The following is a 227,777-nucleotide window of genomic DNA, read 5'->3' on the forward strand; positions in this document are numbered from 1 at the left end:
TGAGATATATACAGATCAATGGGAATAGGAATTTCAATGTTATCTGTGGCCAGTGTATGCACTTATGTGGCTCACAAAGACAAAAAGCTTGGAAACTTCTGCTATAGGAGGTTTAGAACAGGACAAGCTACAATCTCCTGACTAGTCTGGGGTGAGATACTCTGCAGTTTTGCTGAGATGAAAATCAGCCCACCATCACTAGTGCATTTATCTCACTCCATCTCCAAACCTCATGTGTTCCTCTCCAATGTGTCAATCCCTCCCAACCCAATCCTTCAGTGTGGCTATCCATCTATCTATCTCCAAACCTGCAGGTATCTGTTTCAGGGAAAATAACGTTACACTGATAGAGTAATGGATGGTCTAATACAGTTAGTATTTATGAACATGTCTGAGGCCTTTACCCCCTATCTAACCTCTGTACCTGACCTGGGTGTACCTCTTGGGATAGTGTAGAGGGAGCTTTTCTCTGTATATAATCCGTGCCATACCTGACCTGGGATTGTTTGATCAAACAGTGTAAAAGGTGCTATATTTTGAGGAACTGTTAATCTTATTGAAATTTGTAAGTTGTAGAATTCTTTGCCACCTTTCCATTGTGCTGAATGCTAAGCTGATTGTGCTTTGATGTATATTTTCTCTCTCTGTGCTGATTTAATCAGTACAGGTTAGTGTTGCTGAGTGAAAGGGACTCCAACAATGACCGGTTGCCAGATTCTCAAGTTTGGAAAAGTTCAGCTTTAAGAAAGTTTTTTTTCCTTTTTGAGGACAGAGTTGGTGAAGTTCACTCTATGTTCGCGTTGATTGGATGGCTGAGTGCCAACCTCTCCGTTTTGATTGGGCGCCGGGCTGCCTGTCAGGCTGGGTGTCAGTTTCAGGAGGTGTCATTGGATGAAATCGCTCCGGGGGAGGAGGCTCCCCGGCCGCATTGTGGATGCCGGGACCCCCCGGTGCAACACACACAAACCCTCCAGGTGACTCGGGGCTGCCGGAGAGGCTGGGACCGTGCGACTGAGGCAGATGGAGCTGCGGGTCCGGGCGCTGCTGGCGGCCGGGGTTGTGCTGGGGCTGCTGGAGGAGATCGCTGGCTCGGTCCCGCTGAGTGATTTTTACCCCTTCGGGCTGGAGAACGGGGACTCGGTCAATGCCAAAGTGGATGATGGAGGCTCGGGGCTGCTGGAGATCTCGCTCAGCTTTCCGTTCTTCGGGGAGAGGCACTCCGGGCTTTACGTGAGTCACACTCGATGCATGTTTCATTCTGAGCTGCTTAGCTCTTTCTCACTGCACCCACTCATTTCACTCCCACCCCCCTACCACCAACATTATACTCCAATGCTGGCAGCAGCTGGCAATCTCTAACCCAACCCCCAACCCCACCATACGAGCTGTCAACCAAAGCCCACCATCTAGGTAGATGCTCATCAACCACCCGCCCCCCCCCCCCCATGGACGCCACCAAAGTCCAGCGGCTCCAACTCCTTGCCCTCTTCTTGATGCTTGATCCTCCTTTGACCCCGGGCACTGTGCCCGTCTTTCATATGCCAGTCCACTGTGCCTGTCGCTCATCATTCATTGGGTGGTCCACCTGCCCCTTACTGTGCACTGCACATTCCACTTGTTACTCGCCGTAAGCTGGGCAGTCAGTCTGCCCCTTGCTGTATGTCGGGCGCTGCATATGCTCCCCAGCATACACTTGGTGCTCCATCTACCCATTATAATACACTGCACCCTGCACCTGTTATTATACAATGTGCACTCCAATTGCACAATATTATGCACTGCGCATTCTGCCTGCCCATTATTATACACTGGGCACTCTACCTACTCATTATTATACACTGCGTCCACCACCACCCACTGTTATACACTGGGCACTCCAACTGACGATTATCATACATTGGGCATTCTGCCTATCAAGTATTGTACACTGGGCACTCCACCTGTCCATTATTATACACTGGGTATTCTACCTGCCCATTATTATACACTGGGCACTCTGCCAATTATTATTAACTTGGTGCTCTGTCTGCTTCTCATTATACATCAGGTGCTCTCCCTATCCATTATTATACACTGCGTCCTCCGTCTGCCCATTATTATACACAGGGCACTTTGCTCATTATTATACACTGGGCATTCCACTTGTCCATTATTATACACTGGGCACTCTACTTGCCCATTATTATACATCGGGCATTCTGCTTGCCCATTATTATACACTGGGCACTCTGCCCATTATTATACACTGGGCACTCTGCCCATTATTATACACTGGGCACTCTGCTCATTGTTATGCACTAGGTGCTCTGTCTATTAGTATACACTGGACATTCTACCTGCATAGTGTTATACACTGGGCATTCTACCTGTCTAGTATTATACACTGGGCATTCTACCTGTCTAGTATTATACACTGGGCATTCTGCCTGTCTAGTATTATACACTGGGCATTCTGCCTGTCTAGTGTTATACACTTGGCATTCTGCCTGTCTAGTGTTATACACTGGGCATTCTACCTGTCTAGTGTTATACACTGGGCATTCTGCCTGTCTAGTGTTATACACTGGGCATTCTGCCTGTCTATTATTATACACTGGGCATTCTACCTGACTATTATACACTGGGCATTCTGCCCGTCTAGTATTATACACTGGGCATTCTGCCCATCTAGTATTATACACTGGGCATTCTGCCCGTCTAGTATTGTACACTGGGCATTCTCCCCGTCTAGTATTGTACACTGGGCATTCTGCCTGTCTAGTATTGTACACTGGGCATTCTGCCCGTCTAGTATTGTACACTGGGCATTCTGCCCGTCTAGTATTGTACACTGGGCATTCTGCCCGTCTAGTATTGTACACTGGGCATTCTGCCCATCTAGTATTGTACACTGGGCATTCTGCCCATCTAGTATTGTGCACTAGGCATTCTGCCCATCTAGTATTGTACACTGGGCATTCTGCCCATCTAGTATTGTACACTGGGCATTCTGCCCATCTAGTATTGTACACTGGGCATTCTGCCCGTCTAGTATTGTACACTGGGCATTCTGCCTGTCTATTATTATACACTGGGCATTCTGCCTGTCTATTATTATACACTGGGCATTCTGCTTGTCTATTATTATACACTGGGCATTCTGCTTGTCTATTATTATACACTGGGCATTCTGCTTGTCTATTATTATACACTGGGCATTCTGCCTGTCTATTATTATACACTGGGCATTCTGCCTGTCTATTATTATACACTGGGCATTCTGCCTGTCTATTATTATACACTGGGCATTCTGCCTGTCTATTATTATACACTGGGCATTCTGCTTGTCTATTATTATACACTGGGCATTCTGCCTGTCTATTATTATACACTGGGCATTCTGCTTGTCTATTATTATACACTGGGCATTCTGCCTGTCTATTATTATACACTGGGCATTCTGCCTGTCTATTATTATACACTGGGCATTCTGCCTGTCTATTATTATACACTGGGCATTCTGCCTGTCTATTATTATACACTGGGCATTCTGCCTGTCTATTATTATACACTGGGCATTCTGCCTGTCTATTATTATACACTGGGCATTCTGCCTGTCTATTATTATACACTGGTCATTCTGCCTGTCTATTATTATACACTGGGCATTCTGCTTGTCTATTATTATACACTGGGCATTCTGCTTGTCTATTATTATACACTGGGCATTCTGCTTGTCCATTATTATGCACTGGGCACTCTGCCAATTATTATTAACTTGGTGCTCTGCCTGCTACATATTATACATCAGGTGCTCTGCCTATCCATTATTATACACTGCGTCCTCCGCCTGCTTACTTTTTATACTCTGGGCACTTTACCTGCACATTATTATACACTTGGCACTCTACCAATTATTAACTTGGTGCTCTACCTGCGAATCATTATATACCAGGGGCTCTGCCTATCCATTATTATGCACTGCGCTCTCCACCTGCTTACTTTTTACACACTGGGCATTCTACTTGCCCATTATTTTACACTGGATACACTGCTTATTATTATACACTGGGCACTCTGCCAATTATTATTAACTTGGTGCTCTGCCTGCTACTGACTGTACACCAGGTGCTCTGCCTATCCATTATTATACACTGGGCATTCTGCCTGTCTATTATTATACACTGGGCACACCACCCATTATTAAGCACTGGGCACTCTGCCAATTATTATTAATTTGGTGCTCTGCCTGCTACTCATTATCTACCAGGTGCTCTGCCTATCCATTAATAATGTGGAAATGCCGGTGATGGACTGGGGTTGACAATTGTAAACAATTTTACAACACCAAGTTATAGTCCAGCAATTTTATTTTAAATTCAATTTAAAATAAAATTGCTGGACTATAACTTGGTGTTGTAAAATTGTTTACAATTATCCATTAATATACACTGCATCCTCCACCTGCTTTTCATACACTCGGCAATGTACTTGCTCATTATTATACACTGAGCATTCTACTTGCCCATTACATGCTGCACTTTGTTCATTATTAAACACTGGAAACGGCACCTGACCATTATTGGACACTGGGCAATCTAACTACCTATTACTCACTGGGTGCTCTACTAGCTCATTATTATGGACTGGGTGGTCTACCTGCCCATTATAATACACTGGGCACTCTGCCTGCCCATTATTATACACTGGGCACTCTGCCTGCCCATTATAATACACTGGGCACTCTGCCTGCCCATTATAATACACTGGGCACTCTGCCTGCCCATTATAATACACTGGGCATTCCGCCTGCCCATTATAATACACTGGGCATTCCACCTGCCTATTTTTTTTTATTCGTTCATGGGATGTGGGCGTCGCTGGCGAGGCCGGCATTTATTGCCCATCCCTAATTGCCCTTGAGAAGGTGGTGGTAAGCCGCCTTCTTGAACCGCTGCAGTCCGTGTGGTGATGGTTCTCCCACAGTGCTGTTAGGAAAGGAGTTCCAGAATTTTGACCCAGCGACGATGAAGGAATGGCGATATATTTCCAAGTCGGGATGGTGTGTGACTTGGAGGGGAACGTGCAGGTGGTGTTGTTCCCATGTGCCTGCTGCTCTTGTCCTTCTAGGTGGTAGAGGTCGCGGGTTTGGGAGGTGCTGTCGAAGAAGCCTTGGCGAGTTGCTGCAGTGCATCCTGTGGATGGTACACACTGCAGCCACAGTGCGCCGATGGTGAAGGGAGTGAATGTTTAGGGTGGTGGATGGGGTGCCAATCAAGCGGGCTGCTTTGTCCTGGATGGTGTCGAGCTTCTTTAGTGTTGTTGGAGCCGCACTCATCCAAGGAAGTGGAGAGTATTCCATCACACTCTTGACTATGCACTGGGTTCTCTGCCTGCTCATTATTATACATGGAGCACACTACCTGCGCATTGATACACTGGGCAATCTACCTACCTATTATTATACGGTGGGTGCTCTGCCTGCTCATTATTATACACTGGACACTCAGCCCATTATTATACACTGGGCTTTCTGCCCATTATTATACACAAGCATTCTACTTGCCCATTGTTATACTCTGCCAATTATTATTAACTTGCTGTTCTGCCTGCTCCTCATTATACACCAGCTACTCTGCCTATGCAATATTATACACTGCGTCTTCTACCTGCTTACTTTTTATACACTAGGCATTTAACTTCCCCACTATTATACACTGGGCAATCTGCCGATTATTATATACTGGGTGCTCCACCTGCCCTTTATTATCAACTGGACACTCTGCTCATTTTTATACACTAGGTGCTCCACTCATTATTATACTCTAGGCATTCTGCCTGCCCATTACTGGACATTCTACTTGACCACTTACACACTGGGCACTCTTCTTGCCCATTGTTATACACTGGGACCCGCTAATTGCCTACTATTATTCAGTGTTGCACCCTATTTGCCCATTATTATACACTGGGTTCTCTGTCTGCTCATTATTATACATTGGGCACTCTGCCCATTATTATGCACTGGGCACTCCAGCTGCCCATTACTATACACTGGGCACTCTTCTTGCCCATTATTATACAGTGTTGCACTCTTCTTGCCCAGTATTATAAACTGAACACTCTGCCAATTAATATGCATTGGGAACTCTGCCCTTTATTATACACTAGCCAATCTGCCAATTATTATACACTGCGTGCTCTGCTGCCAATTATTTTACACTAGATGTTCCAACTACCCATTATTATACATTGGGCACTCTACCTGCCCATTATTGGACACTGGGCACTCTGCCTGCCAATTATTATACACTGACGACACTGCCAATGAATATGCATTGGGCACTCTGCCCATTATAATACACTGGCCGCTCTGCCAATTATTATACAGTGGGTTCTCTACTTGCTCATTATTATACACTGGAAACTACCTGCCCATTATTGGATACTGGGCAATTTACCTGCTTATTATTATAAGCTGGGTGCTCTTCCAGCTCACTATTATATACTGGGCACTCTACTTTATGGGCAGGTGGAGTGCCTAGTGCATCATAATGCATCCATTATGATGCACTGGGCACTCTACCTGCCCATAATGATAAACTGGGCACCACCTGCTCATTAAAATACACTGGGTATTATGCCTGATCATTATGATACACATTGCACTCTATCTGCCTATTATTATACACTGGGTGCTCTGCCTGCCCATTATTATACACTGTGTCCTCCACCTCCCCGTCATTATACACTTGGCATCTACTTGCCCATTATTATACACTGGCCACTCTGCCAATTATTATACACTAGGTGCTCTGCCTATTATTACACACTGGGTGATCTGCGTACCCATTATTATACACTGGGCACTCTGCCAATTATTAGTAACTTGGTGCTGTGCCTGCTCCTTATTATACACCAGGTGTTTTGCCTATCCATTATTATACATTGCGTCCTTTACCTCCCTATTAATATACACTGAGCATTCTACTTGCCCATAATTATACAATAGGTGCTCGACTGCTCATTATCATACACTGGGTGCTCTGCTGCTCATTATTATACACCAGGCACTCTGCCAGTTATTATTAACTTGGTGCTCTGCCTGTTCATCATTATACGCTGGGCACTGCACCTGTCCATTATTATACATTAGGCACTCTGCTCATTATTAGACACCAGAAGCCCTGCCTGCCCATTATTGGTTACTGGGCAATCTAACTGCCTTATTATATACTGAGCAATCTACATGCCTAATAATACATGCTGGGTGCTGTGCCAGCTTGTTATTATGCATTGGGTAATCTACCTGCCCATTATGATACACTAGGCATTCTACTTGCCCATTATTATACATTGGGCACTCTGCCAATTATTATTAGCTTAGTGCACTGCCTGCTGCTCATAATACACCAAGTGTTCTGCTTATCCATTATTATACACTGCGCCCTCCTCCTGCCCATTATTGTACACTGGGCTCTCTGCCAATTATTATACACTGGGTGCTTCAGCTGCCCATTATTATACACTGATTATTGGACACTGGGCATTTTGCCTGCCAATTATTATACACTGTGCCCACCACCTGCCCACTATTATACACTGGCCACTCCACCTACCCATTATAATACACTGGCCACTCCACCTGCCCATTATGAAATACTGGCCACTCCATCTGCCCATTATTATACACTGGGCACTCCACCTGACCATTATTATATGCTGGGCACTGCCTGACTATTATACATTGGCCACTCTGCCTGCCCATTATTATACATTGGGCATTTCATGTGCCCGTTATTGGATACTGGGCAGTCTAACTGCCTATTATTACATGCGGAGTGCTCTGCCAGCTCATTATTGACGATATGGCTACTGCCTGTCCATTATGATACACTGGGCACACTGACTGGCTATCATTATACACTGGGCATTCTGCCTGCCCATTATTATACACTGGGCATTCTGCCTGCCCATTATTATACATTGGGCACTCTGCCTGCCCGTTATTATTCACTGGGCACTCTACTTGCCCATTATTATAAACTGGCCACTCTGCCAATTATTATACACTGTGCACTCTGCTGCCTATTATTGTGCACTGGGAGCTCCACCTGCCCTTTATTATACACAGGGCACTCTGCACATTATTATACACTGGAAAATTTACCTGCCTATTATTATAAACTGGCCACTCTGCCAATTATTATTAACTTGTTGCTCTGCTTGCTCCTCATTATGTGTGCCCTTTATTGCCTATTAATATACACTGGGCATTCCACTTGCCCATTATTATACACTGGGTGCTCCACCTGCCTATTATTATACACTGGGCATTCTGCCAATTATTAGTAATTTGGTACTCTGCCTTCTCCTCATTGTACACATTCTGCCTGCTCTGGGTGCTCTGCTGCTCATTATCATACACCAGGTACTCTGTTAATTATTATTAGGTTGCTGCTGTGCCTGCCCATCATTATACACCCTGTCCACCATCTGCCTATTATTATACACTGGACACACCACCAATTATTATTAACTTGGTGCTCTGCCTTCTCCTCAATATACACCAAGTGCTTTGACTGTCCATTATTATACACTGCATCCTTTAGCTGCCTATTAATACACACTGGGCATTCTACTTGCCCATTATGATAAACTGGGCGCTCGACTGCTCATTATTATATACCAGGCACTCTGCCAGTTATTATTAACTTGATGCTCTGCATGCCCATCATTATACACCCTGTCTACCACCTGCCCATTATTATACATTGGGCACACCACCTGTACATTATTGAATACTGGGCAATCTAGCTGCCCGTTATGATACACTGGACATTCTGCCTGCCCATTATTTTTATCCTGGGCAGTCCACCTGCAAGTTATTATTGTTCACATTGCCTGCCTATTATTATACACTGAGCGCTCTGCCTGCCCATTAGGATACACTGGGCAGTCTATCTGACTAATATTATACACTGGGCACACTTACTGCCTGTTATGATGCACTGGGCAATCCACCTGCCCATTACTGTACATTGGGTACCACCTATTATTGTACACTGGGCATAATACCTTTCCATTATGATACATTGTGCACTCCACCTGCTCATTTTATACACTGGGCACTCTGCCAATTATTACTTGGTGCTCTGCCTGCTCCTCGTTATATATCAGGTGTTCTGTCTATCCATTATTGTACACTGCCCATTAGTTTACACTGGGCACTCTGCCAATTATTATTAACTTGGTGCTCTGCCTGCTCCTCATTACACACCAGGTGCTCTGTCTGCCCATTATTATACACTGGGCACTCCACCTGCCCATTATTATACACTGGGCACTCCACCTGCCCATTATTATACACTGGGCACTCCACCTGCCCATTATTATACACTGGGCACTCCAACTGCCCATTGTTATACACTGGACACTCTGCCCATTATTATACTTTGGGCAATCCATCTGCCGATTTTTATACAATGAACACTCTACTTGCCCATCATTATACATTGCATCCACCACCTGTCCATTATGATACATTGGGCACTCCACCGGCCCATTCTTATACACTGGGCATGCCACCTGCCCATTCTTATACACTAGGCACTCCACCGGCCCATTATTATACACTAGGCACTCCACCGGCCCATTATTATACACTAGGCACTCCACCGGCCCATTATTATACACTAGGCACTCCACCGGCCCATTATTATACACTGGGCATTCTACTCATTATTATACACTAGGTGCTTCACCTGCCCATTATTATACACATTATTATACAATAGGCATTCTGCCTGCCCATTATTAAATGCTACGTCCTCCTCCTGCCAATTATTATACACTAGGCACTCCGCCAATTATTAGTAATTTCTTGCTCTACCTTTTCCTTATACACATTCTGGGTGCTCTGTGCTCATTATCATACACTGGTTGTACTGCTGCTAATTATTATACACCAGGCACTCTGCCAATTATTATTTATTTGTTTCTCTGCCCACCCATCATTACACACCCTGCCCACCATCTGCCCATTATTATACACTGGGCACACCACCTGTACATTACATTGAACACTGGGCAATTTACCTGTCTATTATCATACACTGGCCACTCCGCCAATTATTATTAACTTGGTGCTTTGCCTTCTCCTCATTACACAACAGGTGATTTGCCTGTCCATTATTATACACTGCGTCATTTACCTACCTATTAATACACACTGGGCATTCTACTTGCCCATTACTATACACTTGGTGCTCGACTGCTCATCATCATACACTGGATGCTCTGTGCTCATTACCATGCACTGGATGTACTGCTGCCTATTATTATTAACTTGGTTCTCTGCCTGCCCATACACCCTGTCCACCACCGGTTGATTATTATACACTGGGTACTCCACCTGTACATTATTGAATATTGGGCAATCTAACTGCCTCTTATTATACACTGGATAATCTAGCTGCCCGTTATAATGCACTGAGCATTCTGCCTGCCCATTATTATACATTGGGCAGTCCACCTGCAAATTATTATACACTGGGCACTTTACCTGCCTATTATTGTACACTGGTTGTTGTGCCTGCCCATCATGATACACTGGGCAATCCACATGCCCATTATTATACACTGGGCACTCTACCTGCCTATTATTGTACATTGGGCATACTACCTTCCCATTATGATACACTAGACTCTCCACCTGCTCATGATTATACACTGGGCACTCTGCCAATTATTATTAACTTGGTGCTCTGCCTGCTCCTCATTATACACCAGGTTCTCTGCCTATCTATTATTATACACAGCGTCCTCTACCTGCCCATTATTATACACTGGGCATTCTACTTGCCCATCAATATACATTGCGACCACCAGCTGCCCATTATTATACACTGGCCACTCCATCTGCCCATTATTGTACATTGGGCATGCCATCTGCCCATTTTTATACACTGGACACTCTACCTGCCTATCATACATTGCGTCCACCACTTGCCCATTATTATACACTGGACACTCTGCTCATCTTTATGCATTGGGTGCTCTGTCCATTACTATACACTGGGCACTTTATCGGCTTATTATTATACACTGGCCACTCCACCTGCCCATTATTATGGACTGGGCGCTCCACCTGCCCATTATTATACACTGGCACTCTACCTGCCCATCAATATACACTGCGACCACCAGCTGCCCATTATTATACACTGGGCACTCCATCTGCCCATTATTGTACGTTGGGCACGCCATCTGCCCATTTTTATACACTGGACACTCTACCTGCCTATCATACATTGCGTCCACCACTTGCCCATTATTATACACTGGACACTCTGCTCATCTTTATGCATTGGGTGCTCTGTCCATTACTATACACTGGGCACTTTATCGGCTTATTATTATACACTGGCCACTCCACCTGCCCATTATTATGGACTGGGCGCTCCACCTGCCCATTATTATACACTGGCACTCTACCTGCCCATCAATATACACTGCGACCACCAGCTGCCCATTATTATACACTGGGCACTCCATCTGCCCATTATTGTACGTTGGGCACGCCATCTGCCCATTTTTATACACTGGACACTCTACCTGCCTATCATACATTGCGTCCACCACTTGCCCATTATTATATACTGGACACTCTGCTCATCTTTATACATTGGGTATTCTGTCTATTATTATACACTGGGCACTTCACCGGCTTATTATTATACACTGGGCATTCTATTTGCCCATTATTATGGACTGGGCACTCCACCTGCCCATTATTATACACTGGGCATGCTGCCCTGTGTTGTACACTTGGTACTCTGCCTGCCCATTATTATACACGGTGCATTCTGCCCGAGATAAACTAGGAAATTATAGGCTTATTAGTCTAATATCAGTTGTTGGGATGGTGGGGGGGGGATTACTGGAATCTGTCATTAGGGACAGAGTGACTGAGCATTTTGACAAATATGAGCTGATCAGAGAAAGCCAGCATGGATTTGTAAAGGATAAGACATGTCTAACGAACCTAGTTGAATTTTTTGATGCGATAACTAACATGGTAGATAAGGGAGTGTCAATGGGTGTTATTTATATGGACTTCCAGAAAGCATTCAGCAAGGTTCCACATGAGAGACTGTTGACAAAAATGAGACCGCATGGAATTGGAGGCAACCTATTGGCTTGGATAGGGAATTGGTTAGGAGGTAGGAGACAGAGAGTAGGGACAATGGGTATGTACTCAAATTGGCAGGATGTGACTAGTGGTGTCCCCCCAGGGATTTGTACTGGGGCTGCAGCTTTTCACTATATATATAAATGACTTGGATGAAGGAATGGAGAGCTGTATATCCAAGTTTGCTGATGATGCTAAGTTAGGTGGCGCAGTAAGTAAGTGTAAATGGGAGCAGAAAGTTGCAAAGGGACATTGATAGATTAAGTGAGTGGGCAAAACTGTGGCAGATGGAGTTCAATGTGAGAAAGTGTGAAGTCATCCATTTTTGGACCTAAGAAAGATAGATCAGAGTATTTTGAATTAGAAGCTGTGGATGGGCAAAGAGATTTAGGGGTCCACGTACAGAAATCACTAAAAGCTAGTGGACAGGTACAAAAAATAATTTTAAAAGGCTAATGGAATGAAGGCCTTTTTCTCAAGAGGGCTGGAATACAAAGAGGTCGAAGTTATGTTACAGTTGTACAGAGCTCTGGCTAGACCCCATCTGGAGTGCTGCATTCAATTCTGGGCACCGCACCTCAGGAAGGATATATTGGAAAGGGTGCAGCGCAGATTCAACAGAATGATGCCGGGGCTAAAAATGGTTAAATTGTGAGGACAGGTTGCATAGGCTAGGCTCGTATTCCCTTAAATATAGAAGATGAAGGGGTGATCTAATTGTGGTGTTTAAGATGATTAAAGGATTTGATAGGGTAGATAGAGAGAAACAATTTCCTCTGGTGGTAGAGTCCAGAACAAGGGAGCATATCCTTAAAATTAGAGCTGGGGCATTCAGGGCTGATGTCAGGAAGCATTCCTTCACACAAAGGGTAGTGGAAATCTGGAACTCTCCCCAAAAAGCTGTTGAAGCTGTAGGGTCAATTGAAAATTTCAAAATTGAGATTGATAGATTTTTGTTAGGCAAGGGTATTAAAGGTTACGGAACCAAGGCGGGTAAATGGAGTTAATATACAGAACAGCCACGATCTAATTGAATGGCAGATCAGGCTCGAGGGGTTGAATGGCCTACTCCTGTTCCTATGTCCTCCACTTGCCCATTATTATACACTGGACACTGTGCCCATTGTTATACACTGGGTGTTCTGTCCGTTATTATGCACTGGCCACTCCACCTGTCCTTCATTGGACACTGGGCAACCTACCTGCCTATTATTATACACTGCGCCCTCTGCCTGCCCATCATTATACACTGGGTTCTCTGTCAACTCATTATTATACCCTGGACATTATGGCTACCAATTGTGATACACTGGGCATTCCACCTGCCTATTATTACACGCTGCGCACTCTGCTCATTATTACACGCTGCGCACTCTGCTCATTATTACACGCTGCGCACTCTGCTCATTATTATACACTGGGCACTCTGCTCATTATTACACGCTGCGCACTCTGCTCATTATTATACGCTGCGCACTCTGCTCATTATTACACGCTGCGCACTCTGCTCATTATTACACGCTGCGCACTCTGCTCATTATTACACGCTGCGCACTCTGCTCATTATTACACGCTGCGCACTCTGCTCATTATTATACACTGGGCACTCTGCTCATTATTACACGCTGCGCACTCTGCTCATTATTATACGCTGCGCACTCTGCTCATTATTACACGCTGCGCACTCTGCTCATTATTATACGCTGCGCACTCTGCTCATTATTACACGCTGCGCACTCTGCTCATTATTATACACTGGGCACTCTGCTCATTATTACACGCTGCGCACTCTGCTCATTATTATACACTGGGCACTCTGCTCATTATTACACGCTGCGCACTCTGCTCATTATTATACACACCGCCACGCCTTTCTCTATGTGTGATCCTTTCTCTCAGTACTTCAGTAGCTACTTGCTTGTATCAGACAGTCAGGATTAGACTAAGGTAAACTCTGCTCTTGTGCTGTAAAAGTCCAATTGACAGGTCACTCAGCAGGGTTAACCCATGGGTTGGAGTGTTCACCACAAGGAACAGGCAGGTTAATTAATAAACCATGTGGATTTACAAACAGAAGGCGAGTATTTAACCACCTGCCCCAAAGCAAACGATAGTAAAATGGTCAAGTGCTGCTGTTTTCTTTGCAACATGTGCGTTTTTCAAATGTGATCATGGGACAGTTCACTAAACAAATGGTATCTCTGTATCAGGGACTTGAGAATGTATTTGCTGTGTGTAAATATTGATGTGTTATTAATGTGTGCCAGTAACAGAGAAATGTATATAATGGTTCCTGACTATTACTGGGGAATGGCTTTCCATACTGTGGGTATCGATGAGGCACAGTGGTGGCTGGAGGAAGTATCTCCCACCACCTGCAGCCATTAGTGTGATACCACTTTGTTTAGCATCACACTTTGCTATCTGAGTGCCCCCAAACTAGAACTGGAGTGTTTCCAGAGCACAGTCAGTCTTCTTCCAGGGGAAGCCTGAATTCACAAAATCACATGATATTCCCTCTGCAGTGAGGATCCTGGTCCTATTATCAGTGATGGTCTAATTTTATTCCTTTTTATTTAAAAATAATCTCATTATGTGGGGATTCATATCACTTGCTGCTGCAGTCAGGCTTTCCTTCTCAGGTGTGAGAGAGGTGTTGACGGGAGGTAACCGGTTACGGTTACTGGCTTAGTACAAAGAGGAGAAGAGTCAATTCTCTCTTAACTCTCAATTCGCTTTATTCACGCCGTTAGATCATATACATATAGCTTACACGTCTGGTTAGATATAGACATGCAGTTTGCACCAGGTTGTACAGTTTTATACCCAAACTAGTATCTAAACGCTATACCCACTAGGTTTCTCTGACACTCCCTGAGTGGTCACAGAATATAAAGGATAATACCCGAAAAGGAGAGCTGACGCTGGCCAGGCGTTCCGTTCTCTCTCTCTTTCGACGTCGTCTCTACGTCCCTGACGTAGGTTCTTCCACTTCCGCGATGGTTGGTCTCCGGAGTCTTCGCTCTGGCTCCACGCCCCAGATTCTTCATTCTTATTCCGAATCTTATCTCTTCAAGCTGTGCTGTCTCTCTCTCTCCCGTTGGTTTAGGCTTGCTCGCCTAGTCTGTGTCTTCTCCTCATTGGCTCTGTCCCAAGGACTTAGGTAGCATTACCTCATTACTCCTTTTCTAAATAAGGACTTGTGTCTTATCACATCTCCTTTGTCTTTCACAAAACTTAGCTAATTCAAACCGGTTCCAGCCAGCTCAGGACAGCGACTGAACTCAGGTTACTTCAGTTCAAAAGTTGCTTTTGCCCGTGTGTCAGCAGCTGGGAACCTCAAGTTACTGCAGCCCCTGGCCAACAGAGGAGAACTACCCGGTGATCCGTGCGAATCGCTAGTGATGTGTTTCCCAGCACTGTGAAGGGTGTAGTCTGTTAAATGTGTGTGGGGACCTGTTACGGTGATTGGGGATTAATGGGATTGGGAGGGGACATTTGTGATGGTACCACTCACAGCCGTGGGGCATTATTTTGTTTGTAGGGAAGGGGAAATGGAGGGGGGAGGGGGGAAGAGGAAGGGTAAGGAAGGGGAGGGGAAGGAAGAGGAGGGGAAAGGTAAGGAAGGGGTGGGGAGCTAAGGGGGAGGGGAAGGGTAATGGAGAGGAGGGGGAAAGGCAAGGAGAGGGGAGGATAAGGAAGGGGAGGGAGAGGGTAAGAAAGGGGAGGAGAAAAGGTGGGAATGGGAAGGATAAGGAAGGAGAGGGGGAAAGTGGGGAGGGGCAAAGTAAGGAAGGGGAGGGGGAAAGGTAAGGAAGGGAAGGTTAAAATGAGCATAGAATGAGCTGCCGATTCGCGACCGCCCATTTTGTGTTACCGCCGTTAATCCTGACTATCCCATCATTTGTACGACTCTCTGCTGTTAATAGTCAGCTATCTTTCTGCAGTGAGCATGAAGCTTACACCATAATGTGCACAGGAGCCAACACTGAGACACACACGAACTGTACAGTACCAGAAGGGAGTGAATTGTTCCCTTTTATGCAGTGTGTACTTTATTCATTGGCAGTAAAGCGTTTTGGGACATCCTGAGGATGTGAAAAGCACCACATAAATGCAAATCTGTTCTTCCTTCTCACCCCCCTCCCCCCACTTCCTTCCTTCCCTCTCACAATGACAGTTCCTGAACATGTACAGTACATGATGTGGAGATGCCGGTGATGGACTGGGGTGGACAAATGTAAGGAATCTTACAACACCAGGTTATAGTCCAACAAATTTATTTTAAAATAAATTTGTTGGACTATAACCTGGTGTTGTAAGATTCCTTACATATGTACAGTACACACTAAAGAAGTGGTTATCAATTCACTCCCATTTGGTACTGTACAACTCGGGTGTGAGACAGTGACAGTTTCTATATATGCACAAACCATAAAGTACCAGAAGGTAGTGAATCATTCCCTTTTACCATGTGTCCTCTGCATGTACAGGTACCAGATGGGAACAAATGATTCCCCTTTATCTGATGTTTGCTGGATGCTAAAACTCCATATTGGTGTGTCCTTCAACTGTTTGATGTTTAACTGTCTATCTACTACTACTAAATTCCCTTCCGTCAATTCAGCTGCGACGATGGGGCTGAATGAATTCGCTCCAGTGTTGTTGGTTCTAAACTAACCTGGCCACTCCAGTCATCTGTATCCCTTGCTGTGACAAGTCACTCTTGACATTTTCTATCCAACGCTTCCTTAATCTTCCTCGTCCCCATGTTCCCTATATCTCTCTATGCGAGGTCATGAAAGGTATTCTAACTGTTTCCGTTCTGTCTATCTAATTTTTAAAAAATTGAGATCCCACCCCATTGTCGCTTTTTTTGCAGTCTGTCACCCACCGAAAAGGACCAGTCAATTGCGTGATAAATGCTGGGTTCAACACGACAAAGGTGCTGCTTCTCCGGTCATTACAACTCCATTCCTCCTCCTCCTTCTTATCCTCGATGTGAGGAACCACAAGGAATAAATAAATAAAATGCAATAACAACCAACCAAATGCCCCAGCTTCACACTGCCTGCCAGGCACCAGCTGTGGTTCCAGCACCCTCGAAAGCAACTTCTCCAACCTCCCCGCTCTACAGTTCTATCCCTGCTGGAGCTGGCCTTTAAAAATATTAATAAAAGTCCAAGGACAACATCATTGTAAAGTTTCTTTGTTAGATTCAGAGTATGGACTTTTAATGAAGCTTCAGAAAGCAATGTAGTGAAAGAGCAGGGCTGTGCATTCTAGTTACTTAATGGTTGCAATGATGCGCATATTAACTGTTTAAAGGAAGCATTGCCTGCACTTTTATTTCTTTACAAAAGAAAATTGACAAGAAAGAGACAAAAATCAATTTCTCGCACAACTTGATTATCCAGAAGGTCAGCCAGCATCTGTAAAGAAAGAATAAGTTATTATGTTCCAGATGTATAGTTCTGATGAGGGGCAATGTTGAAGGCTCATTCACCCATCGAGTCTACAGCACAGAAACAGGCCATTCAGCCCAACTGGTCTACACCGGCGTTTATGCTCCACATGAGCCTCCTCCCTCCCTAATTCGTCTAACCCTTCAGCATACCCTTCTATTCCTTTCTCCTTCGTGTGTTTATCTAGCTTCCCCTTAAATGCATCTATGCTATTTGCCTGAACTACTCCTTGTGGTAGCGCGTTCCATATTCTTACCACTCATTGGGTAAAGAAGTTTCTCCTGAATTCCCGATTGGATTTATTAGTGACTATTTTATATTGATGACCTCTAGTTTTGGTCTCCCCCACAAGTGGAAACATTTTCTCTATGTCTACCCTGTCAAACCTTTTCATTGTCTTAAAGACTTCTACCAGGTCACCCCTGAGCCTTCTCTTTTCTAGAGAAAAGAGCGCCAGCCTGTTTAGTCTTTCCTGATAAGTATATCCTTTCAGTTCTGGTATTATTCTTGTGAATCTTTTTTTGTACCTTCTCCAATGCTTCTATATCCTTTGTACAATATGGAGGCCAGAACTGTGCACAATACTCCCAAGTGTGGTCTAATCAAGGTTCCATGCAAGTTTAACATAACTTCTCTGCTTTACAATTCTATCCCCCGGAAATGAACCCCAGTGCTTAGTTTGCCTTTTTTTATGGCCTTATTGGCCTGCGTCGCTACTTTTAGTGAATTGTGAATGTGAATCCCGAGATGCCTTTGCTCCTCTACTCCATTTAGACTCTTATTATCCAAGCAATATGTGTCCTCTTTATTCTTACTACCAAAATGTACCACCTCACACTTATCTATATTGATATTGATTTGCCAATTATACATCCATCCTGCAAATTTATTAATGTCAGTCTTGAAAGCTCCAATTGACCCAGCATCCATAGCCTTTTGGGGAAGAGATTCCAGATTTCTACCACCATTGGTGTGAAAAAGTGCTTCCTCCTTTCCCTCACTGAACTAACTAATTTTAAGATTACGTCCACTCATTCTTGATTCCTCCACCAGAGGAAATAGTTTCTCTGCAGCTACGCTTTCAAATCCTTTTAACATTTTAAACACCTTGAGCCCCATTCCCCAATCTCCCTCTCTTCCCCCAACCCCCGACACCTATTTCCCTGTCTCCCTATCCCCCAATACCCAGTCCGACCCATCCATTCCAGTCCCTGGTCACCCATTCTTTCCCCCCTGAGCTCCAATTCCCTGCCCTCCAAGCCCCTGTTCACCCTCTTTTCCCCCACCCAGACTCCCAGCTGTTTCTCCACCAGCCGGTCCTGTTTCCTGTCACCCCTAAACAGGGTCTGGCTCTCTGTAGCAGCAGGGTGGGGGAAGGGGGGGGATGACATCACTGAGCTGGAGGCTTCCTTGTGGTGGCAGCCGGTGATGACACAGAACAAAGTGGGGGGGTGGCGGGGGGAGGAGGGGAATGAAATGGCGCTGCTGTAACGAGAAATTTAAAGGGTCAAGTTCTCCTAGGCTGCTAGCAGCTGTGCCTGGGAGATTCATACCATGTTCCGGGAGACTCCACTCCCAGACAATCTGGGAGGTTTGGCAACCCTATAGAGTGAAGGGATCTCTGATAATGGCCTAAGAGGCCTCTCTGAATGCGGCAACTGACACTGGAACTTACTATTGTCCTCAGTTTATCAATTTGCACTTATGAAGAATGCCACAGCCACTTTATCTAGAACTGAACTGATGTGATTTCTTCTCAGAAATACACTGCATGATGCTGTTGTATCTCCTTACATGCTGGTTATACAACAATACAATCTAAAAAGTTCAGCACATCCATTTTGCCACAGATAATAGTGAGGTTTTATATTTGGGGAAGGACAGTGTAAATTAGGTTTTATACACAAGGAAGGGCAGGCGAAGGCACAGGTGTCTGTATAAGAACTGCAGCATACGTGAAGAACACACAAAGACCTGATTCTGATCCTTAAAAACGGAAAGTTATTTAAAACTGTAAGTCGGCAGAGCCAAGGCTTAGAGACCTCAAGTGTGTGCAAGGTTACTGCTGGAGTTTAACCAGCTAAAACCACAAAGCTTACTGGCTCAGAGCACTGGTAAGCTTCCCACTGCTAGTTCACCCTACCTATTAAGTCAATTGTCCTGCAGGGTTATCTGGAATCGAGTGGGAGGAATACCAGCCACCCGTGTCAGGTTTACCCCTCCAAGTCTAATTAACGTTCGATCATCAACAATGCCCCAGAGTACTGCAGACCTGCCCGGTCAAGCTATCACGTTACATATTCTGCCACATATGGTTGGCGTGGTTCCAATTTTGTTCTGCTAATGTTATCCTGGAGCCAACTCAAGTCCTGAGAGAACTCATTTACCTTCTGCCTCTCCCAAACAAGGATGTTGTTTCCTTCCCCAGAGAAGAGGGGAAGGGGAAAGAGAGAGATATACACACACACCATGTTGTGTGGGTAGAGAGAAGAAAGTAAGGTACATTACATTAAGTAAGTTACATTAAGTAAGGGTGTTGGGGGGTGTAGGGAGGTAAGAGACCTTGTTGGAGATAGAGACCCTTTCTGGCTGTGGTGGGACTGACAAAGAGACACCATGTTGAGAGGGGGGGAAAGACAGAGAGACTCAAAGCACCAAAGGATTCGGGAGGGGGTGGGGAGAGGCAGGGATGTGAGACCAGATGAGATTGCAGAGATAGGATATTGCAAGGCAGTGGAGAGATTTGAAGACCAGGATGAGAGGTTTAAATTTAATAAGTTGGGGCTAGGGAGTTAAAGTAGGTCAGTAAGGATGGGGCTGAGGGGCAAGGAGGATTTGGTGTGGGAAAAAATATGTGGTGAAGTACATCATGGTTCCAATCTGTCATAGTGTTGGTAGCAGCAGGATCAGTTTGAGGTGATAAATTAAGAGTGTTGTGCAAGAAATATATCACAGAAAAGTGTATTGACTTAAGTGCAACTTTTCCGAAGGGTGTTGGTATACATAAGCTGAAGATGCCTCGTAACCACGCTGTCCACTGTTACTGTAACCTCGGCCTCTGCAGATTGAAAATGGCTTGCTTATATCACCATTTTTCATTGATTTGGATATTTTGTTTTGTTGGTCTTTTTAATTAAATTTCTGACAAGCTATTTTTAATGGTGTGGGATTTGGTAGATAATGGACAGAATCAAGGTTTCATCCGTTCACTGGGTGCTCTGCCCAAGGGTCTACTGTTCCTTTTGTTCTTATCTCGTCGATGGCCCATCGGGCAAAGGCTCCAGGTTTGAAATCTGGCTCTTGCTATATTGACTGATCATCTCAGCGGGGTTGGCAGCAGGGTCGCTACAACAGAGATGCTCCCGGCTCGTGTGGAATCAGAAACAACAACAACTTGCATTTACACAGCACCTTTAATGTAGTAAAACATCCCAAGGAGCTTCACAGGAGCGATTATCAAACAAAATTTGACACCGAGCCACATAAGGCGATATTAGCAGAGGAAGCTTGGTCAAGGAGGCAGGTTTTAAGGAGCGTCATAAAGGAGGAGAGAGAGAGAGAGAGAGAGACAGAGCGGTTTAAGGATGGAATTCCAGAGCATAAGGCCGAGACAGCTGAAGGTAGGGCAAAGGAAGCCGGGGATGCTAAAGAGGCCAGAATTGGGGGAGCGCAGAGATCGCCCATCTACGCCCCTGCCACAACTCATCTCGGAGATCTCGGAGGGTTGTAGGGCTGGAGGAGGTTATAGAGATAGGGAAGGGCGAGGCCATGGAGAGAATTGAAAACAAAGATGAGAATTTTAAAATCGAGGCGTTGCCAGACCTGGAGCCAATGTAGGTCAGCGAGCACAGTTTTTTTTTATTCATTCATGGGACTGGGGCATCGCTGGCAAGGCCAGCATTTATTGCCCATCCCTAATTGCCCTTGAGAAGGTGGTGATGAGCTGTCTTCTTGAACCACTGCAGTCCGTGTGATGAAGGTACTCCCACAGTGCTGTTAGGTAGAGAGTTCCAGGATTTTGATGCAGCGACGATGAAGGAACGCCGATATATTTCCAAGTCAGAATGGTGTGTGACTTGGAGGGATCGTGCAGGTTGTGGGTGATGCATGAACGGGACTTGGTGTGAGTTAGGATATGGGCAGCAGAGTTTTGGATGATCTCACATTATGGAGGATGCAAGGTGGGAGGCCGGCCAGGAGAGTCTAGTGGTAACAAAGGCATGGATGAGGGTTTCAGCAGCAGATGAGCTGAGACAGGGGCGTAGACAGGCAATGTTATGTAGATGGAAGTAGGTGGTCTTGGTGATGGAGGGGATATAGGGTCGGAAGCTCATCTCAGGATCAAATAGGACGCCACGGTTGCAAAGGTTAGAGGAGGTGAGAAAACTGTCGGGGGAAATTTAAATAAAGGAATTGGAGTTTCAGCTATTTACTGACCGGTTCACCCGAGGGCAAAGCGTCCATGTGGTGTTATAAACGCAACAATGTCCCCAAAGTTATTGGAGGCCCTGGTACCTGGGATCCCTTTTCACCTTCAGAATTCAGGAATTGATAATTCAAGGGGAACAGAATGACAAATTTCAAACAGTTCATTCAAATGGGATGGGATTAACCAAGTGCTATATTACACTAACCCTGTGACACTGATCGCTGGACTGAGGCCAAAGGTAACATTTGCTTTCCAACAAAAACAATCATTGAAGAAATAAAGTGCTGGCAAGCTGAGTTAGTGGTTTTTAAACATCCCTTTATATTTATGTGCCTCTTTTATCAGTGTGAAATATAAAGCATTTAGTTGAAACTTGTTGGTTTCCTGATGGAACGTCCCAATGTTAATTGGCCATTTGGAATGGTGCAGTCATGCAGTGTATTGGAGCACCAACAGATGGCAGCACCAATTTGCAGTGCAGGTTTGATTGCCCATCCCCCTCCCCACCTCCCAGTCCATTGGGTGATGGTGGGGTAGGCAGTGAGCAGGGGACTAGAGGTAAGTGGAGACAGTGGACCTTGAGTTGCCCTTATGACCCTGCTGGTGGCTGATTGAGAGCAATGCTGGTGAGCGAATCAGAGCAGGTTATCTAGCGCTCATGTGTAGTTAGTGCATGATGTGACCTGAGAATGGAACTGTACAGAGCATCATCGCCATGGGCACTGTCTGTTCCAACTGGTATATTGGGGGGAAGAGGGGAGGGGGAGTGTGGGACAAATGAACTAAATTCAGGACCTCCTCCCCCAGATTTAATCCTGTGGCAATGTCTGGGTTGCTCTCAGTGTGGAAGCAGCAAAGACCAAAGACCCTTTGCATCATAAAATGGGTTTGCAAGTTTTGTTTTGTGTTGGCTGTTACATTGGGCTGAATGACCTTTTCACATCCCTATCAGCTTGCCCCAACCTATATAATCTATGTACACGACCCCTTCAGAATATTTCACTCCCCCCACCATCATGGCATCAACCCATACTTGTCCCCACCTGATTGAATCAGGAATCTGTCCGCTTTTGTTATTGAACGTTTCAGCCAAGTTTGCATTCACTGCTTTCGTTTCAGATCAGCCCAAGACTCCAGTTGTTACTCATTGCTCCTAAAGTTCCATTTAACTCAAACCACCTCTGTTTTTCATTGTATTCTTTAGTCCCCAGTCTAGGTCAGTCCAAACACCTTCACTACTACCTCATCAATCCCTTGCTGAATGTGAAATCTTGGTTTGTGTTTGCTGCCTAGGGTTCAGAACATTCCTGAACAACTGCAAAAATCAACTCATGGGATCTTCGTTGAAGTGATTACGTGGAGTAAACTGGGGCCTAAAGCCTGATTCCTTGGGGGTGGGTGGGGTCAACCAGTAACAATGAAGTTGCAGGGAGGAGGAGGAGGAGGAGGAGTAGTGCATAGAATGGAATATCTGGAGCATGAGAGAAATAAGAGGAAAGATCAGAAGAGCACTGATTCTAAAAGTAAAAACAAAATGCTGGATAAACACAGCAGTCTTCAAACATTTGTAAAGAGAAAAGACAGATTAACATCGGATCTCCAACATTCTAGGAGCACCAATTATAGTTGTATTTTAAAATGGAGAGAACTACACTGTAATTGATTTCAAACTTGTTGGTCCTCGGACAGAATGCCCCCAATGTTATTTAGGCCTTTTGAATGGTGTAGTCATGCAGTGTGTTGGAGCACCAACAGATGGCAGCACCGTTAGTTGGTTGTGATGGGGAGGTTGGAATTAGAGTTGAGGGAGGAATGGGTCTCTCATCATTTTAGACCTGAATGGCTTCTGTAATCTAATTGCTGGAACAAATATCATTTTAAAATTTCTGCTATAATTGCCATTACTCATCTTTTCCACTTGTACTAGATACTCTGAATATACTTATGGAATCTCTCTTCATCTCTTACTCATCAGACATTAGGATTCTCCATTTTTTTTTCACCCTATCGTTTACTTCGTGTATATTTCCTTATCTTGCCCTTTCCTTTAAATTTATTTAAAACATTTTCATTTCCCCTTTGTGCTGGTTTTGACCTCCCTAATCACCAGCCCTGTTTCTGTGGCATGCATCTCTGTGGGACCATATCTGGGACATCCTTAAAACATTCCAGCCCTGCTCAGCATTTTCCCTCTTCAGTTTTATTTCCAGCTTTTCTATCTTAAAAGCCGTTATTGGGGTCCCTCTGATGGTTCAGTAACACTGAGTCATGCAGACCGTGTCCTGAGTTAGCTGATCTCAGCCAGAGTGGCAATAGGGCTGCTAAAATTGGCCTCAGGTTACTTGGAATAATGAGGGAGAAAGTCAGCCCAGTTGCTGCTCCTATCTGGTATCAGGTTACTCCTGCTGGAAAGTTTACCTGCAGGTGCTAGTTAGGTTGCAGTTAGAATATTGTGTCCGATTTTGGGCACCCAACTTTGGAAAGGATATGGATAGCATTCAGAATAAATTCACTAAAAATGATAGCAGGGGTGAGATACTTTAGAGGAGAGACTACAGAAACTGGGTCTCATTTCATTGGAGCAGAGAAGGTTAAGAGGAGATCTCATAAAGGTGTTCAAAATTATGAAGGGTTTTGATAGGGAAAAAATATTTCCACTGGTCAGTAACTAGATTTAAGATCACTACCAAAAGAATAAAGAGAGAGATTAAGAAACATTTTTTATGTAGTGTTCTGCCCTACCAGAAAGAGTGGCGGAAGCAGAATCCAGAATCTTCGAATAGTGTCATGGGATCTTTTACATCCAAAAGACGACAGTCCTGACAGTGCAGCACCCCCTCGGTACTGCACTGAAGGGTCAGCCTGAGACTATGTGCTCATGTCCTAGAATCAGGTTTGAACCCACAACCTTCTGACTTCAGAGGGAAGACAGCTACCAACTGAGCCAAGGCTGACACATAAATTGTTCAAATTAGTTTTTGAGCACATTAAAGGAGGTTAAATGGAGTGAACTATTTAAAAAGAAAAGGCTTGATGGGCCTAAAACCTTTCTCATGTTGGTAAAAAAAAACTTATGTAAAATAACAAGTCAAAATTTGAATTTCTGTCCCTTCAGTTTCCAGCAGCACAGAATCCATTGTGTCCCATAGGATCCCAGCAGCACAGGAATCATTGTGTCCCATAGGATCTCTGCAGCACAGGGATCACTGTACCCTATAGGATCCCAGCAGCATGGGGATCACTGTGCCCATAGGATCCCAGCAGCATGGGGATCACCGTGCCCCATAGGATCACTGTGCCCCATAGGATCCCAGCAGCATGGGGATCACCGTGCCCCATAGGATCACTGTGCCCCATAGGATCCCAGCAGCATGGGGATCACCGTGCCCCATAGGATCACTGTGCCCCATAGGATCCCAGCAGCATAGGGATCACTGTGCCCCATAGGATCCCAGCAGCATAGGGATCACTGTGTACTACTGGGTACCAGATCAACTATGTCTATGTTTATCATTCTTAACCAAATCTATATTCCTTCACGCAATAGTTAATCAAAACAGCACTAAGTGATTATGCAGGAATCTGCCCTATTTTCTACTATGTGTAAAAGTAGTTAAGAGACTAAACTCTAGTCTGGTTAGAAACGTGCAATTTTGGTAATTGCCTTCTCCAGTCCAACCACAGTCTAAGTTCGATAATTTTTAGATCCCCCATATTCCATATCTTTTGGCATTTGAAAGATGTAGATCATGTCCTTTTTTAGTTCTCCTTTCCTTGGTCTTTGAGTTTTCATTGCTGAAGACATCCTTAATGCCCTTTGAAGAACCTCTGCCAACACATCAATGTTGTTGAGCAAAACATCACACAATATTCCAAATCTGGCTTTAGCAATGAATTACCAACCACGGGGTAATCAAAGGATATCTTTGAGATCAATCCTGGGTTTTGGGACTATTGATAGGATTGTGTTCACATTCGGGTTGGGTGTTGAAACTTTCCCAAAGCTGCTGCACTTTCTTTCAATCTTCCATTGAACCAGCGCCTTGAGCCAGCACCAGCTGGTTGGATGGGATGTGGTGGATGTGCAACACTAAGTATTTGGTGCAAGTCCAGATAACGTGAAAAGGCCATTCAGCCCATAAAAGCTTATCCCTGCCATACCCCTCGTAGTATGCAGCTGTATTTTGAACAATCCCAATGGCAGATTGTTCCAAGTATTTCTCACTCTTTGAATAAAGCAGGTTTTCCTGATAGATGCTTTAAATTAACTTTTCACTCATTTCTACTTTGGTGCTATTTTCTTTGGTTACCTTGAAATGATAATCTGTGTTTATCCTGTGGTACTCCTCTTAATTCTAAATTGCTTAATTCAAATTATTGGGCAATTACTTTCTTTTAGTGCAAAAATGACTTTGAATTATCAGAAATGTAAATAATGACTTTGAACATTAATGGGCTGCATTCCAGTGAAGGTCACCACTGCTGCAAATTCCTTCTACACTGTAGAGTTTAAGCTTCTCTAACCTCTCTTTCACTTAACACTTGGGTTCAGTTTTATTATCTTCTCTGCGCCCTCTTCAGTGAAAGGTTACAATTTTGTGGTGTGGTGACTAAAATGGAACACATAGTTCCGAGCAAGGTTTGACCAGTGCTTTGTAATGCCTTTGCATAACGTCTGTAACTTGTGTGTCAGCCGTGGCTCAGTGGGTAGCACTCTCTCCTCTGAGTCAGAAGGTTGTGGGTTCCGGTCCCACTACTAGAGACTTGAGCACAAAATCTAGGCTGAAACTCCAGTGCAGTAATGAAGGAGTGCTGCACTGTTGGAGATGCTATCTTCCAGATGAAACTTCTGAGCCACAGCATCTTGCCAGCTCAAAGAGAAAGCAGGATGTTTAGAGAGTGGGTTGGACAGAATGGGACCGTTCTAAGAGAATGGCAACATGCTGATGTTGAAATGCGGCCTAGCCGCACGAGCCAGCGGCCTGTGTTCTCTCTCGAAAAATAACACCGAAAGATGCTTATTTCTCCTGACCTATGGTTTCAGTGAAAAGTAAACAGAAACTCTTCTCCAACCAAAAAAAAGAGAAGAAAAGTTTACAAAGAAAATATTAAGGAGCAGCTCCTTGACATGTGCTGTGGAGTCTCCCAGCTGTTGCAGCTTACGGAGCACATCTTCTGCCAAGAGCCCATGTCCAATCTGCTCAGAACAGATGTGCAGTTGTTTTTGCATCGAGCTGTCAATGGATTTGCCCGTTCCGGCTCTGTCTTTGGTGTGGTTCTCGTGGTTAGGAAGCGGAGGGGAGTTGTGTTTCCTGCATGTTGGCCGGTGCTGTTCGTACCGACAGATCTCAACCTGCACCAGATCAAGGCAAGCAGTGCCGTGGTTTATTCTGCTGCGACGCAGCATGCGGGAGATACTGTGTACTCTCTGTTTGGAATCGGGCACCACCTGAACACGGTCTCAATTGCTAAGTTAAGGGGAAATTCTACGGACCAAACCTAATCCATCTGCTAGAAGTTCCCCAAAGTGAAAGTTTAATTTGTGTATAGTTAATTAGGGACTGTGACACCCTGCAAGAATTCTTTTCCCTGCTCCCGTTTTTTTCCGTCCCTCTCCTGAGGGTGCTGTCTCTAGCTGGGTGGGTATCATCTGCCCACAGTTAAGTATCTGCTTTCAGGCGTGAGCCCAGACTGTAGACAGGGGGGGGGGGGGCGGGCGGGCGGGCGGAGGTGGCAGGGAGGGGGATGCTGGTATCACAGCAGACCCTGGTCATGTCCTCACCTGTAGGAGGCACAGGACAGTAATAAGCATGAACCTCAACTGATTTCCCCAACCCCCTCCCTTCCTCCTTCCCAGCTCAGAGACACTGAGGGCAAATGTAGCACCCCCCCCCCATCTGCCACCCCAGGTGGGACTAACTAACTCAGCATAGACCAGGGATCAATCCTGTAGCCTCTGCACCGTACTGTGAGGATAGATAGATTGATAGATTAGTCGTGGTTATTGGGCGTTCTCGTGCACTGAATTTTTTTTAAATTCATTCATGTGGTGCGGGCGTTGCTGGCAAGACCAGCATGTATTGCCCATCCCTAATTACCCTTGAGAAGGTGGTGGTGAGCCGCCTTCTTGAACCGCTGCAGTCCGTGTGGTGAAGGTTCTCCCACAGTGCTGTTAGATAGGGAGTTCCAGAATTTCGACCAAACGACTGATGGAACATATTCTGCTGATCGAGTTCATGCTTAATGGTGCTTAATATGATTGACTGGATAATGGTAATATTGTGCTAACCCCTGACATTCCGCTACACTTGTGTCCCTTGTTCTATTCTTTGAGTTTTGGTTATTCGATTGTGGCCCCAATCTATTGCTGAGCATGTGTAGCAAATTAGAAATCAGTGGGAGTAGGACTGTGTGAATGTTCCTCTCTCGCATGCATTCGCCTACTTTCTCGCTCTGTCCCTCTTTCTTTCACATTCTCTCTCTGTCTCTCTATCTCAGTGTTTCTCTCTTTCACTCTCTCACTCTCTGACTTTGTTTATCTCTCTCTGTCTCACTTTTTTTTTGCTTTTCTCTCTGTGTCTCGCTCTCTCTGTCTCTCTCTTTCTGTCTTTCTCTTTCTGTCTTTCTCTCAGCCTCTCTCTTTATGTCTTGCTCGCTCTTTGTGATTGCGCCCACTATGAGTTCAGTCCTGTTCCATCGCCACTGCTGATCGTGCTGCCAAAAGCTACCCATATACTTAGACGTGAGTGCCTGCTCCCCTCACAAAAGTGGCTATGTTAGCTCCACAGTAACTATCACCATGACAATACTGCAATGGCCATCACAGAGCAGCAATTCTGAACATAGCTGGACCGGGCACCCGGCTGTTCTCTCATTTTCTAATTGTCTGAAGCCCTTGATTACCAAGGGTTACTATTAATGCTGCTTTTTTATACACTGTATGGGATAGCCATGCTGCCTGCCCCTGATAGTTTTGTATCATACAGATAGGGGCCAAACGTCAGCAGCAGAGCCGTGGACTTGTGTGGGTCACGTCTACGACAGTTCCTAACCTCGTTATGTATTGCAAATATTGTTGGAACGGTGGTGTTCCTCTACTAACTGTAGACACCAGGGTTCAGCACTGTGTATTTCAACACTTCCCACCAGCTGATAGATGAAAGAGGACAATTTGCTTATCATTAGTGGTTAAAAGGATCCATTCTCTGAGGGGCTGGGTCAGCTAACTGAGGCATTCTCCAAAGCCACAGGAGATGTATTAATGGTAGAATCCAGAAGGTGAAACTGAATCATCTGGAGAAGGACTAGACGACAGTGAGGTCAGCTAGTGAGTCACAGGCTGTTCCCTGGGGTTAAGACAGTCCGTTTGGGACTCCTTCCTCGAATTTGTTTCGGTTGGGTAGACACAAACAGTGTCCAGGCTGGTTACAGTCTCGGTGATGCCCATTGAGAGATAGTGCACAATGTAAAAACTGTGAGTGGTGCTAGCCCGTGTTAGACAGACCGCCAGACTGCTATCCTATAGAAACAGAGTCTCACACTGGTACCTGTCTACTGTCCTATTTACACAGTGCGACAAGTGTCAGTATTTCACCCCAGTACCACTCAGTTATCCTATTTTTACAGTGTGAGAAATGTTAGTCACACCGGGACCCGTCAACTGTCCCATTTTTACAGTGAGAAATGTCAGCGTCTTACACTGGTACATACTAGCTATCCTAGTTATACGGTGAGAAAATTGGCCTTGGGGCTTAATACTAGGGAAGTTTTGCTAAGTAAACAGTAGGTGTTGCATTCCCAGTGCTTTTACAGGTGTTTAAGTGCTTAATAATTGCAGTTCCCAGCTGAATAAGATGACGAGGAGTGCGTCCTTTTCATTGGCTGGTCCACAGTGTGAGTGACCTACTCAGAGTCAACACAGCGAAATTGTTTGTAAATGAGCGGGAGTTAATTCTCCCACCAGTGTTCAACATAGAGCTAACTCCAGAGTAACAGTAACAGCAACATGTATCAACACTAATGTTACTCCAACTCCCTCACACTGTCACTCAGTGACCCCTCCCAGCCATCACCCTGTGTTACTGACTGTATCTCCACTGATGTTAATGAAATCACGAAGAGTCTAGACAGAGTAGATAGAGAGAAACTGTTCCCATTGGCGGAAGGATCAAGAACCAGAGGACGTAGATTTAAGGTGATTGGCAAAAGAAACAAAGGTGACACGAGGAAAAACTTTTTCACACAGCGAGTGGTTAGGGTCTGGAATGCACTGCCTGAGGGGGTGGTGGAGGCAGATTCAATCGCGTCCTTCAAAAGGGAACTGGATAAGTACTTGAAAGGAAAAGATTTGCAGGGCTACGGGGATAGGGCGGGGGAGTGGAAATAGCTGGATTGCTCTTGCACAGAGCCGTCACGGACCCGATGGGCTGAATGGCCTCCATCCGTGCTGTAACCTTTCTATGATTCTATGTTAATTCAGTTCCCTCACACTGTCACTCAGTAACCCCTCACCCCAGCATCCTGTGTTACTGATTGTATCTCTACTGATGTTAATCCAGCTCCCTCACACTGTCGCTCAGTAACCCCTCACCCCCACCAGAGCCCTGTGTTACTGACTGTAAGTCTCCAGTTGAATTCAGTAACTTTCTTGCCTGGTAGAGCGCACTTTCTGACTCTCTTTTTAATTTGGCGTGTGTACTCACTGCTGCAGTCAGGGAGTTACAGCTGACCCAGGGCAGTGACACTATCCAGGATGTTCCTGATAGCTAGTCCCTCAGGTACTGCTTGACCGGCAGAGCTGCTGCATTGTGTTGAGCAAGGGGTAAAAATGGGTGGAAATAAAAACCTGGCTGATGGAAGGAAGCGGTTGTTTTCTGGCCTGGGGTATGGGAGCCTTTGCCTGACTATAAAGGGGTCCTGTCACTGCCCCTCCTTGTTCACAATGTCCTGCTGTTCTTGGTGTGTCTTGGCCCAGGCCCAGGCCCAGTCCTTCTTTCTCCTTCCTGCACATGTTTGAAGTGTTTTCAAGATGTGTTTTTACAAGCAAGGAATTAACATCTATAAGGGAAGCTTTTCTTGGCTGCAGCAGGCCATTGGAGTTACTAAATATCAAGCTCAGTTCAATGGTGTTAACCCTTTACTGAGCTCTGTAATTTACTGCAGAGTCTCCACTGTCACAGATGCTCTCAAAATGACCTCTCCTTACCTGACTGTTCGACTCATTCATTTTGCTGTTTATGAAGGGTATGCTGGCCATTGAGGTCAGGGAATCTAGTTTATTGGAGCAGGAGATCTGGTTAATGGGGGATGGGCTTTGGTTAGATGTAAACGGATATGATATAATAGCAATTACAGAGACATGGCTGCAGGGTGACCAAGGCTGGGAACTGAATGTCCAAGGGTATTCGATATTTAGGAAGGACTGGCAAAAAGGAAAAGGAGGTGGGGTGGCGTTGTTAGTAAAGGATGAAATCAGAGCAATAGTGAGAAAGGATATTGGCTCAGAAAATCAAAGATGTAGAATCAGTCCGGGTGGAGTTAAGAAGCACCAAGGGGCAGAAAACACTGGTGGGAGTTGTCTATAGGCCTCCAAACAGTAGTGGTAATGTAGGGGATGGAATCAAACAGGAAATTAGAGATGCATGTAACAAGGGTACTACAGTAATTATGGGTGACTTTAATCTGCATATAGACTGGCCAAACCAAATTAGCAATAATGCTGTGGAGCATGAATACCTGGAGTGTGTACGAGATGTTTTTTTAGACCAGTACGTTGAGGAGCCAACCAGGGAAGAGGCTATCCTAGATTGGGTATTGTGCAATGAGAAGGGGTTAATTAATAATCTTGTGAAGGGTCCTTTAGGGAAGAGTGACCATAACATGACAAGAATTCTTCATTAAGATGGAAAGTGAAGTAGTCCAATCCGAAACTAGGGTCCTAAATCTAAACAAAGGAAACTATGAAGGTATGAGGAGTGAGTTGGCTATGATAGATTGGGAAGCTTCATTAAAAGGCATGACGGTGGATAGGCAATGGCTAACATTTAAGGAACGAATGCATGAATTACAACAATTATACATTCCTTTCTGGCGCAAAAACACAAAAGAAAATGCGGCACAACATGGCTCACAAAAGAAATTAAGGATAGTATTAGATCCAAACAGGAGTCATATAAAGTTGCCAGAAAAGGTAGCAAGCCTGAGGATGGGGAGCAGTTTAAAATTCCGCAAAAAAGGACCAAGAGATTGATTAAGAGGGGAAAATAGAGTATGAAAGTAAACTTACAAGGAACATAAAAGTGGACTGTAAAAGCTTCTACAAGTATGTAAAAAGAAAAAGATTAGTAAAGACAAATGTAGGTCCCTTACAGTCAGAAATGGGAGAATGTATAATGGAGAACAGGGAAATGGCAGAATAATTAAACAAATACTTTGGTTCTGTCTTCACGGAAGAGGACACAAATAACTTCCCAAAAATGCTAGGGAACCAAGGGACTAGTGAGAAGGAGGAATTGATGGAAATTAGTATTAGTAAAAAAATAGTGCTGGAGAAATTAATGGGACTGAAAGCTGATAAATCTCTAGGACCTGATAATCCGATAATCCCAGAGTACTAAAAGAGGTAGCCATGGAAATAGTGGAAGCATTAGTTGTCATCTTCCAAAATTCTATAGATTATGGAACAATTCCTGCAGATTGGAGGGTGGCAAATGTAACCCCACTATTTAAAAAAGGAGGGAGAGAGAAAACAGGGAACTACAGATCGGTTAGCCTAACATCAGTAGTAGGGAAAATGCGAGAGTGTATTATAAAGGATGTGATAACAGGACACTTCGAAAATATCAATGGGATTAGACAAAGTCAACATGGATTTATGAAAGGGAAATCATGTTTGACAAACCCGCTGGAGTTTTTTGAGGATGTAACTGGTAGAATAGATATGGGAGAACCAGTGGATGTGGTTTATTTGGATTTTCAGAAGGCCTTTGATAAAGTCCCACATAAGAGGTTAGTGTGCAAAATTAAAGCACATGGGATTGGTGGTAATGTGCTGGCATGGATTGAAAATTGGTTAACAGACAGGAAACAGAGAGTAGGAATAAATGGGTCTTTTTCAGGTGGCAGGCAGTGACTAGTGGGGTAACGCAGGGATCAATGCTTGGGCCCCAGCTATTCACAATATATATCATAGAATCACAGAAGTTTACAACATGGAAACAGGCCCTTCGGCCCAACATGTCCATGTCGCCCAGTATATACCACTAAGCTAGTCCCAATAGCCTGCACTTGGCCCATATCCCTCTATACCCATCTTACCCATGTAACTGTCCAAATGCTTTTTAAAAGACAAAATTTTACCCACCTCTACTACTGCCTCTGGCAGCTCGTTCCAGACACTCACCACCCTTTGAGTGAAAAATATCAATGTTTTGAATGAGGGAACCAAATGTAATATTTCCAATTTTGCTGACGACACAAAACTAGGTGGGATTGTGAATTGTGCGGGAGGATGCAAAAAAGCTTCAAGGCGATTTAGACAAGTTGAGTGAGTGGGCAAATACATGGCAGATGCAGTATAATGTGAATAAATGTGAAGTTATCCACTTCGGAAGGAAAAACAGAAAGGCAGAGTATTGTTTAAATGGTGATAGATTGGGGAATGTTGATGTACAAAGGGACCTGGGTGTCCTTGTACACCAGTCACTGAAAGCAAACATGCAGGTGCAGCAAGCAGTTAGGAAGGCAAATGGTATGTTGGTCTTCATTGCAAGAGGATTTGGGTACAGGAGCAAGGATGTCTTACTGCAGTTATACAGGGCCTTGGTGAGACCACACCTGGAGTATTGTATGCAGTTTTGGTCTCCTTACCTAAGAAAGGATATACTTGCCATAGAGGGAGTGCAGCGAAGGTTCACCAGACTGATTCCTGGGATGGCAGGACTGTCATATGAGGAGAGATTGAGTCGACTCGGCCTGTATTCACACGAGTTTAGAAGAATGAGAGGGGATCTACTTGAAACATATAAAATTCTGACAGGGCTAGACAGACTGGATGCAGGGAGGATGTTTCCCCTGGCTGGGGGGTCCAGAACGAGGGGCCACAGTCTTCGGATACAGAGTAGGACATTTAGGACTGAGATGAGAAATTTCTTCACTCAGAGGGTGGTGAACCTGTGGAATTCTCTACCACAGAAGCCTGTGGAGGCCAAGTCACTGAATATATTTAAGAAGGAACTAGATAGATTTCGAGACACAAAAGGCATGAAGGGGTATGGGGAGAGAGCGGGAATATGGTATTGAGATAGAGGATCAGCCATGATCATATTGAATGGCGGAGCAGTCTCGAAGGGCCGAATGGCCTACTCCTGCTCCTATTTTCTATGTTTCTATGTTAATAGGGCAGGTGAATCCTGGCAATTGCGGGCAGGGTGATCTGGCCAATGAAAGATAGGGGAATGCTGGTCAATGGGGGAGGGGATCTGGTTAATAAGACAGGGGGATCTGTACAATGGGGGCAGGGGGATGCTGGTGAATAGGGGAGGGGGTCTGGTAAATTGGACAGGGGGATCTAGATAGTGGCGGAGGGGGGTCTAGTTAATCGGGTGGGGTATCTTGGCAAATGGAGGATATGATCAATGGCAGCAGGGGCTGTGTTAATTGGGGGCAGGGAAATACTGGCCAATGGGGGCAAGGGGATGCTGGCAGGGGAATATCAGCTCAGGGAGGCAAACCAGTGATGGCTTAGAGAGACAGGGGGGTAGTGGTTAATGGGCACAGGAAGATGGTGTGTTTGGGGATGGGGAATATTTGTTAATTGGGGCAGGGGAGATTGCTAGTTAACAGGGTAAATTCTGGTTAATGGACAGATTCCTTTACAGGATGATCTGTGTATTTTAATTTTTTTGTCACCTGCAGGGGCAGTCTATTGGAGGGTGACTAGTTACCACGGTGAGCTGAGTGTCGAGCGACTTGCCTGTCTGTGGAGGGTATTGAAAACATTGGTGACGTTGGCACAGGTTAATGATGAATTGAGCTGCGTTTAATCCCTGGGGGATGTGGATAATATAATCTACTGAACACAATCTCATAGTGGTAACAAAATGTTACCGTTGAACATGATTTGTGATCTGGTTAGAATCATAGAAAGGTTACAGCTCAGAAGGAGGCCATTCGGTCTATTGAGTCCGTGCCGGCTCTATGCAAGAGCAATCCAGCTAGTCACACCACCAACCCCCGCACCCCCCCCTGCCCTATCCCCGTAGACCTGCAATTTTTTTTTCCTTTCAAGTACTTATCCAGTTCCCTTTTGAAGGCCATGGTTGAATCTGCCTCCACCACCCCCTCAGGCAGTGCATTCCAGATCCTAACCACTCTCTGTGTAAAACAGTTTTTCCTCATGTCCCCTTTGGTTCTTTTGCCAATCACCTTAAATCTGCGTCCTCTGGTTCTTGATCCTTTTGCCAATGAGAACAGTTTCTCTCTATCTACTCTGTCTAGATCCTTCATGATATCAATTCTCCTCTCAACCTTCTCCAAGGAAAATAACCCCAGCTTCTCCAGTCTATCCACGTAACTAAAGTCTTTCATCCTGGAATCATTCTAGTAAATCTCTTCTGCACTCTCTCTAAGGCCTTCACATCTTTCGTAAAGTGCGGTGCCCAGAACTGGACACGATACTCCAGTTGTGGTCGAACCAGTGTTTTATAAAGGTTTATCATAACCTCCTTGCTTTTGTACTATATGACTCTATTTATAAAGCCCAGGACCCCGTATGCTTTTTTAACCGCGCTCTCAACCTGCCCTGCCACCTTCAACGATTTGTGCACATATACTCCCAGATCACTCTGTTCCTGTACCCCTTTTAGAATTGTGCCCTCTAGTTTGCAATCCCAGTCACACCATTATGCACTTCAGTCAGTTGTCATAAGCAGGTTAACTAGAAATGCCACAGGCCATCACAATCAGGCTCCTTCCCTTTGCCAGCTGAGGCAGCTGTTCTTATTCTTCCCATAAACAGTTGCACCATCTCAGCTTAAGCCTTCCAGGTGGTCATTTCCCAGCTGAGCCCCATTCCTCCTCCTCCTCCTACTACTGAATCTTCAGCCAGGTGGCTTACACATCCCACTATCACAATCTTCTCACTGTGGCATTCCTTCACATTATTTCACTGTGGGTCACAATATCCTCCCAGCTGATGCCCACCAATCTTCTTCAACAGTGCCTTCCAAACGTAATCAGCCTCTTCTTCTTGCCTTCACCAGGATCCAGCTGTCAACACTGGGCAGAAGTGTTAATTGGACAGTAGCATCTTTCATTCTCCTTTTCACATCCTGCGATGCCTCTCTCCTCCTTTACAGGTTTCAATAGTTCATGTAAAAGCACTTCCCTGATCCATGCAGGAACAGCAGCAATGACATGGCAGTTGGCCTCAGTACCTGTGGTCTGGGAGGGGGGGCGTGGGGGGGCAGAAATCAGCCAAGGTTCCAACTCGTGATCTGTCCACTGACCCCTGTTGGAAAGAAAGTGTGTATATGCGCGCGGGTGTGTGTATGGGTATGTGCATGCAGATGCGTATCTGTGTGCATGCGGGTGCTTGTATTTGTGTCCTTGCGGGGGTGTGCATGTGTTTGTATATGTGTGTCCTTGCGGGTGTGTGTTATGTGTGTGCGTGGGGTGCGTATATATGTGCGTGCATGCAGATGTGTATGTGTGTGTGCGTGCAGGTGGGTGTATGTGTGGGTGTGTGTTCTTGCAGGTGGGTGTATGTGTGTGTGTGCGCGGGTGTGTGTATGTGTGTGCTTGTAGGTGCATGTATGTGTTTATTTGTGAGTGCATGTGTGTGTGTGTTTGTGTGTGTGTGTTTGTGTGTGTGTGTTGCAGGTGTGTGTGCTTGCGTGTGGGTGCATATCTATGTGCTTGCGGATGCATGTGTGTGCGTAAATGTGTGTGTGGGTCATGTATGTGTGTGCGTGGGATACCTTAATGTGCATGGGGTGCAAGTACGTGTGTGCGTGAGGTGTGTGTATATGTGCGTGTGGGTGCGAATATATGTGGGTGCTTGTAGGTGTGTGTGTGTACGTATGCGTGGGGTACGAGTACGTGTGTGTGTGTGTGTGGGTGCTTGCATTTGTGTCCTTGCGGGTGTGTTTAAGTGTGTGCATGTGCGGGCACGTGTGTATGTGTGTGCTTGTGGGTTTTTGTATGTGTGTGCTTGCAGGTGCGTGTATGTGTATCCTCGTGTGGGGGGGTGTGCGTGAGGTGCGTATACGTGTGTGTGCGTGCGGATGCGTGTATGAGTGTCTTGTGGGTACGTGTATGTGTGTGTACGTGTATATTTGTGTGCTTGCGGGTGTGTATATATGTGTGTGGGGTGCATGTATGTGTGTGCGGGTGCGTGTATTTGTGGGGTGCGTGTATATGTGCATGTGTATATTTGTGAGCATGCGGGTGCTTGAATGTGTGTGCTTGTGGGTGTGTGCATGTGTGTATATGTGGGGTGTGTGTTCATGGGGTGCGTGCATATGTGTGCGAGTTTGTGCATGTATATGTGTGCTGGGGTGTATGTGTGTGCGTGGGGTGCATGTATGTGTGTGCTCGCGCAGTTCCGTGTATATGTGTGGTGTGCATGTATGTGTGCGCGTGGGGTGAGTTTATGTGCATGTACATGTGTGTGTATGTGTGCAGATGGATGCATGTATGTGGGGTGTGTGTAAGTGTGTGCGTGGGGTGTGTGTATGTGTGTGTCCTTGTGGGTGTGTGTGTGCTTTGCATGTATGTGTGTGCATATGCAGTTGCGTGTGTGTGGCCTATGTGTGTGGGGTGCATGTATGTGTGTGCGTGCATGGGGTGTATGTGTGTGGGTGCGTATATTTATGCGTGGGTTGCATGTATGTGTGTGCGTGGGTTGTGTGCTTGCGGGTGCGTGTGTGTATGTGTGCGGGTGAAGATTTCCTTCAGATCTCCAGAATTCTTTCTTTTTAATTTGATTCCAAAAAAAAGTAACCACAAGTGTTTTGCTGACTTTGTGAGATCACAGCATAGATTCGGCCTATTGTAGATCCTCTTTCCAGAATCTTCCAGTCCCTATTCCCCTCCCTCATCACCACTATCATTATAGCATCCAGCTGTTCCATAAATAATTGCACTTCTCTATCCGGAAGTCCAATCAAAACTTGCCTTTGTATTAGTTTAACCCTGTGTCCCCTTGTCCTACTGCCACAGTTTACTTTGAAGTCGTTCTGGATTTAACTTTTCCATACAATTTACTATCTTTATAAGCTCTTTCAGACATTCCCTTTCCAGGTTGATAACCCCAAGTTTCTTCAGCCTTTCCCCAATAACTCAGACCCCTGACACTGGAGGGGATCAGCCTTGTGGCTCTTCTCTGCACTGCCCCCGGCACTTGAATGTCTCCCTTTGTGTCTCAGTGACCATAACTGGATGCAGTACTCAAGGTAAGGTTCAATCAAAGCACTGAGCAGTGCGCTCACCACCTCCTCTGAGATCTATTCTAGTTTTTTGGCTATAAAGTTCGCCTGCCTTTGTTGACTGCTGCGGTAAGTTAGTTGGACATGTTGAGCATCGAGTCTACTAAAACTCCTCAATCTATTTCAATTTCACTCTTAACTGTTTCAACACCATTCAGGCAGTACTTGTTCACTTATATATTTTGCCCAACTGTAGTTCCTGAGGTATCTCCTCTGAATCGACTGTCCCTCCTTGTTTGGTACCAGCTGCTAATTTGACAGGCTGGCTTGACCCCGCACTGACTCCAGGCTGTTGATTCGATGCACAATATGCAGCCTTGGTGTTACAGCGCCATCTTGCGGTGGGAGGTGAGTCGATGAGAAGAAAGAACATTGTCATTATCGCATTGCTGTTTGTGGGACCTTGCTGTGCGCAAATTGGCTGCTGCGTTTCCTACATTGCAACAGTGACGACACTTCAAAAAGTACTTCATTGGTTGTAAAGCACTTTGGGACTTCCTGAGGTGGTGAAAGCCGCTATATAAATGCAAGTCTTTCCTCCTACTGCCGCGATGACCAGACGCAGGCTGACCAGAGACCAAGAACTCAGTAGCCTCCCCCCTCCCATACAGAATGGGCCCAAATCCAGATCAGTGAAAGGTGACCGTCCCACCCTAGATTTTTGCTACCAGTGACGTGTGCGGAGACAGCTACACTAAGTTTCTATTCTGCGCACACTTACGCTGACTAATTTACTAAGTTAATGAAGGATTCTACACCAAAACGATTTATAGACTGCAGTATGGATTTGAGTGGAAGCTGTTCTTCCCCACCCCAAGCCTCTTGTTCTTGCCACAAAGGCTGAACAAGGAAGCTAGTCCAGTACTTCCAAGAGCATCAAAACAGATCTCAAATATGGTGTCTTTTTCTCAACATCAATTAGCAGCGTTATTTGTAACCATCACCATAGAAATACCCAGTAGAACATGAACCACCTCTCTCCAGGAAATTCACTTCAACTTGACTATTGCTCAACCGTGTGACTTGCTCTGAACCGGCCCTGGTGAAATGAAGGGGCTGTAACCAAAGACACGGATGTTGACAAGAGGGACTGACAGATTGCAGCTGTTTTTCTGAATCTGTTTATTCTTCCCCTCCCTCTGTCGTTGTTGAGGAGAAGCCTGACCTCTGTACATCTCGCCTTGGCCTTACTCCAAAACTCGTAAAAATGCAGAGGCCACCCACAGAGGTAGCCATGCAGTCAGGGTGGAAGATCAACTCTGGGCCTGGGCAAATTCAATTCAGTCGTGTCGATGAGACAGCACCGACCCAATGCTTGGTGGGAAGTGATCTCGAGTTTAAAAGGATCAAAAATTGAATTAAAATGTAATTCTACCCAAAATTTCTGAAAGCTGAGTTTATTATACATGTTTCAGGAAAAATCTTCGTTTGTTTGTACTGACCCCGAGAACCAACCTCCCCTTTAACACCCACACTTACCCCTAGAACCACCATCTCCTTTAATACCCACACTTACCCCTAGAACCACCGTCTCCTTTATCACCCACACTTACCCCTAGAACCACCATCTCCTTTATCACCCACACTTACCCCTAGAACCACCATCTCCTTTAATACCCACAATGACCCCTAGAACCATCATCTCCTTTAATACTCACACTTACCCCTAGAACCATCATCTCCTTTAATACTCACACTTACCCCTAGAACCATCATCTCCTTTAATACTCACACTTACCCCTAGAACCACCGTCTCCTTTAATACTCACACTTACCCCTAGAACCACCGTCTCCTTTAATACTCACACTTACCCCTAGAACCACCATCTCCTTTAATACCCACACTTACCCCTAGAACCATCGTCTCCTTTAATACTCACACTTACCCCTAGAACCATCATCTCCTTTAATACTCACACTTACCCCTAGAACCATCATCTCCTTTAATACTCACACTTACCCCTAGAACCACGGTCTCCTTTAATACTCACACTTACTCCTAGAACCACCATCTCCTTTAACACCTGCAATGACCCTAGAACCATCATCTCCTTTAATACTCACACTTACCCCTAGAACCACCGTCTCCTTTAACATCGCACGCTGACCACTAGAATCACCATCTCCTTTAATACCCACACTTACCCCTAGAACCACCGTCTCCTTTAACATCGCACGCTGACCACTAGAATCACCATCTCCTTTAATACCCACACTTACTCCTAGAACCACCGTCTCCTTTAATATCCACACTTACCCCTAGAACCACCGTCTCCTTTAATACCCACACTTACCCCTAGAACCACCATCTCCTTTAATACCCACACTTACCCCTAGAACCATCATCTCCTTTAATACCCACACTTACCCCTAGAACCACCATCTCCTTTAATACCCACACTTACCCCTAGAACCATCATCTCCTTTAATACCCACACTTACTCCTAGAACCACCGTCTCCTTTAATACCCACACTTACCCCTAGAACCATCATCTCCTTTAATACCCACACTTACTCCTAGAACCACCATCTCCTTTAATACTCACACTTACCCCTAGAACCATCATCTCCTTTAATACTCACACTTACTCCTAGAACCACCATCTCCTTTATCACCCACAATGGCCCCGAGAACCACCGTCTCCTTTAATACCCACAATGACCCCTAGAACCACCGTCTCCTTTAAAGCCCACATTGACCCCTAGAGTTACTGTCTCCTTTAACATCACACACTGACCCCTAGAGTCACTGGGCGCTAAATTGGGCCGTGCAGCACCCGTTGTTTTGGAGCTACACGCCCTCTCCGACATCCAAGATGGCATCTGGATGCGCACGTACGTTTCCTGCGTGACGTGCGCCAAACACCATCTTGGTATAGGAGTTAGCGCATGCAGAAATACCGAAGCATGTAAAGTAGGGAGAAAGTGCAGTCAGTGTGCAACGCTGATTTAAAATGATACACACCATTTTGGACCTTAACGCTCAATTCAACGCACAGTCTTATTCCCGACCATCTAAACGTGTCTTACGGTGCCTGAAGGACCCCCCATCAGTGCTATTTAAAGGGGCCATGCAGGTGTTGCAGGCTAGTTGCTGGATTATTGCTTCGGGCTGCTGGAGGAGTAGGAAGTGTTTTTTGAAGCTCCCTATTCTTATTGAGAGTTCCTACACTACTTTTGAGAGTGCTTTGGCAGGTACTGCCTTACGGGTCGGAAAGTTAAAACTGTGGTTGAACAACATTCCTGCCAACCATGGGCGGTCTGCTAGGGCTCCCACTGGGCATTGAGCACGACTGGGAGCATGCAGAGAGGCCACGCATAGCAGGTCAAGCTGCGAGGAGACGGAGGACGAGGAGACGCAAGGCACTGAGCAGGAGGCCCGACCCAATGAATTGCATCCGACGCCTGAGGTTCACCAAGGAAGCCGTCACCAAGATCTGTCAACTGGTGCGGCCACAACTGCAGCCTCAGAGCAGGGCGAGGACGGCATTGCCTGTGGCTGTGAAGGTCACCATGGCGCTGAATTTCTACGGCTCAAGATCATTTCAGGCCTCTGCTGGCAAAATGTGCAACATCTCGCAGTATGCAGTATGCTGCTGCATAAGGGAGGTCACACACGCACTGTACCACATGAGGAACAGGTTCATCACCTTCCCTCTCAACAGAGACAAGCAGAACGAGCGAGCACGGGGGTTCGCCCGCATTGCTGGCTTCCCCATGGTGCAGGGTGCCATTGACTGCACGCATATCGCCCTGCACATCAACTCGGCTGTCTTCATTAACCGAAAGGGCTTCCACTCCCTCAACGTGCAGTTGGTGTGTGACTACACACATCGGATCATGGAGGTCGATGCCCATGGGAGCAGTCACGACGCCATCATCATGAGGCAGGCAACATGCCAGCTATCTTTCATCCGACTCGGCAAGTCAAAGGCTGGCTACTGGGCGACAAGGTCTATCCCCTCTCACTGTGGCTCATGACACCGGTCTGGAATCCACGCACACGTGCACAGCAGAGCCATGCTGCCACATGCAACATCGTGGAGCACACCACAGGTCTCCTCAAACAATGCTCTGGGCCGGGAGGGCCCGGCTTCAGACTGCACCATCTCAGCAAGGGCTGTAGCAGTCTGGCCTGGCTGGCCGTGAGGCAACAACAGTTACTGGCGGAGTGGCAGCGGTGGGAGCAGGAATGCTGTTGTCCTGAGAGAGGACAGCAGGCCCGACTGCCATGGTGCCACTGCCACTGTCCCGGGGCGGTACCTCAGCAATCCTGGCGATCAGCTGGAGAACAGATTGCTGGAGTGCTATGAAGCCCTGGAAGCCCCATTCCACGGTGGTCCCCAGAGCCACGATAGCAGCAGTCTGAGCTTCCAAGGCAGCAGTCTGAGCTGCAAATGCAGCAGACAGACCTTGGATGGCGAATGTCTGTGCTGCAATGGAAGCTGTGACATCGGTCATCAGACGCTGCATCATGGTGGGTTCCACAGGTGCGCTGATGGAGGTGACAATCCATTCCATGTGGGAAAGGATGGGCTCCATTTCTGCACAAAGCCCTGTGCCAAGTTGGAGCTGGACTCCTCCATGCCCCTTCTCATTGTGCGCAGGCTTTCTGACAGGCTTTCCAGTGCCCCAAGAATTTGTTGGTGTACGCCCATCAGCTGTCTTCTGTAGCCTGGCCCATCGAAGTCCTCATCTGACTCCTCTGCAGCAGGACTAGTGAATGACCTCGCCCTCCGGCGAGCTGGCACCTGTGGTATCCGTTCCCCCCGCCCCGGCTCCTGCACACTTGTGCTCAGCGTCTCACCAGGCGCAGATCCCTCCTCGAAACTAACCTCTAAAGGACACGCAGTGTCAGTCTCTGAGCTGGTGGAAGCAAGTGTCAGATCGAGTGACGGTGTGGCTTCAGTCTCCTCCTCCTCCTCCTCGGAGGGTGCCGCCACGTGTTCTTGGGTATCTGCAATGACAAAGGGAAACAGGTTGAGTTGTAGAATGGGGAGAGGAGCAACTAAGAGGTGCATGCTGACAGTATGTGCAGCATGTGAGTCAGAAAAGATAATGGGAGGAGGGAGATGTGGAAAAGGAGAAGGACCATTAGAAATGCAGAGACCCATTTCACCGGGACCTCCAGCGTGACATGTTGTGAATGATCCTGAGCACTGTCTCCTCCAGGAGAGGTGCAAACGTGCCCGTCCACCCTCAGGTCCCTCCTGCTGCCGGGTGTTATGCGCCAACTTCTCCTGCACGACAGAGGACAGTGTGTCACTGAGTGTCCTGCAAGGTGTGTGGGTGATGTGCCTGTCATGGTTGAAAAGCTGCCAGTTTGTGTGACTTGTGAGTGGTGGTTGTGTGGCCTGCAAGTGCAGTACTATGTGTGGGTGAGATGCAGCATGCCGAGTGCTGTATTGTGTATGGATGGGCAGTGTTTGTTGGGTGGGTGGGTGGTATCGTGCGTGCAGCAGTTGGTAGGATGTGCCAAATGACACTTGCATTCACTCACCTTGACCACTCGTGTCAAATCATTGAACTTCTTCCGGCGCTGCACATTCGTGCGTGGTGCAATGCTCCTGACATTTATTCCTGCGCTACAGCCTGCCAATGCCGACGCAGCTGCAGTCTGGAGGGTCTCCGGCCACCCTGCAGGTACATGCTGGCCCTCCTTTCATCCACGCCCTCCATCAGGGCCTCGAGAGCATCATCCGAGAAGGTGGAGCTTTCTCTCTTGCACACACTGACCACTGAAGTCAACCTCTCCTTTAACATCACACACTGACACCTAGGGTCACTGTCTCCATTAACATCACACACTGACACCTAGGGTCACTGTCTCCATTAACATCACACACTGACCCCTAGGGTCACTGTCTCCTTTCACATCACACACTGACCCCGAGGGTCACTGTCTCCTTTCACATCACACACTGACCCCTAGGGTCACTGTCTCCTTTAACATCACACATTGACCCCTAGGGTCACTGTCTCCTTTAACATCACACACTGACCCCTAGGGTCACTGTCTCCTTTAACATCACACACTGACCCCTAGGGTCACTGTCTCCTTTAACATCACACACTGACCCCGAGAGTCACTGTCTCCTTGAACATCCCACACTGACCCCTAGAGTCACTGTCTCCTTTAACATCCCACACTGACCCCTAGGATCTCTGTCTCCTTTAACATCACACACTGACCCCTAGGATCTCTGTCTCCTTTAACATCACACACTGACCCCTAAAGTCACTGTCTCCTTTAACATCGATGTGGAGATGCCGGTGATGGACTGGGGTTGACAATTGTAAACAATTTTACAACACCAAGTTATAGTCCAACGATTTTAACATCACACACTGACCCCTAGGGTCACTGTCTCCATTAACATCACACACTGACCCCTAGGGTCACTGTCTCCATTAACATCACACACTGACCCCTAGAGTCACTGTCTCCTTTAACATCACACTCTGACCCCTAGGATCACTGTCTCCTTTAACATCACACACTGACCCCTAGGGTCACTGTCTCCTTTAACACCACACACTGACCCCTAGGATCACTGTCTCCTTTAACATCACACACTGACCCCTAGGGTCACTGTCTCCTTTAACATCACACACTGACCCCTAGTGTCAATGTCTCCTTTAACAGTCACACACTGACCCCTAGGGTCACTGTCTCATTTAACGCATACACTGACCCTTAAATCACAGCCTCTTTTAATATTCACACACTGACCCCTAGGGTCACTGTCTCCTTTAACATCACACACTGACCCGAAGGGTCACTGTCTCCTTTAACACCACACACTGACCCCTAGGGACACTGTCTCCTTTAACACCACACACTGACCCCTAGGGTCACTGTCTCCTTTAACACCACACACTGACCCCTAGGGTCACTGTCTCCTTTCACATCACACACTGACCCCTAGAGTCACTGTCTCCTTTAACATCACACACTGACCCCTAGAGTCACTGTCTCCTTTAACATCCCACACTGACCCCTAGAGTCACTGTCTCCTTTAACATCCCACACTGACCCCTAGGATCACTGTCTCCTTTAACATCGATGTGGAGATGCTGGTGATGGACTGGGGTTGACAATTGTAAACAATTTTACAACACCAAGTTATAGTCCAACGATTTTAACATCACACACTGACCCCTAGGGTCACTGTCTCCATTAACATCACACACTGACCCCTAGGGTCACTGTCTCCATTAACATCACACACTGACCCCTAGGGTCACTGTCTCCATTAACATCACACACTGACCCCTAGAGTCACTGTCTCCTTTAACATCACACTCTGACCCCTAGGATCACTGTCTCCTTTAACATCACACACTGACCCCTAGGGTCACTGTCTCATTTAACGCATACACTGACCCTTAAATCACAGCCTCTTTTAATATTCACACACTGACCCCTAGGGTCACTGTCTCCTTTAACATCACACACTGACCCGAAGGGTCACTGTCTCCTTTAACACCACACACTGACCCCTAGGGACACTGTCTCCTTTAACACCACACACTGACCCCTAGGGTCACTGTCTCCTTTAACACCACACACTGACCCCTAGGGTCACTGTCTCCTTTCATATCACACACTGACCCCTTGGGTCACTGTCTCCATTAACATCACACACTGACCCCTAGGGTCACTGTCTCCTTTAACATCACACTCTGACCCCTAGGGTCGCTGTCTCCTTTAACATCACACACTGACCCCTAGAGTCACCTTCTCCTTTAACATCACACTCTGACCCCTAGGGTCACTGTCTCATTTAACACCACACATTGACCCCGAGGGTCTCTGTCTCCTTTAACACTCACGCACTGACCCCCAGAGTCATTGTCTCCTTTAACACTCATACACTGATCCATAGAGTTACTGTCTCATTTAACGCACACACTGACCCTTAAATCACAGCCTCTTTTAAAATTCACACACTGACCCCTAGAGTCACTGTCTCTTTTAACATCACATACTGACCCCAAGACTGACTGCCTGTTTTAACACCCACACACTGACCCCTACGATCACCATATCCTTTAACACCTACACACTGACCCCTAAAGTCACTGTTCCCTTTAGCACATGCACACTGACCCCTAGAGTCACTGTCTTCTTTAACACTCCCACACTGACCCCTAGAGTAACGGTCTCTTTTAAGTCTCACGAACTGAACCTTAAAGTCACTGTCTCCTTGAACATCATACACTGACCACTAAAGACACTGTCTCATTTAACATCACACACTGACCCCTAGAGTCACTGTCTTCTTTAACATCACACATTGACCCCTAGGGTCACTGTCTCCTTTCACATCACACACTGACCCCTAGAGTCACTGTCTTCTTTAACATCACACATTGACCCCTAGGGTCACTGTCTCCTTTAACATCACACACTGACCCCTAGAGTCACTGTCACCTTTAACATCACACACTGACCCCTAGGGTCACTGTCTCCTTTCACATCACACACTGACCCCTAGGGTCACTGTCTCCTTTCACATCGCACACTGACCCCTAGGGTCACTGTCTCCTTTCACATCGCACACTGACCCCTAGGGTCACTGTCTCCTTTAACATCACACTCTGACCCCTAGGGTCGCTGTCTCCTTTAACATCACACACTGACCCCTAGGGTCACTGTCTCCTTTAACATCACACACTGACCCCTAGGGTCACTGTCTCCTTTCACATCGCACACTGACCCCTAGGGTCACTGTCTCCTTTAACATCACACTCTGACCCCTAGGGTCGCTGTCTCCTTTAACATCACACACTGACCCCTAGGGTCACTGTCTCCTTTAACATCACACACTGACCCCTAGGGTCACTGTCTCCTTTAACATCACACACTGACCCCTAGGGTCACTGTCTCCTTTAACATCACACTCTGACCCCTAGGGTCGCTGTCTTCTTTAACATCACACACTGACCCCGAGGGTCACTGTCTCATTTAACACCACACATTGACCCCGAGGGTCTCTGTCTCCTTTAACACTCACGCATAGACCCCCAGAGTCATTGTCTCCTTTAACACTCATACACTGATCCATAGAGTTACTGTCTCATTTAACGCACACACTGACCCTTAAATCACAGCCTCTTTTAACATTCACACACTGACCCCTAGAGTCACTGTCTCTTTTAACATTCACACACTGACCCCAAGACTTACTGCCTGTTTTAACACCCACACACTGACCCCTAGAGTCACCATCTCCTTTAACACTCCCACACTGACCCCTAGAGTAACGGTCTCTTTTAAGTCTCACGAACTGAACCTTAAAGTCACTGTCTCCTTGAACATCATACACTGACCACTAAAGTCACTGTCTCATTTAACATTATACACTGACCACTAGAGACACTGTCTCCTTTAACACTCACACACTGACCCCTAGAGTCATTGCCCCTTTAACACTCACACACTGACCCCTAGGATCACTGTCTCCTTTACCATCACACACTGACCCCTAGAGACACTGTCTCCTTTAACATCACACACTGACCCCTAGAGTCACTGCCTCCTATAACATCACACACTGACCCCTAGAGACACTGTCTCCTTTACCATCACACACTGACCCCTAGGGTCACTGTCTCCTTTAACACCACACACTGACCCCTAGGGTCACTGTCTCCTTTAACATCCCACACTGACCCCTAGGGTCACTGTCTCCTTTAACACCACACATTGACCCCTAGGGTCACTGTCTCCTTTAACACCACACACTGACCGCTAGGGTCACTGTCTCCTTTAACATCACACACTGACCCCCTAGGGTCACTGTCTCCTTTAACACCACACATTGACCCCTAGGGTCACTGTCTCCTTTAACACCACACACTGACCCCTGGAGTTCCTGTCCCCTTTAACACACACACACACACACACACACTGACCCCTGAAGTTAATATCTCCTGTAACATTCACACACTGACCCCTAGAGCCACTGTCCCCTTTATCAGACACACACTGAGCCTTAGAGTCATTATATCCTTTAACTGACACAAACTGACCCTTAGAGTCACCGTCTTCTTTAATATTCACACTCTGACCCCTAGAGATACTATTCCCTTCAACACACATGCACTGACCCCTAGAGTCACTGTCTCTATTAACACTCACACACTGACCCTGAGAGATACTATCTCCTTTAACACACACACACACTGACCCCTAGAGTCACTGTCTCTATTAACACACACACACTGACCCCCTAGAGTCACTGTCTCTATTAACACTCACACACTGACCCTGAGAGATACTATCTCCTTTAACACACACACACACTGACCCCTAGAGTCACTGTCTCTATTAACACACACACACTGACCCCCTAGAGTCACTGTCTCTATTAACACACACACACTGACCCTGAGAGATACTATCTCCTTTAACACACACACACACTGACCCCTAGAGTCACTGTCTCTATTAACACACACACACTGACCCCCTAGAGTCACTGTCTCTATTAGCACTCACACACTGACCCTGAGAGTTACTGTCTCCTTTAACACTCACCCACTGATCCCTGGAGTTACTGCCTCATTTAACACCCACCCACTGTCCCTAGTATTAAGGTCTCGTTTAATACCCACAAACTGCCCCTAGTATTACTGTCTCATTTAACACCCACCCACTGCCCCTAGTATTACTGTCTCATTTAATACCCACAAACTGCCCCTAGTATTACTGTCTCATTTAATACCCACACACTGCCCCTAGTGTTACTGTCACCGATAACACCCACACACTGACCCCTAGAGTCACTGTCTCCTTTAACATCACACACTGACCTCTAGAGTCAATGTCCCCTTTAACACTCAAAAACTGACCCCCAGTAGCTCCGTCTCCTTTAACACACACGCACTGACCCCTGGAGTCCCTGTCCCCTTTATCACCCAGAAACTGACCCCTACATTTACTGTCTCCTTTAACACTCACGCACTGACGCCGAGTGTTACTGTTTCCTTTAAAACTCACACACTGACCCCTAGAGTCACTGTCCCCTTTAACACCCACACACTGACCCCTGGAGTCACTGTGTCCTTGAACATCACACACTGACCCATAGGGTCACTGTCTCCTTGAACATCTGTAAGGAGTCGCACAGTACCAGGTTATAGTCCAACAACTTTATTTGAAATCACAAGCTTTCGGAGCTTTGCTCCTTCGTAAGGTGAAGTGACTTCACCTGACGAAGGAGCAAAGCTCCAAAAGCTTGTGATTTTCAAATAAAACTGTTGGACTATAACCTGGTGTTGTAAGATTCCTTACATTTGTCCACCCCAGTCCATCACCGGCATCTCCACATCCTTTAACACCCACACTGACCCCTAGAGTAACGGTCTCTTTTAAGCCTCACGAACTGAACCTTAAAGTCACTGTCTCCTTGAACATCATACACTGACCACTAAAGACACTGTCTCCTTTTACAATATACACTGACTACTTGTGACACTGTCTCCTTTAACACTCACACACTGACCACTAGAGTCACCGTCTCATTTAACAGTCACACACTGACCCCTAGAGTCGTTGTCCCCTTTAACACTCACACACTGACCCTGAGGGGCACTGTCTCCTTTAACATTCACACACTGACCCCTAGAGTTACTGTCTCCTGGGCTTGGCCAAGGGCTCCCTTCTGTTTCATCAATTTCTGCCCCAAACCTCACCCCTAACGAGTGGCGATAGGAGCAGCACAATGATCTTCCTGATACCTCAGAGAAGCTCCTCTGACTGAAGTTTACCAATGCTTGGCCTCCACAGTAAATGTTGGTTTGTTCTTCCGCTGGAATTTCTCTGAGGCCTTCTCCTGACAGTTTTTACGAATGTAAATTCCTGAACTGTGCAATCGATTTCCCAGTGGGACTGTCTCTATTGCTGTACAGTCCCCACCACTTACAGGGGCAGCCACCTAGATCGGGCATTTGGCGCTAATCATTTGCGAGTACCATATTAGTTAATTACAAAGGTGCGCTCATAATGTATTAAGTGTGCCGTCTGTTTCGGGTGGTTCAATGAGTAGTTACCCTGTACTTACCCATTTCAAGGCTCTGCTGATTTCAGGCAAAGTCTCGTCTTCAAATAGTTTCAATCAGCTGTTCCCACTCACACACTGACCCCTAGTATTCTGGTACTATCCTGATGTGTTCAGATACCCTGGAACTAACCTAGTGCAGTGGGTGCCCTGGTACTATCCTGATGTGGTGGGATAGCCTGGTACTATCCTGATGTGTTGGGATACCCTGGTAATATCCTGATGTGTTGGGATACCCTGGTAATATCCTGATGTGGTGGGATAGCCTGGTACTATCCTGATGTGGTGGGATACCCTGGTACTATCCTGATGTGTTGGGATACCCTGGTAATATCCTGATGTGGTGGGATAGCCTGGTACTATCCTGATGTGGTGGGATACCCTGGTAATATCCTGATGTGTTGGGGTACAACAACAGCAACAGCAACAACTTGCATTTATATAACGCCTTTAACCTAGTAAAACGGCTGAAAATGCTTACCTTAGTGATGAGATTCTCGATGCAACCCCTAACAAGGAGGAGAGGCATTTGCTAAATGGAGATTGCCTGCTTTTTTAAAAAAAGACATTGGTTCCTTACCTTTTTGGTTTTGCCATCCATCATGTACAGTGGGCAAATTGCATTAAAACCAACACGTCTGCTATAATCGGTGGGGACTGTACAATGAAGGAGAGGAGGATGAAGATGTGGAAGAATTTAAATTGGATGCTCTTAGAGTGAGGCATCACAGAAGACATCAATACTCTATATCAATACTCAGTCCGCAAGGTTTACAAACCTAGAAGCCCTTATTTAGATGTTTCTGCCCATCAGTGTCTCAGAAGGCTGGGATTCCACCTGGATGCTGATAGGAAGTTATGCCAGCTGCTGTCTGAAGTCCTGTAGCCTACTTCCATCAGCATTGATCTATTGCAATGAACGAGACGTCGTGCCTTGACTTTTCTTTGCCATTGGATCATTCCAGGCAGCCTCAGGTGACCTTTGTCACATTAGACAGGCATCAGCTCACCATTGTATAAAGGTCGCTGATGCTCTATACAGGCAGACTGTCCCAGTTTATTACCTGCTCCGTGGAATTTACAAGACAAAGGGAGAGAGCAATCCGATTCTTCGCTTCATTATCCAGTTATTTAGTACAAGGAATGTCCTGGAGGTATTTGAAATCAGTAAGGAGCAGGGGCTTGATTGGTTAAGGGGGCTCAACACTAAGAAATCGCCTGGGCCTGATGGCTTATAAGAACATAAGAAATAGGAGCAGGAATAGGCCATACAGCCCCTCGAACCTGCTCCGCCATTCAATAAGATCATGGCTGATCGTCGACCTTAACTCTACTTTCCTACCCGATCTCCATATCCCTTGATTCCCCTAGAGTCCAAAAATCTATCTATCTCAGCCTTGAATATATTCAACGACTGAGCATCTACAGCACCTTGGGGTAGAGAATTCACAACTCTTTCAGTGAAGAAATTCCTCCTCATCTCAGTCATAAATGACTGACCCTTATCCTGTGACGATGCCCCGTAGTTCTAGACTCTCCAGCCAGGGGAGATAGCCTCTCAGCATCTATCCTGTCAAGCCCCCTCAGAATCTTATATTCTTTTGCCTTGGGTGCTGAAGGAAACCAGTGAGGAAATGTTGTGGTGAATTTGCTGCAGTCATAAGTTGTACTGAGTAGATCAGAAGAGTACTGGTGCAGAGATAGCTTCAGAAGAAGTAATTACGGTTTAAGGAGCGATGGGCCTGCTCCTTGGCAGATGCTACCAATAAAGTTGATAATGTAACACCCCTGTGAAGTCGCAGAACAGTACAAGTCTCCTCCCCCTTTCTCTAGGGAGCTAAACTTGATGATTTTCCTTCCCACCAGGTGAATAATAACGGGATCATATCATTCCTGAAGGAAGTTTCCCAGTTCACCCCAGTGGCATTTCCAATCTCTAATGACCGGCGAGTGGTGGCGGCGTTCTGGGCGGATGTGGACAACCGGCGGGCTGGCGAGGTCTTCTACCGGGAGACCAAAGACCCTGCTATACTTCAGAGTGCGACCGACGACATCAGGAGGTACTTTCCGGAACTTGAGGAATTCTCCACCCGGTGGGCACTCGTGGCCACTTGGTACAGAGTGACGTTCTTTGGAGGGAGCTCGTTTTCACCGGTAGGGTTGATCTATCGATCCTGTGATGGCTTGCGTGCTTTAAATTCTCCGTTCACTTTTTGCTGTAGTGTGAAGAGGTCGGTGTGAGGTCGGCCATACAGTCCGCTTCAGACCAACAGTTTGGTTGGGTTAACTGTCACAGTATCTTCCCTTTCCCCACCTTTTCCCGAGGACACTGACTCGTACAGGTTCTACCACACCTGAGTGGTCATGCTCCACCGAGTGCCAGAAGCCTGTCCAAGTGTGGGAGATCCTGGCATTCACACACAAGCACTTTTCAGCGGGAAAGTGATCAGGAGTGGATACCATTATTGTGGTGTGGGACCCTCTGGGATACAGGCATACGGTGTGGGACCCTCTGGGATACAGGCATACGGTGTGGGACCCTCTGGGATGCAGACATACGGTGTGGGGCCCTCTGAGATACAGGCATATGGTGTGGGACCCTCTGAGATACAGGTATATGGTATGGGACCCTCTGGGATACAGGCATATGGTGTGGGACCCTCTGAGATACAGGTATATGGTATGGGACCCTCTGGGATACAGGCATATGGTGTGGGACCCTCTGAGATACAGGTATATGGTATGGGACCCTCTGGGATACAGGCATATGGTGTGGGACCCTCTGAGATACAGGTATATGGTATGGGACCCTCTGGGATACAGGCATATGGTGAGGGACCGTCTGAGATACAGGCATACAGCATGGGACCCTCTGGGATACAGGCATACGGTGTGGAACTGTCTGGGATACAGGCGTACGGTGTGGAACTGTCTGGGATACAGGCGTACGGTGTGGAACTGTCTGGGATACAGGCGTACGGTGTGGAACTGTCTGGGATACAGGCGTACGGTGTGGAACTGTCTGGGATACAGGCGTACGGTGTGGAACTGTCTGGGATACAGGCGTACGGTGTGGAACTGTCTGGGATACAGGCGTACGGTGTGGAACTGTCTGGGATACAGGCGTACGGTGTGGAACTGTCTGGGATACAGGCGTACGGTGTGGGGTATCAATCTGGTGAATCTGTGCTGCACCCCCTCCAAGGCCAACCCTGAGGAATGGTGCCCAGAACTGAATGCAGTGCTCCATTCTAGTCATGCAAGGATTAATTTTATGGGGTGGAGGGGTTGGGCTGTGCAGGTGATGGAGTGAGGAGAGAGGCGGATCTACGTGATACGACTGTGTGGCCACTGGGTTATATCGCTTCAGGTGGAAGGCTGAGGAGTTGCACCTTACGCATCCCACAAGACCTTTGTGTGCGTGCAGGGTACATCCTGTTGATGGATGGACAATGCCTCGCCCACAGTGAGCACAGAGCACTGACTTTGGGAGGTGGTGGAAGGGACAACCAGGGGGAGGGGCACCATGCTGCACTTGGCTGTTTTGACGCCCGCAGATTCTCTATTACTTTCCAGGTCAACACCTTCCAGATTGTCCTGGTCACAGACGGAGAGTCCTCCTTCACCATCTTCAACTATGAAAATATCACCTGGACCACAGGGATGCACGCCAGCAGCGGAGGGGATTTTGCTGGCCTGGGCGGCATCGCTGCACAGGTAAGAGCCTGTCTGATCGCGCACGCGTGCCATTAGCTAATTGTCAAAGGTCTGCAGTGAGTGCGAGAAGAGGGCTGTTGCTCTCAATTAATGATTTGCCCGAACTTCTTACAGTTAAAGGCCTGGATCCGGCAATGGACAGACGCTATAATCAAACCCACGAGAAGGCTACACTTGTAGCTTCCTGTGTGGCCGACTGGGTAAATGCACCATGTGGTGTGTCACTGAGATATGTAGAAGAGCAAGTTCCCAGGTTCAATCCGTTGTTTGTGCCGAGTTAGCTGATCTCATCCAGGTCACCGGTGGGGGCTACTAATGGCCTCAGTGTCCCTCAGACTAGGGAAAGAAAGTCAGCTCCTATCCGCTAACCGTTGACTCCTGTATGCTTGTGAAGGTTGGACGAGGACAGGATTGGGCTCAGCCTTGAACAGTCAAGTAGCCTGCTGACCCTCACTGCTCACACAAAAAGAACCACTCCTTTGCCAAGTCCCCAGTGGGCCACAACTGTTCCCCTGGTAACAGTCGTCTCCATCAGGAAAGGAGGGGAGAAATTTGGGAAAGGGGAGAATTCTAAAAGAAAAGTTAAGCCTCCTAAGTTCATCTGTTACATGTAGTGCCAATCCTTCCCCCTCCCTCCCCCCCCCTCCTCCCCCAAACACAACATGAATTCCCCCTTTGGGATGTGTTCAACTGATAACACCTTCATTTATAGAGCACCCTATCATTTGAAATGTCTCAGTGTTTCACATAATTAATTAATTTCGAATTGCAATTACATAAGTTATGGAGGAAGGTAAAAGAATTGTCATGACAACCTAAATGGGGCCACCTATTGAGAGAAGAGGGAGTGGGAGATTTGGCCTTTACATGGGTGCTGGACATTACTAAGGCCTCTGCCACTTGACCAAATTTGAAGCATTGGCTGCCGGTGGTTTAAGTCGAGCACACTTCATACCTGGCACAAAAGTGCAAATCTGATCATCTATTGGATAGTTCAGATTTTCATATCGAGTTAAATGGTCAGAATGAAAAATGCAGTGATATGATTGGACGGTTTAAATGAATGGAGGAGGATCCACATTCTCAGTTAATGTGGATGGAATTTGCAGTATTTCTGGGTGTAAAAAAATGCCATTAATTCTAGATCAGAAGGAGGAAAAATGCCAAGTTTTCTCGTTCCTTTTTCTCCTCCCACCACCCAACACCTCACCAATAGCTGACCAGAAGTGTCTCATGTCTGACACCTTTGGCAGGGGGATGGGCACCAGGATGAAACATTAGAGAGGAGAAACAAGGTGCACAGAGGACTGCGAGGGACAAAAGCACTAAAGAATAGTTCAGAAATAGGAGGGATCAGACAGGCGGCAAATGCGAGGCAGTCTAAGATGGGTTTGGAATGCATGTAGTGTGGTAAATAAGATTGGTGAGCTGCAGGCTCAAGTCGCCACATGGGACTATGATATAGTGGCAATATCAGAGACCTGGCTCAAAGAAGGGGAGGATTGGGTACTTAATATTCTTGGCTACAAGGTATTCAGGAAAGATAGGGAAGGAAAGAAAGGAGGGTGGGTGGCAGTATTGATCAAAGAAACTATTACAGCACTGGAAACGGATGATGTAGTTGAGGGGTCAAAGACATTTGGTTAGAATTTTGGTTAGAATAAAAAGATTTGTTTAGAATTAAGGAACAATAGAGGAGCTATTACGCAACTGGGTGTCTACTATATGCCACCAAATAGTGGGAAGGAGATAGAGGAGCAAATTTGCAGGCACATTACAGAAAGATGCAAGAACTATGGAGTAGTGATAATGGGGGACTTCAATTATCCCAATATAGACTGGGACAGTAATAGTGTAAAGGGCAAATAGGGGGAGGAATTCCTGAAATGTGTTTAAGAGAACTTTCTTGGAACAGTGTGTTTCCAGCCCAATGAGGAATGACGCAGTGCTGGATCTAGTCCTAGGGAATGAAGTGGGGCAGGTGGAGCATGTTTCAGTGGGGGAGCATTTGGGGAACAGTTAACATAATATCATTAGGTTTAGAATTGTTCCTTTTCCTTTTCCATAACTATCAAATGTGAAAATACTTAACTGGAGGAGGGCAAATTTCATTGAGTTAAAAAGGGATCTTGCCCAGGTGGATTGGAATCACAAATTGGTAGGCAAAACAATAATTGAGCAATGGGAGGCCTTCAAGGAGGAGATGGTTCGGGTACAGAGTAGACACGTTCCCACAAGGGGGAAGGGAAGGGCATCGAAAGCTGGAGCTCCCTGGATGACTCAAGATATGGAGATTAAAATGAAGTAGAAAAAGGAGGCTTATGACAAATGTAACGTTCATAATACAGTAGAGAACCAAGCTGAATACAGAAAGTACAGAAGAGATCTCAAAAGGAAATAAGAGGGGAAAAGAGAGAGTATGAGGCTAACATAAAAGGGAACCCAAAAGTCTTTTATAAACGTATAAATAGTCAAAGGAAGGGTGGGACCGATTAGGGACAAAAAGAGAAATCTTCTTGTGAAGGCAAAGGGCACGGCTGAGGCAGTAAATGAATACTACACATCGCTCTTCACTAGAGAAGAGAATGCTGCCATTTCAGCAGTAAAGGAGGAGGTAGTAACAATATTGGAGAGGATAAAAATAGATGAAAAAGGAGGTACTTAAAGATTGGCACTACTCAAAAGTAGAAAAGTCACCCGGTCCGGACGGGAGGCATCCTAAGTTACTGAGGGAAGTAAGGGTGAAAATTGCAGAGGTTCTGGCCACAATCTTCCAATACACCTTAGATATGGGGGCGGTGCCTGAGGACTGGAAGATTGCAAATGTTACACCCCTGTTCAAAAAAGGAGAGCGTGATAAATCGAGCAATTACAGGCAAGTCAGCCTAACGTCGGTCGTGAGGAAACTTTTAGAGACAATAATCTGGGATAATATTAATTGGCACTTGGAAAAATGAAAGCCAGCATTTGTTAAAAGAAAGTTGTGTTTGACTAACTTGATTGAGTTTTTTGATGAAGTAACGGAGAGGGTTGATGAGGGTAGTGTAGTTGGTGTTATGTATATGAAGTTGAGAAGGCTGTCAAAAAAGCATATGGGATGTGTCCAGTAAGCTGTGAAGAGGACATAAAGAGTCTGCAAAGGGATATAGATAGTTTAAGTGAGTGGGCAAGAAGATGGCAGATGGAGTATAATGTGGGGAAATGTGAGTTTATTCACTTTGTTAGGAAGAATAGAAAAACAGAATATTTTTGAAATGGTGAGAAACTATTAAATGTTGGTGTTCAGAGAAACTTGGGTGTCCTCGTACAAGAAACACAAAAAGTTAGTATGCAGGTACAGCAGGCAATTAGGAAAGCAAACGGCATGTTGGCCTTTATTGCAAGGGGGTTGGTGTACAAGAGTAAGGAAGTCTTACTACAGTTGTACAGTGCTCTAATGAGACCTCACCTGGAGTACTGTGTACAGTTTTGGTCTCCTTATCTAAGGAGGGATATACTTGCTATGGAGGTGGTGCAACGAAGGTTCATTAGATTAATTCCTGGGATGAGAGGGTTGTCCTATGAAGAGAGGTTGAGTAGAATGGGCCTATACTTTCTGGAGTTTAGAAGAATGAGAGGTGATCTCATTGAAACATATAAGATTATGAGGGGGCTTGACAGGGTAGATGCTGAGAGATTGTTTCCCCTGGCTAGAGAATCTAGAACTAGGAGGCATAGTCACAGGATAAGGGGTCGGCCATTTGAGACTGAGATGAGGAGGAATTTCTTCATGCAGAGAGTTGTGAATCTTTGGAATTCTCTACCCCAGAGGGCTGTGGATGCTGAGTCATTGAGTATATTCAAGGCTGAGATGGATAGGTTTTTGGACTCTAGGGGAATCAAGGGATATGGGGATCGGGCGGGAAAGTGGAGTTGAGGTCGAAGATCAGCCATGATCCGATTGAATGGTGGTGCAGGCTCGAGGGGCCGTATGGCCTACTCCTGCTCTTATTACTTATGTTCTTATGTTCTTATGGGATGCTGGGCTTTATTAATAGAGGCATAAGAGTACAAAAACAATAAGTTATGCTAACTCTTTATAAAACATTGGTTAGGACGCAGCTGGAATATTGTATTCAATTCTGGGCACCACACTTTGGGAAGGATGTCAAGGCCTTAGAGAGGGTGCAGAAGAGATTTACTAGAATGGTACCAGGGATGAGGGACTTCAGTTACGTGGAGATATTGGAGAAGCTGTGGTTGTTCTCCTTAGAACAGAGACGGTTAAGTGGAGATTTGATAGAGGTGTTCATGATCATGAACGGTTTTGACAGAGTAAATAGGGAGAAACTGTTTTCAGTGGCAGAAGGGTCATTAACCAGAGGACACAGATTTAAGGTGATCGGCAAAAGAGCCAGAGGCGACATGAGGAAACATTTTTTTACGCAATGAGTTGTTATGATCTGGAATGCGCTGCCTGAAAGGGTGGTGGAAGCAGATTCAATAGTAACTTTCAAAAGGGAATTGGATGGATACTTGAAGGGAAAAAATTTACAGGGCTATGGGGAAAGAGCAGGGGAATGGGAGTAATTGGATAGTTATTTCAAAGAGCCAGCACAGACAAGATGGTCCAAATGGCCTCCTCCTGTGCTATACCTAAAATGATACTATGAAGGCCCGATTCAGACTTGTATTCTCATTGCGTGGGGATTGGCAACCTTGTCCTGGCACCTTCTCACCCATGCTGCTCATTCTGTTGGATAAACCTTCCTCTGTACATGACTGTTCCAGAGCTAGGGCCCATACCTTTCATTAACTGAGGATTCGCTACATCTCAGTTAAGGGTAAGGCAAAATTCTTGTACAATTCCTGATGCTCGAAAATTGGTTTAATGTGATTGGCTGTTACATATAGTTGAGTGTGGTTCCAGCCTCTCAGTATCTCTAAATCCATGTGATCTTTCCTCTGAGTGTCTCTGTATAAATCCCATGTGACTTCTTCCTATGAATATCTCTGGGTGTGCCCCATGTGATTCCTTCCTTTGAATACACCTATGTCCCATGTGGTTCCTTCCTCTCACTACCCCTGTGTATGTCCCATATGGTTTCTTCCTTTTAAATACCCCCTATGCCCCATGTGATTCCTTCCTCTGAATACCCCTGTGTATGTCCCATGCCCTCAGGCAGGTTTCAACGCTGGAGACGGTAAACGTTACTTCAATATCCCTGGATCACGTACAGATGACATCGTGGATGTCGAAATGACGACCAATGTTGGGCTTCCAGGACGCTGGGTATTCCGAATCAATGATGCGCAAGTTGAAGTTGGAGGCTGCAACGATACAGGTAGGGCCATGACAAACAGATCCAGCATCACCGACCCTGTGGAGGCAGCAATGGGGCAATAATCTCTAACCAGGACTCAGTGGGTAGCACATAATGCAGGCTGACACTCCAGTGCTGTACTGAGGGAGTGTTGCACTATCCGAGGCGCCATCTTTCGGATGAGACGTTAAACTAAGGTACCGTCTGCCTTCTCAGTTGGACGTAAAAGATCCCGCAGCACTATTCAAAGCAGAGCAGAGGAATGCTTCCCGGTGTCTGGCCAACATTTATCCCTCAACCAACATCACTGAAAACAGTTATTTATCTCATTGCTGTTTCTGTGATCTTGCTGTGCACAAATTGGCGGCCATGTTTCCTACATCACAACAGTGACCATACTTCAAAAGTACTTCATTGCCTGTGAAGCGCTTTGGGACGTCCTGAGGTCGTAAAAGGTGCTGTAGAAAGGCAAGTCCTTTTTTTAACTGTTTTTGTCTCCATGCTCCCCAGTTTTCTCTCTTCCTGTCTCATGAAAGCACTGACTCATGCTGGGGCACAGTTCCATGGGTGCTGCCTGTCCTCACTTGAGTGACCATTCTGGACGTGTGGGTCCAGATCTTGAGTGTCAACAGGCTAAGAGACTTTGGAGGATATTCCAGCCGAATCTCAGTATCTTCATCTGATGCTCACACTTAACAGGCGTCACCAGATAGTGAACCCCGGCTGATTCACACCCCCTCCCCCCCAACATCCAGTCAGGGTCACTGTGGACAAATGTGGCCGTCTCCCAAACTGATATTTCCAGTGGGTGCTAGTACGTAAGCACCCTGAGTTGGATTGCTTATGAGCCAGTTATAAACACTGGAGTTTCAGTGTGGGGTACTGTAGTAGATTTATCTATTGCAAATCCCTCTAATTATGTTACCTCTGAGTTTAATTGGCTAAAGTAAGCAGCAGTTTCATGACCATCAATGGTAACCTGGCATCCTGCTTGTCGGTAGCAGTATAACTGCCGGGTGCTCAGTTTCCCCCTTCAAAAGCTGGAGCGTACTCGTGAGCTGGTGATTCTCATGCCATCATGCCCTTCGTTTTGCCAGTGCTCCTGTTGCCTCTGAGTGCTAGTTCTGTGAGTTGCCCTGGTACTATCCTAGTGTTGTAGGGTGCTCTAGTACTATCATAGACAGTTACGGCACAAAAGGAGGCCATTTAGCCCATCGTGTCTGTGCCGGCCGAAAAAGAGCTATCCAGCTTATTCCCACTTTCCAGCATTTGGTCCGGAGCCCTGTAGGTTATGGCACTTCAAGTGCACATCCAAGTACTTTTTAAATGAGTTGGGGGTTTCTGCCCCAACCACCCTTTCAGGCAGTGAGTTCCAGACCCCCACCACCCTCTGAATGAAAAAATTTCTCCTCAGCTCCGCTCTAATCCTTACTTTAATTACTTTAAATCCATGCCCCGTGATTATTGACCCATCTGCTAAGGGAAATAGACCCTTCCTATCCACTCTATCCAGTCCAGTCATAATTTTATACACCTCAATTAAATCTCCCCTCAGCCTCCTTTTGTTCCAAAGAAAACAACCCCAGCCTATCCAATCTTTTCTCATAACTAAAATTCTCCAGCCCTAGCAACATCCTTGTAAATCTCACTGTACCGTCTCTAGTGCAATCACATCTTTCCTGTAATGTGGTGACCAGAACTGTACGCAGTACTCAAGCTGTGGCCTAACCAGTGTTTTATACAGTTCTAGCATGACCTCCCTGCTCTTATATTCTATTCCTCGGCTAATAAAGGGGAGTATCCCGTATGCCTTTTTAACCATCTTACCTACCTGTCCTGCTACCTTCAGGGATCTGTGGACATGCACTCCAAGGTCCCTCACTTCCTCCACACCTCTCCGTATCCTTCCATTTATTGTGTACTCCCTTGCCTTGTTTGCCCTCCCCAAATATATTACCTCACACTTCTCTGGATATTATCCTAGTACTGTGGGGTGCCCTGGTACTAGCCCAGTACTGTGGGGTGCCCTGGTACTAACCTAGTACTGTGGGGTGCCCTGGTACTAGCCTAGTACTGTGGGGTGCCCTGGTACTATCCTAGTATTGTAGGGTGTCCTGGTACTATCCTAGTACTGTAGGGTGCCTTGGTACTATCATAGTATTGTAGGGTGCCTTGGTACTATCATAGTACTGTAGGGTGCCTTGGTACTATCATAGTACTGTAGGGTGCCTTGGTACTATCATAGTACTGTAGGGTGCATTGGTACTATCATAGTACTGTAGGGTGCATTGGTACTATCATAGTACTGTAGGGTGCCTTGGTACTATCATAGTACTGTAGGGTGCCTTGGTACTATCCTAGTACTGTAGGGTGCATTGGTACTATCATAGTACTGTAGGGTGCATTGGTACTATCATAGTACTGTAGGGTGCCTTGGTACTATCATAGTACTGTAGGGTGCCTTGGTACTATCCTAGTACTGTAGGGTGCCTTGGTACTATCATAGTATTGTAGGGTGCCTTGGTACTATCATAGTACTGTAGGGTGCCTTGGTACTATCATAGTACTGTAGGGTGCATTGGTACTATCATAGTACTGTAGGGTGCATTGGTACTATCATAGTACTGTAGGGTGCCTTGGTACTACCATAGTACTGTAGGGTGCCTTGGTACTATCATAGTACTGTAGGGTGCCTTGGTACTATCATAGTACTGTAGGGTGCCTTGGTACTATCATAGTACTGTAGGGTGCCTTGGTACTATCATAGTACTGTAGGGTGCCTTGGTACTATCATAGTACTGTAGGGTGCCTTGGTACTATCATAGTACTGTAGGGTGCATTGGTACTATCATAGTACTGTGGGGTGCCCTGGAACTATCTTAGTGCTGTGGGCTAACCTGGAACTATCTTAGTGCTGTGGGCTAACCTGGAACTATCTTAGTGCTGTGGGCTAACCTGGAACTATCATAGTACTGTGGGGTGCCCTGGAACTATCTTAGTGCTGTGGGCTAACCTGGAACTATCTTAGTGCTGTGGGCTAACCTGGAACTATCTTAGTGCTGTGGGCTAACCTGGAACTATCTTAGTGCTGTGGGCTAACCTGGAACTATCTTAGTGCTGTGGGCTAACCTGGAACTATCTTAGTGCTGTGGGCTAACCTGGAACTATCTTAGTGCTGTGGGCTAACCTGGAACTATCTTAGTGCTGTGGGCTAACCTGGAACTATCTTAGTGCTGTGGGCTAACCTGGAACTATCTTAGTGCTGTGGGCTAACCTGGAACTATCTTAGTGCTGTGGGCTAACCTGGAACTATCTTAGTGCTGTGGGCTAACCTGGAACTATCTTAGTGTGGTGCCTTCGTCCTGGCCTAATGCTGTGGGATACTTTCCAAAAGCTTGGCACTCACTAGATGGTGATTGAAGCAGGGCTCTGCATCACCTCAAACTATAAAATCCCGTATTATATCTTTTTCATATGAAATTAATGGCTAGGCCAAAGTACCTCCAGAGGTAGGTCATTATTTCTGTAGCTTGGAATACATGCACAGGTTGTTTCAGTTAAACCTCCAGTAACCTTTGAATTCTAGCTAACCAAATTGTGGATTTTTGAAGGAGACTGGTAAATTTATTTTGTAAATTCCAACCAGACAGCCATCAAAGAATGTGAGGTTTCAGATATAAGCACGATTTCCACCCAGGGAGTGCCCTTTAAATTCTGGTGGGGGACCCATGGCCAGATCTTCTGCCCGCCCCCCCCCCCCACCCCCGCCCATCTCCCCTCTTCATGGGGAGTGTCTGGGCAGGTCTCGGGGAAATTCCATCCATTGTATCCGTAAAAAAGCCTCAGTAGAACCTGCTAAAGCCCAGAAGATCCTGAGAGCAATCAATGCCGCTTGGGATCGATTGCCTTTAAAAAGCCTGCAAATTGCTCCCATAGGATCATGAAGTAAACTAACCAGCAGCATTTCCTCAGCCCAGGAAGAGTTTGAGGTTTTCGCTGTTGGAAGTGCTGGCCATTGAAATGACCCCCTCCCCGTGATTTGGGATGGCGTCTGCAATTTAAGCTTCAGACGGATGGGAGTTATACTCCACTGCACTTGTGCCAACAGAGTGAGCTCCAATGAATTTCGGGTCGGTAGTCTTTATGTCTATTGGCCAAGTCATTACAAATAAACTTTCTTCTGCTTTGAAAAGCATTAATTGGGTACGTGGGGCATGGATTAGTTATGAAATGCTGCTTGTCATGTGAGGCACGGATAGAAAAGGTTTGAACTGTTGCTCGTCAATTGCTTCTGTGTTCAAGATGCTGTATTGTGCCTTTGATCTGGCTCGGCGGACAGCTCTATGTTCATAGGCCTCTTAATTTGGGATTTTGTTGGCTTTTGGCCATTTCTTTAGTTAAAGTTCAATTGGGCTCCTTGATGAAGGCAAGAATATCGCTGGCCCGACGTACAAGCATCATGTCAGGAAGTTGTGCAGTTTATTGAAGAAGATAATTTCGGACTCTTTTGGCCTAATCCAAATCTTTGTCGTTTTATAAGTATTTGCACTGTTCGGTTCTTACTGTTTTCTTTTGCTTTTGTGTAATATTAATTCTTACAATAAATAGACAAAAGAGCTGAATTCCAAAGGTGAGGTGAGAGTGACTGCCCTTAACACCAAGGAGCCCTAGTAAAATTGAAGTCAGTGGGAATCAGAGGGAAAATTCTCCAGTGGCTGGAGTCATACGTAGCACAAAGGAAGATGGTAGTGGTTGTTGGAGGCCAATCATCTCAGCCCCAGGGCATTGCTGCAGGAGTTCCTCAGGGCAGTGTCCTAGGCCCAACCATCTTCAGCTGCTTCATCAATGACCTTCCCTCCATCATAAGGTCAGAAATGGGGATGTTCGCTGGTGATTGCACAGTGTTCAGTTCCAATCGCAACCCCTCAGATAATGAAGCAGTCCGTGCCCACATGCAGCAAGACCTGGACAACATTCAGGCTTGGGCTGATAAGTGGCAAGTAACATTCGCTTCAGACAAGTGCCAGGCAATGACCATTTCCAACAAGAGAGAACCTAACCACCTCCCCTTGACTCAATGGCATTACCATCGCCGAACTCCCCATCATCAACATCCTGGGGGTCACCATTGACCAGAAACTTAACTGGACCAGCCACATAAATACTGTGGCTACAAGAGCAGGTCAGAGGATGGGCATTCTGCGGCGAGTGACTCACCTCCTGACTCCCCAAAGCCTTTCCACCATCAACAAGGCACAAGTCAGGAGTGTGATGGAATACTGTCCACTTGCCTGAATGAGTGCAGCTCCAACAACACTCAAGAAGCTCGACACCATCCAGGACAAAGCAGCCCTCTTGATTGGCACCCCATCCACCACCCTGAACATTCACTCCCTCCACCACCGGCGCACAGTGGCTGCAGTGTGTACCATCCACAGGATGCACTGCAGCAACTCGCCAAGGCTTCTTCGACAGCACCTCCCAAACCCACAACCTCTACCACCTAGAAGGACAAGGGCAGCAGGTACATGGGAACAACCCCACCTGCACGTTCCCCTCCAAGTCACACATCACCCCGACTTGGAAATATATCGCCGTTCCTTCATCGTCGTTGAGTCAAAATCCTGGAACTCCCTCCCTAACAGCACTGTGGGAGAAACTTCACCACACGGACTGCAGCGGTTCAAAAAGGCAGCTCACCACCACCTTCTCAAGGGCAATTAAGGATGGGCAATAAATGCCGGCCTTGCCAGCGACGCCCACATCCCATGAACGAAAAAAACAAAAATTGACTTGTAGTTTCAGCCTGAACAACACAGTGTAACAAAATGAGAGACGTGCATGCTGGGCAACCACCAGTGTCAAATATTTTTGTAAAAGTGTAACTGTTAGTCGGGTGGCACACGCCCAGTCACAGCATGCCTAAGTTTGTAAGTTTCAAATCATAGGGAACACGGGTCCACTTATGGAAAATTCACTTCACACGAATTTGAATAAGAAAAGTTGGGAGAGAGACAAAATTCTAACATGAGTATATCAGAGGACTGATCCGAGTCGGTAAGTTGTGGCCACTGTCGTTTCACCTCAGACCTTTGTTTTCTCACAGCCTCGGTATGCTTGAATCTGCGGCCGTGTCTGAACGGTGGAAGGTGCATTGATGACTGCGTCACCGGAAACCCGTCTTATACGTGTTCGTGTCGGGCAGGATTCACAGGCCGGAGGTGTCAGATAGGTAATTTATTTTGTTGGAACAAATAGGATTCCCTCTTTAGGAAGGGACAGGGCAGGGCCTGCAGAAGTGTGGGCAGTGTGTCGTGGTAGAGTGTGATGCAGGGCAGGACAAAGGGAGTGCAGCTAGAGTGGGAAAGTGGCGAACATGAATGGAACTTCCAAGAGGGACGGCTGAATGGGAGAAGATGATGGAGCAAGGTGAAGGCAGCCTATGAGGTGAGATGGAGTGGGTGGCAGACTGAGATGGGGCTGGGATGGATGGGATCGGCTGACAGGGTGGCTGGTGGTGGGACAGGTAATGTAGCAAAATAGGGGCAGGTGAGGGAATGAGTTTGGGGGCAGGTGAGGGAATGAGATGGGGGGCAGGTGAGGGAATGAGATGGGGGGCAGGTGAGGGAATGAGATGGGGGGCAGGTGAGGGAATGAGATGGGGGGCAGGTGCAGGAATGAGATGAGGGGGGCAGGTGAGGGATTGAGATAGGGGGGCAGGTTATGAGATGGGGGGCAGGTGAGGGAGTAAGATGGGGGGCAGGTGCAGGAGTGAGATGGGGGGCAGGTGAGTGAATAAGATGGGGAGGCAGGTGAGTGAATAAGATGGGGAGGCAGGTGAGTGAATGAGATGGGGGAGCAGGTGAGGGAATGAGATGGGGGAGCAGGTGAGGGAACGAGATGGGGGAGCAGGTGAGGGAACGAGATGGGGGAGCAGGTGAGGGAACGAGATGGGGGAGCAGGTGAGGGAACGAGATGGGGGAGCAGGTGAGGGAACGAGATGGGGGAGCAGGTGAGGGAACGAGATGGGGGAGCAGGTGAGGGAACGAGATGGGGGAGCAGGTGAGGGAACGAGATGGGGGAGCAGGTGAGGGAACGAGATGGGGGAGCAGGTGAGGGAACGAGATGGGGGAGCAGGTGAAGGAACGAGATGGGGGGCAGGTGAAGGAATGAAATGGGGGGCAGGTGAGAGAATGAAATGAGAGACAGGTGAGGGAATGCGTTTAGCATATTTTTATAGTGAGAAGCTGTGCTGATTCTGCTTGTGGTGCTAGGGAAGCTGTCTGGCCTGAAACAAAGCCTTAGGTAATGATCCCCTTGGCAGCAGTGTTGACACTTGGAGCCAAAATCCACCTACTGAGAAGCACTTGTCGGACACAATTGAATGGGTAGCACAGCAGTCAATGGTTCTCTGACCATTCGTCTTGTTTTCCAGATGTCAATGAGTGCGCCTCGTACCCTTGTCGTAATGGAGGGATGTGCACAGACGGGCAAAGTGCCTTCAGCTGCCAGTGCCCTGCTGGGTTTACAGGACTGCTCTGCGAAACAGGTTCAGACTGGTTTTACATTCCTGGAGTTTGCCGAAACCCGACTGCTCTGTGCCTGGTGTTGGATTAAAGGTTGAGCACGGCCCTGTTTAAAAGTGCGGGGGGTTCTGCTGCCCAGTTACAGTGGGACCCTTATGCTGAGGTCATACTTAAAGGGGCCATCACCCCATTGAATATCAGTTGACTCACATCCCAGGGTTTAACAATGATTAAAGCCCTCCCCGCAGCTTTCAATGTGTCTCTCTGGTCAGCACCCACTTTGAAGGGAGAGTATTGCTGCGTTAATCTCTAAAGAGGGACCAGTTGTCTTTTTATAAAAAAGAGGTGCGAGATTCCAGAATCAGGTCCTTTACATTGACTACTTTTCAGCCGGTGTCTGTCACATACATGGCTTGTGCCAGGCATGGGTACAATGAACGGTTAATACCTGAAAGCCATAAAATCATTGAGCTGTATTAAGGGATGGGCATTGCTCCAGCTGAAAGGAGAGGCGTGGAGGGGAGGAAGGATGGCCCCTGGGCTGCAGCACATAGAGCTCCAGCTGTCACTGCGTTACCTAGTGCTAGGATGTGAAGCACTGCTCTCAATTCCGCACATGGTTAGTTCTTCATCACTCCATTCTCCAATCGTTCTATCACAGCAAAGTTGCAGAGAGCAAGCTGGACACGCCTCTCTCGCCCTTCCACTGCCTCCGTGTTGTCAGACTGCTTGTCCAACATCCAGTGTTTGATGAGTTTCAGTTTTCTCCAACTAAACATTGGGAAGACCACAGTCATTCTCTTTGTCCCCTCCACAAAGTCTTTACTGTTGCCGCTGATTCCATCCCTTTCCCCGGCCACGGTCTCAGGCTGAACCAAACTGTTCACACCCTTAGCATCCTATTCAACCCTGAGCTAAGCTTCAGACCCTATATCCTCTCCATCACAAAGACTACCTACTTCCACCTCTGCAACATCACCCGTTTCCAACCGTACCTCAGCCTATCCGCTGCTGATACTCTCATGCAAGCCTTTGTCACCTCCAGACTCAACTATTCCAATAGTCCCTTGGCTGACTTCCCATCCCCCATCTACTGTAAAATTCAGCTTATCCAACACTCTGCTGCTTGTATCCTATCCTGCACCAAGTGTGTTCACCCAACATCCCTGTGCTCGCTGACCTACATTGGCTCCCGGTCCCCCAGCACCTCAAACTTAAAATTCTCACCCTTCATGGCCTCGCCCCTCCCTATTTCGGCAACCTCCTCCAGCCTTACACCCCTCACCCCCACCCCTATCTCTCTGTTCCTCTGACCCAGGCCATTTGTACATCTCTCCCTCCCTTCACCCCACCATCAGAGGTTGTACCTTCAGCCGCCTTGACCTAACACTCTGGAGATACTTCCCTAAACCCCTCCACCTCCCTCTCCTCTTTTAAAACCCACCTCTTTGACCAAGTTTTTGGTTACCCCTCCTAATATCTCCTTCTTTGGCTCGATGTCCATTTTTTAATGCTCCCTTTGTAAAGGGCCTTGGGTCATTTTTCCATGTTAAAGGCGCTATATAAATGCAAGGTGTTAGTGATGGTAACAACAACTCTGAAGTTTGTTGGTCTGCCCTCCAGCTCACTGGAGGCTGTACAGAAACTGAGACAGAAAGGGAGACAGAGAGGGAGTAGAGGAAATGATCAAGTTGGGGCTATTGTTGCTTATTCTCTTGCGGTTTTTCTCCAGTCTTTCTCTTCTCCTTTCCCTCCCCCGTCACTGCTGTGCTCGATGCTTTAATGGATGGGCTGCCAGATTGTCTGTAAAGGTTGTCAACAGAGATTCTGCCTCCAATTTTCTCCTCCTCGCTGCTGTAATCAGCGTTGGTGACACGGCTGTAATTAGGAACTCGGTATGTGGATGATTGTGCAGTGGACCAGCAGCACCACTCATCCCACTCGCCACAAAAAAATAAAATCATTGTTTTGTTTTAATTGTGTAGTAGAAAAAGAAATGAAGCTTGAGCCCCCCGGGATGAAAAGGGTTCAAAGGACTTGTGTCTCTCTCATATTGCTGTTTCCACCTGTTCCCTCTCTTGTTAAGATATCGATGACTGTGCGTCGAATGATTGTCAGAATGGAGGCACTTGTATCGATGGGATTGATGGGTATAGCTGCAAGTGCAAACTTGGATTCATTGGGAAGCACTGCGAGATTGGTGAGTATTACAGAGTAACGCTGAGCATGGGTCAGTGTGTCATAGAGTAACAGTGAGCATGGGGTCGCAGAGTAACACTGACCAGAGAGTCAGAGTAATATAGACTAACACTGAGCATGGGGGTGGGGGGGAGATTTAGACACCAAGCAGAGAGTTACACAGTAATACTGAGCAGAGGTCAGAATGTTAGAGTGAAGCTCAACAGGGGTTAAGAGTATTATAGAGTAATGCTGCGGGAGTCAAAGTGTTACAGCAGGGATCAGAATAACACTTAGATGGATCACAGTGCCATGTAATATCTGAGTAATACTCAGATGGATCCAAATGATACAGTGTAATGCAGAGTTTGATCACAGAGTAATATTGAGTTGGGTCAGAGTATCAAAGAGCTACACTGAAATGGATCAGTGTATTACAGGTAATGCTGAGTTGGGTCTGTGTTGGAGTAATGTTGAGTTGGATCAGTGTATAACTGGTTAAGCTGAGATGTGTAAATGTATTACAGAGTAAAACTGAGGTTGCACTGAGAGATGGGTAAGATTACCTGCTTTCTGTCAGTGAGATACTATTGCTTTAACTGCTGTTATGGCTTCCAATTACAGCTGACTCTTTATGTAAAACTAAAGAGTGTCAAAATGGTGGTGTTTGTGATGCAGACAATGGAACTGCAGAGTGTATCTGTCGGAAGGGCTACACTGGAGAGAACTGTGAAACTGGTGAGCTCTCTCTTCCCCTCTGTTGGTCTCTCCTTTCTCTGTCACTGTTTTTCCCCCTCAATGTTACCATATTGGTTTCTCTTTCAGTCACTGGATTTAGAAAGAAAGAACTTAAATTTATACAGCGCCTTTTACAACCTCAGGACGTCCCAAAGCGTTTACAGTCAATTAAGTCATTTTGAAGTGTAGTCATTGTTGTAATGTAGGAAATGGGGCAGTCAATTTGAGCAGAGCAAGATCCCACAAACAGTAATGTGATCATGACTAGATCATCTGTTTTAATGATGTTGGTTGAGGGATAAATATCGGCCAGGTCACTGGGGGAAATTCCCCTGCCCTTCTTTGAAATAGTGCCATGGGATTTTTTATGTCCACCTGGGAGGGCAGACGGGACCTCAGTTTAACGTCTTATCCGAAAGACAGCACCTCTAACAGTGCAGCACTCCCTCAGTACTGCGCTGGCGTGTCAGCCTAGATTTTTGCATTCAAGTCTCTAGAGTGGGCCTTGAATCCACAAACTACTGACTCAGAGGTTAGAGTGCTACCACTGAGCCACGGCTGACACTTTCAAGTTTGATCTCCCTCTCCATTGCTCCCTGTCACTGTCTTTATCTCTCACTCTTTCACATTGCCTCCCTGTGTCTCACTCTGCACTTCTACCTTTCTCTTGTTTTTTTGCTCTGTGCATGTTTGTGCATGTCTCTGTGGTTCATTATCACACATTAGGGTGTAATTCTCACCTTCACTGTCTGTGCGATAACCAGGTGGAGCGGATCTCCTGCTCGTTGCAGAACATGCCCAACTTTCCTTCAATTAAAATCAGTCAGATCTACAACGGGCGGGCGACCCACTGTGCCAGGTTGCAGCCCAGGCAGTGACGGTGAAAATAACCTCCATTTTTCTCTCCATTTCTTTCTGTCTCACGTTTCTGTATCTGTTTTTCTGTCAATGTAATTTTGATTATATGTAACGAATCTTACAACACCAGGTTATAGTCCAACAGTTTTATTTGAAAATCACAAGCTTTCGGAGCTTACCTCCTTCGTCAGGTGAGTGAGGGGTTCTAAAAACGCATAGCATATATTAGGCTGGGAGACGATCACAGCAATCAAAGGTGTCGTTGGTGTTCAGACAGGTTAGCCACGGAAAACATTACATCCCAGTATACTGAATACACAATGGGTCCACTCTATATTTCAAAGAAAAAATTCAAGTTTCCAAATTTGAGTCAAAGGCCATTTTCCTGACTCTTGGATTTTTTTTTATTGGTATTGAAATGAGTCTGAGTTGTTTCAGTGTTTAGCAAATGGGACGGATGTAAACTGCACGAAGCAGTAAAAGGTGTCCATCTGAGAGCAGAACTGAGGTCTATTTTCTGCCAAAACAAAGGTCTGAATTTAACCTTGGAAGAGAACTGAGAGGGCAGTTCAGAGGAAGCTTCATCCTGTATCTAACCTGTGCTGTACCTGCCATGGGAGTGTTTAGTGGGACAGTGTAGAGGGAGCTTTATTCTGTATCTAAACCGTGATGTACCTGCCCTGGGATTGTTTGATGTGACAGTGTAGAAGGAGCTTTACTCTGTATTTAACTGGTGGTGTACCTGCCCTGGGAGTTTTTTTTTAATTTGTTCATGGGATGTGGGCATTACTAGCAAGGCCAGCATTTATTGCCCATCCCTATTGCCCTTGAGAATGTGGTGGTGAGCCGCCTTCTTGAACCGCTGCAGTCCGTGTGGTAAAGGTTCTCCCACAGTGCTGTTATGTAAGGAGTTCCAGGATTTTGACCCAGCGACGATGAAGGAACAGCGATATATTTCCAAGTCAGGATGGTGTGTGACTTGGAGGGGAACATGCAGGTGGTGTTGTTCCCATGTACCTGCTGTCCTTGTCCTTCTAGGTGGTAGAATCGCGGGTTTGGGAGGTGCTGTTGAAGAAGCATTGGCGAGTTGCTGCAGTGCATCCTGTGGATGGTACACACTGCAGCCACTGTGCGCCGGTGGTGAAGGGAGTGAATGTTTAGAGTGGTAGATGGGGTGCCAATCAAGAGGGCTGCTTTGTCCTGGATGGTGTCGAGCTTTTTGAGTGTTGCTGGAGCTGCACTCATCCAGGCAAGTGGAGAGTATTCCATCATACTCCTGACTTGTGCCTTGTAGATGGTGGAAAGGCTTTGGGGAGTCAGGAGGTGAGTCACTCGCCACAGTATTTATGTGGCTGGTCCAGTTAAGTTCTGGTCAATGGTGACCCCCAGGATGTTGATGGTGGGGGATTCGGTGATGGTAATGCCGTTGAATGTCAAGGGGAGGTGGTTAGACTCTCTCTTGTTGGAGATGGTCATTGCCTGTCACTTGTCTGGCGCGAATGTTACTTGCCACTTATCAGCCCAAGCATGGATGTTGTCCAGGTCTTGCTGCATGCGGACACGGACTGCTTCATTATCTGAGGGGTTGCGAATGCAACTGAACACTGTGCAATCATCAGCGAACATCCCCATTTCTGACCTTATGATGGAGGGAAGGTCATTGATGAAGCAGCTGAAGATGGTTGGGCCTAGGACACTGCCCTGAGTAACTCCTGTAACAATGTTCTGGGGCTGAGATGATAGGCCTCCAACAACCACTACCATCTTCCTTTGTGCTAGGTATGACTCCAGCCACTGGAGAGTTTTCCCCCTGATTCCCATTGACTTCAATTTTACTAGGGCTTCGAGGTGCCACACTCGGTCAAATGCTGCCTTGATGTCAAGGGCAGTCACTCTCACCTCACCTTTGGAATTCAGCTCTTTTGTCCATGTTTGGACCAAGGCCGTAATGAGGTCTGGAGCTGAGTGGTCCTGGCGGAACCCAAACTGAGCATCGGTGAGCAGGTTATTGGTGAGTAAGTGCCGCTTGATAGCACTGTCGATGACACCTTCCATCACTTTGCTGATGATTGAGAGTAGACTGATGGGGTGGTAATTAAACGGATTGAATTTGTCCTGCTTTTTGTGGACATACCTGTGCAATTTTCCACATTGCCGGGTAGATGCCAGTGTTGTAGCTGTACTGGAACAGTTTGGCTAGAGGTGCGGCTCGTTCTGGAACACAAGTCTTCAGCACTACAGCCGGGATGTTGTCGGGGCCCATAGCCTTTGTTGTATCCAGTGCACTCAGCCGTTTCGTGATATCACATGGAGTGAGTCGAATTGGCTGAATTCTGGCTTCTGTGATGGTGGGGATATTGGGAGGAGGCTAAGATGGATCATCTACTCGGCACTTCTGGCTGAAGATGGTTGCAAATGCTTCAGCCTTGTTTTTTGCACTCTGGACTCTGCCATCATTGAGGATGGGGATGTTTACATCGCCTCCTCCTCCCGTTAGCTGTTTAATTGTCCACCACCATTCACGACTGGATGTGGCAGGACTGTAGAGCTTTGATCTGATCCGTTAGTTGTGGAATCGCTTAGCTCTGTCTCCATCATGTGGCTTCTGCTGATTAGCATGCATGTAGTCCTGTGTTGTAGCTTCACCAGGTTGGCACCTCATTTTTAGGTATGCCTGGTGCTGCTCTTGGCATGCTCTTCTACACTCCTCATTGAACCAGGGTTGATCCCCCGGCTTGTTGGTAATGGTAGAGTGAGGAATATTCCGGGCCATGAGGTTACAGATTGTGCTGGAATACAATTCTGCTGCTGTGATGGCCCACAGTGCTTCATGGATGCCCAGCTTTGAGCTGCTAGATCTGTTCTGAATCTATCCCATTTATCGCGGTGATAGTGCCACTCAACACGTTGGATGGTGTCCTCAGTGTGAAGATGGGACTTCGTCTCCTCAAGGACTCTGCGGTGGTCACTCCTACCAATACTGTCATGGACAGATGCATCTGCAACAGGTAAATTGGTGAGGACGAGTTCAAGTGGGTTTTTCCCTCATGTTGTTTCGCTCACCACCTGCCGCAGGCCCAGTCTGGCAGCTATGTCCTTCAGGACTCGGCCAGCTCAGTCAGTAGTGGTGCTACCGAGCCACTCTTGGTGATATGCATTGAAGTCCCGCACCCAGAGTACATTCTGTGCCCTTGCTACCCTCAGTGCTTCCTCCAAGTGGTGTTCAACATGGAGGAGGACTGATTCATCAGCTGAGGGAGGATGGTAGGTGGTAATCAGCAGGAGGTTTCCTTGCCCATGTTTGACCGATGCCATGAGATTTCATGGGGTCCAGAGTCAATGTTGAGAACTCCCAGGGCCACTCCCTCCTGACTATATCACTGTACCGCCACCTCTGGTGGGCCTGTCCTGCCGGTGGGACAGGACATACCCAGGGACAGCGATCGAAGATTCTGGGACGTTGGCTGAAAGTGTCTGATCGAAAAGTGTAGAAGGAGCTTTACTCTGCATTTACTGTGTAGTACCTGCCCCGGGAGTGTTTGCTGGGACAATGTGGAGGGAGCTTTACTCTGTATTTAACCTGCACAGTACCTGCCCTGGGAGTGTTTGATGTGACAGTGTAGAGGGAGCTTTACACTGTATCTAACCCATGCTGTACCTGCCCTGGGAGTGTTTGATGGGACAGTGTAGAGGGATCTTTACTCTGTATCTAACCTGTGCTGCACAATCCCTGTGAGTGCTTGATAGGACAGTGCTGCTCTGTGGAAACCTGTTCCCTTCCTGGGACTGCCATCCCTCACCTTGTGCCTGGTAATTCGAGCAGCGAGTCTCAATGAACATGCGACAGGCCAGTGAGGCTGTCTCTCTCTCTCTAAAAGTTGGTTCCAGTTGTCCCAAGGGGCAGTCTGAGATGTTTCGCCTCCTACTGGACATTTTAATATTGCCTGCGGTGCCAAAGGGAATTCTGCTGGTGCACAGTACAGTGACGTTTATAATAAATATGATGAGGAAACTCGAGAAGTGGTTTTAAGGTACGGGGATCGACTGTCGAGATTTAGGTCCTTACGATGCTGTTCTTCTCCGCCAGAAATTGACGAGTGTGACTCCAACCCATGCCTGAATGGAGGAGAGTGTATCGACCTGGTCCATAATTACACTTGTCTGTGTCCCCAGTCATTCACAGGAAATCACTGCGAAACAAGTAAGTGGAATCCACATCTCCGTTCAAAAGATACAGAGGACTGCGTGAGCCGAGACATTGACCGTTGGTAGGCTATTCTACTGTGGGGGGAATGTCACTGGCTAAGCCCAATCCAATCCTCAGCCAGTATATACAAGCACATGGTCCTTTAGGGGCCAACAGATAGTGGTCAGAAGCGGAGTACGCTGTAGCCAATTGCAGTGCCCCAATCACTGCTTCTTTTAAAATGGTTTTATTTCCACAGTTTAGTGATTGGATAGGCGTTAGAATAGATTGTGCAGTCGCCAGCCTGTATTCAACAGCGGTGTCACTTGCTCCTCTGATATAGGCAGCCCTCTGATGGGTTAGTTTGTTGCATGAACCAGCAGAACTAGTACCAGCCTTAACATCGACCCACAACCACCAGTAAGCCCTTAAGTACACTGAGTGAAGAGACGAGAACTTGTTCCTCCTTATGTTTTGTTTTTGCTTCAGGTTTAGGCTCTTTCTATCCTGAAGTTGTGACTCTTGCTGGATACAGTTGCGAGGATGTTAACTCACGTCATTCTTTGTGTCAACCGAGTCAGAGTTTGGGGATGTCACAGTGAAGCCCGATCCTGCCTTCTCCCAATGCCCACACACGCTTACTTTCTGACAGTTGTTACTAGATAACAGTCAGAAGCAGATTGCTTTTCCCCCCTCATTGGCCCAGCTTTTAGGTCAGTTATACCACCTGTACTCCATCCATTGATGTCATCTGACTCAGCACACCCCAGGCTCACACATGAAGATCGAACAAATGGACAATAATCCTCTATAATATACACTGTTATTCTCTATAATATACACTGTTATTCTCTATAATATACACTGTTATTCTCTATAATATACACTGTTATTCTCTAAAATATACACTGTTATTCTCTATAATATACACTGTTATTCTCTATAATATACACAGGGTCTGCTATTCCCTATAACATACACAGGGTCTGCTATTCCCTATAACATACACAGGGTCTGCTATTCCCTATAACATACACAGGGTCTGCTATTCCCTATAATATACACAGGGTCTGCTATTCCCTATAACATACACAGGGTCTGCTATTCCCTATAACATACACAGGGTCTGCTATTCCCTATAATATACACAGGGTCTGCTATTCCCTATAATATACACAGGGTCTGCTATTCACTATAATATACACAGGGTCTGCTATTCCCTATAACATACACAGGGTCTGCTATTCCCTATAACATACACAGGGTCTGCTATTCCCTATAATATACACAGGGTCGGCTATTCACTATAATATACACAGGGTCTGCTTTTCACTATAATATACACAGGGTCTGCTATTCACTATAATATACACAGGGCCTTTTATTCTCCATAATATACAGAGGGTATAACAGGCCATTGTGTATCCCTGTTCCTTTTGAATATCCCACTCCTCCTTCTGTTCCTGGTTTGTATCCTTCAGTTCATGGTGTGTATGTTATAGGGAATAACAGCCTCTGTCTATAATTATAGAGACCAATAGCCCCTGCGTATATTAAAGAGAATAACAGCCCCTGTGTATATTCTAGTGAATAACAGTCCGTGTACATATTGCAGATAGTAGCATCCGCTGTTTATATGATACAAAATAGTAACGTGTGACAGATGTCGAACGTGTTGCTGTGACTTTAAGGCTGTCCCTTCTGTTGTGGTACCAACCAAACCTCTTCTAGCCTCATTATAGGGCCCGGTTTCGCAGTCTCTTCCTCTGTTCCTTTCTCAAATCCACTTGAAATAATACAGATGGATTTGGTTCTAATTGGAGGTTCCTGTTCTCTGTTCTCCAAAGGTGGGCCCACAATCCCGAGCGTCTGTCAGCCAAGTCCATGTCAGAATGGGGGAACATGCAAAGAGACAGACGACGGTTACCTCTGCGACTGCCCTGAAGGATTTACAGGCCGTGACTGTGAGAATGGTTTGTGAACCTTTTGTTGTCCTCAAATGTGGTGTGAGCAGTCTGAGATTGACCTTAATGGGATTGGATGTTCAGCTGTTTGTTCTGTTCACGTTTTATAACTTGAAATTTCAACTGTTCCTAATGGATTCACATTGAGTATCCCCCTACTCTCATTACAGCTACTATTCCCATCGTATTCCCGCTGTTACTGCAATTCCTGGTGTGCATCTGCTGTTCCTGGTGTGAGTGTTGTGCCTCCCTCTGTTCTCAGTGCGCATACCACTGTCTTTACTGCATATCCCTCTGTTCCCAGTTTGTATCCCTCTGTTCCCAGTTTGTGTCCCTCTGTTCCCAGTGTATGTCCCTCTGTTCCCAGTTTGTATCCCTCTGTTCCCAGTTTGTATCCCTCTGTTCCCAGTTTGTATCCCTCTGTTCCCAGTGTATGTCCCTCTGTTCCCAGTGTATGTCCCTCTGTTCCCAGTGTATGTCCCTCTGTTCCCAGTTTGTATCCCTTTGTTCCCAGTTTGTGTCCCTCTGTTCCCAGTGTATGTCCCTCTGTTCCCAGTGTATGTCCCTCTGTTCCCAGTGTATGTCCCTCTGTTCCCAGTTTGTGTCCCTCTGTTCCCAGTGTATGTCCCTCTGTTCCCAGTTTGTATCCCTCTGTTCCCAGTTTGTATCCCTCTGTTCCCAGTTTGTATCCCTCTGTTCCCAGTTTGTATCCCTGTGTTCCTGCTTCATATCCACTGTTCCTTGTGGATATGCCTCTCCTTCCTCTGTTCCCTGTGTGTATTTCTATATTCCTGGTATATAGCCCTCTTTTCCTGTTAAATTTCCCAGTCCTCTCTCTGCTCCTTGTGCATGTCCTTTTCTTCCCAGTGTAGATCCCTTTGTTCCCAGTGAAAATCCTCAGTTCCCAATGCATTTCCCACTTATCCCTCTATTCTCAGTGCTTATTGCACTTCTGTTCCTATTTTGTATCCCTGTTCCTTTTGTATATCCCATTCCTCCTTCTGTTCCTGGTCTATATCCTTCAATTCATGGTGTGTATCCCTCTGTTCAAAGTGCCTATCCCAATCTTCCCTCTATTCCAGGTGTATTCCACATCTCCCTCTGTTCCAAAATAATAACCTTGTTCCTGATGTGTGTCCTCTTTCTATTCCTAGTGTGTATCCCTCTATTCCCACTCCATATCACTTTGTCCCTTGTGCACGTTCCTCTATTCCCGGTACATATCCCTTTGTCCCATTGTGTATCCTTCTATTCCCAGTGCACATCCCTCAATTCCTGTTACATATCGCTCTATTCCGATGACATAGCCCACTCCTCCTCCTATTCACTGTGCATATTACTCTGTTTCTGGTTTATATTCACTAGTGAATATGCTAGTGTGAATCCCACTCCTCCTTCTGTTCCCGGAGCACATCCCATTGTTCTCTGTGCCTACCCCGCTCCTCCCGCTGTTCCTGCCGAGTATCCTTCTGCTTACACTTTGTATCCCACTCCGCCATCTGTATTCCTCTGTTCTGTGTATATCCCACTCCACCCTCTGTTCCCCCTGTATATCCCACTCCGCCCTCTGTTCCCTGTGTGTATCCCACTCCACCCTCTGTTCCCCCTGTATATCCCACTCCACCCTCTATTCCCTGTGTATATCCCACTCCACCCTCTGTTTCCCCTGTATATCCCACTCCACCCTCTGTTCCCCCTGTATATCCCACTCCACCCTCTATTCCCTGTGTATATCCCACTCCACCCTCTGTTTCCCCTGTATATCCCACTCCACCTTCTAGCCCCTGTGTGTATCCCACTCCCCAACCTCTGTTTCCCCTGTATATCCCACTCCACCCTCTGTTCCCCGTGTATATCCCTCTCCCCAACCTCTGTTTCCCCTGTATATCCCACTCCACCCTCTGTTCCCCGTGTATATCCCACTCCACCCTCTGTTCCCCGTGTATATCCCACTCCACCCTCTGTTCCCCGTGTATATCCCACTCCACCCTCTGTTCCCCGTGTATATCCGAATCCGCCCTCTGTTCCCTGTGTATATCCCACTCCACCCTCTGTTCCCTGTGAATATCCCACTCCACCCTCTGTTCCCTGTGTATATCCCACTCCACCCTCTGTTCCCTGTGAATATCCCACTCCACCCTCTGTTCCCCCTGTATATCTGAATCCGCCCTCCGTTCCCTGTGTATATCCCACTCCACCCTCTGTTCCCCGTGTATATCCGAATCCGCCCTCTGTTTCCCCTGTATATCCCACTCCACCCTCTGTTCCCTGTGAATATCCCACTCCACCCTCTGTTCCCTGTGAATATCCCACTCCACCCTCTGTTCCCCCTGTATATCTGAATCCGCCCTCCGTTCCCTGTGTATATCCCACTCCACCCTCTGTTCCCCGTGTATATCCGAATCCGCCCTCTGTTTCCCCTGTATATCCCACTCCACCCTCTGTTCCCTGTGTATATCCCACTCCACCCTCTGTTCCCTGTGAATATCCCACTCCACCCTCTGTTCCCCCTGTATATCTGAATCCGCCCTCCGTTCCCTGTGTATATCCCACTCCACCCTCTGTTCCCCGTGTATATCCCACTCCACCCTCTGTTCCCTGTGAATATCCCACTCCACCCTCTGTTCCCCGTGTATATCCCACTCCACCCTCTGTTCCCTGTGTATATCCCACTCCACCCTCTGTTCCCCGTGTATATCCCACTCCACCCTCTGTTCCCCGTGTATATCCGAATCCGCCCTCTGTTCCCTGTGTATATCCCACTCCACCCTCTGTTCCCTGTGTATATCCCACTCCACCCTCTGTTCCCTGTGAATATCCCACTCCACCCTCTGTTCCCTGTGTATATCCCACTCCACCCTCTGTTCCCTGTGAATATCCCACTCCACCCTCTGTTCCCCCTGTATATCTGAATCCGCCCTCCGTTCCCTGTGTATATCCCACTCCACCCTCTGTTCCCTGTGTATATCCGAATCCGCCCTCTGTTTCCCCTGTATATCCCACTCCACCCTCTGTTCCCTGTGAATATCCCACTCCACCCTCTGTTCCCCCTGTATATCTGAATCCGCCCTCCGTTCCCTGTGTATATCCCACTCCACCCTCTGTTCCCTGTGTATATCCCACTCCACCCTCTGTTCCCTGTGAATATCCCACTCCACCCTCTGTTCCCTGTGAATATCCCACTCCACCCTCTGTTCCCCCTGTATATCTGAATCCGCCCTCTGTTCCCTGTGTATATCCCACTCCACCCTCTGTTCCCTGTGAATATCCCACTCCACCCTCTGTTCCCCCTGTATATCTGAATCCGCCCTCCGTTCCCTGTGTATATCCCACTCCACCCTCTGTTCCCTGTGAATATCCCACTCCACCCTCTGTTCCCCCTGTATATCTGAATCCGCCCTCTGTTCCCTGTGTATATCCCACTCCACCCTCTGTTCCCCTTGTACATCCGAATCCGCCCTCTGTTCCCTGTGTATTTCCCACTCCTGTTGTTGCTGAAGATCCCAGTCCCTGAGATTTATTGAAACTTTGTGTCTTTCTTTGCCAACAGAGGTGCTCCAGCCCTGCAATGCTCACCATCAGTGTCCGCATGGTGCCTCCTGCACTGAATACGGAGGGACATATCGCTGCATCTGCCCCCAGGGACCCACTGGGAAAGATTGTGAGTTGGCTATGCCCTACTACACACCCGAGAGAATAGGCAATTAGACAAACACACACGAGTATCAGTGGGGGATCTGCATTGTCACCAGCACTGAGTAATAGACTACTGAGGCAGTGAGGAGGGGGCAGTGAGAGGAAGAGCTGGATTAACATCAGTAGAGATACAGCCAGTAACACAGGGCGCTGGGTGGAGGGATTACTAAGCCCAACAGTGTGAGGATAAAAGATCCCATGGGACTATTTCGAAGAAGAGCAGGGGAGCTCTCCCCGGTGTCCTGGCCAATATTTATCTCTTAAGCTAAAAAAGATGATTGCTGTTTGTGGGACCTTGCTGTGCGCAAATTGGCTGCTGTGTTTCATTACAACGGTGACTACATTTGAAAGCGCTTTGGGATATCCTTAGGTTGTGAAAGGTGCTATAGAAATGCAAGTCTTTTTCTTTTTTCTGTTCACCGTGGTTTACAATATGTCCCTGCTGGTGTAGAATCTAAACCGTGCCCATTTGAAAAATCTTTACCTCCCAGTTCACGTGTGACTGAAGCATGTTTACAACATGCAGGTGTAAGTTTTTCATATGTTGGGTCTCCCGTGGCATTGCTCATAATGAGTAAGAGGCTTTGTTATTTTATAATAAATAGGAGTTTTAATGGCACGTAAGAGATAACATCAGGGCCATTCATTCACAGCGACTGAATAAGTCAAATTCCACATTTATTAAATGGTGTTCCGGGACTTTTCCTGATGTTTTGAGGATTGAATTCCTCAACTCCATTGTTCTGTGAAAACTGTAAATGAATGGCCTTTATTTTATACATATATTCCTTTTCCGATGCATTTAATTTTTATCCCTCACCATTATTAAAGCTGATAATACAGAGCAAGACGGTGTGCAAGATGAGATAAATATCTGATATTTAGCAGAACTGGGGAGGGGGGATTGGGGTTTAGCAGCACTTGAGGGCAGTTGTATGCTTTGGTAGAAGAGGGGGCTTCTCTTGGGGTTTTGCCGAACTGGAGTAGGGCTCCTGGAGTGTCATATCACTGCAGTGGGACTGCTGGAGCTTGGAAGCGTCGGCTGGCTGGGGTTGGGTGGGGGAGGGGGAATTCCGTTGATCCGGATCACTGCGGAGGGAGATCGTGAGATTTGGCACAGTTGGTGGGCAGGGGGTGGGGGGGTGGGTGAGGAACTGAGCTTTGGTTCACGAGTGGATTCTTGTGGAATGAAATCGGTCTCCGGTGGTAACACGGAACGACTGCTAGCCAATCGGCAGCCGGTTTTACACCCCGCCCAGATTTCTTTCCCGTTGAAGTGAACGGAAACGGGAATCGGGCCTGGTGTAAAACGGGCTGCGGTTCGCTGTTGCCCGTTTCACCGCCTTGGTGTCTGTCAGTGGTGAGGGGAGGGTCAGAGCACAGGCCCGACAGCACGGGTGGAGAGGAGGTAAATCACTGCTTTGTGGTTTGCTGAGGGACAATGACAACAACTTGTATTTAAAAAGCGCCTTTAACATAGTAAAACGACACAAGACACTTCACAGGAGCGTAATCAGACAAAATTTGACATTGAGCCAAAGAAGGTGATATTAGGACAGGCTTGGTCAAAGAGGTAAGTTTTTAGGGACCTCTTTAGTGGTGTTTCATGATTGGTTCCTGGACATGGATCTATCTCTCATTCTCTCTCTCTCTTTATCTTTCTCTCTCATCACGAGCAACAAAAAGTACTATTCAATTTTGTTTCAAAATTAAACTCTTTTTAATTTGAGAAGACAAATTAAATGAAGAAAAACTCTGTGTGTCTCATTCTCTAGTTCTTTGTGTCTGACAGCTGTTAGCAATTAAAATGCTCACAATTTCTAACTGCAAACATAATTAGTGTGATAATCAAGTGAGGCAGTGAGAGGCTGTTTGCTTAAAAAAGTAGCTTTTTTTTGACAATGAACTCAATTACAATGAGGAAAAAACACTGTTGCTCTCAGCTTACTGCACTTACAGCTTCTGACATTTATAGAACACAGAATAAAAGCTACCACAGGTGTGTCTGTCTTTTTATTCACTCTCATACACACACCGCTTTTCCGTCTAAGGTGCAACTATTTGCAGAAGCTGTGAGGACTAGTAATGGTTAATTTATTTATTTGAGCATCACAGGGACCCATAGGCTAGATTATTTCTACCTTTTTTAAAATGTCGAGAGAAACATTTGCCTGGAAACTTCCTGATCTCCTGCCATAACTTCGGTGGAAAAGCGGCAGAAACACCGGAAAAAGCCTTTTTAAGCCGTTTCTCCAGGGATTCCACCAAAGTTACAGTGGGAAATTGGGAAACCCCCACGGAAAAATCTATCCCTCTAATTTTTAAGTGTTAATTTTAACATTAAATTGATTTTAAGTTAGCAGGCGTACTGAAAATACTTGTAAGTTCCAACTTTTTGCAGAGACTGAATAGGTTGAGGGATTGTAGTCAAGACAGGAGGAGTGATACGACAGCGCCACCTATGAACAAAGTATGTATTGCAAGCATTAACCATTATAGTACCTAGCGTTCTCAGCATAAAGAAGCATTACGTTATTAATTCAAACGTTACTCATGTCGCAGAAGCACGGCATCACAAAATGACAGCAGAAAATCTCAACTATTTTGATATATTATAATAGATAATGTCTTTGGAAATTCCTGAAAATTCAATAAAAGGAGTCCACAGAGCTGCACTACCACTAATATCCTCCTGATGGCGACGCTGAGCTTCTGGAATCATTGTTGTCAGCAGTGCTGCCAACTGGTAACTAATGGTACTGTAACCCTGAATGAAAACAGCTGCATTTTGTGTCATGTAACTACCTGATCTGTGAGAAAGACTTGCATGTATACAACGCCTTTCACTAACTCAGAACCTCCCAAAGCACTTTACAGCCAATGAAGTACTTTTGAAGTGTAGTCACTGTTGTAATGTAGGAAAAGTGGCAGCCAATTTGCACACAGCAAAGTCCCACAAACAGCAATGTGATAATGACCAGATAATCTAATGGTTATGTTGGTTGAAGGATAAATATTGGGCAAGACACCAGGGAGAACACCCCTGCTCTTCTTCAGAATAGTGCCATGGGATCTTTTACATCCACCTGAGAGGACAGACAGGGCCTTGTTTTAACATCTCATCCAAAAGCCAGCACCTGCAACACTCCCTCAGTACTGCACTGGAGCACCCACCTAGATTATGTGCTCAAGTGCCTGGAGTGGGACTTGAACCCCCAACCTTCTGACTCACAAGGCGAGAGTGTTACCACCGAGCCATGGCTGACGAGTACTTTTCTTGTGTATATGTGTGTGTGTCTATTTTTATGTTTATTCTAAGTTCCAATCAACCGGTCCCGCTAGCCCCATATTGCGGGACCGAGGAGCGACATTTGAGCTTCCTGTATGTGTCGCTGTACCATACGCTGACCGGGAAAAGCACTGTTGCACCCCATTCAAAATGGCGGCACGGCAGCAAAACTGGGTCGTGCGTAATATAAATCCTAATCTTGAATTTGGCGCACGGTGCACAGCAGAGTCGCTAAGGGTCTCTTTTTTTTTTGCTTACAGTGATCCCATCCCCCTGTGACTCGGACCCCTGTCAGAGAGGAGGGACTTGCAATGAACAGGATAGTATCTATACCTGCCAGTGCCCACCTGGCTTCAGTGGGCAGCACTGTGAAAAAGGTCTGTTTTTACTCATCTTTTCATTCTCTCCCAGGAGGTGCAGGGTGGACTGTGGTCCTTTCACACTGTCACGTCTTGTATAGACCATCCGGTCAGTCACACTCTCAGCCCTGTATTAGACTGCTGTCCATAATGTCCAATCCACTGCCCAGTTTTAAATCCAGCCCTACTGACGTGATGATAGTTTCTTCTCTCGCTCGCTCTGTGAAGTGAGTTTCGGTCGTATTCTTAAAATCCCTACCAGGCACAGCTGAAAACTACCCAAAACTGGATAATAATTTGGCACAAAATTGATAATGTGACAGAGAGAACATATGGATGACTGATGTGGGACATACCAGTCTCACCTGAGTTGAGGTCTGTTGATTGGGCAGCATAGAAGGAGCTTTATTCTGGATCTTAACCTGTGCTTAGTTTGCTCTGGGAGTCCTTGATAGAATAGTGCAAGGAGATCTTTACCCTGTATCTAATTCATTCTGCACCTAACCTGGGAGAGGTTTGATGGGACGGTGCAAAGGTAACTTTATTCCATATCTAACCTGTACTATATCTGACCTGGGCGTGTTTGATTATACAATGTAGAGGGAGTTTTATTCTGACTCTAAGCTATGCTGTACCTGCCCTGGGAGTGTTTGATGGAACAATGTAGAGGGAGCTTTACTCTGTATCTGACTGTCGCTGTGCTTGACATGGGAGTGTTTGATGCTGACACTGGGGGTAGTATGAGGGATTCCTTTCACCAACAATAATAACTCTCCTGACAGGCACAAAATCACTCCCTAAACATTAACCAAAATAAGTAACAATTCCATTACAGAGAAATGCTCTTCTTTCCCTCCACAGGTAGTGGGGAAACAGGGGCTGACTCCACCCATATAGTGACACGTTCAAGATGAGACTGCAGTCATCTTCAAATAAAATGATTTTTTTCTCCATTCCCTCAGAAAGACTCCGCTCCTGTGCGTCCAACCCATGTCGGAATGGTGGAACCTGCAAGGAGGCTCATGGAACTTATCAGTGTGTCTGTTTGTACCGCTTCACTGGCAAGCACTGCGAGACGGGTACGTCCGGAAGACAATGTAAAGAGGGCCCCACCGCCAGATGGGTATGCAGTAATATGGGTATAAAGGGGGTCCCACTGCAATGGGCGTGCAGTAACATGGGTATAAAGGTTCCCACTGTGAAATGGGTATGCAGCAACATGGGTGTACGGGTTCCCACTGTAATGGGCCTGCAGTAAAATGGGTATAAAGGGGGTCCTACCACAAGAACTACACACCAATGTCACAAGTTTAAAGGAGGTCTCACTACCCAGATATTTACAGTAGTAACACTGGGACATGTCGGGGGTACTCTCTCTGAAATCGGTACACTAGTAACACTGGGATATAGGGGTATCATTCCTATATAGCTATAACAGTAATGCTATGAAATGCTATAAAAGATGTACATCCGTGTGGGCTAGCAACACAGGTAAAAAGGGGTTCTTAATCCATGATGGTTACTGTATGTCTGTTTATCCTTGTCTGACTCTGTCTCCCTCTCAACTGATCATTTGTAATAGACCTTTGTCCTGTTCCTCTCTGTGTAGGTAAGCCGGACCCTTGTTCATCTAGCCCATGCCAGAATGGTGGCACCTGCTTCCATTACATTGGTAAATACAAGTGTGAATGCCCTAGAGGATTCACTGGACGGCACTGCGAGACAGGTACGCTGGCCAGTCAGTGCAAGAGTCAAGCAACAAGATGTCCTGTGATGTAACATTTCCCATTGTACAGAATCCCCATAGACCAAACTCTTTCCCATTGACTCCTTTTGTATAGAATCCCAATGGACTAACCACTTTTTATTCACTCCCATTGTATGGAATCCCATTGGAGCAAATCCCACCCCATTGACTCCTAATGTATAGAATTCCAATGGATGAAACCTCTTCCCTTTCACTTCCACTATTTTGGAATTCCAATAGATTGGAACCTTTTTCACTTATTCCCATTGTCGAATCCCAGTGGACCAAACACCTTCCCATTCATTCAGAACCCTGTCAGGAATATAGTGCTGAAACATGGATTTGGTTAAAATGACACTGAGGCCCACTAAAACTAAAAATACCCCTGGAGCACTCATAGCCAAAGTATGGCAGTCTTCATTATTAGTTAAATTCTACTCTTTGGGTCCAGTACAATGTCTGTACTTCAGCTGCACTAAATCTGGTCAAGGAAGTTATCCTCCAGCGTGACATCACCCATCACCATGGCAGTGGCCACCAACTTAATATCAATGTTGTAGGTTTAATTTCCTTAAGCCATCTCTCGAGGTTTCCTGAAGATTGTGTAGCTGAAGTCTCAGCAATGGGTGAATTGGAAAAATTATATTTTGATAGCTCTCTGAAGGTTCAGTGAGAAACTGTGCCTCCTGCAACGGGACCATTTAGTCACCAAGACAGAAGTTGTTCATCTCGCTTTGCTGCTTCCGCCCCCTTCCCCTTGCCCACTGAACCAAAGGCTTCTCTGCCCTATCCGTGAGCCCCCATCTCTTTCTCTAGTTTCTCTACCATATTTCTCATGCCCACTGCATGCTTGTCCTGTCTATGAGATCCATCTTCTGTTCCCTTGACTCCATTCCCACAAAACTCCTGAAACATTGTAAATGCTTCCATCTCCTCAGGCACTGTTGCTTCCTTTCAAAACCGCCGTAATTAACTCCCTTCTCAAAAAATCCACCCTCGATCCTTCATACCATCCCATCTCCACGCACCCTCTTATATCCATTCTCGAACGTTGTTGTCACCTTCCAAATCCATGTCCATCTCTCCTGACATCTCTCCAATTAGATTTCCAACCCTCCCACAGTACCAAAACAGCCCTAATCTGCCATAAACACCATTGTCTGTCACTTTGACAGGGATGCATTATCTATCCTCTTCCTCCTCGACTTCTCAGCAGTTTTTGACACAGTCAAACACACTATCCTCCTCCAACGTCTCTTCTCCGTTCTCCAACTCAGTGGGACTACCCTCATGTGGTTCCACTCTTACCTATTTGACTGTAGCTAGAGCATCTCCAGAAATGGCGTCTCTTCTGGTGCTCGTGCTATTACCTCTGCAGTCTCCCAAGGATCTATGTTTGGCCCTCTCCTCTCTCTTAACTATATGCTGCTCCTTGGTGAGATAATCCTCAGATATGGGGTCAGTTTCCACATGTAGACTGACAACACCACAATTTACTTCTCTGCCACCTCTCTTGACTCCTCCAATGCCTTTGTGCTATCAGGCTGCTCGTCCAAGGAAGTACACCACCCGCCCTCTAGTCTTGAATAAGCCACACTTTCCACCAGCTAAATGCTGGGAAGACCAAAGCCATCTTTTTCGGCCCCTGACATAAACTCTATACCATTGTCAACAACTCCATTACCTTCCCCAGCCACTGTCTCAGGTTGTGAACTCGGCGTCCTATTTGACCCTGAGCTGAGTTTCTGACCCCATATCCTCTCCATTAGCAAGGACTGCCTACTTCTATAGCATCTCCTGTCTCCGTCCCTACATCAGCCCATTTGCAACTGAAACTCTTATCCGTGCCCTTGTCACCTCCAGACTGGCTCCTATCTTCCACCATCCATACACTACAGCCCATTCAAAACTTCAGTGCCCATGTCTTACCCACACCAAGTCCCACTCACCTAGCACCCCTGTCCGCACTGATCTACATTGGCTCTAGCTCGCCTAACACCTCAAGTTATAAATGTTCATCTCATGCTCAAATTCGTCCAAGGCCCTCTCTATCTTTATACCCTGCTTACAGCCCCGTCCATAAACTGGAAACTATTAATATTTGCATGAATCGGCTTCTGTCAGAAACGCAGCTGAGTATTTGAAGTCCAAGCCCATTTCATCAGCCTTTCTGCTTCAAAACCAACGCTTCATGTCTCTTCAGAGGTGGACTGTGGGATCCCCAGTGAGGTGAAACACGCTGAGCTCCTCATCTCGTCGACCAAGTACGGCTCGGTCGCTCAGTATATTTGTGAAGCTGGATACACGGTGCAGCCAAGTACAGGAGAGAGTACCTGTCGATTGGATGGAAGGTGGAGTGAAGCACCAACCTGTGAGGGTGAGTGATACAGTCACGCTACAGTCACGTCACAGTCACCATCACAGTCACAGTCACCATCGCATCACAGTCACGTCACAGCTACGATGGGTATTGTCACTTAGATGTATGAAAATTATACAAAGTAACAGGTGCCTGGGAGTGAGTTACAGGCTGGAATCTAATCGAGGGGTTTAGATGATTAATATATAGAATAATGGATACCCAGGAATGAGACTAACCATGGGGTTTTGACCTCCCTATCCCCGATTCCTTGGGAATTTTAGGCTTTCTGCTGCAGGTACATGTACACATTACAGTCGTTCATTTTCTAAACATTACAGTCGTTCATTTTCTGATTTACCCACCTGTATGTAAACAATTCCAAAACTTACTGGACCAGCACTTGTCAGCTGCCTTAATTCGTGAAGCGGATGTGAAGAATTCATCCAGCTTGTCTGCTATAATATATTTTTGCCTATTCATCTGTTAAAGAAGCCATCTGATTTTGCCTACATTTTACATAGCTGAAGAAATGATTTTCCACCCTCTTGATGCTGTCTCCATTTCACCTTCCTCTTGCCCTGTTACCCTTTCTAATGTCCTATTACTAATTACTGAGTATTTTCTAATACTCATGGTGATTGCCCTTTCCGACTCTCTTCCTTCATATCCTCTCCATTAACAAAGACCGCCTACCTCCAACGCCATAGCAGCTCCTGCCTCCGTCCTGACCTCAGCCCATTTGCAACTGAAACCCTCATCTGTGCCCTTGCCACCTTCAGACTGGCTCCTATCTTCCACCCTCCACAAACTGCAGCTCATCCAAAACTCCGCTGCCCATGTCTTACCCGCACCAAGTCCCACTCGCCTAGCACCCCTGTCCTCACTGACCTACATTGGCTCTAGCTCGCCTAACACCTCAAGTTATAAATGCTCATCTCGTGCTCAAATTCGTCCAAGGCCCTCTCTATCTTTATACCCTGCTTACAGCCCCGCCCATAAACTGGAAACTATTAATATTTGCATGAATCGGCTTCTGTCAGAAACGCAGCTGAGTATTTGAAGTCCAAGCCCATTTCATCAGCCTTTCTGCTTCAAAACCAACGCTTCATGTCTCTTCAGAGGTGGACTGTGGGATCCCCAGTGAGGTGAAACACGCTGAGCTCCTCATCTCGTCGACCAAGTACAGCTCGGTCGCTCAGTATATTTGTGAAGCTGGATACACCGTGCAGCCAAGTACAGGAGAGAGTACCTGTCGATTGGATGGAAGGTGGAGTGAAGCACCAACCTGTGAGGGTGAGTGATACAGTCACGCGACAGTCACATCACAGTCACCATCACAGTCACAGTCACCATCGCATCACAGTCACGTCACAGCTACGATGGGTATTGTCACTCAGATATCTGAAAATTATACAGAGTAACAGATGCCTGGGAGTGAGTTACAGGCTGGAATCTAATCGAGGGCTTTAGATGATTAATATATAGAATAATGGATACCCAGGAATGAGACTAACCAAGGGGTTTTGACCTCCCTATCCCCGATTCCTTGGGAATTTTAGGCTTTCTGCTACGGGTGCATGTACACATTACAGTCGTTCATTTTCTAAACATTACAGTCGTTCATTTTCTGATTTACCCACCTGTATGTAAACAATTCCAAAACTTACTGGACCAGCACTTGTCAGCTGCCTTAATTCGTGAAGCGGATGTGAAGAATTCATCCAGCTTGTCTGCTATTATATATTTTTGCCTATTCATCTGTTAAAGAAGCCATCTGATTTTGCCTACTTTTTACATAGCTGAAGAAATGATTTTCCACCCTCTTGATGCTGTCTCCATTTCACCTTTCTCTTGCCCTATTACCCTTTCTAATGTCTTATTAGTTTTTCTAATACTCATAGTGATTGCCCTGATCGACTCTCTTCCTTCATATCCTCTCCATTAACAAAGACTGTCTACTTCCACCTCCCACCCATCTCCGCCCCTGCCTCAGCTCATCTGCTGCTGAAATACTCATCCATGCCTTTGTTACCTCTAGACTTGACTATTCCAAGGCTCTCTTGGCCGGTCTTCCATCTTCCACCCTTCATAAATTCTCATCCAAAACTCTGTTGCCTGTATGTATCTTAACTCACACCAAGTCCCGTTCACCCATCACCCCTTTGCTCACTGACCTACATTGGCTCCTGGTCTAGCAATGCCTTGATTTTAAAATTATCATCCTTGTTTTGAAATCCTTCCATGCTCTTGCAATGTAACCTCCTCCAGCCCTACAACCCCCCGAGATCGCTGCGCTCCTCCAATTCTGGTCTCTTGCACATCCCCGATTTTAATCACTCCATCATTGGCAGCCGTGCCTTCACAATCATAGTCTAGGCCCTAAGCTCTGCAATTCCCTCTCTAACCTTCTCCGCCTCTCCACCTCTCTCTCCTCCTTTAAGATTCTCCTTACAACCTACCTCGTTGACCAAGTTTTTGATCACCTGTCCTAATATCCCCTTATGTGGCTCAGTGTCAAATTTTGTTTGATAATCGCTCCTGTGAAGCGCCTTGGGACGTTTTACTACGTTAAAGCGCTATATAAATGCAAGTTGTTGTTGTTTCCTTGTTGAATATCTTTACCAAAATGATGGACGGCTTACTGGGTTGTGTGGCCACCCATGAGCTTATTGGATTCTGTAGGGCATCCATGAGTTTACTGGGTTGTGTGGGATGCCCATGAGTTTATGTGTTGTGTGGGGTGCCATGAGTTTATTGGATTGTGTGGGGTGCCCATGAGTTTATTGGATTGTGTGGGGTGCCCATGAGTTTATTGGATTGTGTGGGGTGTCCATGAGTTTATTGGATTGTGTGGGGTGCCCATGAGTTCATTATGTTATGTGGGGTGTCCATGAGTTCATGTCTTGTTCGGTGTGTCCATGAGTTCATGTCTTGTTCGGTGTGTCCATGAGTTCATGTCTTGTTCGGTGTGTCCATGAGTTCATGTGTTGTGTGGGGTGTCTATGAGTTTATGTGTTGTGTGGGATGTCCATGAGTTTATTGGGTTGTGTGGGGTGTCCATGAGTTCATTATGTTATGTGGGGTGCCCCTGAGTTCATGTCTTGTTCGGTGTGTCCATGAGTTTATTGGGTTGTGTGGGGTGCCCATGAGTTTATTGGGTTGTGTGGGGTGTCCATGAGTTTAGGTGTTGTGTGGGGTGTCCATGAGTTTATGTGTTGTGTGGGGTGTCCATGAGTTTATGTGTTGTGTGGGGTGTCCATGAGTTTAGGTGTTGTGTGGGGTGTCCATGAGTTTATGTGTTGTGTGGGGTGTCCATGAGTTTAGGTGTTGTGTGGGGTGCCCAGGAGTTCATGTGTTGTGTGGGGTGTCCATGAGTTTATGTGTTGTGTGGGGTGCCCATGAGTTTAGGTGTTGTGTTGGGTGCCCATGAGTTTATGTGTTGTGTGGGGTGTCCATGAGTTTATTGGGTTGTGTGGGGTGGATATTGGGCGAGGACAAGATTGGACACAGCAGTGTTGCCCCAAACAGTCAAATAGTTTGTCATCATTCACTGTTTAGGCAACTTGGGTCAGGTTCTCAAGGGCAGCCAGCATCGTGGAATGGAATGCCAGCAAGGAGTCAGGTTTTCCAAAGAAGGGAGAAGATTGGAAGGAATAGGGCTGTTAACTTTTTAAACCCTTCTTTCCTCAGAGATCGATGAATGTTCCTCACAACCCTGTTTGAATGGCGGGACATGTAAGGACGGGGTTGACACATTTGTGTGCGAGTGTCAGAAAGAGTACACTGGATCAATTTGTGAGTCAGGTAAGAAGTGAAGCTGTACTCCTAGATCCAAGAAACAGATCAACATATAGATAAACAAACTGCATTGTTTCTCCTTTATAATCTTTTTCTTACCATGTGTGATATTTTATGACAGTACTTAATGATGAAGTAAATGAAATACAGAGTAAAGCCCCCTCTGCATTGTTTCAACAAGCATTCCAGGGTGAAGCACAACACTGGTTAGATACATGGTAAAGCTCCCTCTACACTGTCCCACCAAACACTCCTACGTCAGGAACCGCACGGGTTAGATACAGAGTAAAACTTAATCCACAATGTCCCATCAAACACTCCCAGGTCAGGAACAGCACGGGTTAGATACAGAGTAAAACTTAATCCACACTGTCCCATCAAACACTCCCAGGTCAGGAACAGCACGGGTTAGATACAGAGTAAAACTTAATCCACACTGTCCCATCAAACACTCCCAGGTCAGGAACAGCACGGGTTAGATACAGAGTAAAACTTAATCCACACTGTCCCATCAAACACTCCCAGGTCAGGAACAGCACGGGTTAGATACAGAGTAAAACTTAATCCACATTGCCTTAAACAGTGTTCCCCAGCAGTCCCGTGGTGGGTGGGTGACAGAGCGTTATGCTGGTGTAAATGTCAGGCAATTGTGTGGATGTCCAAAGGATGTCATGAGGGTTAATTTTAATATCATTCATTATAAATTATCAGGAATCTCTGATGCCAGTTCAATCCCAACTGGAAAATCAGATGGGGTGCTGAATGAGTAGAAATCTGGCATAACTGATCTATGCTCATTTGCCCAATCAGTTGCACCCATTAATCTACCTTATCTGACTCATTTTAGATTCTAAAATGTAACCTATTGATTAATGTCAGAATTAAAGCTCCATTTGTATCAATGAGTTTGTAGTCTGCCTCGCTCTATGTGGTTAGAAGTCTCACTTTAAGCGTTTTCCCAGTGTGTTTGGCCTTGATGACTGTTCAGTAATGTGTTTCTTTGTGTTATTCTGCCAGTTGTGAATCCCTGTCGTCTCAGCCCCTGTGGTGCTCGTGGTTTCTGCCGCAGTGTGAACGGATCTTACGTCTGCACTTGCAAAGTTGGCTACTCGGGCAAACACTGCGATACAGGTAAGAGGCAAATGGCAAGCACTCACCTTAGAACCGTGCTTAGACAGAGGCAAGCAACAGGGGGAGTGATAGAAAATCAGTACAGGTATGAGTGGAGTGAGGAGTGATAGAAAATCAGTACAAGTGTGAGTGGAGTGAGGAGTGATAGAAAATCAGTACAGGTGTGAGTGGAGTGAGGAGTGATAGAAAATCAGTACAGGTGTGAGTGGAGTGAGGAGTGATAGAAAATCAGTACAGGTGTGAGTGGAGCTTTGAATGATAGAAAATCAGTACAAGTGTGAGTGGAGCTTTGAATGATAGAAAATCAGTACAGGTGTGAGTGGAGCTTTGAATGATAGAAAATCAGTACAGGTGTGAGTGGAGCTTTGAATGATAGAAAATCAGTACAGGTGTGAGTGGAGCGAGCAGTGATAGAAAATCAGTACAGGTGTGAGTGGGAGGAGATTAAATGATGGGTTGAGTCCATGTTGGAGTAGACTGCACATGGGCTGTGGAATGAGTGGATCTAATACACCGATTCAGCACTTTGCTCCTCTCTTGATGGAAGCGGCAGCAAGGTGGAGGCCACAATACGGGATGTGGAGGAAATGTAAATGAGTGATTGCTGTTGGCTGGTTCTCAGCGAACGTTGCCGTTCTGCTCATTCTGGTTTTGTTTCGTTTCCCAGAACTCACTCCACCAGCAGCACTGAAGGTGGAAAAATCAGAGGGAACTGAGATCGAAATCTCGTGGCAACCCCCAGGGGCCGACAGCGCCCCGGAGCTGATTGACGGCTTCGCAGTAACGTACACATCCTACGACGGGGAAGTGCGCAAGACCGACTTCGTCGACAAAAGCAGATCACGGCACCGGCTGAGATCGCTCTCCCCAGGCAGACTTTACAACATCTCCATTTTCTCAGTCAAGCGTAACATCAATCAGAATGACATCAGCAAGCCCGCAGTGCTCCTTGTGTGGACAAGTAAGTACATTCATTCCACACTGTGTTTACGCACTGTTACAATATTCCTCTTTCTCCCATCCGGATCCAAATAGTGCGATTCCACCCATTGGGAAACTTCAGACAGACTTAGAAAGCTCCCAGTTTGTCTTCCCTCGGGCCCATCCCTTTAAGAAAACAGGCACAAACTCCAGTAGGATGCTTTGCCGTTTGCCAGCTCTGTTTGTGTGTGGCACCATCTTGTAATTGTACGTCAAATGAATGCACTCCAGCCTCTTTCACAGGCTTCTGGTACCGGATGGCAGAATTGTTATGTTTCATTAAAGAAAGAACTTGCATTTATATAGCGCCTTTCACGACCTCAGGACATCTCAAAACGCTTCACAGCCAATGACTGTTCTAATGTAAGAAACGTGGCAGCTAATTTGAGCACAGCAAAGTTCCACAAACAGCAATGAGATAATGACCAGATAATCTGTTTTAGTAATATTGGTTGAGGGATAAATATTGGCCAGGATACCGGGGAGAACTCCCCTGCTCTTCTTCAAAATTGAGCCACCGGATCTTTTAAATCCACCTGAGAGGGCAGACGGGGGCACGGTTAAGTGACCAACGTGGGCTTGGTGCAGCCCATCTCCACCTCCCCCCATACCTGCTTCCCAGAAAAGGCTGGAGAACCCACCTGGAAAATGCCATGATGCACTTCCAGGCTGGTATAACTAGCATGTGCCGATATCGCAGATTAGTGCACTTTGTCACTGATGCAAAATAATCTTAAAATGCTGAGTACTTCTGACCTGCAGCCTGAAACTAACAAGAGAGAAATAACTTGCACCTATATAGTGCCTTTCACAACCTCAGGGTGTCCCAAAGTGCTTTACGGCCAATTAAGTACTTTTTTTGAAGTGTAGTCACTGTTGTATTGTAGGAAATGCGGCAGCCAATTTGAGCACAGCAAGATCCCACAATCAGCAATGAGAAAGTGACTAAATAATCTATTTTAGTGATGTTTGTTGAGGGATAAATATTATCCAGGACGCCTGGGAGATCTCCCCTGCTCATCTTTGAAATAGTGCCATGGGATCTTTTACATCCACCTGAAAGGGCAGACAGGGCCTTGGTTTAACGTCTTATCAGAAAGATGGCACCTTTGCCAGTGCAGTACTCCCTCAGTACTGCACGACTGTCAGCCTAGATTACGTGCTCAAGTCTCTGGAATGGGACTTGAACCCCACAATCTTCTGACTGAGGCGAGTGTACTACCTACTGAGCCATGGCCAGCACATTCCAATCTGTAAGTTTCCTAACCAAACAACAATTGAACTTTGATATTGACCTGAACCTGTATTTACTTAACAAGTAGACCTTCTGGCCTTAAAGATACATGATCATGACATTACATGATCTCACTCTCCTCAAAAGCTAATGAATAGAACCACGAAGACTTCGGCCTCAATTTTCTAATGGCCGTGCGGATGCGTTGGGGCTGGGGGAGGCTACAAAAATTGTGAAAATGAGGAGCAGGAAATGAACCCGTCTCCAACACACTGACTTCCGAGTTTCACACAGAAGCATCTGGGTGCGCGCACCGTTCCTGAACCCGGAAGTCCCGTCGGCAATTAAAGCCGGCAAGCTGATATTTAAACCTGTCATTGAGGTACTTAAACTTGTTAAAGTAGTTAATTTTATCGTGATTTAGGCAGGGGAAGGATTTTAATTCTGCCTCAGCGTGTTTCCCGTGCTGTGTGAAATACGCCATGGGAAACGAGTCGTGTTTCAGCCGACAGCCATTTGGACATTTAAATGCCTGTTTGACAGATGGGGATAAAAGGTGAGTTATTGCAGCAGGGCACTCAGTTCTCTCAGGCAAACTTTTGGCTGGGAGATCTTTGTGTTTAGACTGAGAATTCTTGGTTTCCACTCAGAATTGTTCTGTTTACACATGTTTACCAACATTCCGGACGCCCTCAAACTGACACCATCACGATGGCTGCGTTCACCACTATATCCGAGGACGAGCAACATCACCGTCCTTGCCAGGCACAGCATGCACTTCCGCCACTCGGAGCTCCACAACACGGGCGCCTACACAAGAGCACAGAGGGCAACAACAGAGGGAGAGGTGTCGCAGGAGGCACTACCCGCGTTAGAGAGTCTACAGACCGAGGCTCAGCTTCCTGGACCTCTCTGAGGAGCAGTGCATACGGAGGCTGAGAGTGAGTCACCAGGTGGTCGCAGACATCTGCAGCCTCCTTCATGCCGAGCTGATCCTGGCTGGACCTGGTGGCATCTCATTACCCGTCGCTGTTAAAGTCACCACTGCCCTCAAATTCTTCGCCTCCGGATCATTCCAGGGTGCTACCGATGACATCGCCAAGGTCTCTCAGTCGTCTGCACACAAGTGCATAAGGCAGGTCACCGACGGCTTGTTTCGCAGGGCCTCTCACTATGTCAACTTTCCCATGCACAACCTCAGCCAGATGGAGAGGGCAGTGGGTTTCCACTCTGTGGCTGGCTTCCCACAGGTACAGGGTGCAATCGATTGCACACATATAGCAATCCGAGCACCTCCATACGAGCCAGGACTGTTCATCAACAGAAAGGGGTATCACTCCATCAACACTCAGATCGTTTGTGACCACTGCAAAAGATTCCTTCATGTGTGCGCCAGATTCCCTGGCAGCTGCCACAATTCCTTCATTCTGAGGGAATCCAACATCCCGGGCCTCTTCCACGCACCGAACACCCTTAAGGGCTGGCTCCTCGGGGACAAGGGATACCCCTGCACCCATGGCTTATGACACCTCTGAGCATCAGCGAGCAACAGCGTCGATGCAACAACAGCCACGTCGCCACCAGGTCTATAATTGAACATGCGATAGGGCTGCTGTAGATGCAATTTTGGTGCCTCGATCATTCTGGGGGAGTGCTTCAATATACACCAGACAGAGTGGGTCACATTATAGTAGTGTGTTGTGTCCTGCACAACATGGCGCAACAGAGGGGGTTACCAGTTGAGGAGGCCCCAGCCCCTCATCCACCATCCACATCTGCCATTCACATTGAGGAGGAGCAGGAGAAGGAGGAGGAAGAGGACGAACCCATGGGCGGAGCAGCGGCTCACCTGTCTGCTCGTGAGTCCGGGGAGTCACTGATATGTGAATGGTTCTCGTAAGATCAGAAAGTGTGAAGAGTCCGGTCCTCAGACCACCTGGAAAGACCAGCGCCAACACCAACCCCCACCTCCCTGCACAAAACAGTCCTGTGACTACACATACACCCACTGTAAAGTGACCCACTGGGTGGCATCAAGTGTCGCCGTTCATGGTGAAGCACATGAAAGGGCACTATCACAAAAGCCAGTCAAGAATGGGCAAGACGTGGCAGTAGCGGCGAGAATGATAACATTTAATGTGACTTTAACAAAAAGCAAATATAAATGAAAAATATGACAGTCTGTCAGACACCCTTGTGCAAACCCTTCGTTTTCACAAATCCTTAGCCTTTCTCTTCCTCCTACTTCTACGTGGTGCATCCCCTGTGGCTGCAGCAGAGGTAGTGGCAGGTTGCTCATGTTCATGCCCTGACTTTTGAGATGCTTTGGGCCTATGCCCTCTGGGTTTCGGTGCCCGTGAGGGCCTCTCCAAAGACTGCTCCACCTGCATCTGTGCAGGGGCAGACTCGGCCACCCGGAGAGGAGGCAGCATTGCGGGTACTGGTTGAGAGGGGGGCAACGGGTGAGACGTGGGAGCGCTTTGAGTGGCATCCCCACTTCTATGTCTCCTTTCGCCATCATCCCTCTCCTGGGCTAGGCCCACATCACTCCTATCATCCTGCTGGACAGTAGTTTGGAGGACATGTGTGATGAGTTGGAAGGCCACTTCTAAAGTATTATCAGCCTGTTTAAGGCGAAAGAATGTTGTTCACCGTAAATCCACACGGCTGTTGTCAGGGCCTGAATAGACTCATTTGTGAGCCGTTCTTGAAGCTCAACGGAAGCTTGCCTTCTCTCCATCGCAGACATTCCTGCACTTACCTGCGACACTATCTCAGATATTTCCGCAGTTACGTGCGACACTATCTCAGACAGTTGCTCGTGTCCCTGTGACACTATCTCAGAGATTCCCTCATGTACCTGTGCCACCATTCCACTCATGGAGGAGTTGGACTCCTCCATCCTCTGCGCTATTGTGGAGAGTGCGCATGGTACCTGTTCCAGTACCTCGCCAGTGTGCTGCTGCCCTTCGATCACTCTCCTTTTAAAGGATGGCCCCCGGGGTTCAGCATCTGCGTCCAGCTGAGCAGAGCCTGGAGAGGAATGCGCCCACTGACGTGGTCTTTCCGCAGCTGCCCCTGCCACCAGTGTCTGCTCGTGCTCACCAGGTGCCAACCCAACTAACCGACTACTAGGACTCACCGAGGTATGAGAATCTGTGCTGGTGGATGGCTCGCTGAGATGTGACGGTGCACCCTCAGAGGCCGGGAGCTCCTCTGAGGAATCGCCCTCTGCCGCCACTGCAGCCGTTGAAGGGCCTGTAAGAGAACAGAAGGCAATATTAAGCATCATCACAGATGTGTCATGTTGTGATGAGCATACTGAGGTGTTCAACATGCCAATCATTGTTAACATCAATTCATGTTGTCTGCAATGAATGTTAAAGTTGTGTCACCAGGCGTTTGAGGGGAGCCAGCCTCAGCGTCCATGACAGACAGGCACTCGAGGGTGCGGCTGATCTGCAGGGCCTCCTCCTCCGTGTCTGTGAGGACCACTATTTGTGGAGGCCCCCCCTCACCCCCCCCCCCCTCCAGTCCTCGTCCTCTCGCGTGCATTTTGCGGTCTCTTCTAGAAGGGGAGAAAGTGCAGACATGTGAGTGAGTGAGGGTGAAGTGGTCAGCCGATGAATGCATTGGTTTGGGTGAGGCTGACCATGAAAGAGATACATCAGAGGGTGAGTGTGAGACAGAGACATCACATTGGATGAGGATTGGGGTGAGTGGTAGTGGTGGGGTCACAAATTGGGAATTGAGGAAGTGCTCAGGAAGTGAAGGTAAGTTGAGGATGAGCTTTAAGTGGGTGTGAGGAGTGATGTGATGGAGTAGTCGTTGCAGTGCAGAATGAGTTTGGGGGGTGGGAGGTGATGTGCAACACGGAATGTAGGAGAATGAGTAAGTGTACTCCCTTTGGCTGACCTAGTTAGGTCATTGAAGCTCTTCCTGCACTGGACCCAGGTGCGGCAGATGTTGCTGCTGCTGGCGACCTCCTCTGCCACCTCGAGCCCGGCCTTCTTGGTGGCAGAGGGAGGGCACTTCCTCCTGTCCTCCAGGTAAAACATTTCCCTCCTCCTCCTCACCGTGCCGAGTAGCACCTGGAGTGAGGCATCATTAAACCTTGGAGCAGCCTTGCCGCTGTGCTGTTCCATATTCTGTATTGTTGGTCTTTGCTCTAGCAAAAGCCATTGGAGCAGTGACCCTTTAAATAGAGACGCTCCACTGCGCAGCTTTCGGACGGCAAACCCAGAAGCCACGTTAAGGGCCACCAATTACCTCGCGATCGCTTGGGGAAAGGTAAGTTTCTTTTATTTGGGTTTGCCACGTGCACATTGACCCCCCCCCCCCCCCCCACAAAAGCTGCCATCCCGCCACCATTTTAAAAATGAGCCCTTTGTATTTTCGTGCCTTGCAGCAATCTGTGCCTCTTTGCTTCTTTTAAATCTGAGCAAAGATTTTAACCTGTATGCAATGGTCTGCCTATTTTCCACCTTCAAAAATGATGGGCGAACATGTTGGGCATTCCACGTATACTGCAGTAGGTGCTGTGCCCAAATTAAGGGGAGAGCCAGTGTTGAGGAAAAAGGCCGAACCAAAACTTTGAGCTGCACCTGTTGTTCCCCTCTCTTCAATTGTTTTGGGATTCTTCCTCTGATACCAATTCTGATGAATGGTGTCCAACTGAAGCATTAACCTGTCTTTCTCTTTCAGATGGTGACTGACCCTGCTGTGCATTTCCAGCTTTTTCTGTTTTTATTTCACTGTGATTCATTTCTACCTCCTCCCCCCACCCGTCCCCCTGCACCCCTCACCAAGTAGCAGACTTGTTAAATCTCCGTAGGTAGCATGTATTATAAGGCTCTAAGTGATGGTGGTTTCTCTTCTCCCCTCTAGAACCCGGTCCTATTGGAAACCTGTCTGTAGCAAATGTCACCGCCTCCAGCATATCCGTCACCTGGTCTCTGCACAGCCCGAAACAGGCCACCATCAGCACTATCCGGCTCTCTCTGAAGTCTCCCGACTCGGCTAGAGACACAACTGTTCTCTTGGGGCCTAACCTCACGCACTACACCTTTGGGTAAGTAATGACTCCACCCTCACCCTACCTATCAGGCTGAGGGGAGTATTCACTGCTAAAATATCCCCCCAGCTCGAGTTGACAGTAAGATATATTTCCACTAATATAACATTTATTAACAGGCAGTCAAACTTACTGCCCAATGGGGAACCACCTGTTTTCTCAGTCTCAGCTGGGGCAGCATTTGGTTTCTACAATTGACCTCAGTTCCCTCGAGCTAATGGGGGAGGGGGAGAGCAGCCAGGGTTCCTATCCTGGCTACAAATCAGTAACCTTCGCTGGAAAGTGTGCATGTGGACGTCTGGTGAGGGCTTGATCAGATTTCAGCAGTGATTCCACCATGAATGAACAGCACTGCCTAGGGCCAAGTGTGCAAACTAGCCCTTTGGACATGGCACCTAATGACTGTTGTGCTTGCACAACTAGATCCCAATGTTATAGTCAGCACTCTCAAGAGAGGGGTAGGGGGTGGGGGTTGGGGGTTGGACAAACTGAAGTCCTTTAAAGTAATGGAGATTTTGCGTTTCCTTCTTGTCCGCCCGCAGTGACCTTTCCCCGGGAGAACTTTATACAGTGGAAGTCATGCCACGGATTGGATTTGCAGCTCAGGAGTACCCATTGGAGAGTCTCGCAGCTCAGCCCCTGCTCGTTTGGACACGTAGGTTCTGATCATTGCTGAAACGTTCTGCATGGTTTCATATCTTATTACACCTCAAGGGATCCAAGGGTCACGGTGGTTACGCTTGAGAGCAGGTTAAGAGGGAAATCACTTGTCAGGTAGCTGGATCCCAAAACTCTGTTGCCGACTCCCATTAAGTGAACTGACGGTAGTTGTGTGTCAGCCCTCTGTTGTCATTTGTAATTAGCTCCACATTCATGGATTGGCTCTTCATGTTTAAGCATTGGTACTGTCTACGATGTTGGTTTTCACCTTCCCTAGGCTGTATCTTTTCTCTATCCCCTCCTTGATCTATTTCCTCTCTCTTCCCATTCTCCTCCCTCATCTGTATCCTCTCTTCCCATTCTCCTCCCTCATCTGTATCCTCTCTTCCCACTACCCCCCCCAAATCTATATCCACTCTCTTTCCCCTCCCCAGTCTATATCCTCACTCTAACCCTTCTCCAATCTATATCCACTCTCTTCCTTCTCCCCTCCCCAGTCTACATCCACTCTCCCCTCCCCGGTCTATATCCACTCTCTTTCTCCTCCCCAGTCTATATCCTCTCTCTAATCTCTCCCCAGTCTATATCCATTCTCTTTTATCTCCCCTCTCTGGCTCATATCACTCTCATTCCCCTCCCCTGGTAGGATTTCCTTTGTCTACCTGCATTAGGCAACCTTTTGGCCGCCTGTGCAGATACTACTTGTTGGCTGAGAGAGGCATGAGACCACCCAGTGGTGATTCTACTCCTGACTGCCCCCATCTCTATGCCCTCTGCTAGCAGCTCCCCACAGCTATGTAGCTGAGAGAAGGGATTCAGTAGGTGTACGTTTATAATTGAGACTCCCTTTTACTAATTTGGACTCCAGATATTAATGTTCCAGTGCACAACACCACCCAGTAGGATGCTTATGTGTAGTTGGTCACATGTAGGCCTTGCACGATGAGCTAGCTGCGTTGTCGGATGTCTCCAATGTGCAGGGGTCAATTCTATATTTTATTTTGTGTCCTGAAATTTAAAGCAAAAATTACAGTTGGGATACAAAAGATTGTAGGTTCAAGCCCCATTCCAGGATTTGAACACATAATTTAGGCTAACTCACCAGTGTGGTACTGAGAGAGTGCTGCATTGTCTTTGGATGAAACTTTACATAACAACATAAGAAATAAGAGCAGGAGTAGGCCATATGACCCCTCGAACCAGCTCCACCATTCAATAAGATCATGGTTGATCTTCTACCCCAACTCCACTTTCCCGCTCTATCCTCATATTCCTTGATTCCCTTAATGTCCAAAAATTTATCGATCTCAATCCTGAATATACTTAACGACTGAGCATCCACAGGCCTCTGGGGTAGAGAATTCCAAAGATTCACAACCCTCTTGAGTGAAGAAATTTTTCTTCATCTCAGTCTTAAATGGCCGACCCCTTATCTTGACACTCTGACCCCTAGTTCTAGACTCTCCAGCCAGGAGAAACAGTCTCTCAGCATCTACCCTGACAAGCCCTCTAAGAATTTTATATGTTTCAATGAGATCACCTCTGATTCTTCTAAACTCCAGAGAATATAGGTCCATTTTACTCAATCTCTCCTCATAGGACAACCCTCTCATCCCAGGAATCAATCTAGTGAACCTTCGTTGCACCCTCTCTAAGGCAAGTATATCCTTTCTTACATAAGGAGACCAAAACTGTCCAGGTGTGGTCTCACCAGAGCCCTTTATAATTGCAGCAAGACCTCCTTACCCTTATACCACAACCCCCTTGCAATAAAGGCTAATATACCACTCATTGCCTTCCTAATTACACCCTCAAAAAACTCTAATAGATTTGTCAAAAACGATTTCCCTTTCATAAATCCGTGTTGACTCTGCCTAATCATATTATGATTTTCTAAGTGCCCTGTTACTACGTCCTTAATAATAGATTCTAGCATTTTCCCTACTCCTGATGTCAGGCTAACTGGCTTATAGTTCCCTGTTATCTCTCTCCCTCCTTTCTTGAATAGCGGGGTTACATTTGCTACCTTCCAATCCACAGGGATCGTTCTAGAATCTAGGGAATTTTGGAAGATCAAAATCAATGCATCCACTATCTCTGCAGCCATCTCTTTAAAACCCTAGGATGTAGGCCAGGAGATTTGTCAGCTTTTGGTCCCATTAATTTCTCTAGTACTTTTTCTTTACTAATATTAATTACTTTATGTACCTCACTCTCATTAGGCCCTTGGTTCCCCACTATTTCTGGTATATTTTTGTCTCTTCTACTGTGAAGACAGATACAAAATATTAGTTTAAGGTCTCTGCCATTTCCTTATTCCCCATTATAATTTCTCCCATCTCTGTCTCTAAGGGACCCACGTTTACTTTCACTACTCTCTTCCTTTTTACATACTTGTAGAAGCTCTTACAATCTGTTTTTATATTTCTTGCATATTCAATTTTCTCCCTCTTTATCAATTTAAACTTTAAACCAAGGCCCCATCCATTTGTTCAGGTGGATGCTGAAGATTCCATGGCATTATTTGAAGAATAGCAGGGAGTTCTCCCAGTGTCCTGGCCAACATTTCCCAACCAAACACACCAAAAGCACATTAATTGGTTATTCATCTTACTTCTCTTTCTGGTGCAAAATGGATGCCACATTTGCCTATTATAACGACAGTTGCTGCTCTTCACAGTAATTAATTTTGCAAACTCGTTTTGAGACATTTTGATGACATCATAAGGCAATGTAGGAAGTCTTTTTGTTTCATATATCATGCATCTTCTGTGTCTTTCCTTTCTTCTTTTCATTCCTTCCTTCCCTTCTTTGTCATTCTCATTTCCCTTTTTCTTTCTCTTTCTCTCCTTCTCATTCTATCTCTGTTGATTTGTTTCTCTCTCTCTCTGTCTTTCTCTGCCTCTGTCCATCTGTCTTTCTCTCTCATTCTTGCTCTCTCACCCTCACCCTGTCTTCCCCACCCCCTCTGAGACGCACCGATAGAAGTGCCTGAGTACTGGGCCCTATGGATTCCTCCCTCTTGCCAGGAAAGCTGTAACGTCAGAACCGGATGATAGTCCTGCTGCGGCTAGCAATGGAGTCGCAACTTCTGGTTGCTGGCGGCAGTAACACAGCTGCCCATTGCCAACTGTGATTGCTGCAGAGTAACTGGGAATAAAGAGACTAACAAAAGCTCACTGTGTGTTTCTACCACAGGGCCACTGCCTCCTCAGAACCTTGAGCTGGCTGGTGTCACAACAACTACAGCAAAGCTACGCTGGAACTACCCACTGACTGGCTCCAGTGATGGTTACATCATCAATATCACAACCAGCCATGACATGAAAAGCCGTTACATTCCCAATGGAAAGTTAACCACATATACGGTCCGTGACCTGACCGCAGAACGCAGGTACAAACTGGCACTAATGGCAGTGCAGGACACGGAGAGAGGAAAGCTGGTTAGTGATCCCGTCCATCTGACCGTCAGCACATGTAAGTACAAGGAGCCAGAATACGGGAGCATTCAGTGTACATTCAGTGTACCTGAGGGTGTACATACAAGGACACTGGTTAGGGAGGGGGGCGTTGAAAGAGGATGCAGACTGAGGAGGAGAGGGGATAGAGAGAGGGTATAGATCAGGGATGGATGGAAATAGAGAGAAGATATAGACTGGGGAGGGGAGGGGAACAAGAGTGGATATGGACTGGGGAGGGGAGGGGAATGAGAGTGATATGAGCCAGAGAGGGGAGATAAAAGAGAATGGATATAGACTGGGGAGAGATTAGAGAGAGGATATAGACTGGGGAGGAGAAAGAGAGTGGATATAGACCGGGGAGGGGAGAGTGGATGTAGACTGGGGAGGGGAGAAGGAAGAGAGTGGATATAGATTGGAGAAGGGTTAGAGTGAGGATATAGACTGGGGAGGGGAAAGAGAGTGGATATAGATTTGGGGGGGGTAGTGGGAAGAGAGGATACAGATGAGGGAGGAGAATGGGAAGAGAGAGGAAATAGATCAAGGAGGGGATAGAGAAAAGATACAGCCTAGGGAAGGGAAGGGATATGGAGAGCATACAGACCTGGGAGGGAAGAGGATAGAGGGAATATACAGCCTCGGCAATGGAGGGGATAGAGAGGACATACGAACAGGGAATGGAGGGGATAGAGAGAAAATTCAGGCCAGGGAGGGAATAGAGAAAAGGTTCAGCTCATGGAGAGGAGGGGATAGAGAGAGGACGTAGTCCAGGGAGGAGAGGAGATCGAGAGAGGATTCAGACTGGGGAGGGGAGGGGATAGAAAGAGGACGTAGACCAGGGAGGGGAGGGGACGGAGAGAGGATTCAGATTGGGAAGGGGAGGGGATAGAGAGAGGACGTAAACCAAGGTGGGGAGAGATATAGAGGTACAGACTGGGGAGGGATAAAGAGAGGATATATATCAGGAAGGGAGGCTAAAGAGACAATACAGACCAAGGAGGGAACAGATAGAGATTGGGGTGGAGACAGTAGCGAGATGACACAGATTAGGAGGGTAGAAGAGAGAATACAGCAAAAATGCAGATTTGAGAGGGGGGATGGAGAGAGTAGAAGATTGGAAAAGAGGGCTGGTTACAGGGATGGTACAGATCGGGGAGTGGAGGAGAGGGAGTGGAAACGGATGGATACAGATAAGGGACAAGTTACCGTTACATAAGGGGATATTGCTGCCCCCAGAGATCCTGATTGCCATAGTATCTTACTCAGGGTCCTGTATGCAGATCCATCTTTCACCAAAATGCCTTTGTGTGGCTTTAAATGTTTTCCTGTGTCTTGCAAAAAGTATCTGGAGGTCTTTTATTGCTCAATAACTTAACTGTTTCCAATCACTGGTCCAACAACAACGTCTTGCATTTATATAGCACCTTTATCATAAAGAAATGACTCATGGCGCTTCACAGAAAATGGACACAAAGGTGTAAGTCAATGGTCTTGGTCAGCTCAAGATTGAACAGGACGCCGTGATTATGGATAGTCTGGTCCAGCCTGAGTGTGTGGCTGGGGAAGGGGATGGAATCAGTGGCAACGGTGCAGAGTTTGTGGTGGGAGCTGAAGACAGCGGCTTTGGTTATCCTCATGTTAAGCTGGAGGAAATTATGATTATGCAAAACTTAATGGACAGGCAATTGAGGAGTCAAGTGGTGGAGACGTAGAGCTGGATATCATCAGCGTACATGAGAAATCTGGCCCCATGCCTTTGGATGATTTGCCGAGGGGCAGCATGTAGATAAGGAAAAGAAGGGGGCCAAGGATAGATCTTTGAGGGACCCCAGAGTGCAGGGTAAGGAAAATAAGTCATTGCTGGAAAGACACTGGCTATGTTTAGATATGATGTGGAGATGCCGGTGATGGACTGGGGTTGACAATTGTAAACAATTTTACAACACCAAGTTATAGTCCAACAAATTTATTTTAAATTAAATTCCACAAGCTTTCGGAGGCTTCCTCCTTCGTCGGGCGGATGGTGGAAATGATCATTTCCACCATCCGCCTGACGAAGGAGGAAGCCTCCGAAAGCTTGTGGAACTATGTTTAGATAGATCTGAATAGAACCATGTCAGGACAATCCCATGGAACTGGACAATTGATGAAGAAAGGCAAAATGACTAGAGGTGTTATGGCTTTGGAAGATGTGAGTGTAGCAAGGTTTTCAATTGCACGTTGCATCTTGGGTTTGTTTTCCTTGGAGCAGAGGAGGCTGAGGGGGGACATGATTGAGGTGTACAAAATTATGAGGGGCACAGATAGGATGGATACTAAGGAGCTTTTTCCCTTCGTTGAGGGTTCTATAACAAGGGGACATAGGTTCAATGTAAAAGGCGGGAGGTTTAGAGGGGATTTGAGAAAGAACTTTTTCACCCAGAGGGTGGTTGGAGTCTGGAACTCACTGCCTGAAAGGGTTGTGGAGGCAGGAACCCTCACAACATTCAAGAAGCATTTGGATGAGCACTTGAAATGCCATAGCATACAAGGCTACGGACCAAATGCTGGAATATGGGATTAGAGTAGACAGGGCTGATGGCCGGCGCGGACACGATGGGCCGAAGGGCCTCTATCCGTGCTGTATGACTCTATGACTCTATGACATCTTTACTTCAGTGAGTTTCATCAGTGGCTGGGATATCACAGCTCCTGTTGGACAGTGTTGGACCTAAGGGCTGTAATTGTCAATGAAAGATAACGACACTAATCACTTTGTACCTTTTGTTAGTGGGAATCCAAAGTAACACAAGGCAAGGGAAAATGCAGGGAAATTCGAGGGCCAAATCAGAGCCTGAGGATCTGGGAGTATATAACAACCGGCTGCATATCACACTGCAGCCTGATGACAAGGAGGCAATCAGCAAGGGAAGCTATGAGGACAATTCCCAAATCATAAAGTAAGTGGAACGATTAAATGTTTTAAAATGGCTGCATTTCTGCTTCTTTAAGACATCTTCTTTAAGACTAGCAATAACACTAGCAAGGTAGAGATCCTGGTAAACAATAGCTAATACATAGAGATTCTTTGTGATCTTTCATCTATCACAGTGTGAAATAAAATTGTCACAATAGTGCAGGTTCATCCAAGATTGGATTAAGGAGTATTGTTGAGTCAATGTAGAGGGAGCATTATTCTGCATCCAAACTGGGAGTATTTGATGGAGTAGTGTAAAGAAGTCTTTATTCTGCCTTAAACTGTACTGTACTCGATCCTGGAGTGCTTAATGAGACAGTATAGAGGGAGCTTTATTCTGCATCTACCTAATGCTGTACCTGGCGTGGGAGTGTTTTATGGGATAGAGTGGAGGGAGCTTTACTCTGTATTTAACCTGTGTTGTACCTGCCCGGGGAATGTTTGATGGGACAGTGTGAAGGGAGCTTTACTCTGTATCTAACCCGTGCTGTACCTTACCTGGGAGTGTTTGATGGGACAGCGTAGAGGGAGCTTTACTCTGTATCTAATCTGTGCTGTACCTGACCTGGGCATGCTTGATGAGACAGTTGTCTAATACTGTCAGTGCTGCTGATTCTGTTAGAACTTGAAATCAGTAAAAATAAAAAATTAAACTTATTGTGATGTAATTTTCAGCTACTCGGAGATGCTGGATGGGAGAGGGAGAATCAGTGCCACGTTTGCCAATCTACAGCCCAAACCCATAACTCACCGAGCACGTAGGTACCAGAACACAATAGGTCTGCACTGTGTGGTTCATTGTAAAATTTTAGAAGACTTGATCCTTAAAGGTTCAACAGCAGCAACAACTTGCATTTATATAACGCCATTAGCATGGAAAAACATCCCAAGGTGCTTCACAGAGATGTAATCAAGAAAATAAATGCCGAGCCAAACAAGGGGATATATTAGGAGTGGTGTCTCGGAAATCAGTCAATCTGACAAACACTAATGGTAAATAAAAGGCAAAAAAGTTTTAATTCCAGTTCATCTTCAGGAAACTGTCTATCTCAGTATCCCAACTTTATTGAAGGCTGGAGTTGGTTTCATTTCAGTAACAAAGCCTGAAACAGAGAATGCATCTGCTGTGAGTTACATGGACTGCAAATCAGTTGTTTTTAGCGTTGTCACATCTACTCTGACTGTGGAGGCATGGTGCTGCTTCATCTTTTAATTTGTGGCTCAATGTTGCAAAGTTAAAAATTGAAGCTGGCTGCCCGCTCAACTGAACGGGAACTGACTGGCTCCTCGATGCATCAAACTGTCCTTCAGTAACTTTTACTCAGACAGCTCCTGAAAAGTGAAAGTTGCTTGTGGCAAACCAGATTTCCCCATAGAAGGATGACACTGTATTAATACAATCCTGTAGGTTTTCAACCCTCCTCTTAAACTTAGGGATGCTTGTGTGTGCTTTTGTTTTCCTGACCAGGCCCAGAGCCTCCAATCAAACTGGAAAACTTGGAGGAATCTACCAATCGTATCAGTTTGGCCTTGGAAATCCAAGAGGCTGAGACCAACACTAAGCCAGGTAGGAGTCCTGTGTTGGGGTTAGTGTGCAATGAGAGGTAGCAGTGAGGGCTATTTTAATATTGGATAGCATAATCAAGTAATAAGGGGTAACATAATTAACTGTTAAAGTAGTCATAGAGTAGCCTTATAAGTTAGTGCCGGCCAGTGTAGAACTGAACCAGGAAAGTACCAGGTTTGATTTCTGGCCTCTATCTAAATTAGCTGATCTTGACCTGGCAGCTATAGGGACTGCAAATGGCTTCAAATGCCCGTGAGTGAGGAAGAGAAACAACAGCCAGGGTTCCTCTGGACTTGCAGCTGTGGTTTTCCATTTATAGAGTTCCAGATCTCCTTTGAACTGGAACCTTTCCCTAGCCAAGGCTGGCCTGAGCTTGCAAGGATGATGGAGCCTCAACCACAAGGAATAGTTTTAACAAGTCTAGGAATTTCAAGCGTCCTATCCATGTTCCTCTGGATATGTGAATATAATAATCGAACATTGGGGAGAATCCTATTCTCCTCACTGCAGCCTGAGGGCCTGATTTGTGGAAAGTGCAGAGAGAGAAATTGGAAAAACAGACTGTGTGTGGGTGACGGAGGTGCTGGCATCTGAGAGTGGGACAGGCTGTGTGTGGGTGACGGAGGTGCTGGCATCTGAGAGTGGGACAGGCTGTGTGTGGGTGACGGAGGTGCTGGCATCTGAGAGTGGGACAGGCTGTGTGTGGGTGACGGAGGTGCTGGCATCTGAGAGTGGGACAGGCTGTGTGTGGGTGACGGAGGTGCTGGCATCTGAGAGTGGGACAGGCTGTGTGTGGGTGACGGAGGTGCTGGTATTTGAGAGTGGGACAGGCCGTGTGTGGGTGACGGAGGTGCTGGCATCTGAGAGTGGGACAGGCTGTGTGTGGGTGACGGAGGTGCTGGCATCTGAGAGTGGGACAGGCTGTGTGTGGGTGATGGAGGTGCTGGCATCTGAGAGTGGGACAGGCTGTGTGTGGGTGATGGAGGAGCTGGTATCTGAGAGTGGGACAGGCTGTGTGTGGGTGACGGAGGTGCTGGCATCTGAGAGTGGGACAGGCTGTGTGTGGGTGATGGAGGTGCTGGTATTTGAGAGTGGGACAGGCTGTGTGTGGGTGACGGAGAAGCTGGCATCTGAGAGTGGCACAGGCTGTGTGTGGGTGATGGAGGTGCTGGTATTTGAGAGTGTGACAGGCTGTGTGTGGGTGATGGAGAAGCTGGTATCTGAGAGTGGGACAGACTGTGTTCAGGTGACAGAAGTGCTCGTATTAGTGAGTGGGACAGGCTGTGTTCGGGTGACAGAGGAGCTGGTAACAGAGAGTGGAGCAGACTCATGTCTGATAGGCTATCAGCCAAGTGTGCAGTGTGTGTGATCTCCTGGTTGCAGTTTCTGGTGCATGTAATCTAATTGGCTGTTTTCCTTATTGTTTGCTAGCTCTCTCTTTTGTATTTCCATCTCTAATCGCTGATTCTCTATTTGCAGATGATCAGAAGAAATGTTCCTCAAACCCCTGCAAAAATGGAGGCACCTGCGTGAAGGGGATCGACTCGTACATGTGTGACTGTGAAACGGGATTCAAGGGAAAAAACTGTGAATTATGTAAGAAAAGATTACTGGGCCAAAATCTAATGGAGAGATTGTGTGTCATAGCTGAGAGCTTTACAGTGAGTGTGAGATGTAACAGAGTGTTGTAACTCACTTACTGGTGTGTAACAGACAGTGTGATAACTGAGAGCCTTACAATGAGGGTGATGTGTAACACAGAGGATGTTATACAAGACATAGACTGTAACAACTTACAGTAAGGGTGGGTATCACACATTAATGTTATAACTCACAATGATAGTGGGAACGACATTGAGTGTCAATAAAGGTGGGGTGTAACAGAGGGAGTGTTATAACGTAGTGAGGGTGGGGTGTAACAGAGGGAGTGTTATAACTTGGATTGAGGGTGGGGTGTAACACAGGGAGTGATATAACTTGGAGTGAGGTTGGGGTGTAACAGAGGGAGTGTTATAACTTGGTGTGAAGGTGGGGTGTAACAGAGGGAGTGTACTAATGTAGTGAGGGTGGGGTGTAACAGAGGGAGTGTTATAACTTGGTGTGAGCGTGGGGTGTAACAGAGGGGGTGTTGTAACGTAGTGAGGGTGGGGTGTAACAAAAAGCCTTTTAGTCTAGAGTTAATGTAAACTAAATAGAATTATGTGTTTGATGCTGGGTCATATTATTAAAGCTTCTTTTATCTTGCCTTCAGTTTGTAAGAAGCTTCCTCACCCCTGCACACGCCTGTACTCTGAAACTAAATCCATTCCAGTGTGGGAGGACAGCGTCTGCCATTTTAAGTAAGTTTCCCGTTCTGGCTTCACCAGGAATCATTCTGGGTGTCAGTTTGTTAAACATTCGAAAGCTGAAAGCTGTAAACAACATTAGGATCACCTCAGGGTTAATTGGGAAAATGGAGTACATACTTCAAATTCCGTTAGTAAAGAGATCACAGTAGCCTTGTGGACAGAGGGAATGCTGTGCCCGAGGGATACATACTGGGACCACTTGATGTAGATGTAGAGAAATGATTTGGACATAGACACAAGATGGATGATATTTAAATTTGCTGATGAAAGCAAATTAAAGGAAAGGGACAAATAGTAAGGAACAAAGCAGAAGATTGCAGGAAGACATAGAGGTTGGAGGAGTGGGTTAGAGTTTGGGGTTTCACTGTATGACCTCTTAGTGGGAGTATGGACGTTTTTATTTTTTGCTTTTGTTTTTAAGGTATAAAAGAATTTATAAAGTTCACCAGGATACCTGCTACAAAGAAGTTTGTGAGCCTGTTGTACACAGAACACCCAGTGAGTATTCATACCCAGAATAACCCACTCCACCCTTGGTAATGTTTGCGTAATGGGAGGATTTTAATTACCCAGGCATTCAGTCCAATGGTGAGCCATCTAGTATTGAGGGAAGGACGGCTGAAAGATTTGTAGATATTATAAATGATTGTTTACTTTCACAAAATGTTAGCGAGGAAACCAGGGGTAATCTGGTTCTAGACTTAGTTTTGATGCAATATCAGACCTGCGTGTGGGAGAACAGCTGGGTAAAACTGATTAAAATATTTTGAGATTCAGCCTGACCAGCCAAACCAAAGTTACTGAAAGTTTAATGCTAGTTCTGGATTTCATAGAATCATAGAATGATAAAGCACAGAAGGAGGCCATTCGGCCCACCGTGCCTGTGCCAGTTCTTTGAAAGAGCTATCCCATTAGTCCCATTCCTTGCTCTTTCCCCACAGCCCTGCAAATTTACCCCCTTCAAGTATTTATCCAAATCCCTTTTGAAAACTATTATTGAATCTGTTTCCACGGCCCTTTCAGGCAGTGCATTCCAGATCATAACAACTCACTGCGTAAAAAAAATTTGCCTCCTGTCGCCTCTGGTACTTTTGCCAATTACCTTAAATCTGTATCCTTTGGTTACTGACCCTCCTGCCACTAGAAACAGTTTCTCCTTATTCACTCTACCTAAACCCTTCATGATTTTGAACACCTCTAGCAATCTCCCCCTAACCTTCTCTGCTCTAAGGAGAACAACCTCAGTTTCTCCAGTCTCTCCATGTAAATGAAGTCTTTCATCCCTGGTACCATTCTAGTAAATCCCTTCTGCATTCTCTCGAAAGCCTTGACATCCTTCCTAAAGTGAGGTGCCCGGAATTGGCCACAGATATCCAACTGGGGCCTAGCCAGTGTTTTATAGAGGTTTAACATAACTTCCTTGCTTCTGTACTCTATGGTTCTATTTATAAAGCCAAGGATCCTGGATGCCTTTTTAAGCGCCTTCTCAACTTGTCCTGCCATCTTCACTGAAACATGCTCCACTTGCCCCACTTCATTCCCCAGAACTAGATCCAGAACTGCTTCCTTTCTCGTTAGGCTGGAAACATACTGATCAAGAAAGTTCTCTTGTACACATTTCAGGAATTCCTCCTCGTCCTTACCATTTACATTGCTATTTTCCCAGTCTATATTAGGATAATTGAAGTCCCCCATTATCACTTCTGTAAAGTTCTTGCTTCTTTGTGCAGTTTGCCTGCAAATTTGCTCCTTCCCACTATTTGGTGGCCTATAGCATGCAGCCAGCAGCATAATGGCACCTCTATTGTTCCTGAATTCTAACCAAATAGATTCTGTCTTTGAACCTTCAACTACATCATCTCTTTCCAGTGCAGTAACAGTCTCTTTGACCATTACTGCCACCCACTTCCGTTTCTCCCTTCCCTATCTTTTCTGAGCACATTGTAGCCAATAATATTAAGTGCCCATTCCTCCACTTGTTGAGCAAAGTCTCCATTATTGCCACTATATCGTAATCCCACGTGGCAACTTGTGCCTGAAGCTCACCAATCTTATTCACCACACTCTGTGCATTTACGCCTCACACTTCCCCCCCCGTGTCTGATCTCTCCTATTTCTGAACTAGTCTTTATTCAAATGCTGTTTGTCTCTCCCAATCCTCTGTGCTACTTGTATCTGCTCTCTAATGTTTCATCCTGGTGCCTTTCCCCCTGCCATATTAGTTTAATCCCCCCCTCACAGTACAAGTGAATCACCCTGCGAGGACATTGGTCCCAGCCCTGTTGAGGTGCAACTTGTCCATCTTATACAGGTCCTTCCTGCCCAAGAACTGGTCCCAATGCCCCAGGAATCTGAAGCCCTCCCTCCTGCACCATTTCTCCAGCCACGCATTAACCTGCCTTATCTTACTGCTCCTTTACTCACTAGTACGTGGCATTGGGAGTAATTCAGAGATTACTACCTTTGAGCTCCTGCTCTTTAACATCCTCCTTTGCTCCTGAAACTCTGTCTGTAGGACCTCAACTCTTTTCCTTCCTATGACATTGGTTCCAACAACTTTTGGCTGGTCCCTTCCCCCCCACAAAATATTCTGCATCTGTTCAGTGTTGTCCTTTACCCTGGCACTAGGGAGGCAAAACACCATGCGGGACTCAAATCGGCAGTTGCAGAAATGCCTGTCCACCCCCCTGACAATCAAATCCCCTATGAAAACTGCATTTCTACACTTCGCTGTGCCCTCCTGTGCAGTCATTTGCTCTAGGCTGCACTCCCACAAGGTGTCATCACCCTCACTGGTATTCAGTACTGAAAACCAGTTTGAGAGTGCCACACTCCCAGAGGATTCCTGCACTGCCTGCCTCTTCCTATGCTGCTGAGTGGCCACCCACTTACTATTCTCCTGAACTCTCTGTGGCTGAGGGGTGACCACCTCCTGGAATGCGGGATCAAGGACATTGTCAGCCTCGCGTATGTTCTGCAGTGACTCCAGCCGCTCCTCAAGCTCAGAAACCCTGAGCTCGAGCTCGAGCAGCTGGAGACACTATTTGCACGCGTAGTTATCCAGGACACATGAAGCGTCCTGGAGTTCCCGCGTGGCACAGAAATTGCAGGCAACAGGGCTCAGCTGTGCCATCGGGTCTCAAGCGGGCTAGACTTGCAAAGGTGGCAGAAGACTTGAAACGAGTTGATTGGGCAGCCCTACTGGGCAGAGATAGTATGAACACAGAAGAATACCTATGAAACCATCCAAATGCAAAAGGGACCCATGTATTTCCCTACAGTAAAAAGAAGGGCACCTGGTAAAACAGAGCCAAAGTCGCTAACTAGCCGTGTGCAAGGACAAATCAGACTTAAACCAAAATGCTTTCACAGAATAAAAGAAAATAGATCTCAGGAGAACAAGGATAGGTATCGACCTCAGCTAAAGGCAACAAAAGCTGTTATCAGAGCAGCCAAAAGCACACTGGAGAAGTGGATAGTGGATTGCTGTGGTAGCAATAGTTACGTAGAGTTACGTGGGGGATTAAATTGGTTAACCCCCGAAAATGGGCGCGGGGATTGTGGTGCGCAATTAACCCATGCCCGGTCGTTGAGATGCAGGCAGCACGTAACATTCGTGCTGCCTGGTGATTTCTACGATTGCTGTGTGCAGCGAGCCCTACCTGCGCTGTTGAGTGGCTGCTCACCAGCAGGGGGCCCAGGTATCGCGAGTGGCCAGCACCACTTAAGGGCAGCCTGCACCTCTTAAAGGGAAGGTGCACTGTGGCTGCAGGAAGTGGTGGAAGTGAATGGTGAAGTGAATCTGAGCTGCTACATAATGAAGCATGGTGATGATGGGAACTCTGGAATTTTCAACGAGCAACAACTTGGCTGCTCAAAGTTTGTGGGACTCTTATATTTTCAAAATATAAGATACGTGTCTGAACAAAGATCAGAATAAAACACAGGTGCAGGTCCAGTCCTTATATTTACAAACTGTTAAGTTCCTTCAAAACATTGAATAAAGGTTGCTCAGCACTTCACCCCCCCACATCACCCACCTACCAACAAACTCTTTGAATCAGCACTCAACTCTTCCAATCAGATGTTTCCTCTCACCCTCTCACATTACCACTGTTGCAAACCACACACCCACAACTCACAGATCACACACGCTGGCAGCTATTCAACCGTGACAGCCACATAACCCAAACATCTTGCAGAAAACACACTGATACACGTCCCGCTTTCTTGCAGGAGAAGGTGGCGCATAACAGAACGCAGCAAGTTGCAGTGGCTCCAGGGAACATGAACCTGCTGTCCTCTCTCAGGATGACAGCATTCCTGTCCCACCCCTGCCACTCCGCCAGTGCCCTTGCTGTTGCAAGTCAGCTAGCCAGCCCACTCCCTGTAGAGCATTGAAACTTTATTATAGGAACGTAGGAAGATAGGAACAGGAGTAGGCTGTTTAGCCCCTTGAGCCTGTTCTGCCATTCAATGGGATCATGACTGATCTGTGACCTAACTCCATATACCCGCCTTAGCCTCATATCCCTTAATACCTTTGGTTAACAAAAATCTATCAATCTCAGGTTTAAAATTAACAATTGAGCTAGCATCAACTGCCGTTTGCGGAAGAGAGTTCCAAACTTCTACCACCCTTTGCATGTAGACGCATTTCCTAACGTCACGGCTAAAAGACCTGGCTCTAATTTTTAGGCTATGTCCCCTACTCCTAGTATTCCAGTATAGGAGACCTCTGAAAACAGGTACAAATGCATCAGCAGCCAGAAGCAATAATCCAGCAACTAACCTTAACTCCTGCATGATCCTTTTAAATAGTGCTGGTGAGGGGCTCCATGCCGTTTAACATCTGTTCAGCTGTGCGAGGTTAAGACAGTGCGTTAGCTGGAGCGTGGAGTTCCAAAATTGCATCTGTCCCTTTAAATCAGCGTTGCACACTGATCTACCGTGTATTCTCCCTACTTTACATGCTGTCAGCGTTCGGTAAGTGCGTGTGTGCAAACGCCTTTACTAACATGGCGTCCTGCACACATCACGCCGGAAGTGTGCTTGCGCATCTCAGATGCTACTTAGGAGTCCACGTAGCGCCTACGCCACTGGCGCTATGCGGCCCAATTTAGCCCCCTTCGAGTCTACAGCACAGAAACAGGCCATTCGGCCCATCTTGTCTATGCTAGCATTTATGCTCCAGACGAGCTTCCTCCCACCCCTCTTCATCTATCCTTATCAGCATATCCTACTATTCCTTTCTTCCTCATGTGTTTATCTAGCTTCTCCTTAAATGCATCTATGCTATTTGCCTCAACTACTCCTTGTGGTAGCGCGTTCCACATTCTTACCACTCTTTGGATAAAGAAGTTTCTCCTGAATCCCCTATTGGATTTATTAGTGACTATCTTGCATACAGTTTTGGTCTCCATACTTAAGAAAAGACATACTTGCTCTCGAGGCAGTACAAAGAAGGTTCACTCGGTTAATCCCGGGGATGAGGGGGCGAACATATGAGGAGAGGTTGAGTAGATTGGGACTCTACTCATTGGAGTTCAGAAGAATGAGAGGCGATCTTATTGAAACATATAAGATTGTGAAGGGGCTTGATCGGGTGGATGCTGTGAGGATGTTCCCAAGGATGGGTGAAACTAGAACTAGGGGGCTTAGAATAAGGGGCTGCTCCTTCAAAACTGAGATGAGGTGAAACTTTTTCACTCAGAGGGTGGTAGGTCTGTGGAATTTGCTGCCCCAGGAAGCTGTGGAAGCTACATCATTGAATAAATTTAAAACAGAAATAGACAGTTTCCTAGAAGTAAAGGGAATTAGGGGTTACGGGGAGCGGGCAGGAAATTGGACATGAATTTAGATTTGAGGTTAGGATCAGATCAGCCATGATCTTATTAAATGGCGGAGCAGGCTCGAAGGGCCGATTGGCCTACTCCTGCTCCTATTTCTTATGTTCTTATGTTCTTATTTATCTTATTTTGATGACCTCTAGTTTTGGACCCCCCCACAAGTAGAAACATTTTCTCTATCAAACTCTATCATTAACTTAAAGACCTCTATCAGGTCACCCCTCAGCCTTCTCTTTTCGAGAGAAAAGAGCCCCAGCCTGTTTAGCCTTTCCTGATAAGTATATCCTCTCAGTTCTGGTATCATCCTTGTAAATCTTTTTTGCACCGTCTCCAATGGCTCTATTTTTTTTATAATATGGAGGCCAGAACTGTGCACAGTATTCCAAGTGTGGTCTAACCAAGGTCTTATACAAGTTCAACATAACTTCTCTGCTTTTCAATTGTATCCCTCTAGAAATGAATACTAGTGCTTGGTTAGCCTTTTTTATGGCCTTATTAACCTGCGTCGCTATTTTTAGTGATTTGTGTATCTGTACCCCTAGGTCCCTTTGCTCCTCTACTCCATTTAGACTCTTATTATCCAAGCAGTATGTGGCCTCCTTATTCTTCTACCAAAATGCACTTCCTCACACTTATCTATATTGAAATTCATTTGCCATTTACACAAGTTCTACAAGTTTATTAATGTTTTCTTTCATTTTGTCGCATTCTTCCTCTGTATTAACTATATCCCCCGATTTGGTGTCATTCGCAAATTTTGAAATTCTACTTCCGATTCCTGAGTCCAAATCGTTAATGTAAATTGTGAACAGTGGTCCCAGCACCGATCCTTGTGGAACACCATTTCCCACCTTTTGCCAGTCTGAGTAACTACCTTTAACCCCATCTTTCTGTTTTGTAGCCAGCTTGCTATCCATTCTGCTACCTGTCCCCTGACTCCATATGCTTTGACCTTAGTCATGAGTTTACTACGTGGTACTTTATCGAAGGCCTTTTGAAAATCCAAATATATTACATCTACTACATTACCCTTGTCTACTCTTTCTGTTACTTCTTCAGAGAAAAGGTTGGTCAAGCATGACTTTCCCTTCTGAAATCCGTGCTGACTACTATTTATTATATTTTCAGTTTCTAGGTGTTTTTCTATTACATCTTTGAGTAAAGATTCCATTATCTTTCCTACCACTGAGGTTAAGCTAACTGGTCTATAGTTTCCTGGACTTGTTCTATCTTCCTTTTTAAATATAAGAATAACATTAGCTGTCTTCTGGCACTATTCACTTTTCTAATGAATTTTTATATATGTGTAAAACAGTAGAACTGTTTCATCTATGTTAGTAGTTAGAGGGCAATTAAGGACTGCCGAGGCCTGTTGACCATTTCCTCAGAGCAGATTCAGGACTCCCACGATATGATGGAGGCTTTAAATGAATACTGTGCATCTGCCTTCACTCCAGTAGAGTCATAGAGTCATAGAGTTATACAGCACGGATAGAGGCCCTTCGGCCCATCGTGTCTGCGCCGGCCATCAAGCCCTGTCTACTCTAATCCCATATTCCAGCATTTGGTCCGTAGCCTTGTATGCTATGGCATTTCAAGTGCTCATCCAAATGCTTCTTGAATGTTGTGAGGGTTCCTGCCTCCACAACCCTTTCAGGCAGTGAGTTCCAGACTCCAACCACCCTCTGGGTGAAAAAGTTCTTTCTCAAATCCTCTCTAAACCTCCCGCCTTTTACCTTGAATCTATGTCCCCTTGTTATAGAACCCTCGACGAAGGGAAAAAGCTCCTTAGTATCCATCCTATCTGTGCCCCTCATAATTTTGTACACCTCAATCATGTCCCCCCTCAGCCTCCTCTGCTCCAAGGAAAACAAACCCAATCTTCCCAGTCTCTCTTCATAGCTGAAGCGCTCCAGCCCTGGTAACATCCTGGTGAATCTCCTCTGCACCCTCTCCAATTCGATCACATCCTTCCTGTAGTGTGGCGACCAGAACTGCACACAGTACTCCAGCTGTGGCCTAACCAGTGTTTTATACAGCTCCATCATAACCTCCTTGCTCTTATATTCTATGCCTCGGCTAATAAAGGCAAGTATCCCATATGCCTTCTTTACCACCTTATCTACCTGTTCCGCCGCCTTCAGGGATCTGTGAACTTGCACACCAAGATCCCTCTGACCCTCTGTCTTGCCTAGGGTCCTCCCATTCATTGTGTATTCCCTTGCCTTGTTAGTCCCTCCAAAGTGCATCACCTCGCACTTTTCCGGGTTAAATTCCATTTGCCACTGTTCCGTCCATCTGACCAACCCATCTATATCGTCCTGCAGACTGAGGCTATCCTCCTCGCTATTTACCACCCTACCAATTTTTGTATCATCAGCGAACTTACTGATCATACCTTTTACATTCATATCCAAATCATTAATATAGACCACAAACAGCAAGGGACCCAGCACCGATCCCTGTGGTACCCCACTGGCCACAGGCTTCCAGTCACAAAAACAACCTTCGACCATCACCCTCTGCCTTCTGCCACTAAGCCAGTTTTGTATCCAAAGTGCCAAGGCACCCTGGATTCCATGGGCTCGTACCTTCTTGACCAGTCTCCTGTGGGGGACTTTATCGAAGGCCTTACTGAAATCCATGTATACCACATCCACTGCGTTACCCTCATCCACACGCCTAGTCACCCCCTCATAAAATTCAATCAAATTAGTCAGACATGATCTTCCCTTGACAAAGCCATGTCGACTATCCCTGATTAATCCTTGCTTCTCCAAGTGGAGACTAATTTTGTCCTTCAGAATTTTTTCCAATAATTTTCCTACCACTGATGTTAGGCTCACTGGCCTGTAGTTCCCCGGTTTTTCCCTACTCCCCTTCTTGAATAATGGTACTACATTAGCGGTTCTCCAGTCCTCTGGCACATCCCCTGTGGCCAGAGAGGTTCTGAATATATGTGTTAGAGCCCCCGCAATCTCCTCCTTTGCCTCACACAGTAGCCTGGGATACATTTCGTCCGGGCCTGGGGATTTATCCATTTTTAGGCCTGCTAAAACCGCCAATACCTCCTCCCGCTCGATGTTAATATGTTCGAGTATATCACAGTCCCCCTGCCGTATTTCTATGTCTACATCGTCCTTCTCCATAGTGAAAACAGATGCAAAAAATTCATTTAGAACCCCTCCTACATCTGCCGGCTCCACACACAGATTGCCATTTTTGTCCTTAATGGGCCCTATTTTTTCCCTAGTCATCCTCTTACCCTTAATATACTTATAAAACATCTTAGGATTTTCCTTTATTTTGCTCGCCAGTGTTATTTCATGGCCCCTCCTTGATCTCCTAATTTCTTTTTTAAGTATCCCCCTGCACTTTTTGTGCTCCTCTAGGGCTTCCTCCGTCTTTAGCCTTTTGTATCTGCCAAAAGCCCTCCTTTTTTTCCTAATCCATTCTCGTATATCCCCTGACATCCAAGGTTCCTTGGAGTTCTTGGAACCACCCTTGACCTTTACGGGAACATGTTGCCATTGTATGGTCTCAATCTCCCTTCTGAAAGACTCCCATTGCTCCGATGCGGATTTTCCTACAAGCAGCTGATCCCAGTCCATTTTGGCCAGATCCTGCCTTATCCTATTAAAATCGGCCTTCCCCCAATTTAGAACATTTATTTCCTGCCCCTCCCTATCCTTTTCCATGACCACCTTAATATGTAGATGATGCTCAGTCACTAAAAATACACTGGACAGTTGATTCTAAAGTTGTAAACATCAAAGTGAATACGGATGTAGCAATGGATTAAATAATGGGTCTCAAATCAGATTGGACTGCTGCCAGCCGAGGTGTTCAACGAAAAGGGAGGTGTGCTCACCAAGCCCCTTGCTCATATATTCGTTAGACTCTGGAATTGTCCCCGTGCACTGGAGGGAGGCCCATGTGGTGCCAATATTCAAAAAGGGCAACAAGTCAGAACCGAAACCATCCTCTCCTCCTTTAAGATCCTCCTTAAGATGCAACTCTTTGACCAAGCTTTTGGCCACCCTCCTAATATCTCCTCGTTTGGCTTAGCATTCATTTTTTTTGATTATACCTTTGTGAAGAGTTTTGGGATGTTTCTACGTTGAGACACTCTATAAATGCAAGTTGTAGTTATTTAACATCCATAATTCATCCATTATAACCCACACACCCTCCTGTAACATCCATACACACCCTTTTTTAACATCCATACAACCACCATCTGGTATAACTCGCCTATCCTCCTATAACACCCATACGCTGTATAGTGCAAACCACATATGCTGTTGAATGTCCAGTCACTCTGCCCATTATAATCCACAACATGTGTCAAAACTCCCAACTTGCTCAGGGTATGTTTGTCCATGGTTCAGGGAGTGGGCAGCTGACTTCTTGCAGGGCCTGTGCCGAGGCTGTTGCAAGACAGCAAGCTCATGGCCTTCTGTTCTATTCATTTCACACAAGTGACACCAAGACTGTCAACTCAGTAAAGTGGAGATAGAATGTTTGCCATCTCGTTCAATGTCACGATGCCAAACATTGGTCCCCACTGCATGTACCACCACACTCACCTGCTGTCAAACGACATAAGATGTAGAACATGACTATAGCCAGGTCCTGGGGGTGTAGGGATCAGACATGTTATTATTTGAGAGGCATTGCGACAGATGTTCAGCATAGACGAGGTTTGGGAGCTGTCCAAGAGTAGCAGGGAGTTCATTCTCACTCCAATTGTTATTAAAATAACTTTTTTCTCTTGTCCAGGAAACAGAAGGTTGTTCAGACATTAACCAATTACTGGTAAGTTTGTCTCATGGATAAATCAATATCATTTACATAGGTATGGGGTTAAAAACATACCTTCGTGTGTGTGTTTGTATTTGTGGGTAACAGTATAATATATGTGTTATGTATGTGTGTGTGTGTGTCACATCATTTGTAATGAACATGTGTTACATCACTTATGCGTGTGTGTGATAATGTGGAGATGCCGGTGATGGACTGAGGTGGACAAATGTAAGGAGTCTTACAACACCAGGTTATAGTCCAACAGCTTTATTTAAAATCACAAGCTTTCGGAGGCTTCCTCCTTCGTCAGGTGAGTCCTGACGAAGGAGGAAGCCTCTGAAAGCTTGTGATTTTAAATAAACCTGGTGTTGTAAGACTCCGTACGTGTGTGTGATAGTATGAGTGTATTGTGAAATGATGTAGAAATTTTTGTGATTGGAAATAGAATGGATCCCTGCTTCTGTCACAGTATCCACATGGTATTGTGCGTGTGAAGTGTACGTGTATAGTGTCATGTATGTAATGTGAATGTACATGTTACGGCATGTGAAATGTGTCAGGTGTGCTTTTATGATATCACTTGTTTAACGTGTGCACAATTGTGTATGCAAGATCACAATGTATATGCGTGTGTTTAAAATATCATGCAGTGTCATATATGTATGCAATATATGTATATGTATGTGTAATATCAGTGTAGTATGTTTGTGTGTAACATCACAGTGTAATGTGTAATATGTAGTCATATATAAAGGTATGAATATCAGTGTATGATCTATGTGTGTAATTTCTCACTGTAATCTATAAGTATGTAATATCAGACAGTCATATATATATATAGTATAGTATATATAGTATATAGTATATATCTATGTGTGAGATGAATTCTGCATCCTCTCTATTTCTATCTGTGCTACTGCTTGAAAACTCTCCCAGGATGTTTTGACTCACAGTTTTTGCTGAGTTATGGTAAGATTGGGGATCAGATCATCATTTAATGGAGTCCCTACATGCATTAGCATTCCTGAGTCAGGGGCTCTTAACTGTAATCTTAACATCTGGCTTAATTGTGAATGTGTCTCTGGTTATCAGCCCCAAATGAGGTGATGGCCTCTTTCATACAGGTTTTCTCGGGACTGATTGGTTACTGGTCCTGAATTAGGTGTTGGCAGTTTCAAGGTACTGGACCTCTTCAGACTAATAATAATCAATATTACTTGTGTTAGGCCATGCTATGACCTTCAATTGTCCTTTGACTTTTTCCAGCAACATGGGGGCTCTCCTTCTCCAGATCAATAACCTCCCTTTAATATTTGCTGATAATTCCATTCCACAATCTTTAACTTCCTTCAGATCACGTATCACCCTCTAACAGTACAATCTCTGACTCACCAAATCTCGATCTCCTCCATGCTCTTCATTTGGAACGATGAAAAATCATGTTTCTTTCAATTTTTTTCACAGGCACTGTTTCTTAATATCTCTAACAAGTCAAACCAAAGGCTCCCAACTCTTGCTAGCTCCCTCCTATTCCTCCTTCATCTTTTAACACCATTAGCCTCATTATCTCCTCTGATCTTAAATGGCACTCCCACATGTCTGCACTGTGATATCTGCCTGCAAGAAGCACAGCTTTCTTTTTTCTGCCAAAGCATTCTTACTTACCTCTTGAATTTGATAAAACCCATCTGAGATTAGGAGGCTCCTCCAACACCCTTCTCTCACTTCTGGACAAGATAGAAGAAAACACTTGTCATCTAACAGTTGTTTGTATTCTTGTATCTACCGTCCAACCTATCTCTCCTCATCACAACCTTTCTAGTCTGCTTGTATTTCATTTATATTATTATGGCCACTGCTTCTTTGAACTTTCCTCTCTTCAAATACTACAAACACTGATCTACACACTGTTCCTCCTATCAAAATCTTTACTGGTTTCAATGAAGACTCATTGCACTGTCTCCTATTCTACCTCATTCTTTCCCAGTACCTCAAGTCTGCCTCCCACATCTTCCCTTCCTCCTACAACACTCAAGCTTTTAAAACTCACACATGATGCCATGTAATCATTACTTCTTGAATTACCTACCTTCCTTTCTACACTTTTCAATCTTGGTAGCACCTGTCCTGTGGGCCTTGGGTCTATTGCCTAGGTTTCTCAATAAACCAAAACTTTGTTTTCCCTTTTAACAATTTTAAGGTGATAGGAAGATTCTTGAATTGCTGGAATCTCCCCTCATTCACACTGAGATGTTCTTTATGTTTTAGGGCCTTCTAGCTGATGTGTGTAAGGAGATCACAAATCCGAAGACATCAGAAGAATGGGTGCTAGTTAATCAAATCCACCACAAGTTAACGCATTGTAAAGACGAGGCCACCCATTGAAGAGTCAGCCACCACGTCTGAGTGTCATTGTGTTCAATTTGGGGATGTCCAAAAACCAGGACAGTTGAAATCTGATCAACACATAACTAACTGAAGAAGAATGCGTGTGTGGAAGGAAGGGAGGGGAGAGCAGGTGCACGCACTCTTACTTGTCTTTGTGTTCAAGCAGAGAGAGGTGAGTGAGTGAGTGAATGAGTGAGTGAGTGCTTGCAGTACATGGGTACACTTGAGTGTGGATGTGCCCGTGTATTCATTTCTCTGTGTGTAAATTCTTCAAGCCGAGAGACGAGACTGCTGGGAATTTGAATTGCGTTGTCGTAGTGATAGCATTGTGCAGACTTCAATCAGATAAGTGTGGCTCCAATATATTGTGTATAGTACAGAGCCCCCTAGACTGCCTGACAGCGTGCTTAAAACCCCAACCTCCCTTACTGTACCAATGTGGTATTTCCATTCATGTTAAGCTTGTGCTAGCTAGAAATTAAAATATTACAACAGTTCTGTGGCATGCACTCATCACTTATTCGCTGGGACCTGGGTTGAGATTGCCCTGACTGACGTCATTTAAGATCTTTGGAACCTGGTAGGGGGAAATGGGAACCTTCAGTCCCCCCTCCCTCAGATGGGTGATGCTAACCACCCAGTTCTCATCAGAGAGGGGATATCTTCATCCCATCAGTGTGAGTTGGTTTTGAACCAAGACCTCAGAGTTGACAGTACAGTAGCTAACCAAATTCACTTCCTCGTCTCCATTAGAGAAACAAGACCTTAATATTGAATCATAGAAATTTACAGCACATAAGGAGGCCATTTGGTCCATCATGTCTGTGCCAGCTCTTTGCAAGAGCAATCTAAAGCTAATTCTACTGCCCACCTCTCTTCATATAACCATGTATCTTCATCTGCTTCAAATGTTTATCTACACTTCCTTTAAAAGATGCAGTTGTCTCTCCCTATGGCAAAACATTCCATACTCTTAACAACTCTCTGTGTAAAGAAGTTTTCCTAATCTCTCTCCCCAGTCACTTAGTGACAATTTTAAATTGATGACCCCCTCATCACCGACTCCCCAACCAGAAAAAAGTCTTTCCCCGTTCACTCTATCAAAATCTTCCATAATCGTAAAACCTCAATTAAATCTCCTCTTAGCCTTTTCTGCTCCAGTGAAATAGTACCAGTATCTCCGGCCCTATCCATATGAGGTGGACTTGAACCCAATCCACAGATGAAAGGGCTGTTTCTAATCTGTCCAGGCTCCCTTCTTAATCCCTGGGTGGCACTACCATAGATAGGCTTTTTTGTGAGGTCAGTTCCCTCCTCAGCCAGTCTGAACAATCGTTGACAACACTTTATTACAACAAAACCATCACCAGGCTTTTTGTTACTGTATTTTCTTGTGTCACTCTCATTAGGTTGCGGAGATGAGTGACTGACTATGTTGGATTGTTGGAAATTGTGTGCCTGGGTGAAGATTGTATAATCCCCTGTGATTCCTGAACCAAGGATACTGTAGAATGTAAGGGGAAGCTCAAAAGTTTGACTACAGTGGAATTTTATGGTTATATGTTTGTCAGAATTCAACTGGAAAGCTCTGACACCTAACAGTTCCTGCGGCGTCATGGCCTGTGTGATTTGGTGTAAATAGTGCAGTTGGTAGAAACAAGGAGGTAGATTTTCAACTTGCCATGCAGATATAAAACTGGCATTGCGGATCATTCGCCCGTTATAGAAATCGCCCGGTTTTTATTTCCATCGATTTCAAGGGACTGGATTTTACTATTTTTTGACATTGATAAACAGTGTTGGCACTCTTGCTTTTCTCTCTCTCTTCCTCCTCCCTGCAGTGTGGTGTAGCATATTACGAACTCTGAAATCCCATAACATCATCACTAAGGTACTGCCACTGTATCACTATTACAAATCTTCCTCCCTAATTTAATGTAAAGATAATGAATTCATCCCTGAGTCAGGATCTGGGGTCCCTTACTGCGATGATGTGGCTCCATTACGTTTTAAGGAACCATCCCTTTTCAACTCCCTTAGCCCTGGGAGGACCTCCCTCCCCAATATGTTCAGGGTCAGCGTCCCGCACTCGAGTGCAAAATGAGCCAGATCGCGGCAGGATTAATGGCCGAATATTATTCACATTGTACTGGGGAGAAATCAGTTCCCATGAACAGTGCAAATTGGGCTCTTGCTGCCATGTGATCGCAGTGCATTGAATCACCATCCTGGCATTTAATGGCTTAAAATTAATCTTTGTTCGCTCTGCACTTCACACAGTCATGCTATCCATAAGCCTCTGAGTGAGACCAGTGACGGCGGTGATCTGGCATCTGTTCAAGCATTCGTTACTATTCCCTGGATTTTAATTTTTTTTATATATAATGATTCTTCCACGCAGCGGCCCCAAAATTCCACATGGTGAGTTGCACCGATTTTACACCAATGGAAAATGAATTGCGCCAACCGGTGATCTGGAGAGATATTTGCACTAGAATTTCCTGGGTCAGCTTATTTGCATGTCCATTGGAGCAATGATTGGTGTAAAACAGGAGCAATCTGCTGGTGTGCATGGAAATTAGAGTGCAACCTTTAAAAAAGCCAGTTGTGGGTGAAGATTGCAGCAGGAGGCTGGGGGAGCAGCAGGTAAGTAAGGAACAGTTCTTGGCTTCTTCAGTTGAGTGTCAGCTGACTTGACTGGATGTCTCATAACTTGTTTTTGGGCCACTTTAAAGAATGTTTAACACAGGAGAACCTGGCAAAGGCAGTCAAGGAAGGGACCAGGGCATGGCACAGGGACCAAGAAGAAGATGCCTCAATTTCACAGAGTCCCAAGCTGCAAAACCTCCTTGATGAAATAGAGGTAGACCTCAGCGGCCCTGTCTGCCAGGATATGATTGCGACCATTAGACCAACCAGCCCCTGATCAGCGGGGTCACAGATCCAGGGCTCAGTGGAATGGCTGCGGCTGTAGTCGCTCTGCCTGATACAGCCGCTGCTCAGGACAGCAGCAGGTGCCAGGCTTCCGGCCTTCCCCGTCAAGGCATAACACCAGTGGAATGTAGGAGGTGACACCAGGCTGCCCAGGAACAAGCTCCAGAGATGCAGACAGCAGTGGCTCCCTGCCAGGAGCCAGCTTCCATGAGAGGATGGTCACTTCAGTCCTGTGAGCCTTTTGTAGAACAATGGCAACCAACCACCTGCCATGATCCTGGCTTTCATATTGTACCTCAGAATAGGTGAAAGAAAAGCACAGTGTTCGGAAAGAGCAGGATGGCTTGTGTTCATTTTGGACACACTTGTAATAATCAGGACCATGCACTTATGTCATGCTTTGTTATTCTTGAAGGTTAGAGACATAGAGGAAAGGGTGCACATATTTGGTGCTGACTGAATCAGGCGATGATTATTGGCACACTCATTTAGGAGCAAAGAGGGCCAATGTGTTGTAACGTTCTAGGATTGAAGGAATGTTCCTTTATTTGAAGGTGGGGAGAAGGAAATGAGGCACCAGTATCAAAGGTAGACTGCGTTAACCAAAAGAGAAGATTTTAGTGATGGGATGTCCACTGATGCCTCTTGGACCAGTCACTCAGAAGTCCTCAGTGAAGGTCACTGTGATTTTCTCCTCCATATACCTCTCCCTCCAAAGCAGCTATGGCTGCCTCTCCAGCAATGTGCAAGTCCAGACCTTTTTGTATGACAGAGCTGTACAGGGTACAACTATGCATGACACACGACACGAAACATCCTGCAGAGCCCCATCCGGCCAGTCAGGGCAACGATGGTCCTCTTGATGACAGCTCTTGTAGAGGCATGTGCCTTGTTGTAGCATTTCTTCGAGCCAGTTTTAGTAGGATCACCCATGAGAGCAGAAGATGGACTTTCTCACCAACAAGCCATGAGTTGATGTAATTTTCTTCCCAGAGCGGGTCAGGGAGGGCTGAATTTTGATGTATGTATGCATCTTGACAACTTCCAGCATATCTTGTGTTGACGTGGAGGAACTTCTGCATGTGGTCACACACAATCTGTACGTTTAGGGAATGGAAGCCCTTCCTGATGAGGGGGTTTTCTGTAGGAACTCACAAAGCAATATGGGTACTTCTGATTGCACCCGGGACCTTACGAGATTCAGCACCATGTAAAAGTGAGTGGTCCTATTTTATTGCTACCTTGCCGTGATGCCAAAGGTGATGAATGCCTCAGCTCTCCTGTAAAGCGCATCAATCACCTGATGAATGCATGTCCATACTGGCAGAAAGTACAGAGATCACCCATGGTTACCTGAAATGAGCCTGGGCAATAAAAGTTTAATGCTGTCGTCACCTTCACAGTCACAGAGGGAGCAGTGCGTGTAAATGAACGTGGCTGCAGGTCTCCGTGCAGTAGGTGGCACCACTGCCCGATTGTTTCTTTGGTGAAGCGCACTCTTCTTTACACATCTCCTCACTAAAGGTCCTCATATGACCTGTACTGCCTGTGTTTTCTATAGGGGAGGTAACAATGTCTGGTGGGGTCCATCCTCTTTAAATCTGCCTGATTTGCTCCGTCCTGTACTCCTCCTCCGTGATAATAATACACAAGAGTATACCCATAGGGAATGCCATAACTGCTCGTGTGAAACCCTCACTGCGGGGTTGGTAAATCTCCAGTTGGTCTCACACTGTCAGAAACAGTGACGGGCAAGTCCAGGTCTGCCGAGGCAGGATGCCGAAAATAATCACGGCAAAATATCGTTCCCAGTTGCAGAAATCGCTACCGAAACTCTCCACGGTCTTCAGCCTCTCAAACTCCTCACTTCTGCCTGTCACCATTGAACCAGGCAAAAGCTGCACCTTATAAGTTCTCAGTCTAACTTACCCTGAGCAGTTTGTGATAGTAAAAGCAGGCAACTCGGAGCTGCAGTGCCGCTGGCCCTCATTATAATATATGTAAATGAGCTCAGTCGGAACTCAGCAGACCATGAGAACGTAGGAACAGGAGTAGGCCATTCAGCCCCTCCAGCCTGTTCCGCCATTCAATTGGATCATGGCTTATGTACCTCAACTTCATTTACCCGCCTGTGCTCCACATCCCTCACTATCCTTACCTAACAAAAACCTATCTATCTCAGTTTTGAATTTTTCAACTGACATAGCCTCAAGAGCTTTTTGAGGGACTGAGGGCCAACAAGTGTGAGGAACTTCAGGTGGATTGATTTTAGGTTGAAAAACCACATCAATGGCTTCTGCCCAATTTTGGTACCAAAACAAAAAGTTTCTTGCCCCGATTAAGGTGCTCGGCAAAAAAGCCAGAGGAAACATTTTTTTACGCAACGAGTTGTAATGATCTGGAATGCACTGCCTGAAAGGGTGGTGGAAGCAGATTCAATAGTAACTTTCAAAAGGGAATTGGATAAATACTTGAAGGGAAAAAATTTACAGGGCTATGGGGAAAGATCAGGGGAATGGAACTAATTGGATAGCTCTTTCAAAGAGCTGGCACAGGCATGATGGGCAGAATGGCCTTTTCCTTTGCTGCACCAAATTATGATACTATGATTATACACTGAAATTATGCTTAAAAGGGCGTCGAATTTCTTGGCAAAAGTATTTAAGATCAACAGCTTAGCAGTCCCTCTCTTCCCTTCTAAATGCCATTGGCACAAATCTGGCAACACTTGTGGGTCAATTCTTTTGTTTAATTTTGATGAAATAAGTATGTCTGTAGGTTGAATTGGTGTCAGAAAACTGAGGTTATTTGATATCTGTACTCCGCCACTAAATGGAGGATCGTTCTAGAAATGCAAGGGAACATATTTGAGGTTACAGCCCCATTGTTTCTGATTGGAAACAGCACTTGATTTACACCCTTCCAACTTATTCCTGGCTTCTGTTATTCTATACACCAACAGGGCAGTGTGATCCAATGCCCACATCTACAAACTCTATCTGAACCTGTTTAGATGAAGCTGATGGCTCCAACCTTTCCCTTGTCCTGAAACTTGTGAATGGTCAGGAAGGTGAATGGTCAGACAAGTGAATGGTCACGAAGGTGAATGGTCAGGAAGGTGAATGGTCAGACAGATGAATGGTCAGGAAGGTGAATGGTCTAGTTGCTGCATCAAAGGATGTATAAACTGCAGAAAGTGGGAGGCCAGGTTGGTCCTCGGTGGTGACCATTGCAGGGAGTCTCTGATCCATCATCCTTGGGTTCCCCATCCTTTGCCCCCTTCCCCTGGAGTCCAAGCTCAATCCAGGTAGTTCCTCTTTGCAATAATTCATACGTTCCCCACACACTGCACCAGATACTGACGTACTCCCAGGAGGCCAAACATATCTCAGCTGAAATGATTTGGGCCATGGGTTGGAAACGTTCAGCACTGGGCCCTCTGATACTCTGTCATTTGTGATTTGTTACTAGTTTGTGTTTACAATTTTAAGCCATTTTATTTCACACTCTTGTTAAAGTTCACTTTCCCTTCGGAGAACCGTTCTGACATTCGTTCCTCACCCTGTCGTCAGATTGTCGACAGAGTGGTTTATTCCTCCACATTTTCTTCTATCTGTGAAGATCCTTTCCGTATTATATATTAAATGTTGTGAGTGTTGCATTGTAGTTCAGCTGTAGTGATCAGTTTTAATAAAAATAAAACCTTTGTGTGAATATCCGACCAGGAACATGGTCTTTGTTTTCATTGATGAAATTTTTCTGTGAAGTTTATGCTTATCAAGGTAATGGATGTTATTGCTGGGGAATGGAACACTTGTCATTTTTATTACCCTGTGCGAGCATCAAGCGCACCCAAGTCAGGTACAGCACGGGTCAGATACTGAGTAAAGCTCCTTCTACACTGTCCCATCAAACACTCCCAGGTCAGGCACAGAATAAGTCAGATGCAGAATAATGCTCATTCTATGCTGTCCCATCATACACTCCAAAGGTCAGGCACAGCTAGGATCAGCTACAGAGCAAAGCTTCTTTTACACTGCCCCGTTGAGCACTTCCAGATCTATTACACTGTAGACTAGATACAGAGTAAAACTTCTCTCTAAACTGTTCCATCAAGCACTCCCAAGTCAGGTACAGCACACGTTAGATACAAAGTAAAGCTCTTCCGACACTGGCTTGGCAATATTCCTTGACCCCAATCTCAGAAGACTGCAGCAGTGTGACATTTTTCCACTTCCTGCACCAGTCATTCTGCAGCATATCCGAATGATGCTTCGAATTAATGCTGATTCAGTGTAGTTTTGTGTTAATGGCCATTGCCCACCAGGAACTGGTTTGAACCTGTTCAAACTCAGTTTTGGTAGGACCCTTACAGCCAACAAACAGAAGCGATTTACATCAACGCACAGGGCATTGGGAAGGACTGAGGGGCACCAGTCAGTGGGCAGATACCTTCCTGAGGGAGAGAGACTGAGAGATGCCAATCAGGGTGCAAACATCTCCCTGCCAACCTAGAATCAAAAACTGACCAACAACTTCAAAACAGGTGACTCGGTCTTCAAAGAAAGAATTTGCATTTACATAGCACCTTTCAGATTTTTCAGATATCCAAAAAGCGTTTCACAGCCAGAGTTATGTTTGTGTAGTCACTTGGTTACATGGATCAGTATGCTGGTTATGTTTCATACAGCAATTCCTCACAAACAGCAAACGAGACAAATTATCAGTTTATCTGTTTTAGTGGAGTTGGTGAAGGATAAATGTTGGCCAAGACACCAGGAAAACTCCCCTGCTCTTCTTTGAATATTGCCATGGGATCTTTTACATCCGCCTGAACATGTAGATCGGGCCTTGGTTTAACATCTCATCCGAATTACAGGACTTCAGACAATGCAGCACTCCCTCTGTCCTGCACTGGAGTGTCAGCTAGATTGTGTGCTCAGGTCCTGCAGTGGAACTTGAACACCCAATCTTCTGACTCAGAGTGGAGAGTGCTACCACCGAGCCAAGCCGACACTAAGCTGCTGGCACACTGATGGGGCTCCTAAAACTGAGAGACAACAGTCAGTGTACACATATCTAACTGAGGGAGAGAGACTGAGAGATACCAGTCAGTGTACACATATCTAACTGAGGGAGAGAGACTGAGAGATACCAGTCAGTGTACACGTAACTAACTGAGGGATAGACTGAGAGATACCAGTCAGTGTACACATAACTAACTGAGGGATAGAGTGAGAGAGACCAGTCAGTGTACACATATCTAATTGAGGGATAGAGTGAGAGATACCAGTCAGTGTACACATATCTAACTGAGGGAGAGAGACTGAGAGATACCAGTCAGTGTACACGTAACTAACTGAGGGATAGAGTGAGAGACACCAGTCAGTGTACACATAACTAACTGAGGGATAGAGTGAGAGACACCAGTCAGTGTACACATAACTAACTGAGGGATAGAGTGAGAGACACCAGTCAGTGTACACATAACTAACTGAGGGAGAGAGTGAGAGACACCAGTCAGTGTACACATATCTAACTGAGGGATAGAGTGAGAGACACCAGTCAGTGTACACATAACTAACTGAGGGATAGAGTGAGAGACACCAGTCTGTGTACACATAACTAACTGAGGGAGAGAGTGAGAGATACCAGTCAGTGTACACGTAACTAACTGAGGGATAGAGTGAGAGACACCAATCAGTGTACACATAACTAACTGAGGGATAGAGTGAGAGACACCAGTCAGTGTACACATAACTAACTGAGGGAGAGAGTGAGAGACACCAGTCAGTGTACACATATCTAACTGAGGGAGAGAGACTGAGAGATACCAGTCAGTGTACACGTAACTAACTGAGGGATAGAGTGAGAGACACCAATCAGTGTACACATAACTAACTGAGGGATAGAGTGAGAGACACCAGTCAGTGTACACATAACTAACTGAGGGATAGAGTGAGAGAGACCAGTCAGTGTACACATATCTAACTGAGGGAGAGAGACTGAGAGATACCAGTCAGTGTACACATAACTAACTGAGGGATAGAGTGAGAGACACCAGTCAGTGTACACATAACTAACTGAGGGATAGAGTGAGAGACACCAGTCAGTGTACACATAACTAACTGAGGGATAGAGTGAGAGACCAGTCAGTGTACACATATCTAATTGAGGGATAGAGTGAGAGACACCAGTCAGTGTACACATAACTAACTGAGGGATAGAGTGAGAGATACCAGTCAGTGTACACGTAACTAACTGAGGGATAGAGTGAGAGACACCAATCAGTGTACACATAACTAACTGAGGGAGAGAGTGAGAGACCTGTCAGTGTACACATAACTAACTGAGGGATAAAGAGTGTAAGAGGCACCAGTCAGTATGCAGATATCTAACTGAGGGAGAAAGACTGAGAGACAAAATTCAGTGTACACACGTCTAACTAAGGGTGATAGACTCAGAGATATCAATCAGTGTGCACTTATCTGCCTGAAGGAGTGGCTGGGACACACCAGTCAGTGTAGTTATCGTCCTGAGGCAGAAAACTGTGTGATTACGGTTCATGCTCTCGCTGATCTTGTGTGCCTACTGTTAAGGTTTCTCTGTTCTTCATTGACCGATGGTTTGGTTGTTTAGGGTCTTGTGTTCTATGTCTAACTGATGGTTTGGCCCTTTGGCTTTCTGTTCTGCTAGCTAATTAGAGTTTTGTGCTCTGGGACATGGCTTGCGTATTTTCTGATCTGTCATCTGTTCAGGGTCATGTAATCTGTTTTTATTGAACACTTAGGCTTGTATACTCTCTGGTCTGTCAGCTGATATGGGTCACTCCCTTTCCTCTTCCTTTACCTGTCACAGTACAGCTGTATCTGTCAATCTGTTTAACTGCTCCCTCACCTCTACCTTCAATGCTCTCATTCCCATCAAATCCCACCCCTGTTCCCATTCTTTGCACCCTTAAGCCCAAGGACAGCAAAGTCAAGTGCACCTGTCGCTTAATGGTCTAGTCATTCATTGCCAGACCGAGTTGAACCAGGTTATGCACTTCCGTGTTTTATTCTCCGCAGCCAAATTTGCCTTTGAGCTCAACCTGGATAGCACAGACAACCTAATGCTCCTTTTCTTCATCGTAAAACGCCTCCTCGAGTCTCTTTCCGCTGCCCCTCACCCCTCACCTCCAATACTAAGTATGAGGAGCTCATCTCCAAGGCTATCTATACAGCTGCCTATGCCTCTACCTTTTCTCATATGCATCTCATCTCCCATCTCTGCAATTCCCCTGATATCTGGCCCCACCCTCTTCTTGCCCATTTCTGCCATGAGACCCACTGTGACAAAAATAAGTCAAGTTTGGCTGTCCCTCTATCGATCTCACTCTTGAAAATTTCAATTGACCCTGCATCCACAGTCTTTTGGAAGAATTGTTCCCGATTCATGCCGGGGACATTTGTTCTTTGACATTAATGCGAAACAATCTCCTTGTAGCCTTTCTTCCTAGTTCTTGATTTGGGGGTGGGGTGGAAGGAAATTAACTGCAGTAATAAATTTGATAGCACTCATGGCCATGACTTTCCACCCCAGGTTTATTTGTCTGTTTTTTTAATCAGGGGCACTATTTTACGATCACCAGCGCTGTTAGCATCGCTGCCTGTTTAAATCAGCTTGACGCGATGCTTTGGTGGGATTAGTACTGGAATCAATGGGGCTGACAATGGAGCGCAATCTGCTTGAAGTTCCCACCAGAAGCCTGGTTAAAGTGTCAGCTGAGATGTTAGCTCCCTTGCCATGCACACTGTACGTCTTTGTAATTCTTTTCTTCAGCCCATATCAGGCTTTTTTTTGAAAGGAATGTAACCTGGTGTGTGTCTGAACTTGCTTTTAGGGGTTATTTTCGAGAAGTGCACAATAAGCTAGTCTCATTTGCTTCGAGAGGGGGGCACAGTGCTGGGTGGGGGGGGGGGCAGGTGGGCGGGGGGCAGGGATTAATGACTGCATCTATTCACACCACTGTGGTGTGAATATACTAATTTCTTATTCTCACCAAGAGGAAGTGAGAGGACAATACTCACCCAACACTTTGTCTGCAATGTGTAATTTGATCCAGTCTGCTGCAGAATAATTCACGATGTCTGCACTGACATCTCCTCCCCCCCACCCCCACCCCGGCTCTACTCCCTACTCCCCCCGCCCCCTCGCTCTACTCCCTACTCCCCCCGCCCCCTCGCTCTACTCCCTACTCCCCCCGCCCCCTCGCTCTACTCCCTACTCCCCCCGCCCCCTCGCTCTACTCCCTACTCCCCCCCCCGCCCCCTCGCTCTACTCCCTACTCCCCCCCCCGCCCCCTCGCTCTACTCCCTACTCCCCCCCCCGCCCCCTTGCTTTACTCCCTACTCCCCCCGCCCCCTCACTCTACTCCCTACTCCCCCCCCGCCCCCTCGCTCTACTCCCTACTCCCCCCGCCCCCTCACTCTACTCCCTACTCCCCCCCGCCCCCTCGCTCTACTCCCTACTCCCCCCGCCCCCTCACTCTACTCCCTACTCCCCCCCCGCCCCCTCGCTCTACTCCCTACTCCCCCCGCCCCCTCACTCTACTCCCTACTCCCCCCCCGCCCCCTCGCTCTACTCCCTACTCCCCCCGCCCCCTCACTCTACTCCCTACTCCCCCCCCGCCCCCTCGCTCTACTCCCTACTCCCCCCCGCCACATCACTCTAATCCCTACTCCGCACCCCCGGCTCTACTCCCTACTCCCCCCGCCCCCTCGCTCTACTCCCTACTCCCCCCGCCCCCTCACTCTACTCCCTACTCCCCCCGCCCCCTCGCTCTACTCCCTACTCCCCCCCGCCACATCACTCTAATCCCTACTCCGCACCCCCGGCTCTACTCCCTACTCCCCCCGCCCCCTCGCTCTACTCCCTACTCCCCCCCACCACATCGCTCTAATCCCTACTCTGCACCCCTGGCTCTACTCTCTAGTACCCCCTCCCCCAGCTCTGTCCCCTTCTCCACCGCCCCCCAACTTTGAGCAGCGCTTTTAGTGAAGAGCAGCGAGGAGGGCCCAGCGCAGTGCGGAGTTGGTGACCTGCAATGCTCATGCACGTCAGCAAAAGAGGAAGTTCACATTTCCTGTCAATATTCACAGTGGGGATTGATTTCAACAGACTTCCTGTTGGATTGCGTTACTTATTGCGGGTAAGAAGCAGTAGATTTCACATTCCTGAATTTAACCAGTGGTAATTAATGTCCCATTACCATCGATGTTGCTCTTACATCTGTCAGTCAGAAAACAGAGCCCTGGGATCTCGAGTGAGCCACACAATGCACTGGGCCAGTGTGGTCACATGGTACCCCATTCATAGAATTGAATAGAATTTACAGCACAGAAACAGGCCATTCAGTCCAAATGGTCTATGTTGGTGTTTATGCTCCACACGAGCCTCCTCTCACCCCTCTTCATCTAACCCTTTATTTAGATCAATCTTTAAGACTTTAAAAATACCTTTTCTCAGAACATATTTATTATGTAGTCCAATAAACCTCGAGGCTACTCGGTACAGTATTTGTATGTGGGTCATGCGAGTATTCTCACAGTGAGGTGAGCATCCTATTGGTGTGGGAAATAGTATTGGTGCAACTCACAATATGGAAATAGTCAAGACCCCGGGATTTGGGACACGGTCAGGGGCACATCCGTGGAGCAAGTCCAGCATATCCCACATCTACCCCGAAAACGACTTCAACAGAATTTCTGGGTCTGGGTACATATTCATCAAAAATGTCAAATGGAAGTAGATCTGACAATTATGTATTTTAACAGGAAACTGACTGAAGTAAAATGTAGTCAGTTAAGAGTCGAATTATATATTTATTTTATAACACTAATATAGAGAGCTGTTTAATAGCTGGTGCCAGGAAGCTATCACCCACCTGTATTAATCACCATCGGCATCCTTTTTCATACTCCATACTGCAGTGATCCAATGTACTTCCCCACATGTGTTAAAAGATAAACCTGCTGCGGCTCCGGGAGAGTTCGCTTTGTTCTTTTCTGTATTTCCAGAAATTTTGTTAAAAACACTGACCTGTTCACTCAGCTATTGTTCAATATCCTGAACCGTGACTGAAAGTGGACATTCCCTCCGTTATCTTCTCAATCATCTCCTTCATTTCCTGACTTTGTCTCTTACTCCACCTATGTGAGTATGGTTCTTAATGAATACTTTGCGTCTGTCTTCACAAAGGAGAGGGACGATGCAGACATTGTAGTTAAGGAGGAGGAGTGTGATATATTGGATGGGATAAACATAGTGAGAGAGGGAGTATTAAGGGATTTAGCATCTTTGAAAGTCGATAAATCAACAAGCCCGGATGAGAAGTAAGCCAGGCTGTTAAGAGAAGCAAGGGAGGAAATAACGGAGGCTCTGACCATCATTTTCCAATCCTCTCTGGCTACAGGCATGGTGCTAACATTGAAACGTCGTTTAAAAAGGGAGAAAGGGATAGACCGAGTAATTACAGGCCAGTCAGTCGAACCTCAGTAGTGAGCAAATTATTGGAATCAATTCTGAGGGACAGTATTAATCATCATTTAGAAAGGCATGGAGTAATCAAGGACAGTCAGCATGGATTTGCTAAGGGAAGGTCATGTCTGACTAACTTGATTGAATTTTTTGAGGAAGTAACATGGAGGCTCGATGAAGGTAGCACGTTTGATGTAGTCTTCATGGATTTTAGCAAGGCTTTTGACAAGGTCCCACATGGCAGACTGGTCAGAAAAGTAAAAGCCCATGGGATCCAAGGGAAAGTGGTAAGTTGGATCCAAAATTGGCTCAGGGCAGGAAGCAAAGTGTAATGATCGACGGGTGTTTTTGTGATTGTAAGGCTGTTTCCAGTGGGATTCCTCAGGGCTCAGTACTAGGTCCCTTGCTTTTTGTGGTATATATCAATGATTTAGACTTAAATGTAGGGGTCATGATTAAGAAGTTTGCAGATGATACAAAAACTGGCCATGTGGTTGCCAGTGAGGAGGAAAGCTGTAGACTGCAGGAAGATATCAATGAACTGGTCAGGTGGGTAGAAAAGTGGCGAATGGAATTCAATCCAGAGAAGTGTGAGGTAATACATTTTGGGAGGGCAAACAAGGCAAGGGAATGCACAATAAATGGTAGGATACTGAGAAGTGTAGAGGAACATAGGGACCTTGGAGTGCATGTCCACAGGTCCTTGAAGGTAGCAGGACAGGTAAATAAGGTGGTTAAGAAAACATACGGGATATTTTCCTTTATTAGCCAAGGCATAGAATATAAGAGAAAGGAGATTATGCTGGAACTGTATAAAACACTAGTTAGGCCACAGTTTTGAGTACTGCGTATAGTTCTGGTCACCACATTACAGGAAAGATGTGCTTACACTAGAGAGGATACCGAGGAGATTTACGAGGATGTTGCCAGGGCTGGAGAATTTTAGCTATAAGGAAAGATTGGATAGGCTGGGGTTGTTTCCTTTGGAACAGAGGAGGCTGAAGGGAGATTTAATTGAGGTACATAAAATTATGAGGGGCCTAAATAGAGTGGATGGGAAGGAAATATTTCCCTTAGCAGAGATGACAATAACTAAGGGGCATAGATTTAAAGTAATTGATAGAAGGATTTGAGGGGAGCTGAGGAGAAATTTTTTCACCAGAGGGTGGTGTGGGCCTGGAACTCACTGCCTGAAAGGGTGGTAGAGGCAGAAATCCTCATCGCATTTAAAAAGCACTTGGATATGCACTTGAATTGCTGTAACCTACAAGCCGACGGATCAAGAGCTAGAAAGTGGGAATGGCTGGATAGCTCCTTTTCGGCCGGCACAGACACATTGGGCCGAATGGCCTCCTTCCGTTGCGTAAATTTCCATGATTCTCTATGATTCCGGTTTCAGATCTTCCAACACAATCCTTTCTTCCTTGCAAAGAAACTGAGGAAGTTTTTCAAATTCTGCTTTAATCTGTTTCTCTGTCTTTACACTTTGACCCTGAATGTGGGCCCAGGAACATATGAGCAAAGCAAAGACAAAGAATCATTATGTTCAGGGATGTTCCTCATCTCTAAATTTAAAACCACACTGGGCCATGCATTTAATAATTGGTCAACCTCTTATTATTCCTTATTTCTCACATTGTCAATTACTTGTTTTATTGTCAAATTATCATGAATTGGAGGCTCAATAAAGGGCCTGTTTTTAATACAAGGCCCTTGGATCATTGTGCAGTGATCAAGCAAATTAAGATCAACATGGACAAATGTAAAGTATAAGAAATTAGCATACAGAGAATGGGATGGAATTAACACAGGGAGATTTAGAAAGGAAGTTGGGAGTGACAACAGACTCACCAACCCCAAAATTACTGGAGTTGGAGTGGGCGTAAGTTACATTTACACTGGAGGGGGCTTGGAGTGCCTGCCATATTTGGACTGAACCTTTGATTTCTGGTTGGGAGCAGATGTGGGTTCCCACATCTCAAAGGGGGCATGTCAGGGAGAGGAGAGGTGGAGGGGGAAGTGTGGGGAGGGGGTGGGGAGGGAGTGGGGGCGGAGACCTTGAAGCCAGGAAAGTCAACAGACAATGAAGGACCGATGGTGGAGCCATCAAATGTCGAGATCAATTAGCCTCGCAGGAGACATGACGAAACTTCCATGCCTTTCAACACAATGAAGCATTAGGAGCAGCACAGTTAGAGTAATTTGGGAAGAAACTAGATAGCAATGAAAGACCATATAATAGTAAGTTGTTTTGAATGGATGATGCCAGACACTGGAAAAGGCTTTGGCGATATATAATGGAATGACAAATTGGTTCGTTGGTCTAGGGGTACAGTCATCGCTTTGCATTTAAGATAATTGACAAAAGAACCAGAGGGGCGATGAGGAGAATTTATTTATTCAGTGAGTTGTTGTGATCTGGAATGCACTGCCTGAAAGCAGATTTAAAAGGGAATTGGAAATGTACTTGAAAAGGAAAATTTTCCAGGCTCTGGAGAAAGAGCGGGGGAGTGGGACTAATTGGGTAGCTCTTTCAAAGAGCCGATTCAGGCACGATGCGACGGATATCCTCTTTCTGTGCTGTATTATTCTATGAATCACCAAGATATTCAAGAGCAGAGTTCCAGAGGTACATAACACATGGAAGGAGATTGTGAGTGAAATGGCCATGTTAGAAAAAACACTCGTTATCATGGATTAGACCAGAACTTCCAAGGTGATAGATAATTTGAGAGTTAGCAACACTTTCTATAACTTTAGACAGTAGATATTTCAGGGCAACAGTCCCTGGCAAGACATGAAGTCTATCGTTCTTGGGGAGAGAGTGAAAACGGGCAAAATATCCAGTACGGCAAGGTGCACTGGAAAGATTGAAGAGGCTGCATAGGAAAGTGGTAATTTTATAGGCATACATCATGAAGACAATAGGAGGGAGACCAAAGGAGGCTTTATTGAAGTCTAGGGAATGGAAGATTTGATAAAGCAAAAAGGGAATGCTGGGCCCACACTGCTGCCGTGTACCATGAAGATTGGTGTAACATTTTATACTGCTACATGGGGGGTGATTTTACCACCCGCTATTGGTTGCTTTCTCGGCGGGGGCACCCCGAAAATCAGGGAATCCCAGAGCGGGACCAGATCCCGTCTCGAACCCGCCCACTTCCGGGTTCCCCACGGACGCGCCGGCGTGCGCGCGCAGCCCCCGCTGGTGGGAATCCCGCAGGCAATTAAAGCCAGCGGGATGCCACTTGAAGGTATTTATTTAGGTATTTCAGGTCATTAACTGACCTGATTAAAGGATTATGTGGGATTTTAGAGCAAACTGGGACTGTTTCCCACACTGGGGGAGAAACTCCCAGGTCAAATGGACGTGGTGCAGCTGTCAGCCTGTGGCAGCTGCAAAGGTCCATTTGACAGGTGGGGGAGGGAGACCCTCACTCATTGCAGGAGGCCACTCTGTCACTTGGGACAAAGTTTGGCCTCCACTACCCTCCTCCTGACAGTCAAAGTCACCAACCTGCACACTTACCCCGGGGTCCAGAGACATGTACCTACCTTGCGGACCCCCTCAGATGTACATCTTGCGGATGGGACAGAGTAGTGTTGGCAGTGCTGAAGGAGATGTGGGGTGGGGGCAGTGATGTGGCAGACGGAGTGTAGGGGAAAGACTACGTGTACTCACTTTGGCTGACCTACTGAGGTCATTGGAGCGCCTCCTGCACTGTATGCAGGTGTGCGATATGTTGGTTGCGCTGGTGACCTCCTCTGCCACCTCGAGCCAGGCCTTCCTGGTGGCAGAGGCAGGCCGCTTTCTTCCGCCCGCCGGGGGGAAGATCTCTGTCCTCCCCCTCCTCCTCACCCCATGTATTGATACCTGGAGCGAGGCATCATTAAACTGGGAGCAGCCTTCCCCCTGGGCTGCTCCATGCTGTAATTTTTGCTATTTGTTGCAGCATCTATCAGTGGAGGACTGCCCCTTTAAATAGAGCGCCTCCAGCTGACAGATTTTACTGCACATGCGCAGCCCGCCCGATGCGCAGATCAGCAGTGGGGAACCCGGAGGAGCAGGTAAGTGGATCCAATTAGTGGATTGTCTGCTACGATCGTGCGGGAAGCAGACTAATTTCACCGGGCGCGTTACCCACGCGCCCGATAGCCCCCCCGCCGAGAACCCGCAGCCCTGCTAACATCGGGCCCATGAAGTCCATGGCGACTAATGTAACAGGCCCATTTATACTACTGTACATGGACCAGGACGACTGGTGTCGCATGTGCACTTCCTTTTTATGGTTATCCTGTGTTACATGTACTTTGTCTCCAATCGAGAGAGTGGTCTGATGATTTGCTCCCATCCTATGTCCATGCTGCTCTTGAGCCAGCTGTTTCGAGGAGAGCAAGAGAGGTTTAATACTTTCCCACTGATTTTGCTTTTTTTATCGTGGGACAATGTCTGACGCCCACTCAGCCCCTCCTACTGGTAGCACAGAGATGATAAAGAACTGAATGTGTGGAGAACCATTAAGCATTAGGGTTAGATACAGAGTAAAGCTCCCTCTACACTGTCCCATCAAACACTCCCAGGGCAGGTACAGCACGGGTTAGATACTGAACTCCATCTAACTGCTAGAATCCCAGAATTGGTCACTTCTTACTTCTGTGAGAAAACAAAGTAAGCCCAATTTGGATCAACTTGTGTTTTATTCCTGACACAGCTTTTAAAAACACTTCTATATCCTTTAATCTGAAAGAGAGTGCATGCCGTTATCACTCTGGAGCCCTGCCATGTACAGCAGGTCAAAACAGGCGTTGAGTTCCTGATAAACACATTTAGTCAAAGTAACACTGACAGTAAATTATTGCAGCAAGAACCAAAACCACAACGAGGTTGGGCTACTCGCAGATGTACTGACCAGAATTTAGATGAGAGTTACAACAAGTGGTATTGAGTAACTGGGACATTGTTTTGCAGTGAGTTAGTATTCTACACTTTCACCTCTGTGACCTGAGTTTGATTCCAACCCAGGCCAATAGGATAAAAGTCATCTCTGTTTTCTCAGTTGTAAAAGTCTCAAATAAAAGTCTGGTACAGTACAGGTTAGATACAGAGTGAAGCTCCCTCTACACTGTCCCATCAAACACTCCCAGGGCAGGTACAGCACAGATTAGATACAGAGTGAAGCTCCCTCTACACTGTCCCATCAAACACTCCCAGGGCAGGTACAGCACAGGTTAGATACAGAGTGAAGCTCCCTCTACACTGTCCCATCAAACACTCCCAGGGCAGGTACAGCACGGGTTAGATACAGAGTAAAACTCCCTCTACACTGTCCCATCAAACACTCCCAGGACAGGTACAGCACGGGTTAGATACAGAGTAAAGCTCCCTCTACACTGTCCCATCAAACACTCCCAGGGCAGGTACAGCACAGGTTAGATACAGAGTAAAGCTCCCGCTACACTGTCCCATCAAACACTCCCAGGGCAGGTACAGCACGGGTTAGATACAGAGTAAAGCTCCCTAAACACTGTCCCATCAAACACTCCGAGGTCAGGTACAGCACAGATTTGATACAGAGTAAAGCTCCCTCTACACTGTCCCATCAAACACTCCCAGGGCAGGTACAGTACGGGTTAGATACAGAATACAGCTCACTCTACACTGTCCCATCAAACACTCCCAGGGCAGGTACAGCCCAGGTCAGAGACAGAGTAAAGCTCCCTCTACACTATCCCATCAAACACTCCCAGGGCAGGTACAGCACGGGTTAGATACAGAGTAAAGCTCCCTCTACACTGTCCTATCAAACACTCCCAGGGCAGGTACAGCACAGGTTAGATACAGAGTAAAGCTCCCTCTACACTGTCCCATCAAACACTCCCGGGGCAAGTACAGCACGGGTTAGAAAAAGAGTAAAGCTCCCTCTACACTGTCCCATCAAACACTCCCAGGGCAGATAGAGTATGGGTTAGGTACAGAGTAAAGCTGTAGGGAAGTGATCACTGGGCCTGGTCCAGTGGGACTGTAGGGAAACAATCACTGGGCCTGGTCCAGTGGGACTGTAGGGAAACAATCACCAGGCCTGGTCCAGTGGGACTGTAGGGAAGTGATCACCGGGCCTGGTCCAGTGTTCCTGCATTGGGACAGCCATCAGCACCCGGCCAGTGTGAACTCCTGGACAACTTGCCTTAGAGCTGGGTAACAATTTGCTTTCTTAAGAATGGGTCTGTGCTAAAGGAGAAATCTGTGAGGACAAAAATAATATTCAAGGGAATGGGGCTTTATTCTAAGCTCACAGGATAGAATTTGTCCAGTGGTATATTAGTTAAGAGGGGCATTGACTTATAAGAACATAAGAAATAGGAGCAGGAGAAGGCCATCTGGCCCCTCGACCCTGCTCCGCCATTCAACAAGATCATGGCTGATCTTCTACCTCAACGCCATTTTCGTGCACCATCCCCATATCCCTCGATGCCTTTAATATCTAGAAATCTATCGATCTCTGTTTTGAATGTACTGAATGACTGAGCCTCCACAGCCCTCTGGGGTAGAGAATTCCAAAGATTGACCACCCTCTGAGTGAAGAAATTTCTCCTCATCTCAGTCCTAAATGGCCTACCCCTTTATTCTGAGACTGTAACCCCGGATTCTAGTCTCCCCATGCAGGGGAAACATCCTCCCTGCATCTACCCTGTCGAGCCCTGTAAAAATTTTGTATGTTTCAATTAGATCTCCTCTCATTCTTCTAAACTCTAGAGAATACAGGCCTAGTCTGCTCAATCTCTCCTCATACGACAATCCCGTCATCCCAGGAATCAGTCTGGTAAACCTTCGTTGCACTCCCTCTATGGCAAATATATCCTTTCTTAGGTAAGGAGACCAAAATTGTACACAATACTCCAGTTGCGGTCTCACCAAGGCCCTGTATAATTGTATGGACTTCATGGATTAGTGTTCGGCAAACTTATTTTTTAATCTAGGGAAGGAAAAGGGTCCTTGCAGCCCAATGAACCAATGGCACATTTTGCCATGACTTGCAACATTATATTGTGTGTTTAACCAAATTCATGAAGACACCGCCCACTTCAACAAACAGCGGCAGACAGTTGCAGTGCTTCTGACTGAGTACTTAATTGGTTCTGGAAATGTACTCAATCAACTTGTTCATGGTTAATTTATATTAAACGGTATTTGTAAGTGAACCCTTTTTCATAGTATCATCATATTAGGTACAGCACAAGAGGAGGCCATTCAGCCCATCATGCCTATGCCGGCTCTTTGAAAGACCTATCCAATTAGTCCCATTCCCCTGCTCTTTCGCCATAGCCCTGTAAATGTTTTCCCATCAAGTATTAATCTAATTCCTTTTTGAAAGTTACTATTGAATCTGCTTCCACCACCCTTTCAGGCAGTGCATTCCAGATCATTACAACTCGCAGCATAAAAAAATGTTTCCTCATGTCGCCTCTGGTTCTTTTGCCAGTCACCTTAAATCTGGGGACTTCTGCAATGTTCTCACCTACATCCTTTAAAACCCTGAGATGGAAACCATCTGGTCCTGGGGATTTGTCACTCTTTAGTGCCATTATTTTTTTCATTAATGTTAATTTGCTTACGTTAATTATGGTGAGCCCCGTCCCTGACTCAAAATTAGTTTCCTTGGGGTGTCCGGCATGCTATCCTCTTCCTCTACTGTAAATACTGACACATAGTAATTATTTAACATGTCTGCCATTTCCTTATTTTTACTTGGAAATATATCGCCATTCCTTCATCGTCGCTGGGTCAAAATCCTGGAACTCCCTACCTAACAGCACTGTGGGAGAACCTTCACCACACGGACTGCAGCGGTTCAAGAAGGCGGCTCACCACCACCTTCTCAAGGGCAATTAGGGATGGGCAATAAATGCCAGCCTCGCCAGCGACGCCCACATCCCATGAATGAATTTAAAAATTTACAATTTCACCATTATCAGGTTTTTAAGGGCCTACATTGCTCTTGACCACCCTCTTTTTCCTAATATAATTTTAAAACTTTTTTGTGTTGATTTTGATATCCCTTGCAAGTTTCTTTTCATATTTTCTTTCTGTAGCTCTTGCTATCTGTTTTGTGATCCTTTGCTGTTCTTTGTATCTCTCCCAGTCGCCAGGATCTGTGCTATTTTTTGCATTTTTGTATGCTTTTTCTTCTATTTTTATGTTGTCCCTTACCTCTTTTGTTGTCCATGGTTGTTTTTTTTGGCAAATAGAGCTCTTGCCCCTTAGGGGTATAAACTGGTTCTGTATCATGTTAAATTCTTTTTTGAACACCTCCCACTGATCTTCTGTAATTTTACCCAATAACAGATTTGCCTAGTTTACTGTGGACAGTCTCTGTCTCATCCCGTTGAACTCAGCCTTACCTAAATTTAGAATCCTTTTAGCTGATACAGGTTTCTCCCTTTCAAACACAGTTTTGAACTCGATCATATTATGATCGCTATTAGATAAATGTTCATGTACCATTAGGCTGTTAACTAAATCTGGCTCATTACTCATCATTAAATCGAATGTGACCTGCCCCCTTGTTGGTTCTGGGATATATTGCTGCAGAAAGCTGTCCTGAACACACTCAAGAAATTTGCTAACTGTCTGACAGGTAGCGGATCACAGGATCAGCGATAAAAGGAGGAGCGAGAGAGAGAGAGAGAGTGGAGCACGGATCAGCGATAAAAGGAGGAGCGAGAGAGGAGAGAGAGAGTGGAGCGTGGGATCAGTGATAAAAGGAGGAGCGAGAGAGGAGAGAGAGAGCTGAGCATGGGATCAGTGATAAAAGGAGGAGCGAGAGAGGAGAGAGAGAGTGGAGCGCGGATCAGTGATAAAAGGAGGAGCGAGAGAGAGAGAGAGTGGAGCACGGATCAGCGATAAAAGGAGGAGCGAGAGAGGAGAGAGAGAGTGGAGCGCGGATCAGTGATAAAAGGAGGAGCGAGAGAGAGAGAGAGAGTGGAGCGCTGATCAGTGATAAAAGGAGGAGCGAGAGAGGAGAGAGAGAGAGTGGAGCGTGGGATCAGTGATAAAAGGAGGAGCGAGAGAGAGAGAGAGTGGAGCGCTGATCAGTGATAAAAGGAGGAGCGAGAGAGGAGAGAGAGAGCTGAGCGTGGGATCAGTGATAAAAGGAGGAGCGAGAGAGGAGAGAGAGAGAGTGGAGCGTGGAATCAGTGATAAAAGGAGGAGTGAGAGAGAGAGAGAGAGTGGAGTGTGGGATCAGTGATAAAAGGAGGAGCGAGAGAGGAGAGAGAGAGTGGAGTGTGGGATCAGTGATAAAAGGAGGAGCGAGAGAGGAGAGAGAAAGTGGAGTGAGGGATCAGTGATAAAAGGAGGAGCGAGAGAGGAGAGAGAGAGGGTGGAGCGTGGGATCAGTGATAAAAGGAGGAGTGAGAGAGGAGAGAGAGTGGAGCGTGGGATCAGTGATAAAAGGAGGAGCGAGAGAGGAGAGAGAGAGTGGAGTGTGGGATCAGTGATAAAAGGAGGAGCGAGAGAGGAGAGAGAGAGAGTGGAGTGTGGGATCAGTGATAAAAGGAGGAGCGAGAGAGGAGAGAGAGAGAGTGGAGTGTGGGATCAGTGATAAAAGGAGGAGCGAGAGAGGAGAGAGAGAGTGGAGTGTGGGATCAGTGATAAAAGGAGAAGCGAGAGAGGAGAGAGAGAGAGCTGAGCGTGGGATCAGTGATAAAAGGAGGAGAGAGAGAGGAGAGAGAGTGGAGTGTGGGATCAGTGATAAAAGGAGGAGCGAGAGAGGAGAGAGAGAGAGCTGAGCGTGGGATCAGTGATAAAAGGAGGAGCGAGAGAGGAGAGAGAGAGAGTGGAGTGCGGGATCAGTGATAAAAGGAGGAGCGAGAGAGGAGAGAGAGAGAGTGGAGTGTGGGATCAGTGATAAAAGGAGGAGCGAGATAGGAGAGAGAGAGAGTGGAGTGTGGGATCAGTGATAAAAGGAGGAGCGAGAGAGAGAGAGAGTGGAGCGCGGATCAGCGATAAAAGGAGGAGCGAGAGAGGAGAGAGAGAGTGGAGCGTGGGATCAGTGATAAAAGGAGGAGAGAGAGAGGAGAGAGAGAGCTGAGCGTGGGATCAGTGATAAAAGGAGGAGAGAGAGAGGAGAGAGAGAGCTGAGCGTGGGATCAGTGATAAAAGGAGGAGAGAGAGAGGAGAGAGAGAGAGTGGAGTGCGGGATCAGTGATAAAAGGAGGAGCGAGAGAGGAGAGAGAGAGTGGAGTGTGGGATCAGTGATAAAAGGAGGAGCGAGAGAGGAGAGAGAAAGTGGAGTGAGGGATCAGTGATAAAAGGAGGAGCGAGAGAGGAGAGAGAGAGGGTGGAGCGTGGGATCAGTGATAAAAGGAGGAGTGAGAGAGGAGAGAGAGTGGAGTGTGGGATCAGTGATAAAAGGAGGAGCGAGAGAGGAGAGAGAGAGAGTGGAGCGTGGGATCAGTGATAAAAGGAGGAGCGAGAGAGGAGAGAGAGAGTGGAGCGTGGGATCAGTGATAAAAGGAGGAGCGAGAGAGGAGAGAGAGAGAGTGGAGCGTGGGATCAGTGATAAAAGGAGGAGCGAGAGAGGAGAGAGAGAGAGTGGAGTGTGGGATCAGTGATAAAAGGAGGAGCGAGAGAGGAGAGAGAGAGAGTGGAGTGTGGGATCAGTGATAAAAGGAGGAGCGAGAGAGGAGAGAGAGAGTGGAGTGTGGGATCAGTGATAAAAGGAGAAGCGAGAGAGGAGAGAGAGAGAGCTGAGCGTGGGATCAGTGATAAAAGGAGGAGCGAGAGAGGAGAGAGAGAGAGTGGAGTGCGGGATCAGTGATAAAAGGAGGAGCGAGAGAGGAGAGAGAGAGAGTGGAGTGTGGGATCAGTGATAAAAGGAGGAGCGAGAGAGGAGAGAGAGTGGAGCGCGGATCAGCGATAAAAGGAGGAGCGAGAGAGGAGAGAGAGAGAGTGGAGTGCGGGATCAGTGATAAAAGGAGGAGCGAGAGAGGAGAGAGAGAGTGGAGTGTGGGATCAGTGATAAAAGGAGGAGCGAGAGAGGAGAGAGAGAGTGGAGCGTGGGATCAGTGATAAAAGGAGGAGCGAGAGAGGAGAGAGAGAGTGGAGCGTGGGATCAGTGATAAAAGGAGGAGCGAGAGAGAGAGAGAGAGAGCTGAGCGTGGGATCAGTGATAAAAGGAGGAGCGAGAGAGAGATAGTGGAGCGTGGGATCAGTGATAAAAAGAGGAGCGAGAGAGAGAGAGAGTGGAGTGTGGGATCAGTGATAAAAGGAGGAGCGAGAGAGGAGAGAGAGAGTGGAGTGTGGGATCAGTGATAAAAGGAGGAGCGAGAGAGGAGAGAGAGAGTGGAGTGTGGGATCAGTGATAAAAGGAGGAGCGAGAGAGGAGAGAGAGAGTGGAGCGTGGGATCAGTGATAAAAGGAGGAGCGAGAGAGAGAGAGAGAGTGGAGCACGGATCAGTGATAAAAGGAGAGAGAGAGAGGAGAGAGAGAGCTAAGCGTGGGATCAGTGATAAAAGGAGGAGCAAGAGAGGAAAGAGAGAGTGGAGTGCGGGATCAGTGATAAAAGGAGGAGCGAGAGAGGAGAGAGAGAGTGGAGCGTGGGATCAGTGATAAAAGGAGAGAGAGAGCAGAACGCGGGATTAGCGATAAAAGGAGGAGCAAGAGAGGAGAGAGAAAGTGGAGCGCGGGATCAGTGATAAAAGGAGGAGAGAGAGAGAGGAGAGAGAGCGGAACGTGGGATTAGCGATAAAAGGAGGAGAGAGAGAGGAGAGAGAACGGAACGTGGGATTAGTGATAAAAGGAGGAGAGAGAGAGGAGAGAGAACGGAACGTGGGATTAGTGATAAAAGGAGGAGAGAGAGAGGAGAGAGAACGGAACGTGGGATTAGTGATAAAAGGAGGAGAGAGAGGAGAAAAAGGGAGAGCGGGAGAGAGGTGAAAAAGCACGTAAAGTGACGTCAGCACAAGGGCAGGAGCTGATTGGTGCGTAGCTGGTGAGTGTTTTTTTTTCTGGTGAGTGTTTTTTTTAAAGTTAATAATATAATAAATCGAGGCATGGAAGGGCACCTCAGTCCCGTTGAATGCACATCCTGTCCCATGTGGGAACTCCAGGAAGCTTCCCATGTCCCGGGACAACTACAGTTGCAGGAAGTGTCATCAGTTGGAGGAGCTTGAGCTCAGGATTTCGGAGCTTGAGCAGCAACTGGTATCACTGCAGTGCATCCGTGAGGTTGAGAGCTACGGGGATAGCACGTTTCATGGAGTGGTGACCCCGCAGTTTAAGAAAGTGCAGGCAAAGAGGGATTAGGTGACTGCCAGACAGACAAGGAGGACCAGGCAGGTAGTGCAGGAGTCCCCTGAGGGCATCTTGCTCTCTAACCAGATACTGGTGGGTGAGAGGGTTCCTCTGGGGAGTGCAGCCAGAGCCAAATCCACAGCACCATGGGTGGCTCAGCTGTACAGTGGGGGAGGAGAATGGTCAGGAGAGCAATAGTGATAGGGGATTCTATAGTTAGGGGAACAGACAGGCGTTTCTGTAATCGCACCAGAGAGGGTACATAGATATACGAGGATGTTGCCAGGGCTGGAGAATTTTAGCTATGAGAAAAGATTGGATAGGCTGGGGTTGTTTTCTTTGGAACAAAGGAGGCCGAGGGGAGATTTAATTGAGCTACCCTCAACTCATTTAAAAAGTACTTGGATGTGCACTTGAAGTGCCGAAACCTACAGGGCTACGGACCAAGTGCTGGAAACTGGGATTTAGCTGGATAGCTCTTTCTCGGCCGATGAGCTGAATGGCCTCATTCTGTGCCGTATCTTTCTATGACTATGATTCTATGACATGAGCTCGTCTGCACATCCCAATCAAGTTTGACACATTCACTCATCTGAGGTTAAGTTAATGTAGCTGAATCCAAATGTGTTGGTGACACATCCTGTTACGCTATGTGCGGAAATACTTTCACTTTCAGATTCATTTCCTTTCAGTCGAAACATGGCTGCAGCTTCTCAGCAGGACTCTCTGGAGGAAGAACTAACCTGTTCCATCTGCCTGCAGATTTACATTGATCCGGTGATACTCACCTGTAACCACAGCTTCTGCCGAGCCTGCGTTGAAAAATTGTGGAAAGAGCCCGTTTCTGGCACTTACTCCTGCCCAAAGTGTCAAGCAAGTTTCAAGGTAAGGCCCCGCTTGGAGAAGAACTTCCAACTAGCAAACATAGTTCAGAAATACAAGGGCCTGGTTCTGTCCCAGGATATGGTTCCCTGCAGCTACGGCACCAAGAAGCAGCGCCCTGCTATTGAATCCTGCCTGGAATGTAAATTATCGATGTGCTCCATACACCTCAAACCACAACAGGTAAACATGGCATTTAAAAGCTGCCCTCTCACAGATCCCATCGTCAATGTGGATGGTGAAAAATGCACAGAGCACCAAGAGCTTCTGAAGGTTTACTGTAAGGACGATGAGGTCTGCGTCTGCAGCCTCTGTGCTTTAGTAGGAGACCACAAGGGTCACAACTTAATCAGCATCAATGAAGCAGTGAAGGAGCTGAAGGTATGTGTGCATTCGTGAAAATGTATCTGAGTTTAATTCAATATATAAAGTGCAACAACTTGAAATGACTCTATCTCTGCTGCTCCCCATTAGAATAATTTGGAAAATCAGCATTTGAAGATGAGTGTTAATGCTGTCACTGTGCAAGTAACTCTGGAAAATCTTCAGAAAGAAAAGGAAAATACTTTGGTGAGTTTGAAATTTGCAGCATGAAATAAGCTTCTGTAAAATTACTGAATTCTTTACGTAAGTAACAGGCACCGAGGAGGTGACATCCACATTGCAATGTGGACCCTTACTGTGAACCAATTGTATTTCCTGAATACAAAAGGATTCCACTTCCTCTGTGTTCAAATGGTCACTGACCAGCTACAATTAATTTTCTATGCCAATGCCAAATTTGCAGGGAGATGTCATGACGTTTTTGTCATGATGCAGTATTGCCTCCCAGAACCACTCCAGAGACTTGAGCACATAATCTAGGCTGACATTCCAGTGCAGCACTGAGGGAGCATTGCACTGTCGGCAGTACCGTCTTTCGGATGAAACATTAAACCTAGGCCTCGTCTGCCCTCTCAGGTGGATGTAAAAGATCCCATGGTACTGTTTCGAAGAAGATTAGGGGAGTTCTCCCTGGTGTCTTGGCCAATATTTATCCCTCAAGCAACATCACTAAAAAACAGATTGTTTATCTGGTCATCATCTCATTGCTGTTTGTGGGACCTTGCTGCGCGAAAATGGGCTACTGCATTCCCTACATTACAAGAGTGACTACACTTCCAAAAGTATCTCATTGGCTGTAAAGAGCTTTGTCTCGAGGTCATGAAAGGCGCTATATAAATGCATGTCTTTATTTCTTTTTTTCTATTCAAGTAATTTTGTGGTAACATGAGTGGCCCACAAAGGGTGATGAGATAGTTAGTCTATCGTGAGAAGAAGAGAGTACATGAAGCAGGTCACTTATGCCTAACAGATTCTGCTGACAACGAAGGAAGCACCTTGATCAAACCAGTCAGTCAGAGTAAGATAAGCAGAAGTAAATGCAACCCAGCCAGTTTATGGTTAACTACAATGTAGACTAAATCGAGAATTAACAATAGAATAGCTTAGACCGAGTCAACAATATATGGCTTCAGTAGTGTAAGAACCAACACAATTAATAGGAAGTTACCTAGTTTAGGGATAACAGAAAAGTACGGAGAAAGAAATTAGCTCAGCTTAACAAGACAAGGAACAGATTGCAATAGCCTTGAGAATATAGATAAGAGTGGGGCCCCGTGTAATTCACTGAAACGGTACGGAAATCTGTCACATGGCCAGAGTTGTTTACTTATGGGTAGAAATATGACGAAGTCCAATGTAGCCTGATACTTTGGGAGAACGGCTCATTCCATCTGGATTGCCTGACCCAGCTGAGGTGTCCTGGATCATAAGTGTGACTTCTGTCCTGATGATCTGGTACGAGTAGGTTGTATGGTTTTAAGATCTAATTGTATACATGGTACTTTCCTGTAGTTTCTGTGGACTTTGGACTAATGAGGTTACGAAAGCTATCGTGTGTAGAGATTCCTCGAACCTATAGGGTGAACACACACGCACTCTGCCAACAAGTCACATTTATTATACGTCAACAGTATTCAGCCCTACTTCTCATTGCCTGGATTCTCCTGGACGTGATTTCCCATGATCCATTCTGGTGCTTCTTCTGGTTGCCACCTGAAGCTTTGTGTCACAAGAGGTGGTTGCCTGCTAGTTTCTTGGGACTCAGGTGACCCACATCTCAAGGCAGCTGAATTCCAAGCAGGACCTGGTGTGGGGCCTGCAACTCTAGCACAACAGCATGGGCAGCATGCCGCTGCCTCCTATGTGCCCTTTGAGTTGGCCTCTAAGGGCCGCCTCCCCTCCATTTCTGTGATAGATCAGTGAAAGAATAAGAAATGAGATAAGAATGGGCATGCAGCACCCAGAGAGAGTGATGACATAGAGACATCTCTGGAGCTTTCTGCCAGCTGGATGCTTTAAAGTGCTGCAGCAGGTGCCAGAACTGCTTCACATCCATTGACCAGAATCTGGCACCAGCCCTCTGACCTCACCATCTCCCACAACCTGGATAAAGAGCCTCCTCAGACACTCCATAGACTGTTCTTAAGCTGTTTACCCTTGTATGACGTCTCGTCCTCCAGACCCAATTATGCCAACTCCCTCCCCGCCCACCCCTCCCATCCGATGCACTTATTGCCCATAGGCCACTAATGCTGGCTTTGCCCTCTATGACCTCGCTGCTATCTCACCCATGCAGTTCAAGGCTCCTATAACATTCATCCATCCCTGCGATACCCCTCTGGGCACAATCACACCTCGCCCATTCTACCCATAGTAAAGCTAGTTCCCAGAATAGGTTATTGTACCGATAATCTTCAAGTTTACTCCTGATAATATTTTACACAAAATGGAAGCAAGACTAATGGGCCTATAGTTTCCTGTGTCTGTTTTGTCATCCTATTTGAATATGGGCACCACATTAGCCTGTTTCCAATCTACTGTTACTTCTTCAGGGTGTAGTGAGTCTTTCATAATCGTTGTCAGAGCCTCACAAATCTCCTCTCTAGTCTCTCTCACAATTCTGGGATAAATACCACCTGCCCCTGGGGATTCATTTGTATTGAGTCCATTTAGCCTGTCTAGGACTTCCATCTCATTTATAACCAAGTCACTGATTTTATTTGGGATATGTTGCTCATGTTCTTCCCTTGTGAATAGTTGGAGGAAGTATTTTCAGAATATTTTCTATTTTCTGCTCATCCTCAGCTTTGATGATTTTTGTCCCTGTTTTCAGGTAGGAACGGGGCAGCAGCTCTCCAAATTCAACAACTACAACAACTTGCATTTATATAGTGTCCTTAACATAGAGAAATGTCCCAAGCCACTTTACACAGGTGTAAGGAAATAATGGACACCAAGTCAAAGGCAGAGATACTAGGAGGGGAGACCAAAACCTTAGTCAAAGAGGGGCTACAAAATACTTTACTGAATGAAATGTAGTTTGATGCGGTAGGCTCACGCCCATGAGAACTTGGGCTGAAGCTGCCCCAAATTATATTTCATGTTGAGCTCTTACAGTGGGCAGGGAAAGAAGACCATCAGCCCATCAGTCTGGGCTGGATTGGAAAGTTCTCGAGGTGACAGGACAGTGTCTAACCCTGTCGGTCTCACCGCAGACGATCCATTCTTTGAATCCTCCATTGGCTGTACTTTCTCTCCATTTAAGGACACAACCGCAGTGATGGGATATATCTGATGAAGATAGTGTGGTGTGTGTAGACTGACAGGATCTGTACTGTGTAAATTACTCAAACTTTCCTTTTGAAGGAGATGATGAAGAAGACAAAAAGAAGCATTGAGGAGAAGTACAAAGCTCGCAGGCAGCAGATTGAAGATGAAGAGAATAAAGCTTTAAAACAGCTGAACAGAGAGCAGAGCCGTATGACAGCAGTGATTGATGCCAGAATTCTCAAGCTGCAGAATAAAGTGAACGTGTTTGAGAAATCTTTGACTGATCTAACTGATCTTTCAATGAATGAGGGTGTCCCGTTTATACAGGTAATAGACTGCTTCTACTGGCAATGGGCTACTTCGACTGGCCATGGGCTGCTTCTAATGGCAATGTGATGCTTCGAATGGCAATGGGCTGCTTCGACTGGCAATGGGCTGCTTCTACTGGCAACGTGCTGCTTCGACTGGCAATGTGATGCTTCGAATGGCAATGGGCTGCTTTGAGCGTCAATAGCAAGCATCGGCCAGCAGTAGTTTTGAGGAACCAGGAGACAACAAAAATTTGTGGGCCTGTTCTAGAGCGGCCTCCAACAGTCCCTTTAAAGGACCGCTTGTTAGGCTGCTCACCGCCTGGAACAAATGGTCGGGAAGGTTCCTACAACTAGTGTAGGATTCTGGTTCTCTTATCTAATCAGCTTCCCGCCGGAAACAGGAGGGCGTGCTGCTCGCCCATTTACAGGCCCACCTGAAAATTGCATCAGGCAGGTCTTGGGCATCCCTGGGGCAGCTGAGATTCCCAATCTCCAAATTTTTAAAAATCAAATGCCTTCTAAAAATTTCTATACACAACTCTATGATTCCCTCAAAAAATATCCAATTAACTTGGGCATGCATGATGTGTCCTCTATAATGGTTTTTCTATAACCCTACTAAATCTCATTCACTGGTGCACATTCTGCGTATTCTATCTGACCCCAGTTTTCTCGTTTGTTTTATTACAGAGATTTCAGTCAATTACAGCCGGGTAAGTGAAAACCAGCTTCATATCATTCAGTTGACAGTATGTGAAAAGTTTGTCAAACACTGGACAACTGGGCTAAGACTTTCCACCCAACAGCTGCTCAATGTTCCAGTAGAACAGGGGTAGGTGGGAGGGGATACGCTCCACTGCATTGCTGTTTCTTTGCGCCACCCCTCCATTTAACAGTGCCGGGGCCTGCTGGTGGACATATATAATGGGTGGGCTTATTGTAATTAAAGGCAATTGAGAGACATATACCCTCCCACATATTTCCCAGAATTCACATCATTGGAGCACTGGATGCTAGAGTCTATTATAAAGGATGTGATAACAGGACACTTAGAAAATATGAGCGGGATTAGACAAAGTCATGGATTTATGAAAGGGAAATCGTGTTTGACAAACCTACTGGAATTTTTTGAGGATGTAACTTGTAGAATAGATAAGGGAGGACCAATGGTCGTGGTTTATTTGGATCTTCAGAAGGAAACAGAGAGTAGGAATAAACGGGTCTTTTTCGGGGTGGCAGGCGGTGACTAGTGGGGTATCGCAGGGATCAGTGCTTGGGCCCCAGCTATTCACAATATATATCAATGATTTGGATGAGGGAACCAAATGTAAAATTTTCAAGTTTGCTGACGATAAAAAACTAGGTGGGATTGTGAGTTGTGAGGAGGATGCAAAGAGGCTTCAAGGCGATTTAGACAAGTTGAGTGAGTGGGCAAATACATGGCAGATGCAATATAACGAGGATAAATGTGAAGTTATCCACTTCGGAAGGAAAAACAGAAAGGCAGAGTATTATTTAAATGGTGATAGATTGGGAAATGTTGATGTACAAAGGGACCTGGGTGTCCTTGTACACCAGTCACTGAAAGCAAACATGCAGGTGCAGCAAGCAGTTAGGAAGGCAAATGGTATGTTGGCCTTCATTGCAAGAGGATTTGAGTACAAGAGCAAGGATGTCTTACTGCAGTTATACAGAGCCTTGGTGAGACCACACCTGGAGTATTGTGTGCAGTTTTGGTCTCCTTACCTAAGAAAGGATATACTTGCCATAGAGGGCGTGCAGCAAAGGTTCACCAGACTGATCCCTGGGATGGCAGGACTGTCATATGAGGAGAGATTGGGTCGACTAGGCCTGTGTTCACTCGAGTTTAGAAGAATGAGAGGGGATCTCATTGAAACGTATAAAATTCTGACAGGGCTAGACAGACTGGATGTAGGGAGGATGTTTCCCCTGGCTGGGGGGTCCAGAACGAGAGGTCGCAGTCTCAGGATATGGGGTAGGACATTTAGGACTGAGATGAGGAGAAATTTCTTCACTCAGAGGGTGGTGAACCTGTGGAATTCTCTACCAACGAAAGGCTATGGAGGCTAATTCACTGAATATATTTAAGAAGGAGCTAGATAGATTTCTAGACACAAAAGGCATCAAGGGGTATGGGGAGAGAGCAGGAATATGGTATTGAGATAGAGGATCATCCATGATCATATTGAACGGTGGAGCAGGCTCGAAGGGCCAAATGGCCTCCTCCTGCTCCTATTTTCCATGTTTCTATGTTTCTATGGATACAAGAGGCACCTTTTAGGTCCAGGCACCACAGTTCAACGGTCAACGAAGGAGGCCCTAAGTGTTTTTCCCACCGAGGCTCTGTGTAATCCTTCTCGGATTGCAGCTGTGCACAGGGTCCAAGAGGTAGGTGTAAAGTTTTAAGAAAAAGGAATTTCCATTTCACCGACAGCTGCCTTATGCTGCAATAGGCCACCTGCCTCAGCAAAAAACTCCACCCCTCAGTTCAGTGGGACCCCCTGATGGAGACGGTGAAGACCACCTGTATTCAAGTAACCTCAAGGCTGGAGCTTCGGCCCAGAGTCAGGGGAGCAATTCCATGGCAGCCAAAAGTCTCCCCTCGCTGGAGATGTGCCCCAGTCAATGGGGCCTTAAAGTCTATGTCACCTTCTCCATTTTTTCTAAAATTCCCACAGAATGCAGCACTGGCTCAGTTCCAGAGATAGACGCTTGTTTTAATCTGATTTCTGGGTTTATCCTCCATCACTATTGTACGTTCCAGACCTCTCTGCACGAACTGGAGCACAGCTGATATGCACCTGTAAATCTGTGCACACTGATTCGAAAAGTTACCGTACTGTACCTCTAAAAATAAACTCATGGATCGAATATCAGAGTTACACTGAAATTAACTATCCCATAGATTACTCCATGTTGTCTGAGTTACTGTGGGACCAGACCCAGACCCAGATCCCAAGGTTAAATCTACATGTCATATCTAAGCTTTCTGTGATCCTTGCAATCTATATTATTCCTCTAGAATGAGCTATTTGCTTAAACCTTTGAATAAACCAAAAATTGCCGAGCTGTTAAAGTATCCTGTGGAGCAGGAGAAAGTGCAGAGGGACCGAGGAGAGATGATCACACTCTGTAAGTAACCCCCATGAATAGCCTATGAGCAAATGACTACCTTCCACCAAGTGCATTTTTCCTAAACTTCTGTGAATACACTTTGCATCAAATCCCCAACTTTTAAAAATAATGCTTTTTTCCAAATGCTTCCTGTGGAAAAATGGTCAAAAAATTCCAATGTGTGACAGGCGCATCCCCGATTAAGTGCCAGGATGCGTCTACCCAGAACCCATAGCGCTGATCCCACCAAAATTCATTTAGGTTAAATTTTTCGCCATTTCCACCACCTCCAATATGATCTCACCACCAAACACACCTTTCCCTCCCCTCCCTTCTAGCATTCCGAAGAGACCATTCCCTCCGCAACATCCTGCTTCACTCCTCCATCACCCCTACAACCTGCTCTCCTTCCCCTGGCAGCTTCCCATGGAAAAGCAGGAGATGCAACACCTGTTCATTGACCTCCTCGCACACCACTGTCCAGGCCCCCAAATACTCCTTCTGGGTGTGACAGCAATTTGCTCCAACCTAGTATACTGTATCCACTCCTCACAGTGTGGTCTCCTCTACATCAGGGAGACTAACACAGATTAGGTGATCGCTTTGCTGAGCAGCCTCTGTTCTGTCCACATGTGCAGCCCTGAGCTCCCTGTCACTCGTCACTTTAATTCCCTGCCCTGCTCCTACTCTGATGTCTCTGTCTTTGTCTTTGCTCCAATGAAGCTCAACACAGCTCAAGGAACAGCACCTCATCTTTCAGCACAATACACTGTACACACAGGGTTCAACATGGCAGCTGTACATATTCACGTGAAAACACTTGGAAACAGAACATGGAAAGGGAGCTGCCATATTTAAAACCCTCGGTCACTCTGCCAGGAGTGAGAGACAGTGATTTACTCTGCTGTCTCCCACTGTATTTAAAACCCTCAGTCACTCTGACAGGATTCAGTGACAGTGATTTACTCTGCTGTCTCCCACTGAATTTAAAACCCTCGGTCACTCTGACAGGATTCAGTGACAGTGATTTAATTTGATGTCTCCTTTCATTCACAGATGGACAGACACCGACTCTGGATCCAGACACAGCACATCCTTCCCTCATTCTATTTGACAGTAACAGCACTGTGTTGGCAGCTTGTGATACACAGCCATACCCAGACAGTCCAGACAGATTTGACAGCAAGGGACAGGTCCTCTGCTCTGCAGGAGTGAGCTACGGCCGCTCCTATTGGGAGGTGAAGCCCAGAGTAAACGTGGGATGGAAGGTCGGAGTCTGTTACAGGAGCATCAACCGGAAAGGACGGGGTAATGAATGTTCACTGGGACAGAATGATAAATCCTGGTGTGTTCAAACAGGAATGTTCTCATTTACAGCCTCACATAATCGTAGTAAAACTAAACTAACTGGAGAGTGCCCCACCACAGTGGGAGTGTTTGTGGATTTTGATTGTGGAATAATCTCCTTTTACAGTGTGTCAGGCAACAGTCTAACCCTCTTGCACACTTTCCACCGAACATTCACTGAGCCTCTTTATCCAGTGCTGGAGATTGCCAGTGGTACAGTGCTGACCATGTTGTCAATGGAGTATCACTAACATCTCACAACAATATTTTCACCTCAGGACTCAGTCCAAATCGGATCTTAGTCGAGTAGTCCCTCCCTTCATTGTGCAGTCCCACAATCCCAAGCTAAAATCTTCATCAATCTTCCCTCCCCCACCTTGCTCCTGATTATCAATGAGCTGAACTCACTCCAATATTGAACAGCTGACCTTAATATTACTTTAATTTAAGATTTTCAAACAACGATTGATCCTGATGTTTCCGAGCTCTGCGATTAACAGTAAATATAAATTTAAACTTTTACTGATTGGATATCCCTTTTCTATTCTGCTAGAATACTGGCTGGTACCTGAAACAAGGGCAGGTCTTTCTGGTTCCATAGGAACAGTCCCTAAGGCTAGCTGCACAGCAACAGAGCAGGTGCTGTGGAACCAGAACATCTGGCCAGCAGCCATACAGCTAGGTCTGCACTGCCTCCTTGCAAAACTCTATTTTCCTGCAGGCACATCAGCCTAAGGTGGTCTCAACAATAGAGCCATAGCTTCACTGAAATATTATAATGCATTACAATGAAGTCCTGTTGCTTGCCATCTGCTTAGGCCAGATTGGGCTGGGTGCCCATTTCTCCCATGTGGAGTGAGCCTCATGTGAAGCTCCAGGAACGGTAGAGTTAGTGGGAGTAATTTGGACTTTGGGCGAAAGTGTAAAACGGGCTATATTGAATCAGTCGCCCATTATACATCTCTCCCCATTATCAGTTCCATTGAAGTCAATGGAAATTGGGAGAGATGCATCACGGGTGGCTGATCGAATATCTCCTGCTTTACACCATCGCCCAAACTCAAAATAACCCCTGGTCACTTCTTTGCCCTTTTAGTTTTGCAGTACATTTTTAGCACAGGCTTCTGTTATTAATTTTTGTTGGAATTCTTCATGGTGAGAAAATTTCATCCCAAATTGCAAAGAAGATTTTTTTTCTTAATGTTTATGTGGAGCCTTTACTAAAAAAATATTGTGCATTAATTCACCCAAAAGCTGACTGTAACTGAAGCCTTCACAAGACTTTAGTAGAACGGGAAGAGCTGGAGGGGAAAAAGGGAATGTGATAAAGGAGCTGTTACAATATGAACTTTTAATGTGAGCTCAGGGACTAGTAAGGCATCTAAGTGATAGATCCCCATTTGTTCAGCAAAGTCAAACTGTATATTTAGCGAGTGGTGAGGTTGCTTTATAAGGCTGTTTCCCCAATTGGGCACTCTCAGCACAAAGTGTCACTCACAGGCAGCACTGGTCACGCATTGGTTTAAAACAAGCATGGTCAAGTATCCCATCTCGCATAGCATCCAGGCATTTAACAAGAGGGCAATACTGGTGGGGGCGAGGTCATGAGAAATTCTGCACCCAGGTAAGGGATGTGGTTACCAAGGAACCAACATACCACAGAGACTGATATCATTCCTGAGAACAAGAACAGCTTGCATAACAGAGATGAAGGTCAAGTTGACTAGTGACTCTACGTGAAACAGCTCATCTTGAGTTGTTAACATGGCGTCAGCTTGACGGGATAATTAACGACTAGGAGGTAAGGCCAGAGAAGCTTACGTGCAGAACAAAGCAGCCGAATAGTATAAAGATAGGGCATGCTCCATCCCTAAAGTTAGAATTCTCAGGATAGTTGGAAGTCTACAGGAGGCAGTCTACAGAGGTCGAGTCTAATCACCTTGAGTCCGCGGGAAAACCAGGTTGTATTACTTGCTTGTCATTTAAAGTAATGCTGAAGAAAGTTGTATTATAATACTGTCATAAGTCATTATTAAAACTTGTTGTTGAATAACCGCTCAGGCCCGAATCACGCGGAAGTTATCGTTGAAGGACTAATAACCCTTTGTTGCGACAGTAATGGGAAAATCGATTACAGTCTGTACGGCCGATGTGGAGATGATCATTTCAAGCATAGATCCTAATAATATCCCACATGAGGATCTGACCAAGACTGAGTCTTATACAAGAGGGGGGCCTTGTAAAAAGCCAGGGACATTCTGGACATAATTACAGGAAAACTACTCATCCTGGACAAACTGCAGGCATTCTGAGAAAACTAAAAAGGGTAAAATCTAGCATTCTGTGAAACCTGAGACACAAGGGACACATACGTTCAACTGTCATTGGGTAGTTCCAATTAAGACCCTGGTGCCAGTTCAACTAAACCTAAGCAAAGCTGTAAACTAATGTGTTACAGTCCTCAAACTGATAAAGTTCATGACAGAAGAACTTGAAAAACCCTGTATTCAGTAAAATGTCTTCCTTAATGTTATTTAAATGCCAAACAGAGGAAAGGAATATAACACCTAATTGGAGTCCTGTTCTACGTTAAACTACTTGAAATGTGGCAATTATAGATTCTGACATGTGCCTGCCCAGTTCAATGACACCTTTGAAAAGGGTTCAAACCACAGAATTGATCATCTTGACTGGTCACTCATGGTCCTGTCCCATAAGTGGGACTTCCTTGGCGATAAACCAAAGAACATATTTTGCCTGTCAAAATCAGGACATTGCAGAAGGTTTTGGAAGATTTTGGAAAGGGTAGAAGGTTAAAGGAAGTTCTAACAGCCTTTGAAAGCAGATCTCCAAGAGTCAAGAATGAAAATTGAAAGGTCAGGGGTTCATTCAAAAACAAGTAAAACTCCCAAAATGTAACCCATCTGTTAGTTAAGAGCTTAAATCTTTTGAGGATAATGAAGGGGATGGTAATACAGAGAAATTATATATATATGTACAGAGAAATTATACATATTTGTTGCAAATACATAATTTGCAACAAATATATATTCCTTTAAGGCACAAAAACCCACGGTCCAACCGTGGCTAACAAGAGAAATTAAAGCTAGTATTAAATCAAAGGAAGAGGCATATAAAGTTACCAGAAAATGCAATAAGCCTGAGGATTGGGAGCATTTTAGAATTCAGCAAAGGAGGACCAAGAAATTGATAAGAAAAAGGGAAAATAGAATATGAGAATAAACTAGCGAGAAACATAAAAATGGACTGTAAAAGCTTCTATAGTATGTAAAAAGGAAGAGACTGGTGAAGGGAAATGTGGGTCTCTTACAGACAGAGACGGGAGACTTTATAATGGGGAATAAGGAAATGGCAGAGAAATTAAACAAATACTTTGGGCTCGATTTTCCGATGTCCCAGCGGGTGCATTCGTGACGGGGGGGCTCCGAAAATTGGAGATTCCCGGGGCGGGTGCGGAGCCCGGCTCCAACCTGCACACTTTCGGGTTTCCCAGTGACGCGCTTAGATGCGTGCGCAGCCCCCGCATGCGGGACTCCCGCCAGCAATTAAAGCCGGCGGGATTCCACCTAAATCAATTAATTTCATACTTCAGGTCGTTAAGAGACCTGATTTGCAGGGGGGGGTGGGATTTTCAGGTAAACTGAGCGTGTTTCCCGTACTGGGGGAAGCACACCCAGTTGAAATGGACGTGTTGCAGCCACCAGCTTGTGGCAGCTGCAAAGGTCCATTTGACAGGTGGTGGGGGGAGACCCTCACTCATTGCAGGAGGCCACTCTGTCACTTTGGACAAAGTTTGGCCTGCACCACCCTCCTCCTAACACAAAAAATCACAAACTTGCAACCTCAACTCCGGTGTGCAGACACATTTACCTACCTTGCGGACCCCCTCAAACGTAGATCTTGCAGATGGAGGCCGCCATAGCTGCAGTCATGACCTCCTCGGAGGACGAACAGCATCACCAGCCTCGCCGTCCACGCCGTCCACCTCTGACACGTGGAGCTCCACAACACAGTGCTGTGATACATCCACCTGCACAGCAGGAGGGAGGGCAACTGCAGAGAGAGATGCATCGCAGAAGGTACTACCCTCGCCACAGGGTCCACAGACCGGGGCTCAGCTTCCTGGACCTTTCTGAGCAGCAGTGCATATGGAGGCTCAGAGTCACTCGACATGTAGTCGTGGACATCTGCAGCCTCCTTCATGCCGAGCTGCTCCCGGCTGGCCTGAGCACCATCTTCTTACCTGTCGCTGTCAAAGTCACCACTGCCCTCAACAACTTCTCCTCCGCATCCTTCCAGGGTGCCACCGGGGACATCGCCAGCGTCTCTCAGTCGTCTGCACAAAAGAGCCCTGCAAATACACCTACACCCACTCTGCAGTGACACAATGGGTGGCATCAGGTGTGGGTCTTCATGGTGATCCTCAGGAAAGGGCATTATTGCACAAATCAGACAAGATTTGCAAAGACGTGGCAATAGTGGTGATAACAAATTTTTAAAGTTTTTTTGCAAAACAATCAAAAGTAAATCAAAAACATGACATTTTGTCTTACACCCTTGCACGTCCCCTTTGTGCGCACAAAACCTTCGCCTTACGCTTACGGGAACCCCTACGTGGTGCTACCCCTGTGGCTTCAGCAGAGGTAGTGGCAGGTTGCTCTTGTCCACGCCCTGACCAATGAGATGCTTTGTGCGGACGCCCTCTGGGTTTCGGTGCCCGTGAGGACCCCTCCAAAGACTGCTCCACCTGCACCTGTGCAGGGGCAGAATTGAGCACCTGGAGAGGAGGCAGCATTGCGGGTACTGGTTGAGAGAGGGGCAACGGGTGAGACGTGGAAGCACTTTGAGTGGAGTCCCCACTTCCATGTCCCCTCTCGCCATCATCCCTCTCCTGGGCCCTCTGGAATCTCTTCTCCTATCAAAGCAAGACACAGAGAGGCATGATTGAGTGATGGTTGCATAGTGACCCGCTGTATGCATTAGTGTGGGTGAGGGTGACCGTGAGGGAGATGCATGGGAGGGTGCGTGTGAGACATAGCCATGAGATTGTATGAGGATTGGGTTGCATGGTAGTATTCGAATGGGAACTGGGGCGGTGAGTAAGTGTAGGCAAGGTGAGGATGATGGCTGAGTGGATGTGAGGAGTGATGTGAGAGCGTTGTGGTAGCAGTGCAGAAGGAGTTGTGTGGTGGTGGAGGTGATGTGGAAGATGGAGTGTGGGAGAATGCGTAAGTATACTCATTTTGGCTGACCTGGTTAGGTCATTAAAGCGCTTCCTGCACTAGACCCAGGTTCGAGAGATGTTACTGCTGCTGGTGACCTCCTCTGCCACCTCAAGCCAGACCTTCTTGGTGGCAGAGGCAGGCCACTTCCTTCCGTCCGCTGGGAAAAACGTTTCCCTCCTCCTCCTGACCCCATCGAGCAGCACCTGGAGTGAGGAGTCTGAGAACCTTGGAGCAGCCTTGCCTCTGGGCTGCTCCATGCTGCCAATTTGGCTGTTTGCTGCAGGTGGAGCATTGGAGGACTGCCCCTTTAAATAGAGCTCCTCCTGCTGACAGCCTGTGATGCGGGTGCGCAGTGTGCCTGCTGCGCAGATCTGGAATGGGAAACCCGGAAGCCAAGGTAAGTGCCTTCAATTAGGCTACGATCACGTGCGGAACACCCCAAATTCACTGAGCGCGTTACCTAGAGAACCAAGAGCCTGGCGAGAATGAGGAACTGAAAGAAATTATTATTAGTAAAAAAATAATACTAGAGAAATTAATGGGACTGAAAGTCGATAAATCCCAAGGACCTGATGATCTACATCCTATAGATTCTGGAATGATTCCTGCAGATTGGAGGGTATCAAATGTAACCCCACTATTTAAGAAAGGAGGGAGAGAGAAAACAGGGAACTACAGGCCTGTTAGCCTGACATCAGTAATAGGTGATATGCTAGAATCTGTTATAAAGGATGTGATAACAGGACACTTAGAAAATAATAATAGGATTTTGCAGAGTCAGCATGGATTTAGGAAAGGGAAATCATGTTTGACAAACCTATTGGAGTTCTTTGAGGATGTAACTAGTAGTCTAGATCAGGGGGAGCCAGTGGATGTGGTGTATTTGGATTTTCAGAATGCTTTCGATAAGGTCCCACACAGGAGGTCGGTGAACAAATTTAAAGCACATGGAATTGGGGGTAATATACTGGCATGGATTGAGAATTGGTTAACAGACAGAAAACCGAGAATAAGAATAAACAGGTCTTTATCAGGTTGGCAGACTGTGACTAGTGGGGTACCGCAGGGATCGGTGCTTGGGCCCCAGCTATTCACAGTCTATATCAATGATTTGGATGAGGGGACCAAATATAATATTTCCAAGTTTGCTGATGACACAAAACTAGGTGGGAATGTGAGTTATGAGGAGGATGCAAAGAGGCTTCAAGGGGATATAGACAGGCTAAGTGAGTGGGCAAGAACATGGCAAATGGAGTATAATGTGAAAAAATGTGAAGTTATCCACTTTGGTAGGAAAAACAGAAATGCAGAGTATTTTTTAAATGTTGAGAGATTGGGAAATATTGATGTTTAAAGGGACCTGGGTGTCCTTGTACATAAGTCACTGAAAACTAACATGCAGGTGCAGCAAGCAATTAGGAAGGCAAATGGTATGTTGGCCTTTATTACAAGAGGATTTGAGTACAGGAGTAAAGATGTCTCACTGCAATTAGATAGGGCCTTCGTCAGACCGTACCTGGAGTATTGTGTACAATTTTGGTCTTCTTACCTAAGAAAAGATATACTTGCCACAGAGGGAGTGCAACGAAGATTCACCAGACTGATTCCTGAGATGGCGGGATTGTCGTATGAGGAGAGATTGAGTAGACTAGGCCTGTATTCTCTAGAGTTTAGATGAATGAGAGGTGATCTCATTGAAACGTACAAATTTTTTACTGGGCTCGACAGGGAGGATGTTTCCCCTGGCTGGGTAATCTAGAACCAGGGGTCACAGTCTCAGAATAAGAGGTAGGACTGAGATGAGGAGACATTTCTTCACTTGGAGGGTGGTGAATCTTTGGAATTCTCTACCCCAGAGGGCTGTGGAGGCTCAGTCATTGAGTACATTCAAAACAGAGATCGATAGATTTCTAGATATTAAAGGCATCAAGGGATATGATAATAGTGCAGGAAAATGGCGTTGAGGTTGAAGATCAGCCATAATCTTGTTGAATGGCGGAGCAGGCCCAAGGGGCCAGATGGCCTTCTCCTGCTCCTATTTCTTATGTTCTTTAAAATAACAAATGTGCCAAGGCTGGTTAAGCAGGGATGAGAAGACAATCAAAGACTTGCTGTGGGTGTCCCCAGAGGTGCAGCCCAAGTATCCCTGAGGAAGGCAGAACTGCTCATTAGCATACCAGAAAACCCACAATAAAGATTATATATCTTATGCTCATGATGGAGAAAGATCGTCTTGATATTGGGCCAGCTGGGTCAATTGAAATTTTCAAGGATGAGATCGACAGATTTTTATTAAGTAAGGGTATCAAGGGATATGGGTCAAAGTCGGTTCAATGGAGTTGAGATACAGATGTACAGACCAGCCATGATCTAATTGAATGGCAGAACAGACTCGAGTGGCTGAATGGCCCGCTCTTATTCCTATGTACCAGTAAAACCAATAATACATTAAATACATTAAGTACATTAAGTACAGACTGTAAACTTTTTAAGCCATTCTGTAATGCTGATCTTTGAACATAATTCTGTTATACTGCTATTAAGCAAAACCCAACTAATGCTGAGGTAGCATGATGCACTTAAATTACTGTTATGCCTATGATAATTTAGACTCTTGATTAGTTGTAAACATCCAATTACTTTACATAATCCTCAATGCTTAACTGTGTGATGGTTTTAATTTTGTTTTCAAAATGTTATTAAATATAGTGGTGTTCGTTAATGCATCTCTGTGTCTGATTTCATCTTGGAGAACTCTGCCAAGTAGGTGTTAATTACACTTTATTCAGTGTTGCACCGTGGACTGAGGAGTGAGATATTGAGGTCCAGCAGGACTCAGAAGGGAGATGTGGCACATTAGGGATTAATAGAATCTGGTAGTACTGGGGAGAGTACGATGTTACAGCTTTTTTGAGAGGGGGGTCTCCAGAAGAATGAAACAAACTGTTGTTGGGAGTTTTTGAATCTTCAGGTCCCCACCTCCACGAGTTCCTGAGTGTTAAATACCCCTGCCACACTTTCCCCGTCGCCAGCCAGTTCCTAGATTTACGTTCTTGTATTGAAGGATAAATTTTCTGCAGGTTAAAGTTAATGGACTGAAAATCATGAATGCAGCGTTTGGACAGATTCTACTGAACGGTGGAGGAGGAAAAAAATATTTTTTGTGGGAAGAAAATCTCTGTTGGATATTTATTTGTTTTTTTTGGAAAGTTCATCAATTTTTTAAAAATAATATATATATTGTATCGGTGCAGAATTTCCAGATGTGCACTCCCAGTGTGGACCAGGATTGCACTATTACCTTGCTGATTTACACAGTCAACAACAACTAGCGCCTTTGACATAGAAAAACATTCCAAGGCTTCACAGAAGCATAATCAGGTAAAAATCAACGTTGAGCCAAAGAAAGAGATATTAGGAGGAGTAACCACAAGATTGACCAAAGACGTGGGTTTTAAGGAGGATCTTAAATGGGCCAGAGTTAGAGGCATGTAGAATTTTCAAAAGGTTGCTGAAGATTACAGAGATAGGGAGGGTCAAGGCTATTGAGGGATTTAAACACAAGGTTGAGAATTTTCAGATTTAAGGCATTAAGGCATTGGATTGGAAGCCAGATTAGACAGTGAGCACAGGGGTGATGGGTGAGTGGGACTTTTAGATGAGCTGAAGTTTATGTTGGATGGAGGATGGGAGGTTGGCCAGGAGAGCATTGGAATAGTCAGGTCTGCCGGTGACAAAGGCAGCGATGAGGCTTTCAGCAGCAGATGGGCTGAGGCAGGGGCGGAAGAGGCGATGTTAAAGAGATGGAAGTAGGCGATCTTTGTGACGGAGTGGAAACGGGTTTGGAAGATCAGCTCGAGGTCAAATAGAATGCCGAAGTTGCGAACAGTCTGTTTCAACCTGAGACAGTGGCCAGGTAGGGAGATGGAATTGGTGGCAAGGGTACGGAGTTTGTGGCAGGGACAGAAGGCAACGGCGTCAGACATCCCCATGCTAAACTGAAGGAAACGTTTAACAGAAGGAAGTGGTTGGAGGATGTGGATAGGGGAATGTTGGTGGTGGGGGATTCAGGGAAGTGATCAGAGGTGGCCTTGTCTGTAATCAAGATGATGAGAGTAGAGAGGCCGCATGGGATGGCAAGGTAGAGTCTTTAATAAACATAAATTTCCATAAACAAACAAAAATTACTCCATAAAATGCTGAATATATACAATCAAAGGTGATGATTGACTCAAAAAAATCAATTTAATATAAACAATCTCCAGGCAACAAAATTCCACAAACAGTTGTTATCATAGAATCATAGAATGGTTACAGCACTGAAGGAGGTCATTCGGCCCATCGAGCCCATGCCGGCTCTTTGTAAGAGCAATCCAGTTAGTTCAGTTGGTGCAATATATTTATCTAATTTCACCACTTACCTGCATTAAAATCTTTGAGAATTTGTTCTCAAGTTTCTTTCAAAATCTTCTGGAAGAAGTGAAGAGACTTTCAAATGCTCACAGGAAGAGAGGGCCGATCCCTCTACCCTCACACCCCTGTTGATGCACAGATTACATGCTGGGAAATACTGCACATACTCACAACACAGTTGAAAGTTCTCTCTTCACTCTTGTGGGGTGAAAATATCCAATTGATGCCCAGACTTTTGAGACAGGCTGAAGGCTTCAAATAAAAAAAATGAATGAAGGCATTGAAAGACTTAAAAGACAATTCAATGGATAAATTAAATCATGTTATCATGAAATATGTATTTTTAAAATTTTGTTCAAGCACTTATTTTGGAAAATAGAAGTTTTAATAAAGTGTTAAATCAAAAATGTTCAGATAAAGTTGACAAATCTGTTCCACAATACCACATGGTGGCCAGAGTAGGAACTACAGACACAGGCTTTCACATTAATCGAAGAATCCTATTAAAAACATAGCAGGATACAGGATACCAGATGTGCACACAATTATTATTTAAAAATCCACAGTCACTCTTGACATAGTACTTTTGGATGGAAAGATGAGAGCAGATACCATTTTAAATAACATACAGCAACTTACATTTATATGGTGCCTTTAACATAGAGTAACGTTCCAAGGCGCTTCAGAGAGGCATATTCAGAAAAGGATTGGATGCCGAGCCAAAGAAGGAGGGGTGACCAAAAGCTTGGTCAAAGAGGTGTGTTTTAAAGAGTGTCTTAAAGGAGGAGAGAGAAGTGGAGAAGCAGACAATTTTAGGGTGGGAATCCCAGACCATGGGGCCTAGACAGCTGAAGGTAGACCCACCAATGGTTGGGTGAAGGGAGTGAGGCAGAGGAACGGAGAGTTTAGGGAGGGTGGGGTTGTAGGGCTAGAGGGAAGAGTGATACCATTAAAGGATTTAAATACGAGGATGAGAATTTAGAATTTGAGGCACTGGGGGAACCAGAAGCCAATGTAGGTCATCAAGGACAGGGGTGATGGGTGAGTGGGACTTGGTGTGGGATAAGATATGGACAGCAGAGTTTTGGACGAAGTGGTTTACCAGGTGGAGGATGGGAAGCCGGCCTAGGAACATTGACATTGTCGAGTATGGAGGGGTCAAAGGCAGGGATGAAGGTTTCACCAGCAGATGGGCTGAGGTAGGTTGGAGGTGGGTGAGTAAATAAGGAAAACTGTTTCCAGTGGCAGAAGGGTCGGTAACCAGGAGACACAGATTTAAGGTGGTTGGAAAAAGAAACAGAGGCGACATGAGGAAACAATTTTTCACGCAGCGAGTTATTATGATCTGGAATGCACTGCCTGAAAGAGGGTGGAAGTAGAGTCAATAGTAACTTTCAAAGCAGAATTGGATAAATACTTGAAGGGAAGAAAATTACAGGGCTATGGGGAAAGAGCAGGGGAATGGGAGTAATTCAATAGCATCATGAAAGAGCCGGCACAGGTACTGTAGCACCAGCGTTCTGGTCATTTTTATGAATCATATTTTAAATCCAATACCCCCAAGAAAGAACTGTACTGTTTTGCAAGCTTGTGGGAGTGGCTTAGGGAATAGGATTGACTGGCAGAAGTTTCGAGCCAGGCTAACCTGACTAAGGTGCATTCATATGCAAACGGACATTTCACACTGACAGGCTGGGTGGATGGGAACCCAGGCCGATTGACATTATCGCCATTTAATATGATTACTGGGGATAATACCCGAGAGGTAACTCAGAGACTCTCAGTCCCAACCGAAACTGGTGGAAGGCAGGAGATGGCCGGGCCATTGTCTTCCAGGAGAGAAGCCAGTTAAGCAAGATCGGCTTGAGATCGGAACCCATTACCTGTTAATGGGGGCCATCAACTCAGGAAAGACACCCAGTAAGCAGCACCCATTGTCTCTCCAGGTGCAAGGCCTGGGAGCGGGAAAACGAAATAGCATTTTTCACAAAGATTTCAAAGGTTATGAGTCACTTCAGGCCACGGCCGGGGTGGCGGGGGGGGTCCAGACAGATCACCTGAATCAATACATTGATCGGTATCAGCTCGGCTCTGCTCTCGGCTCTGCTCTGCTCTCTTCTCTATGCTCCTCGGCATCAATCTACAGCGAGTCTCCCGAGTGGGGCTCGCCTCGATTCAACGGAACACCGCCAGAAGCTGAGCGCTGCTCTTCATCACTCATCAACGGACATCGACAACCATTTAGAGCCTTCCCGCCATTGTATACCGAGGGGCTGCAATCAGGGAAAACACCCCCCCCGCCCCACCCCGGGCAGAATGTAAAATTCAAATTGCTGTAATGAACCTGTAATGAATCTGTAATCAATCTGTAATCAATAATCTGTATTGAGTATAATGCAATGAGACACCCCAGAGTGTCATGAACTGTAATTATGCACAATGTGTTCATTGAACTGTACTTAATTTAACCTGCAAATTGTATAATCTGTATTGTGTCCGATTGGAATGTGATATGACAAATGTATTGTATGTTTTTGCTACAAATTTTATGAATAAAGTATATTTTTTGAAAAAAAAACAGACCTCGACTCAAACTGGAACTTGGATACTGCGTCAGCGGTACGGAACCAGGAGCGAGACGTGCAGGAAGAAACTGCAAGCAACAACGGGCAATCGGGGTGAGCATATTGCCTGCACCTACACATCCACAAGACCACTTAGCTGTGTGAGGGAGGGTTTTTCTCTTATTAGGCCGTGGTAATTTAGCACGGTAGGGCTTATTGGACAAGCCAGGGTTGTACGGTTTGTACTGTTTACTAGTGTTATTGTTAATCTTATTAAACACAATACGGTTGAGCCTGAAAACGTGTGTCCGAGTCTGATCTGTCCTTATAATCCCTATCGTTCCAGAACTTATAGTAAGAGGTGTGTTTTCGGTACGCCCGAGAAAACCACTTACCGCACGATGGGCCGAATGGCCTCCTTCTGTGCTGTATCATAGTATCATAGTTGGTACAGCACAGGAGGAGGCCATTCAGCCCATCATGCCTGTGCCAGTACTTTGAAAGGTTTAGGGGAGGCATTTGAAGATATGGTTGAAGATGTAGGATGTGAGGACAAGGTCTTTGAGAAGTGAGGCCTGAAGGTGACAAAGGCATGGATGAGAACCACAATGGTGGTGGGAGTCAGGCAGGGACGGAGGTGGTTGAGGTAATAGAAGTGGATATACAGTTAGTTTTGATGGTCGATGAGATATTGGGTTTTAAGTTCAGCTCAGGGTCAAACGGGACATTGAGGTTAGGCATCTTCAGGTTCAGCCTGCGCAAGTACACAGGGAGAAGGATGGAAAGGGATGGACCTGAGATGTACAGTTTCTGTTAGGATCCAAAAGGACTCGGTAATGCCTGTGTTAAGCTGGAGGAAGTACTGGCTCATGAATAACTTGATGTCACTCAAATAATCAAACAACGTAACTCGAATCATGGTCTGGACAGTGGTAGGGGAGGTTGATCTGGATATCATTAGCAGGTACATGGAAGTTCCTCCATGGTTGTGGATTATGTTTCCACAGGCCAGCTTTTTGTCAAGGAAGAGGAAGGTGCCAAGAATAGAGCCTTAGGGTAGGCCGGAGGCGACTGTACAGGCACAAGATGTGAAGAGCCATTGATGTGTTCTCTGTTACATTTTTCTGTTTCTCACACCAGCTGTCCTGTGGCCTTTTATTGCCACTTAGTACTGAATTAGGGATAGTGCACATTTAGATACAGATTGAGACTGCCCAAACTCTTTGAACATGGGAGCCTTCCATCCACCTGAGGAGACTTTCAACCCCTCAGGCTGGGCTGGATTTGAACCCATGATCCAGCCGAAAATTTAACAACTAAAATGATTTCACTGTCTTATAAACAGAAGGCCAGACGAGTTCTGGAATGATGCGACTTTTAAACAATTCTTGAATCACGTGACGCACAGAATATATTTACGTTTTTGTTGTTTGGGTGTCATGGAATCAGATCCACTCACTGGTTGTCCTATTGTACCAGGACCTGTGTGGTGTCTTCTTTGTACAGTATAGGGCTGATTTTCTCAGTATGTGCTCCTGCTGCCTCATCTACTAGGACTGGGGCTAAAAGGGTTAAATTACGAGGACAGGTTGCATAGACTAGGCTTGTATTCTCTTGAGTATAGAAGATTAAGGAGTGATCTAATTGAGGTGTTTAAGATGATTAATGGAGTTAATAGGGTAGATAGTGAGAAACTATTTCCTCTGGTGGGGGACTCCAGAACAAGGGGTAGTAACCTTAAAATTAGAGCTAGGCCGTTCAGGGGTGATGTCAGGAAGCACTTCTTTGCAGAAAGTAGTGGAAATCTGAAACTCTCTCTTTCAAAAAGCTTTTGAAGCTAAGGGTCAATTGAAAATTTCAAAACTGAGATATAGATTTTTGTTAAGTAAGGATATCAAGGGATACGGAGCTAAGGTGGGTAAATGGAGTTGAGGTACAGATCAGCCCTGATCTAACTGAATGGCGAAGCAGGCTTGAGGGGCTGAATGTCCTCCACCTGCTCCTCTGTCCTAGGTAGTGTTTGTACCACTGGTTAAGATCAGTTAACTTGAACCCGGGACTTTTCTGGTTTGTAGGGCTCAATCCTACATCAGGCAGTGCATGTACTCACTGAGCCAACACTCATTACAATGATGTTCGACAATGCAGTAACATGTTTTATTCAGAATCATCCCATCACACTGCATGTTTATCAGACACTTTCGCCCCATTAACAGAAGTCCTCAGGCAGCAAATGACATAGATTACTCCTAAAATACCATCAGTGTCGAGAGTAACCCGAACTGCTGGTCTACGCCACACAGACAGGTAGAAGGTTCGTGCACTCTGAGTGACAGAATCAACTGACTAGGATCATCACACAGTGAGAAGGACTTCAACTCAGTGATGGGACAGATACACACCAGAGTGTACCTGTGAGAGACACACGGACCTTAAATACAACACTCTCGCCTCGGAGTCAGAAGCTTGTGGTGGATTCAAACCCAACTCCAGAGACCTCATTACATAATCTAGGCTGACACTCCAGCGCAGTATTGAGGGTGTGCTATACTGTCGGAGGTGCCTTCTTTCGAATGAGACCTTAAACCGAGGAAGAGCAGGAGAGTTCTCCTTGGTGCCCTGGTCAATATTTATCCATCAACAAACACCTAAAACAGATTATCTGGTCATTTATCACATTGTTGTTTGCGGGAGCTTGCCGCAGTGCCTACATTACAAAAGTGACTACACTTCAAAAGTATTTCATTGGTTGTAAAGCGCTTTGGGACATCCTGAGGTCATGAAAGGCACTACATAAAAGCAAGTCTTGCTAAATGGGATTACACACTGATTGGAATCACACATATAAAGCACACACATCGAAGGGACATTATGATTGAATGGCTGGCCTATTTTCACAGCAGGAAGAAGTGACGGAGATGCAGCCTCAAGCTGTTAGTAATCTGATCTCCTCACATCAATCAACGCCATCCAAACATATAGCATTACAGGATACTCGGGTTCTTCCCAACTGGCACCAGAGCTCTATTAAAAGGCAGCCTCTGGGTATCAGAAACATGGCTTAATCCAGAGTGTGGAAATTAATATAACATCCAGGGGTATGGAGTATTTAGAACTCACAAAAAAAAGGAGGTGGTGTAGCTCTATATGTCAGGGACACCCGGAAGGTAAAAGATGCTGCGTGAGATAAAAAGCTACAGAATGAACTGCTCTGAGCAGATAACTCTAATGCAAAGAAACACAGAACATGTGCTATAGACCATCTGGGAAAGTTATTTTAATAGGAGACTTCAATCAACTTAATATAAACTGGGAAACCCCAAATAGTTTAAAGTCAGAGCTGGTAGTTGCTTCTTGGGCTAGTGCAGCAAGGAAGCCATGACAGGCAATGTTCATCATGATCTGGCATTTGTAGAAGACCCACAAATTGCACAGGAAGTGGGAGTCATAGCACCCCAGGGGACAATGAGCACAGAATGACAAACTTCAACATGATCTGGGAGTCAGAAATAAATTCATTGAAATGAGGGAACAACTAAAGCAAAATAGATTAGAGGAAGTTTGTTCAACAACACTTCAGAAGACAACAAGTAGAACTCCTTTAAAGGTAGAATACAGATCATGCAAGATAAATATGTGGCCAAAACCAACAAGCTCAGACTAAACAAATGTGACCCTAAATCAATTTATAAATTAAAAGTGAGATAAAGAGGAAAAGCAACCTGTACAAATCCAGCAGGGAGAAAGAAGAGGCTCAATATTTACCCAGTATCATTGGATCGATGTAAATCTGCAGGCAGATGGGAGAGGTTAGTTCTTCCTCCAGAGAATCCTGCTGGGAAGCTGCGGCCATGATTCGACTGAAAGGAAATCAATGTGAAAATGAAAGTATTTACGCAGCATTGTATAACATGGTGTGTCAGTAACAAATCAGGATTCAGGTGCATTAACTTAACCTCAGATGAGTGCATGTGCCAAACTAGCAAAACTAGTAAAGCTAATAAATAGAAGCATAAATGCTGATTGAGCCCCCACAAGAAACTGAAAGTAGTCTTGAATGAAGATGAGTTAGGCTGAAAGCAGTGGAAAGCAGCGTCACTTGACACCATAGGTGACGCCTGACACCAATGCCAATTAGAATCATAGAATCACAGAAAGATACAGCACAGAAGGAGGCCATTAGGCCCATCGTGCCTGTGCCGGCTCTTTAAAAGAGCTCTCCAATTAGTCCCATTCCCCTGCCCTTTTCCCATAGCCCTGCAAATATTTCCCCTTCAAATATATATCCAGTTCTCCTTTGAAAGTTATTATTGAATCTGCTTCCAAAACCCTTTCAGACAGAGCATTCCAGATCATAATAACTCACTGCATAAAAAATGTTCTCCTCATCTCGCCTCTAGTTCTTTTGCCAATTACCTTAAATCTGTGTCGATTGGTTACTGACCCTTCAGCCACTGGAAACAGTTTCTCCTTATTTACTCTAACAAAACCCTTTAATGATTTTGAACACCTATATCAAATCTCCCTTATCCTTCACTGTTCTAAGAAGAACAACCCCAGCATCTCCAGTCTCTCCACGTAACTGAAGACCCTCATCCCAGGTATCATTCTCGTAAATATCCTCTGCACCCTCTCCAAGTCCTTGACTTCCTTCCTAAAGTGTGGTGCCCAGAACTGGACACAATACTCCAGCTGGGGCCCAACCAGTGATTTATAAAAGTTCAGCATAACTTGCTTGCTTTTGTGCTCTATGGGGAGGCGGGGAGGGTGCCGGGGTACGCGATTGTGAGGGGTAAACCAGTAAATATCAGGAACGTGGAGGTCCTGCTGAATTTAACGGCAGGACCACATTATCATTTTTAATTCCGTTTCCGCAAGGCAGGCGGCCAGATGGACAGGCTGGTCGGCTGCCGGGTGAGAAAACCAGTGGTAAAAGGCCACAGCAGGTGACCGTTGGGGACGGTCTCCGGCAATCGAGAAAGATTGGGGATTGGTGGTTGTGGGTGGAGGGGAGTCAGAACCCAGCAATCGAGAAGGAGGGAGGGACAGATCAGGGCTTGGTGGGAGGGGTGGTTGGAGCCCAGCAATCAGGAGGGATCGACAGATCCAGCCTTGGAGGGTGGGGGGGCTGCCAATTGCAGGAGAGGCCGCTCGAGATCGGGGATTGGTGGGGAGTGCTGGAGCATGGCAAGCAAGAGGGAGGGGGGAACAGATTGTGGCTTGGATAGCGGGGGTGTGGGGGGAAGTTGTGTTTAGCCAATTGTACAGCGAGGACAGTCCATGATCAGCAGATATTTTGCTTGAGGGGTCGGGGGAGCATTCCTGCTCATTTTCAATTTTTAACCCCCCCCCCACCCTCTCCCACACCTCATGGGATGTTAATATCGACCCCTATGCCTCTGTTGATAAAGCCAAGGATCACATAAGCTTTTTTAGCAGCCTTCTCAACTTGTCCTGCGACCTTCAAAGATTTGTTTACGTGAACCCCCAGGTCTCTCTGTTCCTGGAACGCCTTTAAAATTGTACCATTCACTTTATATTGCCTCTCCTCATTCTGTCCTACCAAAATGCATCAACTAGGGGGAGAAAATCTGGAAAATTCCTCTCCGATCCTTCTAGGCGATCGAAAATAGCCCAGGAGACCACATGGACCATTACTTGGATTCATTGGTACATATCTCTTGTATGATTATATGTAGGTTAATTTCTTCAAGACTGCTTGCGAACACCTTTTTGAGATAGGAGGATGTTCCCTGGTTTTGATGCCATTAACAGGCTTTGTTTCATTAATCCCGATGCAGCATTTGTGGAATTGCCAGGATTGCAATTACAGTCCGCTCCAAAATAGCAAAAAACGCACAGAATCGGATGTCGAAGATCACAATTTTGAAGGGTGTTATATTCCCCAAACCCTCGATAACAAATCTCATGCCTTCCATTCGCATCCCCATTCAGTTAATTACTAAACCTGTCACTGCTCCATTCTGCACTTTTATCATATTGCAATAAAAGTGAACAAAATCATAATCATTCCACCTGCAGTTTAAATTATGATGTGGAGATGCCGGTGATGGACTGGGGTTAACAATTGTAAACAATTTTACAACACCAAGTTATAGTCCAACGATTTTATTTTTAATCCCACAAGCTTTCGGGGGCTTTCCCCTTCCTCCGCCTGAGGAAGGGGAAAGCCCCCGAAAGCTTGTGGGATTAAAAATAAAATCGTTGGACTATAACTTGGTGTTGTAAAATTGTTTACAACAGTTTAAATTAGGTCAAGTTCACAATCCACTGCTTTCAATCTAACTTATCTTCATTCAAGAATATTTTTGAGTTTTCAGTTTCTTGTGGGGGTTCGATCAGCATTTAACTTGTTATTTATTAGCTTTACGAGTTTGACACATTCACTCATCTGACGTTAAGTTAATGTAGCTGAATCCAAATTTGTTGGTGACCCACCCTGTTATACTTTGCTGCGTAAATACCTCCACTTTCATATTCATTTCCTTTCAGTCGAAACATGGCTGCAGCTTCTCAGCAGGACTCTCTGGAGGAAGAACTAACCTGTTCCATCTGCCTGCAGATTTACATTGATCCGGTGATACTCACCTGTAACCACAGCTTCTGCCGAGCCTGCGTTGAAAAACTGTGGAAAGAGCCCGTTTCTGGCAGTTACTCCTGCCCACAGTGTCGAGCAAGTTTCAAGGTGAGGCCCCGCTTAGAGAAGAACTTTCAACTAGCAAACATAGTTCAGAAATACAAGGGCCTGGGTCTGTCCCAGGATGTGGTTCCCTGCAGCTACTGCACCAAGAAGCAGCGTCCTGCTGTTAAAACCTGCCTGAAATGTAAAATATCGATGTGCTCCATACACCTCAAACCACATCAAGTAAACATGGCATTTAAAAGCTGCCCTCTTGTGGATCCCATCGTCAATGTGGCTGGTGAAAAATGCATAGAGCACCAAGAGCTTCTGAAGGTTTACTGTAAGGACGATGAGGTCTGCGTCTGCAGTCTCTGTGCTTTAGTAGGAGACCACAAGGGTCACAACCTAATCAGCATCAATGAAGCAGTGAAGGAGCTGAAGGTATGTGTGCATTCGTGAAAATGTATCTGAGTTTAATTCAATATATAAAGTGCAACAACTTGGAATGACTCTATCTCTGCTGCTCCCCATTAGAATAATTTGGATTATCAGCGAGTGAAGGTGAGGATTAACACCATCACTGTGCAAGGAACTCTGGAAAATCTTCAGAAAGAAAAGGAAAATACTTTGGTAAGCTTGAAATCTGCAGCATGAAATAAGCTTCTGTAAAATTACTGAATTCTTTAGCTTTAGCTGTATAAAAAGTTTCCTATTACATTCACCCCTCCCTGTGATACCCCTCTGGGCGCCATCTCCTCCCTCGCCCATTCTACCCTTACTAAAGCTAGTTCCCAGAATAGGTTATTGTACCGATGATCTTCAAGTTTACTCCTGATAATATTTTACATGGAATGGAAGCAAGACTAATGGGCCTATAGTTTCCTGTGTCTGTTTTGTCATCGTTTTTGAATATGGGCACCACATTAGCCTGTTTCCAATCTACTGTTACCTCTTCAGGGTGTAGTGAGTCTTTCATAATCGTTGTCAGAGCCTCACAAATCTCCTCTCTAGTCTCTCTCACAATTCTGGGATAAATACAATCTGCCCCTGGGGATTCATTTGTATTGAGTCCATTTAGCCTGTCCAGGACTTCCATCTCATTTATAACCAAGTCACTGATTTTATTTGGGATATCTTTGTCTGGAGAGGGCATGTTGCTCATGTTCTTCCCTTGTGAATAGTTGGAGGAAGTATTTTCAGAATATTTTCTATTTTCTGCTCATCCACAGCTTTGATGATTATTGTCCCTGTTTTCAGGTAGGAACGGGGCAGCAGCTCTCCAAATTCAACAACTACAACAACTTGCATTTATATAGTGTCCTTAACATAGAGAAATGTCCCAAGCCACTTTACACAGGTGTAAGGAAATAATGGACACCAAGTCAAAGGCGGAGATATTAAGAGGGGAGACCAAAACCTTAGTCAAAGAGGGGCTACAAAATACTTTACTGAATGAAATGTAGTTCGATGCGGTAGGCTCACGCCCATGAGGACTTGGGCTGAAGCTGCCCCAAATTATATTTCAAGTTGGGCTCTTACAGTGGGCAGGGAAAGAAGACCATCAGCCCATCAGTCTGGGCTGGATTGGAAAGTTCTCGAGGTGACAGGACAGTGTCTAACCCTGTCGGTCTCACCGCAGACGATCCATTCTTTGAATCCTCCATTGGCTGTACTTTCTCTCCATTTAATGACACAACCGCAGTGATGGGATATATCTGATGAAGATAGTGTGGTGTGTGTAGACTGACAGGATCTGTACTGTATATATTACTAAAACTTTCCTTCTGAAGGAGATGATGAAGAAAACAAAAAGAAGCATTGAGGAGAAGTATAAAGCTCGCAGGCAGCAGATTGAAGATGAAGAGAATAAAGTTTTAAAACAGCTGAACAGAGAGCAGAGCCGTGTGACAGCAGTGATTGATGCCAGAATTCTCAAGCTGCAGAATAAAGTGAAAGAGTTTGAGAAATCTTTGACTGACCTAAATAACCTGTCAATAAATGAAGATGTCCTGTTTATAAAGGTAATGAATGGACTGCTTCTACCGGCAATGGGCTGCTTCTATTGGCGATGGGCTGCTTCTATTGGCGATGGGCTGCTTCTATTGGCCATGGGCTGCTTCTATTGGCCATGGGCTGCTTCTACCAGCAATGGGCTGCTTCTATTGGCAATGGGCTGTATCTACCGGCAATGGGCTGCTTCTATTGGCCATGGGCTGCTTCTACCGGCAATGGGCTGCTTCTATTGGCAATGGGCTGTATCTACCGGCAATGGGCTGCTTCTATTGGCAATGGGCTGCCTCTGTTGGCCATGGCCTGTTTCGACCAGCAATTGGCTGCTTCTACAACAACAACAACTTGCATTTGTATAGCGCCTTTAACGTAGTAAAAGGTCAGAAGGTGCTTCACAGGAGCGATAGCAAACAAAATTTGACATCAAGCCACATAAAGAGATATTAGGTCAGGCGACCAAAAGCTTGGTCAAAGAGGTAGGTTTTAAGGAGCATCTTAAAGGAGGAGGGAGAGGTAGAGAGGTTTAGGGCGGGAATTCCAGAGCTTAAGGCCTAAGCAGCTGAAGGCACGGCTGCCAGTGTTGGGTTGATTAAAATCGGGGATGTGCAAGAGGCCAAAATTGGAGGAGTGCAGAGATCTGAGGGTTGTAGGGCTGGAGGAGGTTACAGAGATAGGGAGGAGTGAGGCCATGGAGGGATTTGAAAACAAGGATGAGAATTTTTAAATCAAGGCGTTGCCAGACCGGGAGCCAATGTAGGTCAGCGAGTACAAGGGTGATTGGTGAACAAGACTTGGTGTGAGTTAGGATACGGGCAGCAGAGATTTGGAAGAGCTCAAGTTTATGGAGGGTGGAAGATGGGAGGCCAGCCAGGAGAGCATTGGAATAGTCAAGTCGAGAAGTAACAAAGGCCAGGCAATGACCATCTCCAACAAGAGAGAGTCCAACCACCTCCCCTTGACATTCAACGGCATTACCATCACCAAATCCCCCACCATCAACATCCTGGGGGTCACCATTGACCAGAAACTTAACTGAACCAGCCATATAAATACTGTGGCTATGAGAGCAGGTCAGAGGCTGGGTATTCTGCGGCGAGTGACTCACCTCCTGACTCCCCAAAGCCTTTCCACCATCTACAAGGCACAAGTCAGGAGTGTGATGGAATACTCTCCACTTGCCTGGATGAGTGCAGCTCCAACAACACTCAAGAAGCTCGACACCATCCAAGATAAAGCAGCCCGCTTGATTGGCACCCCATCCACCACCCGAAACATTCACTCCCTTCACCACCGGTGCACTGTGGCTGCAGTGTGCACCATCCACAGGATGCACTGCAGCAACTCGCCAAGGCTTCTTCGACAGCACCTCCCAAACCCGCGACCTCTACCACCTAGTAGGACAAGAGCAGCAGGCACATGGGAATAACACCACCTGCACGTTCCCCTCCAAGTCACACACCATCCCGACTTGGAAATATATCGCCGTTCCTTCATTGTCGCTGGGTCAAAATCCTGGAACTCCCTTCCTAACAGCACTGTGGGAGAACCGTCACCACACGGACTGCAGCAGTTCAAGAAGGCGGCTCACCACCACCTTCTCGAGGGCAATTAGGGATGGGCAATAAATGCTGGCCTCGCCAGCGACGCCCACATCCCGTGAACGAATTTTTAAAAAAGGGATTGAGCAGCAGATGAGGCAAGGGTAGCGATGGGCATTGTCATGGAGGTGGACGTAGGCGGTCTTGGTGATGGCACGGATATGGGGTTGGAAGCTCATCTCAGTGTCAAAAAGGATGCCAAGGTTACGAACAGTCTGCTTCAGCCTCAGGGGGCCAGGGGGAGGGATGGAGTCAGTGGCTAGGGAATGGAGTTTGTGACGGCTAACGAAGACAATGGTCTTGCCAATATTTAGTTGGAGGAAATTTTTGCTCATCCAGTGCTGGATGTCGGAAAAGCAGTGTGACAAATCAAAGTCAGTGGAGGGGTCGAGAGAGTTGGTGGTGAGGTAGAGCTGAGTGTTGTCAGCATACATGTGGAACCTGACATTGTGTTTTCGGATTATGTCGCCAAGGGGCAGCGTGTAGATGAGAAAAAGGAGGGGGCCAAGGATGGATCCTTGGGGGGCTCCAGTGATAACAGTGCGGAAGTGGGAAGAGAGGCCATTGCAACTGATTCTGTGGCTATGACTGAATAGATAGGAATGGAATTGGGGGGGATGGGGGGCAGTCTGACCCAGCTGGATGACAGAGGGGAGGCATTGGAGGAGGATGGTGTGATCAACCATGTCAAAGGCTGCAGACAGATCGAGAAGGATGAGGAGGGATAGTTTACCACGGTCACAGTCACATAGGATGTCATTTGTGACTTTATAAGGACCGTTTCAGTACTGTGGCAGGGGCGGAAACCTGATTGGAGGGATTCAAACATGGAGTTTTGGGAAAGATGGGCACGGATTTAGGAGGCGACAACATGTTCAAGGACTTTGGAGAAGAAAGGGAGAGTGGAGATGGGGCGGTAGTTTGCAAGGACAGAGCGGTCAGGGCTGGGTTTTTTGTGGAGTGGGGAGCTGAAGGCAGATTTGAAGGGGACAGTACCAGAGGAGAGGGAACTGTTAACAACATCAGCTAACATAGGGGCCAGGAAGGGAAGTTGGGTGGTCAGCAGTTTGGTGGGAATAGGGTCAAGGTAGCAAAAGGCGGATCTCATGGACAAAATGAGCTCGGAGAGGGCATGAGGGGAGATAAGAGAGAAACTCGAGAAAGATGCGAGTTTAGGGCTAAGGGCAGGGGGGGAATCTTAGGGGAAGTTTGGCTTGGTGGGCTAGGGGAAGGGAGGGAAGCGGCAGAGGCAGCTGAATGGATGGTCCCAACTTAGTGATAAAGAAATCCATGAGCTTCTCGCACTTTTTGTTGGAGGTGAGGGTAGAGGGGACAGGGGAGAGGCGTTTAAGAAGATATATTTTAGTGGAAGAGAGAAGCCAGGGGTTATCTTTGCATTCCAGGATGATCCTGGAACAGTCATCAGTTTTGGCAGAGGAGAGCAGGACCCAGTAGTGTTTTATGAGATCCAGCCACATGTGGTGATTAATGGCTAAACCAGTTGTCCACCATAAACGATCAAGTCTGTGTCCCTTGGACTTCAGGAAGCGAAGGTAGAGGCCGTACCAGGGGGAATGACCGGAGTGAGAGAGAGAAATGGTTTTAATGGGGACAAGGGTATCAAAGATGGAGGTGAGGGTGTGATGGAGCTCCAGAAATGTCGTGGTGAATGGAAGGCCAAAGGCTAGACAGATGGGAATTTGAAAATGCCGTTGTAAGTGACTTGGGGAAGAGCATTTTCCAGGGACAGACACTGAAGGAAGTGGGTTGGGAAGGGGAAGGGGGATGTGAATGGAGAGGGACATAAGGAAGTGATTAGAGATGGCCTTATCTGTGATTAACACAATGGGAGTAGAGAGACCACGTGAGATGGCAAGGTCGAGAGTGGCCGTGAATACAGGTAGGGGAGTTTAAATGGAGAGAGAGCTTAAGGAAGGATAGGAGGACAGTGAACTCACAGGAGAGAGGGCATGATGAGCCAAGGTCACCGAGGATGAGAAGTTGCTCGGTGCAGAGGCTGAGGGAGGAAAGCAGTGAAGATACCTAGGTGAGAAACATGGCATGGTACATGGGTGGGCCGTAGACAATGAGGATTTTAAAGGAGCGACGAGAGGGGCAGAACAAGGTTAGATGCTCAAAGGAAGAGAAGGTGCCAGAGGAGTAAGGGGACAGACCAAGGTGTAATTTGGTGATAAGGACAACACTGCCACTGCGACAGTCTGGGTGGGGTAAGTGGTGAAAGGTATAGCCAGGCGAGGCGGCTTCATTAAGAGCGAATGTGTCATCACCCATCAGCTAAGTTTCCATCAAGGCCATGAAATCGAAGCAATCATCCACAATCAGCTCATGGGTGTCAAAGGCCTTGTTCATAAGTGAAGGGACATTCTGGAGGGAGATGCGGAGAGGCGGTGATAGCTGGTCTGCTGGCAGAGTCCACAGGGTCAGTGCTGGGAGTGGTGAGTGGCACGGGAAGGAGATTGGCAACGGGCTGCTTCTACCGGCAACGGGCTGCTTCTACCGGCAACGGGCTGCTTCTACCGGCAACGGGCTGCTTCTACCGGCAACGGGCTGCTTCTACAGGCAATGGGCTGCTTCGACGGGCAATATTTTGGTAGAACCAGGAGACATCAAAATTTGTGGGCCTGTTCTAGAGCGGCCTCCAACAGTCCCTTTAAAGGACCGCTTGTTAGGCTGCTCACCGCCTGGAACAAATGGTTGGGAAGGTTCTTACAACTGGCGTAGGATCCTGGTTCTCTTATCTAATCAGCTTCCCGCTGGAAACAGGAGGGCGTGCTGCTCGCCCATTTACAGGCCCACCTGAAAATTGCATCAGGCAGGTCTTGGGCATCCCTGGGGCAGCTGAGATTCCCACTCTCCAAATTTTTAAAAATCAAATGCCTTCTGAAAATTTCTATATACAACTCTATGATTCCCTCAAAAAATATCCAATTAACTTGGGCATGCATGATGTGTCCTCTATAATGGTTTTTCTATAACACTGCTAAATCTCATTCTCTGGTGCACATTCTGCGTATTCTATCTGACCCCAGTTTTCTCGGTTTATTTTATTACTGAGATTTCAGTCGATTACAGCCGGGTAAGTGAAAACCAGCTTCATATCATTCAGTTGACAGTATGTGAAAAGTTTGTCAAACACTGGACAACTGGGCGAAGACTTTCCACCCAACAGCTGCTCAATGTTCCAGTAGAACAGGGGTAGGTGGGAGGGGATACGATCCACTACATTGCTGTTTCTTTGCGCCGCCCCTCCATTTAACAGTGCCCGGGCCTGGTGGTGGACATATATGTATGATCTGATAGCTATTACAGAGACATGACTGCAAGATGACAAAGGCTGGAACCTGAATATTCAAGGGTACTTGACATTTTGGAAGGACAGGAAGCTAGGAAAAGGTGGAGGGGTAGCTCTGTTAATTAAGGATGACATGAGTATGATCGAGAGAAATGATTAGTTTTAAAGACCAAGATGTAGAATCAGTTTGGGTAGAGATAAGAAATAGTAAAGGCAAGAAGTCACTTGTGGGAGTAGTTTATAGGCCCCCTAACAGTAACCACACTGTAGGACAGGGTATACAGGAAGAAATAATGGGGGCTTGTGAGAAAGGAACAGCAATAATCATGGGTGATTTTAATCTACATATAGATTGGAAGAATCTGATTGGCAAAGGTAGCCTGGAAGATGAGTTCATAGAATGCTTTTGGGACAGTTTCTTAGAGCAGCACATTCTAGAGCCAACCAGAGAGCAGGCTGTTCTAGATCTGGTAATGTGTAATGAGACAGGATTAATTAATGACCTCATTGTAAAGGAGCCTCTAGGTAGCAGTGATCACAATATGATTGAATTTCACATTCAGTTTGAGGGAGAGAAGAGTAAGTCTAAGACTAGTGTTTTAAACTTAAATAAGGGCAATTATGAGGGCATGAAGACAGAGCTGGCTAAAGTGAACTGGGTACTTAGGTCAAGGGATACGTCAGTAGATATGCAGTGAGATAGTTCATAACACTCAGCAAAGATTCATTCCAGTGAGAAAGAAAGACTCGAGGGGAAGGACGCACCATCTGTGCTAACTAAGGAAGTTAAAGATAGTATCATAATGAAAGAAAAAGCATACAATTCCGCGAAGATTAGTGGCAGGTCATAAGATTGGACAGAATATAAAAAACAGCAAAGAATGACTAAAAGAATAATAAGGAGGGAGAAATTAGAGTACGAGAGAAAGCTAGCTAGAAATATAAAAACAGATAGTAAGAGTTTCTACAGGTATTTAAAAAGGATAAGTGTAAGTAAAGTGAGCGTCGGCCCTCTAGAGAGTGAGTCTGGGGAATTAATAATGGAGAATATGGAAATGGCGGATGAATTGAACAGATATTTTGCGTCCATCTTCACTGTAGAGGATACAAATAACATGCCAGAAATAATCATGAATCAAGAGGTAAAAGGGGGGAAGGAACTTAAAACATTTACAATCACCAGGGAAAGGGTTCTGAAAAATGTATTAGAACTAAAAGCTGACAAGTCCCCAGGTCCTGAAGAACTTCATCCTAGGGTCTTAAAAGAAGTGGCTGCAGAGATAGTAGATGCATTGGTATTAATTTCCCAAAATTCCCTAGAATCTGGACGGGTCCCATTAGATTGGAAAATAGCGAATGTAACTCCTCTATTCAAGAAAGGAGGGAGACAGAAAGCAGGAAACTACAGGCCAGTTAGCTTAACATCTGTCATAGGGAAAATGCTAAAATCTATTAGTAAGGAGGTTATAGCAGGGCACTTAGAAAATCTCAATGCAATCAGGCAGAGTCAACACGGCTTTGTGAAAGGGAAATCACGTTTGACTAATTTATTAGAGTTCTTTGAGAAAGTAACAAGCAACGTGGATAAAGGGGATCCTGTGGATGTGGTGTACTTGGATTTTCAGAAGGCTTTTGACGAGGTGCCACATCAAAGGTTACTACACAAAATAAGAGCTCATGGATTAGAGGGTAACATATTAACTTGGATAAAGGATTGGTTAGCTTACAGGAAACAGAGAGTAGGCATAAATGGGTAATTTTCAGGTTGGCAAGATGTAACGAGTGGAGTGCCACAGGGATCAATGCTTGAGCCTCAACTATTTACAATCTATATCAATGACTTGGATGAAGGAACCAAATTTTTGGTTGCTAAATTTGCTGATGACACAAAGGCAGGTAGGAAAGTAAGTTGTGAAGAGGACATATGGAGTTTGCAAAGGGATTATAGATAGGTTAAGTGAGTGGGCAAAAATTTGGCAGATGGAGTATAATGTGGGAAAATGTGAACTTGTCCACTTTGGCAGGAGGAATAGAAAAGCAGTATATTATTTAAATGGAGAGAGATTGTAGAACTCTGAGGTACAGAGGAATCTGGGTGTCCTAGTACATAAATCACAAAAAGTACAGCAAGTGATTAGGAAGGCAAATGGAATGTTGTCATTTATTGTAAGGGAAATGGAATATAAAAGTAGAGATGTTTTGTGACAGTTGTACAGGGCATTGGTGAGACCACATCTAGAATACTGTGTGCAGTTTTGGCCTCCTTATTTAAGAAAGGACATAATTGCTTTAGAGGCGGTTCTGAGAAAGTTCACTCGACTGATTCCTGGGATGAGGGGGTTATCTTATGAGGAAAGGTTGGACAAGTTGGGCCTGTATACATTGGAGTTTAGAAGAATGAGAGGTGATCTTATTGAAACATATAAGATCCTGACGGGACTTGAAGGGGTAGATGCTGAGAGAATGTTTCCTCTTGTGTGAGAGATTAGAACTTGGGGCCTCAGTTTAAAAATAAGGGGTCTCCTATTTAAGACGGAGATGAGGAGAAATTTTTTCTCTCAGAGTGTTGTGAGTCTGTGGAACACCCTTCCCCAGAGAGCGGTGGAGGCAGGGTCATTGAATATTATTAAGGCTGAGTTAGATAGATTCCTGATTAACAAGGGAGTCAAAGGTTATAGTAGGTAGACGGGAAAGTAGGGTTGAGGTCACAATCAGCCATGATCTTATCAAATGGCAGAGCAGGCTCAAGGGGCCGAATGGCCTACACCTGCTCTTAATTTGTATGTTCATATGTATATAATGGGTGGGCTTATGAATGAAAGGCATTTGAGAGACATATATCCACGAACATATTTCCCAGAATTCACATCATTGGAGTACTGGATGCAAGAGGCACCTTTTAGGTCCAGGCACCATAGTTCAAAGGTTAGTGAAGGGACCCCAAGTGTTTTTCCCACCGAGGCTCTGTGTAATCCCTCTCAGACAACAGCTATGCACAGGGTCTAGGAGGTAGGTGTAAAGTATTAAAAAAAAGGAATTTCCATTTTACCGACAGCTGCCTTATGCTGCAATAGGCCACCTGCCTCAGCAAAAACCCCCACCTCTCAGTTCAGTGGGACCCCCTGATGGAGACGATGGAGACCACCATCTCTATTCAAATAACCTCAAGGCTGGAGCTTCGGCCCAGAGTCAGGGGAGCAACTCCATGGCGGCCAAAAGTCTCCCCTCGTTGATGTGCCCCAGTCAACGGGGCCGAAAAGTCTATGTCACCTTCTCCATTTTTATAAAATTCCCAGAGATAGACGCTTGTTTTAATCTGATTTCTGGGTTTATCCTCCATCACTAAAGTATGTTCCATACCTCTCTGCGTGAACTGGAGCACAGCTGATTACACCTGTAAATCTGTGCACACTGATTCGAAAAGTTACTGGACCGTACTGCACCTCTAAAAATAAACACATGGATCAAATATCAGCATTACACTGAAAATGACTATCCCATAGATTACTCCATGTTGTCTGAGTTACTGAGGGACCAGACCCAGACCCAGGTCCCAAGGTTAAATCTACATGTCGTATCTAAGCTTTCTGTGATCCCTGCAATCTATATTATTCCTCTAGAATGAACAATTTGGTTGAACCTTTGGATAAACCAAAAATTGCCGAGCTGATAAAGTATCCTGTGGAGCAGGAGAAAGTGCTGAGGGACCGAGGAGAGATGATTAGACTCTGTAAGTAACCCCCATGAATGAATACGAATCTTATTGAGGATGGCTTTACTTATTAGAGCAGAGAGGTCACAGATCAGGGGGAGAAACCCAACAGTAAGAAAGTTGAAACAGTAATTAACACTGACAGACCCACCATGAACCATATTGGTTAGTGATGGCCATTAATCAGGCCTGGTAAGATGTTTGAATAGTTCCCATTACATTACACATCCCCACAGCAGCCGCTTTACTTCAATCAGGGTGCTGTGTTGAAATGGGATTTGGAAAGATATGTTTGGAGATCATGTGGGCTAATACCCTGGGCTCAGCAGCCAAAGGAGCCCCCAAACTGGCCCATCGACCTGCAATTCCACCTGCACTTGCTCTCCCTCACTTGTGTTCTGTGCTACTTATAACTCAATATCTTAGTGACAAATATTTTAAAAATAAATTGATGTGCTAGTTACAACTTTAGGGTTTTGTTTTCGATATTCGCTGGTCACCCGTGGAAGTGTTCTGAGCGTCGTTATGTTTCGAAGTGTGCCTTTACTGCCCCATGTCTAACTACAAGATAGTGTAACCATGCGGGTAACAATAAGACCCCCCTTGTGATCTAAACTGGATATTCCTGTCTTTCATATTTGTCCCCATGTGCCTCTCCAAACTTTTTGAAGGCGGAACGATGAAGCACCTGGTGAGATGAGGCCAGATATGAATCGTTAAACTGCTTTATTGCACAGCAAGTGAACATGCAGAGCAACAGTTATGAACAGACTACTTGATTCAATCAGTGGAACTTGTGTTCATGGAATAATACAAAATAATCAATACGTTATGTTTCCCCATTCAGTGCTTCAACTCGCTTGACTTAAACAAAATAACTACCCTCCTGCATTCTCCTCCTGAATCTAGCCAAAGCTTGACCTTGCAGCATTCAGTTTGAAAACCTGATTGGCTTTGCAACTTGTGCCAGATCTGACTGTGAATTTATTTTCTGTCGCTGTTTGTAACTCCATGGGGTAGATTTTCATCCTCATCGCCTGGGAGGTAATCTGGCAGAATGAAAATCGAGCAGTTTCTATAAAGGGCAGGCAATCCGCTCTGCCAGATCACTGCCCAGACGATGAAGAGCAAAATCTATCCTTCCTGTGTTCATGGGTGGATGGGAAGGACCACTAGACAACCCCTGCTGGGCATCGGACACCTATACTTGGTGATTTATGTGGTGTTAATAATCCTGAATATTAGCATGCCGACATCAGTATTTTGTAGAACTTGTTACCCTCCTAATACAAATGTTTATAAAAAAACTGAAATGGCTTGATGGTCGATTAAAAAAATGAAATTATTTTCTTAAAAGGTTCATAATGAAACTATATGAAAAGCAATAATGCTACTGAACTGTAAAGCTTTCAAATTTAAAGTAACACTAATCTTTCTTTCCTATAGAGCACAGGTTTAAAATCAGAGTTCATAATTAGCTGCCTGGTTTTTGAATGGAGTTTGTGAGTAGCCTAGTCAGCAGAGATTTTAAGCAAAGGTAGAAAGCAAGGGAGGAAAGGAGAGGTTAACTTCTATTTGGAAAAGTCCCAATGTAGTGGGTGTGAGGTGTTTACTGATTTTGCAGACGATATAATAACTTGCTTATTATTGATAGACTTTGGTGAAAACTACTTCAATATCGAGCATGTGTATACCATCCATCCAGGTGCTTTTTTCCGAAATGCACTTTGCTTCAAACCCCCGACTTTTAAAAATAACTCTTTTCCCAAATTCTTCCTGAGGAAAAATGGCACAAAAAATTCCAATGCATGACAGGTGCATCCCTGATTAAGTGCCAGGATGCGTCTGCCCAGAACCTCCATCACTGATCCCACCAAAATTCATTTAGGTGAAATTTTGAGCCATTTCCACCATCTCCAACATGATCCCACCACCAAACACACCTTTCCCTCCCATCCCTTCCTAGGATTCCGAAGAGACCATTCCCTCCATGACACCCTGCATCACTCCTCCATCACCCCTACCACCTGCTCCCCTTCCCCTGGCAGCTTCCCATGGAAAAGCAGGAGATGCAACACCTGTTCATTGACCTCCTCCCACACAACTGTCCAGGCCCCCAAATACTCCTTCCAGGTGTGACAGCAATTTACATGTATTTGCTCCAACCTTTTTTTTTATTCGTTCACAGGATGTGGGCGTCGCTGGCAAGGCCGGCATTTATTGCCCATCCCTAATTGCCCTCGAGAAGGTGGTGGTGAGCCGCCTTCTTGAACCGCTGCAGTCCGTGTGGTGACGGTTCTCCCACAGTGCTGTTAGGAAGGGAGTTCCAGGATTTTGACCCAGCGACGATGAAGGAAGAGCGATATATTTCCAAGTCGGGATGGTGTGTGACTTGGAGGGGAACGTGCAGGTGGTGTTGTTTCCATGCGCCTGCTGCTCTTGTCCTTCTAGGTGGTAGAGGTCGCGGGTTTGGGAGGTGCTGTCGAAGAAGCCTTGGCGAGTTGCTGCAGTGCATCCTGTGGATGGTGCACACTGCAGCCACAGTGCGCCGGTGGTGAAGGGAGTGAATGTTTAGGGTGGTGGATGGGGTGCCAATCAAGCGGGCTGCTTTATCTTGGATGGTGTCGAGCTTCTTGAGTGTTGTTGGAGCTGCACTCATCCAGGCAAGTGGAGAGTATTCCATCACACTCCTGACTTGTGCCTTGTCGATGGTGGAAAGGCTTTGGGGAGTCAGGAGGTGAGTCACTCGCCGCAGAATACCCAGCCTCTGACCTACTCTCGTAGCCACAGTATTTATATGGCTGGTCCAGTTAAGTTTCTGGTCAATAGTGACCCCCAGGATGTTGATGGTGGGGGATTCGGCGATGGTAATGCTGTTGAATGTCAAGGGGAGGTGGTTAGACTCTCTCTTGTTGGAGATGGTCATTGCCTGGCACTTATCTGGCGCGAATGTTACTTGCCACTTATCAGCCCAAGCCTGGATGTTGTCCAGGTCTTGCTGCATGCAGGCTCGGACTGCTTCATTATCTGAGGGGTTGCGAATGGAACTGAAAACTGTGCAGTCATCAGCGAACATCCCCATTTCTGACCTTATGATGGAGGGAAGGTCATTGATGAAGCAGCTGAAGATGGTTGGGCCGAGGACACTGTCCTGAGGAACTCCTGCAGCAATGCCCTGGGGCTGAGATGATTGGCCTCCAACAACCACTACCATCTTCCTTTGTGCTAGGTATGACTCCAGCCACTGGAGAGTTTTCCCCTTGATTCCCATTGACTTCAATTTTACTAGGGCTCCTTGGTGCCAGACTCGGTCAAATGCTGCCTTGATGTCAAGGGCAGTCACTCTCACCTCACCTCTGGAATTCAGCTCTTTTGTCCATGTTTGGACCAAGGCTGTAATGAGGTCTGGAGCCGAGTGGTCCTGGCGGAACCCAAACTGAGCATCGGTGAGCAGGTTATTGGTGAGTAAGTGCCGCTTGATAGCACTGTCGATGACACCTTCCATCACTTTGCTGATGATTGAGAGAAGACTGATGGGGCGGTAATTGGCCGGATTGGATTTGTCCTGCTTTTTGTGGACAGGACATACCTGGGCAATTTTCCACATTGTCGGGTAGATGCCAGTGTTGTAGCTGTACTGGAACAGCTTGGCTAGAGGCTCAGCTAGTTCTGGAGCACAAGTCTTCAGCACTACAGCTGGGATGTTGTCGGGGCCCATAGCCTTTGCTGTATCCAGTGCACTCAGCCGTTTCTTGATATCACGTGGAGTGAATCGAATTGGCCGAAGACTGGCTTCCGTGATGGTGGGGATATCGGGAGGAGGCTGAGATGGATCATCCACTCGGCACTTCTGGCTGAAGATGGTTGCAAACGCTTCAGCCTTGTCTTTTGCACTCACGTGCTGGACTCCGCCATCATTGAGAATGGGGATGTTTGCAGAGCCTCCTCCTCCCGTTAGTTGTTTAATTGTCCACCACCATTCACGACTGGATGTGGCAGGACTGCAGAGCTTTGATCTGATCCGTTGGTTGTGGAATCGCTTAGCTCTGTCTATAGCATGTTGCTTCCGCTGTTTAGCATGCATGTAGTCCTGAGTTGTAGCTTCACCAGGTTGGCACCTCATTTTTAGGTACGCCTGGTGCTGCTCCTGGCATGCTCTTCTGCACTCCTCATTGAACCAGGGTTGATCCCCTGGCTTGTTGGTAATGGTAGAGTGAGGAATATGCCGGGCCATGAGGTTACAGATTGTGCTGGAATATAATTCTGCTGCTGCTGATGGCCCACAGCGCCTCATGGATGCCCAGTTTTGAGCTGCTAGATCTGTTCTGAATCTATCCCATTTAGCACGGTGGTAGTGCCACACGACACGTTGGATGGTGTCCTCAGTGCGAAGACGGGACTTCATCTCCACGAGGACTGTGCGGTGGTCACTCCTACCAATACTGTCATGGACAGATGCATTTGCGACAGGTAGATTGGTGAGGACGAGGTCAAGTAAGTTTTTCCCTCGTGTTGGTTCGCTCACCACCTGCCGCAGGCCCAGTCCAGCAGCTATGTCCTTCAGGACTCGGCCAGCTCGGTCAGTAGTGGTGCTCCTGAGCCACTCTTGGTGATGGACATTGAAGTCCCCCACCCAGAGTACATTTTGTGCCCTTGCTACCCTCAGTGCTTCCTCCAAGTGGTGCTCAACATGGAGGAGGACTGATTCATCAGCTGAGGGAGGACGGTAGGTGGTAATCAGCAGGAGGTTTCCTTGCCCATGTTTGACCTGATGCCATGAGATTTCATGGGGTCCAGAGTCAATGTTGAGGACTCCCAGGGCCACTCCCTCCTGACTGTATATCACTGTACCGCCACCTCTGGTGGGTCTGTCCTGCCGGTGGGACAGGACATCCCCAGGGATGGTGATGGAAGAGTCTCGGACGTTGGCTGAAAGATATGATTCTGTGAGTATGGCTATGTCAGGCTGTTGCTTGACTAGTCTGTGGGACAGCTCTCCCAATTTTGGCACAAGTCCCCAGATGTTAGTAAGGAGGACCTTGCAGGGTCGACTGGGCTTGGTGTTTTGCCGTTGTCGTGTCCGGTGCCTAGTGGTCCGATGCCGGGTGGTCCGTCCGGTTTTATTCTTATTATGACTTTTCGTAGCGAGATTTTACAACTGAGTGGCTTGCTGGGCCATTTCAGAGGGCAATTAAGAATCAACCACATTGCTGTGGGTCTGGAGTCACATATCGGACAGACCGGGTAAGGGCGGCAGGCTTCCTTCCCTAAAGGACATTAGTGAACCAGATGGGTTTTTACGACAATCCGGTAGTTTCATGGCCATCATTACTGATACTAGTATTTTAATTGCAGATTTTTATTTAATTAATTGAATTTTAATTAATTAATTGAATTTAAATTCGCCAGCTGCCGTGGCGGGATTTGAACTCATGACTTTGGATTTTAGTCCAGGCCTCTAGATTACTAGCCCAGTAACATAACCACTATGCTACCGTACCTAGTATACTGTATCCACTGCTCACAGTGTGGTCTCCTCTACATCAGGGAGACTAACACAGATTAGGTGATCGCTTTGCTGAGCAGCCTCTGTTCCGTCCACATGTGCAGCCCTGAGCTCCCTGTCACTCGTCACTTTAATTCCCTGCCCTGCTCCTACTCTGATGTCTCTGTCTTTGTCTTTGCTCCAGTGAAGCTCAACACAGCTCAAGGAACAGCACCTCATCTTTCAGCACAATACACTGTACACACAGGGTTCAACATGGCAGCTGTACATATTCACATGAAAACACTTGGAAACAGATTGCTGTAACATGAAAAGGGAGCTGCCATATTTAAAACCCTCAGTTACTCTGCCAGGAGTGAGAGACAGTGATTTACTCTGCTGTCTCCCACTGAATTTAAAACCCTCAGATACTCTGCCAGGAGTGAGTGACAGTGATTTACTTTGCTGTTTCCCACTGAATTTAAAACCCTCGGTCACTCTGCCAGGATTCAGTGACAGTGATTTACTCTGCTGTTTCCCACTGTATTTAAAACCGTCGGTCACTCTGACAGGATTCAGTGACAGTGATTTAATTTGATGTCTCCTTTCATTCACAGACGGACAGACACCGACTCTGGATCCAGACACAGCACATCCTTCCCTCATTCTATTTGACAGTAACAGCACTGTGTTGGCAGCTTGTGATACACAGCCATACCCAGACAGTCCAGACAGATTTGACAGCAAAGGACAGGTCCTCTGCTCTGCAGGAGTGAGCTACGGCTGCTCCTATTGGGAGGTGAAGCCCAGAGTAAACGTGGGATGGAAGGTCGGAGTCTGTTACAGGAGCATCAACCGGAAAGGACGGGGTAATGAATGTTCACTGGGACAGAATGATAAATCCTGGTGTGTTCAAACAGGAATGTTCTCATTTACAGCCTTGCATAATCGTAGTAAAACTAAACTAACTGGAGAGTGCCCCACCACAGTGGGAGTGTTTGTGGATTTTGATTGTGGAATAATCTCCTTTTACAGTGTGTCAGGCAACAGTCTAACCCTCTTGCACACTTTCCACCAAACATTCACTGAGCCTCTTTATCCAGTGCTGGAGATTGCTAGTGGTACAGTGCTGACCATCAGTGGGGTATCACTAATATCTCAGTAAAATCGGCCAGATTTTGCTGTAATAATAACAGCGCCTGAACGACACAGGCCATTATTAATGAACAAATCAGCCAGCAACTTCTGGCTGGGAAGAAATACCCCGTGAATTGCGAATCACCACGTTACTGACCGATTTGCGCCGATTCGCCGTTAGCTTCGTGAAATCGACATTTTGCGCTTGACATCCCCGTGATTTTCATGAAGTTGCAGCATTTGCATATTAATTGCCCATTAAACTCGCCACAGAAAATTAAGTCTCATAATCAACAACGTTAGTACCCTTTCAACAACATGATGATTGTTAATGATTGCCAGTCAACCTCGCTTGCCCAGAAAGTAAACAATTAGAAGCATGGAGTCTCATTCCTTCAGGTTGTGAATAGTTTTAGGAGATTTTAAAAATGTCAAATATTTAATTTTTAAATTTTTTTCTCACTTTTCCTTTCTGTCTCTTTTTTCTTTCTCTTAATCTAATCTTTCTTTCTCTTTATTTATCTTTCTGTCCCCGATTTGACATCAAATTCACCCTCCTTCTTAATCGTTCCTCTGTTTATTTCTCAATCTTTTAATCTCATTGGTTAAGGATATATTATTCGTCCCATTGCTCACCAAGGTCCCAAATGCCCCATTGGCCTTGTTGCACCAATATCAACTTGCACTTCCAGCAAATTTGTCGTCACCTTCAGAGTCACAGAGGGAGCAGTGCGTGTAAATGACCGTGGCTGCGGGTCCTCATGCAGTAGGTGGCACCACTGCCCGATTATTTCTTCAGTGAAGCGCACTCTTCTTTACATATCTCCTCACTAAAAGTCCTCATATGACCTGTACTGCCTGTGTTTTCTATAGGGGAGGTAACAATGTCTGGTGGGGTCCATCCTCTTTAAATCTGCCTGATTTGCTCCATCCTGTGCTCCTCCTCCGTGATAATAATACACAAGAGTATACCCATAGGGAATGCCATAACTGCTCGTGTGAAACCCTCACTGCGGGGATGGTAAATCTCCAGTTGGTCTCACACTGTCAGAAACAGTGACGGGCAAGCCCAGGTCTGCCGAGGCAGGATGCTGAAAATAATCACAGCAAAATGACGATCCCAGTTGCAGAAATTGCTACTGAAACTCTCCACAGTCTTCAGCCTCTCAAACTCCTCACTTCTGCCTTTCACCATTGAACCAGGCAACAGCTACACCTTATAAATTCTCAGTCTAACTTACCCTGAACAGGTTTTGATAGTAAAAGCAGGAAACTCTGAGCTGCAGTGCCGCTGGCCCTCATTATATTGTATGTAAATGAGCTCAGTCAGGACTTGGCCAATCGGGGGAATTCTGGGGGATCAATTTTGGGTCAAAAAACCAAGATGAATGACTTCCGCAGCATTTTGGTACCGAAACAAAATATTACTTGCCCCGATTAAGGTGATCACCAAAAAAGCCAGAGGAAACATTTTTTTACGCAGCAAAACGATCTGGAATGCATTGCCTGAAAGGGCGGTGGAAGCAGATTCAATAGTGACTTTCAAAAGGGAATTGGATAAATACTTGAAGGAAAAAAAATTACAGGTCGATGGGGAAAGAGCAGGGGAGTGGGACTAATTGGATAGCTCTTTCAAAGAGCCGGCATAGGCACAATGGGCCGAATGGCCTCTTCCTCTACTGTACCATATTATAATACCATGAATATACACTGAAATTATGCTTAAAAGGGCGTCGAATTTCTAGGCCAAAGTATTTAAGATCAGCATCTTAGCAGCCCCTCTCTTCCCTTCTAAATGCCATTGGAACAAATCTGGCAACACTTGTGGGTCAATTCTTTAGTTTGACTTTGATGAAAATGACCACGTGCTACAGGACATGATGTCTTTTGACTTATTCTTGTCCCTTTACTTATTTGTCCTCTTCGGACTGACTGAGGATCCACAAGACGGTGATCATTATAAGGAGTGTGAGTGGAGAACACACAATGTGATGTTCCACTTATTGTATGAATGTGGTTCATCCCGTAAACCCCCTCCACCCCCCGCCCCTCCCCCAAAACTCCTCGGTGGAGAAGATGTTGCCTTTCTCTGATAACCCGCTTGGGTTTGGTATCTCACTTGTTGAGGAATTGCCGGTGTAGTCCTTTGCCTTGACAATCTATGGTACATCATGGAGAAATGGCAAAACATCACATCCACCCAAGCGTGTCGTTATTTTTAAATTGAACATATGAACTTAGGAATTGCTAGACGAGAAAAGACAATGGCCAATCTCGTTCAGCTTCAACCATCCTGATAATTGCATGATACAACGTTAATAAAGTTGTTGACAAATCATAGCAATCAATCTCCATCAATTAATTACAACAGTCCGAGAAATGACACGAGGAAAACCCCAGTGGTGGAGAGCTTTGGGAACCATTGGTCCAAAGTCAGTTGTTCCTCCCAAGCATGCTACACTTACCAGATGTTATGTCTCAAATTACTCAAATTGCTTGCAAGCACTTTATTATTCCAGTCCTGGTGGTGTTGATGGCGAGTTCCAGGTGCCTGTGGATTGGCCTGATCCCTGACCTTTTTCTCGACTGCTCGGAGATCCCAATCCAGCTCATGTTTACTGATAATCTGCCACGCTTTACAGGAGTTTGTTTATATTCTGTAATTTGCTTCCCTGCTCCTCTGCTGAAGTGAATTACTCTTCGTGGGGTACAGTTACACAAGGGCTGGCAGCTCTCTGCCATCTTGCCTAAGTGGCCATTCTTCCCCTGTAAATCTAGGTGATGTTGGTGAGCTATTCAACTATCATCGGCATCTCAGTTGACCCTAATCCTGTCCTCATTCAGCATCTACACATGAGCTCTTCCCCTCCCCAGTTCTAGGATCAAGTGTGTACATGTGTCTTCATCATTGACTGGTCTGATGTTCCCCAGATCAAGCAGGGTCTGCGAGGTGGATGGACATGAGTATGAGGCTTTGTGCTGTAGCATAAGTATGTCTGTATGTTGAATTAATGTCAGAAAACTGAGGTTATTTGATATCTGTACTCCGCCACTAAATGGAGGATCGTTCTAGAAATGCAAGGGAACATATTTGAGGTTACAGCCCAGTCATTTCTGATTGGAAACATCACTTGATTTACACCCTTCCAACTTATCCCTGGCTTCTGTTATTCTATACACCAACAGGGCAGTGTGATCCAATGCCCACATCTACAAACTCTATCTGAACCTGTTTAGATGAAGCTGATGACTCGAGCCTTTCCCTCCTGAAACGTGTGAATGGTCAGACAGGTGAATGGTCAGACAGGTGAATGGTCAGACATGTGAATGGTCAGACAGGTGAATGGACAGGAAGGTGAATGGTCAGGAAGGGGAAAGGTCAGACAGGTGAATGGCCAGGCTGGTGAATGGTCAGACAGGTGAATGGTCAGTCAGGTATATGGTCAGACAGGTGAATGGACAGGAAGGTGAATGGTCAGGAAGGGGAAAGGTCAGACAGGTGAATGGCCAGGCAGGTGAATGGTCAGACAGGTGAATGGTCAGACAGATGAATGTTCAGACATGTGAATGGTCAGGAAGGTGAATGGTCAGTCAGTGTGAATGGTCAGACAGATGAATGGTCAGGAAGGTGAATGGTCAGACAGGTGAATGGTCAGACAGGTGAATGGTCAGGAAGGTGAATGGTCAGGAAGGGGAAAGGTCAGACAGGTGAATGGTCAGACAGGTGAATCGTCAGCCAGATGAATGGTCAGATAGATGAATGGTCAGACAGGTGAATGGTCAGTCAGTGTGAATGGTCAGACAGGTGAATGGTCAGTCAATGTGAATGGTCAGACATGTGAATGGTCAGTCAATGTGAATGGTGAATGGTCAGTCAGTGTGAATGGTCAGACAAGTGAATGGTCAGGAAGGGGAAAGGTCAGACAGGTGAATGGTCAGACAGGTGAATCATCAGCCAGATGAATGGTCAGACAGGTGAATGGTCAGTCATTGTGAATGGTCAGACAGATGAATGGTCAGACAGGTGAGTGGTCAGTCAGTGTGAATGGTCAGGCAGGTGAATGGTCAGACAGATGAATGTTCAGACATGTGAATGGTCAGGAAGGTGAATGGTCAGACAAGTGAATGGTCAGACATGTGAATGGTCAGACAGGTGAATGGACAGGAAGGTGAATGGTCAGGAAGGGGAAAGGTCAGACAGGTGAATGGTCAGTCAGTGTGAATGGTCAGACAGGTGAATGGTCAGACAGGTGAATGGTCAGACAGGTGAATGGTCAGGAAGGTGAATGGTCAGACAGATGAATGGTCAGACAGGTGAATGGTCAGTCAGTGTGAATGGTCAGACAAGTGAATGGTCAGGAAGGGGAAAGGTCAGACAGGTGAATGGTCAGACAGGTGAATGGTCAGTCAATGTGAATGGTGAATGGTCAGTCAGTGTGAATGGTCAGACATGTGAATGGTCAGACAGGTGAATGGTCAGACAGATGAATGGTCAGTCAGTGTGAATGGTCAGACAGGTGAATGGTCAGGCAGGTGAATGGTCAGACAGATGAATGTTCAGACATGTGAATGGTCAGGAAGGTGAATGGTCAGACAGGTGAATGGTCAGACATGTGAATGGTCAGTCAGTGTGAATGGTCAGACAGGTGAATGGTCAGACAGGTGAATGGTCAGTCAGTGTGAATGGTCAGACAGGTGAATGGTCAGTCAGTGTGAATGGTCAGACAGGTGAATGGTCAGACAGTTGAATGGTCAGTCAGTGTGAATGGTCAGGCAGGTGAATGGTGAATGGTCAGACAGGTGAATGGTCAGTCCGTGTGAATGGTCAGACAGGTGAATGGTCAGTCAGTGTGAATGGTCAGACAGGTGAATGGTCAGACAGTTGAATGGTCAGTCAGTGTGAATGGTCAGGCAGGTGAATGGTGAATGGTCAGACAGGTGAATGGTCAGACAGGTGAATGGTCAGTCAATGTGAATGGTGAATGGTCAGGAAGGTGAATGGTCAGACATGTGAATGGTCAGGAAGGTGAATGGTCAGACAGATGAATGGTCAGACAGGTGAATGGTCAGTCCGTGTGAATGGTCAGACAGGTGAATGGTCAGTCAGTGTGAATGGTCAGACAGGTGAATGGTCAGACAGTTGAATGGTCAGTCAGTGTGAATGGTCAGGCAGGTGAATGGTGAATGGTCAGACAGGTGAATGGTCTGTCAGTGTGAATGGTCAGACAGGTGAATGGTCAGGCAGGTGAATGGTCAGACAGGTGAATGTTCAGTCAATGTGAATGGTGAATGGTCAGTCAGTGTGAATGGTCAGACAGGTGAATGGTCAGACAGGTGAATGGTCAGGAAGGTGAATGGTCAGACAGGTGAATGGTCAGTCAGTGTGAATGGTCAGACAGGTGAATGGTCAGACAGGTGAATGGTCAGTCAGTGTGAATGGTCAGACAGGTGAATGGTCAGACAGTTGAATGGTCAGTCAGTGTGAATGGTCAGGCAGGTGAATGGTGAATTGTCAGACAGGTGAATGGTCAGACAGGTGAATGGTCAGTCAATGTGAATGGTGAATGGTCAGGAAGGTGAATGGTCAGACATGTGAATGGTCAGACAGGTGAATGGTCAGGAAGGTGAATGGTCAGACAGGTGAATGGTCAGTCCGTGTGAATGGTCAGACAGGTGAATGGTCAGTCAGTGTGAATGGTCAGACAGGTGAATGGTCAGACAGTTGAATGGTCAGTCAGTGTGAATGGTCAGGCAGGTGAATGGTGAATGGTCAGACAGGTGAATGGTCAGACAGGTGAATGGTCAGTCAATGTGAATGGTGAATGGTCAGTCAGTGTGAATGGTCAGACAGGTGAATGGTCAGGCAGGTGAATGGTCAGACAGGTGAATGTTCAGTCAATGTGAATGGTGAATGGTCAGTCAGTGTGAATGGTCAGACATGTGAATGGTCAGACAGGTGAATGGTCAGACAGGTGAATGGTCAGACAGGTGAATGGTCAGACAGGTGAATGGTCAGGAAGGTGAATGGTCTAGTTGCTGCATCAAAGGATGTATAAACTGCAGAAAGCGGGAGGCCAGGTTGGTCCTCGGTGGTGACCATTGCAGGGAGTCTCTGATCCATCATCCTTGGGTTCCCCATCCTTTGCCCCCTTCCCCTGGAGTCCAAGCTCAATCCAGGAAGTTCCTCTTTGCAATAATTCATACGTTCCCCACGCACTGCACCAGATACTGACATACTCCCAGGAGGCCAAACATATCTCAGCTGAAATGATTTGGGCCATGGGTTGGAAACGCTCAGCACTGGGCCCTCTGATACTCTGTCATTTGTGATTTGTTACTAGTTTGTGTTTATAATTTTAAGCCATCTTAGTTCACACTCTCGTTAAAGTTCGCCTTTCCCTTCGGAGAACCGTTCTGACATTCGTTCCTCACCCTGTCGTCAGATTGTGGACAGAGTGGATTATTCTTCCTAATTTTCTTCTATCTGTGAAGATCCTTTCCGTGTTATATATTAAATGTTGTGAGTGTTGCATTGTAGTTCAGCTGTAGTGATCAGTTTTAATAAAAATAAAACCTTTGTGTGAATATCCGACCAGGAACATGGTGTTTGTTTTCATTGATGATATTTTTCTGTGAAGTTTATGCTTATCAAGGTAATGGATGTTATTGCTGGGGAATGGAACACTTGTCATTTTTGTTACATCAAGCGCATCCAGGTCAGGTACAGCACGGGTCAGATACAGAGTAAAGCTCCTTCTACACTGACCCATCAAACACCCGCAGGGCAGGTACAGCACAGGTCAGATACAAAGCAAAGCTCCCTCTGCACTGCCCCATCAAACACTCCCAGGTCAGGTACAGCATGGGTCAGGAACAGAGTAAAGCTCCTTCTACACTGTCCCATCAAACACTCCCAATCAAATGCAGCACACGTTAGATACAGAATAAAGCTCTCCCTACACTGGCTTGGCAATATTACTTGGCCCCAATCTCAGAAGACTGCAGCAGTGTGACATTTTTCCACTTCCCGCACCAGTCACTCTGCAGCCTCTCTGAATGATGCTTCAGCATTGTTTAGTGTTAATGGCCATTGCCCACCAGGAACTGGATTGAACATGTTCAAACTCAGTTTTGGCAGGGCCCTTACAGCCAACAAACAGAGGAGATTTACATCAAAGCACAGGGCAATGGGAAGGACTGAGAGACACCAGTCAGTGGGCAGGTACCTTCCTGAGGGAGAGAGACTGAGAGATGCCAATCAGTGTGCAAACATCTCCCTGCCAACCTAGAATCAAAAACTGACCAACAACTTCAAAACAGGTGACACTGTCTTCAAAGAAAGAAAGAATTTGCATTTACATAGCACCTTTCAGATTTTTCAGATAGCCAAAAAGCATTTCACAGCCAGAGTTACGTTTGTGCAGTCACTATGGTTAGGTGGATGAGTATGCTGACTACTTTGCACACAGCAAGACCCCACAAGCATCAAACGCGATAAATTATCAGTTTATCTGCTTTAGAGGACTTGGTGTAGGATAAATGTTGGCCAAGACACCAGGAAAACTCCCCTGCTCCTCTTATGAATATTATCATGCGATCTTTTACAAACGCCTGAACATGTAGATGGGGCCTTAGTTTAATGTCTCATCCGAATTACAGGACTTCTGACAATGCAGCACTTCCCTCTGTCCTGCACTGGAGTGTCATCTAGATTGTGTGCTCAGGTCCTGCAATGGAACTTGAACACATTAACGATTTGGATTCAGAAATCGGAAATACAATTTCAAAATTTACGGACGACACCAAATTGGGGGGTGCAGTTAATACAAAGGAAGAAAGCGTCAAAAATGCAAGAGGACATTAATAAACTTGCTGAATCAGTAAGTAATTAGCAAATTAATGTCAATATAGATAAGTGTGAGGTGGTGCATTTTAGTAGGAAGAATAAGGACGCCACGTGCCTCTTGGATAATAAGAGTCTAAATGGAATAGAGTAACAAAGAGATCTAGGGGTACAGATACACAAATCACTAAAAATTGTGATGCAGTTTAATAAGGCAATAAAAAAAGGCAAATCAAGCACTGGGGTTCATTTCTAGAAGGATAGAATTGCAAAGCAAAGAAGTTATGTTAAACCCTTCACCACCTCCTTTCACCACTGGCGCACAGTGGCTGCAGTGTGTACCATCCACAGGATGCACTGCAGCAACTCGCCAAGGCTTCTTCAACAGCACCTCCCAAACCCACGACCTCTACCATCTAGAAGGACAAGAGCAACAGGCACATGGGAACAACACCACCTGCACGTTCCCCTCCAAGTCACACACCATCCCGACTTGAAAATATATCGCCATTCCTTCATCATCGCTGAGTCAAAATCCTGGAACTCCCTTCCTAACAGCACTGTGGGAGAACCTTCACCACACGGACTGCAGCGGTTCAAGAAGGCGGCTCACCACCACCTTCTCAAGGGCAATTAGGGATGGGCAATAAATGCCGGCCTCGCCAGCGACGCCCACATCCCATGAACGTATAAAAAAAATTGTACAGAACCTTGGTTAGACCACACTTGGAGTACTATGCACAGTTCTGCACAGTCCATATTATACAAAAGATATAGAGGCATCGGAGAAGATGCAAAAATGATTCACAAGGATGATACCAGAACTGAGAGGATATATTTATCAGGAAAGGCTGAACAGGCTGGGCCTCTTTTCCTTAGAAAAGAGAAGGCTGGGGCGTGACCTGATAGAGGTCTTTAAGATTATGATAGGGTTTGATAGGGTAGATGTAGAGAAAGTGTTTTCACTTGTCGGGGAGTCCAAAACTAGAGGTCAAATATATAACATAGTCACTAATAAATCCAATGGGGAATTCAGGAGAAACTTCTTTATCCAAAGGGTGGTAAGAATGTGGAACTCGCTACCACAAGGAGTAGTTGAGATGAATAGCATAGATGCATTAAGGAGAAGTTCGATAAGCACATGAGGGAGAAAGGAATAGAAGGATATGTTGATAGGATTAAATGAAGTAGGGAGGGAGGAGCCTCGTGTGGAGCATAAACGCCGGCATAAACCAGTTGGACCGAATGACCTGTATCTATGCTGTAGACTCGATGTAACACTTCTGGTGGTGGCCTGACAAGAGAAGTGGGGCAGGGCACCTCAGCCAAAACTCCGCATCAGAACTGGCCGCCTCGATTGCTGCCATGATTTTCCTCCCACTACGCCTCTGTGGCCCTGATAATTCTGCAGGCTTTGCACCCATCGTAATCAAATGAACAGGGCGGGGTGGGGGGGGTGGCGAGGTGGTGGGTGGGCAGGGATGGATATGTGCAAGCATACAGGGGTATGACTCTGGAACACATATTTGACTGGGTGTCATGTCTACTATGTTGAAGCTGCAGTTTCTGAGCAGTCAAGGCTACTTTGTAAGACTGCCATCTATGGAAGCAGTAACTATTTCCAGTACAGAAGTGACAATAGCTCTTATCCCCTCCTCCTAATGTCTGGCTGGTGGCTACATTGATCTCCTGGGCTGCCAGTCACCGAGGTCTTCCACACTTCATGTCCTGCCTCCCTCATTGCATTGCAGATGTGGGTCCTGGACTCCTCTAATTGTTCCATCATCAGCACCACGAGAGAAAAGACTGTCTCTATCGTCAAATGTGAGACCAATGCTCCTGAATCATTGATCTTCAACAGCCTAGACCTTTGAGATCTTGGTCTTGGAATTCCCAGCTCAGGGCTCTTGCTTATGTCACCTCTGAGGAGAGACTGATTTCTCCTCAAATTTTCCTCCCAGCTCCTCCTGCTCATTGTTGCTCTGGGATCCACCCAGTAATATCTGCCCTGTGTCACTAATACCGCTTCCCTGAATGGGTGTATCTGAGCTGTTGCTTGATGTCAGGACAAAATGGGTGGACCAGGTACAGGAAGGGGCCTTCTGGACGCACCAGGCTGCTTAGATGCTTCTTTCTCCAAGCATTCAGCAGCTTTGAGGGATGCAAAGGACAACCAACTGACCTGTGCATCGTAAGATTGTGACGCTCTTCAGTATCGCTGTGTTTCCCTTCACCTCGCCCAGAGCTGACTGCTGCCATTATGAAGGCTTTACTGTGATTCTCACAAAATTTTGGCCTTTGCCCACCCAAAGGTGGGTGGTTATCATTGAAGTGTCAGGCACCAAGATACTAAGAGAACTCAGCGAGGAGGCACAAAACTAGTTCAGTGGCCAGGCAGAGGAGCAACACAGCAGCTACTTCCCTGGTTTAGGACTGACCAAATGGACAAGCAGGTGACTGAAGTAGCTATGAGGACTGGCCAGTCTGGCATGCCAGGACCCACTCTATAAAGGGCTACATGGCAGCAATCTGTACCAGTCGTTTTGAACCTGGAGTCACACAGGGCACACTATCAACATGATCTGTAAAAAACTCCCATGAAACACCCCTTTCTGCTGGAGGAGTGAGGCCTCCACATTGAGCAGCCTCCCACCTCACTTTGACACTGAAAACACTCCACACCAGGCCAACTCAGCAATTGACCTCTGGGCCCTTCATATATGTGACCCCCATGAATGGGCACTGCAAGATCGTGCGGGGAGGTGTAGCCGTTTCTCTGAGACTGAATTTGTCAAATCCACAGCATTGACTATTTTACATAATTTGAGCCTTCCGAGCAATTGACTCGCTGCCGTTAATGCTCAAGAGCGTGATACACTTCCAATGGGGAGCGGGCAGGAAATTGGACATGAAGCTGAGTTCGGATCGGTCAATGCCCTGTGGGTGGCGGAGAGGGCCCAGGGGCTATGTGGCCGGGTCCTGCTCTGACTTCTTGTGTTCTTTAGATTTGTGGTTGGGATCAGATCAGCCATGATCTTATTGAATGGCGGAGCAGGCTCGAGGGGCCGATTGGCCTACTCCTGCTCCAATTTCTTATGTTCTTATGTAACATGATCCATCTCCCCGTCTGGACCACGTTCTACCTCTCTTCTCCCCCCCTTTATACCTAGATCACGTTCTCCCTCCCCCCCCTCGCCTCTTTTGGTGCTCTGCTCCCCCCAGGCTCCTGCTTCCCTCCAGGCTCTACTTTCACCCCCACTCTCCGGGGCTCTCCTCCCTTCCCGCACCCCCCCGCACCAGGTCTCCTCCCTGCCCCCCACCTGTCCTGCCCCAGGCTCTGCTCCCTTCTCCTCCTCCGGGCTCCTGCTTCCACCACCCTCCCACCCCAAACCTGGTACTACTCTCTATAACCCCACTGGTTTTGCTCCCTTCCTCCCTTCTCCCCCCGCGGCTCCTTCTTCCCTTCTTCCCTCCCCCAGGCTCTGCTCCCTTCCCCCCGCCTTCTGCTCCCCCACAACCCCCACTCTTGCTCCCCCACAAGCCCCACTCCTGCTCCCCCATACACCCCCAGTCCAGCCCCCTCCCCCTCCCAAATGGCCACCTCCATCGGCTGCATGCACAGTTGGTGACCTATAATGCTCGTGCGCGGTGAGATCGGAGTCATAGAGTCATAGAGTTATACAGCACGGATAGAGGCCCTTCGGCCCATCGTGTCCGCGCCAGCCATCAAGCCCTGTCTAATCTAATCCCATATTCCAGCATTTGGTCCGTAGCCTTGTATGCTATGGCATTTCAAGTGCTCATCCAAATGCTTCTTGAATGTTGTGAGGGTTCCTGCCTCCACAACCCTTTCAGGCAGTGAGTTCCAGACTCCAACCACCCTCTGGGTGAAAAAGTTCTTTCTCAAATCCCCTCTAAACCTCCCGCCTTTTACCTTGAATCTATGCCCCCTTGTTATAGAACCCTCAACGAAGGGAAAAAGCTCCTTAGTATCCATCCTATCTGTGCCCCTCATAATTTTGTACACCTCAATCATGTCCCCCCTTAGCCTCCTCTGCTCCAAGGAAAACAAACCCAATCTTCCCAGTCTCTCTTCATAGCTGAAGCGCTCCAGCCCAGGTAACATCCTGGTGAGTCCTGCATATGCACGTCAGCAAAAGAGGAAGTTCACATTTCCTGTCAATATTCACAGTGGGGATTGATTGCAACAGTTGGATTGCGTTACTTATTGCGGGTAAGAAGCAGTAGATTTCACATTCCTGAATTTAACCAGTGGTAATTAATGTCCCATTACCATTGATGTTGCTCTTACATCTGTCAGTCAGAAAGCAGAGCCCTGGGATCTCGAGTGAGCCACACAATGCACTGGGCCAGTGTGGTCACATGGTACCCCATTCATAGAATTGCATAGAATTTACAGCACAGAAACAGGCCATTCAGTCCAAACGGTCTATGTTGGTGTTTATGCTCCACACGAGCCTCCTCTCACCCCTCTTCATCTAACCCTTTATTTAGATCAATCTTTAAGACTTTAAAAATACCTTTTTCAGAACATATTTATTATGTAGTCCAATAAACCTCGAGGCTACTCGGTACAGTATTTGTATGTGGGTCATGCGAGTATTCTCACAGTGAGGTGAGCATCCTATTGGTGTGGGAAATAGTATTGGTGCAACTCACAATATGGAAATAGCCAAGACCCCGGGATTTGGGACACGGTCAGGGGCACATCCGTGGAGCAAGTCCAGCATATCCCACATCTACCCTAAAAACGACTCCAACAGAATTTCTGGGTCTGGGTACATATTCATCAAAAATGTCGAATGGAAGTAGATCTGACAATTATGTATTTTAACAGGAAACTGACTGAAGTAAAATGTAGTCAGTTAAGAGTAGAATTATATATTTATTTCATAAATCACTTCGCTTCTACTAATATAGAGAGCTGTTTAACAGCTGGTGTCAGGCACCTAACATCCACTTGTATTAATCACGGTCACCCTCTTTTGCCACACTCGCGGAAAAACTGAGGAAGTTTTTCAAATTCTGCTTTAATCTGTTTCTCTGTCTTTACAATTTGACACTGAATGTGGGCCCAGGAACATATGAGCAAAGCAAAGAAAAAGAGTCATTATGTTCAGGTATGTTCCTCATCTCTAAATTTAAAACCACACTGAGCCGTGCATTTAATAATTGGTCAATCTCTTATTATTCCTTATTTCTCACATTTTTAATTAGTTGTTTTATTGTCAAATTATCATGAATTGGAGGCTCAAATAAAGGGCCTATTTTTTGATACAAGGCTCTTGGATCTATGATGCCATTGTGCAGTGATCAAGCAAATTGAGATCAACATGGACAAATGTAAAGTATATGATATTAGCATACAGAGAATGGGATGGAATTAACACAGGGAGATTTAGAAAGGAAGTTGGGAATGACAACAGACTCATCGACCCCGAAATTACTGGAGTTGGAGTGGGCGTAAGTTACATTTATGTTGGAGGGGGCTTGGAGTGCCTGCCATATTTGGACTGAACCTTTAATTTCTGTTTGGGAGCGGATGTGGGCTCCCACATCTCAAAGGGGTGTGTCAGGGAGAGGGGGAGGGTGGGGCGGAGACCTTGAAACTAAGAAAGTCAACAGACAATGAAGGACCAATGGTGGAGCCATCAAATGTAGAGATCAATTAGCCTCGCAAGAGACATGACGAAACTCCCATGCCTTTCAATACGATGAGACATCAGGAGCAGCACAGTTAGAGCAATTTGGAAGAAACTAGATAGCAATGAAAGACCATATAATAGTAAGTTGTTTTGAATGGATGATGCCAGACACTGGAAAAGGCTTTGGCGATACATAATGGAATGACAAATTGGCTCATTGGTCTAGGGGTACTGTCATCGCTTTGCGTTTAAGATAATTGACAAAAGAACCAAAGGAGAGATGAAGAGAATTTTTTTACACAGCGAGTTGTTGTGATCTGGAATGCACTGTCTGAAAGGGTGGTGGTAGCAGATTCATTGTTACTTTCAAAAGGGAATTGGATATATACTTGTAAAGGAAAATTTTTGGGGCTCTGGAAAAAAAGTGGGAGAGTGGGACTAATCGGGTAGCTCTTTTAAAGAGCTTTCAAAGGCACGGGCATGATGGGATGAATATCCTCCCTCTGTGTTGTTTTATTCCAGGACGACTGATATCGCATGTGCACTTCCTCTTTACGGTTATCCTGCGTTATGTGTATTTTGTCTTTTTTAATGCCTGTGGATCACATCACTCTCCAAACAAGAGAGTGGTCTGATGATTTGCTCCCATCCTATGTCCATGCTGCTCTTGAACCAGATGTTCCGAGGAGTGCAAGAGAGGTCTGCGATGACTGTGCCACTGATTTTGCTTCTGTTACTGTGGGACAATGTCAGATGTCCACTCGGCCCCTCCTGCAGAGAAAAAAAGAACTGAATGTGTGGAGAACCGTTAATCATTGAACTCCATCTAGTTGCTGGAATCCCAGAATTGCTCACTTCTTACTTCTGTGAGAAAACATAGTAAGCCCAATTTGGGTCAACTCATGGCACAGTTAAAAAAACACTTCTATATCCTTTGATCTGAAGTGCATACTGTTATCCCTCTGGAGCCCTGCCATGTACAGCATTGAATTCCTGATAAACACATTTAGTCAAAGTAACACTGGTAGTAAATTATTGCAGCAAGAACCAAAACCGCAACAGATGTACTGACCAAAATTTAGATGAGAGTTACAAGTGGCATTGAGTAACTGGGACATTGTTTTGCAGTGAGTTAGTATTCTACACTTTCACCTCTGTGACCTGAGTTTCATTCCAACCCAGGTCAATGAGATAAAAGTCATCTCTGTTTTCTCAGTTATAAAAGTCTTAAATGAAAGTCTGGTAAAGCACAGATCAGAGACAGAGTAAAGCTCCCTCTACACTGTCCCATCAAACACTCCCAGGGCAGGTACAGTACAGGTTAGATACAGAGTACAGCTCCCTCTACACTGTCCCATCAAACACTCCCAGGGCAGGTACAGTACGGGTTAGATACAGAGTAAAGCTCCCTCTACACTGTCCCATCAAACACTCCCAGGGCAGGTACAGCACGGGTTAGATACAGCGTACAGTTCCCTCTACACTGTCCCATCAAACACTCCCAGGGCAGGTACAGCACGGGTTAGATACAGCGTACAGTTCCCTCTACACTATCCCATCAAACACTCCCAAGGCAGGTACAGCACGGGTTAGTTACAGGTTGTAACATATCCATTTTTCACATGAGTCAACTTACTGCTCCTTTGAAAGTTTACCACCATCTTGTACCAGATTCTGGACAGATTTCTCCTGTGGATCTATGCTCATTACGAACTGGCATGATAATGTTTGCACTCATTTGATTTGACACCTATAGCTGACACAGTGAGGAGAAACTGGTTCCCTCTACAGGGGCTGGTTGTGGACCCAAGTCTCAGATTGAAAGGTCACTGTGGAACCCACTGAGCCACCCAGTCCCAGTGCTCACCTATCCCCGTGTAAAGTGAATGGGACCAGATAAAGGGCTATGTCACTTTATTGCACTTGAAGTCACAGTAATATCCTAACTGAAATGTTCAAATAATACTACCAGTCTCCAAATACAAAGATGGCAAAAAATACAGAATGCAACTCTCACGTATTGTGCCAATGCAACAAATGGCAACTGTACACATATCACGGTTAGAATCTTACAGCCTCACATCCCAGTATTTCCTACTCTAACTCATTCTTTCACAGGACCTCCTCACCTTCTCCTCCAATCTTCAGGCTTTCAAAACCCAAACTTGGCATCACTTAATCACAAATTCCTGATTTACCTTAAATTCTGTCCTACTCATTCCTCCCTGGGTGATGTCCCACACTATAGGTCTTGGCCTTTCACCTCAGATTCTCAATTAAAACACACAATCAGCAAGTGTAATCCAGCCAAAGTGAAAAACAATCCGTGCGTGACCTGAACTGAGCCTTTACCTGCAAATCTAGGTCAGGGGGGAATTCGGGCATAAGGAGAAAGTTAAATTATAACTATAATACAATTTGGAGTTCCTCATGTCAAGAAAATCTCAAAGTACATCACACAAATGAATTACTATTTTGACATATTAATTTTGGTGTTTCAGAAAAACATTAATTAGCTGGCAGCTTGGTTTTCCATGGAATGGAATGACTGGCTCCAATCCATGCTTCCTTTGAAACATTAACAAGAATATCATTTGGCTTGGAAGCTCTCCTCACTGTATTTGTACAAAATGAAGTGGCGTCACCAGCTGTGTCAGGTTACCTGAAGGATTGAGTTACTACATGTTTGTCAAAAGAGTTGAAAGTGCAAAGTATTGACATTCTGTTCAGAGCCCTGAGCAACACCAGGTCATTTCAGGTCCGTCACAGCAAGGGACAGCTACACGAAAGGGACAGGTACTCTGCAAGGCACACCCAGTGAGGGACAGATATAGAGTAGAGTGTACCAGTGAGGGAAAGATACACAGCAGAGTGTACCAGTGAGGGACAGATATGCAACAGGGTGTACCAGGGAAGGGCAGGTTTACAGCAGGGTGTACCAGTGAGGGACAGACATACAGCAGGGTGTACTAGGGAGGGACACATACATGCAGCGCTCATCAGTGATAGGACTGATCAATAACAGTACGGACCAGTGATGAGTTGGTTGATAGCATCATAGTTCAGCCTGATCCTGTTAACACCCATAGGCCTCCCAGCAGGGGTCATGAGAGAGCGATCAGAAGCAGGAACCCTGGCAGATCTTTTTCTCCCTCCCCTGGACTGAAACCAACTGTAACAGAAATCTGGAATTCTCTGCCCCAAAAGGCTGTGGATGCTGGGGCACAATTGGAGCTTTCAAGACGGAGATCGATAGACTTTTGTTAGGTAAGGGTATCAACGGATATGGAGCTAAGGCAGAGTTGAGGTACAGATCAGCCATGATCTAATTAATGGCGGAGCAGGTACGATGGGCAGATTGGTCAACTCCTGTTCCTGTGTCTTAGGTAGTGTTTGTACCGCTGGCTGAGATCAGTTAATGATTAGGCAGAGTCAACATGGGAAATTGTGTTTAACAAATTTATTTGAGTTCTTTGAGCATGTAACTAGCAGGGTAGATAAAGGGGAACCAGTGGATGTAGTATATTTGGATTTCCAAAAGGCATTCGATAAGGTGCCACATGAAAGGTTGTCATGCAAGATAAGGGCTCATAGGTTTGGGGGTAATATATTAGCATGGTTAACCGTGATTGGTTAACAGACAGAAAACAGAGAGTAGGGATAAATGGGTCATTTTCAGGTTGGCAGGCTGTAACTAATGGGGTGCCACAAGGATCAGTGCTTGGACCTCAGCTATTTACAATCTATATTAATGACATAAATGAAGGGACCGAGTGTAATGTATTCAAGTTTGCTAATGATACAAAACTAGGTGGGAAAGTAAGCTGTGAGGAGGACACAAAGAGTCTGCAAATGGATATAGACAGATTAATTAGTGGGCAAGAAGGTGGCAGATGGAGTATAATGTGGGGAAATGTGAGGTTATTCACTTTGCTAGGAAGAATAGAAAAACAGAATATTTTTTAAATGGTGAGAAACTATTAAATGTTGGTGTTCAGAGAGATCTGCGTGTCCTTGTACAAGAAACACAGAAAGTTAACATGCAGGTACAGCAACCAATTAGGAAAGCAAATGGTATGTTGGCCTTTATTGCAAGGGGGTTGGAATACAAGAGTAAGGAAGTCTTACTACAATTGTACAGGACTTTGGTGAGACCTCACCTGGAGTACTGCATACAGTTTTGGTCTCCTTATCTAAGGAAAAATATACTTGCCTTGGAGGCAGTGCAACGAAGGTTCACTAGATTGATTCCTGGGATGAGAGGGCTGTCCTATGAGGAGAGGTTGAGTAGAATGGGCCTATACTCTGGAGTTTAGAAGAATGAGAGGTGATCTCTTTGAAACATATAAGATTCTGAGGGGGCTTGTTAGGGTAGCTGCTGAGTGGTTGTTTCCCCTGGCTGGAGAGTCTAGAACCAGGGGGCATAGACTCAGGATAAGTGGTCGGCCATTTAATACTGAGATGAGGAGGGTTGTAAATCTTTGGAATTCTCTAGCCCGGAGGGCTGTGGATGCTCAGTCATTGGGTATATTCAAGGCTGAGATGGATAGAATTTTGGAATCTAAGGGAATCAAGGGATATAGGGATCAGGCAGGAAAGTGGAGTTAAGGCCAAAGAATGATCTAATTGAATGGCGACGCAAGCTCAAGGGGCTGTATTGCTTACTCCTGCACCTCTTTCTTATGTTCTAATGTTAACCTGAACCTGGAATCTTTCTGGTTTGCAGGACTCAATCCTACACCAGGTGGTGCATTTAGCCACTGAGCCATCCTAATTACAATGATGTTCAACAATGTAGTAACATGTTTTATTCAGAATCGCCCCATCACACTGTGTGTTTGTCAGACACTTTCGCCCCATTGACAGAAGTCCTCAGGCAACAAATGACACAGATTGCTCCTAAAATACTGTCAATATTGAGAGTAACCCTTTCTTGGGTGACTGCTGGTCTACGCCACCCAGATGGACAGGCAGCAGGTTCATGCAATCTGAGTGACAGAATCAACTGACTGCAATCATCACACAGTGAGAAGGACTACACTCTGCGATGGGTTAGATACGCACCAGGGTGTACCTGTAAGAGACACCTTAAACACAACACTCTCACCTCGGAGTCAGAAGCTTGAGGGTTACATTGAGTTACATTGAGTCTACAGCACAGAAACGGGCCATTCAGCCCAATTGGTCCATGTCGGCGTTTACGTTCCACACGAGCCTTCGGCCTCCTGACTCATCTAACCCTTCAGCATACCCTTCTATTCCTTTCTTCCTCATGTGCTTATCCAGCTTCCCCTTAAATGCTATTTGCCTCAACTACTCCTTGTGATAGCGTGTTCCACATTCTTACCACTCTTTGGGTAAAGAAGTTTCTCCTGAATTCCCTATTGGATTTATTAGTGACGATCCTATTTTGATGACCTCTAGTTTGGGACTACCCCACAAGCTGAAACATTTTCTCTTCGTCTACCCTTTCAAACCCTTTCATTATCTTAAAGACACGTATCAGGTTAGCCCTCAACCTTCTCCTTTCAAGGGAAAAGAGCCCCAGCCTGTTTAATCTTTTCTGACAAGCATATCCTTTCAGTTCTGGTATCACCCTTGTGAATCATTTTTGCACCTCCTCCAATGCTTCTATATCCATTCGATAATATGGAGGCCAGAACTGTGCACAATAGTCCAAGTGTGGTCTAACCAAGGTCGTACGCAAATTTAACATAACTTCTTTGCTTTGCAATTCTATCCCTCTAGAAATAAACCCAGTGGTTGGCTTGCCTTTTTTTATGGCCTTATTAATCTGTGTCGCTACTTTTCGTGATTTGTGCATCTGTACCCTGAGATCCCTTTGCTTCTTTTCTCCGTTTAGACTCTTATTATGCAAGCAGTATGCGGCCTCCTTATTCTTCCTACCAAAATGCACCACCTCGCACTTATCTACATTGAAATGAATTTGCCAGTTACACACCCATTCTGCAAGTTTATTAATGTCTTCTTGCATTTTAATGCATTCTTCCTTTGTATTAACTATACCCCCCAGTTTGGTGTCGTCCATAAATTTTGAAATTGTACTTCCGATTCCTGAGTCCAAATCATTGATGTAAAGTGTGAACAACAGTGGTCCCAGCACCGATCCTATGGAAAACCACTTTCCACCTTTTGTCAGTCTGAGTAGCTACCTTTAATCCCTACTCTCTGTTTTCTGTTTTGTAGCCAGCTTGCTATCCATTCTGCTACCTGTCCCCTGACTCCACATGCTCTGACCTTAGTCATGAGTCTACAATGTGATCCCTATTCGAAGGCCTTTTGAAAATTCAAATATATTACATCTACTGCTTTACTTCTTCAAAGAATTCAATAAGGTTGGTTAAGCATGACTTTCCCTTTTGAAATCTGTGCTGACTACTTTTTATTATATTTTTGTTTTCTAGATGTTTTTCTATTACTTCTTTGAGTAAAGATTCTATTATCTTTCCTACCACCGACGTGGTCTATAGTTCCTTGGACTTGTTATATCTCCCTTTGTAAATAGAGGATTCACATTAGCTGGCCACCACTCCTCTGGCACTATTCCCTTTTCTAATGAAATTTTATATATATGTAATCGTGCCTCTGCCATCTGCTTCCTAACTTCTTTTAATATGCGTGGATGCAATCCATCCAGGGGTTTTATCCTCTCTAAGTTTGATTAGTTTATCAATTATCTCCCCCCCCTCCTTTCTGTCTTAAATATATTTATACCTTTTTTGATCTCCTCTTCTAATGTCATACCCACCTTGTTAGTCTCCCTGGTACGTAGATGCAAAGTAATTGTTCAATATTTCTGCCATTCTGTTCAAATCCAACTCCAGAGACCTCAGCACATAATCTGGGCTGACACTGCAGTTCAGTACTGAGGGAATGCTGCACTGTCGGAGGTGCTGTCTTTGGTATGAGACCTTAAACTGAGGTCCCGTCTGCCCTCTCAGGTGGATGTAATAGATTCCATAGCTCTATTTGAAGAAGAGCAGGGGGGTTCTCCCCGGTGTCCTGGCCAACATGTAGCTCTCAACCAACATCATTAAAACAGATGTACTGGTCATTTTTCATATTGCTGTTTGTGGGAGCTTGCTGTTTGCAGATTGGTTGCCACAATTCCTACATTATAAAAGTGACTTAACTTCAAAAGTACTTCATTGGTTGTAAAGCACTTTGGGATGTCCTGAGGTTGTGAAGGGCATGATATAAAAGCAAGTCTTTCTTGCTACTTGAGATCACACACTGACCGGAATCACACATATAAAGCGCACACATTGAAGGGACATCATGATTGAATGGCTGGCCGATTTGCTCAGCAGGAAGAGGTGATGGAGATGCAGCCTCAGGATGTTAGTAATCTGATCTACTCACATCAATCAGTGCCATCCAAATATTGAGCATTATAGGATACTCGAGTCCCTCCCTCCTTGCACTACAGCTCTATTATAAGGCAACAGCCTCTGGTGTGTGTGTGTGCTGTCTGTGTTACAGCTAATGCTCGTGTCACCTTCACCAGCAGTCAACTGGAGTGTGGCGTTTGCTACCTGCCCTACACCCGAGGGAGTGGGCAGCCTCAAGTCCTGGGCTGCAGCCACACCCTCTGCACCAGATGTATAGGAAGCAAGGCACAGCTGGAGGATGGTGCAGACAGGCTGCCCTGTCCTCTCTGCCCACGGATGACCAATCTCTGCCGGTGGATGCGAAGATCTGGAGACGGATTTCAACCACAGATCCACGGGAGGAAGAGAAGTCAGAGGAAGAGTGGGAAGAACTGGCAGAGGCCGGTTTGTTTCAGGCAGCAGGAAGGTGATTGTCATTTCCTTTCCCCTTTATCGGTCAGAATGTCCGGTTGAAAGTGCAGCAGTTTCTGTGAGATCCCTTTCTCCCATTTCACTGACATTTCACTCTTGTCTGTAACTGTAAGGTTTTGTGTGTCTCAAGTGTCAGCTTCCGGTGTCAGCCGTGGCTCAGTGATTGCACTCTCACCCCTGACTCAGAAGGTTGTGGGTTCAAGTCCCACTCAAGAGATCTGAGCATAAAATCCAGGCTGACACTCTCAGTGCAGTAATGAGGCAGTGCTGCATCGTCAGAGGTGCCCTCTTTAGGATGCAACGTTAAACTGACGTCTGCCCTCTCAGGTGTATGTAAAAAAATCCATTCGGCACTATTGGAAGAACAACAGGGGAGTTCTCCCTGGTGTCCTGGTCAATATTAATCCCTCAACCAACATCACTAAAAACCAGATTATCTGGCCATTTATCTCATTGCTGTTTGTGGGACCTTGCTGTGCTTAAATTGGCTGCTGCATTTGCTACATTACAACAGTAACTACACTTGTAAAGTATTTAATTGGTGGTAAAGTGTTCGGGGACGACTGGAAGTCATGAAAGGTGCCATATCGTTGGCACCTTTCTTTCTTAGACAAGTCTTTCTTTACAGAGCTCACCAGATAAAAACGAATGATTCACTCCCTCAGGTATTTCAGAACTCAGATGTGCCTCAGTATTAGCTTCGGTACACAAAAGGCTATAACGCAGGTAAGTTGCACACTCAGTGCAGTGGAGGGACTGATATCTGATAGCAGGTTGGATGTGCTAGTGATGCAGGGCCGGGTGTTCATTTGTCTCTGATAGGTGCAGGAGCTGGTTGATCGACATGCCTCTTGTGCGGAAACTGCGAGTGACTCCTGCAGAAATGCATATACGATGCTTGTGTTTTTATTAGTACATTGGGAAGATTTACATGGAGTTAGTGTACTTGGTCACAGCCTTTGTCCCTTCCGACACAGTCTGCTCCTCCGTGCAGCAGCAGGTACATGGCAATCTGCATCTCCTGGGAGCTGATGGTCGAGAGCTTAATGTAATGAGTAGGTAACTCTAGTGCAAAGAAACACAGAACACAGAACATGTGCTATAGACCATCTGGGAAAGTTATTTTAATAGGAGACTTCAATCAACTTAATATAAACTGGGAAACCCCAAGTGGTTTAAAGTCAGAGCTGGTAGTTGCTTCTTGGGCTAGTGCAGCAAGGAAGCCATGACAGGCAATGTTCATCATGATCTGGCATTTGCAGAAGACCCACAAATTGCACAGGAAGTGGGAGTCATAGCACCCCAGGGGACAATGAGCACAGAATGATAAACTTCAACATGATCTGGGAGTCAGAAATAAATTCATTGAAATGAGGGAACAACTAAAACAAAATAGATTAGAGGAAGTTTGTTCAACAACACTTCAGAAGACAACAAGTAGAACTCCTTTAAAGGTAGAATACAGATCATGCAAGATAAATATGTGGCCAAAACCAACAAGCTCAGACTAAACAAATGTGACCCTAAATCAATTTATAAATTAAAAGTGAGATAAAGAGGAAAAGCAACCTGTACAAATCCAGCAGGGAGAAAGAAGAGGCTCAATATTTACCCAGTATCATTGGATCGATGTAAATCTGCAGGCAGATGGGAGAGGTTAGTTCTTCCTCCAGAGAATCCTGCTGGGAAGCTGCGGCCATGATTCGACTGAAAGGAAATCAATGTGAAAATGAAAGTATTTACGCAGCATTGTATAACATGGTGTGTCAGTAACAAATCAGGATTCAGGTGCATTAACTTAACCTCAGATGAGTGCATGTGCCAAACTAGCAAAACTAGTAAAGCTAATAAATAGAAGCATAAATGCTGATCCAACCCCCACAAGAAACTGAAAGCTCAAAAGTAGTCTTGAATGAAGATGAGTTAGGCTGAAAGCAGTGGAAAGCAGTGTCACTTGACACCATATCCAGTTCTCCTTTGAAAGGTATTATTGAATCTGCTTCCAAAATCCTTTCAGGCAGAGCATTCCAGATCATAATAACTCACTGCATAAAATTTTTCTCCTCATCTCGCCTCTGGTTCTTTTGCCAGTTACCTTAAATCTGTGTCCTCTGGCCCTTCAGCCACTGGAAACAGTTTCTCCTTATTTACTCTATCAAAACCCTTCATGATTTTGAACACCTCTATTAAATCTCCCCTTAACCTTCTCAGCTCTAAGGAGAACAACCCCAGCTTCTCTAGTCTCTCCACATAACTGAAGTCCCTCAACCCTGGTACCATACTAGTAAATCTCCTTTGCATGCTCTCAAAGTCCTTGACTTCCTTCCGAAAGTGTGGTGCCCAGAGTTGGACACAATACTCCAGCTGGGGCCTAACCAGTGATTTATAAAGGGAAAGGGAGAAAAGACAAAGAAACAGTGCAGGAAAGTGATTGGTGTGAGGATAACCAGATTGTGTCAGGAAGGGTCAGAGCATACAAACAAAAGAGTGCACTAATAAATAGGGTCCATGTAAGAAAAAATGGCAATAAGACAAATAGGGCCACAGTACAAAAAAATGTTAAGATGTCTAAAAATATTAGAGACAAATCTAAAGGCACTGTATCCGAATGCACGAAGCATTCGTAATAAGGTAGATGAATTAACAGCGCAAATAGATGTAAACGGATATGATATAATTGTAATTACAGAGACATGGCTGCAGGGTGGCCAAGTGAGCTGAATATCCAAGGGTATTTGATATTTAGGAAGGACAGACAAAAAGGTAAAGGGTGAAATCAGAGCAATAGTGAGAAAAGATATTGGCTCAGAAAATCAAGATGTAGAGTCTGGGTGGAGTTAAGAAGCACCAAGGGGCAGAAAATACTGGTGGGAGTTGACTATAGGCCTCCAAACAGTAGTAGTAATGAAGGGGACGGCATAAGAACATAAGAACATAAGAAATTGGAGCAGGAGTAGGCCAATCGGCCCCTCGAGCCTGCTCCGCCATTCAATAAGATCATGGCTGATCTGATCCCAACCACAAATCTAAAGAACACAAGAAGTCGGAGCAGGACCCGGCCACACAGCCCCTGGGCCCTCTCCGCCACCCACAGGGCATTGACCGATCCGAACTCAGCTTCATGTCCAATTTCCTGCCCACTCCCCATAACCCCTAATTCCCTTTACTTCTAGGAAACTGTCTATTTCTGTTTTAAATTTATCTAATGATGTAGCTTCCACAGCTTCCTGGGGCAGCAAATTCCACAGACCTACCACCCTCTGAGTGAAGAAGTTTCTCCTCATCTCAGTTTTGAAAGAGCAGCCCCTTATTCTAAGATTATGCCCCCTAGTTCTAGTTTCACCCATCTTTGGGAACATCCTTACTGCATCCACCCGATCAAGACCCTTCACAATCTTATATGTTTCAATAAGATCGCCTCTCATTCTTCTGAACTCCAATGAGTAGAGTCCCAATCTACTCAACCTCTCCTCATATGTCCGCCCCCTCATCCCCGGGATTAACCGAGTGAACCTTCTTTATACTGCCTCGAGAGCAAGTATGTCTTTTCTTAAGTATGGAGACCAAAACTGTATGCAGTATTCCAGGTGCGGTCTCACCAATACCTTATATAACTGCAGCAATACCTCCCTGTTTTTATATTCTATCCCCCGAGCAATAAAAGCCAACATTCCGTTGGCTTTCTTGATCACCTGCTGCACCTGCATACCAACTTTTTGATTTTCTTGCACTAGGACCCCCAGATCCCTTTGTACTGCAGTACTTTCCAGTCTCTCGCCATTAAGAAAATAACTTGCTCTCTGATTTTTCCTGCCAAAGTGCATAACCTCACATTTTCCAATATTATATTGCATCTGCCAAATCTCCGCCCACTCACCCAGCCTGTCTATATCCCCTTGCAGGTTTTTTATGTCCTCCTCACTCTCTACTTTCCCTCCCATCTTTGTATCATCTGCAAATTTTGATATGTTGCACTCGGTCCCCTCCTCCAAATCGTTAATATAGATTGTAAAGAGTTGGGGACCCAGCACCGACCCCTGTGGAACACCACTGGTTACTGGTTGCCAGTCCGAAAATGAACCATTTATCCCAACTCTCTGCTTCCTGTTCGATAACCAATCCTCCACCCATGCCAGAATATTACCCCCAATCCCGTGATTTTTTATCTTAAGTAATAATCTTTTATGTGGCACCTTGTCGAATGCCTTCTGGAAGTCTAAATACACTATGTCCACTGGTTCCCCTTTATCCACCCTATACGTTATATCCTCGAAGAACTCAAGCAAATTTGTCAGACATGACTTCCCCTTCATAAAGCCATGCTGACTTTGTCCTATTAAATTATGCTTATCTAAATGTTCCGTTACTGTCTCCTTAATAATAGACTCCAAAATTTTACCCACCACAGATGTTAAGCTAACTGGCCTATAATTTCCAGCCTTCTGCCTACTACCCTTTTTAAATAACGGTGTTACATTAGCAGTTTTCCAATCTGCCGGGACCTCTCCTGAGTCCAGGGAATTTTGGAAAACTATCACCAAAGCATCCACAATCCCTACTGCCACTTCCCTCAAGACCCTAGGATGGAAGCCATCAGGTCCAGGGGATTTATCCGCCTTGAGTCCCATTATTTTACTGAGTACCATCTCCTGAGTGATTTTAATCGTATTTAGCTCCTCCCCCCCGAGAGTCCCCTGTTTGTCCAGTGTTGGGATATTCTTGGTGTCCTCTACTGTAAAGACTGAAACAAAATATTTGTTCAGCATTTTTGCCATCTCCATGTTTCCCACCATTAATTTCCCGGTCTCATCCTCTAAGGGACCTATGTTTGCCTTAGCCACCCTTTTTCTTTTTATATAACTATAGAAACTCTTGCTATCTGTTTTTATATTTTTTGCTAATTTCTTTTCATAATCTAACTTCCCTTTCTTAATCAATCCTTTAGTTACTTTTTGCTGTCTTTTGAAGAATTCCCAATCTTCTATCCTCCCACTAAGTTTGGCTACCTTATATGTCCTTGTTTTTAGTCGGATACTATCCTTAATTTCTTTACTTAGCCACGGATGGCTGTCATTTCTTTTACACCCTTTTTTCCTCAGTGGAATATATTTATTTTGAAAGTTGTAAAATAACTCCCTAAATGAACACCACTGCTCATGTACCGTCTTACCCTTTAATCTATTTTCCCAGTCCACTTTAATCAATTCCGCTCTCATACCATCATAGTCTCCTTTATTCAAGCTCAGTACGCTTGTTTGAGAATCAACCTTCTCACCCTCTAATTGGATATGGAATTCAACCATGTTGTGGTCGCTCGTTCTAAGGGGATCCTTAACTAGGACATTATTAATTAATCCTGACTCATTACACAGGACCAGGTCCAAGGTTGCCTGCCCCCTTGTAGGATCAGTTACATACTGCTCAAGAAATCCATCCCTGATGCACTCAATGAACTCGTCCTCAAGGCTGCTCTGCCCAATTTGATTTGTCCAGTTAATATGATAATTAAAATCCTCCATAATTATGGCTGTTCCCTTATTACATGCCCCGACTATTTCCTGATTAATACTTCTTCCAGCAGAGTTGCAACTATTAGGAGGCCTATATACTACGCCCACTAATGTTTTTTTTCCCTTATTATTCCTTATCTCCACCCAAACTGTTTCATTATCTTGATGCTTTGTCCCAATATCATTTCTCTGTATTACAGTGATTCCTTCCTTTATTAACATAGCCACCCCACCTCCCCTTCCTTCCTGCCTGTCCTTCCTGATTGTTAAATACCCTGGCATATTTAATTCCCAGTCGTTGTCACCCTGCAGCCATGTTTCTGTAATGGCCACAAGATCATACCCATACGTAGTTATTTGTGCCGTTAACTCATCCATTTTATTACGAATGCTACGTGCATTCAGATAAAGAACTTTCAAATCTGTTTTGTGACGCTTAGTTCCTGCTTTTTCCTTTTTTAACACTTTACCTATTACTCCATACCTTCTGTCCCTTCCTGTTACGCTTTCCTCTCTCTCCCTGCTCAGGTTCCCAACCCCCTGCCACTTTAGTTTAAACCCTCCCCAACAGCACTAGCAAACACTCCTCCTAGGACAGCAGTCCCGGCCCTGCCCAGGTGCAGACCATCCGGTTTGTACTGGTCCCACCTCCCCCAGAACCGTTTCCAGTGTCCCAGGAATTTGAATCCCTCCCCCTTGCACCATTCCTCTAGCCACGTATTCATTTGAAATATCCTCCTATTTCTACTCTGACTAGCACGTGGCACTGGCAGCAATCCTGAGATTACTACCTTTGAGGTCCTATTTTTTAATTTACCTCCTAACTCCCTATATTCTGCTTTTAGGACCTCATCCCCTTTTTTACCTATATCGTTGGTGCCTATGTGCACCACGACAGCTGGCTGTTCGCCCTCCCCCTCCAAAATGTTCTGTAGCCGCTCCGAGACATCCTTGATCCTTGCACCAGGGAGGCAACACACCATCCTGGAGTCTCGGTTGCGGCCGCAGAAACGCCTGTCTATTCCCCTTACAATTGAGTCCCCTATCACTATAGCTCTGCCACTCTTTTTCCTCCCAGCCTGTGCAGCAGAGCTACCCGTGGTGCCAGGAAGTTGGCTGCTGCTGCCTTCCCCTGATAAGTCATCCCCCCCAACAGCATCCAAAGTGGCATATCTGTTTGAGAGGGGGATGGCCACAGGGGACCCCTGCACTACCTGCCTGCATCTCTTACTCTTCCTGGTGGTCACCCATTCACTTCCTGCCTGTATACCCTTTACCTGCGGTGTGACCAACTCGCTAAACGTGCTATCCACGAGTTTCTCTGCATCGCGGATGCTCCACAGTGAGTCCACCCGCAGCTCCAGCTCCGAGATACGATCGGTCAGTAGCTGCAGGTGGACACACTTCCTGCACACATGGTCGGCAGGGACACTGGTAGTGTCCATGACTTCCCACATCTTGCAGGAGGAGCATATCACGGGTGCGAGGTCTGCTGCCATGACACTGTGTTGTCCTCACACCGTGCTGTCCGCACTGACAGGCCCCTGTATTTCTACAGTTGAGACTCAGATGAGTCAGGCCTGCCCCACCTTCAGGGACCAATTGAATCTAGCTAACCAATTAACTTGCTACAGCAGCTCTCTGCTGAAGCCTGACAGAAACTTAGAAATTTAAACTTTTAAATTGACCTTAAACAGTTGAAGCAATATGCACTAGATTTAAAGAGATTAACCCTTCAACTCCCACACGTACCGAACTCTCAGCACACTGTGTTGTCCTCACACAGGAAATTAGAGATGCATGTAACAAGGGTACTACATTAATCATGGGTGACGTTAATCTGCATATAGACTGGTCAAACCAAATTAGCAATAATACTGTGGAGGATGAATTCCTGGAGTGTGTATGAGATGGTTTTTTAGATCAATACGTTGAGGAGCCAACCAGAGAACAGGCTATCCTAGATTGGCTATTGTGCAATGAGAAGGGGTTAATTAATAATCTTGCTGTGCGGGTTCCTGTAGGGAAGAGTGACCATAACATGATAGAATTCTTCATTAAGATGGAAAGTGAAGTAGTCCAATCCGAAACTAGGGTCCTAAATCTAAACAAAGGAAACTACGAAGGTATAAGGAGTGAGTTGGCGATGATAGATTGGGAAGCTTCATCAAAAGGCATGACGGTGGATAGGCGATGGCTAACATTTAATGAACAAATGCATAAATTGCAACAATATACATTCCTTTCTGGCGCAAAAACACAAAAGGAAAAGCGGCCCAACCATGGCTAACAAAAGAAATTAAGGAAAGTATTAGATCCAAAGAGGAGTCATATAAAGTTGCCAGAAAAAGTAGCAAGCCTGAGGATTGGGAGCAGTTTAGAATTCAGCAAAAAAGGATCAAGAGATTGAGTAAGAGGGGAATTTGAGAGTAAACTTGCAAGGAACATAAAAGCAGACTGTAAAAGCTTCTACAAGTATGTAAAAAGAAAAGGATTAGTGAAGACAAATATAGGTCTCTTACAGTCAGAAAAGGGAGAATTTATAATGGGGAACAAGGAAATGGCAGAGCAATTAAACAAATACTTTGGTTCTGTCTTCACGGAAGAGGACACAAATAACTTCCCAGAAATGCGAGGGAACCAAGGGACTAGTGAGAAGGAAGAATTAAAAGAAATTAGTATTAGTAAAAAAATAATGCTGGAGAAATTAATGGGACAGAAGGCCGATAAATCCCCAGGGCCTGATAATCTGATAATCCCAGAGTACTAAAAGAGGTAGCCATGGAAATAGTGGATGCATTAGTTGTCATCTTCCAAAATTCTATAGATTATGGAACAGTTCCTGTAGATTGGGGGGTGACAAATGTAACCCCACTATTTAAAAAAGGAGGGAGAGAGAAAACAGGGAACTACAGATCGGTTAGCCTAACATCAGTAGTAGGGAACATGCTAGAGTCTATTTTAAAGGATGTGATAACAGGACACTTAGAAAATATCAATGGGATTGGACAAAGTCAACATGGATTTATGAAAGGGAAATCATGTTTGACAAATCTACTGGAGTTTTTTGAGGATGTAACTGGTAGAATAGATAAGGGAGAACCAGTGGATGTGGTTTATTTGGATTTTCAGAAGGCCTTTGAAAAGTCCCATATAAGAGGTTAGTGTGCAAAATTAAAGCTCATGGGATTGGAGGTAATATACTGGCTTGGATTGAAAATTGGTTAACAGACAGGGAACAGAGAGTAGGAATAAACGGGTCTTTTTTGGGGTGGCAGGCAGTGACTAGTGGGGTACCGCAGGGATCAATGCTTGGGCCCCAGCTATTCACAATATATATCAATGACTTGGATAAAGGAACCAAATGTAAAATTTCCAAGTTTGCTGATGATACAAAACTAGGTGGGATCGTCAGTTGTGAGGAGGATCTAAAGAGGCTTCAAGGCGATTTAGACAAGTTGAGTGAGTGGGCAAATACATGGCAGATGCAGTATAATGTGGATAAATGTGAAGTTATCCACTTCGGAAGGAAAAATAGAAAGACAGAGTATTATTTAAATGGTGATAGATTGGGGAATGTTGATGTACAAAGGGACCTGGGTGTCCTTGTACACCAGTCACTGAAAGCAAACATGCAGGTGCAGCAATCAGTTAGGAAGGCAAATGGTATGTTGACCTTCATTGCAAGAGGATTTGAGTACAGGAGCAGGGATGTCTTACTGCAGTTATACAGGTTCTTGGCGAGACGACACCTGGAGTATTGTGTGCAGTTTTGGTCTCCTTACCTAAGAAAGGGTATACTTGCCATAGAGGGAGTGCAGCGAAGGTTCACCAGACTGATTCTTGGGATGGCAGGACTGTCGAATGCGGAGAGATTGTGTCAACTCGGTCTATATGCACTCGAGTTTAGAAGAATGTAAGATTCTCAAAATTCACAGATCCCCCAAAACTCAGAGAAAAGCCCTAAAGAAAAGGACTTTGGACTCTTTTCTAACCATTTCAGGGTGATGAAATATTGGGCCTAACAGAGGGTGATTCAAGGTCAAAAACCAAGATTTGGTGTTTTAAAAAAAGGCATGTTTAGGCTTGTAAAGGAAAAGGCTGCAACAGGAGTTGGGATCAATGTCTGTAATAGACGGTTTGAGTATTGGTGTTAATCAAACTGTCTGGGGAACTGTGTGACCTCACTCAGCCCCTACCAGACATTTACATTTGGACAATAGACCCACGGAAGAGCAGTCCCCACCCAAATTACAGGACCCATCCAAAACATGCATAAAACAAATCCAATCACCCCACTCCATAGAAATCTCAGGCCCAGTCAGGAAACTCGAAACCTGAGCACAATGACTACAATCAAGCAAGAGCTCAACAACTCATGAAACCATCCCGAAACCACTTCACACATTTGATAAACAAGTTATTCTTAACGAGCCAGCCAAAATCTTACAATAAACCGGGTCAGATTTGGCACGCAGATAAGGAGGCATCAATTAGTATAATTGAAGGCTCATTTCCTCAAGAAGTTCAGTTTCAGACAGGAGTTCGACAGCTCGGGAGATAACAGTTCAACAAGGCAAGGGGGCGACAGAAAGACGTTCTACAGAGAAGGTCAGCAGCTCTAGAAGTAGGCCGACACACAAGAAGAAACCAGAGCAACAACCCCAGTGACCATCAGACACCTCGCAGCAACAAGGGCCTTACGAAACAACCAACCGAATATTACCACTAACCAACCGGGTAATATTGGGCCACCGCGACCAAAGAAAACCAACTCAGGAGAAAACCGAAGATCTGCAAAGTTTCCACTCTACAATCTATTCCTGACTTACCCCTGGGTGAGTTTCTACTTAAAAGACTTTAAATCCTATCACTTTACGAAGTAAAGTGGGTACTCACCCGATTGATCCAATACACACCCTACCGCATCAGTGGACTCGCGA

General features: G+C 46.0%; 3 protein-coding genes across 4 annotated transcripts; all 3 read left to right on the forward strand.

Moving 5' to 3' along the window:
- Positions 1 to 914: 914 nt before the first annotated feature.
- Positions 915 to 125,292, forward strand: sned1 (sushi, nidogen and EGF-like domains 1). Of its 2 annotated transcripts, XM_067995578.1 has the most exons (30): positions 915 to 1,230; positions 52,489 to 52,776; positions 54,199 to 54,339; positions 59,501 to 59,663; positions 65,749 to 65,874; positions 67,078 to 67,191; positions 69,255 to 69,368; positions 69,971 to 70,084; positions 75,030 to 75,143; positions 76,976 to 77,101; positions 80,643 to 80,753; positions 84,338 to 84,454; positions 85,399 to 85,515; positions 86,046 to 86,162; positions 88,387 to 88,560; positions 89,665 to 89,838; positions 92,236 to 92,349; positions 93,361 to 93,474; positions 94,142 to 94,435; positions 100,577 to 100,760; positions 101,306 to 101,418; positions 104,622 to 104,900; positions 107,652 to 107,820; positions 108,513 to 108,595; positions 109,306 to 109,404; positions 110,884 to 111,000; positions 111,656 to 111,743; positions 112,174 to 112,250; positions 122,384 to 122,419; positions 124,676 to 125,292. In XM_067995578.1, the coding sequence occupies exons 1-29, from the start codon at positions 1,021 to 1,023 to the stop codon at positions 122,407 to 122,409; spliced, it is 4,077 nt and encodes a 1,358-aa protein (XP_067851679.1). In that variant the 5' UTR covers positions 915 to 1,020; the 3' UTR covers positions 122,410 to 122,419; positions 124,676 to 125,292. The 2 variants fall into 2 exon arrangements, with proteins under 2 accessions (XP_067851679.1, XP_067851680.1); XM_067995579.1 differs by lacking the exon at positions 67,078 to 67,191.
- A 25,947-nt stretch (positions 125,293 to 151,239) lies between these two features.
- LOC137331647 (E3 ubiquitin-protein ligase TRIM7-like) lies at positions 151,240 to 161,924 on the forward strand. Its single transcript, XM_067995581.1, has 6 exons — positions 151,240 to 151,805; positions 151,899 to 151,994; positions 155,175 to 155,405; positions 156,080 to 156,102; positions 158,433 to 158,542; positions 159,581 to 161,924. The coding sequence occupies exons 1-6, from the start codon at positions 151,242 to 151,244 to the stop codon at positions 160,120 to 160,122; spliced, it is 1,566 nt and encodes a 521-aa protein (XP_067851682.1). The 5' UTR covers positions 151,240 to 151,241; the 3' UTR covers positions 160,123 to 161,924.
- Positions 161,925 to 178,612: 16,688 nt separating this feature from the next.
- LOC137331190 (E3 ubiquitin/ISG15 ligase TRIM25-like) lies at positions 178,613 to 196,118 on the forward strand. The gene is made up of 6 exons (XM_067994801.1): positions 178,613 to 179,178; positions 179,272 to 179,367; positions 180,528 to 180,758; positions 185,157 to 185,182; positions 189,279 to 189,388; positions 195,473 to 196,118. Exons 1-6 carry the CDS (start codon positions 178,615 to 178,617, stop codon positions 196,018 to 196,020), a joined length of 1,575 nt encoding a protein of 524 aa, XP_067850902.1. The 5' UTR covers positions 178,613 to 178,614; the 3' UTR covers positions 196,021 to 196,118.
- The last annotated feature ends 31,659 nt before the right edge of the window (positions 196,119 to 227,777 follow it).

Source organism: Heptranchias perlo, chromosome 13 (genome assembly GCF_035084215.1).
Source record: "Heptranchias perlo isolate sHepPer1 chromosome 13, sHepPer1.hap1, whole genome shotgun sequence".
Lineage (NCBI taxonomy): Eukaryota > Metazoa > Chordata > Chondrichthyes > Hexanchiformes > Hexanchidae > Heptranchias > Heptranchias perlo.

What these genes read in the sequence shown, in the direction of transcription:
- sned1 (XM_067995578.1), top strand. Translation starts at nt 1,021, where the DNA reads ATGGAGCTGCGGGTCCGGGCGCTGCTGGCGGCCGGGGTTGTGCTGGGG. An exon ending in TGAAGCACCAACCTGTGAGG is followed by an intron (nt 88,561 to 89,664) that starts GTGAGTGATACA and finishes ATGTCTCTTCAG; the next exon opens with AGGTGGACTGTGGGATCCCC. An exon ending in GACAGCGTCTGCCATTTTAA is followed by an intron (nt 111,744 to 112,173) that starts GTAAGTTTCCCG and finishes TTTGTTTTTAAG; the next exon opens with GTATAAAAGAATTTATAAAG.
- LOC137331647 (XM_067995581.1), top strand. Translation starts at nt 151,242, where the DNA reads ATGGCTGCAGCTTCTCAGCAGGACTCTCTGGAGGAAGAACTAACCTGT. An exon ending in AAGCAGTGAAGGAGCTGAAG is followed by an intron (nt 151,806 to 151,898) that starts GTATGTGTGCAT and finishes GCTCCCCATTAG; the next exon opens with AATAATTTGGAAAATCAGCA. An exon ending in AGGAGAGATGATCACACTCT is followed by an intron (nt 158,543 to 159,580) that starts GTAAGTAACCCC and finishes TTTCATTCACAG; the next exon opens with ATGGACAGACACCGACTCTG.
- LOC137331190 (XM_067994801.1), top strand. Translation starts at nt 178,615, where the DNA reads ATGGCTGCAGCTTCTCAGCAGGACTCTCTGGAGGAAGAACTAACCTGT. An exon ending in AAGCAGTGAAGGAGCTGAAG is followed by an intron (nt 179,179 to 179,271) that starts GTATGTGTGCAT and finishes GCTCCCCATTAG; the next exon opens with AATAATTTGGATTATCAGCG. An exon ending in AAGATGTCCTGTTTATAAAG is followed by an intron (nt 180,759 to 185,156) that starts GTAATGAATGGA and finishes GCCCATTTACAG; the next exon opens with GCCCACCTGAAAATTGCATC.